The sequence below is a fragment of the Schistocerca cancellata genome, chromosome 5, assembly GCF_023864275.1.
Source record: "Schistocerca cancellata isolate TAMUIC-IGC-003103 chromosome 5, iqSchCanc2.1, whole genome shotgun sequence".
Lineage (NCBI taxonomy): Eukaryota > Metazoa > Arthropoda > Insecta > Orthoptera > Acrididae > Schistocerca > Schistocerca cancellata.
In genome coordinates this window covers 579,364,421-579,581,817 of record NC_064630.1, presented here as the reverse complement: position 1 = coordinate 579,581,817, position 217,397 = coordinate 579,364,421, and the positions used below count along the sequence as shown (strand labels likewise).

The 217,397-nt window shown below is 43.1% G+C and overlaps 2 protein-coding genes across 2 annotated transcripts; one reads left to right on the top strand and one right to left on the bottom strand.

Moving 5' to 3' along the window:
- Positions 1-13,026: 13,026 nt before the first annotated feature.
- On the bottom strand, positions 13,027-155,055 carry LOC126188693 (FMRFamide receptor-like). Its single transcript, XM_049930300.1, has 6 exons — positions 155,013-155,055; positions 138,210-138,323; positions 73,594-73,772; positions 40,651-40,836; positions 13,211-13,509; positions 13,027-13,135 (listed from the first exon to the last, which is right to left on the bottom strand). Exons 1-6 carry the CDS (start codon positions 155,053-155,055, stop codon positions 13,027-13,029), a joined length of 930 nt encoding a protein of 309 aa, XP_049786257.1.
- A 14,987-nt stretch (positions 155,056-170,042) lies between these two features.
- Positions 170,043-186,064, top strand: LOC126187382 (putative defense protein). The gene is made up of 6 exons (XM_049928431.1): positions 170,043-170,171; positions 175,609-175,817; positions 178,744-178,880; positions 181,348-181,439; positions 183,519-183,585; positions 185,641-186,064. Exons 1-6 carry the CDS (start codon positions 170,110-170,112, stop codon positions 185,674-185,676), a joined length of 603 nt encoding a protein of 200 aa, XP_049784388.1. The 5' UTR covers positions 170,043-170,109; the 3' UTR covers positions 185,677-186,064.
- The last annotated feature ends 31,333 nt before the right edge of the window (positions 186,065-217,397 follow it).

Here is a 217,397-nt window from a genome sequence, read left to right as displayed (position 1 = left end):
CGGATCTGTCCCCCATTGAGCATGTTTGGGACTGGATGAAGCGTCGTCTCACGCGGTCTGCACGTCCAGCAGGAACGCTGGTCCAACTGAGGCGCCAGGTGGAAATGGCATGGCAAGCCGTTCCACAGGACTAAATCCAGCATCTCTACGATCGTCTCCATGGGAGAATAGCAGCCTGCATTGCTGCGAAAGGTGGATATACACTGTACTAGTGCCGACATTGTGCATGCTCTGTTGCCTGTGTCTATGTGCCTGTGGTTCTGTCAGTGTGATCATGTGATGTATCTGACCCCAGGAATGTGTCAATAAAGTTTCCCCTTCCTGGGACAATGAATTCACGGTGTTCTTATTTCAATTTCCAGGAGTGTATATATATATATATATATATATATATATATTTGGTCTTTAAATATGTCTGATTGTGTCTGCATATGTGTGGATGGATATGTGTGTGTGTGTGCGAGTGTATACCCATCCTTTTTTCCCTCTAGGGTAAGTCTTTCCGCTCCCGGGACTGGAATGAGTCCTTACCCTCTCCCTTAAAACCCACATCCTTTCGTCTTTCCCTCTCCTTCCCTCTTTCCTGATGAGGCAACAGTTTGTTGCGAAAGCTTGAATTTTTTGTGTGTATGTTTGTGTTCGTTTGTGTGTCTGTCGACCTGCCAGCACTTTCATTTGGAAGTCACATCATCTTTGTTTTTAGGTGTATATATATATATATATATATATATATATACATATATATAGGTATATTTTTCCTTCATGGAATGTTTCCTTCTATTATAACCATATATAATATATATATATGGTTATAATAGAAGGAAACATTCCATGAAGGAAAAATATACCTAAAAACAAAGATGATGTGACTTACCAAATGAAAGTGCTGGCAGGTCGACAGACACACAAACGAACACAAACATACACACAAAATTCAAGCTTTCGCAACAAACTGTTGCCTCATCAGGAAAGAGGGAAGGAGAGGGAAAGACGAAAGGATGTGGGCTTTAAGGGAGAGGGTAAGGAGTCATTCCAGTCCCGGGAGCGGAAAGACTTACCTTATGGGGAAAAAAGGACGGGTATACACTCGCACACACACACATATCCATCCACACACACACACACACACACAGAGATATATATATATATATATATATATATATATATATATATATATATATATATATATATAAAATAGAGGGAAACATTCCACATGGGAAAAATTAAGATGATGTGACTTACCAAACAAAAGCGCTGGCAGGTCGATAGACACACAAACAAACACAAACACACACACAAAATTCAAGCTTTCGCAACCAACGGTCGCTTCATCAGGAAAGAGGGAAGGAGAGGGAAAGACAAAAGGATGTGGGTTTTAAGGGAGAGGGTAAGGAGTCATTCCAATCCCGGGAGTGGAAAGACTTACCTTAGGGGGAAAAAAGGACAGGTATACACTCGCACACACACACATATCCATCCGCACATACACAGACACAAGCAGACATGTCTGCAGGCAAGTGGATAAAACATTCACGGTCTAGAGTGAGAGAGACACTGTTGTCAGATCTTTCAAGAAGTATGGCATAAGTAACACTCTCAATGTCAGGGAAGACCCTCTTATATATGAAGAGGACAATGTGATGACAAAGGTGAAGTAGAAGAAAGTTCAGATGACAATTTTCACGGATTTTGAAAAACAAGACAAGTTCGGTTTTGTAAACTAAGACTTTTTTTAGTCTAGCTTTGCAATCTAGTAATAAAAATGGGGAAACTGTTATTTTTTAGAAAAACTTACTTAAAAATTTAGGTACATCTTATAGTCTGTAGCGTGGAATCTGCGTTTATAAAATATGCTACCAGAAAATAAATAATTTTTCTGTTATTACCTTTCTTATAAAATTTATATACTTCTCTTACCAAACATTTTCCCTAAATCTGTCAGAACGAATACTTGCCCAATCATCTCCAGTTCAGAAAACTCAATCTGACTCTGGCCAAAACTAGTTGCATATACTTTTCCTGAAATCTGTCTGGTTCTTGATATCAATCTTATTGAATTCCTCAGTTGAAACTTCTGGGCTGAGAGGCCGTGGTCGATGTATAAAATTTCCACCTAAAATTTCGTCTCCATCTGCGGGAGACATCTTCTGAGGTCGTCCGGCTACTGCCGGGCATTGAACATTTGGTATTGGTTTTCATGTTTCAGTGTGTATGGTAAGGGTATTTAGTCATTCTAAAGTAATGCATTGTAGTCAAATTAAATCAGGTGGAACTGTGCATTTTAGATCAGGAAATGAGACACTAAAGTAGTAGATGAGTTTTTTGGGGAGCAAAACAACTGACAGTGTTGTAAGTAGAGTGTATATAAAATCAGACTAGCAATAGCAACAGAAACATTTCTGAAGAGGAAAATATTTTAATATCCAATATAAAATTGTGTGTTATAAAGTCTTTTTCTGAAGATATTTGACTGGAGTGTAACCTTGTATGGATGTAATATGAGGCGCATAGACAGTATAGGCCAGGAGGGCATAGAAGCTACTGAAATGTGGTGCTACAGAAGAATACTGGAGATTAGATGAGTTGATCAGGTAACTAAAGAAGTGCTACTGAATCGAACTGGGGAGAAAAAAAGTTTATGGCAGATGAATAAAAGAAATGGATTGGTTGATAAAGACATATCCTGAGGCATGCAAAAAAAAAAAAAAATATCTCAGAAAATGCCACAAGAGTATGAAGAAAAATATTATATTTCCGTTACTTTGTTATTCAACATTGAAAGAAAACGAGTGAGGAACTAAATCAAATAGCGAACTGGCCGAAACTCCTCTGACATTTGATGTGCTGACTAATAGAACTGTTGCCATGAAAGGTACTAAACATGAACATGAAAAAATGCACCACAGTGCTGACAGAACTAAACTTAAACAATGATTGTTTTCAATCACAAAACAATGCCAAAACCTTCTGAAATACCGCTAGGTGGTGTTGTCCATGTCCATGATGGGTTGGATGAATGAGGCTGGTGTGAAATTATTAACAGAGTGAGGAAGATAAAGAAAGCACTTCATTGAAGGAGAGTTCTCTTCTTGTGCCAGATCAATTTAGTAGCCATGTGAAAAGCTCTGTGAAAGAGAAACTGAGACAGAAAAATACTGAGCTTGCTCTTATTTCAGGAGGACTTACTTCACAACTGCAACCTCTTGATGTCTTGATAAATAAAGCATTTAAAGTGTATATGAGAGAGGAATGGAACAAATGGATAATGGATGAAACCCACGATTAATTCACGCCAAAGGGAGCTTTAAAACGACCTATAATCAAACAAGTGAGTCAGTGGATAAAACAATCGTAGTCTATGGTGAGCGAAGACATTATTGTTCAATCTTTCAAGAAGTTGGGTGTAGGTATCACTCTCAATGTAAGTGAAGACTATATTATATATAAAGAGGACAATGATGACAATGAAGAGGAAGGAGAAGAAGAAAGTTCAAATGATGATTTTCAGAGATTTTAAATGTCAGTTCGGTTTTATAAACTAAGATTTTTTTTAGTTGGGCTCTGCAGTCAAATAATAAAAAAAATAATAATGCTACAAAAAAAAAATATGTTTAAAAATTAAGGTGTGTGTGATGGTCTGTAGCGTCTTATAATCCATAAAATAAGGTATATGTCCAACTAGAATGGCATCAAGTCACAGCAATACACTAATATTTGTGATAATTGTAGCACCAAGAATGATTACTAAAGCTATATACTACATATTAGATTCATGACAAGACACACAAATGATTAGAATTAAAGGACTATGTATGTTTAATCACAGTTCAGTCCACTGTGAAGTGCCGACGTGCTGCCATCAGGCTTTCTAAATGTCGAGCATGAAATCAAACAACATTTGAGTATGTTGTTAGTGAATCTCCCTCCATGCACTTTGTTTTCACATCACAAAGCATCAGCAGTTGTTACTGGAGAAACATGATGACGACTTGCCAATTAAATGTATCCCAGATATGTTTGATAGTGACAGTACACACCATTCTTCATAGAAGTCTTGCACATTCCTTGTGAAATGCTGATGTACAAACAGTTACAGATTTCTGTGGAAATTGCTTCCATTTTCATGGGCTTTTACATGGACTATACCACATAAATATTTTCTGAAATCCGGAAGTTCATTTATGTGATAATTTGGTATCTTTATTTATAGCAGTCTTGTTGCTTTTTGTTTGGGTAGTTATATTTTGATGTTTTATTTTCAGATGTACATAAATACAAAAAATTATACATACGGTATAGAAATAAAATACATACAGTTTAAATTGACTAGAAAGAGATGATTTACACTATCATTAGACAAAATTTTAAGAGTTCTTATGTATAATATGGTTCATATTCATGCTATACTTCAGCTAAGATATATCCACCTAAGCCTGTTGACAGACTAGTGTTTTACATCAACTAAAATGTTATTGACAAACAGTTCAAACTTCATGAAATCATATAGTATTCTAGTATGGTTTATTTCAGTTATCTGTGCAAATAAAATTTGCATTTCTCTTTGATTCTGAAGAGAGTGTGTGACTTGAATGTAACAAGACTGTGAAAATGCAATACTCTTGTCTATGTCACTTACAAATTGCATAAAGTAAAACAGTAAGCTGTACATGTCTCAAAGTTTGTATTGATAGGTCTGATACTGAACATACATTATTTTAACACTACTTAACACATGCATTTAGGTTTACATTCCTTCATTTTACAAATGTTTTCAATCATTATCATCACTAACTAATAACTCGTATCCCATCTCACAAGATTTTCATCACTGTTTAATAGAATATTTTCTGTCTCATAAGATTACTGTTGTAAAGTAAAACCTATGAAAGAAAATGAACTTTGAGACTTGTAGGAATTAAAACCACAATTTGGTGGAGTGAATAGGTAAAACTTGCCTGATGGCTGGTAACTATAACATGTAATGAAATAATCATGTACAAAACTTTAAAAGTTTTCTTTTTAAATCCTGTTTTTCTGCTCGACAGAAAAGACTTTACCAGACACAGTTTCACTTCTCTGTTTTCACTCATGTCTGTGTTTGTGTACTGGCAACACCTCTCTTTTCTGGCCTCAGTCAAGTATGAAACATACACTTTTGGATAGTTGAGTTTTTAAACACTGCTTTAATGTCCAATCAGCTTGGTGTAATATTAGGTGTGTACTTTTTCTGTGAAATATTTGGTGACTGATGGCTAGCTAATAAATTTTGAAATTATGTGTACACGTGAGAGCCCAGAAAGAATTCCACAAAATGCACAAGCTACCATTAAAGTTACTTTCAACAACATGTAGAGAGTATATTTAAGATATATGTCAGATATGAGATAAATGGGCAGTTTATTCTCCTCTTTACACTTTGACAAAAATAGATGATTGCTTCTGTATATAGCCAGAGAAATAAATAGCTGTAATGCTTGATAAATGTTGTGGTTTTGGCTGTTCATGCAAGTTACAGATACTATTGTCTTGTACAGTATTGTAAAGATTGACACAGTTGTCTTCTTCAGTTTCTATGACCTGTGTCATTATGCATAATACCTGGTTGGAGCACACTCAATAATGCACCTCACAACACCTGAAGAAGACAACTGGATCGGTCATCAAAATATTGTTCAGAAAACTGAAATCAGTAACTCAGTTGAACAACCAAAAGCACAATCTAAAATAAATGCTTGTTGCTGTGCAGTGGCAGCTGTTCTAGAAAGTGGAATGATAGGGTACAGGTAATGTATATCTTCTGTTTCTTTTTATCTTACTAATGGTGCCTATGGGGACTTAAAATTCATATATACACTTGGCTGTTGTGAAAAAAGTTTGTCTGTTAGCTGCTTCACTTCAGAAATTAAATAATCAGTGCTGAATAACTGATTTTATTGCCTTTTTCAATACCAATAACTATTTTGCAATATTACCTATATAGAGTTTCTTGAGTCACACTTTGTTTCTTTTTCTTACTTTTTGCTCGTCATTCACAGAAGGAGATACTTGATACTGATAACTGCAATTATTGTCAAATGTGATATATTTGTTGCCTGTTGTGATAAATTGCAACTAAGTGCACGGTAAGGTTTGTTAACAACATACTGAACAAATTATCCAAAAAAAAAAAAAAAAAAAAGGAGAGGGAGGGGGTTGCAGGGGAAGCAAGCTCCACCCATCCATCTAGCAAGATATTGGCTATCGAGATGGGAGAGGTCATGTGGGTGAGAACATGCTGCACTTTCATCCTGGTGTGGGTGTGAACATGCTGCAGTTTCATCTTGCAGAACTGTCACTACACATGTGTGCTTACTGATATGGCAAGGCTCAACAATCACTCTGTAATGACTATGGTATGCACAAGTACTATACTGGTAGATTGCCAATGTTGGCAGTGGCCAGACAGAAAACAGTCATGGCCCAAAGTCAACCAACTGCTGTCAGCTTCACCTGACTCACAACTGGGTAGCATTCATTCAGAACATTGTGACCAAATACTATGTACTGCTATTTCATTGATTTCCTTAAAAAAAAAAAAAAAAAAAAAAAACAGCAACTTTACAGCTGTTCATTGTGACCAGCTATTAACTAGTGTGGCTGATTTCAGTGAAGATCATACCTGAAATATTAATTCTTATTACTGATGATACGAATTTAGTTCTTGAAATGCAACATGATTTTATCAATGAATTGTAACAACTGTTGTCTTGATTTGCTTAGTAAGTGAAGTTAGTGATAACTTTTATTCATGTCATGTGGTATTGATAAGCAACTCATGTCTCTAGTTTTTGTTGATGATTCTTTTAATGAGGCATGCTGTCTGAAATTCCAGCAGAACATGTTGCTGAGGGTCTTTGCATTTCCCTTTTTAAGGGAAGGAATGTACATGCAACAGGATTAAATCCACACACATTCCTAATCATCAGTGATATAATATGACAATATAAGCCTATCCTGGGTACTGAATCATGAATAATAGTAGTGGTAGTAGTAGTTGATGATTATGATGATGATGAGACAGGAAAGTATGAAATTTATTGCCAGCCAGTAGCCTTCTCCTCTGCATTCCTATCTGCCGTGTTGCAGACAGCTTCATTTCGACAGCAGAAGTGATTGAGTCGTTAGTCAACAGTTCATAATCGCTCAGGACGGTAGCTAGTTATTGTCCACTGCATAGAAACATTTGGTGTGTTTTTGAAATGGGGCTGTCACAAAAACCTTCAGCGGTGGTTGAAGGACCATCATACGAGTGTCTGGTGGAACAATAGGAGAAAGAAATTGACGACAGAAGTCTGCCGCCTTATCCTGCTGCATTAACGCTGCTCTCCGCTCGTGCTGGAGCAGTGTTTGACACGTGTACTACACAGTCGTGCGAAACATGAGCAACATTGGTGTTTGCTTCCTATATGAGACAGCTGGCTCTCGCAGAAAGTGTTGTGGCACCCTACATACATCCCGACCGAGTGATTGCAATGCTGCCCTATTATTGTAATTTGTTTATCTCGTTCATTCTTTATATTCTGTCCGCGGCTCGTGGTCTAGTAGCTAGTGTTGCTGCCTCTGGATTACGGGGTACCGCGTTCGATTCCCGGCCGGGTTAGGGATTTTCTCTGTCGGTCGACTGGGTGTTTGTGTTGTCCCCATCATTTCATTCTCATCACTAGTGGCCATGACTAGATTGGACTGTGTAAAAAAAAATATTAAAAAATGGACTGTGTAACAATTAGGACTTTGTACGGGCGCTCATAACCGCGCAGTTGAGTGCCACACAAATCAAACATCATCATCATCATCATCATCATTATTGTCTATATTCTACGAGATCTCGCTTGGTTTTACTGAGAAAAAAAGGGGGGTTTGCCTTGGTTGGTTTAGAGGTAGCAGGCCAAAAAGGCCGAGAGGAAGCTGTGAGCGAAGAAGTGGCTAGAGCAGGAAAACAAATTTACCCGTGCTCTGTTATGCAGTTGGGACCCGATGATTTTCGTAATTATGTAAGAAAGGCTGGAACACGCATTTCGGCGCTGCTGAACACTTTTAACGATCAAGAATACAGTCATGCGGGAGGCTGTAAGCTGCAAGGAGACACTGTTAGCTACATTACAATTTCTAGTTAGTGGTAGAAGTTAAGGGGATCTCAAATTCAATGCTGTTGCATCCTATCAATTAAAATGTTTCCTGAAACCTGCATCGTTATGTATAGTTGACTGAGGAAATACATAATGGTAAACCAAAATCAATAAAACAAAAGATGCCCACGTAAACCTTATTACTTTAACTATATGTAGCATGAAAGATGACCTATGAGTTTAAGAAACTCATTTCAAATTCGAAGAAGAAAGAGTACAAACGTTGGTGGTGCACATCATCCAATAAATACAACAGAGACATAAAGAATGAAGCACTTGGCAGCTGTCAGAACTGTAAAAAAAATTCACGCTTAGCCCTTCATAGCAGAGTGTTTGCATATAGATTGGAATTTTTTTAACACTTGCACCAATGAACCAAGCTAGTTTATTGAATTAACGTCCATCCAATATATCGGAAATAAAACCTAAAAATATAACTACGGAAGGTCAACTGACTTTTTTTTATTCTTTCTATATGCTGCACGAAACCATAATGGATTCGTTAAAAAAATGAAATAAGCGCTTCATTTCTCGCATCTATATGTTATACTCCCCGCACTACGTCTCCCAGAAACATCTGCAGTCTTTTAAATTTCTTCAGAAACTCTGTCCTTACAGCTTCGCCTGCCTCGCACCCTGTTATGTATATCAGAACAGCATAATGGCAAAAGATGAATTTTTGTCAGGCGATTGGCATGACAGCGCTAAACAATACACAATTTGTTGGGTGCAGTGGTGGGGGGTCGGCTGTCGGGTGGTCCCCTTCCGACATCTTGCCAAGGAAAATTAATCGGTTTGTCGGTCGAAACGCCTACGCACGTCCAGTTTGTCGGCCTGTTGGCCACTCTGCCGGTGCGTGTGCAGGGGCCTTTTAGTGGCGCCGTTTGTAAGGCGCGAAGTGCGGTGGACGCGGGCCAGCGCTGCCTGCCAATTCCGAGGCTGGCGTGACGTCACAGGTCGGCGGCCGGCAGGCGGCCTACTTGGCCCCTGCTTTACGCACGGCAGCTGCCTCACTTTAAAAGCTCAGGTGTAATCTAGTTTGATCCGCTGCACTCACGTCGGATCAGTTCTTAGCCGGACAGCACCCGCCCCTCAGAAGCGAGAATAAGAGTCATCTTCCCCGCCTGATGACGGCGGAGACTCGTTTTCGACTTTGTTATTCAGTAAGGCGTAAGAATGGAAGACCAAAAGAAAAATGCCCTCCGCGGCTAAATCGAGGGCGTGGCATGGCGAGACTGTCAGCAAGGGCGAGAAAACTACTCGAAAAAGAAAATGCAAGGAAGACGGTGTAAGTAACCGGGAGAGTTACGTGACCCATCCTATTCCTTGTTTTGCTATCTTGAGCTAACAAGGAGGAGCCCTTACGGTCCTTTACACGCTCAAGTCTGCCCGAGCAGACCATGTTTGCGACGACCGTTTGCGCATCGCGTCTGTAGTACTCAATTCGAATTTACACCTTTAAACAACAATGTAGCTTTCTCCCAATCGTGAATCAGTATCTTGCGAGTGTAGAGTATTTTCTGGCAATGACGAAATTAAGAAAATTTGCTTAGAACATAAATTATTCTCTCTATTGCTATTATTTAGACAGTTATAAAAAGAGACACGCCAGTACGCAGAAGAGTGGCTTTTAAAACGTGTAACGCTTTTGCATGTTAATCTAGCGAAAAAAATAAACCACCCCTTAACTACGTAGAACGAAGAGTCATTCTTTGTGTTGTTGCAGTATGCTACGCCTTATACAGGGTGCTTCGAAAATACTGTTACAAACTTGGGGACAGGTTCCTCACACCACAACAAGAAAAAAAGTCCAGTAAACATGGGTTTTAAACTGCATGCCTTGAGAACTATTAGCACTTGTTTCACAGAAGACATGTATTTCACAGTAGCGAAGATGAACAAGTCTTCATAGCTCTTAAGGTATGCATTTTAGAGCGAAGGTTTAGAGTCATAACGGTGTTTTGAGATGAACGCTAAATAAAGTTTGCAACAAGAGAAACACTATCACTGGTGCCACCTAAGTTCACGTTGCTGATAATCGTGGCACCTCGTGGTTCATTCAACAATATCCCAGCTTTAAAATTAAGGCAGTGGTGAAGCAGATATGTCAAAATATACGTCATCGTGACTCTAAACCCCCTTTATTACAGATTTTTTTTCTTGCTTTGGTGTAAGGAACCTGTCCCCAGCATTTGTAAAAGTGTTTTTGAAGCACACTGTATAAGATGCAATGAAACTGTAATGGGGAATTCGCTAAGCGCTTGTGAAAGACTTACAGTAACGTTGAGGTGCTTGGTAACTTGCAAAAACTAAGCTTATCTGAAATTTTCTGCTGTGATATCACGGTAAGCGTTGACACACATCATTCCAGAAACATGTCGTGTCATGTATGAAGTACTAATCTGGTCCGCACAGGTGGTCTGCGTAAATTCGATCGCAGTCAGATTTGGCACAAGCCAAACACAGACATTAACAGAGACACATTTTTTAGTCCACGATTCATTCACACACAACGATTTATCTGTGCGTACAGCCAAGGTAATGCAGACATCTGAGGGTGTTAAGGGGCCTTTACGCCCAGCCCAGCCTGCGACTGTAAACGCGCGCTGTTCCCACATTGTCATTTCGTCCAAGTCGCATCATAAACCAACTTCTGTTACTCATGGTTTTTAAAAAAGAGAACGAATGTACTTGGAGCAGGGTTAAAACCTATACAAATGCCTAATCATTAATTGCAGTCTATGATATGGCAGTATAAGCCTCCTCTGGGATTGAATCAGTAGTAGTAATGGTGGTAGCAGTGGAAGCAGTAGTAGTAGTAGTAGTAGTAGTAGTAGTAGTTGTTGTTGTTGTTGTTGTTGTTGTTGTTGTTGTTGATGATGGTGGTGGTGATGATGAGACTGGAAGGAATGAAATCTAGTGCTAGCACGTAGCCTTCTCCTTCTGAGTAGCCCAAGAAGGCCATTGAATCCAATCTCACAGACTGTCTCTAGCATTAAGATTATGTTGTAACAGTGCGCTTGTTTCACTCGCCTGCCACCTTCGCTTCTCACAATGTTAGGTGTTACGTGCCTTCGCTTCATGAGACACTGTGAAAAGGTTTCGAGTTTGACCTACGGCATTACCATAAAGTCTAGTCAACAAACATTTTGTGCTGCCACTTCTCGTCTCCTTTTCACCCAAATGCTGTCAAAAATTGTACAGTTTTAATAGCAAAATTTCGGGACAAGTGAAAATTAGCCTGAGTAGTGTTAAAGTTAGCCTGCATTTTAACATTAATTTCCACTGCAGCTGTAGCCAAAGCCGTAACTTATTTACTCTCGTAAAATTTTGATTGGATTTTAACTGACTTGCATACTAAGGTAAAGCAGCAGGCTAAAATCCAGGACTCCATTATACTGCAATATGTAGAGATTACGTACTACTTTCAGTGTTCGTATCCAACGATTAAAACATTCAGTTGGAGTGCAACGTTATTCCCCAGTCATGATTGTGCTAAGCCTGAACGGCTTACCATCGCTGACCAGTTAAGATTTCCTCTACCGTGTAGGAAACATGTTTGTAGCAGAAGCTAATACAGCTCGCTATTCATATTCACTAATTTGCTTGTTGAAAGATTACTAAAATCCTGTCTCACCTTCGGTACTCACAGAATCATACCACGAGCACAGTCTGAAAAGTTTTGTAGCTCAAGACAATGCGTTTATGCCGAACGATTCTGTACTTACCAGGTAAGTGCTAAAGAGTATATTCACAGGGTTATGGCATGACTATATTCGCTGAATGCTCCACTTACGTGTGTACCTTTTTTTTCGAGAAGAGTTTCGAAACGCCTTGGTTACTGCGCAACAACAAAATCATCTTCCTGCTAGGCTTGTAAGCGAGCGTTCACTCCAGTGTTTTGGCTAGGATTTATTGTATCGTGAAAGTACTGCTTTTACTGAGACAGCCATTCCAATTTTATACGTCTTTGAAACTGTGAATTTAAAACTACTATCTTTTCTGTCAAGATGGTCAGAGGCCCATTTTTGATACTTTTCTCTTAGAGGAACTGTTGATCCATTAGGACGCTACAGTAACGACCAACTCACATTCTGAACCATTTAGAATTACGGAACACGGTTGATTTGGCTCTCCAAATATCTTTCCTTCCTTAAGTGTCAAAAGAAGACGTGAAAAATTGGGTTTTCTGCCAGTAATCCACGTCGTACATGCACGATATTTCGGTCGCGTATGTCGCAATCTTCGTCAGGTGCGACCTATGCTAAATCCAGTGTGGAACGGTTCCAGTCTTGAGTCAGGACCCGTTCCACACTGGACTCAGCACAGGGCGCACCTGACGAAGATTGCGAGATACGCGACCGAAATACCGTGCAAGTACGACGCGGATTACCGGCAGAAAATTCGATTTTCCAAGATGACAACTCCTCGCCGGAAAAGCCTGAAGACCTACATCAAAAGAAGAGTCTGTTAGTCCACAGCTCTGCGTCTAAGAAACCGTGTGTATAAATAATGTGGAGACTGACAATCCGCCACCACAACACGCCAGTCAATGGAAACGCACTTCACAGTACTCAGAATTCCGTTTATCGTTTCTCGGTGTAGTCTGCTTGTTTTATACTATTCTATGAAGCCAACACGTTCATATCTGAAACTCATCCTGACCTCAGGACCACTAGATCTCTTGGGAGGCACGCCATCTGCGCCTTCGAGAACGTTTGGTCCTTGCCAGGAAATTAATGGAGACTTTCTCGGTTCCGAAAGGTACACCTCGAAACCGCCATTCCAGTGTTGTGGAGGTGCTCTAGAAAAGAGGACCTCGCGAGGTCGTAAAGGTGTGCGCGCTACGAGAGACGGCAGGTCAGAGAGTAGCTTCCGACTGCACGGACGGCTGCCACTTGAGCGGGCCGTGGGCGTGCGGGTGGTGGCCGTTGAGCGCCTCGTGCACGGACACGCCCCGCGAGAAGGAGCTGTGGAGCGCCACGGACGTGTAGTTGGTCGCCGTGGAGGAGACGGCGGTCCGCGACGACGGCTGCGCGGCGAGCCGGCCGCGGCGGCAGCGCTGCGGCACGAACGTCAGCACGAACGTGCGCCGGTACTTGTCCGAGAGTGCGCAGTACAGCAGGAAGTTGCACGCCGAGTGCACGGCCGCCATGAAGTTGAAGATGTTGCCCAGCGCCAGGCGCACGTTGTTCTCCGTCTCGCCCGGCTGCCCGCCGCGGAACACCGTGTACAGCAGCATCGCGGCCGTCGGCGTCTGGCACACCATGAACAGCACCACCACCGCGATCAGCGTCACCGTGATGCGGTTCTCCTGGCGCTGGTTGCTGTCGCACTGGTCCACCTGCCGACAGTGCAGCGTGCTACTCATCCCGCCAGGGGGAAAAAAGTGAAAGAAGTGAGAAACAAGTATGAAAGGAACAAATCTACATTTACATCCAAATTCCGTGGGCCACTCTACGGTCTACATCTACATCTACATCTACATCTACATTTATACTCCGCAAGCCACCCAATGGTGTGTGGCGGAGGGCACTTTACGTGCCACTGTCATTACCTCCCTTTCTTGTTCCAGTCTCGTATGGTTCGCGGGAAGAACGACTGTCTGAAAGCCTCCGTGCGCGCTCTAATCTCTCTAATTTTACATTCGTGATCTCCTCGGGAGGTATAAGTAGGGGGAAGCAATATACTCGATACCTCATCCAGAAACGCACCCGCTCGAAACCTGGCGAGCAAGCTACACCGCGATGCAGAGCGCCTCTCTTGCAGAGTCTGCCACTTGAGTTCTCCGGTATTCGGAGAAGGATACTTCTGGTACAGCGCCTTCGAGAATGTTTGATCCTTGCCAGGAAATTAATGGAGTCTCTCTCTGTATTAGCTCTAATTTCTCTGATTTTCTCGTTGTGGTCATTTCACTAGACGTGCACTATCTGATCAAAAGTATCCGGGCACCTGGCTGAAAATGACTTACAACTCCGTTGCGCCCTCCATCGGTAACGCTGGAATTCAATATGGTGCTGGCCCACCCTTAGCCTTGATGACAGCTTCCACTCTCGCAGGCGTACGTTCAGTCAGATGCTGGAAGGTTTCTTGGGGAATGGCAGCCCATTCTTCACGGAGTGCTGCACTGAGGAGAGCTATTGGTGTTGCTCGGTGAGGCCTGGCTTGAAGTCGGCGTTCCAGAACATCCCAAAGCCGGCCGGTGTGGCCGTGCGGTTCTAGGCGCTTCAGTCTGGAACCGCGTGACCGCTACGGTCGCAGGTTTGAATCCTGCCTCGGGCATGGATGTGTGTGATGTCCTTAGGTTAGTTAGGTTTAAGTAGTTCTAAGTTCTAGGGGACTGATGACCACAGATGTTAAGTCCCCTAGTGCTCAGAGCCATTTGAACCGTTTGAACATCCCAAAGCTGTTCTACAGGATTCAGGTCAGGACTCTGTGCAGGCCAGTCCGTTACAGGGATGTTATTGTCGTGTAACCACTCCGCCACAGGCCGTGCATTATGAACAGGTCCCGGCGGAGGTTCGAGTCCTCCCTCGGACATGGGTGTGTGTCTTTGTCATTAGGATAATTTAGGTTAAGTAGTGTGAAAGCTTAGGGACTGTGCTCGATCGTGTTGAAAGATGAAGTCGCCATCCCCGAACTGCTCTTCAACAGTGGAAAGCAAGAAGGTGCTTAAAACATCCATGTAGGCTTGTGCTGTCATAGTGTCACGCAAAACAACAAGGGGTGCAAGCCCCCTCCATTGAAAACACGACCACACGATAAAACCACCGCCTCCGAATTTTACTGTTGGCACTACACGCGCTGGCAGATGACGTTCATCGAGCATTCACCATACCTATACCCTGTCATCGTATCACCACGTTGTGTACTGTGTTTCGTCACTCCACACAACGTTTTTCTACTGTTCAATCGTCCAATGTTTACGCTCCTTACACCAAGCGAGGCGTCGTTTGGCATTTACCGCTGTGATGTGTGGCTTATGAGCAGCCGCTCGACCATGACATCCAAGTTTTCTCACCTCCCGCCCAACCGTCATAGTAGTTCCAGTGGATCCTGATGCAGTTTGGAATTCCTGTGTGATGGTCTGGATAGGTGTGTGCCTATTACACATTACGACCCTCTTCAACTGTCGGCGGTCTCTGTCAGTCAACACACGAGATCGGCCTGTACGCTTTTGTGCTGTATGTGTCCCTTCACATTACCACTTCAGTATGACATCGGAAACAGCGGACCTAGGGATGTTTGGGAGTGTGGAAATCTGGCGTACAGACGGATCCCATTCTGCTCTCTCACGATGTCTAATGACTACTGAGGTCCCTGATATGGAATACCTGGCAATAGGTGGCAGTACAATACGAAAAACTTATGTTTTGGGGAGTGTCCGGATACTTTTGATCACATAGTATATGTGGGAAGAACATCGCGACGTGGTTCTCCTGACACTGGTTGCTGTCGCACTGGTCCACCCGCCGACAGTGCAGCTTGTCAGGGGAAATTTGTAAAGTAAGTGAAGAGCAAGTGTGAAAGGAATAACTCTACGTCTACATCTATATCTACATTCAATGGACTACCATACGGTGTGTGGCGAAGGATACTTCTCGTACCACTAGCTTCTCCCCTCTTCCCTGTTCCATTCGCGAATGTCGTGTGGCAAGAATGTTTGTTAATAACCCTCTGTATTAGCTCTAATTCCACTGATATTTTCGTTGTGGTCATCTGGGATTAAGTAATATGTTGTGCGACATCTACATCTACATGATTATTGAGCATTTCACAATTAAGTGCTTGGAAGAGTGTTCATCGAACCACCTTTGAAGTATTTCTCTGTCGTTACTCTCTCTAACAGCGCGCTGAAAAGGAACGAACACAAATCTTTCCGTGCGAGCTCTAATTTCTGTCTGTTTAGATGGGAACCAATGACATATATTTATACTCTGTGGAGACAGTCGGTTATTGAAATTTCATGAGAAGATCTTGCCGCAACGGAAAATGCCTTTATTTTAATGATTGCCATCGCAATTCATGTATATCCGTGGAACTCTCTCCTCTATTTCACGATAATACAAATCGAGCTGCCTTTCTTTGAACTTTTTCGATGTCCTCCTTCAATTCTATCTGATGTGGTGCCCACATCGCCCAGCAGTACTCGAGAAGACGGCTGATCAGCGTACTGTAAGCAGTCTCTTTAGTAGACCTTTTACATTTTCCGAGTGTTCTGCCAATAAACCGCAGTCTTTAGTTTGCTTTCTCCACAGCATTGTCTACGTGATTTTCCAATTTAAGTTATTAGTAACTGTGATCCGTTAGTATTTAGTTGAGTTTACAGCCTTCAAATGTGTGTGATTTATCGTATAACTACAATTTAGCGGATTTCTTTGTGTGTTTATGAGGATGACTTCACGCTTTTCTTCATTTAGAGTCAATTGCCGCTTTTTGCACCATACAGGTATCTTCTCTAAATCGTTTTTTATCATCTGATGACTTAATGAGACGGTAAATGACATCATTTGCAGACAATCTAAGAGGGCTGGTCAGACTATCTCCTAAATCGTTTGTGTATAGAAGGAACAGCAGAGGGCCTATAACACTTCCTTGGGCAGCGCCAGATATTATTTCTATTTCACTCGACGACTTTCCGTCAGTTATTACGAATTGTGACCTGTCTGACAGGAAATCACGAATCCAGTCACACAGCTGAGACGATACCCACGTTCGTGCTGACGATACCCACTGGCATGCAATTTAATTAGAAGTCTCTTGCGAGGAACGGTATCAAAAGCCTTCTGGAAATCTAGAAATATGGAGCCAATTTGATATACCTTGTCGATAGCACACAACATTTCGTGAGAATAAAGAGCTAGTTGTGTTTCACGAGAACGAAATTTTCTGAATCTGTGTTGGCTATTGTCAATAAATCATTTTCTTCGAGGTGATTCAAAAATGGTTCAAATGGCTCTAAGCGCTATGGGACTTAACATCTGAGGTCATCAGTCCCCTAGACGTAGAACTACTTAAACCTAACTAACCTAAGGACATCACACACATCCATGCCCGAGGTAGGATTCGAAACTGCAACCGTAGGAGCAGCACGGTTCTGGTCTGAAGCGCCTAGAACCGCTCGGCCACAGCGGCCGGCTTCGTGGTGATTCATAATGTTCCAACACAGTATATGTCCCAAAATCCTACTGCAAATCGACGTTAGTAATATGGTTCTGTAATTCAGCGGATTATTTACGTTTTCTTCCTTGGGTATCGGTGTGACTTGGGCTACTTTCCAGTCACTGGGTACGGATGTTTCGACGAGCGAGTGGTTGTATATGTTTGCTAAGTATGTAGCTATTGTATCAGCAGACTCTGAAAGGAACTTGACTGGTATACAATCTGAAACGGAGGCGTTGCCTTTAAGTATTTTAAGCTGCTTCGCTACACCGAGGATATCTACTTCTAAGCTACTCAGCTTGGCAGTTGTTCTTGATTCGAATTCTGAAATATTTAGTTCGTCTTTTTTTGTGAAGGAATTTCGGAAAACAGTCTTAAGTAACTCTGCTATAGTGGCACTGTCATCAATAACATCACCACTGTCATCGAGCAGTAAAGCTATTGGTTGCACATTTCCACTGGTGTACTTCACATCTGATCAGAAACTCTTAGGGTTTTCTGCCAGCTTTCGGAACAGAGTTTCGTTGTTGGATACACTTTCGGAATTCCAGTACTAAACCTCTCCGTAATGCGTAACGCCTCTCTTGCAGCGCCTGCCACTGGAATGTGTTGAGTATCCCCGTAGCGCTCTCGCAGCAACTAAACGATCCCGCAACGAAATGTGCCGCTCATCGTAGGATATTGTCGACCTCGCCTATTAATCCATCCTGGTAAGGGTCCCAAACTGTTGAGCGATACTCGAGAATCGGTCAAACAAGAGTCGTTTTTATTCATACAGGTGCTTCTCTTTTCTCCAAAGTTATCTTCAGTTTTCCTGTAGGTGGCATCTATTTTTACCCCAGTTATGCATGCTTCTAGTTCACCACATTTCTCGTCTAGCAATTCCTGCTTTGTTATTTTGTACTTTAAGTTAATCTTATTTTTAGTCGCCTGTATTCCCTTTTGCCTGCTTCATCTGGGGCATTTTTCTATTTTCTCCTTCTGTCAGTTACATTGAATATCTCGTGCTTTATCCAACGTTTTCTGTTGAGCTTTGTCTAATTGCCTGTTCGATACTCTGCTGCCTTCACTATTTCATCTTTAAAAGCTACCCACTCGCCTTCTCTTGCGTCCCTTAACAATGTTTCACGCAACTATTACCTAAGGTTCACATTGAGATTCTCAACAACCACTGGTTCTTTTAACTTATCCAGGTCACAAAGCCGTAATTTCTTACCTTATTGCAATTTCTTCAGTTTTAATCAGCATTTCATAACCAATAAATTGTCAGCAGAGTCCACATCTGTCACTGGAAATGTTTTGCAGTTTAACATCTGATTTCGAAATATAACCTATTTAAAACCTTCCAGCGTCCCTGTATCTCTGCCACTTATACAATCTTCTTTTTCTCCTGCTATTTTTCCTTCTCTTCCTTTTCCTACTATTGAGTTCCAACCTCCCCTCACAATTAAATTTTCATCTACTTTGATCATCTCAATAATTTCCTTTACCTAATCATACACTATCTCAATCCCTTAATCTTCTACGGAACTAGTTGATATATAAACCTGTGCTGTCGTGTTGAGTGTTGGCTTCGTGTCTCTCTTGGCTACTACAATGCGTTCACTGTGCTGTTCATTGTAACTTACCCGCATTCCTAGTAGACCTACTTCTGCACTACGCATTGATAGCTCCGTACTCATCTGATCAGAAGTCCTGTTCTTCCGGCCACTGCAGTAATGCCCACTACATCTAACATCAAACTACCGACTTCCCTTTTCAAATTAAGGGCTCTAACGTTCCACTCTTCGACCCACATAATGTCAGTTTTGTTTTTCCTGAAGTCGACATCTTCCTGGCTAGTCCCTGCCCGGAGATCTGATTGGAGGGGACTGTATTATCTCTGGAATATTTTATCCAAGAGGATGTCACCATCATTAAGCTATGCAGTAGAGCTAGATGCTTTCGAGGGAAAAAAAGACATAACGGCAGCAGTTTCCTATTGGTTTCAGCTGTACAGAGTACCAGCACACCAAGGCCATGTTGGCTGATATTGCAAGGCCACGTCAGTCAGTTAGCCAGAACTAAACACCTTTTTCCAAAGCTGTTTCACAGAGGAAGACCGCACTGCGGTTCCTTCTCTAAATCCCCGCACAAACGAAAAAAATGGCTGACATCGAAATAAGTGTCCAAGGAATAGAAAACCAACTGGAATCACTCAACAGAGGAAAGTCCACTGGACCTGACGGGATACCAATTCGATTCTACACAGAGTACGCGAAAGAACTTGCCCCCCTTCTAACAGCCGTGTACCGCAAGTCTCTAGAGGAACGGAAGGTTCCAAATGATTGGAAAAGAGCACAGGTAGTCCCAGTCTTCAAGAGGGGTCGTCGAGCAGATGCGCAAAACAATAGACCTATATCCCTGACGTCGATCTGTTGTAGAATTTTAGAACATGTTTTTTGCTCAAGTATCATGTCGTATTTGGAAACCCAGAATCTACTATGTAGGAATCAACATGGATTCCGGAAACAGCGATCGTGTGAGACCCAACTCGCTTTATTTGTTCATGAGACCCAGAAAATATTAGATACAGGCTCCCAGGTAGATGCTATTTTTCTTGACTTCCGGAAGGCGTTCGATACAGTTCCGCACTGTCGCCTGATAAACAAAGTAAGAGCCTACGGAATATCAGACCAGCTGTGTGGCTGGATTGAAGAGTTTTTAGCAAACAGAACACAGCATGTTGTTATCAATGGAGAGACGTCTACAGACGTTAAAGTAACCTCTGGCGTGCCACAGGGGAGTGTTATGGGACAATTGCTTTTCACAATATACATAAATGACCTAGTAGATAGTGTCGGAAGTTCCATGCGGCTTTTCGCGGATGATGCTGTAGTATACAGAGAAGTTGCAACATTAGAAAATTGTAGCGAAATGCAGGAAGATCTGCAGCGGATAGGCACTTGGTGTAGGGAGTGGCAACTGACCCTTAACATAGACAAATGTAATGTATTACGAATACATAGAAAGAAGGATCCTTTATTGTATGATTATGTGATAGCGGAACAAACATTGGTAGCAGTTACTTCTGTAAAATATCTGGGAGTATGCGCGCGGAACGATTTGAAGTGGAATGATCATATGAAATTAATTGTTGGTAAGGCGGGTACCAGGTGTAGTCCATCAACAAAGGAGGTGGCTTACAAAACACTTGTTCGACCCATACTTGAGTATTGCTCATCAGTGTGGGATCCGTACCAGATCGGGTTGACGGAGGAGATAGAGAAGATCCAAAGAAGAGCGGCGCGTTTCGTCACAGGGTTATTTGGTAACAGTGATAGCGTTACGGAGATGTTTAACAAACTCAAGTGGCAGACTCTGCAAAAGAGGCGCTCTGCATCGCGGTGTAGCTTGCTCGCCAGGTTTCGAGAGGGTGCGTTTCTGGATGAGGTATCGAATATATTGCTTCCCCCTACTTATACCTCCCGAGGAGATCACGAATGTAAAATTAGAGAGATTAGAGCGCGCACGGAGGCTTTCTTCCCGCGAACCATACGCGACTGGAACAGGGAAAGGAGGTAATGACAGTGGCACGTAAAGTGCCCTCCGCCACACACCGTTGGGTGGCTTGCGGAGTATAAATGTAGATGTAGATGTAGAATGTTGGCTCTGTAACTATTGAAAAAGCTGCTGACCCTCTTTAGGAACCATAGGTTAGTGAGGCAACTCCACAGACACCCTTTCAATGTGGTTGCACCTATGGTACGGTAACTTGTATCGTGGAGGAACGGAAGCCACTCCTCCTCAGCAAGGCCCTCGATTCATCGTCGAGTCCAAGTATGACCATAATATTCGCTGATGAGCCCCACTTAAGCTTTCAAAGTAGTGTGTGTGTGTGTGTGTGTGTGTGTGTGTGTGTTTTGTGTGTGTGTGTGTGTGGATTTTTATATCTTTACGACACACAGGCGTACTTACCTTTTGAAATGAAACTGTAACGGTAGTCGGAACATTCTCGGGTTTTCTGTGCTATCTGTCTGCGGTGTGGTAGTGCGTCGAATGCCATTCGAAAATAGAGGAATCAAAATTGACGTATCCGCCAGTGTCTATTGCTTCAGTATATCGTGTAAAACAAAAAGGGCAGTGGTTCAAATGAGTGTTGTTTCACGAAGCCGTGCTGCTTTATGAGAAAAATTCATTTGCACCAGGAGTCTAATGAAGCTTGAGCTTACAATATACTCACGGAATATGCAGCAGATGGACGTTAGGGAAATAGGTCTGCAATTCGATACATCAGTCGTTTTATTCCTTTTATAAACAGAAGTGACCTGCGTTCGTTTTGCCAGGAGTTACAGCACGCTGCGCGAGAGATTCTTCATAAATTAATGCTCGGAGAACAAATAATTCCGAAGCACACTCAATGTGAAATCTGACAGAAATTCTTTCAGCACCAAGAGTCTTGTTCATTTCGAGTATTTCAATTGCTTTTCAGTGCTGGAGTATTTATTTTAGTACCACCCGGTTGAGAGGGTGTCCGTCGGCCAAACGTTGGTTTCACGGTAGAATCCTCATGCTTGAATCCATTTTTAAACGCGAAATTTAATATTTGAACTTCCTTTCTGTTGTCTTCAGTTTCAAGACCGTACTGATCTCTGAGACACAGAATGGAAAGTTTCGATCCGTTTGTAATACAACACTCTCTAGGGGAGGCAGATTTATTAAATAGTGAATAATTAGTGTTATTGAAGGACAGGAAGCCATTGCAACCATAAGTAACGGAATAACTTGAATTTGTTAATGAATATTTAATATTATTATCACATGTGTGATGCGAGGCAGATGAGAGATACTAGATATGTGATGATGATATGTAAGTATAGAGGACTTTTACATCAATTTTTCGGACATGTATTTCATTTCATTAAGAAGTTGGCAATTTTAGAAGGTGTTTTCAGCTAAAAGTAAGCACGTTGTAGGGACTTTTACCAAGCCTCGTACATGGAACATCAGAGAGGCGGCTTCAGCAGTAACAAGATGGCAATGTCTGGCAACCCAGTGTTTTCTCAAAAGCTGTGATAATGATATGGATTTGAATGACAGCAAAAATTGTCCCTTTCTGGATAGAATGTGTTTTTTGAGTTTCTAAATTTTAAATAGCACCCAAAATAAGCGCTCGCGCTCATTTTGGTGGATGGTCTTCTACACGCAACACGCGTCCAGCCACATTGACCCACAACTGAGACAACATTTTGCAATAATTTACCTGACAGGCTGAGATCTCAGAAGGTCCGGGGAAGCTACAGATTTTTTCCGGGTGAAACAGTTTACAGTCTCGTTACTGGCAAGTGACGACAATTAGGCACATCAAAATTACTATGGAAATTCGCAGTTACGATCCCCCTAAGCCGCCGCTAAGTCAATCTTCGACGTTCTATTGCCGTGTGCCATAACTAGATTGAATCTCTCTCGGTCGCTCCCAGCTTTTGGTATTCAGTTTCCATTATCGCATCGTTCCGCGATTCCTTGTGTGAGCTGTTTTTCTCGTTGACCGAACGCTGTAGCCGGTTCGTTAATCGTTGATTATTTACGACCAGTAACTCCCCAACACTGATTCTTTATAGGGTCAAAAGTCCATGAATTGTTTTGTACGGCTGTTAACTGGAAAAAGTTTAGGAAATATTTGAAATTGTAATTAAAATTAGTTGGCAGTCGCTAAGTGCTCTCAACATCAAACACTGGGCGAGTGCAGTCTGGGCAATTTGTGCTCTGTTTCAAGGAAAGTTAGTTTTTCCCCATCTCAATGTTTGACATCATATTCCCTGCATCTCCTGAGCTATGTGTCATATGATGATATAACTTGCAGGTACATCCAGTGGTGTATGTGGACACTGTCTGCAAAATATGTGGCAAATAGAGTTAGTAGTAAAGAAGTAATAAATTAAAACGTCATGCCTGATGCTGAAATTATACTACATGAACTGGAAATTGTAGTAAGCGATAAACTTTTCTATTTTTTTATTTTTTGTGTGTGTGTGTGGGAGTGAGGGGGGGGGGATTTAAGCGAGAAACTGTTTCTAAAAGGTTTGAAAGGTTTGAAATTATGTGTAAAACTTGTTGGAAGTCGCAAAGTGCTCTCATTTTCAAATAATGGATTAATATAGTCTGTGGAATTAGCAGAGTGAGTTACACTGCCTCAAGCTATATACACAGTTTCTAACTGTAATATTTGACTTATTGTCTTGAAGCTTTACTGGAAGATAATTGCTCTTAATTTAAAATTCGGTCAGTAATTATACGGATGACTGAAAAGTTTTGTTGCCCTTGTAAGCCGTTAGATAGGGAACCTGCAACTGGGACCAGGTGACCATTTTAGTCTTTTAGTTATACAGATAAAGGCATTTTTGTCACTCACTACTTTGCTGTGTCATTAACTATATGTGTGAGTTTTCTTGTAAATGAACTATTGGGTATCTGTGAACACTATATCTGTTTAATTTAATTCACAGTCCACTCTTATTTATGGAGAACTGTGCTACCCCTCCTGTCCTTAGTTTTAGTGACGCTAGACCATCACTACTGTCGTGAAGTGTGACTCCAAAGCGGATGAAATCTGCTGCAGGAGAAGAATTTGAGCCATTCGGCAACGCTCAGGACAGCGGGCTGGGGTAGTCGGGTGGGCCATTTTTATGCTATGCCGATCAGCAACGCACTATCTGCTTTCACTCATTCATTGATTTTACATAGGCTAGTACCTCCTAAGCTTTCCTGCATGGGCTTGCCTTAAAATATGATTGTGGAAATTGTTGTCGCCTTCATGCGTAGGCCTTCTTAAGTAGGTAAGAATAACTACTTGGTTTTCTCTGTTAGCTCTACTTGTTTCCTTTGTATGAACCAACATGAGTTCCAAAAACAACGATTGTTTGAAACCCAGCTTGTTCTGTTCGTCGACGAGACCCAGAAAGCAGTAGATATCGGCGCCTAGGTTGATGCTGTGTTCCTTCACTCCCGGAAGGCGTTCTGTACAGTTTCGCATGCCCGCATAATTGTACTGAGGAATTTCTAACAAATAGGACACATTAGCTCACCCTCAACGGAGAAGAATCTTGAAACATAAAATTAATTTCAGGTGTGCCCCGAGGGAGTGTTATAAGACTATTACGTTTCTGAATACGAGGGTGGTTTGACAAGTGTGATAAATTTCTGTGAAGGAATGGAACATTTCTGTTGCGCCTTTATGATTGGTAAGCTTGATTATTATAAGGATCGTATAAATAACTCCAACAATGTGTAGTGTACAGTCTGCTGTTGATACCTGTCTGAATTGGTCAGTGTGTCGACTGCGACTGAAAATTGAGGAAACCTAGTTTCGTGATGTTAGTAAACATTTGCATTTGAAGGGTTGGACTGTCGCACAGGTCAAAACAGAACTGGATGAACCTTACGCGGAATTTGCACCATCACTGAAGACCATTTACTTTTGGATTACTGAATTCGAACGTGGTCGGACAAGCTCCGAAGACGAAGGGCCCTCTTGCCGTCCAATTGAGGTTACCATAAAGGAACCCCACTGACAAAATTCGTGATGTCGTAGTGTAAGGCGGCCGAATAAAAATTCATTAGATTTCTGAGACTGTATAAATCTCAACTGAGCGAGTGTATAATATCCTGAACGGAGAATTGACTATGTAGAAGCTGTGTGCGAGATGGGTGCCGCGATTACAAACAGTTGGGCATGAACGCATCCGGTACAACAATCTGGCGTCGTTTAATCGGTCAGCAAGATTTTTGCGTGGATTTATAACTGTTGACAAAACTTGGGTTCAACACAACACACTCAAGTCAAAACGGCAGTCAAAACAATGGCCAAAGGCTGATGAAAGTGCGTAAAGTCAAAGACCCTTTTGTCTGCTGGTAAGGTAGTGGCCACCGTTTTTTAGAGTTCCCAAGAAGTAACCTCATAGATTACTTGGAAAAAGGCAGAACCGCAACTGTGCCCTATTACGCTTCATTGTCGGATCGTTTGAAACTTGAGTTTGCTGGTAAAAAATTCAAGGTTGATCGGCAAAAAAGTGTTCTTTTACTAGGATAAAGCACCATACCACAGACCAGTGATCACAATGGCAAAAGTGTAAGAACTGGGCTCTGAATTAGTTCTTCACCCACCATTTTCAACAAACTTAGCCTGCTTGCTAACTTGAAACATTGGTTTTCTGGGAAGAAATTTTCTTCAAATGAGGAAGTGATAGTTGCAGGCAACGAGAAATTTGCAGAGTTTGAATGGATCTGTATTTCCGGCGGGATGAAAGAGCTGGAGAATCGCTGGACCATGTATATGTTCCTCAAAGGAGACTATATCGAGAAGTTTGGTAAGTTGTTTTCGAAACGATTTTTTACAATACTTATCAAACAACCCTCATATATATAAATATTCTAGTGGATAACGTAAGATCAGTGAGGATTTTCACAGATGATGATGTCGTATACAAAAATGTCGCAACGCAAGAAAGTTGTAGCGCAATGCAGGAAGAACTGCGGAGGATCGACGCTTGGTGCAGTTATTGTCAGTTGATCTCGAACATAAACAAATTTAACGTACTGTGCATAAATAGGCAAAAAGACCGATTAATGTAATGCAATTACAAAACAATCAGTGGGAGCAGTGGAACCCATAAAATATCTAGAAGCATGCGTACAGAGAGATTTAAACTGGAACGACCTCTGAAACTAATCTCTGCCTCGTGATGACTGGGTGTTGTGTGATGTCCTTAGGTTAGTTAGGTTTAAGTAGTTCTAAGTTGTAGGGGACTGATGACCATAGATGTAAAGTCTCATAGTACTCAGAGCTATTTGAACCATTTGAACCAATCTGAAACTAATGGTAGTACGACTCGCATTCACTGGAAAAATCATCAAGGAGTGTAGTGAAGCCATAAAGGAGGTAGCTTACAAAACCCTCGTTCGACCAGTAGCTGAACATTGAGGTCCGTAACAGGTAGGACTGATAGAGGGAACAGAGAAGTTCGAAAGAGCAGCAGTGTGTTTCGTTGCAGGTTCATTTAGTAAGCCGAACATGCCACAGTAATGCTCACTCAACTCCAGTGGCAGACACTGCGAAAGATGTGTTCTGCATAACCGTGTGGATTACTGTTAAAGTTCTGAGAGCATACTTTCCTACAAGAGTCAACCAATATATTATTTCCTTCTACGTCTCGCGAAAGCTCATGAAAGTAAAACTGGAGAGATACGAGCCCACAAAGCGCTTTACCAACAACGGTTCTTCACGTAAACTAATAGCGACTGTAATAGGAAAAGTTGAAAGTGACTGAGCCATGTTAAGCACCCTCCGCTTGCAGGGTTTAGCTATAGGTATAGCGAGACTGTGTAATAATCAGTTTCGCTACATTTTCCAAATGGTACCATTACACCATCATTGGTATTTTCTTAAGCTTTATTTTCTTATTTCGTATTTACAAGTAGTTATCTATGCAGTGTTTCAGCATTGATCACAAACAGAATTGTAAAACTACCGTAGGCTACCGTAGACTACCATAAGCAAGTGTGGACTACGGTAGGCTTTCTAGTAGCTTTACTCAGTTAAGGTCGTATCCGCATCACTTGTATGTTATGCGTGTGGCGTACTTATCGGGCGTTAACTCGTAACGATCGCTTTCTTTACATATGCGATCAGTGTCTTAGATTGCCCTAAAAACCGGAAGCAGAGAGCCATCTAGAAACTGAGTGAGGATATATAATGGGCCGGGTAACGTGCGGAACATTTTTGTCTTACATAGTCGTCGTCCTCTCTGTTGCGTAAGAGTAAACAGTATTTACAGCAAAACTGAAATTGTCGATGTTTAATTCAGTTTTTATTAGAAAATTGTAGATTTGTAATGTGAAACAGAGGGATGCTGTAGAAAAAATAAAACAAAAATACATCAAACATCGCTTCAATACTTCGACGAATCTATATCAGACATGTTTCTATTATTCATAAACGACTTTCGCATCTATCGATAGTAACAGTACACTCTTGCCTTTGATCGTGATGAAGAACGTTCTGTTGAGTACAAGATATCAAAAATAATTGCGTACATATTTTAATGTTTCTGCATGCAAAAGGTACTAGCATCAAAAGTAACTGCTTTCGTTGCATGGAAGTGCAAAAGTTACGTGATAAACTACTTTTTATTACTCACAAAATGCATTTTATGTTCTGCAACGATATAAAAATACACAATGGACTAATACCGAATGAGGTGTGGTTCTAATTACGTGCAAAACAAATCCACACATTTATTTATGTTTCTTTCCCCACCAGTTCTACCAATGCTGCCGGTAATCCTACGGTTTACTACGTCACTTATGTAGTGAAGCAAAATTACCGAACCGTGGTTTTGTTGCAGTGCAACTGTCATAACGACTCTAGTAGTGCCTCAGCGCCGAAGCAGAAATACTGCACGAGAGGCCAGGCCCGCACGGTGCAGGGCTCATGGTTGTCAACAGCCAACGGCTACGCAGCTGTTCAATCAGGCACGGTACGTCGCCGTTAATGACTGCACACACATCGGCTACTGGCTGTACACGTGTGCGAAATTGATTATCCGAGTCTCTGATAATGGCAGCACGATACTGGTAAGTTAAGTTTTACAAAGCCTCTGATTTCACATAAACACTTTCCACTAAGAACTTGACCGCAAGGCCGCGCGGTTAGAGGCACCATGTCACGGATTGCGCGGCCGCTCCATGTCGGAGGTTCGAGTCCTCCCTCGGGCCTGGGTGTGTGTGTTGTCCTTAGCGTAATTTAGTTTAAGTTAGGTTAAGCAGTGAGTAAACTTAGGGACTGATGACCTCAGCAGTTTGGTCCCATGGGATCTTACCACAAATTTCCAAATTTTCCAACTTGACTGCAGGGTTTTTCCTCCATTACTTCCGCTATACGATAGCCTGCTCTCAACAGAATAGGTACCCCATTCCTTACAGGAAGATCAGGACTCTAGGAAGTTAACAGGTTTCATTCACTCCCTTTACCTCAAACTATTTCTAATGTGGATGCACAAATGTTAAGAGAGTATGTTCCTTAACATACTATTGCATTGTTAGAACATAGTTTGATATTATTACGAAACCTCTTCTGAAATACGGTGTATTAAACAAAAGTATTCTATATCTTGAGTATGGACCAAAACATGAAAAAAGTCCAGTAAAAAGCTGTGAGCACTTGTTCATCGTCGCTAGAGTGAAATAAATCTCTTCTACTGCCACCTATAGAATGCAGCAAGCAAAACACCAGAGCGTATAATGTAATTTGGTTGCTACTACACACGAACTGCACTTGAGAGCCACTGCTAAAGGAGGTGTTCAGTATGGTGTGCGATATTACGCTTCTATTATGCTGGCAAGGACAAAGATAATACTGTAATGTAAACACGTTTCACAAACTTATCAAAACACAGACTCCTTCCATTAGAGCTAACGTATGCACTGCACCCGCCGGAAACCATGAATGTTTTACAGTAAGAGCACTAAGAGATATTTATAGCATGTTGGATCCAGGCGTCCTCATTTTTTTACTGCATTCTGTAGGTCGTTCTTAATAGCAAAGAGTATGCAGTAGACAAACGTGTTTCACAGTACCGAAGATGAACAAGTATGTATACCTCTTAAGTTCTGCAATATAGGGCTCGTATTTACTGGATATTTGTTCTGGTTCATATCTCCACCTCTCAAAATATAGAATACTTTTTTAACATTCTGTACCTGGAATATTATGCTTGTAATTACGCCTTCAGTTTTGAAGATCTGAATTAAGTTACAGCTTAATGTGAGCTTGACTACATCTACATCTATACAAACCACTGTAAAGTAGGCCTATGGCCAAAGGGTAGCAGTTACCAGACCGTCTTCCAGTTCTATTCAAATATGGTGCGCGGGAAGAATAATTGCTTCAATACCTCTGCGCGTTTTGTAATTAGACTAATCTTGAGTTCGCAATCCTTATGGTAGCGATACCAGCGGAAATGAACGTGAAGGCAATATTAACAGAAGAAAAGAGACAGCCGGTGAAGATGAGATGGGAGATATACGAGTAATATTGCGTGAAGTACTTGAAGGAGCTCTGAAAGATCTAAGTGAAAACAAGACCCCTAGTATCGATGACAATCCATCAGAATTATTGATATCCCTAGGAGAACCAACCATAACATAACTGTTCCATCTGGTGTTCAAGATATATGAGACAGGCGAAATACCCTCAGACTTCAAAAAGAATGTGACAGTACCAACAAAGAAAGCAGGTGTTGTAAGTTTAACAATTGATGGTGCAAAATATTGACACAAATTATTTACAGAAGAATGAAAAAACTGGTGGAAACCGACTTCGTTGAAGATCTGTTTGGCTTCCGGAGGCATGTACAAACACTTGAAGCATTACTGCCCCTGCGACTTTTGTTAGAAGATAGGTACAAGAGAGGGAAACCTACGTTTATAGCATTTGTAGAGACAGACGAAGCTTTTGGCAACACTGATTGGAATACACTCTTTTAAATTCTAAAGGAGCAAAGTTAAATACAGAGAGCGAAAGGTTATGAACAGCTTGTAAAGAAATCTGACTGCCGTTATAAGAGCTGAAGGACACGAAACAGAAGCCTTAATTGAGAAGGGAGCTAGATGGGGTTGTAGCGTATCCTCGATGTTATTCAGTCTGTACACTGAGCAATCATCAAAGGAAGCCAAAGAAAAATTTGAAGAATGATTTAAAGTTCAAGGAGGAACTTTGAGATTTGCCAAAGACATTGTAATTATGAGAAACAGCAAAGGACATCGAAGAACAGTTGAACGAATAGCAAAAGGTCTTGAAAGGAGGTCGTAATATGATCATCAACAAAAGTAAAAAAATGGAATGTTGTCGAATTAAATTAGGTGGCGCCGAGGGAATTAGATTAGGAAATGAGATGCTAAACGTAATAGATGAGTTTTGCCATTTGGTAGCAAACTAACCAATGACAGAAGTAGAAAGCTGGATATAGCTCGAAATGCAGATCTGAAAAAAGAGGAATTTTTTAACACTGAATATAAATTTAAGTGTTACGAAATCTTTTCTGTAGGTATTTGTGTTGAGTGCAGCCCTGTACGGAAGTGAAAATTGGACTATAAGTGGTTTAGACAAGAAGATAACATAAGCTTTTGAAATATGGTGCTCACAAGGATGCTGAAAATTGGATGGGTGGATGTAATAATTAATGAGGAGGCACTGAATCGAATTCGAGGGAAAAAAATTTATAGGATAACTTGAGTAAAAGAAGGGGTCGGTTGCTGATGTACGAATACATTATGAGACCTCGCAGAATTGTCAGTTTGGTATTAGAGGGAAATGTGGGGAACAAAAATTGCAGAGGGAGACCAAGAGACGAATACAGAAATCAGGTTCAAGTGAATTTAGTTACGATGCAGTAGTTATGCAGAGATGAAGAGGCTTGCACGGCGTAGAGTATCATGGAGAGGTGCATTAAACCAGTTTTCGGACTGAAGAGCATAACTACAATGTGGGAGAGATATTCCTAGATTCGTCACTTAAAGGTGGTTCCAGAAACTTTTTAGGTATGCTTACGCGGCATAATTTGCGTGTGTCTTCTGCCATTTCAGTTACTGTAGCACCTCTGTGATACTCTCGCATGGGTCAAAGAAACCTTTGACCGTTCGTGCTGCCCTTCTTTGTATATGTTTAATACCCCTTGATAGTCCTATTAGGTACCGATCCTATACACTTAATCAGTAGCCTAGGGTGGGTCCCAAGAGTGTTTGTATGCAACCTCGGAGACTGACTGCATTTCCCTTGTATTCTACCAATGAACCGAAACCTGCTACCTGCTTTATCTACATCTGAGCTTATGTGATCGTTCCACTTCATATCCCCACATTCTGTTCCACCCATGTATTTGATTGAGTTGATCGATTCCAGTTGTGACTCATTGATATTATAGCCATATGATACTACGATTTTCCGTTTTGTGAAGTGCAAAATTCTACATATCTGAACATCTGAAACAAGTGGTCAAGCTTTGCACAACTTTGAAATCTTATCAAGATATAACTGAATATTTGTGCAGCTGCTTTCAGACAATATTTCGTTATAGATAACGATTATCATTTGCGAAAAGTCTGAAGTTTCTGTCAATATTGTTTTCAAGGTGATTAGAATACAACATGATCAACAAGAGCCCCGACACCCTTCCCTGGGGCACAATTGAAGTTACTTCTGCATCTGTTAAAGACCCTCCATTCTATAGATAATGATGTGTCTTCCCTGTCAATAAATCCAAAATTCTCGCTTGATACTCTATATGGTCGTAGATTCGATAGTAAGTATATGTGTAGTACTCAGTCAAATGCCTTTCGGAAATCAAAAAACACTTCATTTACCTGACTTTCTTGATCCGTAGCCTTAAGGTTGTCAAGTGAACAAAGCGCCAGTTGGGTTTCACATGATCGATGTGTTCCGAATGCATGCTGGATGGCACGAAGGAAGTCACTCTGTTCGGGATACCTCCTTACGTTTGAGCTCATCATATGTTCTACGATTCCACAACAAATGGAAGTCAATGAGACTGGACGGTAGTTTTTACTTCTGCTGCCCTTCTTGTAGATGGACATGACCTTTGCTTTCTTCCAACCACTGGAACAAGTTTTCTGTTTGAGGGATTTTCGGTATATTATGGTTAGCAGAGGGGCTAACTCGATCGCAATTTCGTATAGAATTTGACAGAGATTCCAACGTTTTGTGGAACTCGGTTCAGTTTAAACGATTTCATCTGTTTCTCACTCCACAGACACTAAATTGCGTGTCACGCGTCTTTTCAGTGACATGAGGATTTAATTGAGGCAATACTCCTCGTTTTTCCTTTGTAAAGGAGTATTTGAAAACCAAGTTAAGCATTTCTGCTTTGCTATCCTCAGTTTCAGTTCCTATCTCGTCCGCGACTTACTGAACAGTAACGTTCTTACCACTAACAGGCTTCATATACGACCAAAATTTCTCCGGTTTTTAAGAGGTATCTTTCGATAATTTCGATAATATTCTGCTACTACAATTGTTTAAGGCTTCACTCATTGCCCTCTTGGCAGCCGAACTCATTTCATTGACTACCTCTCTATATATAGGCCTGTGATTTGTTTTCAGCCTGTTATGCAGTAGTCTCTGTTTCTTTTGAAGCTTCTTTGTAGTGACTGTATACCATAGAGGGTCACTCCCATCATGAACTGTTCTACAGTTACACTCCATCCAGTGCATTGTCAACTACTCTTTTAAACTTGGGTCATAATTGCTTTACGCTCTTCTGTCTTGAACTAAAGGTTTCAGGTTCCTCATACAGATATAACACTGCTGCCTGTTTATCTACGAGTATATCACTGAAAATATAAATCTTTCAACTTCTTTTAGTTGCCTTTTGTACATTGGTAATCTTTGTTGTTACAACTGCCTCATGGTCATTCTATTTGGAAATCATCAAAGAGGTTAGATGTATTTGTCGCTATTAGATCCATTTTTCATGATAATTGGGCTTCCGAACAACCTGCTCTAAGAAGTTCTCTGAGAAAGCATCTCGTAATGTTTCGCAGGCTGTCTTGTCACGCCCACCGCTTACAAAACTAATTTTCCCATTTCATTTTTGGATACGTAAAATCTATTCTAATGATGGCAGTGTGGTTGGGGAACTTGGGGTAATAGCGAATCGAGGTTTCCTCTGAAGTTTTCGACCTCACGTAATGAGTCTGGTTGTCACTAGAAGGATCCATATATCAGTTTATATCCACCCCTGATAATGAGTCTCGCTTAATCAGTCTCGCAGCTTCAGTTCCTACCTTGCTGAATTTCAGTTTTTTGTCTACTACAACAAATACATCACCTCCATTTCCCATAATTTTATCCTTTCGATGTACGTTTAATTTCCTTCAAAAAACGCACTGCTATTAATTTTGAGTTCTAACCACCTCTCTATTCCTAGTATTACATGAGCTCCACTACTTTGTAGGAATGCTTCAAACTTTGACACTTTGTTGTGATTACTTCTGTAATTAACCACTAGGATTTTATTACTCTCCCCTGTAGGTGGGGGGAGGGGGGTCCTTGGATCTTATCATTATCTGGACAGGATAGTCTTCCGCCTGATCTAAAGAATCCTCGTGTACACCCCACACACAGTCATTTCCCTGGGTAGCAGTCTCTGACGTGTAGTGCACACCTGACCCATTGAATGGATCCACAGTTCTCAACCTTAGGCGCATAGAGCTACCATTGACACTCCACGCGGGTCGAGGGGACGAGTACTGGCAGATTCTGTGCTGCCTGTGCAGGAGATAGTATCCACACCAAAACAAATACTTTCGTAGTAATGTGAACAGTCTCGTTTCTTTTGCGTCGAGGTCGTATATCACTGATCTTTTTCAGCTTCTTATTCTGGTAGCTTGCACAGAGTAAAGTAGCATGAAGAGCTCCATCAAAGCAGTCTACAGACTGGAGACTACAGCACTAAATAGTACTGATACAATAAATTTCACAGCGAAATAAATTAAAAATAATTTAAGTAGCATGGTAGAATGGGGAAAGTGCTCTGAAATCGAGGTTAATACAGGGTGATCAAAAAGTCAGTATAATTTTGAAAACTGAATAAATCACGGAATAATGCAGATAGAGAGGTAAAAATTGACACACGTGCTTGGAATGACATAGGGTTTTATTAGAACCATAAAATATAAAGTTCAAAAAATGTCCTACAGATGGCGCTTCAACTGATCAGAAGAGCAGTAATTAGCATCACAAAGTAAGACAAAGCAAAGATGATGTTCTTTACAGGAAATGCTCAATATGTCCACCATCATTCCTCAACAATAGCTGTAGTCGAGGAATAATGTTGTGAACAGCACTGTAAAGCATGTCCGGAGTTATGGTGAGGCATTGGCGTCAGATGTTGTCTTTCAGTATCGATCACGATACACTTGCGACTTCAGGTAACCCCAAAGCCAATAATCGCACGGACTGAGGTCTGGGGACCTGGGAGGCCAAACATGACGAAAGTGGCGGCTGAGCACACGACCATCACCAAACGACGCGCGCAACAGATCTTTCACGCGTCTAGCAATACTTTGTTTTATTTTTTTGGTTCTAACAAAACCCCATGTCATTCTAAGCTTGTGTGTCAATTTTTACCTCTCTATCTACATTATTCCGTGGTTTATTAAGTTTTCAAATTTATACTGACTTTTTGATCACCCAGTAGATGTACAAGACCTAGTCAGGGAGTTTTAATTACGATGTCGAAGAAATCAACCGGCGACCGTGAAACTTACTGATGGCGTTAGTACTTCCCGATTTATTTACCCTCAATTCGACATATTTTCTAACGATGGATGAGTTGTCGGACACCTTGGTTGTAGAAGACTGCATTTTGGCTGTCCAGCAAAAGTTTTTTCCTCGAAAATCATGTCGTCGTCGTTCGGGAAATGCCTGCCACGCAATGGTTTCTTCGTCCATGTCAGAATAGTTTTGAAGGGCGAGGCAAAATATTATATCCCAAGAAGCGGCATGTGTGACTGTCCTATGCAGAATGAGCTTGGTCGTTCTCGTGGAGCAAGAACGCCCCATTGGACAGATTCTTGCCTTGTCGCATCTTTTTGGCAGACCCTTGTCATCATCAGGAGATTTCGGCAACATGTTAATAGACGGTTTGACCAAACTCTTAATACCTCACTATGGAAATCCCGAAAAATAATCAGCATCGTCTTGCCCCAGGGTCGTTGCTAGATATTTGCCGTTCTAGGTGAGAAAAGAAAAATGGCACCCCTTTTTTTTACTACCAACAGACTCTCAGGTATCCTCCCCCTCCACACCACCCAACGGCGCAACAATGCAAATCTCCTGTTATACTTTTTATGATTAAGTTAAGGTGTCCAGACGTCGTCATTTTCTGGGGACATTACTCAGTTTTCATGCTTTATCCTCAGTTTCTTCGCTGTTTGATTTGAAATTAATTTTTTCCTCCCTTTGCCGCCCCTAAAAATTTGCTGCCTCTAAAAATGTGCCGTCTTAGGCGGCCGCCTAGCCTTGCCTAATGGCAGAAACGGCCCTACCTTGTCCGATGATGTTTGGGTCTTTGCCTTTTTCAGAGGTGTGGAATAAACACGTTTTCATTGCTTTACTCCTTTGTCTCGGCGTTGTAGTGATATACCCACCACTCGGCCACCGTAATTAGACAGCTAAAAATGTCATTGGCGTGACACAGCTGTACAACCTTGGATCAGCGGATTTTTGAGACGGCGTGAGCAGTCGTGGAAACGAGCGTGTGGCGATTTCAGTCACGTTCAAAATAGCGTACAACATGTTGATAAATGATTCATAACTGATTTTTACTTTTTCCACGATCGCCTCGATTGTGATTCGCTAGCCTTCGATCCCCAGTTCTTCACCGAGACACGGTCTTAAACTTTGTTTTGCGTCACTAAGATATTTTTCACCACACTGGAAGCGTCTGTGCCACCAAGCATTGTATCGTTCACTGAAGCGCCATGCGTATTCAAATACAGAGATATGTAAACAGGTAGAATACGGCGCTGCGGTCGGCAACGCCTATGTAAGACAAGTGTCCGGCGCAGTTCTTAGATCGGTTACTGCTGCTACAATGGCGGGTTATCAAGATTTGAGAGAGTTTGAACGTGGTGTTATAGTCGGCGCACGAGAGATGGGACACAGCGACTCCGAGGCAGCGATGAAGTAGGGATTTTCTCGTACGATCGTTTCACGACTGTACTGTGAATATCAGGAATACTGCAAAACCTGAAATCTCAGATATCGCTTGCGGCCAGAAAAAGATACTGCAAGAACGGGACCAGCGGAGACTGAGATTCGTTCAACGCGTAACCCTTCCGTAAATTGCTGCAGATTTCAAACTGGGCCATCAATAAGAGTCAGCGTACAAACCATTCAACGAAACATCATCGTCGATACGGGCTTTCGGAGCTGATGACTGCACGACAGAAAGCTTTACGCCTCGTCTGGGCCCGTCAACACCGACATTGGACTGTTGATGACTGGAAACATGTTGCCTGCACGGACGAGTCTCGTTTCAAATTGTATCGAGCGGATGGATGTGTGCGGGTATGGAGACAACCTCATGAATCCATGGACCCTGCATGTTCAAGCTGGTGAATGCTCTGTAATTGTGTGTGGAGTGAAATGGGTCTCCTCATACGCCTAGATACGACTGTGACTGGTGACACATATGTAAGCCTCCCGTCTGGTCATCTGCATCCATCCGTGTTCGTTGTGCATTCCGACGGACTTGGGCAGCTCCAGTAGGACAATGTGACATCCCACCCGTCCGGAATTGCTACAGAGTGGCTCCAGGAACACTCTTCTGAGTTTAATCACTTCCGCTGGCCACCAAACTCCCTAGACATAAACATTATGGGACATATGTGGGATGACTTGCAACGTGATGTTCAGAAGAATCTCCATCCCCCCCCCCCCCTCCCTTGTACTGTTACGGATTTATGAACAGCCCTGCAGGTTTCATGGTGTCAGTTCCCTCCAGTACTACTCAAGACATCAGTCGAGTCCAAGCCACGTCGTGTTGCGGCATTTCTGCGTGCTCGCGGGGCCCTACACGATACTAGGAAGGTGTACCTGTTTCTTTGGATCTTCAGTGTATGTTGGCGCTTTGTTGTTGCATGGCTCTGCCTACTCACCAGGGATTGTTGCGGCGTTGTCTTCCTTCAAATGCAGAAAGCGAATTCCCGCAAGATACTTCGACTTATCAGGGGGTTGCGCCATTCCGTCTTGGACCCTCTAGCGCCATGCGGCCGTGCTGTGGCGCTGGGATTCCATTGCAGATCGGGACTGCAGAGATGAATCTCCCTGCTTTTACAATTCTCTCTTTCAAATTTTCCTCTGTCTTTCACGTATTCTGACAACGGCCGTGCCGCAGTGGATACACCAGTTCCCGTCAGATCACCGAAGTTAAGCACTGTCGGCCGTGGCCGGCACTTGGATGGGTGACCAACCCGGCCGCCATTTTTCCAATTTTTCGTGGTGCACTCAGCCTCGGGATGCCAATTGAGGAGCTACTCGACTGAATAGTAGCGGCTCTGTTCAAAGAAAACCATCATAACGACCGGGAGAGCGGTGTGCTGACAACACGCCCCTCCTATCTGCATCCTCAGCTGAGGATGACACGGCGGTCGGATCGTCCAGATGGGCCACTTGTGGCCTGAAGACGGAGTCATTTCACGTATTCTGCCCTACGGTGGTATCCACAGGATTCATCTATACATTGGACATGACCATACCATATTAATTGTTTCTGTTCAATGTCAGCTGTTAATCATCCTTCTACACCCACTCATAATCGAATCTCTTCGCTAGGCATTTTCCCGATGATCGTCTGGACACATCCATTTTCGTGACCTCCAACCTCCTCTTTTATTCTCCGTAGTTCTCCATGTCTCTACCTCATACAACATTGAACTTTTAATCAGAGTTTCACAGGTAATGTACACTATTTCCGTTTCTTTCCTACTTCACTGTTCCGAAAGATTCCGTTTAAACAAGAGGTTCAGCCTTCTAGCATGCGTTATTCCTTTTGTAATCTCTTCACCTCTGGTATCAAATTCTAGAGTTAGATGAGGATCATTTTGGGTTTAGGAAAGGTAAACGTACCAGAGAGGCAGCTCTGATGTGGGTGGCAATGGAAACAAGACTGAAAAAACCAAGACTCGTTCATAGGATTTGTCGTCCTAAGAAAAGCGTTCGACAATCTAAAATATCGCAAGATATTCGAAATCCTGAAAAAAACTGGGGAAACTATAGGGATAGACGGGTAATATAGAATATGTACAAGAACCATGAGTGCACGGATTATAAAGGGCGATGTAGTCTTTCGCTCCTACACTTCAATCTATACATCGAAGAAGAAACAATGGAAGTAAAAAAAAAAAAAAAAAAAAAAAAAAAAAAAAAAAAAAAAAAAAAGGAAGTAAAAGAAAGGTTCAAGAGTGGGATTAAAATTCAGGATGAAAGGATATCAATGATAAGATTGGCTGAGAACTTTGCTATCCTCGTGAAAGTGAGGAAGAATTACAGGATCTCCTGTATGGAATGAACAGTATAATGAGTACAGAATATGGATTGAGAGTAAATCGAAGAAAGGAAAGAGTAATGAGAAGTAGCAGAAATGAGATCAGCGAGAAACTTAATATCAAGTTTGTTGATCACGAGGTAGATGAAGTTAAGGAATTCTGCTTCGTAGCAAGCAAAAAAACCCATGACGGACAGTGCAAGTAGAACGTTAAAAGCAGACTAGCAACGGCAAAAAGGGCATTCCTGGCCATGAGAAGTCTGCTAGTATTAAACATAGGCCTTAATTTGAGAAATAATTTCCTGAGAATGTACGTTTGGAGCACAGAATTGTAATGTAGTGGGAAAACAAGAACAAAGAGGATCGTAACATTCGAAATATGGTGCTACAGGAGAATGTTGAAAATTAGGTGGACTGATAAGGCAAGGTATAAGGAGGTTCTCCTCAGAATCGGTGAGGAAAGGAATGTATGGGGAACAGTGACAAAAAGAAGGGACAGGATGACAGGACATGTGTCATATCAGCGAGTAACCTCTGCGGTACTAGATGGAGCCGTAGAGGGTGAAAACTGTAGGGGAAGACAGACATTGGAACACATCCAGCAAATAATCGAGAAAACAGATTGCAAGTGCTAATCTGAGATGAAAAGGTTTGCACTGTGGCGCAGAAGATGAATTCGTTGCGGGCCACATCAAACCAGTCAGAAGACTGATGACTCAAAAAAGTTCAAATTCTACTCCTAGATATGTGGAACTACTAAAAGCTGCAAGTTCCTCTGTATCAAGTTGGATACAGGATAATTCTGCTCCTACTGGAAGATATTTTGTTTTCTGGATGTTAAGTTCTAAGCCACATCATTCATACATGTCCTATAGTTTTCGTTGACAATCACGAGTTGATCGTCCATAAATTACAGTGTTCACAAGCAGGTTTCACCCATTCTTCTGCATTTCCTTTTCCAATGATTTAGAACTTTAGCTACACAAATTTTAAACAAAGTAGATTGCACACAACTGCCTTGATACAAACCATTCGAGAGTGTCTGTTACCAATTTATGTTTTTGATATTAAACCATTACACAAATTTAGGACAGCCACTATTAAAATGTAATTGATGTTTGAGTCCTGAAATACCCTCCAGAGCCTTTGTATATGTACAGCTTACGATATTTCTAGATGATAATTGAAACTTCATAATTAATCCTTGTAGTTTCCGATGTTGGCTGCGGCAAGCTGCACACCAGAAACTGTAGTCGTTGAATGTATGGTGTGGGATTCTGGAAGACAGAATTATAGGCGCCTATTTCATCGAAGGAAATCTTAATGGTAGGAAGTACACCACATTCCTGCAAGAAACATTAGACAACTTTGCAGAGACAATTCCCAAATCCATGGATTTGACGCGGAGGAGATGTGTCGTGACCGGCTCGTTCGCCCGACTTGACGGCTCTGGATTTTTTCTTGTGGGGATTCGTAAAAGAGATTGTTTATAAAGATGTTCCAACTACACCTGAAGATATTCGAGAGAGAATTGTCAGAGCATGTGCTTATATAAGTGCTGATGTGATAAGAAACACTGTTCAATCCATGATAAGAAGATTGTTCAAACGTGTGTGAAATCCTAGGGGACTTAACTGCTAAGGTTATCAGTCCCTAAGCTTACACACTACTTAACCTAAATTATCCAAAGGGCAAACACACACACCCATGCCCGAGGGAGGACTCGAACCTCCGCCGGGACCAGCCGCACAGTAAGAAGATTGGAGCACTGCATTGATACCGGTGGTCATCACCTCGAACACCTTCTGTAAATGGACGTTCATGCAACCTTTCTGACCTTCGTTGATCTTCAAAGACCTTACTGTTACACATCACTGGATTCGTCTCGATAGCCACTATCAGAAAATAAGTATCAAACTATAGCATCCCATTAAAAAAAATAAGCTGACCTTCATATCTCTGATGCGATCCCACCTAGCAACAAAAAACCAACGTCATATTAACGTCCCAGTTGTCCCATGTGCAACTTTTGTGCCACAAACTTCTCAGCTCCTATCACACTTTCGGAATTATTCTTGGTGACAATAGTAAGTGACTCATCCTGTATACATTCTACGCTAGACACACAAAGCAAACAATAAGTCATACAATGATTCTATTGCTACGCGCAGCTGACGCACAGCCGCCCTCATTAAGGTCGCGTAGTATTGCGCAGTTACCTGCGTCATCCGGTTGCGCTGGCGGCGGCTGCGGTGCACGGCCATGACGAGGAACGAGTTGAAGATGGCGAGCAGCACCACGGGCAGCAGCACGAACATGACGGACGAGAACCAGTAGAACACCGAGTGGTACGTGGGGTGCTTGCCGAAATCCGACGACACCATGTCCATGAGCCCATCTTCTGTCTGTGGAAACAAAGGAACGTGAACAGTCAGTGCATTAACAAGAAAGCTCGATACAATGGCTATGCAAGCGATGCAGACGCATCCTTGAGTGTGCATCTACCGCGTGACAACGTACACAATCTGATGAAAAGTATCTGGACACCGGTTAGTGGACATTAATAAGGAGTGTGCCTTTATGAAGGCTTGAACACTGCTGAGGACACTTTCAATGAGGTGTCTGAATGTCTGTGGAGGAATGGCAGCCCATTCATTCTCAAGAGACGAAACTGGAGAAGGTAGTGATTTTGAACATTGGTGTCTGGAGCGAAGTCGACGTTGTAACCCATCGAGCAGGTGTTCCATTGGGTTCAAGTTGGGACACTGGGCATGCCAGTCCAATTTAGGAATGCTGTTCTCCACAAACCTCTGCCTCACAGATGCTGCTTCATGACAGGGCGCATTGCCATGCTGGTACAATCATGGCCTCCAAACTAAACCACACTGTAAAACATATCTCTATCCTTCCACATTTAGCATTTTCTAAAATGCAATAAGGGGACCACACCATAAACACAAAATCGTCCCCATACAATATCACCATTTCCTCCATACTTCACTGTAGGTACTACACGTTATGGCAAGTAACGTTCTCCAGGCACTCGCCAAACCCAAACCCCTCCATTGGATTGCCAAATGGTATAACGTGGTTCATCACTGCAAATCACTCGTACCGAGTCATCCACTGCCAATGGCGTCGCTCTATACCACATCAAGTGTCGTACAGCATTGACAACATAAGTGTGTGGCTTTTGAGGACCGTTGTATCCCATTCACTTTAACCCCTGACGCATAGTCATTGTGCTCGCTAGACTGCTATTCGCACTTTGGAACTCACGAGTAATTCCTTCCGCTAATTTCGATTGACTTTTTAAAGCCAACCTCTGCAGTGGTCAAAGGTCCCTATTTGCAGTTGATGCCGTCTGCCCGGGCTTGGTTTAGCTGTGGTTTTTTCTTCGTGTTTCGACTTCATAGTCACGGCACCAGTACTCGACGTGGGCAGCTTCAGAAGGACTGATGTGCCCCTGATAGATTCATTACTCAGGTCTCATCCAGTGACTAGCCCATTTCAAAGTCACTGAGCTCTCCTGACCGACCCATTCTGCTATTACTGCTTCTCTGCTGAGAAAACAATACCCTATTCCCTTCTACTGTATTACTGAGTCCTCATCTCGTGACGCCTAGTGGTCAGTTTCGCATTATATATTGGTGTCCGGATACTTTTGATCGGCTAATGTATCTTCATCTGTTGATGTACACTACTGGCCATTAAAATTGCTACACCACGAAGATAACGTGCTACAGACGCGAAATTTAACCGACAGGAAGAAGATGCTGTGATATGCAAATGATTAGCTTTTCAGAACATTCACACAAGCTTGGCGCTGGTGGCGACACCTACAACGAGCTGACATGAGGAAAGTTTCCAGCCGATTTCTCATACACAAACAGCAGTTGACCGGCGTTGCCTGGTGAAACGTTGTCGTGATGCCTCGTGTAAGGAGGAGAAATGCGTATCATCACGTTTCCGACTTTGATAAAGGTCGGATTGTAGCCTATCGACAATGCGGTTTATCGTATAGCGACATTGCTGCTCGCGTTGGTCGAGATCCAATGATTGTTAGCAGAATATGGAATCGGTGGGTTCAGGAGGATAATACGGAACGCCGTGCTGGATCTCAACCACCTCCTATCACTAGCAGTCGAAATGACAGGCATCTTATCCGCATGACTGTAACCGATCGTGCAGCCACGTCTCGATCTCTGAGTCACCAGATGGGGACGTTTGCAAGACAACAACCATCTGCACGAACAGTTTGACGTCGTTTGCAGCAGCATGGACTATCAGCTCGGAGAGCGTGGCTGCGGTTACCCTTGATGCTGCATCACAGACAGGAGCCCCTGCGATGGTGTACTCCACGACGAATCTGGGTGTACGAATGGCAAAACGTCATTTTTTCAGATGAATCCAGGTTCTGTTTACAGAATCATGATGGTCGCATCCATGTTTGGCGACATCGCGGTGAACGCACATTGGAAGAGTGTATTCGCCATCGCCATACTGGCGTATCAGCCGGCGTGATGGGACGGGGTGCCATTGGTTACACGTCTCGGTCACCTCTTGTTCGCATTGACGGCACTTTGAACAGTGGACGTTACATTTCAGATTTGTTACGACCCGTGGCTCTACACTTCATTCGATCCCTGCAAAACCCTACATTTCAGCAGGATAATGCACGACCGCATGTTACAGGTCCTGTACGGGCCTTTCTGGATACAGAAAATGTTCGACTGCTGCGCTGGCCAGCACATTCTCCAGATCTCTCACCAATTGAAAACGTCTGGTCAATGGTGGCTGAGCAACTGGCTCGTCACAATACTCCAGTCACTACTCTTGATGAACTGTGGTATCGTGTTGAAGCTGCATGGGCAGCTAGCTGTACCTGTACACACCATCCAAGCTCTGTTTGACTCAATGCCCGGGCGTGTCAAGGCCGTTATTACGACCAGAGGTGGTTGTTCTGGGTATTGATTTCTTGATTTCTCAGGATCTATGCACCCAAATTGCGTGAAAATGTAATCACATGTCAGTTCTAGTATAATATATTTGTCCAATGAATACCCGTCTATCATCTGCATTTCTTTTTGGTGTAGCAATTTTAATGGCCAGTAGTGGATCTTATCTACGTTCTTCTACTGATCTCCTGGTGATCCACCAGTTGATGGTGGCACTCAACCCAAATTTAGATGGAAAATGACCTTGAAAAGTTCTTTTATTTGCTGTCGAAATGACTGACATACGGTTCCCAAGCGCCTAATTACGCATCAATATCGACTAAAAGTAAGGTACCTTCTTTGCTTGCGCCTATACTAGATCACTAAAAGCAGAAGATTCCAACTGTGTCCACACAGATTTAACAGAGTAAAGTGGATCTTACTGATGGTGGTGATCCGTTCATTGTATAAGAACCCTATTGGATGAGAACGCTATTGAAGCTGGTGTACGGTGGTTATATTACTGTGGGTTCTGCCATCACAATAATAAACGACAAGTACCTAACTCAAGTCACATGCAATCATTACATATCATTCCACTGCTCGACTGCTACTCGTGAAATGAGGTATGTTCATGTTATGAGGAAAATATGTGAAACTTCCTTGCAGATTAAAACTGTGTGCCGGACCGAGACTCGAACGGGACCTTTGCCTTTCGCGAGCAAGTGCTCTACCAACTGAGTTACCCAAGCACGACTCACGCCCCGTCCTCACATCTTTACTTCTGCCAGTACCTCGTCGCCTACCTTCCAAACTTTACAGAAGCTCTCCTGAGAAGGTTCAGGAAAATATGTATTTTAAACATGACCTTCCCAAAGAGTTTCCCATCCGCCAAAGGTATGGGGACTTTTCCCTATCTATCTCTCCTCTCCTTTTCTTTGTCACTAGATCTTACTGTCCCAGCAATATCTGCATGATTAGAGGAATGACAAACGGAAGAGTGAAGTGATGGCTGTAGCATATCTGAAGGAACTATAGCTGTTTTTTTTATTAGTTTTATATTTTTTATAAGAACGAGGGTTTAATGTCCCATTGACGATGAGGTCATAGAGATGAAGCACAGCTTGAGATTGGGGAGAGGTGGGAAGGGAAATAGGCTGTGTCGCTTGCAAAAGAACCATCCCGGATTCATCTTAAATGATTTAGGGGAACCAGGACTAACATAAATCTGAATGGTGGGGTAAGGAATTGAACCGCTGTCCCCCAAATGCAAATCCATTGCTTTATCACTGTGCCACGTCATTCGCTTCTTCGTATTAACCAGAAGTAATTTAGAAAACCCACAGAAATACCCTTTAAATAGGTGAAATGTGAAATTGAACTGCAACCCTTTAAAGCTACATCTCATTTGGCTTGCTAATTGTATTCCATTGCCATGTTTACTACACAATCTCCATTAGTAGACATCTTCTGTTAAGAGATTCCTTCAGTCCCATTCAACCCGCTGTCGAGTACAGACCTACTTCCTTGTGTGCACCGCGGCATTCGAAGAGTGTGAATAACAGCTTCACGTGACCTATTTACTTCTAGCGTAAGCGTCATAAGTAAATCACTAAACAGTGTTGATAGGTGGAATGGAAAACCGTGATTCAGCATTAGCTGAGAAACGACATGAACATGGACACAGGTGAACCATCTGACACTGATCAGGTGGTAGTGTTACATTATCATTTTTGCGGAAACAGTCCCGCAACATATGTAAAATCATAACGTAAAGTTCCTTCGATCGGAATAATTAATTAATACCGAGAAATTTGATACATAAAAGTACTAATGATAAAGCTTACTTTACTGTTTGTTAACTTTCTATTTGAATTTGCATGCCTTATTTAAATAAGAGGACGTTGAAAACAGATTGGGATGAGGCGACAGAGTCGTGGAATCACTTAGGCCAACACCGCTGGAGAATATCTCGGAAGAGAGTACCAGGAGGTGTACGGTTAATGACTCGGCGGCGGCGGACAATCTTTTGTAGTGCCACTGCAGACAAACACAGATAAGATCCCCTATGGCGTAAGGTCTCCAGATGTGGCCGCTTTTACAACCTAGAAGTGGAATGAAAAGGAACGCCATTTTTAGCGAAGTCCTAGAAGGCAGTATTGTGTACAAAACGTAGAAAATTGTGTTTTCCGCGTAAAGTGCCAGATAGTATAGACGTTACTCGAAAATTGAAAGGGGACCTGGAGTTTTGGGATGTCCTGAAGGTATGAGATGCTGTTGGACGTTGACTTTACAAAAACAAATGTTTCTCCAAAATGAGAACTGGTGGGATTGGCTAATACGAATAAACTACGAGGTTACACAGAGAAACTCGACTGTGCCAATGAGGACCTACCTCAATGCCCACAGACAGAGATTGAAAGAGACTGGGATGCCATTTTTCGGTATTAAACGGTAGTACGTGCATTACCAGCTACAGAATAGCCCAGGGAAGGGGAGAAGAGTTTTTTTAGGAACATTTTTACCTGACGGCGCCCGGAAGGTTTGTCCCAGCCAATCCGAAGAGAGCAAAGAGCGTAAATGCAGAAATATGAGTTTTCCTTTTAGTGAACACTCTATACAAAATTACATGTTTGGAGAGAGCGTTTAAAACTACTTCTTACTGGTTCTTCGGTGAGAGTCTTCACTGCCAGGGTCCACTGTCAGAGCTGGTGCGCCGAGATTCTACAGCTACTTAAGCATTTACCTATAGTTTCCTATGGTGAGATTGACCATGACCACGACAGAAAGCGTAGAGACATTAAAACCGTTTTATGTAATTTCAAGCTTCACTTCGAAGACTTGCATTCAGAATGAATGACCAGCTCGCTTTCAGCTCTGACCACAGGTTCAACGTATTCCCTTGTTTAGTACTATTTGCTTTTTCTACTAACATCACAACAATCAAATTACACCTTCACAACTGTCATTGTTTCATTTACGTGGTTAATAGAATCTTGCCCCATACCATTTTATCGTCTGTGCCAAGGTTTTACTATAATAATTTTATCATTGCTTGTCTAATGTTTTGTTTAGCGGAATAAACTGAATTAATTTTGATTCTTGTTTTATTTAGTAAAAGTTTAAATCTTAGTTCATTATTTTTGAAGGTGATTAATGAATGAATGTCAGACACAGGGCCCAATTCCCACACCTCCAAGCCGGCCGAAGTGGCCGTGCGGTTCTAGGCGCTGCAGTCTGGAACCGCGAGACCGCTACGGTCGCAGGTTCGAATCCTTCCTCGGGCATGGATGTGTGTGATGTCCTTCGGTTAGTTGGTTTGAACTAGTTCTAAGTTCTAGGGGACTAACGACCTCAGAAGTTGAGTCCCATAGTGCTCAGAGCCATTTGAACCATTTGAACCACACCTCCAACTTTGAATCACGCGACCGTAACCTAGCAGTAAAGGCTACTAATAGTAGAATAACAATAAGATCACGGAGGTACCTAACAAAGATTACATACATCCTGTGGCATTTTTGACCAATGCCGCTGCAAATAAGCGGTAAAGAGCATCTTCTTAAAGGACAGGAGACGGCATAATAGGAACCAAGGCAAGAATCCACTGAATACTGCGTCGCACAGGAGGCAAGAACCTAGATATTGTGTTTGTAGGAATCTGTAATTCTAACATTGGCACACTTCATCCTATGACCCCTCGGCAAGCCGCTGTACTGTGGAAGTGCTCTTATGAAGGAGGATATAATCAATGCATGAAGAAGTAGAGTTAGAATGGAAATGCGTTTGGGGTCAGCTGCAAATATTTAGGGAACCGTAGCTTTCCCTGATAATTACACGGATAATTACATGCACAGTCCCATGACTATAAAGCAAAGAGTCTTAGGAATGTTGACGTCTCACTGAGCGATGAATACATCAGGTAGAAAATAAATTGTTAAAATAAAATCTCAAAGATTAACAGTAACCAAAGAAAGTTAACATGAAGGGTCAGAACAGATTTCCCGACAGCCAGTTTGTGATTTAACTTTCAGATAACAAAGGTTTCCAGAATTTGTCTATTTGTATAGGATAAAATGGCGGTGGACCTTATGTTCTCCCCCAGATTCAGTGCTTCAGTTGTTTACTATTTAATCATAAAATTTCACTCTCTGGTGACCAGCCCAAAATGCTCTAAGTGTTCAGGCCTGTAACTCTGCAGCCAGTGTAAGTCACTGGACGACAGCACGAATTGTGTTGTCTACTTTGTCAAGGAAAGGATTTATGAATGGACAGAAAATGCTCCGAACGTCAAATTTTCGTTGAAATAGGGCTTGTTTGCCAGGGACTTACTTGCCAGCCACCTCTCGGCAGATCGTTCATACTCTAGCGCACTGATGATGTTGTCACCAGCTGGTGGTACTGCAACGCAGAACTCATCTACGACACTTGCACCTCTTGTTGGTACTAATCAAAGGAAGGATCAGAACAGCCACACAACAGCTGAACACCAAATATGTAATGTACCACGGCCAAAGGTGCACTACACGCTTCTAAAAAAGTTTTGCATCACCCCGTTTCCCAGAACTCCTGAAGATAGACGTTGACTGTGGATGTTGTATCACAGAGACAGTCCCTTGACTCTTCAGCCTCTGCATGAGCAGCGCCTATTAGACGAAGGGGGTCCGACAGCTGATCAGTTCCAGTCATTCCACCAGGAATGAGGTACACGGCTCGTTTTGTCTGTTGTTCAACCATCTCTAGATGGTCAATACCGCAGTTCGATCGCTTCCGCATTGTTACTTTGTGTCAGGAAGGGCTCTCAACAAGGGAAGTGTCCAGGCGTCTCGGAGTGAACCAAAGCGATGTTATTCGGACATGGAGAAGATACAGAGAGACAGGAACTGTCGATGACATGCCTCGATCAGGCCGCCCAAGGGCTAATACTCCAGCGGATGGCCGCTACCTTCAGATTATGGCTCCGGAGGAGCCCTGACAGCAACGCCACTATGTTGAATAATGCTTTTCATGCAGCCACAGGACGTCGTATTACGACTCAAAGTGTGCGCGATAGGCAGCATGATGCGCAACTTCACTCCCGACGTCCATGGCGAGATCCATCATTGTAACCACGACACCATGCAGCACGGTGAAGATGGGCCCAACAACATGCCGAATGGACCGCTCAGAATTGGCTGCACGTTCTCTTCGCCGATGAGTATCGCATATGCCTTCAACCACACAATCATCGGAGACGTGTTCGGAAGCAATCTGGTCAGTCTGAACGCCTTAGACACACCGTCCAGCGAGTGCAGCTAGGTGGAGGTTCCCTGCTGTTTTGGGTTAGCATTACGTGGGGCCGACGTACGCCGCTGGTGGCCAGGGAAGGCGCCGTTACGGTAGGTGAATGCCATCCTCCGACAGATAGTGCAACCATATCGGCAGCATATTGGCATTCATCTTCATGGACGACAATTCGCGCCCACATCGTGCACATCTTGTGAATGACTTCCTTCAGGACAACAACATCGCTCGACTAAAGTGGCCAGCACGTTCTCCAGACATGAACCCTAACGAACATGCCAATGATAGATTGAAAAGGGCTTTTGACGGACGACGTGACTCACCACCAAGCCGAATCGCCGTTGAGGGACAATCTGCACCAACAGTGCCTTGATGAACCTGTGGATAGTATGCCACGACGAATACAGGCATGCATCAATGCAAGAGGACGTGCTACTGGGTATTAGAGGTACCGGTATGTACAGCAGTCTGGACCACAACCTGTGAAGGTCTCGCTGTATGGTGGTACAACATGCAATGTGTGGTTTTCATGAGCAATAAAAAGGGCCGAAATGATGTTTATGTCGATCTCTATTCCAATTTTCTGTTCAGGTTCCGCAATTCTCGGAACCGAGGTAATGTAAAACTTTTTTTTTTACGTGTGTATAATCGGACATAAGTCAACTGATTTCTTCCAAGTCACACAACTCCCTTGCCTTTACTTAGGTCTCTAGCTTAAATACTACTACAGTAAGCAAGCCATATTCATCGATGACAGCATAATTTCCACAAGCCGCAAGTGGTACGCCAGGAGTAACAGCTCGATTACTGAGAAACAAATAAATGTCATTATAGGTTTCGTGGAACAAACAAGAGTAGGAGCATCAGTCTCTCTGTAGCTTATCAGGTATTTGGTTGGTAACATACTGAATCATCACACCGGTTATCAGTGTCATTCAAAAGGTCGCTGGATTGCGCATTTAAAACAAGGAAAATTTGAAAACAACGAAACATCATAAGTACTTTTCTCAACAACTAGAATGACTAGTTACGCTCTTCAATCGAATACCCGTTCTATTCTGCGTAATCCAGAGGCTTTTCAGAATGAACTTTCCCAGTAAAGTTATTTTGCAGTTGCTCTGAGTGAGACATGGTTAAAACCCAAAGGCAACACCCACTTCCGAAGTTACGCGCTAACACGCCAGGATCGAGAAGTCGGCAAAGGTGCTGTAACTTTTTAATGAGCTCTCCGATTCCTTTCCAGCGACATCATATAAATATCCCTTCGACGGACATTTAGGCAACAGCCGTTAAGGTAGCGACTCCAACTACAGAATTCTGCATCGCTTCGATGTGCAAGCCTCCTCGCTGTAGAGTCCATAGCAATACTTGGGACAACATATTTAAGCAGCCTTCATCACCATATATAATCTGCGGAGACTTTAACTCTTACAATCAAGCTTGAGGCTAAATCGTTGCGAATGCGAATTGAATGACTTTGTCGCAGCCTATCGACAACAACAGCCTAATTATTCTAAATGATATATCGCCTACAAGGACTCAACACCATATCGAAACATATCAGCTGTTGACATCACACTTTGTCCTGATGCCTCCAGTTTTTTCCGACAAATGATGCATCAAAACAGACTCACTAGCTCGTGACCACTTCCCACTTGAGGTAATGATCACGACTCATACAAACTGCACTCTAATACTTATTCCTTCTACTTCCTGGAACAGTGAACAAGCTGCTGGCCACAAAACGCATCGATACTACTGATTTTCAATACATTCACACAGACTTGAATCTTGTGCAGTTTGTATCCACATGTGCATTAAAAGGATAATTCCCTGCAAGTAACTGACTGAGATGCACTTCGTCTGCCACAACATAATGCGAACTAAGTGTTCAGCGGTTCTTTTCGTTGAGAAACGTTGTTAACAGTAATCGGCAAAGTCAGATACGTCGTATCTGGGTTCCACCCTGGCCTGAAGTGCCTTCAGATGTGTAGTTGCTAAATAATTTGATAATTACAGTATATTAAATTGCACTTGAGTGGGGTATTTGCATATTAAATAGAAGTATTAGGAGCTCTAGTTACAAAAATGTAAGGAGATTAGGCATAAGCATTTATTTTTGGGAACAAAAGTGTTTTGGATCAAGGTTATGCAGTGGACTATGATGAGAGAGCTGAGTACATTTTATTTACTGAATGGGCCGTTGTCGGAGAAGCCGGGACGGCACTGGGATCGGCTGGCCATCTCTTCCGGCAGCGGTCATGGACTTGATGTGGTAGACCTCTCTCCTTGCGCGTGGTCAAACACCCGATTAGCGAACTTATATTCTTCTTCTGTCCAGTCAAATTATTAGCTGATCCATCATTGAAGAGGACGTGGGACTGCGGCTGGTCATAAACGTGTATAAAGGAGGAATATTAACAGCTGTACTTTTTACAAAGTATATTAAGTATGCGACCAGTTTCGGCACTATATTAGTGTCATCAGCAGCCCCTATGCAAACTGAACAGCTGTTGTTAGATGGCTGGTGCGCACACATAGTGTACGAGCCGTTCTAGGCGCTTCAGTCTGGAAGCGCGCGACCGCTACGGTCGCAGGTTCGAATCCTGCCTCGGCATGGATGTGTGTGATGTCCTTAGGTTAATTAGGTTTAAGTAGTTCTAAGTTCTAGGCGACTTATGACTTCAGATGTTGAGTCAAATAGGGCTCAGACCCGCAAAAAATGGCTCTGAGCTCTATGGGACTCAACATCTTAGGTCATAAGTCCCCTAGAACTTAGAACTACTTAAACCTAACTAACCTAAGGACATCACACACACCCATGCCCGAGGCAGGATTCGAACCACCGCGGCCGGCCGCAGACCCGCACATAGTGTAAATAGAGACCAGTGAATATCATGGTACCTGTCCTAACGGGCCGACGATGGCGTACGGACCTGAAGATGACACTAATGTAGTGTCAAATTTGGTCACGTAATTAATATGTTTTATGAAAGTAAGGCTTTTGGTATTCCATATTTATACAAAAAAATCAAGTTATTGTTCAATATTCTTGTGAAATATTTCGTACTGCTCACAAATCTCACGATAGGTAAGGAAGACCACACGCAGGCATTATTGTAGCTGGTATTCCATCGCCGGGCAAGCTGAATATCGCCATTTAAGAATGGATTTCCTGTGTCCTGTCGACTCTTCCATTTTTATCTTCTCCGCTGCACCCGCTAACGTCTGATTTCAGCCCACCTTGATGATGTGTGTCTAGATCGCCGATCGTCCCCACACTTGTAACAGCAGAGGACCATTAGTAGCAAGCGTTACTTCGCTTGGCAAACAGCATATACCTCTTCTTATCTTCAGTTTGACAACGTGTCTTAGTCGGAAACCACTCCCATACTCCTCACAGTAGATGGATCGCTCGCAGGGTGCCAAGAACTTTTACTTCATGGTGTGCAGTAGTGGCTGGAGCGTATCTGGGCATCCGGCGTTTGACCGTACATGGTCGGCCCCTGAAAAGTGCGGTGCGGCCGGACGCTATTCTCAGGTGGCTATTACGACTTTGGACGTGACGTCTAACCATGGCCACCATTATATTACACAAAACAAGTTGTTGTTGTTGTGGTCTTCAGTCCTGACACTGGTTTGATGCAGCTCTCCATGCTACTCTATCCTGTGCAAGCTTCTTCACCTCCGAGTAACTACTGCATCCTAATCCTTCTGAATCTGCTTAGTGTATTCATCTCTTGGTCTCCCTCTACGATTTTTACCATCCAGCTTCCCTCCAATACTAAATTGGTGATGCTTGATGCTTCAGAACGTGTCCTTCCAACCGATCACTTCTTCTAGTCAAGTTGTGCCACAAACTCCTCCGCAATTCTATTCAATACCTCCTCAATAGTTATGTGATCTACCCATCTAATCTTCAGCATTATTCTGTAGCACCACAATTCGAAAGCTTCTATTCTCTTCTTGTCTAATCTATTTATTGCCCATGTTTCACTTCCGTACATCGCTACACTCCACACAAATACTTTCAGAAACGACTTCCTGACACTTAAATCTATACTCGATGTTAACAAATTTCTCTTCTTCAGAAACGCTTTCCTTGCCATTGCCAGTCTACATTTTATATCCTCTCTACTTCGACCTTTATCAGTTATTTTTCTCCCCAAATAGCAAAACTCCTTACTACTTGAAGCGTCTCATTTCCAAATTTAATTACCTCAGCATCACCCGACTTAATTCGACTACATTCCATTATCCTCATTTTGCTTTTGTTGGTGTTCACCTTATAGCCTCCTTTCAAGACACTGTCCACTCCGTTCAACAGATCTTCCAAGTCCTTAGCTGTCTCTGACAGAATTACAATGTCATCGGCGAACCTCAAAGCTTTTATTTCTTCTCCATGGATTTTAATACCTACTCCGAACTTTTCTTTTGTTTCCTTTACTGCTTGCTCGATATACAGATTGAATAACATCGGGGAGAGGCTACAACCCTGTCTCACTCCCTTCCCAACCGCTGCTTCCCTTTCATGCCCCTCGACTCTTATAACTGCCATCTGGTTTCTGTACAAATTGTAAATAGCCTTTCGCTCCCTGTATTTTACCCCGGCCACCTTCAGTATTGGAAAGAGAGTATTCCAGTCAACATTGTCAAACCTTTCTCTAAATCTACAAATGCTAGAAACGTAGGTTTGCCTTTCCTTAATCTTTCTTCTAAGATAAGTCGTAGGGTCAGTATTACCTCACGTGTTCCAATATTTCTACGGAATCGAAACTGATCTTCCCCGAGGTCGGCTTCTACCAGATTTTCCAATCGTCTGTAAAGAATTTGCGTTAGTATTTTGCAGCTGTGACTTATTAAACTGATAGTTCAGTAATTTTCACGTCTCTCAACACCTGCTTTCTTTGGGATTGGAATTATTATATTCTTCTTGAAGTCTGAGGGAATTTCGCCTGTCTCATACATCTTGCTCACCAGATGGTAGAGTTTTGTCAGGACTGACTTTCCCAAGGCTGTCAGTAGTTCTAATGAAATGTTGTCTACTCCCGGAGCCTTGTTTCGACTTAGGTCTTTCAGTGCTCTGTCAAACTCTTCACGCAGTATCATATCTCCCATTTCATCTTCATCTACATCCTCTCCCATTTCCATAATATCGTCCTCAAGTACATCGTCCTTGTATAGACCCTCTATATACTCCTTCCACCTTTCTGCTTTCTCTTCTTTGCTTAGAACTGGGTTTCCATCTGAGCCCTTGATATTTATGCAAGTGGTTCTCTTTTCTCCAAAGGTCTCTTTAATTTTCCTGTGGGCAGTATCTATCTTACCCCTAGTGAGATAAGCCTCTACATCCTTACATTTGTCCTCCACCCATCCCTGCTTAGCTATTTTGCACTTCATATCGATCTAATTTTTGAGACGTTTGTATTCCTTTTTATCTGCTTGATTTACTGCATTTTTATATTTTCTCCTTTCATCAATTAAATTCAATATTTCTTCTGTTAATCAAGGATTTCTACTAGCCCTCGTCTTTTTCCTACTTGATCCCCTGCTGCCTTCACTACTTCATCCCTCAGAGCTACCCATTCTTCTTCTACTGTATTTTTTCCCCCATTCCTGTCAATTGTTCCCTTATGCTCCCCCTGAAACTCTGTACAACCTCTGGTTTAGTCAGTTTATCCAGGTCCCATCTCCTTAAATTCCCACCTTTTTTCAGTTTCTTCGGTTTTAATCTACATCTGCCCCTGAAAATGTCTTACAATTTAAAACCTGGTTCCTAAATCTCTATCTTACCATTATATAATCTATCTGAAACCTTCTAGTATCTCCAGTGATCTTCCATGTATACAACCTTCTTTTATGATTCTTGAACGAAGTGTTAGCTATGATTAAGTTGTGCTCTGTGCAAAATTCTACCAGGCGGCTTCCTCTTTCATTTCTTAGCCCCAATCCATATTCATCTACTACATTTCGTTCTCTTCCTATTCCTGCTGTCAAATTCCAGTCACCAATAATTATTAAATTTTCGTCTCCCTTCACTACCTGAATAATTTCTTTTATCTCATCATACATTTCATGACTTTCTTCATCATCTGCAGAGCTAGTTGACTTGTACTACTGTGGTAGGCGTGGGCTTCATGTCTATCTTGGCCACAAGAATGCGTTCACTATGCTGTTTGTAGTAGCTTACCCACACTCCTATTTTTTTATTCATTATTAAACCTACTCCTGCAGTACCCCTATTTGATTTTGTATTTATAACCCTGTATTCACCTGACCAAAAGTATTGTTCCTCCTGCCACCGAACTTCACTAATTCCCATTATATCTAACTTTAACCTATCGATTTCCATTTTTAAATTTTCTAACCTACCTGCCCGATTAAGGGAACTGACATTCCACGCTCCGATACGTAGAACGCCAGTTTTCTTTCTCCTGATAACGACGCCCTCTTGAGAAGCCACTGCCCGGAGATCCGAATGGGGGACTATTTTACCTCCGGAATATTTTACCCAAGAGGACGCCATCATCATTTAATCATAAAATATAGCTGCATGCCCTCAGGAAAAAGTACGGCCGTAGTTTCCCCTTGCTTTCAGCCGTTCGCAGTACCAGCACAGCAAGGCCGTTTTGGTTAGTGTTACAAGGCCAGATCTGTCAATCATCCAGACTGTTGCCCCTGCAACTACTGAAAAGGCTGCTGCCCCTCTTCAGGAACCACATGTTTGTCTGGCTCTCAACAGATACCCCTCCGTTGTGGTTGTACCTACGGTACGGCCATCTGTATCGCTGAGGCACGCAAACCTCACCTCCAACGGCAAGGTCCATGGTTCACGGGAAAAAAGTAGCAACATTAATAAGGGCTTAAACCACCCAGAATTCACTTTAAAATATCTAAAACTGCCTTAAAACTGCAGACCAATGACGCTAACGGGAACTAAAAACTGAAAAAAAACGAGAGTTCGGGGAAATGTTGACGACGTTCTTTGATAAGGTCTTGGAGACACGGATTCGTGCTTCGCGGTTTTTAGAGACAGCAAATGAGGGCTTGTACACACTCCATGTGCCTTCACAGAAAAGTACGTTGATGCTCGCAATTGTGGAGATATCCAATTTGGAGGTAACCGGTCAGAATACTGAGGAAAGTTTCATCTCTGTCAATTGGTTGGCAATGGGAGGAGAGGTGCTGGTGTACAGTTGCTCATCGCCAGACTGTACACCTTCGTTCTGCATTCAGCCTCAAACATTTCGGCACTCACGAGAAATCATCATATGGAACTTTATCGAGAGTCCTTTCTACCGATCGTTATTTGTGAATGAAACAGAAAAAAAACCCAGGGGAAGGGGGCAGGTAGTGGTGCAAGAAGTGCCTATCGCACACGTCTTACGTTGACTTGCGGAGAATAGGTGTACATGTAGAAAGAGCTCGGCTTTAGCGCACAGTCAGTAGATGGGACATGCGGTGCAAGAAACCGTCGTAGTATCAGTTGAAAGATTTAAGCATTGCGGAAATGAGTTGAAAAAGAACTTTTTAGTGTGTTAAATTTAGGACTTGGAGTTGTCCAGCACAGCTAGGTAACACTGGAACACGGGCGGCTTACGAACAATGATGTGATCGTCGTTTCATGTCCTCGACAAAACCATGTAATGCAACGTGTTTTTGTAGAGTATAATTTAGCTTTAGTTCTTGCAGCTTCAAAGCTTGCGCCTTGATGACGATGATGAGCCTAAACAGAAAAGGAAGATTGGGTTGGATTGGGTTGTTTGGGGGAAGAGACCAAACAGCGAGGTCATCGGTCTCATCGGATTAGTGTAGGACGAGGAAGGAAGTCGGCCGTGCCCTTTCAAAGGAACCATTCCGGCATTTGCCTGGAGCGATTTAGGGAAATCACGGAAAACCTAAATCAGGATGGCCGGACGCGGGATTGAACCGTCGTCCTCCCGAAAGCGAGTCCAGTGTGCTAACCACTGCGCCACCTCCCTCGGTGGAAAAGGAAGATGTTCCTGCCTGTCATTTAGATAATGGAACTTGAGATGAATGAAAGGAGCAGGAGAAGCCCACACAAAAAATTAGAATAACGTGTAGAAGAGAAGGGTAGTAGTATCATCCTTTACCGATTACTTTTTCTCACGTAGCGGAAATGTTTATGTGTAACTGTACAAGTTATTTATATGGCTCAAAGACTGCGATAGAGAAAGAGATTTTCTCTGACTCGTGATATAAAAGCTCTGTGGGTAGAATGTGGAACGTTACGTGTACTATGGACTTACTTCTGATCTACAATTGTGGAGACTAGGATTGCAGCGGAACTGTAATTAGAGGCATTGTTGTAAGCTGGCATTTTGGATACTGAATGTAATTTGATTAATTATCACAACATTTCATCTCATACAACAGGATGATGTATTCTGAAATGTAGCTGTATGGATCGTTTAAGGAAAAGTGTAATTTAATGCAGTGCTTCCCAACGTGTGGTCCGCGGACCCCTTAGGGGTCCGCCGGCTCTTTCTAAGGGGGTCCGCGGCAACCTTTCACTAATTCGTGTAAAATAATGAATAAAATTATTGAATAAAAATGTGAAAATCAAATTCATCACTATTTTTTTCGTGTGAAAAACATGTGTACTTTTACTTCAGGTCGTATTTCCAAGCAGCCTTTGCAGTTCCTAAATGAGAACGCATACACAATTGAGTGCCGGAGAATGCGGCTTCTCTGATCGACTGTTTCACAACAATACGGGGGTCGTTTGTACGCCGGCTCACGGCGCTAGATGCGCTGAAACCTTTTACGCATGCGTGGAGCGAGCTTTGTCGGCCAATCACAGCGCTCGCTGGCACGTATGCGGCCCCAGGCATCACTAAATGTTAAACTTGCTTTGTCTGTGCACTACCTCTTTCATAAGTCGATTTTTGACCAGTTTATTACTTCTAACATGGATCGGTGGCTGAAGTAAGGATCATTGAAGAAGTGTGCAGTTTCTCCATCGCCTTCACAACAAGGGAAGTTTCCAGTGGAAAAGAATAAGGAGGAAGGACTACCAAAGGATGAACAATCACAAGAAGCTCCACAGCCGGATTTATTATGTGTAAACGCTGCAAGTACTCCATTGGTTGCAGTATCCTGTGGAAGTGGAATAAACAAGAAGCTTAAGTACAACGAAAGATATTTAGAAATGGGCTTTATGGAGACAAAGGAGGGTAAAGCTCAATGTGTAATTTGTGCGCGACTCCTTCCGAACAGTTCAATGGTTCCAGTTAAATTGCGCCGTCATTTTGAAGGTACTCACCCGGATTTCCAGGCTACAGACATCGATTTTTTCAAAAGGAAGAGTATTGAACTAGCTGCTTCTCAGCTCTCAGCATTGCATGAAAACTGATGCAAAAACAATTGATGAAAATTCATTAAAAGCTTCTTTCTTGGTTAGTTATCGAGTGGCAAAAACAGGCAAAGCTCATACCATTGCAGAAAATCTCATAAAGCCGTGTGTTAATGATATTGTTTCTTGCATGCTAGACGAAAAGGCAGTAAAGCTTGTATCTTCGCTGCCATTATCAAACAATACTGTCAAGAGACGCATTGTTGAAATGTCAAATGATGTGATAGACACTCTTGTTTCTCGCATCCAACACAATTCATTTTTTCTGTAGATTGATGAATCCACTGATGTTGCAGGATTAGCGATTTTATTGGCTTTTGTCCGTTATGAATATTCTGGATGTTTCGAGGAGGACCTCTTATTGTGCAGACCACTACCTGCCAACACAACAGGTGCTGAAATATTCCGTCTATTGGATGATTTTTTGAGGACTAACGAAGTTTCATGGTCTAATTGCATAGATGTGTGCACAGATGGTGCAAAAGCTATGACGGGTCCTACAGTCGGGGCAATAACGAAAATAAAATAAAACGCCAAGAATTGCAGCAGTAGTCGTTGTGCTCTCCACAGACACGCTTTAGCTACGAAACAAATTCCTGTTTCGTTCAACAAAGTTATCCATTCAAATCATTAACTACATAAAATCAAGGCCGTTGAAATCAAGACTTTTCACAATACTGTGTGAAGATAAGGGAAGCCTTCATCGTTCCCTGCTTCTCCACACAGAAGTGAGGTGGCTCTCACGTGGGAACATGGCACTTGCGTTAAGAAGCTTTCAGTTCCCAAGGGTTCGCTCTGAAATTGAAAGTTGCTGTGCTTTTGACTGACTAGGAGTCCGCCATGGTTTTCGACTGAAGAAGGGATCCGCCAGCTGAAAACGTTGGGAAGCCCTGCTCTAGAGGAAAGGAGGCGTTCTTTTCGTGAATCGCTACTGAGGAAATTTAGAGAACCAGCATTTGAGGCTGACTGCAGTACAATTTTACTGCCGCCAACTTACATTTCGTGGAAAGACCACAAAGATAAAAAGAGAGATTAGGGCTCTTACAGAGGCATATAGGCAGTCATTTTTCCCTCGTTCTGTTTGGGAGTGGAAAAGGGAGAGAAGATGCTAGTTGTGGTACGAGGTACCCTCCGCCAAGCACCGTATGGTGGATTGCGGAGTATGTATGTAGATGTAGATGTAGTAAAAGCTGACATTTCAAGTACTATGGCAGCCTCCTCCCCCCCCCCCCCCCCCTTCCACAGTAGGACTACGTCAGAAACGTGTCTGTAAGGGTATTTAGTCGTGCCGCCATTCTGTCTGCATCTTCAGCCGGAGATACGACAAGCTTTCGAGCTCCAGAGAAACCACTGGGCGATGAAGATATGCTGTTTACCAGTCTGCTGGTCAACTCAAAGAATTCTGGCACAAGGCGCGCCATACCTGTGGCTTGGCGGCTGCAAGACTTGGGGGTAACTTCACCGACACGGAGAGCTGGTGTCTGGTCAGTCTACACTCTCTGAAGCCCGCCGACCAATGGACTGCAAGCTGTCTACTATTCGGCTTGGGGAGGCACAGTCTCCTGGCCACCTAGACGTCATCAGCCACTGTCCTGGTCTACCACTGGGCTGTGACCGGGGCACTGGGACATCTCGGCACTCGGCACTGGGACATCTAGCGTCGGCTATCGCACCCAAGCGCACGACGTGGCAACAACGAGACTTGCGGGGGTGCTTAGCCGACACGCCTCCAGAGGGCCTGGGCGGGGTGTGCCCGTCTTCGCGTGCTAGCGACCCACACGACGCCGTGGCAGCTGCCTCCGCCACCCAAGACAACGGACGTCACCGGCGTGATCGGAGCGTCAGTGCATTCCGCAGCCGGCTGTCTCTGCACGCACACAGTGCGGCCCCGTGGCAGGACAGAGTGCTCTATAAGGCTGCTTCACTAAACACCTGTCAACACTGTCAACGCTTAACTGCACGCCTCGCCGTGAATCTGTCCTCTCCCTCACCATTACTCCCGCCCACACCTAGCGGAACGGAATAGGCCAGGCCGTTGCATATCTATCGTTACCTTGAATTTCGTCTTTTATTCAAGTGACCAGCATATTTTGATCATTTATTAATTTTGTTCATTCATGTGGTAGATAACAGAAGTTGTTTTGGAGTGTAGTACAGAGTGTCAACTTAAGTTCCCTGCTAGGGCTAACAATCAATCATTTGCCTTTAAATAATCTACACTACTGGCCATTAAAATTGCTACACAACGAAGATGACTTGCTACAGACGCGAAATTTAACCGACAGGAAGAAGATGCTGTGATATGCAAATGATTGATTAGCTTTTCAGAGCATTCACACAAGGCTGGCGCCGGTGGCGATACCTACAACGTGCTGACATGAGGAAAGTTTCCAACCGATTTCTCATACACAAACAGCAGTTGACCGGCGTTGCCTGGTGAAATGTTGTTGTGATGCTTCGTGTAAGGAGGAGAAATGCGTACCATCTCGTTTATCAAAAGGTCGGATTGTAGCCTATTGTGATTGCGGTTCATCGAATCGGGACATTGCTGCTCGCTTTGGTCGAGATCCAGTGACTGTTAGCAGAATATGGAATCGGTGGGTTCAGGAGGGTAACACCGAACGCCGTGCTGGATCCCAACGGCCTCGTATCACTAGCAGTCGAGATGACAGGCATCTTATCTGCATGGCTGTAACGGATCGTGCAGCCACGTCTCGATCCCTGAGTCAACAGATGGGGACGTTTGCGAGACAACAACCATCTGCACGAACAGTTCGACGACGTTTGCAGCAGCATGGACTATCAGCTCGGAGACCATGGCTGCGATTACCCTTGACGGTGCATCACAGACAGGAGCGCCTGCAATGGTGTACTCAACGGCGAACCTAGGTGCACGAATGGCAAAACGTCATTTTTTCGGATGAATCCAGGTTCTGTTTACAGCATCATGATGGTCGCATCCGCGTTTGGCGACATCGCGGTGAACGCACACTGGAAGTGTGTATTCGTCTTCGCCATACTGGTGTATCACCCGGCGTGATGGTATGGGGTGCAATTGGTTACACGTCTCGGTCACCTCTTGTTCGCATTGACGGCAATTTGAACACTGGTCGTCACATTTTAGATGTGTTACGACCCGTGGCTCTATCCTTCATTCGATCCCTGCGAAACCCTACATTTCAGCAGGATAATGCACGACCGCATGTTACAGGACCTGTACGGGCATTTCTGGATACAGAAAATGTTCGACTGTTGCCCTGGCCAGCACATTCTCCAGATCTCTAACCAATTGAAAACGTCTGGTCAATGGTGGCCGAGCAACTGGCTCGTCCCAAAACGCGTGGTTCTGTGTCATAGAATGTTCCGGGGTAGAAGTTTACAGGCAACTCCAATTATCTTCTCACCATGACACTTTGTAACGTTATTGAGGGGATTCTGACGGCACTACGGTATGTCACGGACAGCGTGGGTACTCGTGTATTACCTCTCTTGCGACAGTATCGTGGTGCCATTTTTCAACTGGACAATGGCCGTCCGCACATGGCACGTATCTCTACAAACTGTCTGCGTGATGTTGATGTACCCTCGTGGCCAACAAATTTCTCATATCTGTCCGCAACATTTGTTCGAGCACCGAGGGAATCGGCTCTGTCCCGTTGCTAGTATCCAGAATATCAAGGACCATGTACAACGGTTGTGGACCAGCTTGCCTCTGGCGTGGATTGATCAGTTTTATGACACGTTTACCTACCGAATAAGTGCAAGCTACCAGGCCAGAGAGGGAGCAACGTCGTACTGATAAATGGGCTCATACTGCCAACTTATTTATAAATTTGACTCGATTTTGTAATCACAGAAATAACATCCACGACTCAATCCATATCGCTTCCTCCACTTCTCCTGTATGACTAACGTTTTTGTCAGGCAGTATAATATTTCAAGAGGAAAAACTGTCTGAAACTACTGTGTCATGAGAGTGATTCTATATCACTGCACGTAATAACAGAACTTGTGTTCGGGTCATGAAAGTGAATCCTAGTTGACTTTAGTTGCTGGCTTGTGCTCCAATTCTTTTCATGTTACTGCTGTAGGGTGTTGAAAAAATCATGAAATACCCGTCAGTGTTCGTAGAGAAAGAGACTTCATGAAATTTCAAAATTACACGAATTAGGCTATGCCATTTTTTCAGAATTTTGATACAGTTACACATGATCAATCTATGTGTCAAACAGTTTGAAACTTGATAACCATATTCTAACATGAACATAATCTGTATTACGTAGAACATTACACTAAGATACCAAGAGAGGAGGAAGGCTTAATGTTCAAAAAAAAATGGTTCAAATGGCTCTGAGCACTATGGGACTCAACTGCTGTGGTCATAAATCCCCTAGAACTTAGAACTACTTAAACCTAACTAACCTAAGGACAGCACACAACACCCAGCCATCACGAGGCAGAGAAAATCCCTGACCCCGCCGGGAATCGAACCCGGGAACCCGGGCGTGGGAAGCGAGAACGCTACCGCAAGACCACGAGATGCGGGCCAAGGCTTAATGTTCTGCTGACGAGGTAGCATATGAGATGAAGTACTTAGATTAGATATCAGTGGGTCAGAAAACTGGTCCTGGTATTGCTTAAGGATTCATCAGCACATCCCCTGAACTTATTTAGGGAAAATCTAAGTTAGTGTGGTCGGATGGAATCTGCACTCCTCGCTCCCAAATGTGATCCCAGTGTTTTAGCCACTGCACTTCCTCACTCGGTCGTACCACAAGAGTCCAAAACATCACAGTCGATACAGAGATGGTCTGTTCAAAATGTTGTAGGGACCGCTGATCTCAGCAGTTTGGTCCCATAAGACCTAACCACAAATTTCCAAATTTTCAAAATGTTGCAATTAGTGTGATATAATACGCATCTTCGGTCTTGACGAACAGCACTGCATCGCTGAACATGCTGGATGAGACGAGAAAGTGCAAGGAATCTCTGGCACTGTTAACCATCTATCAGTGGCTCGCTGATGTCTGCACTTGTCATGCAGGCATGGGTGTCAGTGGATCTACGGATTCACGACCCATGAGTTCTGAAGAATAACAGCGATTCCAGCTTGATGCACTGTTCGAGACCAGAGCTTACAGAGCGTGTGCCACCAACAGGGGAAGGGAAGACAGCACCTCAGCGAGACCAGAAGCGCCAAGCAGCGGAGAGGACCATAGTTGTAAACGGTGGATGGCACTTCACGTACCAAGCAGCTTGAAAATCGATGTGAACACTTGCCAGACTGTAGGCAGCTACGTTTTCAGAGTTCGATGGCGGGTACTGCAGTGCTCCGGATGTACTACGATTGACGAATTGCTCTTCGTTGTTGCGTTGTTGTGGTGTTCAGTTCTGAGACTGGTTTGATGCAGCTCTCCATGCTACCCTATCCTGTGCAAGCTTCTTCATCTCCCGGTACTTACTGCAACCTACATCCTTCTGGATCTGCTTAGTGTATTCATCTCTTGGTCTCCCTCTACGATTTTTACCCTCCACGCTGCCCTCCAATACTAAATTGGTGATCCTTTGATGCCTCAGAATATGCCCCACCAACCGGTCCCTTCTTCTTGTCAAGTTGTGCCACAAACTCCTCTTCTCCCCAATTCTATTCAATACCTCGTCCTTAGTTATGTGATCTACCCATCTAATCTTCAGCATTCTTCTGTAGCACCACATTTCGAAAGCTTCTATTCTCTTCTTGTCCAAACTATTTGTCGTCCATGTTTCGCTTCCATACATGGCTACACTCCATACAAATACTTTCAGAAGCGACTTCCTGACACTTAAATCTATACTCGATGTTAACAAATTTCTCTTCTTCAGAAACGCTTTTCTTGCCATTGCCAGTCTACATTTTATAACCTCTCTACTTCGACCTTTGTCAGTTATTTTGCTCCCCAAATAGCAAAACTCCTTTACTACTTTAAGTGTCTCATTTCCTAATCTAATTCCCTCAGCATCACCCGACTTAATTCGACTACATCCCATTATCCTCGTTTTGCTTTTGTTGATGTTCATCTTATATCCTCCTTTCAAGACACTGTCCATTCCGTTCAACTGCTCTTCCAAGTCCTTTGCTGTCTCTGACAGAATTACAATGTCATCGGCGAACCTCAAAGTTTTTATTTCTTCTCCATAGATTTTAGTACCTACTCCGAATTTTTCTTCCGTTTCCTTTACTGCTTGCTCGATATACAGATTGAATAGCATCGGGAGAGGCTGCAACCCTGTCTCACTCCCTTCCCAACCACTGCTTCCCTTTCATGTCCCTCAACTCTTATAACTGCCATCTGGTTTCTGTACAAATTGTAAATAGCTTTTCGCTCCCTGTATTTTACCCCTGCCATCTTCAGTATTGGAAAGAGAGTATTCCAGTCAACTTTGTCAAACCTTTCTCTAAATCTCCAAATGCTAGAAACGTAGGTTTGCCTTTCCTTAATCTTTCTTCTAAGATAAGTCGTAGGGTCAGTATTGCCTCACGTGTTCCAACATTTCTACGGAATCCAAACTGATCTTCCCCGAGGTCGGCTTCTACCAGATTTTCCATTCGTCTGTAAAGAATTCGCGTTAGTATTTTGCAGCTGTGACTTATTAAACTGATAGTTCAGTAATTTTCACGTCTCTCAACATCTGCTTTCTTTGGGATTGGAATTATTATATTCTTCTTGAAGTCTGAGGGAATTTCGCCTGTCTCATACATCTTGCTCACCAGATGGTAGAGTTTTGTCAGGACTGGCTTTCCCAAGGCTGTCAGTAGTTCTAATGGAATGTTGTCTTGTTTCGACTTAGGTCTTTCAGTGCTCTGTCAAACTCTTCACGCAGTATCATATCTCCCATTTCATCTTCATCTACATTCTCTTCCATTTCCATAATATTGTCCTCAAGTACATCGCCCTTGTATAGACCCTCTATATACTCCTTCCACCTTTCTGCTTTTCCATCTTTGCTTAGAACTTGGTTTCAAGCTGAGCTCTTGATATTCATAAAAGTGGCTCTCTTATCTCCAAAGGTCTCTTTAATTTTCCTGTGGGCAGTATCTATCTTACCCCTAGTGAGATAAGCCTCTACATCCTTACATTTGTCCTATAGCCATCCCTGCTTAGCCATTTTGCACTTCCTGTCGATCTCATTTTTAAGACGTTTGTATTCCTTTTTGCCTGCTTGATTTACTGCATTTTTATATTTTCTCCTTTCATCAATTAAATTCAATATTTCTTCTGTTACCCAAGGATTTCTACTAGCCCTCGTCTTTTTACCTACTTGATCCACTGCTGCCTTCACTACTTCAACCCTCAGAGCTACCCATTCTTCTTCTACTGTATTTTTTCCCCCATTCCTGTCAATTGTTCCCTTATGCTCTCCCTGAAACTCTGTACAACCTCTGGTTTAGTCAGTTTATCCCGGTTGCATCTCCTTACATTCCCACCTTTTTGCAATTTCTTCAATTTTAATCTACAGTTCATAACCAATAGATTGTGGTCAGAGTCCACTTCTGCCCCTGGAAATGTCTTACAATTTAAAACCTGGTTCCTAAATCTCTGTCTTACCATTATACACTCCTGGAAATTGAAATAAGAACACCGTGAATTCATTGTCCCAGGAAGGGGAAACTTTATTGACACATTCCTGGGGTCAGATACATCACATGATCACACTGACAGAACCACAGGCACATAGACATAGGCAACAGAGCATGCACAATGTCGGCACTAGTACAGTGTATATCCACCTTTCGCAGCAATGCAGGCTGCTATTCTCCCATGGAGACGATCGTAGAGATGCTGGATGTAGTCCTGTGGAACGGCTTGCCATGCCATTTCCACCTGGCGCCTCAGTTGGACCAGCGTTCGTGCTGGACGTGCAGACCGCGTGAGACGACGCTTCATCCAGTCCCAAACATGCTCAATGGGGGACAGATCCGGAGATCTTGCTGGCCAGGGTAGTTGACTTACACCTTCTAGAGCACGTTGGGTGGCACGGGATACATGCGGACGTGCATTGTCCTGTTGGAACAGCAAGTTCCCTTGCCGGTCTAGGAATGGTAGAACGATGGGTTCGATGACGGTTTGGATGTACCGTGCACTATTCAGTGTCCCCTCGACGATCACCAGTGGTGTACGGCCAGTGTAGGAGATCGCTCCCCACACCATGATGCCGGGTGTTGGCCCTGTGTGCCTCGATCGTATGCAGTCCTGATTGTGGCGCTCACCTGCACGGCGCCAAACACGCATACGACCATCATTGGCACCAAGGCAGAAGCGACTCTCATCGCTGAAGACGACACGTCTCCATTCGTCCCTCCATTCACGCCTGTCGCGACACCACTGGAGGCGGGCTGCACGATGTTGGGGCGTGAGCGGAAGACGGCCTAACGGTGTGCGGGACCGTAGCCCAGCTTCATGGAGACGGTTGTGAATGGTCCTCGCCGATACCCCAGGAGCAACAGTGTCCCTAATTTGCTGGGAAGTGGCGGTGCGGTCCCCTACGGCACTGCGTAGGATCCTACGGTCTTGGCGTGCATCCGTGCGTCGCTTCGGTCCGGTCCCAGGTCGACGGGCACGTGCACCTTCCGCCGACCACTGGCGACAACATCGATGTACTGTGGAGACCACACGCCCCACGTGTTGAGCAATTCGGCGGTACGTCCACCCGGCCTCCCGCATGCCCACTATACGCCCTCGCTCAAAGTCCGTCAACTGCACATACGGTTCACGTCCACGCTGTCGCGGCATGCTACCAGTGTTAAAGATTGCGATGGAGCTCCGTATGCCACGGCAAACTGGCTGACACTGACGGCGGCGGTGCACAAATGCTGCGCAGCTAGCGCCATTCGACGGCCAACACCGCGGTTCCTGGTGTGTCCGCTGTGCCGTGCGTGTGATCATTGCTTGTACAGCCTTCTCGCAGTGTCCGGAGCAAGTATGGTGGGTCTGACACACCGGTGTCAATGTGTTCTTTTTTTCCATTTCCAGGAGTGTATAAACTATCTGATACCTTCTAGTATCTCCAGGATTCTTCCATGTATACAACCTTCTTTCGTGATTCTTGAACCAAGTGTTAGCTATGATTAAGTTATGGTCTGTGCAAAATTCTACCAGGCGGCTTCCTCTTTCATTTCTTACCCCCAACCCATATTCACCTACTATGTTTCCTTCTCTCCCTTTTCCTATTCTCGAATTCCAGTCACCCATGACTATTAAATTTTCGTCTCCCTTCACTACCTGAATTATTTCTTTTATCTCATCATCATGTGCAAATAACGCCATATCAGACTCATAAACTGAATAATTTTTTATATTTTGAAACTGTTATTGGTAGCATATTTTTGTATTTAGTACATTATTATTATTGTTTTAAATTACGCACTACCTTGGTTATCTCTTTACCCCCTACCCTAGAACTCATTTTTATTTTCTTCTTCCCGCAATATTTCCCCGTTTACTATATTACTTTCTTTTCGTTCCAATCGTACGAATACTTCAACTATGTAATGCAATACTCGGTTTTGAGGTTGTACAATCTACTAGTCATAAAAGAAGATAGAGGATGTGTTAACGTTCTACGGATTGTAATAATAATAATAATAATAACTGTGAGCAATAGACACAAAGATAGAAATAGAGTCCAATGTAGATTACAGACCCATATCGGAGAGCGCGAAAGGTAACAGATGTAATGAGAAAAATGACTTAAATCCTATGGACACATATGCAAGACGAATAACGACAGAATAGCAAAACAAATCTTTGATTACTAAACGATTACAAATCTATAAAAAAAATGGCTGAGAGAAGTAGTAAGACGTGTGTGGGAGTCGACATGGACACAATAAGAAAGAGAACATTTTTTAAGGAAGTAACAGGTAAGGGAGGCTGTCAGGAGAGGGAAAATTCAAGAACGGAAGAAAGTGGACACAAGAAGAGAAAGAGGAACATTCTAGAAGATGAAAGAAGTGTGGGTCCAAAGAAGCTGCATTTGCAAACAAAGAAGCAGAAACAAATTCAAGAACGGAAGAAAGTGGACACAAGAAGAGAAAGAGAAACATTCTAGAAGATGAAAGAAGTGTGGGTCCAAAGAAGCTGCATTTGCAAACAAAGAAGCAGAAACAATGTTACTTTTTCGTACCCTCAAAAAGGATTATTTGAAATAAGAGATAAAAATTGCGAAACACAGCTTATAGTAGCTTCTAATGTGCCGGTCGTGAGGAAACAAATGTATACAAAAAAAAAAAACAAACTGAAATGTCAAAGAAATTCTAACTTTAGCAATCAGTTCCGAGGAGCAATGTTCACATACCGCAAAACACGTAACTTTGACGATGAGGATTTGGTCTGCATTCCATTAGTGAACAAATTTAACAAAGTAAACAGTAATGTAACGCAAAACATTAATTACTTTCTTCCAATAAGGCTTTATGGTGTAAAATTGTTCGGTTTTTAATTTGTTTTTGCGTATTTCCACAGTACTGAATATGAGCTCCGAACACGAACGAACGGATCGAGACCTCTTAGCGCAAAGTGGCTAAGGAGTTGAGTTGTTGACATTCGGACAGGCAATCTGTCACCTACAAAAGCGGCGACCAAGTTCCAAGAGGCGCGAGAGGTCAGCGACCTTCAAGTGTTTAGCGGATAGACGCTGACAAAGAGACTGGTCCACCAGTCAACAAGATTATCACCTTCATCACAGCAAGGAAGAATAGAGCAACGGTACTGTTGCGATGTAAGACTGTTCACTTCAGAGACTGAGAGTTCTCATCTAGAAGGCACACGAGCTCTGCTGTACTGGGCTATCTATTATATATATGTTACGTATCCCACAGGGCTGGATTAGACCCATTCCTACATCACTTCTTCGCTATGAGATACAGGAGCCGCCGACCCACATACGGGTACTTTGCTCAGCACACGTTACGAGAGCCGAGATTAGAATAGTTACAGGAACACGCTCGAAACATAAAAAAAGATGGCATGAATTTGAGTCGCGGTACACGTTGTTAGGGAAGGTTAGCAGCCCTGCAGCCAGGCGAACGCGCGTCTACGAAGCTTTCACTAAGTTAAGCGATTAATATTGAAATAAGAACTAATTTAGTTAATATTACATATTACTCTAGTGCATTTGCCGGCCGCGGTGGCCGTGCGGTTCTGGCGCTGCAGTCCGGAACCGCGGGACGGCTACGGTCGCAGGTTCGAATCCTGCCTCGGGCATGGGTGTGTGTGATGTCCTTAGGTTAGTTAGGTTTAAGTAGTTCTAAGTTCTAGGGGACTGATGACCTAAGATGTTGAGTCCCATAGTGCTCAGAGCCATTTGAACATTTTCTAGTGCATTTACTTCTTATCTAATCCAGTGAAGGTTTCGCTTTTCTAAACGTAATTACATCGAAAAGGAAGTATTTCGTAAAGGCCGGCAGTCGCGAGTTTGTTTACATACTTAGGCGCAGATTTCGTACGAGCGTAGATATTTGTTTTTGACTAGACTTAGCGCGCTTCAAAGTTAAATTAATTCATGTCTCTCATCCGGAATTTGTGTAGCTAATTAAAAGTTTCTGAAGCAAGTTTATAAGTTTGTTTATATTAGTGTTTAGTTACGTATTAGTACAGGTTACGAAACTATTGTGTTGTTGAAGTTATTTTCTGCTTTTGTGTTACATTTTACTATCAAACCATTTGTGACAAGTGTGGTGGTTGCCGTCGAAGTTTGAAATTTCATTACCATCTTCTTTAAGCCATTTAATGACGTCGGACCTCTGTTCAGACATTCCCGTCGGCGATATTGTCTCAACGCAGCACTGTAATTTTGGCAGTCACATAAAACAGGTTCCCTAACAGCGCACAGTGACTACTCGATAGTCACACTGTTCACTCGCGTTGTGGTTTGTCAAATGGCAGCGAGGAGGCGGCTATGGGCGAGAGGTTCTAGGCGCTTCAGTCCGGAACCGCGCTGCTGATACGGTCGCAGGTTCGAACCCTGCCTCGGGCTTGGATGTGTGGGATGTTCTTAGGTTAGTTAGGTTTAAATAGTTCTAAGTATAGGGGACTTATGACCTCAGATGTTAAATCCCGTAGTGATTAGAGCCATTTGAACCATTTGAAATGACAGCGTGGATGTCATACCGTCATACAAATACTGTACAGCCCCAGATTTGCACCTGGTGGCGACAACTGGATCTAATTCATTTTCAAGTGTAAATCGGTTCCGTATTGACGCTTTAGCACATGTGCCATGTTTCGCTGCGCTATGATAATTACAGTCCACACGGGACCTCCGTTAGTACCTGCACTTTAATTATAACCGACTGGTATATTATTTTTCTCGTTCAGTCTCCTGGAAGCGGTTTAAACTTGCAACAAGACAGTGGAGCGTTCGATTTTTCTCTGGATGGGAATGATTTGACGAATATTCCACGGAGACGAATATGTTTGCGTGTCCTCAGAAGTCACAGACGTCAGTCTTACGAGCGCATCTAGGAAGACGCGCGTGCCTTGGACCCAGCTCTGACCAGTCTGTGCGAGTTGAGGACTGTCGTTTAACGGCCAAGGATCAGGATGGATTACAACTGCTTGCGGTGTGTCGTATCACCATCAGAGCATCATGTTACTAAGCGAGTGAGTGGTTCGAAATATGTGTACAACAGATAAAAGATTACTCGGCTGCACCATACATCAATTTAATATCGTCTAACACCGCCTCTGACATCGACAATGGCCTCAGCTCGACGAGTAAAGAATCCATCTTTCTTGAGATTTACCCCGCCACACATTGTTAGATGACTTGCGGATTATGATGTAGATGTAGCAAGTTAAGTAAATGTGAAAAGTTACGATTAAAAGAAAGGTTGCCGTTCTATGGACTTTTTCAGTGTCCTCCGTCAGCCCTATCTGGTAACGATCCCAACCCACACAGCAACACTCTACTACAGGACGGACACGCTTAGTGTAAGCAGTCTCTTTGGCAGACCTGTTGCATCTTCTGAGTGTACTTTTTTTGTAAAGACACAAAATCGCGACTCATGGCACCACAGCAAACGCCTCCAATGAGCTTTGATTTTATCCATACTGGATGAGAGGTAGTGGTTGTGAATGTCAATGTTAAAAAATATATAGGGCTCAACCACTTGTTTATAATGTAAAACACTAAGATTGACGCGTTTCGGAAGTCAAGCTTCCATCATCAGAATAATAAAAAGTAAAAGAACCTGTTAAAACTCCCTAAAATGGAACATGCACCAGGCACAATAAAATTGATAATAAAATTAAAACATCGTGGCTACTTCCATTGTTGCAGCCGTGCCTTCCAAGGTGCATCTCCACATAGTCGTCAAAATATTAAAAAACTGTAAAATGGTGTCGCCTGTGGTGTTCAACATCTAACCACATGGCTCTCTCCTCTATCGTCGTAAACCGCCCGTGTGTCTTCGTTGATACCACACACCACGTAGCCAAACACGACACTGAAACGCGAGTGAGCTCACGCGCAAGTAAACAAGGAAGTCACAGAGATGTCTATACAAAGAGATAACGTATACACGTTCCAAGGACCTCATGAAATGATGGTATCCTGCCAAATAGCAAGGCAAGACAAAGCAAGCTATGTAGGCCAAACTGGTAGGTCCTTTAAAGTACTTTACAAAGAACATAGCGATGCTTTCCGGCTTAATAACTTCGAAAGGTCAGCTGTAGCCACGCATATTTGGGAAACGGGACACCCCATGTTGGGAATAGATCAGGATCTCGTTATTTTACATAGACAGGACAAAGGCAAAAAGCTGTATCTACTAGAACAGCTGGAAATTACGATACATAGCGTGGATAATCAGAACACACTGAATGAATAGCTAACTGGTGATACAAATAACTTTTTCAAACATTTCACTGGTTTCTTTTAGCAACTACATTTTTAGCAATTGGCAGGATACCATCATTTCATGAGGTCCTTGGAACATGTATACGTTATCTGTTTGTATAGACATGTCTGTGACTTCCTTGTGTACTTACGCGTGAGCTCACTCGCGTTTCAGTGTCGTGTTTGGCTACGTGGTGTGTGGTATCAACAAAGACGCACGGGCGGTTTACGACGATAGGGGAGAGAGCCATGTGGTTAGATGTTGAACACCACAGGCGACACCATTTTAGAGTTTCTTATATTTTGACGACTATGTGGAGATGCACCTTGGAAGACACGACTGCAACAAGGGAAGTAGCCAGGATGTTTTAATTTTATTATCAATTTTATTGTGCCTGGTGCATGTTCCACTGTATCGAGTTTTAACAGGTTCTTTTACTTTTTATTATTCTGATGATGGAAGCTTGACTTCCGAAACGCGACAATCTTAGTGTTTTACGCTATAAAGAAGTGGTTGAGCCGATATATTTTTTAACATTGCCTCCAATGAGGTAACGCCGAGTTTTGCGTTGTACTAGGGTCGTGCCACGAGAAGACAGAGGTCGCAGAAGAGAGGGGAACGAGAGAAGAGGAAAGTGCCCCGTGCACATGCTCATCTTCTTCTTCTTCATGTGCCGTCTCCTCTAAGAAGGTTGGCTGTCATCATGGCAATTTCTGGTCTTGATTTGACTGATCTAAGGAGTTCTGACGTTGAGCAGTTGTACCAATTTTTTAAATTGTCAATCCAGGATGTCCGTCTTCTACCCCTCGTTCTCTTCCCACAAATTTTCCCTTCTAGTATTATTTGCAATATTTTGTAATTTACTCCCCTAATAACATGGCCTAAATATTGTAGCTTCCTTACTTTAATAGTTTTAATTAATTCTTTTTCCTTTCCCATTCTTCTTAGGACATCTTGATTAGTAATCCTCGACACCCAACTAATTCTAAGTATTCTTCTATATGCCCACATTTCAAAAGCTTCTAAACTGTTCATGTCCTTCTTTTTCAATGTCCACGCTTCCATTCCGTATAGTAATTTTGAGAATACATAGCATCTTAGCAACCTCATTTTTGTGTTTAAACAAATGTCTCTCGAACAGAATGCATTTTTCATCTTATTAAAGATACTTCTGGCCTGTCCTATTCTCGATTTAATTTCTTCTGAGCTTTCAATCTCCTCATTTACGATTGTTCCGAGATATTTAAATTTACGTACTTGATCGACTCTTTCCCTATTGATTGTAAGATTTTCTTGTTGGTGTGTTTTAGATATCACCATGAACTTAGTCTTGCTTACGTTAAGAGTCAAGCCAAATTCTTCACTTTTTTCTGCGACTTTGTCAAGAAGTAATTGTAGATCTTTGAGGTTTCCAGCTAGTAGTGCAGTGTCATCAGCAAACCTAACATTGTTAATGTTTAGCCCATTCACTTTAATGCCAGCTATTTCATCTGATAGAGCTGCCTGGAATATGTCTTCTGAATACATATTAAACTACTCATCACGAGTAGTGAAATGTTTCCCGCAAAGACATTACACCTCTCATTGTTAGCGTGGTGAGTGGGTCACTGTTGGTAGTTGAGGCCGTAGCGTCAGCGCCAGCGTTGACTCTTCCAAGCAGCCGCGCGGACGCTGTAGCTGCGTGCAGTACCTGCGTGATGCGCCACTCGTAAGGCGTGGTGGCGGTGGCCAGCAGGCAGGCGATGACGACGAGCAGCGTGACCCTGCGGGCGCGCGCCTCCGTGCACAGCACCTTGCCGCGCAGCGGGTGGCACACCGCGATGTAGCGCTCCACCGTGAACGACACCGTCAGCCAGATGGACGAGCTGCCTGCAACACGCACCCAGCACCACACCGTCACTCACACCTATCTTTCACCTCCTACATGCATCAGTGCCGGCCGGTGTGGCCGTCCGGTTCTAGGCGCTTCAGTCTGGAACCACGTGACCGCTACGGTCGCAGATTCGAATCCTGCCTAGGGCATGGATGTGTGAGATGTCCTTAGGTTAGTTAGGTTTAAGTAGTTCTAAGTTCTAAGGGACTGATGACCTCAGATGTTGAGTCCCATAGTGCTCAGAGCCATTTAAACCATTTTGAACATGCATCAGCTGCCTGTCAACCACAGTCATGAACTATCTCACCTCCTACATGCATCAGCTGTCCACCAATCACAGTCATATACTATCAGACGGAAAATATACGGACACCTACCAGTGGACATTAATGTGGAGCGTGCTCACCCTTCGCCTTTATGACGGCTTCAATTCTGCTGGGGACACTTCCAATAAGGTGTCTGAATGTCTCTTGAGGAACGGAAGGTTCCAAATGATTGGAAAAGAGCACAGGTAGTCCCAGTTTTCAAGAAGGGTTGTCGAGCAGATGCGCAAAACTATAGCCCTATATCTCTGACGTCGATCTGTTGTAGAATTTTAGAACATGTTTTTTGCTCGCGTATCATGTCATTCCTGGAAACCCAGAATCTACTCTGTAGCAATCAACACGGATTCCGGAAACAACGATCGTGTGAGACCCAACTCGCTTTATTTGTTCATGAAACCCAGAAAATAGCAGATACAGGCTCCCAGGTAGATGCCATTTTCCTTGACTTCCGGAAGACTTACGATACAGTTCCGCACTGTCGCCTGATAAACAAAGTAAGAGCCTACGGAACATCAGACCAGCTGTGTGGCTGAAGAGCTTTTAGCAAACAGAACACAGCATGTTGTTCTCAATGCAGAGACGTCTAGAGACATTAAAGTAACCTCTGGCGTACCACAGGGGAGTGTTACGGGACCATTGCTTTTCACAATATATATAAATGACCTAGTAGATAGTGTCGGAAGTTCCATGCGGCTTTTCGCGGATGATGCTGTAGTATACACAGAAGTTGTAGAACTAGAAAATTGCAGCGAAATGCAGGAAGATCTGCAGCGGATAGGCACTTGGTGTAGGTAGTGGCAACTGACCCGTAACATAGACAAATGTTATGTATTGCGAATACCTAGAAAGAAGGATCCTTTATTGTATGATTATATGATACCGGAACAAATACTGGTAGCAGTTACTTCTGTAAAATATCTGAGAGTATGCGTACGGAACGATTTGAAGTGGAATGATCATATACACTCCTGGAAATTGAAATAAGAACACCGTGAATTCATTGTCCCAGGAAGGGGAAACTTTATTGACACGTTCCTGGGGTCAGATACATCACATGATCACACTGACAGAACCACAGGCACATAGACACAGGCAACAGAGCATGCACAATGTCGGCACTAGTACAGTGTATATCCACCTTTCGCAGCAACGCAGGCTGCTATTCTCCCATGGAGACGATCGTAGAGATGCTGGATGTAGTCCTGTGGAACGGCTTGCCATGTCATTTCCACCTGGCGCCTCAGTTGGACCAGCGTTCGTGCTGGACGTGCAGACCGCGTGAGACGACGCTTCATCCAGTCCCAAACATGCTCAATGGGGGACAGATCCGGAGATCTTGCTGGCCAGGGTAGTTGACTTACACCTTCTAGAGCACGTTGGGTGGCACGGGATACATGCGGACGTGCATTGTCCTGTTGGAACAGCAAGTTCCCTTGCCGGTCTAGGAATGGTAGAACGATGGGTTCGATGACGGTTTGGATGTACCGTGCACTATTCAGTGTCCCCTCGACGATCACCAGTGGTGTACGGCCAGTGTAGGAGATCGCTCCCCACACCATGATGCCGGGTGTTGGCCCTGTGTGCCTCGGTCGTATGCAGTCCTGATTGTGGCGCTCACCTGCACGGCGTCAAACACGCATACGACCATCATTGGCACCAAGGCAGAAGCGACTCTCATCGCTGAAGACGACACGTCTCCATTCGTCCCTCCATTCACGCCTGTCGCGACACCACTGGAGGCGGGCTGCACGATGTTGGGGCGTGAGCGGAAGACGGCCTAACGGTGTGCGGGACCGTAGCCCAGCTTCATGGAGACGGTTGCGAATGGTCCTCGCCGATACCCCAGGAGCAACAGTGTCCCTAATTTGCTGGGAAGTGGCGGTGCGGTCCCCTACGGCACTGCGTAGGATCCTACGGTCTTGTGCATCCGTGCGTCGCTGCGGTCCGGTCCCAGGTCGACGGGCACGTGCACCTTCCGCCGACCACTGGCGACAACATCGATGTACTGTGGAGACCTCACTCCCCACGTGTTGAGCAATTCGGCGGTACGTCCACCCGGCCTCCCGCATGCCCACTATACGCCCTCGCTCAAAGTCCGTCAACTGCACATACGGTTCACGTCCACGCTGTCGCGGCATGCTACCAGTGTTAAAGACTGCGATGGAGCTGCGTATGCCACGGCAAACTGGCTGACACTGACGGCGGCGGTGCACAAATGCTGCGCAGCTAGCGCCATTCGACGGCCAACACGGCGGTTCCTGGTGTGTCCGCTGTGCCGTGCGTGTGATCATTGCTTGTACAGCCCTCTCGCAGTGTCCGGAGCAAGTATGGTGGGTCTGACACACCGGTGTCAATGTGTTCTTTTTTCCATTTCCAGGAGTGTAAAATTAATTGTTGGTAAGGCGGATGCCAGGTTGAGATTCATTGGGAAAGTGCTTAGAAAATGTAGCCCATCAACAAAGGAGGTGGCTTAAAAAACACTCGTTCGACCTATACTTGAGTATTGCTCATCAGTATGGGATCCGTACCACGTCGGGTTGACAGAGGAGATAGAGAAGATCCAAAGAAGAGCGGCGCGTTTCGTCACAGGGTTATTTGGTAAGCGTGATAGCGTTACGGAGATGTTTAGCAAACTCAAGTGGCAGACTCTTCAAGAGAGGTGCTCTGCATCGCGGTGTAGCTTGCTGTCCAGGTTTCGAGAAGGTTCGTTTCTGGATGAGGAATCGAATATATTGCTTCCCCCTACTTATACCTCCCGAGGAGATCACGAATGTAAAATTAGAGAGATTCGAGCGCGCACGGAGGCTTTCCGGCAATCATTCTTCCCCCGAACCATACGCGAGTGGAACAGGAAAGGGAGATAATGGCAGTGGCACGTAAAGTGCCTTCCGCCACACACCGTTGGGTGGCTTGCGGAGTATAAATGTAGATGTAGATGTAGATACCAGTCGATTCTTGCTCAAGAGCCTAAACCAGAGTAGGAAGTGATGTTAGATACTGGGTCTGGAGCGATATCGACGTTCTAACCGATTCCAAAGGTTGTCTGTTGGATTCAGCTAGGGACTTTGGGCAAGCTATTCAATTACAGGAATGAATATTGTCCACAAACAGTTCCCTCACGGATGCTGCTTTATGATAGAATATATTGTCATGCTGACAGAAACAACCATCATTTTCGAACTGGTCCTCTAATGTATGCAGCACACAATGCTGTAAACTGCGTTCATACCCTCCTGTAGTTAGCGTTTCCTTCAGCGCAATACAGTACAGTAACACCAATCCATCCATACTTCCTTACTGTCACTATACACGGTGAGTCGCTCTTTACGCCATATCGAGCGTTACTTAACATTGACTACAGAACTGTGTGGCTTTTGAGGAGCTGCTCGGCCATTTTACCACATTCTTTTCAACTCGGTATGCACAGGCATGGTCCTAACTGGACTGCTGGTAGCATTTCAGAATTTTTGATTCCTTTCGGTGATTTCATGCAATTTTTTACTGCCCCCGTCTGCAATGCTCGATGGTCCGTGCCCGTCATAACATGAGGAGTGCTTTGTCTTGGTTTACATGTGGTTCTTCCTTCCTCCTTTTCACGTTGCAATTACATCACCAAAAGATGACTTGGACAGTTTCAGAACAGTTGATATGCCCCTGATGGATTTGTTAATGAGGTGCTATCAATGACTACTCCACGTTAGAAGTCACTGAACTCTCCTGACAGATCAATCCTGCTGTTACTGCTTCTCTACTGACAGCCAGCCGTGGTGGCCGAGCGGTTCTAGGCGCTTCAGTCTGGAACCGCGCGATCGCAAAGGTCGCAGGTTCGAATCCTGCCTTGGGCATGGATGTGTCTGTTGTCCTTAGGTTAGTTAGGTTTAAGTAGTTCTAAGTTCTAGGGGACTGATGACTTCAGATGTTAAGTCCCATAGTGCTCAGAGCCATTTGCTCTACTGACAATAATATGCTCCCTGCCTCCTTTTATACTGACAGGTCCTCTTCCCTTGACATCTATTTGTCAATTTCGAGTTACATCGGGGTTTCGGGACACTTTTGAACACATTATGTATTTAGAATCTACAGACCGTTAGTCTGAGCCTGTGATGTTGGTAACTAATCCATAAAAATTGCTCTTTAAAGCAATTTTTGAATTAAAAGCCCGCAACACAGCATTTAAAGTTTGTTATTCGTCTAGCGACGTGACCCAGCTTCGCATGTTTCTACGGCCGGACGAAATATTTATAATATGTAGTGATATAAACAAGCCTTCCTCGTGACTCACTCTGTAAGTGAAAGTCATCAAAATCCCTACAGTAGTTCCTCATATTATCCATAACATACAGACAGAAAAAAGCATCTTTGAACTTTAACTTATAAAAGGTATAGATACACGAAATTTTTTTCATATAATTTTTACCTTATTGATGGATGAGATTAAAAAGCTGAAAAGAATTGAAGGCACTGAGGTATTCAATAAAAGTAACTAAAACCACTACGAATAACTTCGTGGAAAAAGAGCAAATAATTGAGATTCACGTCCGTTCAAAAATCAGTATTTCAATTTTAAAAATAAAATATTGTAACTGTTTGCAAATATACGAGTACACCTCGTATGTGATCAAAAGTATCCGGACACCCCCAAAAACATACATTTTTCATATTAGGTGTATTGTACTGCCACCTACTGCCAGGTGCTCCATATCAGCGACCCCTGTAGTCATTAGACATCTTGAGAGAGCAGAATGGGGCGCTCTGCGGAACTCACGGACTTCGAACGTGGTCAAGTGACTGAGTGTCACTTATGTCATACGCCTGTACACGACATTTCCACACTCCTAAACATCCCTAGGTCCGCTGTTTCCGATGTCATACTGAAGTGGAAACGTGAAGGGACACATACAGCACAAAAGCGTACAGGCCGATCTCGTGTGTTGACTGACAGAGACCGCCGACAGTTGAAGAGGGTCGTAATGTGTAGTTGGCAGACATCTATCCAGACCATCACACAGGAATTCCAAACTGCATCAGTATCCACTGCAAGTGCTATGACAGGCGGAAGGTGAGAAAACTTGGATTTCATGGTCGAGTGGCTGCTCATAAGCCACACATCACGTCGGTAAATGCCAAACGACGCCTCGCTTGGTGTAAGGTGCGTAAACATTGGACGATTGGACAGCGGAAAAACGTTGTGTGGAGTGACGTATCACGGTACACAACTTGGCGATCCCATGGCAGGGTGTGGGTGTGGTGAATGCCCGGTGAAAGTCATCTGCCAGCGAGGGAGGGGGCTTGCACCCGTTGTTTTGCGTGGCACTATCACAGGACAGGCCAACATTGATGTTTTAAGCACCTTTTTGCTTTCCACTGTCGAAGAGCAATTCGGGGATGGTGACTGCATCTTTCAACAGGATCGAGCACCTGTTCATAATGCTCGATCTGTGGTGGAGTGGTTACACGACAATAACATCCATGTAATGGCCTGCACAAAGTCATGACCTGAATCATACAGAACATCTTTGGGCGTTTTGGAACCCCGATTTCGTGCCAGGCCTCACCGACCGACATCGAAATCTCTCCTCAGTGCAGTACTCCGTGAAGCATGGGCTGCCATTCCCCAATAAATCTTCCAGCATCTGATTGAACGTATACCTGCGAGAGTTGAAGCTGTCATCAAGGTTAAGGGTGGACCAACACCATATTGAATTCCAGCATTACTGCTGGAGAGCGCCACTTACTTTTAAGTCATTTTCAGCCAGGTGTCTATGTACTATTGATCACACAGCTTATTTGTTAGCCAAATACCAGATAACAAAAAAGCAAATTTTAATTACATTTAATTCATATACAATACTTTCCCACAACATCTCGTTGACAAATAAAGTTGTCTGAAAATGGTTTTCGTCTGTTTCAAGGGCTCAGACGTCCACGTCTGGAGAGAGGAAGTGAAAAGAAGTATCAGTCCTGGCTTCGATGAAAAGAAATGGATAAAATCGCCTCTCTGCAAAATCGAACACACTTAAAACTACCACACTTCTTACAAGTGCTAGCGATTTTGCTAAATGAAGTGCCACGTGTTCTACTGTAAATTCGACCCGAGGGAATATAGCGTCTGAGACGTAAACTCAATTCGTATCAGCTGTCGTCTAAAACTGAACCGAATAAACCCGTAAAAAAAATTACGTAAGCGCCCTTGACAATTATAAGAGTACCTGCTCTACAGTATTAAAACGAATACTTGTTTTTTTTAACCTTTCTGTGGTGCGAGCGCCTAGGCTGCAGGCCAGATATCCCAGAACTCCGCTACGAGCACACGTCTCGCCAGGCCTAAAGTCCCATAACAACAGGCCGCCTCTGAAGCTGTAAGTTTTTTTTTTTTTGGGTCATCATTATCGGGAAAAACTGGGTCCTGAATTTCTGGCAGGCGTGAATAGGGAATGAAAACAAACACGGTTTCGAATGCGCTACGAACGATCCCACATCATAGCAAGCTGCCTGAAGCACAGTCAAATAATGCCCTTGGCTAGTGTTGTAGTGGAGAGAGTAAAGATTTCGCAAACCGTGGGTGTTGCAGTGGCTACAGGTGTCGTGTGACTGGCTGAATGCGTGCCGTGTTTCGCGCATGGGCCTCACCCCGCTATTTCCGAAGTAACTGTCAATCCTAAAATAATTTTCAACAGAGTTCGGATAGAGTACACCAGCCTTAAGGCCGAGATTCGAAACCGGACTTTTATGACACGATTTTCCACTGCTTGCCTAAAAACTAGAGTTTGTGGTATGTCGCAGTGAAGTTATAAACTCGGCCACTGCTGTAATCGATATGCCATTCGTATTGCAACCGCCTTTTTGCTTCTTTAGCTGCTGTCGTGATGGAATTTACTCATGCATTAAAGCTGGTTCTGCTACGACCATCTGTTTAATTAATTACTGTCACAGAGTTGTTTCTCCACAGACTGATCCCATGGCAGATTTCAATCAAATCGCAACCCAATCTGTCATCGCCTCAAAATAATTCATGTGTCACAGTGATTAAGACATTGTAACCGTGTTTCACAGAAACAAAGTTTGAGATCCCCATCGAGACAGCCCTATTCACCGTGTCCTCACTTTTTCCCTTCTATCCTTCCTTCATCCCATTCTTCTCAGTTACAAGGTCTGTCTGAATCAGTTCTTGTCTGATCTGACTCATATTTACTAATCGACGTCACAACCAAAGTAGATTATGCTGCGTGGTACGTGTTCTAGCTTGATCTAACTGATACCAAAAAGACTTAGAACTGTAATGTGAAATTAAGAGAAAATGTGCATACTTTCATTGCGAGATTTCGGTTTTATCATCATATTTCTAGCTCTTTCAGCATGTAGGAAATTAAAAGCAAGGTTGGTAACGTTAATAGTGCAACGGGAATTCCACTGTTACATGCAGAGGAGAGTGCAGATAGGTGAAAAGAGTTCACTGAATGGCGCTGTGAGGGGGAAGACTTGTATGATGTCATAGAAGAAGAAGCAGGAGTCGATTTAGAAGAGTTAGGGGATCCAGTACTAGAATCAGAATTTAAAAGAGCTTTTAGAGGACTTAAGATCAAATAAGGCAGAAGGAATAGATAACACTGCATCAGAATATCTAAAATCACTGGGGCAAAATGGCAACAAAACGGCTATTCACGTTGGTGTGCAGAATGCATGAGTCTGGCGACATACCATCTGAATTTTGCAAAAATATCATCTACACAATTCCGAAGACTGCAAGAGCTGACAAGTACGAGAATTATCGCACAATCAACTTAACAGCTTAAGCATCCAAGTTGCTGACAAGAATAATATACAGAAGAAGGGAAAGGAAAATTGAGGCTGTGCTAGTTGACGATCAGTTTGGCTTTAGAGGAGGTAAAGGTACGAGAGAGACTATTCTGACGTTGCGGTCGATAATGGAAGCAAGGCTAAAGAAAAATCAAGACACTTTCATAGGATTCGTCGACCTGGAGGAAACGTACGACAATGTGAAGTGGTGCCAGATGTTCGAAATTCTAAGAAAAGTAGGGGTAAGCTCTAGGGAAAACGGGTAATATACAGTAAGTACAAGAGACAAGAGGGAATAATAAGAGTGGACAACCAAGAATGAAGTGCTCGGATTAAAAAGGGTGTAAGACAGGAATATAGTCTTTCGTACCTGCTGTTCAGTCTGTGGACCGAAGAAGCAAATACTGGAAATAAAAGAAAGCTTCAGGAGTGGAATTAAAATTCAAGGTGAAAAGGTATCAATGGTACGATTCACTGATGACATTTTTACCCTGAGTGAAACCGAAGAAAAATCACGCGAACTGCTGAATGGAATGAACAGCCAAATGATACATAATATGGATTAATAGTAAATCGTAGAAAGACAAAAGCAATGAGAAGTGTCAATAGCCGGCCACAGTGGCCGAGCAGTTCTAGGCGCTACAGTCTGGAACCGCGTGACCGCTACGGTCGCAGGTTCGAATCCTGCCTCGGGCATGGATGTGTGTGATATCCTTAGGTTAGTTAGGTTTAAGTAGTTCTAAGTTCTAGGGGACTGATGACCACAGCAGTTAAGTCCTATAATGCGCAGAGCCATTTGAACGATTTTGAAGTGTCAGATATGAGAACAGCGGGAAACTTAACATCGGGATTGATGGACACGAAGTAGATGTAGTTAAGGAATTCTGCTACATGGACAGCAAAATATTCAATGACGGAAGGAGCAAGGACATCAATAGCAGACTAGCACTGGTACAAAGGGAATTCCTGGCCAAGAGAAGTCTACTAGTATCAAACATAGGCCTTAATTTGATGAAGAAATTTATGAGAATGTACGTTTAGAGCACAGCATTGTACGGTAGTGAAACATGGACTGTGGGAAAATCGGAACAGAAGGAAATCGAAGCATTTGAGATGTGGTGTTACAGACGAATGTTGATAATTAGGTGGACTGATAAGATAAGGAATGAGGAGTTTCTGTGCAGAATCGGAGAGGAAAGGAATGTGTGGATAACACTGACAGGGAGAAGGGACAGGATGATAAGACATGTGTTAAGACATGAGGGAACGACTTCCATGGTACTAGAGGGAGCTGTAGAGGGCAAAAAATGTAGAGGAAGACAGATTTTGGAATGTATCCAGCAACTAATTATGGACGTAGGATTTAAGTGCTACTCGAGATGAAGAGGTTGGCACAGGAGAGGAATTCGTGGCGGGTCACATCAAACCAGTCAGAAGAATGATGAAAAAGGAATGCGGATCCATCTCAAACTAGCTTCTGATCAACCGCTACGAAAAGCAGAAGGCTATTGCTGATACGCTTTCAATGAGCCAAAAAACGCAGAAACTGGACAGCAGGTGACTGAAGGCGCTTAGTGTGTATCGAAGAGTCACAGTGATTTTACCTCTTTTCAGACAGTGCGAGGAGTCTAGGGTACCGACGGTCCAGTGAGGCGTTTCACATGCAGTCTGTGGTTCTGTGGTGATTTGGGAGTGGTTTTCGTACCGGTATTGTATTGGGACCACTCATTCGGGTTACCATGAACATGAAGCAGTAGGTTTACTTCAGTACTCTTAATGTTCGCCTCCGGTAGCTGAGTGGATGCTGGGACGGTAGCTCAGCGTGTTCGGTCAGAGAGCCAGTTGGCCTCTGTAATACAAAAAATAAAAAATAAATAAAAAAAAAAAACGGAGTGGAAGGATCAACCACCGAACTTGAACAGGATGTCTTGCGACGTCCGCAACCACCAAACACAACGATCAATGACGAAAAAAAATTTTAAAAAAAGTGGCCAGCGTGACAGAATGTCAATCCTAAGGGCCCGTGTTCGATTCCAGGCTGGGTCGGAGATTTTCTCCACTCAGGGACTGGGTGTTGTGTTGTCCTAATCATCATCATCATCATTTCATCCCCATCGACGCGCAGGTCGCTGATGTGGCGTCGACTCGAAAGACGTGCACCAGGCGAACGGTCTACCCGACGGGAGGCCCTAGCCACACGACATTTTTTTTTAGTACTCCCAATGACCATTTGTCGACCTTTCTTGCACATCTTTACGACGAGTGTGCAGTGAACAGTTCACTTCCATCTTCCAAGATGAAAACACACATGCTGACAGGGCTGCACGCACATGTTCGTGATTTCACGAACACTCACGTGCCCTCGACCGGCCTGCTAATTCGCCCGATCTTAATCCAATAGAAAAGTATAGGACTATTGGAGACACTGGATGAAATATTGAAGCCAGCAGTCCAGCGATGTGGTAGGTCTTGGGGGTGTTATCCCCAACTAGTGGCTCTAGCTGAAAATGGCATACCAGAAGAAACTTACGGACTCTCTTCCCGGCTTATTTGGGACCATTATGAAAGCTGTATGCGGTGCTACATGCTATTAGTGCCAGATGTCTACTAGTGTTTTACTCGGTGCGACTGTGTGCTTTCTTTTCATTCTGGAATTAACGCAACATAAAACAACTTGATTTTTTTACGGTCTGTTGTATCTGCTGAAACGAAGAAAGAAGGGATCGTTCGAACAGGGTGCAGGATGTTGCGGCTCTGGGAGCCGGTTCCCTGCGAGGTCAGCTCAAAGTAGCGTGACAGAAAACGGACAGACAGACAGACAGACACAGGTCGTCGGGGCCTGCAGGAAGCGGGAAGTGAAGCGAACCTGCCGCAACAGCGCTCCGCCATCAGCGCGGTTTCCGCCGTGACAGGTGCAGCGCTGGCTTCTCGGAAGTCATGGTACAAAGGGACGCGGTCCCGGGCTGTTCTCCCAGCAGAACTGCGCAGCACGAGTGCTGCTGGCGTCGCATGTCATGCGCAGCCTGATCCAGTACTCTGTGGCTTATACCGGAACCAAGGAACAGAGAAGACTTTATACACTGCACGCCATTAAAATTACAGCAGCATGAAAATGACAGCCGCAAACGTCAAATTGACGTGAACTGTACTACATGCTTGGATATGCAAGTTACACTAATGGCCATTAAAATTGTTACACCACGAAGATGACGTGCTACAGACTCGAAATTTAACCGACAGGAAGAAGATGCTGTGATATGCAAATGATTAGATTTTCAGAGCATTCACACAAGGTTGGCGCCGGTGGCGACACCTACAACGTGCTGATATGAGGAAAGTTTCCATCCGATTTCTCATACACAAACAGCAGTTGACCGGCGTTACCTGGTGAAACGTTGTCGTGATGCCTCGTGCAAGGAGGAGAAATGTGCACCATCTCGTTTCCGACTTTCATAAAGGTCGGCACGATTGTGGTTTATCATATCGCGACACTGCTGGTCGCGTTGATCGAGATCCAATGACTGTTAGCAGAATATGGATTCGGTGGGTTCAAGAGGATAATACAGAATGCCGAGCTGGATCCCAACGGCCTCGTATCACTAGCAGTCGAGATGACAGGCATCTTATCCGCATGGCTGTAACGGATCGTGCAGCCACGTCTCGATCCCTGAGTCAACAGATGGGGACGTTTGCGAGGCAACAACCATCTGCACGAACAGTTCGACGACGTTTACAGCAGCGTGGACTGTCAGCTCGGAGACCATGGCTGCGGTTACCCTTGACGCTGCATCACAGACAGGAGCGCCTGCGATGGTGTACTCGACGAGGAACCTGGGTGCACGAATGGCAAAATTTCATCTTTTTCGGATGAATCCATGTTCTGTTTACAGCATCACGATGGTCGCATCCGTGTTTGGCGACATCGCGGTGAACGCACATTGGAAGCTTGTGTTCGTCATCGCCATACTGACGTATCACCAGGCGTGATGGGACGGGGTGCCATTGGTTACACGTCTCGGTCACCTCTTGTTCGCATTGACTGCATTTTGAGCAGTGGACGTTACATTTCAGATTTGCTACGACCCGTGGCTCTACACTTCATTCGATCCCTGCGAAACCCTACATTTCAGCAGGATAATGCACGACCGCATGTTGCAGGTCCTGTACGGGCCTTTCTGGATACAGAAAATGTTCGACTGCTGCGCTGGCCAGCACATTCTCCAGATCTCTCACCAATTGAAAACGTCTGGTCAATGGTGGCTGAGCAACTGGCTCGTCACAATACTCCAGTCACTACTTTTGATGAAATGTGGTATCGTGTTGAAGCTGCATGGGCAGCTGTATCTGTACACGCCATCCAAGCTCTGACTCAATGCTTAGGCGTATCAAGGCCGTTATTACGGCCACAGGTGGTTGTTCTTGGTACTGATTTCTCAGGATCTACGCACCCAAATTGCGTGAAAATGTAATCACATGTCAGTTCTAGTATTATATATATATATATATATATATATATATATATATATATATATATATATATATATATCTCCAATGAATACCCGATTATCATCTGCATTTCTTCTTGGTGTAGCAATTTTAATGGCCAGTAGTTTATTAGCACTTTATTTCGACCGCACCAAGTAGATAGGAGTAATGTGCTCTACATTAAAGTGGAACCTTGCATAGGGAGAATAATTCGTTCCAGAATCTTACTCGTAGTGCGAAACACTCGTTAAATGAAACAATTTATCCCATATAAATTAATGTAAAACACGATAATGCGTTCCATGCAGAGAAAGTACTAAAAGTTTTATCTTATTCATGCCGTTTATTCAAAAAAATTATACATACAGTATTATGTACTTTATTATTCACGATACGTAACTAATTCTTTTTTACTAGGAAGCTATGTACAGTTATTTGTTTCTACCGACGCTTCAACACTTGGCGAAAATGTGACACAGCATTATCGTCAAATAAATTTGTAGTGCGCGTAGTTACGGCTTTATTGGGGTGATGATTTTCAATGTACGATGCAACTGATTCCCACGCTTTCAGCATTTCTCTTGCGCCAAAGGATTGCTACTTTGCTGTTAGCAGCTCCTCATCCTCCTCTGAAGAACTCCTCACCACCAACTTCCTGCTATGAAACACACTGCAACTCCATAAGCTCTTTGGTGATCATTTCTTGGCTGTGCTCTTCCACAAGCTCATTGATATCATTGTTATCCACTTCTAGTCCCATTCTCTTGGCCAAAGACACAATCTCGTTGACTACAGGCTCCACAGGTACTAACTCAAATGCCTCAGGCACATTTGACAATGCACTCCAGCCAAAGCTTCTTCCAGGCAGAAGTGAGAGCTCTCTTGGTAACCCCTTCCCACTCCTTTTCGGTCATCCTGACGCAGGCAACGATGGCGAAGTACTATTTCAAAGACTTTCTGAGAGTGAGATCGGTAGCTTCAGTCAACTCAAAGCAATGCTCGAAGAAATAATCTGCTGGTTCGTAGGCTGGAGTAACAGGACGCTGCTGGAAGGCGAAACTGGATCTTGATGACTGGAAATTCTTCAAGGAGGTGGTCTTGTAGGCCTCGAGAATGGGCAGGAGCGTTGTCCTAACAAGCAGGACAGGGAGTGGCAGATCCATCTCAAGCAAATATTTTTTCACCGAAGGACCAAACACTTCATTGATCCATTTACAAAAAAAAAGATCAGGTGTCACCCTTTGCCTTGTTGTTGGACCTCCATATCACATTTAAACTGCTCTTCTGAACTTCACGCTTGTTGAAGGCTCGTGGAGTTTCTGAATGGTAAACAAGCAGTGGTTTAATTTTCAAATTGCCGCTCGCATTGACACAGAATAGCGGTGTGAGACAGTCTTTCATTGGCTTGTGACCAGGCTATGCATTCTCCTCTGCTGTTACAAATGTACGCTTCGGCATCTTTTTCCAGTGTGGGCCCGTTTCGTCACAATTAAAAACCTGTTGCGGTGGATAAGGCTCAGAATCTACGAGCATCTTGAAGTTGCTGATGAAGTTCTCTGCTGCCTTTGTGTCGGAGGTGGCTGCTTGCCGTGCCTCACAACATTGTGGATGCCGGTTCCGGTTCTTCTCTAACCACGGCTTCCCTTAAACACTTCTTTGGCCGCTGATGATCCCGGAGTCCTCTTAACGAGGTCGGCGAAAATCATTCTCGCCTTCTCACAACTGATGTTCTCGTTAATACTGGCGTCTTGCAATTGCCTCTCATTTATCCATATAAGGAGAAACCTTTCGACATTGTCCAGAATAGGAAACCGTTGTTTAGATACTCTTGTCACACTTTTTAAAGCATCTCTCTCTTCAAGCTTGTCCTTGTTCTTGAGGATAGTGCAAATAGTTGATGTAGCTGATTGTATGTGCGTGCTTAATGAGCAACGCTAACGCCATATTCGCGTTTTTCTATGATTTTACGTTTCATTTCCGAGGTAATTTTCTTTGTCTTATGGTCGTCTTCCTGCGCCTTTATCTTCGGGGAAATTTCTACGAAGGATATTAAAATTTGCACGCAAAAGAACACTGTGCGATCACAAGTTAGAAAAATGTATGATCACAAGCTTCACTAAGATGGTAGCAGAAAGAGCGCTAAGTTTAGATTGCAGTACGTACTAAAGACATTGTTCATACGCTGTTGCCAACAATGAAAGGTGTTCATATTGTTGAATGTTTCCTCAGCCGCGCGCGAACCGTTGGTGACGTCACACTAAATCTACGTCACTCGTTACGCGAAACATGGCTCGTTAGGCGAATCCTTTTTTTTACACTTTGTTTTGCTCGTTATGCGAACTAAGCTTTCGGGGAGGTGCTCGTTAAGAGAGGTTCCACTGTATATATACGTCGTTTCACAGTTCGTATTACAGGCGCTAGGGATTGTGCAGGAAACTTAGCAGAAAAAGTTTTGAGAGGGAACCCACGGCTGAAAATTTATGTTTTGGATAAAAACGAAGTTTGATGAAGGGATCACTTTTTCAGATCTCCAGCTTTTCGATACGCACACAGCAGATAGAATGAACTCATAAACGTGTGCTCCACAGGAGCCCATGACAAGGGGAATGTTTCGAGTACTCATCGTCGAGCTCTCTTCTATGTAAAAAAGGACGTCCACTTCAAAGTCGAGTCCGGCTCGTTCGTGGAGCACCACGGTCTACCCACCTAGCTGCGAATGTACCAGTTTCTCGCAGCCACTGTTGTAGTCAGACGAAAGAGGTGTGTGATGTCATAACTACAACAGGAACTGACGAAGACGCCCTCTTTTTAGTTTGTACGCGTGTCGTCAAGCGAGAGATGTGTAAGCGACCGTAGCTTCAAATTTATGTTATATCGAAACAATACTTTTCCAGACATGGCTTCTTTACCAGCACGTTATCTACCAAGTGGTCTCTACAGCCCCTAGAGCCCTGTAATAGGAACTGTGAAACACCCTACATACGGAAAAAATACTCATCGAGTTTTCTACCTAGAAAACATATTTGAATGTTGTTCTCTTGTGAGAAGATTCAACGGTAATACGGTCGTGGCCTAACGAAACTGAACATTATCGTTCCGCAATTTTACTGCTCGCGGTGAACGGGACTCTAGGACTGTCATGCAAATATTTAGTTAATTCGTCAGCTATTTACGTTACGTAGATTATAACTGCAACATCTCGCTATTATGTGGAACTAGTCGGTTTTACAATTACAGTGCATCTTCTGAACGGGAAATTTACGGGTGTGATTCGGTAAGTGTTTTATTCTTATTATTTTTACGTGGATACAGTGATTTATAAACCGCCCGGATAGTCGAGCGCGTTAACGAGCCGCTGCCGCGATTCGGAGAGGCGAACCTTGTTTCGGTTCGAATCCTCCTCGCGGATTAACAACAAGGGATGCTTCTCCGGCCAACCTGGATGTCGTTTCAGAAAGTTTTCCATATGGAACTAGGTAAATACGCTTTGCAAACATTTGCTCACACCTTGAACATGAGGTTTACTCTAGGCGCATATACACTAGATACGCAAATTTCGCCCCAGGGGAAGTTGTGGCGTAAGTAAGTACACACACACACACTACTACCAAATATTGAGAAGTTCTTCTGTGAGGCAGTAGATGTTGTCGAGCAGATATGATTTCAGTCAGTTTGTCTTTAAATTCTTTGTACAGATAGGTAGGTGGTCAGAAGTTCTTATGGAGTCGGTAGGTTCAGGAGGGTTTAATCTCAATTCAATACAGGGTAACAATGACTCCACGCAACTAGCGCTCGAGAGGATAATGTTCGCTAGCCTGTCCAGAATATTACAGCCACGTATCTTGGTGGTCCGCGCTGCGATACAAGTCCCTCGACTGGTCGACAATGCGTGTAAGTTATCAGCTGAATCATGGTGACAATCTCAGTGAAAGTCTTTCGGTCGGTTGACCTGCGAACGGAAACCCTCGGAGGCAGAGCTCCCTCATTTGCTTATGATGTAGGGCCTTGGGTGACAGAACTCTTGCAGTTATATACCTGCAGAAACTACCCGTCTTCTGGTTGTAACTGAACTACACCCTCAACACACGGCAGGTTAAACCTTTCATTAGGCCGTCCGGACACTCGACGCCTTGCTTCCTTTGAGAAACAAACTAGCGGCTCGTCGTCTTCAGGAAGCTACTGTGAAGTTTCTGTGTTACGTTGTCCGTGGAAGATGTGCACTGTTATATGCCACTGTGAGCCTTCCGCGAAGTACCCGATCTGCATGTTCACTGCATGCAGGTCGCTTCGCAAAATTTGCTCGGAAACTTGTTGAGACGGACCAAGCACCACTGATAGCAGTAATTCCTGTCTGGTTTGAAATGGATTGTCATTGTAAAGGCGTAACACACGTCTCGGCCTCCTGTGGGTTAGGATGTTTTTATGTTCACTCTTCTTGTGGCGCGTTAAATGGCTGCTAGTAGTTCACCATTCTTTGTAGATGCGTTTGACAGTCCGCCTATACACCAAACCAATCAGCCAACTTCACTCACGATTTGGCTGCGGTCTCCTCCAAACACGATAGTCCCTTTCTGTCATTCTATCAAGCCTCCAGGTGCGTACCGTGGCCATGGCAGCGTAGGTCCTAACTAGGCCACGACGAAGTAGGTCCCCGCCGAGGGCGCAGGCGCAGAGGGGGCACAAAAATTGATCAAAAACCAGAAAGGCCATTTAATATTCACCCGGCAGACAAACGTTGAGTTCTCCTACCTCTTTTATGTTCCTATCTTGTGGCCGAGAGAAGAAACCTTTCCCACGGCGCGAGACTGAAAAAATACGCTGTTGAGATAGTATAATTGTCGAAGCAGCATCATAAAGAAACGACCACTACCGAAAAAGCGTTAACATTGGTTACGTGTCAAGAGTGCGCTCGGCTGATATAGCTGCCGCCCACATAGCTACCTCATCTTCAACATTGGGGTTTTTACTGCAAGTTCGCTGCAGTATTGTCAATCTTACGAGTAACTGCTGAAGCAAATGTACAAGTTGACGGAAGACTTCCGATTTTTGCCGAATTCTGCCAACTGAGGAATGGAGGGAAAATCTTTAAACCGGAGTGCTTCAAAGCATTTGATAAATTAGTAATTGAAATGGGAAACAGATCTCATCTTACATTAATTTTCTGTGAGGAACCCCTGTAATGAGAGCTCTGTATCCTATTTTGAAAAATATGCAGCAGATTTTGGAGATATACATCTACATCTACATCATTACTCTGCAATTCACAATTAAGTTCCTGGCAGAGGGTTTATCGAACTACCTTTCAAGCTATTTCTTTACCATTCCACTATAGAACAACGCGCTGGAAAAACGAACTCTTAAATTTTCCGTGTCACCTCTGTTTTCTCTTATTTTATTATGATGATCAATTCTCCCTGTGTAGGTGGGCGCCAACAAAAATTTTCAGACTCTGAGGACAAAGTTGCTGGTTGAAATTTTGTGAGGAGATTCTATCACAACGAGATGCTGTTCTTTGAACTTTCTCTATGTCCTCCGTGAGTACTATTTGTTACGGATCTCACACTGCACAGCAATACTCCAGAGAAGGGCGAACAAGCGTAATGTAAGCAGTCTCTTTAGTACACGTGTTACATTTTCTAGGTGTTCTGCCACTAAATCACAGTCTTTGGTTTTCTTTCTCCATAACATTATCTATGTGACCGTTCTAATTTAAGTTATTCGTAATTGTAATCCCTAAGTACTTAGTTGAACTTACAGCCTTTAGATTTGTGCGTTTTATCTTACAACCGAAATTTAGCAGATTCCTTTTAGTACTGTTGTGGACGACTTTACAATTTTCATTATTTATAGTCAATTGCCACTTTTCGCACCATACAGGTATGTTGTCTAAATCGTTTTTGAGCATCTGATGGCTTTATGAGATGGTATATGACAGCATCATCTGCAGACAATCTAAGATGGTTGCTCAGACTATCTCCTAAATCGTTTATATATACAAGGAACACCACAGGGCCTGTAACACTTCCATGCGGAAGTCACTCGATGGCTTTCCGTCAGTTACTAGGAGCCGTGACCTTTCTAACAGGAAACCACGAATCCAGTCGCACAACTGAGACGATACTCCACAGGCATACAATTTGATTTGAAGTCGGTTGCGAGGAACGGTGTCAAAAGCCTTCTGAAAATCTAAAATTATAGGATCAGTTTGCCATCCCCTGTTGATAGCACTCATTACTTCGTTAGAACAAAGATATTCATAAGAAATTATATTTTCTGAATCCGTGCTGGCGTTTGTCAATAAATGTTTTCTTCCAGGTAACCTATAATGTTCGAACACGGTATAAGTTCCAAAATCTTATCGCAAATCAACGTTAGCTAGCGATATGGATCTGCAATTCAGCGGATTACCCCTGTTTCGCCGGCCGAAGTGGCCGTGCGGTTCTAGGCGCTACAGTCTGGAGTCGAGCGACCGCTACGGTCGCAGGTTCGAATCCTGCCTCGGGCATGGATCTGTGTGATGTCCTTAGTTAGTTAGGTTTAATTGGTTCTAAGTTCTAGGCGACTGATGACCTCAGAAGTTAAGTCGCATAGTGCTCAGAGCCATTTGAACCCCTGTTTCCTTACTTGGGTATTGGTGTGACTGCAGAAATATCGACACAACTGAGTTAACGAAATAGCGGCTTTCGAATTCTAGTAAAAAGAGCTCACGAAGCACAGTTACAGCTTCCCCTTTTGGACACTGTTGAGTTTTTTTCTGAAAATATGGGTTACGAGTTGATTATGTAAACATCGAAATAGCTTTGAGAATGTTTATGAAAGATCCAGTGACTGAAGCATCTTTTCAAGTAGCTACTAGAGGTCAAATATAGGTGAAGTAGACAGTCAAATTCAGTTGTATTGTTGATAGTCTACGACACAACTTCCAAATTTGACAACAGTGCCATAATCAAGGAGTTTACTGTCCTCAAAGGATGGAAATGGAAAGCAAAATTATACTAAAATCTCAGTTCTTGGAAAGAAATGTATTCTGAACACTTAATTATTGCTCCTTTTGCTTTATGTTGAAGTAACAACTTATACACATCGCTTTGCTAGTCTTCGCGGGTTGATTGCTTTGCTGGTCTTCACGTGCTGCTTGCCTCACATAAGTCTGTTAGTAATATGGCGGAAGTGTGCACCTCATAGGGATTTTAAGTTTTACGTCCTTGGTTTTGTACTGCTGGTGTTTGCCGGATCTAATATCCTACATGGTGTTATGCGGCCTGGCCCGTTCAACAGTCATGCTTTGTACATTTTGGCAAGCATCTTTTGGGTGTAGTCAACTTTATAGTGACAACCCGCCAGTGTGACTTGACTCTTAAGGTGGATAACTTCCCGAAGCCTGGGACTCAGTGATTGTCCAACAACATTATGCAAATATAACTATTGTAAACCTGAAGATACGTCTATAATGCCGTGAAACAGGTAGCTGAGAATAAAGCACCTTCATACGGCTATGCGGCTTTTGGAAACATCTCATCATTCCTGACTTTTTAATTGCTATAATTTTTATGATACTTTGAATGGTCATTGTCGAGTGGTGTTAGGGTGGGGGAGGGGTGGGGTGTTACTCGCATTTTCTACGCATTAAGAGCTATTGTAAACTCTAAACTCCGTCCGAGCAGGTCTCACAAGACCCAACAGTATTGACCGGCCGCCGTGCCATCCTCAGCTTATAGGCATCACTGGATGGGGATATGGAAGGGCGTGAGATCAGCACACCGCTCTCCCGGCCGTTGTCAGTTTCCGTGACCGGAGCCGCTACTTTTCAATCAAGTAGCTCCTCAGTTTGCCTCACAAGGGCTGGGTGCACCGCGCTTCGCGAGACGGGACGGTCACCAAGTGCTAGCTCAGCCCGATAGCATTTAACTTCGGTGATCTGACGGGAACTGGTGCTACTACTGCGGCAAGGCCGTTGATGACCCCTGTCATAAATGATCCAAAAATCAGTGGCTGCCATAAACAATAAAACATACATATGGTTTTAATTTTTACTTTTTAAAACTTTATACAGTTTGGAATTTCTTATATAGCATTTAAGTAATATCTTTCAAGAACGCTTCATTTTTATGAAACTTATCGTACCTTATAAACTACAAAATTTTCCTACATATGTGTAGAAAAAAATTTCAGAAAATTAGTTTTCGGGGAGGGGGGGGGGGGGGGAGTGGGAGGGACGCGGCTTCGGCAATTCTTCTGCCAAGGGCGCATCACCTCAGTACGGCTCTGTGGTGGGCAACCATAACCACCCGGTACGAGATCTAAACCATTTGCAACGTTATAAAGCGGCTAGTCTGCTCTTTTAAGAGGGTGATGAAGATATTGTCCGGTGAGCATTTTAACCCTAATGAAAATGAGATGCAATTGGCATTCCAAGCCGCAAGATAAAACGCCTTTTTCTTAAAAAAAAAGAAAAGAAACGTATGGGCTAGTGAACTCAAGGGCACTGGCTGTTAAATCGGAAAAAGACAAACAAAGACCTTTTGCCGCTCGTAAGTGGAAAAGAATTAACACTTCAGTTGCTGGAATCAAGAATTCTGTGGCGGTATTCACGACGATGTTACTAGATATTCAGTTCTGAGTACTTCAAATAGAGAAACTTTGATATCAGCGTTACTGTGATAATCGTCGGACACTTCAAACCACTGGACTGCCAAGAGACAACCATTGTAAATTTGCGGGATATAGCCATAGCAGCTGTCACTCGATATTTGGCGAGTAATATGCAAACACCTCATCATTCTTGTATTTTTAATTGTTATAATTTTTATGCTAATTTGAATGTGTATAGAGTGTTCAGTGGTGTTATTGGTACTCACGTTTTATACGCATTAATACGTTTTGAGGAGGAAATAAATCAATTGTCAATTGTACATCATCCAAAAATACAGTAGCTGCCATAAACAATAATAGACAGATTTTGTTTTAATCTCAATTTTTTAGAAAATATAGACAGTTTGAAAGAACTTCCGTATTCAGAAGCTACATCTCAAAGCTTTAAAGAATAAACTTGCTGAGACAAAGATATCCTAACAAATTCAGTGTTGTCAATTTGATCAAACACCGAATTATATCAATCGCAGTTTTATTTTTCTTGTAATGATATCGCTTAATGGACTTGGCAATAAAAACTGATGCTGATTTAATTCTTTACATTGTCATTACATCCAGATCGTGTATCTAATCTCATTTTTGTATTCAGATGGTTCAAATGGCTCTAAGCACTATGGGACTTAACATCTGAGGTCATCAGTCCCCTAGACTTAGAACTACTTAAACGTAACTAACCTAAGCACATCACACACAACCATGCCCGTGTCAGGGTTCGAACCTGCGACTGTAGCGGTCGCGTGGTTCCGGACTGAAGCGCCTAGAACCGCTCGGCCACAACGGCCGGCATTTTTGCATTCAACTACTGTTCTTGCATTCAATGGCAAATCTTACTTGAGCCGTTGTTTAAAATGGCGTCGAGGGTGTGACAGTGTTAGCCTAATGGAAACTGTATAATACAGCATCACGAAGCTGACAAATGCAAGGTATGGATGCTCTCAAAATTAAGCCTTCTTCTGACTGCAGAACAACCGATGCATTTGTGCAGCGCTTAATTTACGTAAAAAATGTTGTCGACGGATGACTTATTGCACTGTCAAATTTAATTTAATTTTAGCTGTGGAATGTTTGTTGTTGTTGTGGTCTTCAGTCCTGAGATTGGTTTCATGCAGCTCTCCATGCTACTCTATCCTGTGCAAGCTGCTTCATCTCCCAGTACGTACTGCAGCCTACATCCTTCTGAACCTGCGTAGTGTATTCATCTCTTGGTTTCCCTCTACGATTTTTACCCTTCACGCTGGGAGCTATCTTCTTATTGCGCTTAAGGAAACGCTAAATGCGGAAGGATATGGACGTATTTTAAGCATTATGTGATGCGTACACTAGAGGAACAGTTTGGAGACAATGACTGTTTGTATCAGCGTGACAGTACACCGTGTCATAAAGCAGCATCTATGAGGCAATCGTTTGTGAACAATATCACCTCTGAAATGGATTTGCCTGCCCAGAGTTCCGACCTGAACTGAAGAGAACATCTTTGGGATGAGTTAGAACGTCGACTTCGCTCCAGATCCCAGAGACTAAGAACACTACCCTCTCTGGTTTCGTCTCTTAAGGAAGAATGGGCTGCCTTTCGTCTACAGACGTTCAGATACTCAATGAAAGTGGCCCCAACAGATTTCAAGTCCTATATTAATGTCCATTAATAGGTGTCAGAATATTTCTGATGAGTTAGTGTATACAGCGATGATGATGATGTTTAGATTGTGGGGCGCTGAACTGCGCGGTCATCAGCGCCCGTACAAAGTCCCAATTTTTCCACAGTCCATTTTTTCCCACAGTCCAATCGAGCCACTGTCACGAATGATGATGATGATGATGATGAAATGATGAGAACAACACAAACACCCAGTCCCCGGGCAGAGAAAGTCCCCAACCCGGCCGCAGTGTATACAGTGACAGAGCAGAATGAAATCCCTTATGAGCCTCCAGCGCAAGAAGTGTGTCCACATTTAATCTCCCAAGTTTAGTTCACAGAAATGCTTTATTTACCACTTCTCTTTGTGTTAAAACGACTTTGATATTGAGCCGTTATTATCCTTTTAAGCGCCTAAAAAAGGATAAGAAATTGCGACTTCCCGTCTAAATTGAGAAACAACTGAGAGCTGACTCAGTCATACAGTCAGAATAATAGCACTCCTCGTCACTCCTTGCCTCTAACTGAATTACTGAGAGTAGATAATGCTTCTTCAGTATCATCTACCAACGGGTTTCCGACATAAAACTGACTGATTAATGTGAGCGTGCATGTCAGTAAACTTTATGGGGTGGCCCCTTCCCTGCTGGAGAAGTTTTCAAAAACCGTGTTTATTTTATCTTCTAACAAGGACTGTTTCTCCTGTGCCAGTTAACTAGCAACGTGACAGTTGAAGCATGGGGATTCTTCTCAAAAGGATTAGTTAGAAGATTACTGCAGGAAAAAATTAAAAAGTAAAACTATAATCCTAACCTCAAACACAATTTTAAAATATCGCAAATACTGAACCTAGCAAATGCTCTGCTACGAATGAAAGTTTCATCTCAGTGCGTAAATTTTGGTCTCCTTAGTGCCTGCATAGTCTTTTCCTTGACAAAACAAAGATCATTATTTGCCTGTCAAACGAGCACGGCTCCCTGACATTCAAATTAGTTCCACTATATTCCTTATTTCAGTGAGGCAAAAACATTTTCTGTGGTGTGCAGTCACTGCAATCCAACGAAAAAGAAAACTGTTACCACCTACATTCCAAAGCGATAAACACCTATATTTCCACACAGCTGGATGACGCTTTCTGCTTCTTCATCGATAATGTGTAAATGGTGATAACTCACAGCAGGTAGATAACATTATTTCCCGTTCTTAGAAATGTAATCTAGCGTCTTCCGTTGTCTCATGTCCTGTCATATCTAATGCTGCCCGCCCTGAACAAACAGTCGATGTACATAACAACTGCGACAAACCTGATGCTGTGTTTGCATCTCGGAAAAGTGTAACGACAATAAGATTCAACATTATCTCAGAACTGAGAGAGATTCTTTAAATTTTATTTCCGGTAAATCTATACGCAATAGCTTCTTGCCGTATCTCTTTCTTGCTCCCCGCATCTCCCAGTAATGAACTGCAACGTGTTATCATCACCTTTCGCTCCCATCTACGAAACTTATTTATATAAGAATGCAACTATTTGTAGAAACAGACAGCAGACAACAACTGCTTATTGCCGAGGCATCAGGATCAAAACAAGAGATTTATTTACAGAGTGCCTTTCAGAGCGTTTGAAAACGTCAACGTTTAGTAGAGATTCTGTGGTATCTCTCATTAACTGAAATACTAATTAGCCTCTTTCTCTGTTTTTTTTTTACTCTGTCTGCGTTATTTCCCCATATTTCTGTACAGTGTCGTTCTTACAAATGGAATAATTTCAACCAAATATGTACCAATGATATAAAAGGCTCACAACTAATAAGATCATCGTTTAGAAAATGTATAAAGGTCTATGTAAGGGTAACTTCCTGTTTCCTGATTAATAACTTTGGATATGTCCGCCCCCGGTAGCTGAGAGATCAGCGTGACAGACTGTCACTCTTAAGGGCCCGGGCCTGGATCGGAGATTTTCTCCGATCAGGGACTGGGTGTTGTGTTGTCCTAATCATCATCATTTCATCCCCATCGACGCGCAGGTCGCCGAAGTGGCGTCAACTCGAAAGACTTGCACCAGGCGAACGGTCTACCCGACGGGAGGCCCTAGCCACACGACATTTCATTTCATTTCAACTGTGGATATAATCAAACTTATTAGATGTTTCCCTCAACTTAAATTTGGCTGTATCATCCATGACTACAAGAATTAAGTGAAGATATATAAGCATGAAGTAGCAGAAAAGTATGTTAAAATAACATATGAAGTACTTTCCGCCGGCCGCTGTAGCTGAGCGGTTCTAGGCGCTTCAGTCTGGAACCGCGCTGCTGCTACAGTCGCAGGCTCGAATCCTGTCTCGGGCATGTATGTGTGTGACGTCCTTAGGTTAGTTAGGTTTAGGTAGTTCTAAGTCTAGGGGACTGATGACCTCAGATGTTAAGTCCCATAGTGCTTAGAGCCATTTCAACCATTTGAACTACTTTCCGAATGTTAATCTAAGTCATGGAACAATCTCGGTGCAATTCTTTGGCTAAAATAATAACTGGATGTAATTATGAACTCAAGGAATGTAATGGAAGCAACTATCGAAATGGATTTTTAAAAATGGTATATACTGAGGTGACAAAAGTAATGGAATAACGATATTCACAGATACAGACGGCGGTAGTATCGCGTACACAAGATATAGAAAGGCAATGCATTGGCGGAGCTAGCGTTTTTACTCAGATGATTGATATTAAAAGGTTTCGTAAGTGATTACGGCCACTCGATGGGAAATAACAGGCTTTGAACGTGGAATGGTAGTTGGAGCTAGATGCATGGGAAGTTCCATTTCGAAATTCGTTAGGCAATTCAATATTCCGAGATCCACAGCGTCAAGAGTATGCATTACCTCTCACGACAGACAAAGCAGTGACCGACGGTCTTCAGTAAACGACCGAGAGCAATGGCGTTTGAATAGAGTTGTCAGTGCTAACAGACAAGCAATAAACCCTGCAATAACCGTAGAAATAGATGTGGGATGTACGTCGAATGTATCCGTTAGGACAGTATAGCGAAATTTGGCTTTAACGGGCAATGGCAGTAGACGACCGACGCGAGTGCCTGTACTCACAGCACGATCTGTTGCAGCGCATCTCTTGGGCTCGTGACCAGCGCTGTACCTCGGCACAGGAGGTCCTGGGTTCGATCCCGGATAGGGCCGGGGTTTTTCCTCGTTCCAGTCCCTGCAGGACGGCCCCTGGTCTATTCAGTCTGCAAGTAAATGAGTAACGGGGATATTTCGAGGATTAAAATCGCGGCCTGGGAGGTAATCTTGCCTCCTGTCCCAATTTTGCGGCGGAGGAACACTATTCCACCTAGAGTCAGCCCGATAGCCCACACACGAGCTTGTGCCACGGACGTTTTATTATATATTAAAACCGTACCCAACGAACAGAGGTCTTATTCAAATGGCGGCTACGGTTAAGTAAAACACAAGAAGCAGCCGTAGGTTTCTGACAGTTTTATTTACTTATTTTTTGAGTAATCCGTCTTTTGACTGGTTTGATGCGGCCCGCCACAAATTCCTATCCTGTTCCAACCTCTTCATCTCAGAGTAGTACTTGGAACTTGCGACCTCAATTATTTGCTGGATGTGTTCCAATCACTGTAACCCTCTACAGTTTTTGCCCTCTACAGCTCCCTCTGGTACCATGGAAGCCATTCCCTCATGTCTTAACAGATGTCCTATCATGCTGTCCCTTCTCCTTGTCAGTGTTTTCCACATATTCCTTTGCTCTCCGATTCTGCACAGCGCCTCCACATTCCTTACTTTATCAGTCCACATAATTTTCAATATTGGTCTGTAACACTACATCTCAAATGATTCGCTTCTCTTCTGTTCCGATTTTCCCACAGTCCATGTTTCGCTCTCATACAATACTGTGCTCCAAACGTATATTCTCATAGATTTCTTCATCACGTTAAGGCCTTTGTTTGATACTAGAAGACTTCTCTTGGCCAGGAATGCCCTTTTTGCCAGCGCTAGTCCGCTTTTGATGTCCTTCTTGCTCCTTCCGTCATTAGTTATTTTGCTGGCCATGTAGCAGAATTCCTTAACTTCATCTATTTCGTGTCCGTCAATCCTGATGTTAAGTTTCAGGTTGTTCTCATATCTGCCACTTCTCATTACTCTTGTTATTTATTTATTTTATTTACATGTCAAGTTCCGTAAGACCAAATTGAGGAGCAAATCTCCAAGGTCATGTAACGTGTCAGTACATGAACTTACAACATAAAAGTAATAACAGATAAAAATAAATGTTCATGAACCTGAAAGAAAATCACTCCATAAGTTTAAGCAAACGCTATGAGCAATACAATGAGAATCAGCTTAATTTTTCAAGGAACTCCTCGACAGAATAGAAGGAGTGACTCATGAGGAAACTCTTCAGTTTTGATTTGAAAGCCCGTGGATTACTGCTAAGATTTTTGAATTCGAGTGGCAGCTTATTGAAAATGGATGCAGCAGTATACTGCACACCTTTTTGCACAAGAGTTAAGGAAGTCCGATCCAAATGGAGGTTTGATTTCTGCCAAGTATTAACCGAGTGAAAGCTGCTTACTGTTGGAAATAAACTAATATTGGTAACAAGAAACGACAATAAGGAATATACATATTGAGAGACCAATGTCCAAATACCCAGACTCGTGAACAGAGGTCGACAAGAGGTTCGTGAACTCACACCACTTATTGCCCGAACCGTCCGTTTCTGAGCCAAAAATATCCTTCTAGAATGGGAAGAGTTACCCCAAAACATAATACCATACGACATGAATGAATGAAAGTAAACAAAGTAGACTAATTTACGTGTTGAAGTATCACTCACTTTCGATACCGTTCGAATAGTGAAAATGGCAGTATTAAGTTTTTGAACAAGATCCTGAACGTGGGCTTTCCACGACAGCTTACTATCAATCCGAACACCTAGGAATTTGAACTGTTCAGTTTCACTAATCATATGCCCGTTCTGTGAGATTAAAACGTCAAGGTTTGTTGAATTGTGTGTTAGAAACTGTAAAAACTGAGTCTTACTGTGATTTAACGTTAGTTTATTTTCTACAAGCCATGAACCGAGGTCATGTACTGCACTACTTGAAACCGAGTCAATGTTGCACACAACATCCTTTACTACCAAGCTAGTGTCATCAGCAAACAGAAATATTTTAGAGTTACCCATAATACTAGAGGGCATATCATTTATATAAATAAGGAACAGGAGCGGCCCCAACACTGATCCCTGGGGCACCCCCCACTTGACAGTACCCCACTCAGATCCCACATCACAGCCGTTATCAACATTGTGAATAATGACCTTTTGCTGACTGTTGCTAAAGTAAGAGGTGAACCAATTGTGAGCTACTCCCCTTATTCCGTAATGGTCCAACTTCTGGAGCAATATTGAGAGATCAACATAGTCGAATGCCTTTGTTAAATCAAAAAATACGCCAAGCGTTCGAAACTTTTTGTTTAGCCCTCACAGAGAAAAGAGAATATAGCATTTTCAGTTGCCAAACGACTTCTAAAGCCGAACTGTACATTTGATAGCAAATCGTGTGATATAAAATGATCAATTAACCTTACATACACAGCCTTTTCGATAAATTTTGCAAACACTGATGGCATAGAAATAAGTCTAAAATTATCTACATTATCCCTTTCTCCCTTTTTATAAAGCGGCTTTACTACTGAGTACTTTATTCGCTCAGGAAACTGACCATTCCTAAAGGAAAAATTACAAATATGGCTAAATACAGGGCTAACATGTGCAGCACAGTACTTTAATATTCTACTAGACACTCCATCATAACCATGAGAGTCCTTAGTCTTCAGTGATTTAATTATTGACTCAATCTCCCTCTTGTCTGTATCACAGAGGAGTATTTCAGACGTCAATCTTGAAAGGCATTTGCTAAGAACTTTATATGATTTCCTGTAGAAACTAAATTTTTATTTAATTCACCAGCAATGCTCAGAAAATGGTTGTTAAATACTGTACATATATCTGATTTATTAGTAACAGAAATATTATTACTGCGAACTGACTTAATATCATCAACCTTGTGCTGCTGACCAGACACTTCCTTCACAACTGACCATATGGCTTTAATTTTATCCTGTGAATTAGCTATTCTATTTGCATACCACATACTTTTTGCCTTACTAATAACATTTTTAAGCACCTTACAATACTGTTTGTAATGGGCTACTGTAGCTTGATTGTGACTACTTCTAACATTTTGATATAATTCCCACTTTGTTCTACATGATATCCTTATCCCACAAGTCAGCCAACCGGGCTGTCCATTACTGCTAGTACCCCGTTTGGAAATGTTCTAATGGAAAGCAATTCTCAGACAACATGAGAAATGTGTTATGGAAAGCATTGTATTTATCATCTATATTATCTGCACTATAAACATCTTGCCACTCTGGTTCCTTGACAAGTTTTGAAAAACTCTCTATTGCTGTTGGATTAACTTTGCTACGTAGTTTGTAATTAAATACGACATTGGTTTGAGTACAAAAACCGTTTAGTGTTAAAATTTGTGCATCATGGTCTGAAAGGCCATTCACTCTTTTACTAACAGAATGCCCATGTAGTAATGAAGAATGAATAAAAATATTGTCTATGACTGTGCTACTGTTCCCCTGCACCCTAGTTGGAAAAAACACAGTTTGCATCAGATCATATGAATTTAGAAGATCTACCAACATCCTTTTTCTTGCACAATCATGTACAAAATTAATATTGAAGTCACCACATATAACTACTCTCTGTTACTTCCTACAAAGTGAATCAAGAACCCTCTCTAGCTTAAGCAAAAATGCTCTGAAGTCGGAGTTAGGGGACCTATAAACAACAGCAATTAGAAGTTTAGTTTCACTAAATTCAACTAATGCTGCACAACTTTCAACTATCTGTTCAGTGCATTGTCGTGATACGTCTATGGACGCAAATGAAATACTGTTTTTTTACGTACAGAGCCACTCCCCCACCCCGCAAGGAACTCCTTGAGAAACAGCCAGCTAATCTGTAGCCTGGTAAAGGAAGCCTCTGATTTATCAAACTATGTAAGTGGTGCTCTGATATACCAATAATTTCAGAGTTAACATCTATTAGCAGTTCACTAACTTTATCTCTAATACCTCTTATATTTTGATGAAATATGCTAATTCCTTCTCTACTTGGAAACATTACATCTTCTGGAGGTGAGCCCTTAGTTAGAGGCACTTCCTTTAAGCAGGTATACCTATCAACTGACTCCAGTCTAAAAAAGGTGCAGCTCTAACACCAACTACTACATTCTTTTTTCTTTCTTCCATTTACTCTCAGTCCATATTCTGTAATCATTCGGCTGCTCGTTCCATTCAGCAGTTCGCGTGGTTCTTCTTCATTTTCACTCAGGATGACAATGTCATCAGTGAATCGTACCATTGATACCCTTTCACCTTGAATTTTAATTCCACTCCTGAACCTTTCTTTTATTTCCATCATTGCTACTTCGATGTACACATAGAATAGTAGGAGCGAAAGACTATGTTCCCGTCTTACACCCTTCTTAATCCGAGCACTTCGTTCTTGGTCGTTCACTCTTATTATTTCCTCTTAGCTCTTGTAAATATTGTGTATTACCCGTCTCTTCCTATAGCTTACCTCTATTTTTCTCAGAATTTCGAACATCTTGCACCATTTTACACTGTACAACGCTTTTGCAGCTCGATAAGTTCTATGAATGTGTCTTGATTTTCCATTAGCCTTGCTCCCATTATCGACCGCTACGTCAGAATTGCCTGTCTGGTTTCTTTACCTTCCGTAAAGTGTAACTGATCGTTATGTAGCACATCATCAATTTTTCTTTTCCATTCTTCTGTATATTATTCTTGTGAGCAATTTGGATGCACGAGCTGTTAAGCTGTTTGTGCGATAATTCTCGCACTTGTCAGCTCTTGCAGTCTTCGGAATTGTGTGAATTATATTTTTCCGAAAGCCAGATGGTATGTCGTCAGACTCATACTTTCTACACACCAACGTGAATACTCGTTTTGTTGCCACTTCCCTCAATGATCTTAGAAACTCTAATGGAATGTGATCTATTTCTTCTGCCTTATTTGATCTTGAGTCCTCCAAAACTCTCTAAAATAATGATCCCAATACGGATCCTCTATCTCTTCTAAATTGACTCCTGTTTCTTCTTCTATCACTTCAGATAAATCTTCCCCCTCATAGAGGCCTTCAATGAACTATTTCCACCTATCTGCTCTCTCCTCTGCATTTAACAGTAGAATTCCCTTTGCACTCTGAATGTTACCATCCTTGCTTTTAATTTCATCGAAGGTTGTTTTGACTTTCCTATATGCTGAGTCAATGCTTCCGACGGTCATTTCTTTTTCGATTTCTCCACATTTTTCTTGCAGCCATTTCGTCTTAGCTTCCGTGCACTTACTATGTATTTCATTCCTCAGCGATTGTATTTTTCTATTCCTGAATTTCTATTTGCATTTTTGTACTTCCTTCTTTCATGGATCAGCTGAAGCATTTCTTTTGATATCCTAGGTTCTTCGCAGTTATCTTCTTTATGCCTATGCTTTTCTTTCCAACATCTGTGATTGCTCTTTTTAGTGATGTCCGTTCCTCTTCAACCGTACTGCCTGTTGAGCCATTCCTTATTATTGTATCTGTAGCCTTAGGTAACTTCAAGCGTACCTCGTCATTCCTTAGTACTTCCGTAACGCATTTCTATGTGTACTGATCCTTCTTCACTAATCTCTTAAAATTCAGCCTACTCTCCTTCACTACCACATTGTGATCTGAGACTGTATCTGCTCCTGGGTACGCTTTACAAACCAGTATCTGATTTCGGAATCTCTATTCGACCATGACGTAATCTAACTGAAATCTACCTGTATCACCTGCCTGTTCCAAGTATACCTCCTCCTCTTGTGATTCTTGAACAGAATCCTCGCTATTACTAGCTGAAATTTATTACAGAACTCAATTATTCTCATTTCTTGTCCCAACCCACATTCTTCTGTAAACTTTTCTTCTACTCCTTCACCGACAACTGCATTCCACTCCCCCATGACTATCGGATTTTCATTTCCATTTACGTACTGTATTACTCTTTCCGTATCCTCATATACTTTCTCTATCTCTTCATCCTCAGCTTGTGACGTCGGCATGTATACCTGAACTATCGTTGTCGGTGTTGGTTCGCTGTCGATTCTGATAAGAACGATCCTATCACTGAACTATTCACAGTTGCACTCTCTCTTCCCTATCTTCCTATTCATAACGAATCCTACGCCCGCTATATCATTTTCTGCTGTTGTTGATATTATCCTACACTCATCTGAGCAGAAATCCTTGTCTTCCTTCTATTTCACTTCACTGAGGCCTACTATATCTAGATTGAGACTTTGCATTTCCCTTTACAGATTTTCTAGCTTCCCTACCACGTTCAAGCTTCTCCTTTCCACACCCTGACTTGTAGAAGGTTGTCCTTCGTTTGTTATCCAATCTTTTTCTGATGACCAACTCCTTGACAGTCCCCTCCCGGAGATCCGAATAGGTGAATATTTCGGAATCTTTTGCCGGGGAGAGATCATCATGACACACTTTCAGCTACAGGCCACATGACCTGTGGATACATTATGTGTCTTTATTGCAGTGGTTTCCATTGCCTTCAGCATCCTCATGTCGTTGGCCATTGCTGATTCTTCCGCCTTTAGGGGCAGTTTCCCACCCCAAGGGCCGGCCCCGGTGGTCTAGCGGTTCTGGCGCTGCAGTCCGGAACCGCGGGACTGCTACGGTCGCAGGTTCGAATCCTGCCTCGGGAATGGGTGTGTGTGATGTCCTTACGTTAGTTAGGTTTAAGTAGTTCTAAGTTCTAGGGGACTTATGACCTAAGATGTTGAGTCCCATAGTGCTCAGAGCCATTTTGAACCACCCCAAGGGCAAGAGAGTGCCCTGAACCTCAGTCCACTCCTCCGCCCTCTTTCACAATGCCGTTGGCAGAATGAGGATGACCTCTTATGCCGGAAGTCGTCGGCAGCCAATGTTGATTATTAATCGAAATTTAAGCGGTGGCGGTTTTCAAACCCAGAACCGAGGACGTTTTGATTACTACCCAAAGACGCTATCCCTAGACCACGGGTACCACTGTGGTAGCGCTATTAATCTGCCGTCTTTCAGTCACACTCATTATACCATTCATCTTCCTGTTCTTACAAATTACTCGTTCTGTAAGATACACTATGTGATCGGAAGTATCCGGACACCTGGCTGAAAATAACTTACAAGTTCGTGGTGCCCTCCATCGGTAATGCTGGAATTCAATATTGTGTTGGCCAACCCTTAGCCTTGATGACAGTTTCCGCTCTCCCAGCATAGTTCAATCAGGTGCTGAAAGGGTTCTTGGGGATTGGCAGCCCATTCTTCACCGAGTAATGCACTGAGGTATGGTGTCGATGTCGGTCGGTGAGGCCTGGCTCTAAGTCGCGTTCCAAAACGTCCCAACGGTGTTCGATAGGATTCAGGTCAGGACTCTGCACACGCCAGTCCATTACTGTCGTGTAACCACTCCGCCACAGGCCGTGTGTTATGAACAGGTGCTCGATCGTGTTGAAAGATGCAACCACCATTGATCTTCAACAGTTGGAAGCAAGAAGGTGCTTAAAACATCAATGTCGATCTGTATCGTGATAGTGCCACGCAAAACAACAAGGGGTGCAAACCTCTTCGTGAAAAACCACAGCTTCCGAAATTTACTTTTGGCGCTATACACGTTCGCAGATGACGTTAATCGCGAATTCGCCATACCCACACCCTGCCATCGGATCGCCACATTGTGTACCGTATTCGTCACTCCACACAACGTTTTTCCACTCTTCAATCGTCCAATTTTTACGCTTCTTACACCAGCAAGGCGTCGTTTGGCATTTACCGGCGCAATGTGTGGCTTATGAGCAGCCGCTCGACCATGAAATCCAAGTTTTCTCACCTCCCGCCAAAGTGTCATAGTACGTGCAATGGATCTTGATGCAGTTTGGAATTCATGTGTGATGGTCTGGATAGATGTCTGCCTATTACACATTACGAGCCTCTTCAACTGTCGGCGGTCTCTGTCAGTCAACAGACGAGGGCGGCCTGAACGCTTTTGTGCTGTACGTGTCCCTTCACGTTTCCACTTCACCATCACATCGGAAACAGACGTGTGACATAAGTGACACTCAATCACCTGACCACGTTCGAAGTCCGTGAGTTCCGCGGAGCGCCCCATTCTGCTCTCTCACGATGTCTACTGACTACTGAGGTCGCTGATACGGAGTACCTGGCAGTAGGTGGCAGCACAATACACCTAATATGAAAAACGGATGTTTTTGGGGGTGTCGGGACACTTTTGATCACATAATGTAAGTACACATTTCATTTGTGTCTGCCATAGTTCGCAGCCACGGTCAGCCATCTTTAGATAGTAAGAATACGATCCACTTAATTTTCTGTAAACAGGGTGTAACGTGTGTGTGAGCAGATATTTTTATATGCAGTACCTCAAAATGTAAACAGATCAGGTGTGTTAGTTGTTTTTCCCCTGCGTCGAACAGCCTTCCTACAAACACGTCTCAGAATGTACTATCTGATGTTTCCTGCACGACCGTAACTGCACCACTAAGTGGAGAACACCTGTCAATATAGACTAACTGTTTTGCGTCCACACATCAACACCTGTCCTGCAACCCTGCTGACCCAACTTAATGGCCTGATCTTGCCGCATGTACCCTGAACTACCTACCAACCTAAAAACATACAACTCGTAATAGCTGTAACTACACAGGTCTGCAAAAATTATTTTTTGAAAGTTGTTTGAAATTTGATAACTGACTTTTATGTACTTTTCAGCGATGATTTCAAAAATGAAATCCATTTTTTCTATCACATCAGGTTTTCTCACAAAAAAGGGAGTATTTTTGGGCATAATAACAAAATTTAAGCAATTTATCACATTGTTCCAACTATATATTACAATAATAATTGTCATTTAAAACTTCGTCACGGATGACTGCATCATCTTCAAAACGTGTGAAATCTAATTTTACTCGCTAAGTAAACACTACGTAAAATGTATAATAACGTCCCTAATCCACTTCTTTGAGGCAGGCCAAACATTACCTCGGTGTCCGTAGATGGCTCGCCACTCAGGATAACACAATAACACACTGTTCTGTAATCCTGCCTCGGGCATGGATGTGTGTGATGTCCGTAGGTTGGTTAGGTTTAAGTAGTTCTAAGTTCCAGGGGACTGATGGCCTCAGAAGTTAAGTCCCATAGTGCTCAGAGCCATTTGAACCACACTGTTCTGTCTGTCACAAAATTAATCCTGTTGCAATCTAGTTTAGACATTCCATACGAACGTATTATCCTTAGTACAAATTTCATGGTGCTGAACGAAAAGCATTTCCACAGTCAAAGAATACCAAAAACATCTATAACATTCACTGAAAAAAAAAATACGTCACAACACCATCAACACCATCAAACGTTTTTACCACCCTCCCCCCCCTCCCAAAAAATAAAAAAAATTTATCACTCTGTTCTAGAAGACGTTATTACCTGTTTTGTTTGGATTTTGTGTTCGACTATGAAAGTGTTTACTAAGGAATTCGAAATCTTCCAGAACACAGTATACTAGGTTGAAAATGTTCTTTGTTGCATAAGGAATAGAATTCTTGTTTACAGGTCATTGTTGTAATTGTTGCGCCAAAACTATGATCCCTCAGAAAAAAACGATCGTGAGGTCGGTTACCTAATGTCAGATTTTTTCATGTCTTGTATATTATTAATGCAATTGTTGTTTATCAGTACTGTTGTACTTCGCTTACGGTTTTGTCTTTGTCTCCCTTTATACTCATTTCCGGTGAAATAATTTCCCGTTCCAGAAATTTTTTTCAGTTTGTGTGTCACCCATCGATTCATCCACATCTACATTTATACTCCGCAAGCCACCCAACGGTGTGAGGCGGAGGGCACTTTACGTGCCACTGTCATTACCTCCCTTTCCTGTTCCAGTCGCGTATGGTTCGCGGGAAGAACGACTGTCTGAAAGCTTCCGTGCGCGCTCTAATCTCTCTCGTGATCTCCTCGGGAGGTTTAAGTAGGGGGAAGCAATATATTCGATACCTCATCCAGAAGCGCACCCTCTCGAAACCTGGCGAGCAAGCTACACCGCGATGCAGAGCGCCTCTCTTGCAGAGTCTGCCACTTGAGTTTGTTAAACATCTCCGTAACGCTATCACGCTTACCAAATAACCCTGTGACGAAACGCGCCGCTCTTCTTTGGATCTTCTCTATCTCCTCCGTCAACCCGATCTGGTACGAATCCCACACTGATGAGCAATACTCAAGTATAGGTCGAACGAGTGTTTTGTAAGCCACCTCCTTTGTTGATGGACTACATTTTCTAAGGACTCTCCCAATGAATCTCAACCTGGTACCCGCCTTACCAACAATTAATTTTATATGATCATTCCACTTCAAATCGTTCCGTACGCATACTCCCAGATATTTTACAGAAGTAACTGCTACCAGTGTTTGTTCCGCTATCATATAATCATACAATAAAGGATCCTTCTTTCTATGTATTCGCAATACATTACATTTGTTTATGTTAAGGGTCAGTTGCCACTCCCTGCACCAAGTGCCTATCCGCTGCAGATCTTCCTGCATTTCGCTACAATTTTCTAATGCTGCAACTTCTCTGTATATTACAGCATCATCCGCGAAAAGCCGCATGGAACTTCCGACACTATCTACTAGGTCATTTATATATATTGTGAAAAGCAATTGTCCCATAACACTCCCCTGTGGCACGCCAGAGGTTACTTTAACGTCTGTAGACGTCTCTCCATTGATAACAACATCCTGTGTTCTCTTCAATCCAGCCACACAGCTGGTCTGATATTCCGTAGGCTCTTACTTTGTTTATCAGGCGACAGTGCGGAACTGTATCGAACGCCTTCCGGAAGTCAAGAAAAATAGCATCTACCTGGGAGCCTGTATCTAATATTTTCTGGGTCTCATGAACAAATAAAGCGAGTTGGGTCTCACACGATCGCTGTTTCCGGAATCCATGTTGATTCCTACATAGTAGATTCTGGGTTTCCAAAAACGACATGATACTCGAGCAAAAAACATGTTCTAAAATTCTACAACAGATCGACGTCAGAGATATAGGTCTATAGTTTTGCGCATCTGCTCGACGACCCTTCTTGAAGACTGGGACTACCTGTGCTCTTTTCCAATCATTTGGAACCTTCCGTTCCTCTAGAGACTTGCGGTACACGGCTGTTAGAAGGGGAGCAAGTTCTTTCGCGTACTCTGTGTAGAATCGAATTGGTATCCCGTCAGGTCCAGTGGACTTTCCTCTGTTGAGTGATTCCAGTTGCTTTTCTATTCCTTGGATACTTGTTTCGATGTCAGCCATTTTTTCGTTTGTGCGAGGATTTAGAGAAGGAACTGCAGTGCGGTCTTCCTCTGTGAAACAGCTTTGGAAGAAGGTGTTTAGTATTTCAGCTTTACGCGTGTCATCCTCTGTTTCAATGCCTTCATCATCCCGGAGTGTCTGGATATGCTGTTTCGAGCCACTTACTGATTTAACGTAAGACCAGAACTTTCTAGGATTTTCTGTCAAGTCGGTACATAGAATTTTACTTTCGAATTCACTGAACGCTTCACGCATAGCCCTTCTTACGCCAACTTTGACATCGTTTAGCTTCTGTTTGTCTGAGAGGTTTTGGCTGCGTTTAAACTTGGAGTGAAGCTCTCTTTGCTTTCGCAGTAGTTTCCTAACTTTGTTGTTGTACCACGGTGGGTTTTTCCCGTCCCTCACAGTTTTACTCGGCACGTACCTGTCTAAAACGCATTTTACGATTGCCTTGAACTTTTTCCATAAACACTCAACATTGTCAGTGTCGGAACAGAAATTTTCGTTTTGATCTGTTAGGTAGTCTGAAATCTGCCTTCTATTACTCTTGCTAAACAGATAAACCTTCCTCCCTTTTTTTATATTCCTATTAACATCCATATTCAGGGATGCTGCAACGGTCTTATGATCACTGATTCCCTGTTCTGCACATACAGAGTCGAAAAGTTCGGGTCTGTTTGTTATCAGTATGTCCAAGATGTTATCTCCACGAGTCGGTTCTCTGTTTAATTGCTCGAGGTAATTTTCGGATAGTGCACTCAGTATAATGTCACTCGATGCTCTGTCCCTACCACCCGTCCTAAACATCTGAGTGTCCCAGTCTATATCTGGTAAATTGAAATCTCCACCTAAGACTATAACATGCTGAGAAAATTTATGTGAAATGTATTCCAAATTTACTCTCAGTTGTTCTGCCACTAATGCCGCTGAGTCGGGAGGTCGGTAAAAGGAGCCAATTATCAACCTAGCTCGGTTGTTGAGTGTAACCTCCACCCATAATAATTCACAGGAACTATCCACTTATACTTCACTACAGGATAAACTACTACTAACAGCGACGAACACTCCACCACCGGTTGCATGCAATCTATCCTTTCTAAACACCGTCTGTACCTTTGATTTCGGATATGAGGACAGTTGTGTACAAGTAACGTGGCTAATCAGTTCAATAAATATTATGTCTGATTCTTCAGTCCGGAACCGCGCTGCTGCTGCGGCCGCAGTTCGAATCCTGCCTCGGGCATGGATGTGTGTGATGTCCTTCGGTTAGTGAGGTAAGTAGTTCTACGTATAGGGGACTGATGACCTCAGATGTTAAGTCCCATAGTGCTTAGAACCATTTGAACCATTTTTTATGTCTGATTCATGTTTTTTTTCTAGGTATATATTAGATATTATTGTCCACAGACTTTTGATGACTTTCCTACTGGTTTCTGAATACTTATTTGGTGGTGTTCTGGCTGCAGAAGGAACTAGCTTATCTAATCGATAACTACACTAACTTCCTATAAGATGATGGTAATGTTTTTTACATTGTTGCATAAGCGACTGGAACTATAAAGTCTCTCATGTTGGTACAAAGAACCCTCTGCCAAATAGTGTTCAGTGGTTTGCCTAGTATATATGTAGATATAAATGCAGATAATATGTGATAAAGTGATTCTTCTGTTTTCAGTCAGGCATATTTATGGGCCTCTTCGATATACACATATGAGCCAAAGAAAGTGGTATAGTCAGGCGTATCAAAATACACAGATAAATAAACAGGCAGAATACGGCGCTGCGGTCGGCAACGCCTATATAAGACAAGTGTCTGATGCAGTTTTTAGCTTGCTTACTGCTGCTACAAGATTTAAGTGAGTCTAAACGTGGTGTTATAGTCAGCGCAAGAGCGATGGGACACAGCATATCCTAGGTAGCGATGAAGTGGGGATTTTCCCTTACGACCATTTTACGAGTCTAATGCGAATATCAGGAATCCGGGGTAAATCATCAAATCTCCGACATCGCTGCGGCCGGAAAACGATCCTGCGGGAACGGGACCAACGACGACTGAAGAGAATCGTTCAATGTGACAGAAGTGCAACCCTTCGGCAAACTGCTGGAGATTTCAATTCTGGGCCATCAACAAGTGTCAGCGTGCGAACCATTCAACAAAACATCATCGATATGGGCTTTCGGAGCCGAAGGCCCACTCGTGTACCATCGCCTCGCCTGGGACTGTCAGCACCAACATTGGACTGTTGATGATTGGAAACATGTTGCCTGGTCGGACGAGTCTCATTTCAAATTCTATCGAGTCGATAGACGCGCACGGGTATGAAGACAGTCTCATGAATCCATGGACCCTGCATGTCAGCAGGGGACTTCAAGCTGGTGGAGGCTCTGTAATGGTGTGGGACGTGTGCAGTTGGAGTGATATGGGACCCGTGAAATGTCTAGGTAAGATTCTGACAGATGACACGTACGTAAGCATACTGTCTGATCACCTGCATCCATTCACATCCATTGCGCATTCCGACGCACTTGGGCAATTCTAGCAGGACAATGCGACACTCCAAACATCCAGAATTGCTACAGAGTGGCTTCAGGAACACTCTTCTGAGTTTAAACACTTTCGCTGACTCCCCAGACATGAACATTATTGAGCATATCTGGGATGCCTTGCAACGTGCTGGTCAGAAGAGATCTCCACTCCCTCGTATTCTTACGGATTTATGGACAGCCTTGCAAGATTCATGATGTCTGTTACCTCCAGCACCACTTCAGACATTAGTGGAGTCCATGCCACGTCGTGTTGGGCACTTGTGCATGCTCGCGGAGACCCTATACGATATTAGGCAGATGCACCAGTGTTTTTGGCTCTTCAATGCAGTAAATGCACCTGAAAAATATTTAAACAATTATGTCTTCTGTGTTAATATAATAAATGAGACCTTCATAATGCAGATATTTAAAATACACCAATATTTGCAACACCAAGTGTTGCTATATTTAACGTGTAGTAAATGGCAAAGAATGTAACAATAAGGTAGAACAAAACATATTCGCTGTTTTACAGAAGTTGTAATTTAAGATTTATTACTACTTAAAAAGATAAGATTTTTAAAATCGATACTATCAGATAATTAATAGCGGTGTCGTTATTTTATATTTACATATATCGCTGTATTGATAATACATGAGTAGGGGCACGTGTTTGGATGGCCATAAAAAAGAACATTGGTGAAACAGTTATCAGGACGAGGAAGCTGTTGGGATTTTCTGGGGCGAAAGGTCAGCGTTTAGGGACTTCACTATGTTGTTTGCAAGCGATCGTAACGGAGTCCATGCATTGTATGTACGCAATAGCGTAACCTTTGGCGACTCCCTCTTATCTTCAAGGAAAGTTCGCCACGAATAACGCGGTTCACTGGTTTAATTAAAAAATGGTTTTTTAATAGCTTCGATACGATGTTACAGCATTCTGTGTCTCCCGTTTCGCTGGGGTTTTACGTCCGTTGACATTGAGGAGATTACATATCGTGCTGCAGCTCAGTTTCACGGACAACCATATATCAGCTGTTTGAACGTTCTGCTCAGACACGACCTGCAACTGTTTTCTTTAAGTTACGGAACTCATATCGTCAACTGATGTGTGCTGCTACTTGAGTAATGAACGTTCTAAGTCTTCATTACCATTGTCACCACTATTTGTGCAATTTTAGATTTCCTGTATTTGATTTTAATGTATTACTCAAGTTTTATACACACTGCTGAGAAAATTGCTTTCATTTTACATTTAGTTTCGGTTTCTCAGAAAATCATCAGGTACGAAACCATTATCATGTGCACACATGTTCACATTATGGTTTACAAACATATTTATCACGTAAATCTGCGTCAAAAGTTTCTTAAAATCCCATTTGAACAAAAACATTACGCGAAATATCTTCAGTGGGCTAGATCATCTGCTCATATTCCTTTGAGAATACCTGTGTAACTGTGCTATCCAACACACAATATCGAAAATGCATATCATATAATATATTGTTAGGGACGAATAATGTTCTATCACTCCAACTAGTAATGTGTCGAACGTTGACGAGGAGTTACAGACATAATTCGTAACAACAGGTTAAATGATACGGCTTTTCGACATTATATGTTTCATGCGACAATTACGAAGGTATAGTGAAACGTGTATGAGCCGTTCGTATCGGCCACTAAGATATATAGAACGAAATTTATCTTAACATGAGATTGTAAGGAAATTTTAAGCATGTTTGGAAATCTTAATGTGCTCAGGTGTACACAATGACAATTTTTTTGCACCTGAAGATTGTACGAAAGTCCTAAGCTGATTATAAAATGAAAGTAATTCACCATCAGCACTAACTGTGTTGACATATTATGAGATTCAAATGGTTCAAATGGCTCTGAGCACTATGGGACTTAACTTCGGAGGTCATCAGTCCCCTAGAACTTAGAACTACTTACACCTAACTAACCTAAGGACATCACACACATCCATGTCCGAGGCAGGATTCGAACCTGCGACCGTAGCGGTCGCGCGGTTCCAGACTGAAGCGCCTAAAACCGCTCGGTCACACCGGCCGGCGAACGATTTGTATTCCACAGTAATATTCTAATTAAAATCCGATAAGCCGTAAATACGACGCTCCTGCTTTCTATTAAAATCGAAAACGAGGAAGAAAACAAAACAGCACATATTAGTGTATACAAGTTTTGTTTAACTTTCTAAGTCGAAATAATATTTATGAGAGAAGCAATGTTCTAATGTTTATGTGCCCTGCTATTGTAGTTAATACTGACTGCGGGGAAGAAAACGAAAGCGCAAATTTCACAGCACGGCGCAGCACATTTTCATTCTTGCAGTCGATTTTAAGAGAAAACATGTAATTTGTTGTTTAAAAATACAGTATACGTCCATCGGAACATTTATAGAGTATCCTGTAAAATAATTACCATATATATTAAAACATATAGGATTTGTCCGTCCAAATGTTTATTAGAATATAGTGTAAAATTATGAAGTAAAATGCAACCAACTTTGCGACATTTTGCTGTCGAACCGATTGTCACATTTCTTTCATTGAGATTTTCGCACAAAATGATCATCCAACTTTTCCGGTGGATTTTCGAAAAATTTGTGTGACGCAAACCTTGTCCTGACAATTACGAACACACACACACACACACACACACACACACACACACACACACACACACACACACACACACACACACAAAACAGTCAAATCGGTCGAGCCGTTCTGATGTGATGATCATTCATACATGCAGCAACTGATTTTTATGTATATAGATTAGTGTCTAAGAAATCCGAGGGGTTTCCAGATTATTTATTTATTTATGCATTTATTTTACCTGGCATTACGAATTTGGAGGGCACTCTTCAGCAATATGTCTGTATTGGAGACCCACAGCTGCACTCTGCAATGGTAGCAATTCCCATCTCCCAGTCAGCACATTGTTGAGAAGTTGTGCTATTCTTCGACAGGGAGCAGTTCATAGTCAACACCCTGCTTCCATATGGTATCATAAGGTTCAGAGAGATCACTAAATACAACAGAGCTCTTTACTTATTTCTGGAAGCCAGGTTTTATGTAAGTTGTAAATGAGAGTACTTGACGCACACCGCTTCGGTTTGGTCGAAATCTAGACCGTTCAACAGGAATCTTTCCAAGAACTTCGATACGCATTCTTTTCTACAGCGGCCTCTGAAGTAATCTGTACATCGTACTCAGAAAGACAATTGATGGTAACTTCGAGGCTTGTTGTTAGGTTTACCAGTTTTTAGGATATCAATGGTTTTAGCCTGTTTAGTAAGTCGTAGAATGGATTCAGTTTACAGAATATTGGAGAGAAACAGGGTTACCACGTTTTAACATATTTGGTGCTAGATGATTCTCGTGATCTCTTAGCACAATACATGACTATGGCTCAAATGACAAATGGCTAATAATAATGATGAAATTGATGATGATGACAGAAACACACACAAGTCCTTTACAGGTAATATTCTGTTCATCGTATGGGTAATGGTGGACCTCCACTAACTTTGCAGGTGGGTTGACTTTGGTTGTGCATATAATGGAGGAAGAGAGGTACGTGTAGCGGCATATTATGATGCTTCTCAGAAAGGAAGTGCTGCACTGCAACTCCCGGAATTGAGGCAATAACAGCGGCAGGTGTACGCCGAAAGAATAAACAGCCGACGGACACATGACCGCCAAACCGCAGGGACTCCCCTAACCAACAGTTCTTGCAACATTTCCCTCTTCTGTAGTCAGAACAGAAAGATAAACGTGAGTGACGTGTGGATGCTGCTTAACAACAAAACAGGAAATTTACAAGGCGCCGACGGACTTAATATTGCAGCAAATACCGAGCAGTAAGACGAACACTGTTAGATTAAGAGCAGAGATTGTGTGTGGCAGACTGTCTAAAATAAGCGCTGAGGTTGCTGTTCTAAAGCTAATGAGAAACCTGCATAAAGTCTTCAGATCGACATTAATAAAACTTGCTGGAATGATTGCGAGCTTTTGAATACAGGCTTATAGCGAACTGGATTTCTGCTTATGCTTCTTCTTATCATAGTTACGAATGAATGGAATATGAAAGTTTATTTCTTATGATCGGAGATTATGTCTGCGAGAAACAACCGCATTACTTTTTAGGCTTAAAATACATTAATAATCGTCTAGATCGTCTTACTTCTAGGTTTACCTAGTAATAGTCATTTATCGCAGTCGCATGAGTAACTCGCTACTAACTGCATTACCACAGCGTATGTTGTAGAAGACCATAATGGTTATAATGGAACATGCACGATGTTGAACTTGGTGACGGATTAGAGATGCAAGCGTAAGCTTGACCAGGAACTGTGAAAGGGAGGGGGGGAAGGGGAGCCGTGCGAGAGGGGGAGACTCCTCATATAAGTCTGTGAAAGGGGGGGAAGTGGAGGAGACCAGGAACAATTACTTACCGAGCAGAACTCTAAACTATTGAAAAAAAGGTGTTTATTAATCACCAAACACATTAATGCTGCCACTTTGTAACAAGTACCTTCTATCTGCAAGGTGCTTCAGTGAATATAGTTTGTACGAAGCAAAACATTCTTGAGCTCCACAGCTTTCATAAAAGATTTATGTATACACCGAAGAGCTGCTTGGAAACTCATTTTTCTGCATTTAATCTCAACTATTTCATCATCTTCTGGCAGATCATTTTAATCTTTAGAGTCTGCCAGAACATTACTAGTTGTAGCAAAATAAAATTTTATAGCAGCTTTTTGATGTTACATGGGTACAGAATGTTTGTATGCGATTAGTACATATAATTTTGTTGTGAGGCAGGCAGATTTCAGATGTACACCAAAACTTCCTACTTTCACATTTTAATTGTTCAACTTTGGACAGTAACACAAAAAATACACACACACACACACACACACACACACACACACACACACACACATCGCGAATAGAAGGTACAACGTTACTAAAAATTCTTGGAACCCAGAGCCATCTGACGCTCTTGGATTTCACAACACATGGCTCTGAGTACACTTGCTGCCAGTCAATGTTTATTACACGTTCTTGATTTCCTCAAAGTAGAAGATGTTGGTGAAGGGTGGGAATGGGGTAGGAGTAACATAGTCAGTTTGTTATAGTTGTCCAAAGCCACTCTTGTATGGAGACGATATATGTCGACATTTCTGCAGAGCCAAGAGACTTCAGGTAGCTTTTTTTTTTTTTTTTTTTTTTTTTTCAAACCCTTTGCCTTCGCCAACTCACAACCAGTCTGTCACAATCCAACCTAGCTTAGTTCAATCTGTCACCACATCTAGATAGTCTGCTTTCACATTCGTTAGCCTTGACCCCGCGTTCAAACTCTCCAATTTCAAACTAACCTAGACCTCAGGATAAGCTACAGATCAGTCACCATATACAGATTTTTTGCTTTTACATTCATTGGCTTTGATAATTCGCAACCAAACTGCCACATTTCACCCTAACCTGGACTTCGCGCTAACATTCCACCCTAACCTGGACTTCGCGCTAAGCTAGAGTTCACTCTGTCCAAAAATGTCCAAATGTGTGTGAATTCCTAAGGGACCAAACTGCTAAGGTCATCGGTCCCCAGACTTACACACTACTTAAACTAACTTATGCTGAGACTCGAACCTCCGGCGGGAGGGGCCGCGGAATCCGTGACATAGCAAAACTCATCTACTACTTTGTCTCATTTCCAAATCTAATATCCTCAGCATCACCTGATTTCATTCGACCATATTCCATTTTCCTCGTTTTGCTTTTGTTGATGATCATCTTATATCCTCCTTTCAAGACACTGTCCATTCCGTTCAGCTGCTCTTCCAGGTCCTTTGCTGTCTCTGACAGAATTACAATGTCATCAGCAAACCTCAATTTTTATTTCTTCTCCATGCATTTTAATTCCTAGTCCAAATTTGTCTTTTGGTTCAATTTCTGCTTGCTCAATATACACATCGAATAACATCGGGGATGGGCTACAACCTTGTCCCACTCGCTTCCCAACCACTGCTTCCCTTTCATGCCCCTCGACTCTCATAAGTGCCGTCTGGTTCCTGTACAGTTTGTAAATAGCCTTTCGCTCCCTGTGTAGTACCCCTGCCACCTGGTCTTATGACATGGCGCATTATCTTACTGAAAAATGCCACGGCCGTCAGGAAACATGATAGTCATGAAGGGGTGTACGTGGTCTGCAACCAGCGTCCAATACTCCTTGGCCAACATGGTGCCTTGGATGAGCTCCACCGGACGCATGGATACCCACTTGAATGTTGCCTCGAGCATAATGTATCTGCAAGCTACCTGCGATAAGTTGCTTATCCAATCAGGAGCCCCACACTCTGCAGAAATGTCTCTCTGCAAAGGTGTCATTCCGAACAAGTGTTTCGACACCTAGCGCAGCCGTCCTTGTCTCCTAGCTGCAGGCAAGTAATACTATTACAGACTTTAAGATCGTTGTTCACAGCCAAAACCAGTGATAATATACACTGATCAGCCAGGACATTATGACCATCTAAGAAATGGCCATAACAGCAGCGAAGCGTCGCGGCATGGAAGCAATGAGGCCTTGGTAGGTCGCTGGAGCGAGCTGGGAATCCATCTGCACACACAAGTCCCGTAAATTCTGTGAAGGGGAGAGATGAACTCTGACGCCACGTTCAGTCATATCCCAGATGTGTTCGATCGGATTCAGATTTGGCGAGTTTGGAGAAGAGGGGCAGCACATCAATTGATACTCGACACCACTCCATCACACTCCTGATCTTGTGATATGGCGCATTATCTTGTTGAAAGATGCCAAGATGCCACTGTCGTGAGGAAACATGATCGTCATGAAGCGGTGTACGATACTCTTTGGCCGTCGTAGTGCCTTGCAGGAGCTCCACTGGACCCACTTGAATGTTGCCCGAGCATAGTGGAGTTGCCACCAGCTTGTCTGCGTTGCGCAGTACAAGTGTGAACGAGCTGTTCCCCTGGAAGACGACGGAATCGCGGCCTCCTATCGGCATGATGAAGAAGGTATCGGGATTCATCACGATATGAAACGCTCTGCCACTGCTCCATCGTCCAATGCCGATGGTCACATGCCCATTTCAGTCGTAGTTATCGATGTCATGTTGTTAACATATGGCACATGCATGGGTTGTCGGTTGCGGGGGCCCATTGTTAGGAGTATTCGATGCACTGTGTGTTCACACGCACTTGCACACTGCTCAGCATTAAAGCCTGATGTTAGTTCCGCCACAGTACGCCGCCTGTCCTGTTTTACCAGTCTGCTCAGTCTACGACGTCCGACATCTATAATGAGAGATGGCCGCCCAAACCCACGACGTCTACACCTGGTTTCACCTTGGTTTTGCCGAGTGTTGAAGAAACTCACCACAGCACTCCTCGAACACCCGAAAAGTCATACTGTTTCTGAAATACTCTCGCCGAGCCCCCGTGCCATCACAATCTGCCCTCTATCAAATTCAGATAGATCGTGCGCCTTCCCCATTCTACACACGGAGAGCACGCCCACTGATACTACACCCATCGTGCGTATGTCTGATTAGCATTCATTCCTCGCTAGATGATGCTGCTATCGAGGGTTTATATCCACAGTAGGAAGGTTGTAATGTTGTGGCTGATCAGTGCATTGTGTATTGCTATTTAAACTGATAATCTATTTAGAGAAAACTTTTATGTTTGCTATATGTAGCTTATTAAATATGTTGATTGATGGAAATGGAACATGTAGAATGAAAAACTGTTAAAAAAAAATTCTGTAAACTGACATTATAGACTGTAATGCAACATTTCTTAATACGTACGAAATCGGTCATTCCAGTTAAAAAGAACCGTTATTTAGACTGTGTTTTATTCATATAACCATACTGTTTTCTCCGGCCGACACAGTAACTACACCGACTTTCTTCCCTAGAATTTCTGTTATATCATCAACTATATTGCCCCAAGTGGAAGTAGTGCTTTGCTGTGCTTCTCATTCTGCGTGATTCTCGTGAGGTATACTGTCGCTACAATGTTGTCTTTGGCACGCTAGTGTAAAAAGTATCACGAAACCAGCTAAGTGAAAAATCCTTGTAATTTGTACGTTCGTTTTACTTACTCATTTAAGCCGACTATACGAGTATGCAGGCCTACTTCCTCTGACGTATGTCAGGTAAATTCACCTTGAAAACTTACACCCAAAATTCCATGTAAAACTTAAACGCACTTTTCATATAAAGTGTATCAAAAGTCGTACGTTCGACGCCACATATAGTGTATTTTAGTGCATAGAGTGAAGCGAAAAATGTACTTTGTGTTGTTTGTAATCAACATTTGTGCTTTATACAATTTTACCAGTAACATCCTGTTTCGAGGAATGGTCCATTCCAAGTTTCACGTTATATCAACGCGAATAATCTTAAATTTTTCTAAAGTTTTGGAAGTTACGAGTGTTGTGCATTGCTCGCTTCGTAGTAAACCAGCATTAGTGATTTAAAATTACAGTTGTGCGTATTGTAGTTAATGTATCTTGCAACATTTAGTTTTCCCTTTCGGCAGGAGAGTATATTGTCTGCATTTATCGTAACTTAACGTTGTTTTCATATGTGTTAACGTCATGCATGCATGTCCAAAGGAACTTTGCATCGTAATCCAGAATAACATAGGCACTGCAATACCGTACTTGTCCGCCGATAACGGGGAGGCGACTTTCAAGTAATGTCCCACCTGTATGGGAATATACGTAATGGATGTATCGAGCACAGGCTGTAGACGCGTGGATGACGACGTATGGAAGATTGGGTCTGGTCGTGAATGGTGCACGGAGAGCCAAACTGAAAAGCGACCGCTGGCGGTAAGCGTGAAATCTGGGTTAGAGTCCCGGTCCGGTACAAATTTTCACTGTCGTCATTCCATTCTACAGCTGATGGTTGCCCATATTCGCAAATGCGAATATATTTAATCTAGACAAAAATTATGTCCGAACCTTTCTTAAAATCGTCCGGTGAAGATACTTCCCGTACACAATTACATCGTCAGCGAACGCTCTTACAATACTGCCGACTCTATCTGACAAATCGTGTATGTATACTGATAACATATTACGCCTACTTCTGGTTTATCCAATGCTGCTTTTGGTCCAGTGGAGTATTTGCCGTCGTCGAGTGTCACAAATGGATACTTTTTTGGTCATCAGTATTCTGATTCGTCGCCGGCCGCGGTGGTCTAGCGGTTCTGGCGCTGCAGTCCGGAACCGCGGGACTGCTACGGTCGCAGGTTCGAATCCTGCCTCGGGCATGGGTGTGTGTGATGTCCTTAGGTTAGTTATGTTTAAGTAGTTCTAAGTTCTAGGGGACTTATGACCTAAGATGTCGAGTCCCATAGTGCTCAGAGCCATTTGATTTTTTTTTTCTGATTCGTCTGATACAGCACGCCGCGAATACCACCCGTGTGCCAACCTTTTCATCTCAGAGCAGCAACTGCGAGCTACGTCCTAAATTATTTGCTTAATGTAACATACCATCTGTCTTCCTTTATAGTTTTTACTCTCAGCCGGAGTGGCCGAGCGGTTCTAGGCGCTTCAGTCTGGAACCGCGCGACCGCTACGGTCGCAGGTTCGAATCCTGCCTCGGGCATGGATGTGTGTGATGTCCCTAGGTTAGTTAGGTTTAAGTAGTTCTAAGTTCTAGGGGACTGATGACCTCAGAAGTTAATTCCCATAATGCTTAGAGCCATTTTTTTTTACTCTCAACATCTTCCCCTTTGTTATTCCCTGATGTCTTAACAGATGCCTGATCAGCCTGTCCCTTCTTCTTGTCAGTGTTTTCCATATCTTCTTTTTCTCATCGATTCGGCGGAGAACCTCCTCATTCATTACGTAGAACATCTCATATGCTTCGATTCTCTTCTGATACGTTCTCCCACTGTCCATGTTTCACTACCATACAATGCTGTAGCAGAAATTTCATTCTCAGATTAAGGCCTTTGTTTGATACTATTAGACAACTCTTGGACAGGAATGACCTCTTTGCCAGAGGTAGTAATCACCGCTCCGTGCGTCATAGCTTACTTTGCTACCTAGGTAGCAGAATTCCTTAACTTCATCTACTTCGTGAATGCCAATTAAGTTTCTTGCTGCTCTCATTTCTGCTGCTTCTCATTACTTTCGTCTTTCTTCCTTTTACTCTCAGTCAGTGTTTGTGCTCATTAGACTGCTCATACCGTTCAACAGATCCTGTAATTCTCTTCACTTTTACTGAGGATACCAATTTTTTTTTTAGTCTTGCTTCCTTTACCAACCGCAACGTCATAACTTCCCCTCTGGTGCCTTTAACTTTCCTAAAGCCAAACTGATCGCCGTCGAACACATCCTTAGTTTTGTTTTCCATTGTTCTGTATATTGCTCTTGTCAGTAACTTGGATACAAGAGCTGTTAAGCCGATAGTGCGACAATTCTCGCACCTGTTGCTATCTTGGGAATTGTGTGGATGATTTTTTCCGAAAATGTGTTGGACACACCAATGTGAATAGTCTTGTTACCACTTCACTAAATAATTTTAGAAATTTCCATAGAATGTTATCAATCTGTTCTGCCTTATTTGCCCTTAAGTCGTCCAAAGTTCTTTTAAGTTCTGATTCTAATACTGAATCTACTGTCGCTGCCCAGTCAACTTCTGTTTCTTCTTCCACCAAGGCATCAGACAAGTCCTCCATCCAATAGAGGCCTTCCGTGTACTCTTTCCACTTGTCAGCTCTCTCATCTTGATTTAACAATGGAATTCCCATTGCACTCTTAATGTTAACGCCATTGCTTTTATTTCCACCAACAGTTGTTTTCACTTTTTACTGCATGCTGAGGCCGGCCGCTGTGGCCGAGCGGTTCTAGGCGCTTCAGTCTGGAACCGCGCGACCGCTACGGTCGCAGGTTCGAATCCTGCCTTGGGCATGGATGTGTGTGATGTCCTTAGGTTAGTTAGGTTTAAGTAGTTCTAAGTTCTAGGGGACGATGACCTCAGATGATAAGTCCCATAGTGCTCATAGCCATTTGAACCAATTTTGCATGCTGAATCAGTCCTTCCGACGATCATTTCTTTTTCTATTTCTTTACATTTCTCATGCGGCCATTTCGCCTTTACTTACCTGTACTTTGTTTATTTCGTTCCTAACTGACTTATATTTCTGTATTCCCGAATTCCCTGAACATTTTTGTAATTCCTTCTTTCGCCATCAGCTGAAGTATTCCTTCTGTCAACCATAGTTTCTTCGCAGATACCTTCTCTGTACCTATGTTTCTATGGATTCTGTTTTTTTCTCGAGCCATCACAAAGTTGCGAAGACTCATGATCGTATCTTCGACTCGTCTGCGAAACTAAAGGACGAAAGTAACTTTCACATGGTAAGTCACTGCCAAGTAACATAACTCGACGAAACTTGGACCATACGTAGGAAGAACTGCTACGGTATACTGCAGAAGATAAATGAAGGAAATACGCAATGAGACAAACAGAAATGACACGTTTATTGAAAAATAATAACTACCTGAAGTCACCACGATTCTTCATGGTCCCCTAGACATTACAGGGTTTTTAATAGGGTATGCGTTCACCACGGACGGCAGTGCAAACAAGATTATGATGGACAATGCTCCTGTGTGCACCGCATGTTCCCTCCTCTCGTCATATGAGAGTATGTAGTGCACGCAGGACCATTGTCGAATACGATTGTTTTGGTGGTCCAGGTTTTATGGTGTGGGGAGGCATAATGTTGCATGGGCTCACTGACCTCCAAACCTTTGAACACGATGCACTCCCTGGTCAACATCACTGTGATACTTTACTCCTTACCCATGGGTGTCTTTTGAGGGGTGGACTTCATTTTTATGGATGGCAATGCGCTATCGCATCGAACAGTGCAGGTGGAGCAGCTCTTGGAATGAGAGGATATTCGGTGAATGAACTGGCCTGTGCATTCCCCCGACTTAAATTCCACCGAGCCCGTTTGGAATACGTTGTGGACTCGTGTTGTAGGACATGCACATGCAGCAACGACCATCCAGCAGTTCTTAAGCGCGCTGATGGAAGGAAACCTGACCACAAACTTTTCAAATCTTGTGGCTAGCATGGAAGCACTTTGCACAGCATGCGTTGCCGACCGTGGTGAACCTTGTCCAGGGGATCATCACGAATCGCGGTGACTTCAGTGTAATTATTGTCTTTGATTATAGCGTAATTTCTGGTCTTATCATTGCGTATTCTTTGTTACCTTCTGTTCTATACTGTAGCAGTTGCTCTTCTCTATGGTCAACATTTCACGGGTCTACGAGAGTTGCCCAGAAATAAATGCACCGAGTTCTTTTTTCAACAATTCTTTATTGAACATAATGAGAATTACATATACAAAAGAATAGTGTTATCTATACACCCTACTTTTGCACGTAATCTCCACCCCGTTATATTGCATTCCTCCAGTGCGAAGCAAGGGCGTGTATGTCCTGTCAGTACCAATCCTTGTCCTGTGTGAATCACCTCCTCATCGCCCTCAAAATGTCTTCCACGAATGGCATCATTTAATGGCCTAAACAAGTGGAAGTCCGAGGGAATAGGGCAGGGCTGTAGGGTGGATGCTACCCCATCCAGCCCTGTTTTGTTTCCAACCCTGTTTTGCGATGTGTTCACCAGTCCTCAGACTTGTTTGGTTCAAATGGTTCTAAGCACTATGGGACTTAATATCTCAGGCCATCAGTCCCCTAGACGTAGAACTACTTAAACCTAACTAACGTAAGGACATCTCACACATCCATGCCCGAGGCAGGATTCGAATCTGCGACCGTAGCAGCAGCGTGGTTCCGGACTGAAGCGCCTAGCGCCACAGGGGCCGGCTAGACGTGTTTGGTGCAGAGAGTTATCGTGTTGCAGCAAAACATCTCCTGGGTTGCTGTGGCCCCAAAGTCGCTAGAAACGCATCTTGAGTTTTTTTAATGTGTTGACATATGCTTCTGAATTAATGGTACCGCCTCTTGGCATCACGTCAATGAGAATCACACGCTCATAGTCCCCGAATACGGTGATCATGACCTTGCCGGCGGAAGCAGCTGCTTTGTGTTTTTTCTTCTGTGGGGAGTGGGAATGGCGCCATTCCATCGACTGTCGTTTTGTTTTGAGCTCAAAATAGAGAACTCCGGTTTTATCACCTGTCACAATCCTGGACGAGGAAGTCTCGCCCCTCCCCCCCCCCCGCCCAAGGCTTCATAACATTGCAACAAACCAACAAAAATGTTTTTTCTGTGCGATTTCTGATCCACCGTTACACCGCAGGATCCATCTTGCACACACTTTTGAACACCCAAGAGTGCGGATAATTGCATGCACACTTCCTTTGCTGATTGACAGATGTAGCGCCGACTGCCGAGTCGTCATGACATCAACTCGCTGCGACATGTCGGGTGTGACAGCCGTGGATGGTCTCCTCAACCGCTGCAAATCGTGAAGCTCCGCCGAACCGCCTTCTGATGACCCAACCCACCGTGCCCAGTGACTAACTGTAGATGTTCCATAGATTTTTCAGAAGCGTTTGTGAATATTCCCCACAGTTTGTTTCTCTACAGTGAGAAATTCAATGACGGCTCGTTGCTTGTAATGTACGTCACCTACAGACGCCATTTTGAAACTGTCGTGGAGTTACTCTATTTGTCGGAAGTGACGGAAACTTCGCGCTCACTCAGGAGACTTCAAGTAACACATACATAACGTTTCGCATTCGTAGCATTGTTTCCGGCTGATAAAAAAATTTCCGTACATTACCTTCTGGGCAACCATCGTTTGTTACTTGGCAGTGAAACATCTTGTGACAGTTACTTCCGTCCGCCTTATTATTGATATTATTGTCGCCAAATGCACCTCTTCGACAGAATACGAAGAATGAAGCTTAAATAACTGAAAACAAAAAAGTTTGCAACGTTCCGAGTAGTGCAGGTGCGTGATACGGTTTGTCATAGTCTCGCTGGAATCAACCGTGTTGCAACATATACCACGAGACTCGTGGCTTGAAAGGCTGTCACAACACTCTAAGGAAGTAGCTGGCGTGCTCCCGCAAGTGAGTCACGCAAGTGCCTTTGCGAGCTCTTTTGTCTTTTGTAGCTCTGTTTGCTGTACACATCGGCCTGCTAAGCCACCGCTCTCGAAGGCTAAGACAGTGCTGGCCCACATTTCTTTCTTCCGGATTCGCTGCTGTCGGTTTGAGGAATTATACAAGCTGTGTGGATTCTGAGAGCGACTCTTAAGGTTGAGCTACGCAAGAGTCTCTTCCACGAAAGGCATTTCGTAAGATATGTTTACTGCCTTTCGAAAACAGAAGTTATCACCAGTGTCTCATTCTTTTAGGAGTAACAGCAAGATTCTGAACGTTACTTATCTGACAACACGTACCAAGGACACATTCACAGAATGAGAGGTGTAAAAATACTCGGATACTTAAATATTTTTGGTTCGAAGATGAAACTGTGCCCTCAAATACATACACTGGAGATTGCAAAAACTGTGACATTGTTTATACATAAAATTGAAATCGTTTTAGACGTCCTGTCATATACAGCAAAATAATAAAACTCTCCTGTTTTTGGAACTTCCGCTTACACTCTTCCTCGAGAGGTATGTTGAATCTTGTGTTACAGAGCATACGCGACACGTAAGGTACATAGCTCCCTCCGTCGCATTCATGTATCTGTACTTTGAAAGAAAATTTTATGAGGGAACCTGCGTCTTTCTTCGAGCATTTGTCGGATTGCAGGTTGTAGTAATAGTTTCTGTTGTAGTAATAGTTTTGAGCGAGCCGGTTGGTATGGTTTGCTTTGTGCTCTTCGTACACCTCGAATACATTAACAACTCCAATAACGTTTCTAGTTGGATGTAAAAATAAGTAATTAGCTGCCCCATAAACCAGTTACACATTTTGAGGGCCATTCTTCTTCGTTCTCACTTATATCTAAATAACAAAAGAAAAGGACAACAAACTATATAAAACTTACATAAGAAGAGAAAACTATCATTGCCCATCGAATGCATCGACGAAAGCAAAGGATATTGTACACAAATCATACAGAGACGGTTGCCGCACGTCGAATGGGAGACGAAGAGGATATTTCAGCCGCCTAATTTGTGATTTTATCATCACTTTACAATTTAAATGTATAGACTATGGCATAGTGACTAAGACCTCAGTGGGAATAACCTACAGGTCAAATTAAATCTTAATGTCATAGTGAAATAACGATCACTGCATTTCTTGAATTTATTTCTGTCTAGATCACTACACTTGATGTCCGCCTCCGGTAGCTGAATGGTCAGCGCGACAGACTGTCAATCCTAAGGACCCGGGTTCGATTCCCGGCTAGGTCGGAGATTTTCTCCGCTCTGGAACTGGGTGTTGTGTTGTTCTAATCATCATCATTTCATCCCCATCGACGCGCAAGTCGCCTAAGTGGCGTCAAATCGAAAAACTTGCACCCGGCGAACGGTCTACCTTACGGGAGGCCCTCGTCACACGTAATTTATTTACTACAGTTGATAACTAGGGACGATCCGAACAGCAAATCGTCTTCAGACTCAGTGTCCGTAAGTTTAGTGTGTCTCAGACTGTAGGCCAAGTAATGTCTTGTTAAACATGGCATGAATATGAGTGCCTACTGTTTGTGGTACACAAGCCTTTACAGAAATTCGGTCTGAAGACGATCTGATCTAGAGTTCAAAGCTAATAGTGTCTAGCTGGATTCGTATTGACTGCAGTGATAGTATTGCTGAGAACAGCAAGACGAGTGAACGGGCGCTAGCGCATAGCCTATTCCTCTAGAATAGAGATCAGCTGTACCAAATCTACGGTTTAGTAGTTTTGGTAGAGTACAAAAATGGCGTAGTAAATGGTTGGATTGCCGGCTGTATTCTTAGCGTTGCTAGGGAAAGAAATTTAAATGAATGTGTAACAGAGAAACTGGAAGTCGACGACATCTCTTTGTTTGTTTGTTTGTTTTGCACATAATTAGAACCATATATCATTGACTATTTATCCACTGCGTATTTTATATCCTTACAGAATATAAATTGCATTTTATAAGTAATAAAAATTACTGATCCCCCAACTTCTGCGCTTTTATGCTACCAAAGCAGTTACATTTGATACAAATACAGTTTACGTGGTCAAACATAAAAAGATCTATATAATTACTATTTTTCTTATGCAATCAATAGAACGATCATCATGATCAAAGGCAAAAGTTTTCTATTATTATTGATAAATGTGAAAGTTGTTTATGAATAACTGAAACATGTTTTATATATGTTCGACGAATTATTGTAGCAATGTTTGATATATTTTTGTTTTACTGATTTTTTAAAATTTAGCTTTTTGAGGAAATTGCGGTTTCTAGCGCTTTATAATAAACCTTTTTTGTTTTTGTTTTCATTTTTGCTATAAGATACCTCCGTTTCAAGTTACAAATCAACAATTTTAGTGTTAAATCTGCACTGGGAATTTCAGTTTTGTTATAAATACCGTTTATTTGTAAGTAACAGGCAGGAGGGAAACTATGTAGAATAAAAATCTGCCGTATGTTATGGCACTCTTTATATATCCTCCTTGAGTCTCTAGATGAGTCACCACTTCCGGCTTCTTGGGGAATCTAGTATGATTGCGTACGTAGACAAAGCGATCGACATGAGGTAACACCAGATAGGTATGCAACACATCTAACATACAAGTAATGCTGGCACGGCCTTAACTGGTCAAGGACACTAGAAAAACTACCGTAGTCTACGGTTACTTATGATAATATAGAACAGCCTGCGGTAGTTTTACAACTCTAGCTCTATAATGACACAAAAAGGGCCTCTTATCCATCAATAGTGTCACATGCCCTCACTTCACGAGTGTGAGGTTTGGACTTTAATCCAGAGCGTTGTCTCGAAGACAGGTGATCTTGTACTTTACGCCATCACATCTGCCCTTGCTGGGCAAATTGTGGCATTGAAAATTTCGTCACTAGGATTCGAAACGCCATACTTCCGAGGAAAACGCCGTTACACAGGCGTGTGTTAACGACCTCGGCTACGGAGGCGAGCATGGTCTGACCAAAACGACCGATCCGTCGAAACCGATTTAGCCATTAAATAATTTACGTCAGTATTTTAGTGCACTAAGCTTTATTGTTAACCCAAATTAAGTTTCTCGTGGTTTCCGAGAGTCAATTCAGGCTAATAATACAACGACCCCTTCGAGAAGGCAACTTACAGTTTCCTCCCTTATCTTGTCTAGGTGGAAGGATGGAAGGAAAATTATGTTTCATCGGTACGTCGGCGGGGAGGTCACTGGAGACGGAACACAAGCACGTCTTGGGGATGAACAGAGATCGGAAAATGATTATGTCCTGTTAAAATAACCTATTCCGCCAAATGCTGTAAGTGAGCTGTGAGAACTATGGGAAACCTAAATCTGGATAGCCTGTGCGCCACTTTTCTCAGTTTGTGCAGCTAGTCCACTACTCCATGTCTAATGGCCCCATTGTCGGCTGGACGTTGATGCCTCACCTTCCTTCTTTCCATGTGTTCTCTCAATAATTTCGCTTTTGTACGTATCGGCTGACATGTGACAACACGGCAAGAGAAAAAATGTTGGATAGTTGATATAGACCAGAGGATCCGTGCGAAACTTTCGCACTTTGGTAGTTGTAAATAATGGCAGTATTTGGAATAAAAACAGTCGCTGGGATAAGGGTAGTTGCGGGAATGAAGAGAAACCATCTTTAAAAATGAACCGAGAGATGTAAAATAACAATCATGGGTTTATGATACATCCTTGTGTATACATTTCGTTGCAAATAATTTTGAAAAAAATTCTTTACAGAGCATTATATTTGATGTAAGAATGTAACCTTCTTGTTCTTATTCTTTGTCATTTTCTTTAAGGGACAGGACAGAGATAATCGACTGCCGAAGTTGTCTACGACAATGCTGTACACAAATTATCCAGCTAATAAGTACATTAAAACAAATAAAATGGTATTTGCGTTAATGTGAAAAGGGTGTCTCTAACTCGTGATTGATATCTTCGTACGATATAAATATGAAGTTGGGCATCAAAGATGCCCTTTTGCTTGTTGATAGTTATAAGTCTCTTTTATGTTCAAATTTTCCACAAATCTTAAGTTTTCGCGCAAAATCGGTATCCAAATATCGTAACTTGGATACTGTGTCACTCTACAAAGTGCACCGGTTAAAAAAAACTTTATAACGATATTTCATGCATCCTTGTACGATTAGTATGCGTTCACGAAAAGGGGATATTGACTTGAGAAACACTATGCATGAAATTAAGAAGTAAGTACAAATTTATAAATCAATTTGTCTTTAGGGATATGACGGCTATTTCTTTTTACTTCGTAACAGTTTTTCCATACTTGGATAGCGTCTGTTTGTTATTGTAGATGATAAACGACAGAGCTACACCGATGTCGCTTCAAATCGATATCGGGGTCGTTATAGATGAATCACTTGCAGATTTGGAAAAGAATGAAGGTGCGAATATGCTACAGTCTCGTAGAAAGAATCTTTCCAGCATTGATACAAAGTGAGTTAGGAAACCCACGGAAAATCTAAATGATACATCCGAGTCCTCGTGACTGTTGAAGAATATTAATAATAATTTGTCAGCAATAAAAAATAATACTTTGACTTGGAGTTAAGTGAGCTTCCTTTGTACTTTGAACATGGAAATTATATTTATTATCTTGATTAATTTTTCGCCTCTGAATGGCTCTTATCGGCCTGTAGTACAATGTTCACTTGATTGTGCAGGTAATGATTGGTGTGGATAAAATTTCGATATAATTAGTAGTAATAATAGGATTATCTCGTGACCGAACTGCAGTCTCTCTATACAGCCGCACCATGGACTGCCAATATCAACCACGACACAAAAATTAATTTTGAAAGGAGAAAAATGAGGTAATCAGCCAATCTAAGAATAAATACACTGTAAAACAGGTTGAAGTCTCACCAGTAGCAGGTATATAGTTTTATTGGTATCTTCAACTATATTCCACAAATCAGTGTGGCGAACTCCGTGTCCAAATTTAGCGTGAATCGATATAGAGTCTTTAATATTTCATTTATTCATTAGCTAATGGATAACGAACAAAAGGCTGGCAGCAGAGAGAACAATAAGCGTTGAGCGCAAAAGGTCGCTGCCGCGCAGATAATAAGAACTCTGGTTAACAGAAATTTCGTAACTTGGAACGTAATGAATATAACTGTGTCGTCACTCGACAAGGCGCACCGTAGACAGGTCCGGGTGTGACGGGAAGTGACTTATTCATGCGAGTAGGTACATCCACATTCCAATCCAAAGTAGTGCACTTTGCTACCTCGAAGTTTTAAAAGGTGTCACAAACGTCATGTGTGCGAACGATACGACATAGCTGCAAAAAGGGCATTAAATTTAGATGAGAAAAAGCAGCATCGTATTTAAGTGGCAGTGCTTTATTTATTCAAGTGAAACATGGAGTCATACACGTAAATAAATGCTGTCAGAGTGAACAAATACTCTGAGTGATAGTGCGTGCAAAGTACTGACAGACGAGAGTGCCGGTCAACAATTAATTGTTGCTGTGCAGGGCATTTGGCCTCTAGAGGTGCAGAGTGTGACAGCGTACCCTTACAAGTACAGGGTGATTCCGTGGTCATGTCACTAACTTCCAGATGTGATGGACAAGAGTAATTGTATCAGTTTTTGAGGTAAGGGATCTTGGTGCAGAAGCAACCGTCTCGAAAATTGTAAGGGAAAATCGTTGTGATAAGACTGACAGTGGTGTGTGTACCGCTGCTGTTGTTGCCAAGATTCTGGGGTAGGCAGCTTTCAGAGGTGGCAGTACGGACAAAACAAGAAGGAAATGTCTAGTAAAAATGGATTCTAAAACGCATACCTTGAAAGCTCTGAGCAGTTGTTCAGTCGAAGAGATGTTTTACTGTAGCGTAGATCAACAAGTGTTCATAGCTCTTAAAGTATGAATTTTAGAGCCTATCTGTACTAGACACTTTTTTCTTGTTTTGATCCGTACTGAAAGTTTCCTGCCCTACAATATTACCAACAACAGTCCCGGTATATGTATTTTACTGTCAGAGGTGTCAGAACGATTTTCACTTATACACTCCAAGGTAAACAAATAGACGCACTACAAAGGAATTATCCGAATGGAGCGGAAATCCGTAGATGTCATGTACCTGTACAGTCAAACAATTCAGAAAAATCGAGTGGTTTATTCAAGAGAAAGATCATCGTGAACTGAGAAAGTCAATAACGCGTACGCATTGGTCCACCTCTGGCCCTTATGCAAGCAGTTATTCGGCTTAGCATTGATTAACAGAGTTGCTGACTGCCCCTCTGAGGGATATCTTGCCAAATTCTGTCCAACTGTCACGTTAGAGCCTCAAAATACCAGACTGGTCACAGGACCCTGACCGTAATGCTCCAAACGCTGTCAATTGGGGGGAGATCTGGAGATCTTGCTGACGAAGGTAGGTCTGCAAGCGCGAAGACAAGAAGTAGAGACTGTCGCCATGTGCGGGCGGTCATTATGTTGCTGAAATGTAAGCCTAGGCTGGCTTGCCATGAAGGGCAACAAAACGGAGCGTAGAATATCGTCAACTTGCCGTTGTGATGTGTGTGTGCCACAGATGACAACAGAGAGCGTCCTGCTATGAAATGGAATGGCACCCCAGTCACTCAGTCTTGGTTGTCGGGCAGTATGGCGAGCGACAATCAGGTTAGTATCCCACTGCTGACCGGGGCGTCTCCAGACTTGTCTTCGCTGGTCCTGGGGGCTCGCTTCGAAGCGAGGCTCATCACTGAAGGCAATTCTTTTCCAGTCAAGAGATTCCAGGCCGGTTGTGACCGACATCACTGAAAACATGCTTGTTAGTACACAGAGGTGGATGGTAGTCGGCAGCAAGGGGCACCGTGTTTGAAATGGCTCTGAGCACTATGGGACTTAACATCTGAGGTCATCAGTCCCCTAGAACTTAGAACTGCTTAAACCTAACTAGCCTAAGCACATCACACACATCCATGCCCGAGGCAGGATTCGAACCTGCGATCGTAGCGGTCGCGCGGTTCCAGACTGAAGGGCCTAGAACCGCTCGGCCACACCGGCCGGCAAGGGCGCCGTGAGCTCAGCCTCCTCTCTGTGAGCCACCTATTAATGGTCCTTACGGTCACTGAAGCACCATTAGCACATCGGATCGAAGATAATGATGAATCTGCGGCTCTGATTGCCTCTCTGTCATCACTTTCTGTCTCCCCTCTAGGTCTACCACCGGCCGTTGTGGCCGAGCGGTTCTAGGCGCTTCAGTCCGGAAGTGCGCGACTGCTACGGTCGCAGGTTCGAATCCTGCCTCGGGCATGGATATGTGTGATGTCCCTAGGTTAGTTCGGTTTAAGTAGTTCTAAGTTCAGGGGACTGATGACCTCAGATGTCCCATAGTGCTCAGAGCCAGTTGAACCAGTCTCTAGGTCTACCGCTTCCTTGACGCTGTGTTCGGCCATGTGTCACTCGTTATTGCCAACATCGTCGAATAATGACAACACACCTGTTCAAATGTCGAGCGATTGGCCGATCACTCCAAACAGCTTCTTTGAGTCCAATTGCACGTCCTTTCTCAAATGCTGACACCTGGGTATATTGTTCCCGCGCCTGTCGGCGAGGCATGGATGCTGTCCAACTGAGAACACGGAATGATGTTCGCGGAGACTTCATATCCTGTTATCCCCGTGTCCCCTCTTTACTATCCTTGACAGCTGCACGGTAAAACTGCAGCATCCATCATCCGCCAGAGTTGTCGATATTTGTACGAAAATTAGTTTGTGACCAATCTGCATAGCTCCTTTGTGGTCCGTCGTTTTCCTTTTTGTAGTAGGATGTAACTACCGACTCAGTCGTTTCCGGACCAGAGTCACGTATCTCAAATCGATACATTATCATCATCATCATCATCATCATCATTTAAGACTGTTTATGCCTTTCAGCGTTCAGTCTGGAGCATAGTCCCCCTTATAAAATTCCTCCATGATCCCGTATTCAGTGCTAACATTGGTGCCTCTTCTGATGTTAAGCCTATTACTTCAAACTCATTCTTAACCGAATCCAGGTACCTTCTCCTTGGTCTACCCCGACTCCTCCTACCCTCTACTGCTGAACCCATGAGTCTCTTGGGTAACCTTGCTTCTCCCATGCGAGTAACATGACCCCACCATCTAACCTTGTTCGCCCTGACTGCTACATCTATGGAGTTCATTCCCAGTTTTGCTTTGATTTCCTCATTGTGGACACCCTCCTGCCATTGTTTCCATCTACTAGTACCTGCAATCATCCTAGCTACTTTCATATCCGTAACCTCAACCTTATAGATAAGATACTCTGAATCCACCCTGCTTTCGCTCCCATACAACAAAGTTGGTCGAAAGATTGAATGGTGCACAGATAACTTAGTCTTGGTACTGACTTCCTTCTTGCAGAAGAGGGTAGCTCGTAGCTGAGCGCTCACTGTATTAGCTTTGCTACACCTCGCTTCCAGTTCTTTCACTATGTTGCCATCCTGTGAGAATATGCATCCTAAGTACTTGAAACCGTCCACCTCTTCTAACTTTGTTCCTCCTATTTGGCCCTCAATCCGCTTATATCTCTTTCCCACTGACATTACTTTCGTTTTGGAGATGCTAATCTTCATACCGTAGTCCTTACATTTCTGATCTAGCTCTGAAATATTACTTTGCAAACTTTCAATCGAATCTGCCATCACAACTAAGTCATCTGCATATGCGAGACTGCTTATTTTGTGTTCACATATCTTAATCTCACCCAGCCAGTCTATTGTTTTCAACATATGATCCATAAATAATATGAACAACAGTGGAGACAGGTTGCAGCCTTATCTTACCCCTGAAACTACTCTGAACCATGAACTCAATTTACCGTCAACTCTAACTGCTGCCTGACTGTATATGTAAAGATCTTTAATTGCTTGCAAAAGTTTGCCTCCTATTCCATAATCTCGTAGAACAGACAACAACTTCCTTCTAGGAACCCGGTCATACGCCTTTTCTAGATCTATAAAGCATAGATACAATTCCCTGTTCCACTCATAACACTTCTCCATTATTTGCCGTAAGCTAAAGATCTGGTTCGGACAACCTCTAAGAGGCCTAAACCCACACTGATTTTCATCCAATTTGTCCTCACCTAATACTCGCACTTTCCTTTCAACAATACCTGAGAAGATTTTACCCACAACGCTGATTAAAGAGATACCTCTGTAGTTGTTACAATCTTTTCTGTTTCCATGTTTAAAGATTGGTGTGATTACTGCTTTCGTCCAGTCTGATGGAACCTGTCCCGACTCCCACGCCATTTCAATTACCCTGTGTAACCATTTAAGATCTGACATTCCACCGTATTTGATGAGTTCCGACTTAATTTCATCCACCCCAGCCGCTTTATTGCACTGCAATCTATTGACCATTTTCTCCACTTCCTCAAATGTGATCCTATTTCCATCATCATTCCTATCCCATTGAATATCGAAATCTGAAACATTACTGATCGTATTTTCACCTACATTGAGCAACTCTTCAAAATATTCCCTCCATCTGTCCAAGGCATCAACAGGATTCACCAGCAGTTTTCCTGGCCTGTCCAAAATACTTGTCATTTCCTTCTTACCTCCCTTTCGAAGACTGCTAATTACACTCCAGAATGGTTTCCCAGCAGCTTGACCCAAACCTGTTTCCAAAGTCTTCCCAAGATTTCTTCTTGGCTGCTGCAATTATCTGTTTGGGTTTGTTTCTTTCTTCAACATAACTTTCTCTGTCTACCTGAGTTCTAGTATGTAGCCATTTTTGATACGCCTTCTTTTTCCTTTTACAGGCTGCCTTGACTGTGTCATTCCACCAAGCTGTTTGCTTCATCCTATCGATACATTTACGTTCTAAGTCATCCCTGAAAGTTTGTAAGTTTGTAACATCATTACGGTATCACTCTGCACAATGGAGTGTACGCTGTCTCCCTCAATGTCTAATCTACAAAATATTCGACCGGGGAGATGTAAAATCAGTATCAAAGTCCGGATCAGGAGCGGTGAAGTGGAACAAGTAAATCGGGCATAAACCCTGGTCATACATTCAGTTCGCTTTTCCGCAAAATACCTCGCCTTCCAGATACCGGTTTGTAAACACGACGGTGCGATTTCGGCGTCTAGCAGGAAACGACCTCGTACAAAGTGAGGATACTGTAAGCAGAGCACTGCGCAGTGCAGTCAGCGAGTGCTCCGGTCAGCAAGGTTGCGCCATCTCAGCGGTGTCGAAATCTGTCTGTACTGCCCTGCTCGCGTTCCCCGTGCGCCGTACGAGGAAAGGTCCAGCGCGCGCACCTCGGATGCGGGCCCCCGCGCCCGCTGACCTCGCGACGGCCGCATCACCGCCCGCTTGCGTCACACCTTCTGCCCGCAGTGCTTCCCCGCGGCGCTGGCCGCCGGCAGTGACGGCTTCGCAGAACCCGCTATCTCAGCACGGCAAAGAGTCCATTGTTTCAGTGCGCCGAGCACTCGTGGAACAAGGAAACTATGGTCGAAGTGCTTTCTGTTACGTACTACATCTACATCTACATCTACATCCACACTCCACAAGTCACCTGACGGTGTGTGGCGGAGGGTACTTTTGAGTACCTCTATTGGTTCTCCCTTCTATTCCAGTCTGGTATTGTTCGTGTATGCCTCTGTGTGGTGGGGTCTAATCTCTCTGATTGTATCCTCATGGTCTCTTCGCGAGATATACGTAAGAGGGAGCAATATACTGCTTGACTCCTTGGTGAAGGTATGTTCTCGAAGCTTCAACAAAAGCGCGTACCGAGCTACTGGGCGTCTCTCCTGCAGAGTCTTCCACTGGAGTTTATCTATCATCTCCGCAACGCTTTCGCGATTACTAAATGATCCTGTAACGAAGCGCGCTGCTCTCCGTTGGATCTTCTCTATCTCTTCTGTCAACCCAATCTGGTACGGATACCACACTGGCGAGCAATATTCAAGCAGTGGCGAACAAGTGTACTGTAACCGACTTCCTTTGTTTTCGGATTGCATTTCCTTAGGATTCTTCCAATGAATCTCAGTCTGGCAACTGCCTTACCGACTCTCAACTTTATATGATCATTCCATTTGAAATCACTCCTAATGCCTACTCCCAGATAAATGGAATTAACTGCTTCCAGTTTCTGACCTGCTATATTGTAGCTAAATGATAAAGGATCTTTCTTTCTATGTATTCGCAGCACATTACACTTGTCTACACTGAGATTCAATTGCCATTCTCTGCACCATGCGTCAATTCGTTGCAGAACCTCCTGCATTTCAGTACAATTTTCCATTGTTACAACCTCTCGATATACCTCAGCATCATCCGCAAAAAGTCTCAATCAACTTCCGATGTTATCCACAAGGTCATTTATGTATATTGTGAATAGCAACGGTCCTACGACACTCCCCTGCGGCACACCTGAAATCACTCTTACCTCGTAAGACTTCTCTCCATTGAGAATGACATGCTGCTTTCTGCTATCTAGGAACTCTTCAATCCAATCACACAATTGGTCTGATAGTCCCTTCAATCCAATCACACAACCGGTCTGATAGTCCATATGCTCTTACTTTGTTCATTAAACGACTGTAGGGAACTGTATCGAACGCCTGGCGGAAGTCAAGAAACAGGGCATCTACCTGGGAACCCGTGTCTATGGCCCTCTGAGTCTCGTGAACGAATAGCGCGAGCTGGGTTTCACACGATCATCTTTTTCGAAACCCATGCTGATTCCTACAGAGTAGATTTCTAGTCTCCAGAAAAGTCATTATACTCGAACATAATACTTGTTCCAAGATTCTGATCGACGTTAGAGATATAGGTCTATAGTTCTGCAGATCTATTCGACGTCCCTTCTTGAAAACGGCGATGACCTGTGTCCTTTTCCAATCCTTTGGAACGCTACGCTCTTCTAGAGACCTACGGTACACCGCTGCAAGAAGGGGGTCACGTTCCTTCGCGTACTCTGTGTAAAATCGAACTGGTATTTCATCAGGTCCAGCGGCCTTTCCTCTTTTGAGCGATTTTAATTGTTTTTCTATCCCTCTGTTATCTATTTCGATATCTACCATTTTGTCATCTGTGCGACAATCTAGAGAAGGAACTACAGTGCAGTCTTCCTCTGTGAAACAGCTTTGGAAAAAGACGTTTAGTATTTCGGTCTTTAGTCTGTCATCCTCTGTTTCAGTACCATTTTGGTCACAGAGTGTATGGACATTCAGATCAGCACACCGCCCGCTCTGGAGATCTCATGACACACTGACAAGGGAATCTTGCCATTGCATCCCCCCCCCCCCCTCCGCCCCCAATTAGATTTATTGGTAAGCAGGTGTACTGAACTGCGAAAAAATGTAAAATACAGACAGTGAAAGGTTCAGCGTTAACAAGTGGAACATCGAGCTAAGTGGAAGACAAAGGCGTCGTGGTTAAGTGATCACGGCGATGGATACAAAACGGACGAGTTTTTTACCGTCGCAAGTAAATATGATGAATAGTGAGAGCGGGCGAGGTGCCACATAGACGTGTCACAGAAATGAAAACAACAAGTAAACGGGTATGAAGTACGTTACATCAAAGGAATTCAAGAGTCAATACTTCCAAAACGGAAGGCAACTTCAAAAACGTTAAAAACATCTGATATGACAGAGCTTAGAGAGACTGTGATTGTGAAACTGATACGTTTATTTGTTGCAGCTTATGTGACAAACTATCGTGTGTTCATCATTCCCTTCGGAGTGTTCACATTCACACAAACACCTGAATCGGGCAAGAAGGCATCTCTCACTCACTAGGCGTGCAAATTAGGTGCATCTAAAGAAATTCCTATCAAACGACACACGTTGCCGTGTATAACACAACAGTCGTGTTTCCCGGTCGAGGATTCGGTTTTGTCGCCTTGCCATCAAACGTTCGCTTTTCTCATTCAAAAGCCACTTCCTTTCGGCTGCTAATACAGTAGTAGTGCAGAATCAGCTTTCATTATAGGTCCCTTCCTTACGCCTCGTTCTTGCAAACGGACATTATAGCACGATGCAGACACAAATGTGAATACAACAAACAGAACACGGCTCGTCCGCTTTGTAGTCAAACACCGTTCAAATGGTTCAAATGACTCTGAGCATTATGGGACTTAACATCTGAGGTCATCAGTACCCTAGAACTTAGAATTACTTAAACCTAAATAACCGAAGGACATCACACACACCCATGCCCGATTCAGGATTGTAACCTGCGACCGTAGCGGTCGCGCGGTTCCAGACTAAAGCACCTAGAGCCACTCGGCCACAACGGGCGGCTCAAACACCGTGAGCACTGTTTATTTTTTGTTGGTCTGATACTGTTCGTCGCATTCGTTCGGGGCGGACGTCCCGTGACAACCGTTTAAGTTCATTGTTGATCGGTTCACTCAGATTTGTTATTACAGAGGACCGAACACGCTGAGCTAACGTGCCGGCTACTTAACCACGAGGCATTGGCTATTTCAGCCTCCTTTATGGTGCACTTTCTGTGCTTGGGCGGTTTACTGTTCCTATTTTGCTTTATTTCACACCTCAGTACACCTTCTTTCTTTTTTCTTGCGTGTTCAGTTTGACGGGCTGTCCATTGGACCCTCTTACCACTAAATCTGAGGAGAGTGGGAGGGGGAGTTTCGTTGTGAGGTGACAAAAGTCATGAGTTACGTACTAACATCGCCTCGGACCACCTTTTACAGGGCCTAGCACAGTAACTAGACTTGGCATAGACTCAACAAATCATTGGAAGTCACCTGCACAAACACTGAACAATGATGCCACTATAGTCATCCATAACTGCGGAAGTGTTGCCGGTGCAGGATTGTGTGCACGAACTGACCTCTCGATTATGTCCCATAAATATTTGACGGGAGTCATGCCGGGAGATCTGGGTAGTCAAATTATCCACTCGAGCTGTCCAGAAAGTTCTTCAAACCAATTGCGAACAGTTGTGGCCCGATGATACGGGACATTGTCGTCCATAAAAATTCCATTGTTGTTTGGGAACGTGAAGTCCATAAATGGCTGCAAATTATCTCCAAGTACATAACTGAGGACCAGTCCATTCCACGTAAACACAGCCGACACCATTACAGGCCACAGTGCCTTATTGACAACTTGGGTCCATAGCTGCAGTTGGATCTGCACCACACTCCAATTTACCATCAGCTCTTACCAGCTGAAACAGGAACATATCTGACCAGACCACGGTTTTCCAGACGTCTAGGGTCCACGTATATGATCATGAGCCCAGGAGAGTCGCTGTAGGTGATGACGTGCTGTTAGAAAAGACGGTAGCGTCGGTCGTCTACTGCCGTAGCCCATTAACACCAAATTTTGCTGCACTGTCCTAACGGACACGTTCGTCGTAAGTCCCACACTGATTTCTGCGGTTATTTCACGCAGTGTTGCTTGTCTGTTAGCACTGACAACTCTACACAAACGCCACTGCTCTCGGTCGTTATGAGAAGGCCACTCATTGCATCGTCCGTGGTGAAAGGTAATCAACGCCTAATATTTGATATTCTTGGCACACCCTTGACACTCTGGATGAATTCCCTAACAATTTCCAAAACGGAAAGTCCCATGTGTACAACTCCAACTACCATTCCGTGTTCAAAGTCCGTTAATTCCCATCGTGCGGCTATAATCACGTCGGAAACCTTTTTAAATGATAGCTACGCTCCCTTTTACACCTCGTGCACACGATTCTACCACCATCTTTGTCCGTGCACATCGCTATCCGATGACTTTCGTTACCTGAGTGTACAGTTAAACGCGCAGCACAGTGACTTGCAAGCTATGGAGGTATGCTAGACGCAGACCGAATCGGCACGGAGGATTAACGTCCGTTGGTCTTGCACACCGTTCGGCTTCACCGTGGTTCAAATGGCTCTGAGCACTATCCGACTTAACATCAGAGGTCATCAGTCCCCTAGAACTTAGAACTACTTAAACCTAACTAACCTAAGGACAGCACACACATCCATGCCCGAGGCAGGATTCGAACCTGCGACCGTAGCGGTCGCGCGGTTCCAGACTAAAGCGCCTAGAACCGCTCGGTCACAACGGCCGGCTTCAGCGTGGTCTTTAGGTGGTTTTCCAAGCTCGTTGAGGGAAATTCTGGGATGGAACTCAATTTTCGCCTCATAAACTGCGATACACTAACAATTAAAATGTGACATATGTCCAGAAAGTAAGTGTACTGTGACCATAATGGACTGTGGTTTCTTTGTTTGTTGAGGGTTGGCCACACTGAGTTATAGAGGGGATCCCCTGACCAGAATGGGTATCGTAGGAATACGATAGCACGTAAACTCACATTGCAGTGTGCAGTTGCGTGAAAGACGTCGGTAAGAAATCCCGCCATGTGCAAGTCACGTGCTATGATCCGCTTTCTAGTCGGGTAAGGAATAACACTTACGGAAATTTTCTCGCGAAACAAAACCGTAACGACGAATTTATTATGAACAGAACGAGTGTATTTAAGTGGGGGTAAGGAGTTTAGTGGAGGTATAACAAATGTTTATGAGGAACAGTGGAGTGGAAACCGTTCCGTTTTGATTGATGAGTTGGTGCTAAAAATAGAGGGAACTGTTCGTGAAAACCGCCGATAGACTGCGGAAGAAATTTCAGCGATTTTTCCACAACTCCGCAGAAATATTTTATACGAGTTGCTCAGAGAAACGGTGGTGTACCGGAAACTGTGAGGAAGATGGGTCGCAAAACAGCTGACAGGGGAGCACAAGAAAATTCAGGTCAATAGCACCCGCATGTTTCTTGAGCGACTTTAATGGGAAGGTGGAGCCGGCCACGGTGGCCGAGCGGTTCTAGGCGCTCAGTCCGGAACAGCGCGACTGCTGCGGTCGCAGGTTCGAATCCTGCCTCGGGCATGGATGTGTGTGATGTCTTTAGATTAGTTAGGTTTAAGTAGTTCTAAGTTCTAGGGGACTGATGACCACAGATGTTAAGGCCCATAGTGCTCAGAGCCATTTGAACCATTTAATGGAATGGTGGGGATTTTCTGAACTCTCTTGTGACTGGAGAAGAAAAGTAGGTAACTCATTACACGCCTGAGACAAAAAGACAATCGTCACAGTGACGTCCCTATCTGCCAAAAAATTGACAACCCCAATTTCAGGCAAAAACTCATGGCCTCAGTGTTTGGGACCGAAAAGACATCACTGGGCTCGAATTTCTGCCTCAGGAGGAGACTATCAATGCACAACGTTGTTGAGAGATCGTAAAAAACTGAAAACGTACGTACAAAACAAGAAGAGGGGAATGTTGACGAGAGGCGTGTGCTTGTTTCACGGCAACGGGATGTTTTGGACCTTTCCCGCATTCCCCTTACTTGGCGGCTTCATAATATCGTCTCTCCACCTGCCTGAAGGCACGAAAAGAGTCGAATTAAATTTTCAGTCGACCAGCAGGTGCAGAAAGAGGTCCTGAAGTGGAGGAACGAGCTGGCGGGGGAGTTCTAAAAAAAAAGAAAGATGTGGATCTAGCACACTTACCTTCTGAGCATGCCTCGTACGATGAAAAACAGAACAAGGTTTGTTAAGACATATTGCTGTGCACCATTAGCTGCATTTATGATATTCAACTGACCGACTGGTAATCGGGCATGAAGCCTGTCGTCAGTGGCATATATACGTTAGTAAAAAGTATTCCATATTCTGAGAAGTAGACCAAAACAAGAAAAAAGTCCAACAAACATGGCTTCTAAACTGCATACCTTAAGAGCAACATGTGTTCGTCTTCGTTATTGTGAAACATATCTCGTCTACTCACCCAGAACCGTGAATACCGTTTACAGTAACAATGCTAACGGATGTTTACTGCATGCTATATCCATGGAAAATAACTGAAGAACGCGTCTTCATTTGTGTACTGGATTCTGTAGGTCTTTCGTGATAGCAAAGAGCTTGCAGCGGAAGAGATGTTTCACAGTAGGAAAGATGAATAAGATATACATTTTAGACCCATATTTACTGGACATTTTTATGTTCTTGTGGTTCATACCAGTACGTCTTAGAATACGAAATAATTTTTTGACACCCTGTATTATACACCTCCGTGTCAAATAACATGGGTATCAGTTATAAAATTTCTATGATGTGAAAAGATGCGGATCTCACTGTACACAGGTCGTCAAGAGTACATGTTACAGCCGTCAAACCCTTAACGGCAACACTTCCTTGACAGTAATTATCCGGAGTGATAAGGAGGTGTGACCGTATAGCATTTGGCAGCGGTAGTATGCACCCACGACGACCTCTGTGAAATCCACATCACTTTTGACGTCATAGAGATTTTTAATTTATTTGATAAGGACGTACATAATACATGCAACTGACGCTAGGCTATACGCGCCAATACCGATCTGACAATTAAATATTTAAATGCCGTTCGTGACGTACACTAAGAAGTCTTTTAATAAAAGAAAGCTTCAGAGCACCAAGCATACGAGATAGTCAGAACAAAGATTACACAAATCACAGATCACTGTCGCTCTCAGTTTTACCTGTATGAGGCTTTCTTTAATATAAAATAATGCTTTCGGGACATGCCTATATAGCCATGTCAGCAGTAGAAAGAAGATACGACAGAATGTTACGACAACTGAGAAGATTCAGTGAGGTTATGCCGTGTTCTGTTTCGAAGTTACATACGTTTAAATATGCTATACGACGCCTTGCTGGCGATTTTCGTGGCAGTTATGACAAAACGATGATAAGGACAACACAGCACCCAATTCCAGAGCTCAAAAAAAAAAAAAAAAAAAAAAATCCCGCTCCGACCGGGAACAAACCCAGGCCCCTTCAGTTATCAATCTAACACGCTGACCCCGCAGCTATCGGAATGGAGTACCTGAGGCCAACGAGTGATGGGGCCGACAGGAAGGACGTTCTGGAAGGTGTGAAATGAAACCTTCCAGCCACCAGTGAATTGTACGATGGAATGAACATTACTGCCGGATTTGACCCTTACGCTGTTCGGGATTAGAACGTAGATCTTTTCCTTTCGCATCCACGATGATGGCGCAGCAGTTAAGATAGCGGACTCGTATGAGAGACAATTTGGGATCAAATGTCCATTGAGACATTTTCCGTCATCTGTAGATTTATTTTGCTGATATTTACACGTGGCTTGCCATCCACTAACACAGATAGTGCTTAAAAAATATTCAGTTATACCTAAGCACAAGGGCATTCGCAGCGAGGGTACAGAAACAATAGTTAGAATCTTCGCAAGGAAACCAAATCCTGTTCTTGCGCACCGAAAGATGTATCAGTTCAGTAAATACTTGAAGTTAGCACAACATATAGTGGGTGTCGACTAGCAACAAGCATCCAGAGTTACTTTGCATAAAACCTCAGAATTCAAAATGCCAGATGGCTGTGGCTTCTAAAATCTTCCAGTAGCATTCTACATTGAACCCTTGTTTTACTATCCAATGTCAAAATGTACCACAAGCGTAAATGAAGAAAGCATTCGCTTGTATCGCAACTCCTCTCCCACACCTTATCGGCACCAGTACTTAATTCAAAACTCAAACTGACGTAGCATTTTGTGATTAATGTATTTACATATTAGAATACGTAGTTTGCGTGAATACTAACATTTATTGTAAAGAACAGTGATTCAAAAATGTAAAATTGAGGTAGTCGAAGCAAATGTGAGGAATGGGTAATTAAATCAGGGCATTGACGACCCATCACAGCAGTCGTGGGCATTGACGACCCATCACAGCAGTCGTCGAGTACCACTTCGGAATGTAATACAATTTCTGCACTCTTCCGATCTGTAGTCCCGCAGGCAGGGCCTAAACTATTGAATATGTCTCGGCTCTTCTCACTAACATTTGTAGATGTAGTGCATGTGTGTTTTACTTTTAGTTACATCGAATTTAGTACCTGAGCGCGGGGAAGTCCATGTAGTTCGCGAATGTCATTATTAGTATTATGGGGAGCGAGTCCGGAAATACGAGTATTTATAGCTGCGCGAAGAGGGATATCTCGTTTTCGCGAGATAGGACGATGTGGAGGATTGTACTAGCGTGACGTCGGTTGCTTGTCATAGGTGCGAGTACAATAAATAAGCGATCTAAATCACTTCAGGCGACTACTAGCATCATTCTGTCGGCTCCTTACGTCCTTTATGTCGACTTGAAATTTCTTTCCTTCCATGAGCTATAGGAATTTAACTAATGTTAACATATTGTCCATAGAAAAACTAAGGTCGGTTTGCAATATTGTGCAGCATAGCGTTACCCGTGGGCTGTAGTACGCGATGTAATAAATGAGAAATGATTTTAACGACCTGTGTACTCAATGAGCTTACAGTATGACGACTGTTGGCCAGTAAAAATATGTAACGCTGTTTGTTCTTCTATTAACAACATGGAATTTGTATACTGCAGTTCTAACAAGTTATTGAAAACAGATACTACGAAATGCAGTCTAAGAGAGACGTAGTGGATTCTAAGAGAGAGGAAAAAGAAAGACGCACCGCGAAGGAATTATCCGAATGGAACGGAAATCAATAGATGTGATATACATGTACAGAAAAACAAATGATTACAATTTCAGAAAGAATGGGTGATTAATTAAGAGAAAGGGCTTCACAAACTGTGCAAATGAACAACGCGTTGTTCCAGCTCTGGCCCTTATGCAATCAGTTATTCGGCTTGGCATTGGTTGAAAGTTGTTGTTGGATATCCTACTGAGGAATATTGAGTCAAATTCTGTAACTGACGCGTGAGATCGTCAAAATCCCGAGATGGCTAGAAGGCCGTTCTCCCTAATGCTCCCAAACCATCCAATTTATCTGAAATTGTAATCATTTGCTTGTCTGTACGTGTACATAATATCTACAGATTCTCGTCCCTTTCAGATAATTCCTTCGTAGTACGTCGTTGTTTTTTCGTCCTAGAGTGTATTATAGGTTGGACATTAGAAATGCCTCATCACAGGACGAAATACTTACTTAATGCAGAAAGTAACTACTTCTCGTTTTCCACGGTGCGGCTATACCATTTCCGTGTACCCGGTTAACTACCGTTGCCTATGGTCTACGTTTTTAGTTCCTGGAAACACTAGATTATGACGTCATCGTGTAGGTTTACAGCCAACGGCGGAGAAACGTGACGTGGGACTGAATTTTAGTTCATAATTACGTAATCCATATTAATTATAAGCAGTAAATCATCGTGGTACCACAAAAATCTGTTTTCCAAATATTCAGTAGCTTCTTGAGGTATTTAAAATCACTGTTCGCGCAATTTTTATCTGAAAAAAGAGAATACAAACAAGTTGTTTGACGATAACCCAGGTGAATACGAGCAATGAGAGATCAATTCTATGTTTTTCTTCTTCAAGCAGCTTACCTTTTTGGTGTGCTGTGTGACAGCTAACATTGTCATTATGAAGAATACAGCTACGTTTTCGGTTGTTTACCCTGATTTCATGGAAGTTTTCTGACAAAGAAATTGGTGTATACCATTTAAAATTAAGTATTATTCGTTCTATTGAAGTAATGGTCGCGACGTGCCGCTGTAACCAAACAAACAGACGATCATTTTCTTGGAAATGCTTCACTAACGAGGCACTTTCGTTGGCTTGAATTCGTGTTGGAACACCCAAACAGTTGACTGCTGCTTAGTTTCCAACTCGTACGACTACATTCGAGTATCTTTTCCTCTTACAATGTGTCATACGGATTTTCCCTCCACCCAGCAAATTTTTGAGCATTTCCTTACAGCAAGTGACTCGAGCACTTTGCAGGAATTCATTTTCCTGCGTAGGCTGTTTTATTTCGAAATAATCCCTTCATTGTCAGTGGCCTTGTCTACTTGTAAACAGCGACGCTTGCAGGTAACTGGAGTTAAGCGGCATCGGGCGTGGTCAGTACTTGGGTGGGCAACAGCCTGGGTACGCCACCTGCTGTTGGGTGCTTTCTCTTTGCCATTAAGGGAAAGGGGAAGACGGGTGGCGGCGTAATGTTCCTAACCACGAGACTTTGCGCCATTGTCCTGTATTAAATTCCAAACCTCTCCGTAGTGTCTCAAGAAATGAGGGCATGGGAGCATGGTGGCCGTCGACAGAAGTAGGCGCCGGGTTTCATCCTCTCCTTTCTCTCATCATCATAAAACGCAAATATGACACCACACTACACGCAACAGTTACACTCACCTACACTTATCAGGAACACTTAAAAGCACAGAACACTTACATACTGCGTAGGAGAAGGGCCACTGCGCCCGAAGGACAGAAACATCTTTACAGTTACGCTGCTGAGCCTCCCCTTCGGTGTTACCAACCACCAACGCCATACGACTTTACTTAATTTAGTTCACGATATAGCTACTGGCTAATTTCGCCCCCTTGAGATTTTCGTTGTACGTTACTTGAATCACAGCGAAAAATTGTCAGCTCGTAGCATTTTATATTCCATACATCTGTGTGGAGGAAGCAACATCCGGTAGCGTCCATAACGACGGTTCCTCACAGTCATGGTAGTTACTGGCACAGCTATCTTATATGTGAAGCTCGTATGTTAAAGGAGAAAATTACGATCCTTATGAAAGTTTTGTCACTGTGCCAGCGTTAAAACAAATTGAAATTATAATGAAAATGCACATCTCTTGGTCAACGTCTTAAAATACGTAGTTTAATTTTAAATGTTGCGCTAACGTATTTAAATGTGCTGTCCGGTGGCCAGTAACAAAACTCGCGTAAGGGTTGTAGTTTTCTTTGTTAACATACGAACTTCACGTATGACAGAGTTGTGCTATTAACTACCATGATTGTGAGAAATCGTCATTAAGGACGCAGTTAGATGTTGCTTCCTCCAGACAGATGCGTGGAATATAAGACCGTATACGCTTACAGTCTTTTTCTATGGTGCAAGTAACAGAGAAGGATTATAATGTAACAGGGTCGAATTTAGCTAATAGCTAAATCATGAAATAAAGTGATTATTTCAAAATAAAAAAGCCTACGCTGGAAAATATTTCACCTCAAGAATTATACAGTGGCCGTGCACCCATATACGAAGACTATTAACACGAGTCTGTTGCTCACCTTCGATTAAATTGTACGGAACCCATCGAGAGCAGATATTTTCCGCAGAGCAATATTCGTGCAGAAACGAATATAGCGCAGTCTTCGACACAGCTAAGGAAGCCTCTATCCCACGACAAGTAACGTATGAATATTCTTCATCACGCTACGCCCAGCATCGATGTTTTTGGAACAGCAACCGATTTTAGTCGACTGTCACTAAATTCACAGAAGTATTATTGTTGACTTAGGCTTTCACGGAAACGGTGAAAATTGGGATCCCAGGCTTCCTCGGCAAATTTAATTGAACATATATTTTGCTCGTCACCATCAGGCGACTGTTCACCTGAAGATGACGGAAAATAATTATGCAGTGAAAAATTTCAGGTTCCTTAAATGCACACTCTAAATACAGACGGTATGTAAATTTAGCAGTGCAAGGGGTGCACCACACCTGGGCGCCAACTTGAAGATTATATGGTCACTTGAGGGGATGCGGCAGAACGAAGTCTAAGCGAACCGTCCATCACTTAGATAATTACTGATTTGGACTCAAAGCCCATATTATTGTTGCCGGCCGGCGTGGCCAAGCGGTTCTAGGCGCTACAGTCTGGAACCGCGCGACAGCTACGGTCGCAGGTTCGAATCCTGCCTTGGGCATGGATGTGCGTGATGTCCTTAGGTTAGTTAGGTTTAAGTAGTTCACAGTTCTAGGGGACTGATGACCTCAGAAGTTAAGTCCCATAGTGCTCAGAGCCATTTGAACCACATTTTTGTTGCAGGTAACCGACGTCAACAAATCAACCTTATAAGCAATTGTGACTCATTGCAGATTCCTGGAATCTGTTGCACAACAATCGGATTTACGATTCCTGTTTTATGGTACCATTCGGTAAGATTGTTAATACGATAATAGTGTATGAGGCCTGAAGATGGCAAGATTCAGTTGCCGAAACTGGTGGCGCCTGAGATACAAAATAAAGTAAACCAAAACATACGGCTGTTGGTGAAGTTTTTGAATCAAGAAATATGTACCAGCCGATGTCCCCCCAGGCCATAATGGACAGACAGAGACTGAATGTATAACACTTCTGTCCGCTACTGTTATACCATAACCTTAAAGTTGGAAGCAGGTCGTGAAATAAAACTATCTTGTTAAAGCAACTATGGTATAAAGCAACAGAGCAGTGTTACCCTCTGAGAGGAATTTTGTTATGTTGACCGTGTTGTACCTAACGGAGGTGGCTTATCGGAAATGAAAATCAGAATTACGTAAATATTTGAACAGTAACAAACAAAATTTTGCCTATCTGCACTGTTTAACGGATAAAGAAAACGGTCGCCAGCCTAACTAGGCAAGAGAATGATTAACATTCTCGTTCAAGAAAATAGTTATTAGTAATAGTTAGAAATAGTAATAGTTACAATAGTAACAAATAGTTACAAACGGATGCAGATGATCAGACAGTATGCTTACGTACGTGTCACCTGTCAGAGTCGTATCTAGATGAGTCAGGGGTCATATATTACTCCAATTGCGCATGCCCACACCATTACACAGCCTCCACCAGCTTGAACAGCCCCTGCAGCGTCCTTGGATTCATGAGGATGTCTCCGTACCCGTACACGTCCATCCGCTCGATACAATTTGAAACGAGACTCGTTCGGCCAGGCAACATGTTTCCAGTCATCTTCCAGTCATAAACAATCCATTGTCAGCGTTGATGGGCCCAGGCGTGTCGTGCAGCCATCAAGGGTATACGAGTGGGCCTTCGGCTCCGAAAGCCCATATCGATGACGTTTCGTTGAATGGCTTGCACGCTGACACTTGTTGATGGCCCACCATTGAAATATGCAGCAATTTGCGGAAGGGTCGCACTTCTGTCACGATGAACGATTCTCTTCAGCTGTCGTTGGTACCGTTCTTGCAGGATCTTCTTCCGGGCGCAGCAATGTCGGAGATTTGATGTTTTGCTTCATTCCTGATATTCCTCGTGAAATTGTCGTACGGGAATATCTCCACTTCACCGCTACCCTGGAGATGCTGTGCCCCACCGCACGTGCGCCGACTATAACACCACGTTCAGACTCACTTAAATCTTAACAACCTGCCATTGTACCAGCAGCAACCAAACTGCAACATTCGCTGTCTTATGTAGGCGTTGTCGACCACAGTGCCGTATTCCGCCTGTTTGCATTTTTCTGTATTTGAATACGTATGCCTATACCAGTTTCTTTGACGCTTCAGTGTATTTTATCTTCGTTACTTAAGATTCACTCCCCTATTGCAATACTGGTATTGACATAACTTTTTAAAATTTTAATTTTTACTTCTTACTTAATTTTGGAGCGATATTCTAATGGTACTGTTCACGTAATTGAACTTCTCAAGGTTATTTTGATCCTCTGTACGTCATTACGGTCCACAATACTTTAAATCTACGAGTATCTAGTAGCTAAGTGAACTTGTTTTCGACTACTAATTTTGTCCTTTCTGAGTTTTTCCTACAGAATGCAATGGCTTTTGTTTCTTTCCGCGTTGATATTGGCATGCTGTACAGGGTGATTCTCATTGACGTTTAAAAACGTCTAGAGTGACTTAGATGACGCCGAGACAAGTAATTTAATATCAGACACATCGGACCGCAGATGTCGGGAAATACCCCAAAAGTCGATGAGAAATGTTGAACATGTGACGTCCCAACGTGAAATACCTTGATAATCTGAAAATAACAACTTCATTTTATAATCTTGTTGGTTAAAATTGTGTGTAGTGTTGTATGAACTTTCCACAAAATGTAAATCATAAAACTAAATTAAAACCCTAAGAAATTTTTGAATTATAGGTTTGGATTAGCTGGCCTAACTTCATCAGCAGGGTGGATAGGGGAGGAGGGGAGAAGGTTAGGGGGCGGGCGGTGGAACGTTAGTGCTCACAGCCCTGAGATAGATGGGCTAGAGCCGTCTCTGTAAACAAACTAAAGTTTTTGAAGAGTAACAAGTGGACAATATAGAACCTGCGTGACGTAATGGTCACGTGTGAAAACTTAAATGGCGAGCCTGGTACACCAGCAGGTCATGCATTACACTGGGAGAAGCAAACAATACTGGTAAAAAAAGCATGGTGCCTTGAGCTCTCAGCCACCAAGGGACTACAGCAGTCTACGAAATATCATAAGCACCGCAGTGTATTGAACATTTATACACTACTGGCCATTAAAATTGCTAGACCAAGAAGAAATGCAGATGATAAACGGGTATTCATTGGACAAATATATTGTACTAGAACTGACATGTGGTTACATTTTCAGGCAGTTTGGGTGCATAGATCCTGAGAAATCAGTACCCAGAACAACCACCTATGGCCCTAATAACGGCCTTGATACGCCTGGCCATTGAGTCAAACAGAGCTTGGATGGCGTGTACGGGTACAGTTGCCCATGCAGCTTCAACACGATACCACACACAGTTCATCAAGAGTAGTGACTGGCGTATTGTGACGAGCCAGTTGCTCGGCCATCATTGACCAGACGTTTTAAATTGGTGAGAGATCTGGGGAATGTGCTGTATCCAGAAAGGCAACATGCGGTCGTGCATTATCCTGCTGAAATGTAGGGTTTCGAAGGGATCGAATGAAGAATAGAGCTACGGGTCGTAACACATCTGAAATGGAACGTCCACTGTTCAAAGTGCCGTCAATGCGAACAAGAGGTGACCGAGACGTGTAACCAATGGCACCCCATTCCATCACGCCGGGTGATACGCCAGTATGGCGATGCAAAATACACGCTTCCAATGTGCGTTTAGCGCGATGTCGCCAAACACGGACGCGACCATCATGATGCTGTAAACAGAACATGGAATCATCCGAAAAAATGACGTTTTGCCATTCGTGCACCCAGTTTCGTCGTTGAGTACACCATCGCAGGCACTCCTGTCTGTGATGCAGCGTCAAGGGTAACCGCAGCCATGGTCTCCGAGCTGATAGTCCATGCTGCTGCAAACATCGAACTGTTCGTGCAGATGGTTGTTGTCTTGCAAACGTCCCAATCTGTTGACTCAGTTATCGAGACGTGGCTGCACGATCCGTTACAGTCATGAGAATAAGATGCCTGTCATCACGACTGCTAGTGATACGAGCCATTGGGATCCAGTACGGCGTTCCGTATTACTCTCCTGAGCCCACCGATTTCATATTCTGCTAACAGTCATTGGATCTCGACCAACGTGAGCAGCAATGTCGCGATACGATAAACCTCAGTCGCGATAGGCTACAATCTGACCTTTATCAAAGTCGAAAACGTGATGGTACGCATTTCTCCTCCTTACACGAGGCATCACAACAACGTTTCACCAGGCAACGCAGGTCAACTGCTGTTTGTGTATGAGAAATCGGTTGGAAACTTTCCGCATGTCACCACGTTGTAGGTGTCTCCTGCGGCGCCAACCTTGTGTGAATGCTCTGAAAAGCTAATCATTTGCATATCACGGCATCTTCTTCCTGTCGGTTAAATTTCGCGTCTGTAGCACGTCATCTTCGTGGTGTTGCAATTTTAATGGCCAGTAGTGTAGTTTTGTGACAATTTATTTATCACCTTCTAAACGAATACACATTTAAGACTTTTTCGCCTGATTCCACATTCATGTGGACTATTTCACTTAGACTTTGTGGAAGGTGTATTTGCATATCTTGTTTTCTTACTTATTGTGTTTTCTTGTTTCCTGTAAATTTTCTACATTCTGAAGGATCTCGTCACTATGGATCTATTGGAACAAAAATTACGTGTGCTCTAACTTTGATCACTCTCTGTCATATGGTTCTCTAAGCTATTCTCGTACAAACAGCGATGCTTCCTCAGAGTCTCTCGGTGAATCCTCAAGATACACACACGAAATGTAGTGAGACGCTTCGGAATCAGTTTACGTGCTTGCAATGTCTTCTTTCGCTCAGCTGTAACCGCGGTGACTGCCGGTAACCACAAATGGCTGCCTGCGGTGGGTCTGCGGGCGGGACTCTTTAACTTACCATTTACTCGGAACGACTCGTCGTAAATAACCTTCCGCAGCATGGTGCTATCGTAGCCCATTCATGGTGCTATCGTAGCCCATTACGTCGCGACCTCGCACAGGGATTAGAACGTTCCAGGCACCAAAAATGCCAAAGTAATGAAATTTTTTACAGTTCATTACAACTAACAACATAGTGAAGTAAGACTTACTAAACAGCGAAGCCATCACAGCTGGTGTACCACTCCATAGAGGTGGCTTCCTAGAAGTCCAGTGAGAGTGGAACACAATGGTTTACAAATTTTTTCCTGTGGTACGAAAAAGATTCGTCTCCGTTGCAATAAAGGGTGATCAGAAAGTTTCCTTTTGAGGGCGTTGCTGCAGCGTGTGTCAAAATCAGTGCAACTCAGATGCGGGTCTATAAGTACCGACGTGTAGGCAAGAGATGAGGTGGCATTCGTGGCTTCCCGACGTGCTTGAGGTAAATGCGGAAACGTGAATTATGGCGACGTCACTACCAAATGCATCCAAACAGGACCAACGTGGTGTTATTCTTGGCTGCCGAAGTAAAAGCACCGGTAGACATTCACTGGAGGATGAAGAATGTGTATGGGGCTGTCAACTGTCACTAAATTCACAGGGGTATTATTGTTGAGTTAGGCTTTCATGGAAACGGTGAAAATTGGGATCCCAGGCTTTCCCGGCAAATTTAATTGATCAAATATTTTGCTCGTCACCTTCAGGCGACAGTTCACCTGAAGATGACGGAAAACAATTATGCAGTGAAAAATTTCAGGTTCCTTAAATGCACTATCTAAATGCAGACGGTATGTAAATTCAGCAGTGCGAGGGGTGCACCACACCTGGGCGCCAGCTTGAAGGTTATATGGTCACTTGAGGGGATGCGGGGGCAACGAAGTCCAAGCGAACTGTCCATCACTTAGACAGTTACTGATTTGGACTCAAAGCCCATATTATTGTTGCAGATAACCGACGTCAACAGTCAGCCTTATAAGCACTTGTGACTCAAACGATCGAATTTACGATTCCAGTTTTTGGCCACCATTCGATAGGATTGTTAATACGAAAATAGCGTATGGGGCCTGAAGATGGCAAGATTGAGTTGCCGAAACTGGTGGCGTCTGAGATATAAAATAAAATAAAACAAAACATACAGCTGTTGGTAAAGTTTTTGAATCAAGAAATACGTACCAGCCGATGTCCCCCAGGCCATTATGGACCGACAGAGACTGAATGGACGCAGGCGATCAGACAGTATGCTTAGTACGTGTCACCTGTCAGAGTCGTATCTAGATGAATCAGGGATCATATATTGCTCCAATTGCGCATGCCCACACCATTACAGAGCCTCCACCAGCTTGAACAGCCCCTGCAGCGTTCTTGGATTCATGAGGTGTCTCCGTACCCGTACACGTCCATCCGCTCCATACAATTGGAAATGAGACTCGTCCGACCAGGCAACATATTTCCGGTCATCAACAGTCCATTGTCAGCGTTGATGGGCCCAGGCGTGTCGTGCAGCTATCAAGAGTACACGAGTGGGCCTTGCGCTTCGAAAGTCCATATCGATGATGTTTCGTTGAATGGTTCGCACGCTGACACTTATTGATGGCCCACCATTGAAATTTGCAGCAATTTCCGAAAGGGTTGCACTTCTGTCACATTGAACGATTCTCTTCAGTTGTCGTTGGTCCCGTCTTTTTCCGGCCGTAGCGATTTCGGTGATTTGATGCACACACGTGAAATGGTGGTACGGGAAAATTCCCACTTTATCGGTACCTCGAAGATGCTGTGTCCCACCGCTCATGCGCCGTCCATAACACCATGTTCAAACTCATTTAAATCTTGATAACCTGGCATTGTAGCAGTTGTAACCGATCTAACAACTGTGCTAGACACTTCCTATCTTATACAGGCGTTGCCGACTGCAGCGCCGTATTCTGCCTGTATACAGATCTCTGTATTTGAATATGCATGCCTATACCAGTTTCTTTGGTGCTTCGGTGTACGACGTAGTGCCCGCGGAACCATGTTGGATAAAAATAGAGAACCTGTATTAGAGGGTCACTGTGCGACTGTTCTGTACCACCATCTTTTATCTTGCGGGTTCACAACGAGGTTAACACAAGAAGGATAAGGGACCTGCAGAGGCATATGGGAAATTATGTTTCTCTCCTTTAATACTCCAATGGGATAGGAAACAGTCGATAATATTGGCCCGATATACCCTCCGCGGTGCATTATACAGAGATTGCAGAGTAAATATGCAAATGTAGACAAATCTTTGAACCGCTGCAACACTGTACTGACAAAACCTTCTATTATTTGGCGCGGTTTTGGGTTTGCGAAAGGATAATGCAGTAAATAATACCTGCACACCGTCCTCAACGGACTGTGGAAAATGAGGTGACAAGCTCATAGCAGGTTCACCGAGATTAACCTTTGCAGCGCTTGACTACTGTTTGCGAGAGAAAGCTTTCATGTCTGCTGACCCTACATTTGGGTCGCACTCTCTCATTTATGACTTATTCGTTTCTCTTCGGGATATTAATTACGGTAATGTGGTAATGTCACACTTCCATTATCAAAAGACGAGGACGGCACCGGTTTCTGAACAAGATGACGACAGGGCAGTTCGTGAAACACTTTCATTTGCTCGCTTTGGAGGAAGTGAACGGGTGACGATAGCCTTTTTCCAATTTCTTGTCTCATTGTCACGATGAACAATAGCTGTGTAAACTGGAAGACGAAAGGATATTTTGCTTTCCCGTGACTTGAGCAATGCCAATTAACTATTTTCACTAGGTGTGCATGGGTCGACTAATTCTGCTCATAGTGTCCCATTTTGTATCTAGTAGGTGTATACTAAGTACTGTTCTCAGACTATGTCTCTATATCACTAGATTCTGTTTTGCTCCCCACTCCCCCCCCCCCCCCCTTTTCCCCCGGTCCTTGAACCAAAGTTTTGAAACAGCTCATCAGATGAGCTGTCATTTAGTTTAACCAGAACTGAATCAGCTCTAAATCAAACGTAACCATTAGACAGCTGCCATTCACATAGGTTCAAGCTCAGTGTACCTTTCAGATGAGAAATGAAAAACACGGACAGCGTCTTTCACTTACGACACAACCTCTGTGACCGGTGTTGCGCGGGAATCGAAACGCGTGTAATTAGCGTCTCAAACAGTATTTTAAACACAGTATTTTATGAGAAAGTAAACTATGTCTCTGGTCTGGCAATGTATCCTAACTACACAAGAGAGAAAATGCGGGTAATTTAAGTCTCTGCCACCGCATATACAGGGTGTTTCAAAAATGACTGGTATATTTGAAACGGCAATAAAAACTAAACGAGCAGCGATAGAAATACACCGTTTGTTGCAATATGCTTGGGACAACAGTACATTTTCAGGCAGACAAACTTTCGAAATTACAGTAGTTACAATTTTCAACAATAGATGGCGCTGCGGTCTGGGAAACTCTATAGTACGATATTTTCCACATATCCACCATGCGTAGCAATAATATGGCGTAGTCTCTGAATGAAATTACCCGAAACCTTTGACAACGTGTCTGGCGGAATGGCTTCACATGCAGATGAGATGTACTGCTTCAGCTGTTCAATTGTTTCTGGATTCTGGCGGTACACCTGGTCTTTCAAGTGTCCCCACAGAAAGAAGTCACAGGGGTTCATGTCTGGCGAATAGGGAGGCCAATCCACGCCGCCTCCTGTATGTTTCGGATAGCCCAAAGTAATCACACGATTATCGAAATATTCATTCAGGAAATTAAAGACGTCGGCCGTGCGATGTGGCCGGGCACCATCTTGCATAAACCACGAGGTGTTCACAGTGTCGTCTAAGGCAGTTTGTACCGCCACAAATTCACGAAGAATGTCCAGATAGCGTGATGCAGTAATCGTTTCGGATCTGAAAAATGGGCCAATGATTCCTTTGGAAGAAATGGCGGCCCAGACCAGTACTTTTTGAGGATGCAGGGACGATGGGACTGCAACATGGGGCTTTTCGGTTCCCCATATGCGCCAGTTCTGTTTATTGACGAAGCCGTCCAGGTAAAAATAAGCTTCGTCAGTAAACCAAATGCTGCCCACATGCATATCGCCGTCATCAATCCTGTGCACTATATCGTTAGCGAATGTCTCTCGTGCAGCAATGGTAGCGGCGCTGAGGGGTTGCCGCGTTTGAATTTTGTATGGATAGAGGTGTAAACTCTGGCGCATGAGACGATACGTGGACGTTGGCGTCATTTGGACCGCATCTGCAACACGGCGAACGGAAACCCGAGGCCGTTGTTGGATCACCTGCTGCACTAGCTGTGCGTTGCCCTCTGTGGTTGCCGTACGCGGTCGCCCTACCTTTCCAGCACGTTCATCCGTCACGTTCCCAGTCCGTTGAAATTTTTCAAACAGATCCTTTATTGTATCGCTTTTCGGTCCTTTGGTTACATTAAATCTCCGTTGAAAAGTTCGTCTTGTTGCAACAACACTGTGTTCTAAGCGGTGGAATTCCAACACCAGAAAAATCCTCTGTTCTAAGGAATAAACCATGTTGTCTACAGCACACTTGCACGTTGTGAACAGCACACGCTTACAGCAGAAAGACGACGTACAGAATGGCGCACCCACAGACCGCGTTGTCTTCTATATCTTTCACATCACTTGCAGCGCCATCTGTTGTTGAAAATTGTAACTACTGTAATTTCGAAAGTTTGTCCGCCTGAAAATGTACTGTTGTCCCAAGCATATTGCAACAAACGGTGTATTTCTATCGCTGCTCGTTTAGTTTTTATTGCCGTTTCAAATATACCGGTCATTTTTGAAACACCTTGTACTTTTACTCACTGACTTCAGTCTCACAGAGGAAGACCAAAATTAGCATCATTATCTTTTAAAATATTATACTGCCAAGCCGGGAATTTTTCTGCGCACTAGTAAGTCGCCGTTTTTAGCACGCAGATTAAAGAAGAATAAAAAAATCTTATATCCTGGTGAGTATTACGGAAAAGGACTGACCCTTTTATTACTACTAATGTAGCTGAATATTTTGTTATAGTATAGTATTTTTTAATGGCTTGAGTGAAGACGCTGAGCAGACGCATGTCGTTCGATTTGACACCCAGGTAATTGTATACGTTGTCCGGTTCCAATTGCCGCTCGTTGATATCGTAGTCATAGGCCAGTACAATTTTTCAACGTGTGAAGTGCATAATTTTATAATTTTGAACATTTAAAGCAAGTTGCCATTCTTTGCGTCACTTCTAAGTCTTATCAAGATCTGACTGTGTACCTGTGCAACTTTTTTCAGACGCTACTCCATTATAGATAACTTCGTCATCTGCAAAAATCTGGAGGTTACTATTAATATTGACCGCAGATTCATTAAGATGCAGTGAAAAGCTAAAAATTATGTGTGTTATTAGTGCGAATACGCGAGAGATTTCCGAAAGTGACACAACTCTTGCTTTTTCTTGAACATTCGGCATAAATGTGTGATTGGGGCTAAAAATTCAGCGGTGTATTACAAAATGACGCCATCGGCTTGATGACAAGAAAATTATATGTGAAATACGCGTCCACAGTTGAAGTTCCCTATAGCAGCTAGCCGTGAGGGATGTGTAAGCTCTCAGTTATTCATATTTTCTACGTTATTCGCTTTCGTAATTTCCTCCTGATTCATGCAATTAACTTCAACGACGTTGATACAATGTCTAGATAGTTGCTTTCGAATAACAAGCTGATATCAAAATGGGATATTAATAACTACTTAAACGACGTCGGAGTGGTGGACACTAGCGCAGACGGACCGTTGTATGAACGTTACGAGCGAGGGACCAAGGTCAAACGATTGTAATTGATTCCAAGGATGTCTAAGAGATAGATAAGTTCCGCGTTTGACTAATGAGAGCTAATAGTGCGTATGTGATTACAATCTATAATGACATATGGTGAATAAATTTTTAAATGAAAATTTACTTTGTTGTTCGAGATAGTAATATAGCAACTACGAAGAACGTTGATCGTCACATCATGTTTGTTGTCTCTTATCTACATCTACTACATATACATCCATACTCTACAAACCACTGTGAAGTGCATGGCAAAGGGTACTTTCTATTGCGCCATTAATTAGGACTTCTTCCGGTTACATTCATGTATGGAGCGCAAGAGAAATACTGTTTAACTGCCTCAGTACTAACTGCGATTAATCTGTTCTTAAGAAATTGCTAAATGCGGAAGATTTTGAACACAAGTTACAGCATTCAGTACTGAAATGAAATGAAATGTGTGGCGAAGGCCTCCCGTCAAGTAGACGAGTCGCCTGGTGCAGGTCTTTTTTAGGTGACGCCACTGCGGCGACCTGGGTGTCGATAAGGACGAAAAGATGATGAAGACGACACACTATCCAGTTCTCAAGCGGAGAAAATCTCCGAACCAGCCGGGAATCGAACCCGGGCCCCTTAGCTAGAGCACAGTGCCGCGTTGACCACTCAGCTATCGAGTGGGACATTGTGTACCGTGTACAGTAGGGAAACAGGTCGGACACGATTATTTGCATTTTTATGACGATGCTCCCTGTCATAAAGCAACAGCTGTGAAACTATGCTTTGTGGACAGCAACACTGCTGAAATGAACTGACCTATCTATAGTCCCGTCTTGCACCCAACGGAACGTCCTTGGGATGAGTTGAAACAGGGTCCAACATCACTAACTTCTTTGGTTTAGGCTGTTGAGAGAGAATGGGCTACCATTCCTACGTAGATATTCAGACACCTCATTGAAAGTGTTCCCAGCAGAGTTCAAGCCGAATGAAGGCCAAAGGTGGACACACCTCGAAGAGAACGGCCTACTGACACACAGTCAACACGGATTTAGAAAACATCGGTCTTGTGAAACACATGAAACGTCCCCTTGGAAAAATTAATGAATTACTGTGTTGATAAACCTCTACGTTATTTGATTTTCAAACAGCTGAGCAAAACTGAACGTACTCAGACATTACTCTCTTTACTTATTCTGATCAACACTAAACGGACACACAATATTTTTTAGCGCAACGCAATCTGACTGTCAATAATCCCCACTAAAGAATGGCCCTGACTAACAATAATCCATACCTTACATGAATCGCTAAACTCACAAAAATCTTCGTTACTCGAACTACTGCAATACAGCGAGCGCCACTAGTGCCAGCTAAATAAAAGTTTCCAACTACTGAAGGCACTAACTACTGATAGGCATAGTTAGCAGATGAAAGATTTTGATAGAGAACAAACAATATATACCACTGCTGGCGGCTCACCTCCAACTACGCAACGCTACTCACTGTTCACATCCAGCTGCCCAACACTACAATAGCGAATACTTCTTAAATGCCAACCAGCCACAGACTGCACACAGCACAGTCAGTGATTTTCATACAGAGCGCTACGTGGTGTTACCAACATAAAAACCTAAACAGCCTACTTAGACACAACTAGCTCTTTTCACACACGAGATATTGAGTGCTATTGAAAAAGGATTTGAAATTGATTCCATGTTTCTAGTTTTCCAGAAGGCTTTTGACACTGTACCACACAAGCGACTTATGGTTCGTCTGAGATATGTGACTGGATTCTTATTTCCTGTCAGAGAGGCCACAGTTTGTAGTAATTGACGGAAAGTCATCGAGGGATTTCTGGCGTTCCAAAAGGTAGTGTTATAGGGCATCTGCTGTTCCTTGTCCATATAAACGATTTAGGAGACAATCTGAGCAGCCGTCTTAGGTTGTTTGCGGATGATGGCGTCGTTTATCGAAATGATTCAAATGGCTCTGAGCACTATGGGGCTTAACTGCTGAGGTCATCAGTCCCCTAGAACTTAGAAATACTTAAACCTAACTTACCTAAGGACATCTCACACGTCCATGCCCGAAGCAGGATTCGAACCTGCGACCGTAGTGGTCGCGCGCTTCTAGGCTGTAGCGCCTAGAACCGCTCGGCCACTCCGGCCGGCGTCGTTTATCGTCTAGTAACCTCATCAGAAGATCAAAACAAATTGAAAAACTATTTAGAAAAGACATCTGAATGGTGTGAATATTGGCAATTGACCCTAAATAATGACAAGTGTGAGGCCGTCCACATGAGTGCTAAAAGGAATCCATTAAACTTCGGATACACGATAAATCAGTGTAATCTTAAGACCATAAATTCAGCTAAATACCTATGAATTACAATTATGAACAATTTAAATTGGAAGGAAGAAGTAGAAAATGTTGCGGGGAAGGCTAACCAAAGACAGCGATTTACTGGCAGGACATTTAGAGGATGTAACAGATCTACCAAAAACGATTGCCTGCACTACGCTTGTCAGTCCTCTTTTGCATTACTGCTGCGCGGTCTGGGATTCTTACCAGTTAGAATTAACGGAATACATCGGGAAAGTTCAAAGAAGAGTAGTACGTTTTGTATTATCGTGAAATATGGGAGAGAGTGTCACTGACATTATACAGGATTTGGGGTGGACACCACTAAAACAAAGGCGTTTTTCGTTGCGGCGCAATCTTCTCACGAAATTTAATCACCAACTTTCTCCTCCGAATTCGAAAATTGTTGACACCGATCTAAATAGGAAGAAACGATCATCATAATAAAGTAAGGGAAATCAGAGCTCGTACGGAAAGATATAGGTGCTCGTTTTGACCGTGCGCTGTTCGAGATTGGATTAATAGAGTTCGATGAGCCCTCTACCAGGCACTTTAGTGTGATTTGCAGAGTAGCCATGTAGATGCAGATGTAGATGTAGTACACCCCGTATTAAATGTCAACTAATAGGTGTACAGTTACTTTGGATTCGCGTATGTAACATACAAACAGGTCGGCACGTGAGTTCAGAAGTGGGGGCGTTAATAAGTAAGAATACATCGTGACTTCCGGATGAATCTTTCGAATAATCGCTGAACATTTAATGCTACCTCCACTGGCGCTCGAAAACTTCACGTGCTTTGGTTCACTGTTGTTCAAGAACGAGAATTTTTATACTATGAACAGTGACAGGAACTCCTTCTCTCAGGAGATGTTACTTCACTTGTCTGAAATTTTGCATGAACGGCATTTCGCTGACGTGCCACTTCCATGATATGCGTTGTTTTTTTAGCTGCTTAAAATCGATAGACAAATATAATTTACTTGCATATCGCCGAAATCGTTTTGAAATGTTGATTGCTCGCTCGATCTACATGTTGGCAAAACAAAGAATTATAAGACATCTCTTTGGTGACAGGGCACCGCACTGTAACGGTTTTCACTCAATCGCGACTCAAACATTTTTCGTGGAAAGAACGACGCGTCCAAGTGTTCAAAATTAAATGACTTTCACTGGTGTGGGCAGATTACGATGGCAAGTCCGTAGTGCTGATGATGGTGATGGGAGAATGTCATGACGAATACTAGTGACAGTGTATAATATTGCTGGATAGTACCAAACTAGCTGCGTTATTCAAAGTAACCATTCAACGTCGGCATCACTACAGACAGATCAACATGCTCTCATTTAATTTGAGATTTAGTGCTTCCCGCCTGGTGATCAAGTACTAGAGCGATCAAGTACTAGACGAGCAAGTACTAGGCGTCGCTACATTCCTTCCCCAGACGATCAAATAGCAATGAGGAAAATTTCTTGGAGTGCTGGCTGTATACGGACAGTCATTAAACTGCGCTGGTAATCTGCTCTACAAAGGCGACTTGCAAAAAGCTATGAGCACGTAAAACACGTGATCGTCGCTTTGAAATCTTATGTTGACGAGCAATATGTTTGGAAGCTAAATGTACGTAAATATCACTTGGATGGACGCGTATGGTCTATCACAGTGCGAAAATCAATGGAAACCATTTCCATATTGTCTGTGCAAATAATACAGAAAGTTTAATGGCACCAACAAAATCATTTCTTTGCTGAGGTTTGGAGTCGCGTTGACACCGAGTCAGTCATAATAACAATTTCATGTGGCTCAGTAGCCCAGTGTAAATCTTCCTGTTGGACCCCACTTCGGCGACTTGCATGTCTCGAACCTGCCCCAGTTTTCTAACCAGGGAAAGGGGACCTACAGTTTAACTTGGAAAACGAACCACGTACCGTTTCTGACGACGCCTCACAGCATTGAGAGGTGAAGACTAGGTTAAAACGAAGACAGGAAAACCCGTTGTACGACCGAGACTCGAACCCGCGACCTCTCGGCTGCTGGCACGGTCTTTGCCGCTATACGAGCCTGTTGAAGACTGTCGTATATGGACGACAATGTTAGGTAGAGCTGGCTGCGACATCGATTAAGAAACCGTTTTGAACATAACTGTGGTTGAGTCACGGACATCAGAAAATCTTGACTCGGATGGTCAGATCTAGACTTGCTTCTTCGGAAAAGATATTCAATGTCTTAAGAAATTGCTAAATGCGGAAGATTTTGAACACAAGTTACAGCATTCTGTACTGAAATGAAATGAAATGTTGTGTGGCGAAGGCCTCCCGTCAAGTAGACAAGTCGCCTGGTGCAGGTCTTTTTTAGGTGACGCCACTGCGGCGACCTGGGTGTCGATAAGGACGAAAAGATGATGAAGACAACACAATATCCAGTTCTCAAGCGGAGAAAATCTCCGAACCAGCCGAGAATCGAACCCGGGCCCTTAGCTAGAGCACAGTGCCGCGTTGACCACTCAGATATCGAGTGGGACATTGTGTACCGTGTACAGTAGAGAAACAGGTCGGACACGATTATTTGCATTTTTATGACGATGCTGCCTGTCATAAAGCAACAGCTGTGAAACAATGCTTTGTGGACAGTAACACTGCTGAAATGAACTGACCTATCTATAGCCCGTCTTGCACCCAACGGAACGTCCTTGGGATGAGTTGGAACAGGGTCCAACATCACTAACTTCTTTGGTTTAGGCTCTTGAGAGAGAATGGGCTACCATTCCTACGTAGATATTCAGACAGCTCATTGAAAGTGTTCCCAGCAGAGTTCAAGCCGAATGAAGGCCAAAGGTGGACATACCTCGAGGAGTGCGGCCTATTGACACACAGTCAACACGGATTTAGAAAACATCGGTCTTGTGAAACACATGAAACGTCCCCTTAGAAAAATTAATGAATTACTATGTTGATAAACCTCTACGTTATTTGATTTTCAAACAGCTGAGCAAAACTGAACCTACTCAGACATTACTCTCTTTACTTATTCTGATCAATCACGCTGTTCTCTTACAAAAGATCCATTTAAAAATATTCGAAAAAAGGGCTTGCCTTAGCGAATATTCAACGCGTATTACTCTCTGTGTTGCTAACAAGAGCTAAGCCAGTATGGAGCTTTGCGAATCACGAACATTAAGTGATATAAAGGGCTTGTGCATAATTTCATTATAACTATCGTAAATTCGTCAGTTTTGCTGAGAATCACGTATCCTGTAAAAAGACGTCTATCTACACAGTTCAGATTAAGGGAATGTACTGGCAGTGCCATTAAAGAAGAAAACCTAGCGTCGATAGAGGAATTTCGCTAAACGTTTATTTTGGCATGGGTATTTTCTGTGGGAACTATATAGATGCTCATTTATAAAGAAAACTCGTTTCTCTTGGTGCGAGATTAGTATCTGGTTTCTCAGACGACTTTAGCCTTGTACATGAAAGGCATCTGCGGAGGATTATCTGGAATAACACCCAGCTTTAGACCTATGATTAATTACCGATATGTAAAACTCCGTAGCACTTCAGAACATCCAGTGCAGTTGAGTTTCACATAAAAGACGAGACACATGTGGAGTCCTTATTTGGCAGATACTGCAGTAAAATTGGCTCTGAGCACCATGGGGCTTAACTTCTGAGGTCATCAGTCCCCTAGAACTTAGAACTACTTAAACCTAACTAACCTAAGGACATCACACACATCCACGCCCGAGGCAGGATTCGAAACTGCGACCGTAGCGGTCGCGCGGTTCCAGACAGTAGCGCCTAGAACCGCTCGGCCATACAGCCGGCATACTGCAGTAAGAGACGCTTTTTTCTAAACGAAAATGTATTGGTAAACCTCAGTATGGTTTCATCAGCATTTGATCCTGACTCCTTCTCGAAAGAATTCTTCAGTATTAGTCATAGTGTGACGGTATTGGCCGTGATCATCGTACACTATGTGATCAAAAGTATCCGGACACCTGGCTGAAAATGACTTATAAGTTCGTGGCGCCTTCCATCGGTAATGCCGGATTTCAATATGGTGTTGGCCCACACTTAGCCTTGATGACAGCTACCACTCTTGCAGGTATATGTTCAAACAGGTGCTAGGTATCTTGGGGAATGGTAGCTCATTCTTCACAGAGTGCTGCACTGAGGAGAGGTATCGATGTCGGCCGGTGAGGCCTGGCGTTCCAAAACATCCGAAAGATGTTCTATAGGACTCTGTGCAGGCCAGTTCATTACAGGGATGTTATTATCGTGTAACCACCCCGCCACAGGCCGTGCATTATGAACAGGTGCTCGATCGTGTTGAAAGGTGGAATCGCCATCCCCGAATAGCTCTTCAACAGTGGGAAGCAAGAAGGTGCTTAAAACATCAATGTAGGCCTGTGCTGTGATAGTGCCACGCAAAACAACAAGGGGTGCAAGCCCCCTCCATAAAAAACACGACCACACCATAACACCACCGCCTCCGAATTTTACTGTTGGCCCTACACACGTTCGCCGGGCATTCGCCATACCCTCACCCTGCCATCGGATCGCCACATTGTGTACCGTGATTCGTCACTCTGCACAATGTTTTTCCACACTTCAATTGTCGAATGTTTACGCTCCTTTCACCAAGCGACGAGTCATTTGGCATTTACCCGCTTATGAGCAGTCTCCCGCCTAAATTTCATTGTGCTTGCAGTGGATCCTGTTGCAGTTTGGAATTCCTGTGTGATGGTCTGGATAGATGTCTGTCTATAACACATTACGACCCTCTTCAACTGTCGGCGGTCTGTCAGTCAACAGACGAGGTCGGCCTGTACGCTTTTGTGCTGTACGTGTCCCTTCACGTTTCCACTTCACTATCACTTCGGAAACCATACTAGCTTAGTGTGGAAATCTCGAGTACAGACGTACGACACAAATGACACCCAATCACCTGAAGTCCGTGAGTTCCGCGGAGCGCCCCATTCTGCTCTCTTACGATGTCTAATGACTACTGAGGTCGTGATATGGAGTACCTAGCAGTAGGTGATAGCACAATGCACCTAATATAAAAAACGTATGTTTTGGGGGGTGTCCGGATACTGTTGATCACATAGTGTATTTTACACTAGAATGATAAAGAATACCCGACTTGGTAGCTACTTAAAGACGTACGACGGCTAGAAGACACGAGGAATCTAAAAGTCGTTGTCAGTAACATTCTATCAAAACTTGTAATATTCATTTACCAGCCTTTTCCTTAGTAGCAAATTACTTGTATATCAACATTTTACTATCTCACACAGTTTATATCAGGCACAATATTATGCACATCCATCTAACAGCGTATTTCTCTGGCTGTCGCATGGAAAATAGCAGATGTTCATAGTACCGAAGGTTTCCTAAGGGAGAAGAGCTACAAAATACGTTACAAGCTTGTCTAAGAGGAGCGATATTGTACGAGAGATGCTCACCATTGTAGAAGGACTTACTTTTAAAATATCAAGGTAATAGCGACAGTGAAGAAAAACTACAGGATCTGCTGAGTGGAATGAACAGTCTAATGAATACAGAATGAAGACTGGGAGTAAATCGAGGAAAGACGGAAAAAATGGAATTTGCAGAAATACCAGTGGGATACTTAACAGCAGGATTGGTGATCACGAAGTAGATGAAGTTAGGGAATTCTGCTACCTAGACAGCTAAATAACCCATGATGGACGGAACAAAGAGGACAGAACAAGCAGACTAGCACCGGCAGAAAGGGCATTCCAAGCCGAGAGAAGTTTGCTGGTATCAAACAGAGAGCTTAATTTGAGGAACAAATGTCTGACAACGTTAGTTTTGACCACTACATTGTATGGTAGTGAAACATGAACTGTGGGAAACCCGGAAAAGAAGAGAATCGAAACAATTGAGATGTGGTGCTACAGATGAGTGTTGAAAATTAGGTGGATTGATAAGGTAAGGAATGAGGAGATTCTCCGGAGAAATGGCGAGGAAAGAAGTATATGGAAAAAAACACTGAAAAGAAAGAACGACAGGATGGGAGGACATCTGTTAAGACATCTGGGAATGACTTACATGGTACTAGGGGTAGATGTAGGGCGTAAAAACCGTAGAGGAAAACAGAGATTGGTTTACATTCTGCCGCGCGGGATTAGCCGAGCGGTCTCGGGCGCTGCAGTCATGGACTGTGCGGCTGGTCCCGGCGGAGGTTCGAGTCCTCCCTCGGGCATGGGTGTGTGTGTTTGTTCTTAGGATAATTTAGGTTAAGTAGTGTGTAAGCTTAGGGGCTGATGACCTTAGCAGTTAAGTCCCATAAGATTTCACAAACATTCGAACATTTTTACATCCTGCAAATAATTGAGGATGTAGGTTGCAAGTGCTGTTCTGAGATGGAGAGGTTGGCACAGGAGAGGAATTCGCAAACGAGACGAAAATGTAACGCAGGAGACATAGATGTAGTATTCTGCAAAAATCCTACTGGTGACGCAATAAGAAATGATAAATCGCATTTGGTATGTTTCCAATTGAATTCATATTAATGACCAAGCCGCCCTCGAATAGAATAGCACGTTAAACTGGTACCGTACTGTTTCTCCACCATATTGATTAAATGTGGCCGAAATCAAATCTTCAGCGGTTGGCACTTTCCGCGCAAAGTGGCTTATCCGAACGTTCCAGCGCGTACTGCCGCAACTGCAATGAGAAGTTCACGAGAGGCGATTCAGAGACTGACGGGGTCACACTGCGGAAGGCGAGCTGGGAGTGGGGGAAGTAGCGGACGGAGGGAGTAGGCTGTTATCGGCGAAGTCAGCGGAGCGGTGCGTGTGGGTCACCGAGGAAGTACCGGAGGCCCTCGCGCTGTATAAAAGCCCCGCCGCTGCAGCGGATAGCATGCATACCGACTGCAGCATCTGCTACTGTTCGCACTACGCACTCGACTCACTCACAAACAGGTCAGTCCCTCCAGCTGTTGCTGCTTTCTGAGCTTCGTGCCATTCTGGTCCACTTCAACGTACTGGGCACTTATTGCTTGAGCGCAATTTTTCTTTCCGCATGTCATATGTACGTTTTCCTCTTTTTTCAACGGCATAGAATTTCACTTTTTTCAACAGCTTAGAATTTCACTTAAAAAGAGGACTATGTGCAGTAGAGCAATGTTTCCTAGTTCAGCGCCACTCCAAGATTTAGAGTTTTACAGTGCGTTATGTATAGTAGCGTGGGAGGTCACCATATCTGTGCATGAATTGCCGAAGTGAACTATAATTATTTGATGGGATCACTAAACTGCTGTTACTTGTTACTCCTATCTCCGTTGTTTCCAGTACTCCATCGTTTTCCCGTGTTCTCTTCTCCTGTTTCTGGTCTACACTTCGTCGCCTTCCCATAGCTTACTCTTCCACACTCCTTCTTCCTTATTTCTTATTTTTTTCTTTCTTGAAAGCTTTTACAAATGGCTCTGAGCGCTATGCGAATTAACTTCTGAGGTCATCAGTCGCCTAGAACTTAGAACTAATTAAACCTAACTAACCTAAGGACATCACACACATCCATGCCCGAGGCAGGATTCGAACCTGCGACCGTAGCGGTCGCTCGGTTCCAGACTGTAGCGCCTAGAACCGCACCGCCACTCCGGCCGGCGAAAGCTTTTGCATTTCGTATTTTAGTGTTAAAGAAAGTTTCTGTTATTTCTGACAATACTGTTTCTTTCTAGTTCCTTTCCTATTCTGTAATCCATGCTGTCGCTGACATCTTTTTCCAAAAGTGCAGGAGTATTAGTTTCGTTAAACTGTTCTCCTTCATTCTGTAGAGGTGCGCAAAGCAGATTAACCTTGGCTTTGTCACTGTTTCGAATATTTTCTGTGCATCTCCTCGTTACTTCTCATCTTCCAAACATCTGTACTTTGTATTGCACCAATTACTTTTTTAATAAGCTATCTTTCAAGTACTTCTATCCCGACGAGCTTATAGGTTACTCTTACACTTTCAAATGCATGTAAAAATTTTACGTTTCTAATATTAATATTATTATTTATTGACTAACTCATGTTTACATTGTACTGACCTAATGATAATCATTAAAACAAGTTTTCAGTGATTTAACTATGTACTCCCTGAACCCGACGAAATATTCGGCAGGTATTCAGTAAAACTATACTTTTGTAGCTGCCCTCAGAGCGAAGGATGCATTTTTAGAACCTGTAGACCGTTCACAGTTAGTTTTGGGATAACACTGGTGTCCAATTTAGCAGTGGAACGATGTCCATTGAGTTCTTTTCCACATGCCTTTTATCTCATCTGTCAGATACAGTTGGGCATCTTCTGACTGCATTATGAGGAAGGCATCTTGCTCAGCTTTGAAGATCATTTTTACGTCAGATCAACTGCATGTGATCACCTTATCAGATGCTGTACTTTGGTTCCAGTTAGTACTGTAATTTTCTAAAACAGTAAGAGAATCATGTCTGTAGACTGCGAGAAAGCCTATCATTAAGCAGCATTTCTGTCCCATTATTTGGGTGACTCATCCTGCCTTAACAAATATTCCGTGGTTGCCAGGGATTTACAACCAAACGTAAGGTATGATATGGTTTCTTCTGAGTCCCACACTTCCCGCAGTTATCATCTATTCCTTGCTCTTGCAGCAAGACTTCTGGCAGTTCCTCGTCACTGCAGCTTGATCTTGTGTTGCGGTCAGAAATCACTACTTATGGTTGCAAAACTTCGTGCGTCAACCAGTTTTTGGACGCTTGCAATCAACTTAATGCTGGCTGTGGCCGTTCTCATATTCTTCTTTCTTCGATTTCAGCTGTCTATGGACCACACGCCGTCCTCATGAATTTGTCTTCTTTACTGATTCTATCTTTCCAGTATTTCTTCATTCTTCCACTGTCTTATTTTCTTATTTCATCTGTCCGTTCAATGAAGCGCTTTCTGATCCTTTCCTAAAAAGCCTTGAACTTCCTAATCTTGTTTCGAAAAGTTAGCCTGTCAAGAATTTCTGCTTTCGTAAGGTAAATTTTTTTCCGATTCCTCTTTCACTTTTCAGAACCAACTGACTTGCGTTTTGCGGTTTTTGTCAAATACTTCTTTAGTCAGTCTTTCCGGTCTCATTGGAACCAAGAGACCATAACATGAAATTCTCCTTTTCCTGAGAACAGCACATAGTTTTTCAGTTTCCATGTACAACTCTTCATTACTTCTTCTCACCCATGGCCCATGTGCTCGCAACTTTTCTTGGGCCAAGTATTTTCCGCAGTAAATTCCTTTGCTTTGTCACCAACTCTTCAGTTTCTCCCCTTTTGTTGAGGATTCAACATTACGCTGCACTCCAGTTTTATGAGAGCGTTGTACGGTTTTTGGTATTTGCTAAGAGTGATTTTTATAATAAATTTTCATAGTTAATTGACAAGCCATTTCCATTCTTTGTGCTCCAATTTTGTCCACTTCTCTACCTATATCGTTTGGCTTTACTGTTTCCCTCAGGTAGCTAAATTTATTCACTTTCTTAATTCTACCATATCTCGTGCTTATGAATTTTGGAGCCTTTTTAATGGCCTTTATGAATTCTATCCCCTTGGAAAAATCTGCAGTCCAACTTTTTTCACCGCATCTTTCAACACGTTGATTTGCTCAACTGCTATAGCGATGTTTCCGAAAATATTGTTAAGTCATCTGCAAAGGCTAGAAGAGTGTGACGTTAGCACCAACTGAATTATATTCAGTCTTTCTCGTCACAGCGTCTTCATAAGAGAATCATTACGAATATTTAGAGAAAACACACTGTATTCAGTTGTGTAGAACAGTCATACCTACAATTGATATAGCATATGAACAGGAGTTAGTAAACAAGGCAGAAAGCTCCAAGTTTCTTAGTGTAGCTATTGATGAAAAGTTAAACGGAAAAAGCCTATTACTAAGCTGCTGAACAGTTCAGTTAATTTACTTTTGCTCTTCGCACAACTGCTAGTCTTGGAAACATACGAATCAATCTGACTTATTTTGCTTATTTTCACTCAGTAGTGTCTTCTGGAATAATTTTCTGGGGTAACTGATTACTTAGAAAGAAAGTATTGATTCTACAAAAGCGAGCTGTAAGAATAGTATGCGATATTCACCTGCGGTAGTCATACATTTTAACTGTACCATCACAATACCTACATTCGATAATGAAATTAGTCACAAAAAAATCCATCAAAATTTGAGAATAGCAGTGTAAGCACCTACAACACTTGAGGAAAAAATGACCTTTACTACCCATTATTAAATCTGTCAGTGGCTCTGAAAGGTGTTCAATATGAAGCAACTAAAAATTTTTTTTTCATGTTATGTCCAACAACATGTTCTGACAGCAATATAAGTTTAGAATCTCACTCTAAGTCATTTATTCTATAGAGCTCCCACCATTCTATGGATAAATTTTTGTTTAAAAACGAGTAGTTTGCATGAGTAGGACTAAAAAATATGTTCATGAATGTTAACACTAATGAAGTACACATATCGTATACAGAGACTCGTTCCACAACGCTTCTATAAATGAATCGTCCAAATGATTTGTGGAACGTGTAACTAACTAATTACATAGTTATATCCAGGATTCCTATGTTCAAAAAGTCTTTTCCGCAATCAGCCCAAATAACCTTGCGTGTTGCTATCAAATGGTTCAAATGTCTCTGAGCACTATGGGACTTAACTGCTGAGGTCATCAGTCCCCTAGAACTAATTAAACCTGTTTAACCTAAGGACATCACACACATCCATGCCCGAGGCAGGATTCGAACCTGCGACCGGAGCGGTCGCGCGGTTCCAGACTGTAGCGCCTAGAACCACTCGGCCACCACGGCCGGCGTGTTGCTATCCTCAACCATCTTGCAGCTATGGAATCCCTCAACTGTCACCATAAGGCTGTTCAAACCTGCAAGTAGGATCGAACCGATAACCACTAACAATATTTTGAGTAATGCGAGCTGTTACACTTGCCTAGGAACCGCCGAGCAGCATTAATCCTGACGACCGTATATCGTCCATTCATCATTCATCCGAATGAGCTGCGCCGGCACAGTCGGTCAAAGTGGTTAATGAGCCATGGACTTAATTAACATCAGCCAGAAACCGACGGGAGGGGATTGCCACAAAATGAAACGGTACACCTCTAATTTCCTTAAAATTACTCGCAGTTACTACGGCAGACGTCTCGGTTGTTCATGCCAGATAAGCAGTCCGCTTTACACTGAGGTGACAAGTCATGGGATACCTGCGAATATCGTGTCGGACCTCCTTTTGCTCGGCGTAGTGCAGCGACTCGACATGGTATTGGCTCAACAAGTCGTTGCAAGTTACCTTCAGAAATATATTGACATACTGCCTCTATAGCCGTCCATAATAGCGAAAGTGTTCCCGACACAGGATTTTATGCTCTAGCTCTTCTCTCGATTAGGTCCCATAAATGTTCGTTGAGATCCATGTCGGATGGTCTGGGAGGTCCGTTCATTCGCTGGAATTGTCCACAACAATCACGAACAACTGTGGCCCGGCGACACGGCGATTTGTCACCTATACAAATTTCATCGTCGTTTGAGAACATGAAGTCCACGAATGGCTGCAAATGGTCTCCAAGTACCCCAAGATAACCGTTTACAGTCAATGGTCGGTTTTCATATTAATCACTTGTGTACAAATGTAAACACAGTCCACAACATTATGGAGCCACCACCAGCTTGAGTCAATGGCTTTGTGGGGTCTGCGCCTGACGTGATCCCTAATATCAGCTCTTATCAACTGAAATAGGGACCCATCTGACCAGACCGATTTTCCACTCGTCCAGGATCCAACTGATATGGTCACGAACCCAGGGAAGGCGCTGCTGGCGATATAGTGCTGTTAGCAAAAGCACTCGCATCGGTGGTCTGGCGCCAAAGCTATTTAAGACCAAATTTCGTCGCACCGTGCTAACAGATACGTTCGTCGAAAATTCCATATTGATCGTTGCTTGTCTGATAGCACTGGCGCAAACGCCGCTGCTCTCGGTCGTTAAGTGAAGGCTATGGGCCACAGCGTTGTCCGTGGTGAAAGGTAATATCTGCTATTCTCGGCACATTCTTGACACTGTGGATCTCGGAATATTGAATTCTCTAACGATTTCCGAAATAGAATGTCCCATTCATTTAGCTCCAACTACCATTCCACGATCAGAGTTTGTTAATTCCCGTCTTGGGGCCATAATCAAGTCGAAAACCTTTTCATATTAATCACTTGTGTACAAATGACAGCTGCGCCAATGCGTACACGACACTACAGCCATTTGTATACGTGCATATCGCTTTGCGCCTCAGTGTAGGCGCGCGGTGCTAGCAGAGGAGCGTTCACTGAGATGTTTGGCTGTGGTGCCAGCAGGATGAAGCTGGTGGTGGCTACTGTGCTCCTGATGGCGTCGGCGGCGCTGGCCGCTCCTGCAACTCCGCGGTTTGACCACCGGCCCGTACTGCCCAGCGTGTGCCAAACCATGAAGCCTCTCCACGGCAACGCGGAGCCCAGCACAGACCCTTCGCCCTACACCATCACGGCGGCGCCGACATCTGTCAACGGCGGAGACATCGTCAAAGGTAAGACGCATCAGTTCAGTAAGAAGTTGGTGCCGTGACACTCCCACGCTTTGGTTTACGTGTGTGCTCTAAAAGCACAAAGACAAAATTCCTCACCCTGGTAGAGAAAGAGTTAAAATACGCGCTCAAGTTCGACGTGGTTCCTATTTCAGGTAAATGCAATCCGCCCATTTTCTTCCTCTAATATAGTCCGTGTCAAGCGCAGTTCTGGAATGATTAATTTATCCGTCATGCTTGTGGTGAACCTCCGTAGTTGTGGATTGAATTACCTGTTACTTGCAGAAACATAGCAACCAACCATTCATTTTCATACAGTGCTACTGAAAAAATGAAGTGATCGTGTGGCATTGATGATCGGGATTCCCCACTTGAGGAAGTTAGGCCGCCGAGTTGCATGTCTTTGCAGTTGACGCAACATTGGACGACTTGCTTGTCGATGACAACATAACACTCGGCTTCCGAGTGCAGGAATCTCCGACCCGGCCGGGAATCGAACTTGGGCCGTTTGCATTGGTCAGACGCGCTGACCACTCAGCTAAGAAAGCAGACACAGTGCTACTCATCAGTACATATGGGTTGTAGAAGACCACTTCGTGAAAATTGAAAGGCACAGAGAAAAATGACAAATATAAGAGGAGAGTATTTCTCAAGTTTCGGTTCGTAATACGCCTCCTGACACAGTTACACAGGCGACAGGTGAGGCAGAACATGTAGACAAATAATCCCCCCACCACCACCACCTTATTGTCGTATCGAATTAGGTTGCGCCTACAGATAGGCAGGCCAGTGAAGAGCTCTCTCACCTTTCCGGGCATTTCGTGTCAGCGACTTAATTGAATTTCACTCAAGTGCTGACGTTTACCGCATTACCAATGGTGTCCAAACTGAGCATCTGTAGTAAGCATTAAAAACTTGGAGAGATGATCTATTTAGCGATATGTTCCTATTTTCTGTATGAGTTTCAGTTTACACGCTATCGTCCTTTAAAACGCTGGAGATACTTATGAGCCGGCCGTTGTGACCGAGCGGTTGTAGGCGCTTCAGTCTGGAACCGCGCGCCCGCTACGCTCGCAGGTTCGAATCCTGGCTCGGGCATGGATGTGTGTGATGTCAAGAAAATGGTTCAAATGGCTCTGATCACTATGGGACTTAACTTCTTTGGTCATCAGTTCCCTAGAACTTAGAACTACTTAAACCTAACTAACCTAAAGACATCACACAAATCCATGCCCGAGGCAGGATTGGAACCTGCGACCGTAGCGGTCGCGCGGTTCCAGACTGTAGCGCCTAGAGCCGCTCGGCCACTCCGGCCGGGTGTGTGTGATGTCCTTCGGTTGGTTAGGTTTAAGTAGATCTAAGTTCTAGGGGACTGATGACCTCAGACGATAAGTCCCATAGTGCTCAGAGCCATTTGAACCATTTAATACTTACGAATATCCCCACATAATTTATGCCAATGAAGGTTTTGTGATTTCGCTTGGCTTCAATTAGTGCAATACGATTATTATCATAATTTTGTTTGACTATATAACTAACATTGCAGAAGGCGTTTACAAAACTACGTTCCCTTTATCTATTCCATTTTCCAAGTCGTACATTTATAATAAAGAATGATGTGCTTCTAACTGCAAATTGTATGTAAATATACGTCTGAAGTAGGAACTTTGGTAAAGGCAACTGCAGCGGTCTTCAAAATGCAGTCTACATAAACATAATAAACATAATAATGATGAAGAGCGAACTATATTATTCCAACTGAAGACAGGCAAAATCCCGAAATGTTTCTCAGCATCATTAAATTTACATAAAAATTGGGTGGTTTCTCTGTTGTTTGAAGCAATTCTCGAAGGTATGCAAAATACCCATTTGCGACCACCAAAACCCCTTCATTCGACTGAAAACCTTTTCCAACCACAAAATATTTTAAACGTTAGAACAGGGGGGGACTCGGAGCTTTTTGAAAGTACAAAATATGTAGAACTGGCTGAACATGTAGGCTTATTTGTGTTGGAACCGGTGAGATAAGTATTTACAATTCACTTAATATATCGGCAGTAAATCGCTCTTTGGATATTCACCATTTCCTCGTGCTTTAGACTGTGTTTATATCGACTCTGTCATAAACCACGTTTTGAATGTTTGGTACCTTGAAGCACTATAAACTTTTCTGATGCTGCACATGTGTAACACATGTGACTGTATTGCGACTGGAGCTACTGTGTAGGTCCTGATGAAGTTACAATCGTTTCCAGTTTGATACAGCCGAAACTGTCGAGCGCTTACACGTTAACACGTTACTTTAGTTAATATTACGATTAGCATTTTAATTAATTTATCGTCACGTTTACTTAATGAGTAATCACGCCCGTCCAAGATTTCCATAATGTCGTTATTCTGTAGCAAAATGACATATTTGTTTTCAAGTTTTCTTACACACACTAGAATTTCTGCCATTGCTGGAATTACGTAACCGTCCGGTAATCTTGCTGCATTTACGAGTACATCGTACGACACCCCATGTAGTTTACTAAACTGGTAGAGTTTTGGTTCACCGGCGCTTTGTTTAATATGATCGCAACTGAAGATAATTCTGACGTCGAGCATCGCAAAGAATCCACTCTGGATGGAATATCAGCAGCTTTTCAAGATGAACAAGGACAGCGGTTCAAGCCCCAATTGACCATCCAGAGTTGGATTCACAACGTTTTCTGTAAATGGCACGTGCTCCGCCTCTAATGACCTCGTCGTCTACCCGGCGCCAAACCCTAATCTTCCTTTTTTTTTTTTTTTTTTTTTTTTTTTTTTGCAATTAATATACCTCGCGTTTGTGCTTTGCTCCTTTGCCACTCGACACAACATACTTATTCTGTAAGTGATCTGCTGCAGTTTTTGTTACGTTTGGTTACCGTGAATATTTTTCTTGCAGTGCACATATCGGGCGTCGATGAGTTCTTAGGCGTCTACCTGCAAGCTCGTCGGGGAGAGGAGCCGGTAGGCGAGTTCGTGCTGCCCAGCGGCGAAACTAAGGAAATCGCCCTGACCGACTGCCCGCCCGGACACAAAGTGAGTATTTCCTTTCTGGACCGAGGCAGGTGGATACACACAGGTGATTTTATTCACCCTTCGAGAAACAAACGACCTACAGATAATGTTTAAAGAAATGGTACAGTTATGCAACATTTTTTCACGCTGTCCAATATTCACGGACCTATCGGTATTTTTCTTTTACCATACTCGTGAACAAGAAGATTGGGTGGTTGGTTGGTTTGGGGAAGGAGACCAGACAGCGTGGTCATCGGTCTCATCGGATTAGGGAAGGATGGGGAAGGAAGTTGGCCGTGCCCTTTCAGAGGAACCATCCCGGCATTGGCCTGGAGTGATTTAGGGAAATCACGGAAAACCTAAATCAGGATGGCCGGACGCGGGATTGAACCGTCGTCCTCCCGAATGCGAGTCCAGTGTCTAACCACTGCGCCACCTCGCTCGGTGAACAAGAAGAATCCACACGTAAAGTAATCACATTATTAAGATTCGTGGAGCTATTTCACCTAAACGTTGCACACTGGTCGCTAAACGCACGAAAAGTTTCAGTTGCAGCCGAATCAAAACAGGGTCCTAACTTTGGAAACAATGTACCGGTACTTTCTATGGACTTGGTTAGCAGAACCACTTGTCGAGTGCCGCCAAGCAAATGTAACTAAATTTATCTTGTAGTCATCCTTATGGACCCTTGTTCCAACAACTGCTGCCTGTTTCCACTACAAGAAGTTTCTGACAATTATTCTTGTATACAAATAACTGTGATTTGAGTTACTGGCTACGGATGGCAAAACGGAAAAATGGCTGGAATTTTAGTCTGTAAATTATCTGTTCTTTCTCAAGGCGACATAACCGTACGATTGAAAAGTCACTCTATGCAGTGTGTTATACAATTCCTGCTACAGGCTTGTAGGAGTTGTAGAGTGGACTTGGCAGATAAAGTTTTCATTCGGAACCCATGTCAGAATATGTACTGTCAAGATGTAAAATAGATTTGCAAATCGGATCACTTTTTCATATCTCCCGCTTCACGCTACGCACAGCGGCGACAATGTGCCATGACATGAGCAATATTTCGAGCAGTCATCGCTGGGTTGTCTTCTACATGAAGAAGAAATACTGTAACAAACAATGTATAATATCATACAATAGCTAAAAGAAGTTCCTGGTGGGAAGCTTGAGCAATTTAATTTTTTGATTTGCGGTTCTGGAGGGTGATCCCCCGCCCCTGAATTACATGTATGGTGAGGGAAGTAAGAACCAAGAGTCACAAATTGGTATGCTTCTAGAGAGCGGGATGCATCTACAATAAGAACTATCGGAGAGTAAGGGTGCATCTGTAATATGAAATATGAGTGGGGATGCTTTCAGTCTAAACTTTAATTAAAAGGCGTGACAAATGCCATCTTGGATGACATAATGATATGTGTTATGTTATAAGACATGACATCATGTATCATTTTACTTTACTTGACGCGATCCACTGTATTACATGTCTTGGATAACAATACCATCAAGTAAAAATGCACGGATATGTTAAAATGTTTTCAATGTCTTTAAAGCTACTAGATAAGTCGAAATGCTAATTCCCTTATTTTACGTCCCTAACTCTGCCAAGGAGATAGTCGCTTTTTTATGCTATATGGGAGCATTTTTCATTCTGCGATGTTATACTTGATTAGAATGTGTAGAAGTAAAAATACTTGCAAAGGCTGTTCAAATGACGATCTCATATCTCACCGATACAATAACGGTACAAAGTGCCAGACAATGGATGCGGTAATCTCTACTGCGCATTCTTTCATGTGATATTAAAATCATTCACTAGACTGAATACCGACTTGGCAACATCTTGTGTTCCTAGGTACACTACACTCTTGGTACAATACTCTCCCCAACTATCTTATTTTTGATGTGCTCATTCGACAATAGACTTGTCCTATTGTAACTGATTTTCAAATGGATTTTAAGAATTGTCCACAGTTGTTCTATTCGTTACTGAAGAAGTTTGTCTGCAGTTGAGGGAAACAGTGTAGAGCCTTCAAAAATGTTTCATTAACACATATTGCTCCATAGCTTTTTTTTCAGTTTAGGGATCTGAAAACTTCCTCGTGAACTGCAGACCGTAGTTTCTTCCTAGATGTCTCCTCTTTCAGGTCTGAACTATCCATCCTCATGGAGTGTACGTAACTGTAGCGCTGACGTGTACTGGTAATACTGGTACACTCTTCAGCTTGCTAACACTGGTTGAATATATGCTTTCTTTCTCAAATGTTGTTAGAAAAGGTTTTGATGATACAGCTTTCTCGAAACCCCAGACAAAATGGCAATCCGTATAACTGTTCCTTTCTGTACTTTGGTCCTCGCTCCACAAATGGTACGTTGTACTAAACACACTTCTTACGTGTACTAAACACTGTAAATTGCTCTGAGAACTTCACCAGACAAATAGCGTGCGCCGCTGTGTAACTCTTTGCTTTTGTTGTTTCAGAACGCCTACTCGTACATCTCGTACACGACGCCACTTAGCACGCTGGATATCGACTGGAAGGCACCAAACGACGGCGGTGAAATACTTTTCACGTAAGTTTTCCGGTAGATTTAGTAGCCGACTGGGAACAACACTTGCTTTGCTGTTACTACATATCCGCTTCACAGTTGGGAAGCGAATGTGGCTAGTCGGGTAATCCTGGTCTTATAATGTTTATCCTACTCTAATGATTCATGAAGATAGATGATATACGGATTTTAACTGCAATTTCAAGTTACTGAAGAAAATTTACGAACATTGTGACAATACATAATTTTTCGAGAGCAGCTGCAGTGCCCGGAATGTTTAACATCTTTAAATGGAAGGAAATATTAAAGTCACTGGTTATTAGCGGAATTCGAGGAATGAATATGTCTTCGCCTGCTGCGTAACACGTGATGATGGTGGCCTCTGTTACGTTTGGCAATAGGTTCTTCACAGCCAGCCTTGTTCCACTGCATATGTAACAACGGTAACTAATCAATACACAAAAGTTTGCAATCGTGTTTCTGTCAGATTTTCGAACTTCCGCTCGTCCAGTGATCTAGTGACGTCTGATGATACTATCTGCAAGACGGGCATTTCCACTGTAATTTAATCTCCGATAGGAATTACAGTCAGCTGATCACGATACGTTTCGTTTGTTAGGCATGTAATTTTCGTTTTCTTCATAGTTTCATATGCGCGTAAAAGTTGGAAGTAAATCGACCAGGAGTTTTGAAGTAAATCATACGCCCGAATGTTCATTAGAGGATCGTTTAGAAATATGAAGTAAATCAGCCAAGAAATTTTGGAGACTTTTGGTCACAATCTTCCCCCTTTATATCTTACATACGTATATGTTTCAAGTTAGATTACGAAGTCATATATAGACAGTGGTCTTTCTCTTGTCTTGAAGGCAAAATGTGCAAAATTTCATCAATATCGGAATAAAACGTTAAATTTTCATGAATAACAAACAAACAGAAACTCTTCTTTATATGTGTGGATGCCTGGATTCTCACGTTGATTGTTGTACGTAATAAATAATCCTGGCGTATGAGGAAGTAGCGTCTACACATCTGGGTTCTGTATGGCTTGTAATCGTTGATTCATTGGTCGTTAAACGCGTTCATAGACGGGAACGCAGAGTGCAAGCCGATCTGCTGATATGACTAGTGAATTGTGAATAAGGCTCATCTGGTTACAGTGTTACGGCGACTTCCGGAACCAAGCACGAGACAGTTCTGTGCTGTTGTCTCCATTCCATACGAGAAGCAAATGAGGTGCGACATGATTTATTGCGATGGACACTTTTTCGTAGTACAGATGACAACAGCTGTTGAACTAGCCGTAAAAAAGATTCATAAGTTTACGAGGACGGAGACGTGCTTAACTTGAGAAGAAATTCAACTTTGTAGTTGGACATTTTTTTCTCTAAACAGTGACGTCACTGGACTATGTCACCCAAACTGCAATTTTCTTAATGAAAGCGGCTGAGGCCTCCCTATCTGTAATGGTACAATTTAAATGTGACGAACAAGAACGTGGAGTGAATGTAACCACTGACTAACTGTAATGTTGCCACTTCTTAAAAAAATTGTCTAAACCCTTCCTCCCTCCTCCAAAATCTTGAAACGACAACCAATGTGCCGCTTCACAGTAAAAGTAATGACAGGCTCTAATTTGCTTTCCTGCTTACAGGAAAAGTTAAATGTTCACGTTAGTCTTCTTGGTAGGGTCGAGTAAATATGATTCATGACCATTCAAAATGAAACATATCTCACGCGTAGCAGCTTGTTCTCAAAGAGGTAGAATCAAGCTTCTCATATTCTAGTATTTTTTTAGTTTATTCTTTCTACTTTTTAATACCGTAAGACATGCTACTCAGCAACATAACAGGAAGTCCGATTTCTTTCCACACTCTTTGATTTTTATTCTTTCATTATGGGAGTAAAGAGTAAGCGAATGGCGAATAAGCGAAGATATGCTTTCGCGCAGTTTTAAGTTATGATGTACTTCTAAGAAGAGAGAGTAGTACTGCTGTGGATACATTACTTTAGTCAGACCCAACTTTCACTGTGTTGCCGCTCATTATTGAGTGGTATAGTAATCATGCGGATGTTCTTCACGTTATCTTCCTTCTGTTACAGGGCCACATTCGTGAAGAGCTACGCCGAATTCTGGGTCGGTATCACGTCACCGAAGATCACCGTCACGGTACGTATGCACACAGCCTCGAGTCTCGGCGGTAACAGCCTGTTGGTCGCAATTTCCAGTTGTATCAGTTAAGTGTTATGTCTACAACCATGGTTTTACCTGATGGGCCAAAGCAGTGTGGTTCCTGTAGCTGCTCTTTCGTTTTCCATGTCTCTTCAGGCTCCACGTTACATAAGAATTTGTAGTATTTAGCGCAGTTACCATTAGCTATTCCGTATCCATTTGCCACATACTTGCCTGCCCTATAACCTTTAGCATTTTGCCAAGTGAAAGGGTTAAGTGCGTGGCCGATGTAATGTTTGTTGGTTACGTTTATGTCTATTGGAGGACCCGAACGTTATTACGAAAGTGCTAATTCCGGCACACCATCTTACTGTTCAAAGTTCTTGAGGCTAACTATAAAAAGTTCACAAGCCCAAATCCGGTTCTACTTAAAGTTAATATCATGCAGGTAACTATCATAAAATTTTACAAGTGCGATTCTCTTTAGAGTTCGTCCATGAAACCAACTGCCGAAACTGTTCTAAGTTTTCAGAACTGCACAAATTTTTACACAAGTCCGCGAAACTTTTGCCTAAAAAATTCGACTCACTAGAAAAAAAAAATGACACACCGCTCATTCAGCCATACGCCCGTCCTTGTATAACTCTCAAAGGAATTTGTCCCCAGAAAATGTGGCCGCCGACCCTTAAATAGACGAGATCTGTTGTTGCGAAATTTTCATATTTACATTTAACTTATTCCATTACAAGTATGACATGCGAATTAAGACGAATTTCTCCAGGTGTCAATAGATTTTTTTCCTTACTGTTTACATTTTTTTCAGTGGGATAGCATTACCTGCTATTACTTATTATTAAACATAATGAAAGTGGCTCTGATAGCCATGGTAGTCTACAGATAGCTATGGCAGTCTACTCATCCATACTGTCGCTATATTTAAAGATTGAATACTTTCTTTCGCATTAAAATAAGTTTTTGAACTCTCGGAATTAACATTCTGGCTCATAGTTTGATACGTACACTATTAATAAAAATTTTGAAACTGTATTTCGATAGTGCTGTTCACGCGCTATCTGCGGTGTGGGGGTGGTGGGGGTGGGGTGGGGGGATAATTGCTCCTTTAAAATCGCTTATAGCCGACTTACTCCGTAGCCTCTCGTTCCGCGAACTAGAGAGGTCGAAGTGCCGTCAGCTACCTAGCAGACAGCTCCAGTTGCTACCTCCTCGAGAGTTATGCTCGCCTGTGTCAGAACTCACCTGCGTCACGTCATGTCATCTAGCAGAAGAGCACAAGTCTAGCCGCACGTTACAGACAGTCTTAGGTACTTGTTATTTGCAGTCTGTGAAAACAGAACATTTGATAACACAGGCTGAAAAAATAAAAAAATAAATAAAAACACGATACCTACAAACTTCTAAACAGTGTATCGAGGAACAAACGGAGGATGGAAACTCTAGTCTAGTCACCATGCTATTACTTCGAAAATGTCATCGTAAGACATTGCAGATCTTCCGAGTTGTAGGGGTCAATACCTGCCGTTAGGTCGGCCTTCAATGGGACAAGTAAGCTTTAGACTGTCGGACAGCAGGTGAAATCTTCAAATGAGTGTGACAGCATTCAGGACGTTAATGGCATCAAACATGACCATAGTTATCATAAAGACACTGTAGAGACTTCTAAGTGAGGAGGCGTCAACGTTCAAATTTATGTTTGCTGCCGAAGGAAGTCACTGACGTCTGTAACTTCGTCGACGTGTAGCGCCGTTGGATGGCAACTCTTGACATGAGTTCATGCTCTCAGTTTGTTCCTCACGGTGCTCACCAAACTCCTTCAAGTTTGTTAGCATCGTTTTGTTGCACTGTGTAAAATGATTTCCGTTCTGGAGGCACACCTGTTTCCCCTCGAGACGTCCTTCGTTTTAATCCTCGCCATTCTCTATTATTGCACTGATCATGGACAGCTGAGTTTAATACTCATATATCAAAACTTATAATAAGACTCATGAGCTGTTGTAATGCTCTAGCTTAACTGTTTCTTTTGTTTCTTTACAGAAAGTCTCCTCAACTGACAACGCTGTTGCCGCTTAACCACAGAAAACACGTCGTCCCAACAACGAACATATCCATTATTAACTTCAAACATAACAAAATCGTCGCACGATAATTTTTTCGTACTGTACTGCTAGAAATTGTACAGTAATCGCATCTCGAAGGCGTTAGCTACGTGATATCAGCACGAGAGACTTGTTAAGCCGTTTGTAACAAAATACGAGTGAGCTTCAGAAGAGACCAAGGGAACTCAACTAGCTACAGTGGGGCGCTTCCGTCGCCATCTTGTCCAGGACATGACACCCAGTCTGCTCTGTACATGGATCTGCTGACCGCATAAGAATGAGTATTGAAATCTGCATGAGATTTATCACCACAAATTTTGTATGAAAGACTTGAACTGAAATATATTATCTATATAAAATAAGATTTCTTCTCTACTTGCCCTTATTCCCGTTCTCCTAGGCTGATTACGTTATTCTTAACTTCCAAACCATATTTCTCAGTTGCTATGACGGAAAATGACCGACAGAGCAGAAAGTACTGTATACAGGGTGAATCCGATGTTTCCTGAAAATCCAATGAAGTACAGATAATTCTGAAAGGAACTGAAAAGTTCTGTACCAGTTTTCACACAAATCAATATCTATCACTACTTTTCCGCAGCTACCGACAAACAAGCCGAAAGATGATAAAACTAAATGATTGTTATACAGATTTCATGGAACTGCTTCATCTAAGCACAACACATTCGTCGCAAAATACACGAAGAGTTTCAGCAGTGAACCAAGCAAAAGAGGCTCATAACGTTGGAAACGCTGTACTTCCTCTGCATTTGGTTGGTAGCGCTACTTGGCTTCTATATATATATAAAAGAAAAAGGGTTCAAATGGCTCTGAGCTCTATGGGAGTTAACTGCTGAGGTCATTAGTCCCCTAGAACTTAGAACTACTTAAATCGAACAAACCTAAGGACATCACACACATCCATGCCCGAGGCAGGATACGAACCTGCGTCAGTAGCGGTCGCGCGGTGCGGACTGGAACGCCTAGAACCGCTCGGTCACAGCGGCCGGCTTGCTTCTATAGACAAGCAACTATGACACAGTTTCACTTGGACGTATCCTTCGTGTAGTGCTAATATGAACCAGGAAATTGTTCCAACGGCCACGCAACAGCTGTCTGTTCGATCACAGGCGGCGTTCATAGCTCGTCCAGATAAACAAACATTTTGACCATAATCTGTATCACCAAACGGCTAAGGCAGTACACGGAGGACTGTGCCCGTTGCTGATTGCCAATCTAAAGACTTCCAAAGAAAAAAAAAAGGATTTAGAGAGTTTCATATAATTATTGACCAAATTTACAGGTTTAAAACGCTGTCATAATCTGCTTATTAAGGGGTATAATATTACAGTAAAAGTTTAACTTGATATAACGAGTATTATCGTTAGAAACTGTATATAGCTTAAATCAGCGTAACTCAGTGTGAAAATTACCGAGACTGTATTCATCCAGAAATAAAGATTGAGAGCGACTTGCAACAAACTTTCCCATAATTTTCGAAACTTTCACTCGCTATCACCTCACACAAAACAATAAAAAAGTTTATCACTTATTAAATTTCCGCGGTTCATGCAGTAAAACTTCAGGATCAGGCGTAATGTTTTAATTTATTAGTGATTTACTACCAACACTGTTCACATCTCTTTTTTGTATGGTATCCACTTTTGCAACTGAAATTATGTCATCATGCGACAAACAATTCAGATATGAGATCATAAACACTGAGATGGATAAAAAACCAACTTTCTTAAAACGGAACTGTTTCATACGAGGGCTAGTCCTAAAGTAAGGCCCGATCGGTCACGACATGAAAACTACAGTGAAAATCAAAAATCTTTTATTTGCAACAGTCTGCTACGTCTTCCGGCTACTTCTCTATACAGCTCCATTTCCGATTTAGACATTTGTCGCAGTGTTATACCAATTTTCTAGCATCCTGGCCACAGAAGGCAGTCGCCTGTGCTTTCCACCGCTTCTCTACGCTAGGCTGCAGTTCGTTCATCATCATCATCATCATCATCATTTAAGACTGATTATGCCTTTCAGCGTTCAGTCGGGTGCATAGCCCCCCTTATACAGTTCCTCCATGATCCCATATTCAGTGCTAACATTGGTGCCTCTTCTGATGTTAAACCTATTACTTCAAAATCATTCTTAACCGAATCCAGGTACCTTCTCCTCGGTATGCCCCGACTCCTCCTACCCTCTACTGCTGAATCCATGAGTCTCTTGGGTAACCTTGCTTCTCCCATGCGTGTAACATGACCCCACCATCTAAGCCCGTTCGCCCTGACTGCTACATCTATAGAGTTCATTCCCAGTTTTTCTTTGATTTCCTCACTGTGGACACCCTCCTGCCATTGTTCCCATCTACTAGTACCTGCAATCATCCTAGCTACTTTCATATGCGTAACCTCAACCTTGTTGATAAGGTAACCTGAATCCACCCAGCTTTCGCTCCCATACAACAAAGTTGGTCGAAAGATTGAACGTTGCACAGATAACTTAGTCTTGGTACTGACTTCCTTCTTGCAGAAGAGAGTAGATCTTAGCTGAGCGCTCACTGCATTAGCTTTGCTACACCTCGCTTCCAGTTCTTTCACTATGTTGCCATCCTGTGAGAATATGCATCCTAAGTACTTGAAACCGTCCACCTGTTCTAACTTTGTTCCTCCTATTTGGCACTCAATCCGTTTATATTTCTTTCCCACTGACATTACTTTCGTTTTGGAGATGCTAATCTTCATACCATAGTCCTTACATTTCTGATCTAACTCTGAAATATTACTTTGCAAACTTTCAATCGAATCTGCCATCACAACGAAGTCATCCGCATATGCAAGACTGCTCATTTTGTGTTCACATATCTTAATCTCACCCAGCCAGTCTATTGTTTTCAACATATGACCCATAAGTAATATGAACAACAGTGGAGACAGGTTGCAGCCTTGTCTTACCCCTAAAATTACTCTGAACCATGAACTCAATTTACCGTCAACTCTAACTGCTGCCTGACTATCCATGTAAAGACCTTTAATTGCTTGCAAAAGTTTGCCTCCTATTCCATAATCTTGTAGAACAGACAATAACTTCCTCCTAGGAACCCGGTCATATGTCTTTTCTAGATCTATAAAGCATAGATACAATTCCCTGTTCCACTCATAACACTTCCCCATTATTTGCCGGAAGCTAAAATTCGTTGGCTATGACAAAATGTTGTCTTCATAGCCAGCAGTTCACGTGAACACAGATGAAGCCACGTCCGGGTTGTGTGGTGGCTGATCAAAAACTTCCCATCGAAAACGTTGCAGGGGCGTCCTCATTGCCCCTACAGTGTGTGGCCAAGAACTGCCACGAAGAAGGAAACACATGACAAGTATGTTATATGGGGTTGCACGAAATCAGGCGCAACCTTGCGGTGGGAACCCATACACTATTGGTCTAGGCATCTTTACATGCTCGCTCAGAACTGAAACGAGCGACGCGACGCGATAGATGGGCATCCTAGAGAGACTGCGCAACACATCTATGCAAAACATCATTAGATTTTCGCTGTCGTTTCCTTTTCGCGACCTGTCGGACCTTACTTTCTGAATAGCCCTCGTATATGGGAGCTCGACTCGTTACAGAATCTGGGATGGTGGAGGAGGGATGGGGTGTTGCTGGTTATCTACTGAACCGTTGATCATACAAAAAGTCGAACATGACTCCAAACTTCCTGCAGACAATGTGTAGCGTCACAGCTATTACGCGACTGCAGATTTTTGCAGTAATTTTTGTTACGTTATGGCAAGATGCTTTGGAATCCTGCAGTATACTAGCATTTGGCAGCGACCGACTGGTTTCCTGCCGTATGGGTCATAGCGACATCTGTCGCTTAAGCGGACCGTGAGAATGCTCACTGAGGCGCCTACTAAACTCACTTATTCACCTCACCTAAGAAACTAAATAACTATGTTAACTATTATCTGTTTTATTCCAAATTTGGTACATGACATTTTGATATTCAGACGAACTTTGTGTCAAAATTTGATACCGCTACCTCTAATAGTTTCGGAGATATTAAAAAACCCATTAAAAAAGTACCTAACCGACACTTAAGAAACTAAATTCAGATAGGAACAATAACAGTTTATAATTCTTTTGTTATCTGAAAATAGTAATAGTACTCTTATTGTGCTGATTTATTTTATAAAGATTGTCAATTCTAAACTTTCGATAATTTTCTTTCGTAATGAAAATAACAGTTTAAAAGTTATTATTTATATTTTGTGCTAGGGTGAGAGTAAAGGAGAGTGAATGTGGGTGTGTATATGGGACATTCGTCGAATTTCAATTCTATATTGTATTACACCTTACGTAACTATCAAGTGTTAACGCCACCAGGGTGTCATGAAAACTGTAAATCCCCCTAGCTGGCGGATGACGTATGTCTACGAGTGTTTGATTTTGTAATAAGGCAATTCAAAAAATGGCTCTGAGCACTATGGGACTTAATTTCTAAGGTCATCAGCCCCCTAGAACTTAGAACTACTTAAACCTAACGACATCACACTCATCCACGCCCGAGGCAGGATTCGAACCTGCGACCGTAACTGTCGCGCGGTTCCAGACTGTAGAGCCTAGAACCGCTCGGCCACGATAATCAATTCTAAAGTATATTTCAAACATAGTTTTCTCTTAGTTTTCGTTTGGTTTGGTTGAACATTTTGTGAATATTTGCAGCATGAAATGACGTAAATGCATCTGCGAATGTTGATTGGAGTAAAACAGTTTAAGCGCGAATATGATTTTGAAAGACTGATCTGATTGGCTGTTCGTTTTGATCAACCAATCAGAGTAAAGTCCCGTGCATTGGAATGAGTTATATGCCCTGAAAGCAACGGCATTCAGACAGTCGTGGACCAGCTCCCGGACGAGAAGGTCATGTTAGACGTGTCCAAAAAAGTTATTTGTAAAATGAAGAAGTGACTATTTATCGGTTTATATCGCCATGCAAGCAGATGCATTTACGGACAGTTCTGTGAAGTTTGGGGGATTTTGGAGTGTTTGTTGTAGAGAAAACCACGTGTGAAACTATCGGCCTTTGTGAAGAGTTCTGCTTGGCGTGTACAGTATGCATTTACAGAACATTTTTTGGGGAGCATCTTCCTTTGAAGAATCCACTGAAAAGGACCGAGTGTGAAACTGATTTAGTAGCAGAGTATTGACTGTATTAATCTCGTAATATTTCGGGTTGGCCTTAGTACATTTCTGGCTGTCTTGTGTGTGATATAAGCTGCACGAACTAGTAGTAGATGTGCTATCGACGTAAATGTGGGCTTGTTGACACCATAACTAAAAGACAATAAAAACATTAGTATCGGGAAACGGACTTTTCAATGAAGGAAGGAAGCATCCACTTTTTCCCGTTATTACTACAGATTTACAGGTTTATTTTGTTACCTGAGTTACGCGGACTATGCAATCGTAAGTATGGACGATGGTTTTCTTCATCGCTGCTTTTAACATCGTCTACATAGTAGCTACGAATGCAGAGCAACGGCTGGTGAACGAACGCTGTACTGAGGTAGGTGTACATTAATTTGCAGCTTGCTTCACTCGGTGGTAGTGAACGTTTTAACACCGCCCCGCTGCAATTGATGCATCGACCGGGAAAGACAATAACAGAGTTCGGAAGTGTAGGAACTTCATGTGAAAGCAGCAGTGTTAAATGAACTTGTGAAGTGTTCACACGCGTGTGAAAAAGGAACTATATTAGGACAATAGACACATGTGCTGATGAACAAACGAGGTGGCAGAGTACGTCGGCGACTAACAAAAGTTGAACAAAATGGTAATAACAATAACGTTTGTGTAGTCTCTAATGGTGTTGTGGAATCTTAAGAAATTTCCTATGTTACGCATCGTCAATTTCTGAAATTTGATCCAAATAAGAACGTGCATCCGAAAGAATTCTGGAGTGACTTTGAAGACGTTTTACCTAAAGTGTGGAGTGACAAACGAAAGATTGGATTCATAACCTCGAATCTAATGGGTGAAGCTAGAATCTGGGGTAATTTAGCTTCAGAAAAATACGATAGACTAGTAGAATTGAAACAGGCTTTTTTCGAAGAATACTGGGGAAAGAGGAAGCAGATGAAGGTTCTGAATAAGTTTTGCGCTGGGGAGACGTATGACCCAAAGAAAGATAGCATTAAAAGATTTGTGCAAAAGTGGGTTACAACTTTGTCGTACTTGAACTCTAAAGTAGAAACAGAGCTGATAATTATGGGAATAGGAAACGAGTTGCCATTATATTAGCGAAATAAGATCATTTCTGCGCTTAGGGATGACATTGACCGGTTTGTCCATTATTTAGAAAGGGTAGAAAACATTCTGAAAGAGGAGGAAAGTAACAGAAGAGAATATAGGCCTCACGCTGGACCCATTGACATTAGAACGGAAGTCAATGTGAATAGAATAGACGTTCAAAGAGGTAATGGTTACCGGGGTAGGTATAGAGGAAGAGGAGGTACTGCTGGAGGCAGGTACAATGACAGAGTACAGTATTTTGATTGCAATCAGCTGCGAGCCGATGACGTAATGGATGAGCGTCAGTTGTCTGGTGATAGAAACGTCAGAGGCAACGACCTCGCACGGCAGGGAAACGCGTAGCGGTGTGTGAGGACGCTAGCGTTTACAGACTGCAACCGTACTAAAACCGCTAGCAACGCCCTTTGTAAAGTAGGCACCTACTAAACAATGTAATGATGATGAAAGCAGAAAGGCAGAGGAGAATGGCACTGAGAAGCAATTTATTTCTTTAGAAAAGGAAGTAGCGTTTTGTGGAAGGGAAAGTTGTAGTAGAGATCGCAGGAACCAGGCTAAGAAGGAACTTAATACAGAAAGTGAAGACTTAGGTCAGGAAGTGTGGGTAAAGGAACACTGCGAAACCGACATGAGGGTACCTGTAGACAGCGGAAGTAACAATATGGGGATACAAGAGGAGGTTGTTAATAGACTGAATCAAGTAATTTCGGAGAGTGAGGTTCAAGGGACGGAAGAGGAAGTAGAAGTAAATGATTTAAATAATTCTGACAACACCTTGTATAGGTTGCAGACACAAAGAGTAGTATGGAGGGTGAGAAGTTAGAACGATGTTTTGATTTTTCTACAGTGGAACGGATAGTGAAAGCTGCCACTAATAATGAAGTGAAAGGGGAGCCAGTTAAGTTAAATGTACTTTCCACAGAAGAGGTAGGCTTTGACAGGCGCGAAGTAGTGCAAGATTTATTGGAAGAACCTAAGTCTGTAGTTAGAAGTGAATACGTGGGACAACCTATAGTAGAAGTAACTGTATTTGAAGGAAAGGTTCGTTGCTTGATAGATAACGGATCAAAAGTTTGCGCAGTGTCACAGAATTTTGTGAATACTCTTCCAAAAAGTAAACAAATAGTTATAATTCCTGTGAGTGAGTTAAAAATTGTGGTGGACACAGGCAAAAGCAAGAAAGAAGTAAAGCAAGAAATATTGTTACCAATCACTGTAGGTGAGATACAGATAGAATTGAATTTTTTGATTATCAGTGGACTCAATGTGGAAATGTTAGTAGGTGCCAATTTCTTGAATAAATACCAAGGGTGGGTTAATTTTGGAACCAATGATACAATGATTAGGGTAAATGGAAAATTAATAACTATACCGTTCATAGGTAAAAGGCATAGCGTGAATAACGAAGTAATACTCCAATCCGATACTGTAGGATCGCTGAGGTGATTGAAGGTTATAATGAAACTGCGAAAGCAAGGAAGTAGATCCTTCTGAGCTAGAGAATGTCAGAATCAGGACCAATGAAAAATTAAATGAATAATGAATTGACGGATGTGCAAAGACAAGATCTGAGGCAAATTTGCATAGGCATTGTGATGTATTTTCAGACCACCCGGATTAGTTCAGAACTATGAGTGTTCTTTAACTGTGAAAGACGATGCACACTTTTTCCGAAAACCATTCGCTGTGTCAGAAGTGCATAAGGAAGCCGTTCGAGATTTGATACAGAACATGCTCGAATGGGGGATAGTTGAAAAAGCAGTTAGTGTCTACAGTAACCCATTGGTTGTAGTACCTACGAAGGATGGCTCAATTAGGCTAGTTTTGGATGCCAGGGCATTAAATAAAATTATCTTACCGTAAAGTGATAGACCTGAAAACATAGAAGAATTATTACAAAAATTTAAAGACGCAAAATTTTTTACAGCTATGGATATGACTTGCGGTTACTGGAATTTACCTTTGGCTAAAGAATCCAGAGAGTACACAGCGTTCCTGTTTGAAGGACGATGTTACCAGAATAAGGTAGTGCCCTTTGGGTTGAACATTAGTGTGTGTGCTTTTGTTAGGGCAATGTCCCAGGTCTTAGGCGGATAACTGTTTACGTGAATGATGTATTAGTTTCGACTCCCGCTTGGGAAGAGCATTGCATGTTGTTAGACAAGGTATTAGAGGCAATGAGGACGGAGGGAATGAAATTGAAACTAGACAAAACCGAATTTGTTAAGAAAAAAATTAAATTTTTGGGACATATTGTGAGTGGTGAAGGAATTAGGCCCGATCCAGGAAAGATAGAAGCCATTAGAGATTATGCAGCCCCAACTACACGGAAAGAGCTAAGGGGCATGTTTGGACGCTAAATACCAGTGATGAGCCATTTTGTGATTCAAGTGTAAGTGCTAGTTACTCATACTCTTTTTACTTCATTAGTGAAAACACTTGAACACCTCAAAAGTGTCAAAAATCTATTGTGATATTTATAGATGACGTAATGCTTCAACTAGATTTTCAGTAAAGTTGAAAGATGTCATTAAGCGACGAAATAAAATTAGTGTTTTTTTTAACTGAAAGAATTGGATTAAAAAAGTTTGTTGTTTCAAAAAGTTTTGTAAAAAAAATCTTCTTCATGAATGTTTTGAAAATTTAAAGAATTTTGAAAAAATTATTGTAATACATAAAGTTTGAAAGTTGAATTTTGTTAAAGTCATTCTTTGAACAAGAAACTATTAAGTTGAGAAGAATCCTGTAAGAACATTCGATGTGTTATTTCTTTTCAGCTGATGAAAAGTAATTTTTTTTGTAAAATTATTTTCCTGTATGTCATCAAGACCTAGCCACTAACAGTTGATGTAAATAGGTGTATCATATTGTGATGTTATGTAATTTAAATAATTTGATAAAATGAAAATTTTCTTTTGGTAAAAACAGATTAATAAGTGTCGGGGTGGGTAAGGAAAAACATTACAGCAAAAATTGTAAGAAACATAAAAATATGATCAGGAAAATTTTTAGTTTCTTAGGGGGTGTGTAGCGTCACAGCTATTACGCGACTGAAGATTTTTGCAGTTATTTTTGTTACGTTATGGCAAGATGCTTTGGAAGCCTGCAGTATAGTAGCATTTGGCGGCGGCCGACATGTGGCCTGCCGTATGGGTCATACTGCATTTTAACATTAACATTATAATCAAAACAGTGGCTGTGTAACAGTTTTACCATGTAATACTGCATTTTAACATTAACATTATAATCAAAACTGTGGCTGTGTAACAGTTTTACTACGTAATGTTAAAATGCAGTTCCACCACGCTCTCAAAGATTGCATTTACTGAAGTTTCCTTCAGACGCCTCCATTTTCTTGCATTTATTTATTTCTGTTCATCCTATTGGTATTGCTTAAGTTCCTCAGGTACTCTATAGTTACATTGATAATTGTCTCTTCTTTCAATTGGTTTGTGTATCACTCTCCATGTTTCATACTTCCTGATGTAGAGTTGTCTAGTACTAATTTTATTTTATTAGTTTTGTTTATTAACAGAAACTGTTATGTAGGCATGCTATTCCTATTTTGTGTCAAAGGTTTTCCTGTCTACTCCATTGTTATTTATGTACTGTTCAATTTTTACTTTTTCATTACATTACCACCACACTGTCAAAGATGTTACTTACTGTATGTTTCTACTTCAGTCTAGATGTGTTACTTCTCTTCCAATGTAGTTTGAAAACATTGTAACTTCTTTGGTGATAATACTCAGTAAATGTCTGAAGATGGCATTGTAAGGCGAAAATCGGTTAACAATAAAAGTAATATTGTAGAACAAAAGCAAACTGGTGCTTTTCATTTATTAAGAAAATAATTATTACTGCACAACATGTTATTCCACTTTAAAAATTTGTGTTGTAATATTAGCATCGACGTACACTTTATCCACAACCAGCTTGACAGATTTCCTGAGAACTTGTGTGATAATAGTAAGGAATAAGGCGAGAGGTTCCACAAGGACATAAAAGTTATGGAGAAAAGATACCGAGGTAGGTGGGACTGACTGACGAGATCGATGCGAGAATACTGTCGGCGCCTACAATGGGATTGCTCTGATTAGCAACTTAAAAGAAAATCATACAGACAATATGATTCAGCTTACTTTATCTACATGTAGTTTTGTTCTCGTACTCTGTTTCAGTTGTATGTGATTGATTATTTGGTATACATGTATTGAGCCGTGCGCCTCAGATTCCCGGTGTCTTTCTGCAGCCGGCCGAAGTAGCCGAGCGGTTAAAGGCGCTACAGTCTGGAACCGCACGACCGCTACGGTCGCAGGTTCGAATCCTGCCTCGGGCATGGATGTGTGTGATGTCCTTAGGTTAGTTAGGTTTAAGTAGTTCTAAGTTCTAGGGGACTTATGACCACAGCAGTTGAGTCCCATAGCGCTCAGAGCCATTTGTCTTTCTGCTTTCTGTTTTTTCGCTTCTGAGATGTTCTTGTTCTGTTGGTGGCTCTCGTCTCGATTTCAGCGACGGTGGCCGCGAGAGGGCGCGATCGAGGCAGTACGGCGGATGGAGGGATCGATGCAGGGCAGTCTGGTGGAGCACTTCTGGACGGAGGGAAGAGGCAGCAGCAAGCAGTTAGGAGGCGACCTCCAGAACAGACAGGAGACGGCCCAATCGTTTTCCAGGACAAGACGGCCACTGGTGTTTGCGTCCGTTCGAAGGGGATCATCGCCCGCCCTGGTGGTTTTTCTGTTACTTAGCGATCTTCTTTAACTTTCGTTATCTGATGGACTGGCTTTACTTCTATGACCCCGGACGGAATTTTGATCCTAGTTACAAATTCTGACTCATGGCTTAGCTATTTGCTTACGTAAATTCCTGAAAGAATAAGCGTGTATAGTGTCGCCTTGCTAGCGGTTGTGTTATATTTATCCAATTAACCTGAAGGCCCACCCGGTGTTCTACTCCAGATGCTTCCCGACTTCACCGGGATAATGGGTGTGTATCATTAACTCCTCCCGTGAACTTTGCAAGTTGCTGCCTCCTCCGAGTTGACCTAAGTTAGGCGGCTGTTTGTTTTAACTTCTGCAGCTGTCAGCCACCTCTTGAGTTGTTCTGGATCTCCATAAAAACTCTCTCATGTTTTGGTTCAATATGGCCGTGTTGAATTGCAGGTCTCGGTTTCTGCCCGTTGCCTTTTGAGCCCCTGGTAGTTCGGCGTTTTCATATTGACTGTGTCTTTACAAAGGCACTGTGTTGTTTCGCACTCGACTTATATTTCTCTCCCCTGCGTGTTTATTGAAACTATTTCTCAACTAGTGGTATGCAAATTGCCGTTGACACATGCCTTAGTGTGTTATAGTTTTTCCGGCGTGAGGGCCTCGCCTTGTAGAAGACGAAGCCGGTCTGACGTGGTGGAAGGACGGCCGGACCTGCGATAACCGAGGGACGCCGTTCTGGGCAGACGGCTCACCGAATCAAGAGTTACGTAAAGCAATTATACGTTACTGAAACCTTGCCTTGAAGGTGCACCTTTGGCAGGGGCTCTCAAATGTATTTTCTCTTTTCTCAAATCATTAATACTTTAAGAGTTTTCTTGTTGTTCCTTAACTGAAACAAATTGTAAGATTTTATCAAGTATGGTGGAATCATGTAGACTTTAATATTTTTAAGCAATCATACGTAATTCGTAGCTTGCCTTGAAAGTGTGTTGGCTGTGACCCTTAAATGGTGCTTTTCTTAAATGACTAAAAATTTAAAAAAAAAATGTTGCTTTTAACTGACAGAAAAGTGAATTTTGATGATTAACATTTTTCTCAAGAAATGGGTAATGGTGAATCTTTCTCAAGCGCTTGAGTTGAGCTGTGCGTTATGCTACGTGTTTTTATTTAAATTATATTTCTTAAAAAACTGGAAATTTTTTTACTTGAAAAATCTTGGGTCTGATTTAAATAAAGTGTGTAAACTAAAGGGCGAAAGTTGTTTTACCTGAACTTTGCTTAGCCGTTCCACTTCTTGGCCTTGTTTCTAAACCTGTTATTGCGTTTTGTTTGGCCACGTAGTATTGCTGTATGTTTATCACTGGAATCGTCCACCGTAGAATCTCGTTACCTTTGGGTGGATCCTGTTGCACTTATTTCTACCGTTCTTGAGTCAAGAAATGGTTTTCTGATCCACAATGAAATGCACTGTTCGTGCACCAGATAACGCACCATCGACTTGTAGGGCCGCTACTGTACTTAAAACTCTAGAGCCAGTCTGACAAAACGGATGATATATTCGACAATGGCGACCATAACGACCCTAAAACCGTTGAAACTTTTCGGCAAATTCGGAGCTGCACAGACATTCACACACCTCACTGAAAGTGTCCCTACCAGACTTCAAGCTTCTGGGTACGCCTTACAATCCAGTAACTGATTTCGGAATATCTGTCTGACTATGATGTAATCTAACTGAAATCTTCCCGTATCACCGGCCCCCGTGGCCGAGCGGTTCTAGGCACTTCAGTCGGGAACCGCGCTGCTGCTACGGTCGCAGGTTCGAATCCTGCCTGGGGCATGGATGTGTCTGATGTTCTTGGGTTTAGTTAGGTTTAAGTAGTTCTAAGTCTAGGGGACTGATTACCTCAGATGTTAAGTCCCATAGTGCTTAGAGCCATTTTCTTCCCGTATATCCCAGTCTTTTCCAAGTATACCTCTTCCTCTTGTGATTGTTAAACAGAGTACTCGCTATTACTAGCTGAAATTTATTGCAGAACTCAATTGGTCTCCTCTCTCTCTCTCTCTCTTTCATTCCTACTACTGATCCCATATTCTCCCGGAACCCTTTCTTCTTCTCCTTCTAATACGACCGCGTTCCGGTCCCCCATGACTATTAGATGTTCATCTCCGTTTACGTACTGAATTACCCGCTCAGTATACTCATATATTTTCCCTACCTCTTCATCTTCAGCTTGTGACGTTGTCATGTGTACCTGAACTATCATTGTCACTATTGGTTTGCTGTCTGATGCGAACACCTCTACCACTAAACTGTTCGCAGTAGCTCAACCTTTGCCGTGCTTTCCTATTCATAACGAATCCTACTCCGTTCTACCGTTTTCTGCTGATTTTGATATTGCCCTATATGCATCTAACCAGAAATCCTTGTCTTGTTTCCATGTCACTTCACTGACACACACTATAACTAGACTGAGACTTGGCAATTCCCTTTTCAGATTTTCTAGCTTCCCCACCACGTTTAAACTTCTGACTTTCCTCGGCCCGACTCGTAGAACGTTACCCTTTCGTTGGTCATTCAATCTTTTTCTCACGGTCACCTCCCCCTTAGCCGTCCACTCCCGGAGATGCGAATGGGAGGACTGTTCCGGAGTCTTTTGCCAGTGGAGACGTCATCATAACACTACCGAGCGAGTTGCCGCAGTGGTTAGCACACTGGACTCGCATTCGGGAGGACGACGGTTCAATCCCGAGTCCGGTCATTCAGATTGAGGTTTTCCGTGTTTTCCCTAAATCGCTTCAGGCAAGTGCCGGGATGGTTGCTTTGAAAGTGCACTGCCGACTTCCTTCCTCATCCTTCCCTAATCCGATGAGACGGATGACCTCGCTGTTTGGTCTCCTCCCCAAAATCAACCCTGCCCATCATGACACTTTTTCAATTACAGGCAATATGTCCTGTGAAATGGCGCTAAGCACAGTGGAACTTAACAGCTGAGGTCATCAGACCCCTAAACTTAGAACTACTTAAAGTTAACGAACCTAAGGACATCACACACATACATGCCCGAGGCAGGAAGCGAACCTGCGACCGTAGCGGCCGCGTGGTTCCGGACTGAAGTGCCTAGAACCACTCGAACACCGCGGCCGGCATCGTCCTGTGAATACACATTATGTGTCTTTAATTTAGAGTTTTCCAGTGCCTTCTGCATCCTCATGCCGATTATCATTGCTTATTATTCCGGCTTTAGGGGCAATTTCCCACCACAACGGCAAGAGTGTGCCCTGAATCTCTGTCCAGCAAAGTGATTGTATAAGGGTTCCGTTTTCGTCGATTGGGGTACGAAATCCTAAAAAAAACGCACGAAGCCCAACATACACTGCCGAAAAAATAGTAAACCCTTTTAGGGGTTTCCAATTCACTCAAGATTTATTGTTTCAACAGTGCATATAGATTATATGAAATTATTGCATTTACAAATCGGTAGCACAAGAGGCTCTAAGGTACCAGGTATCGACCCATGTTGTAACACCCACATTAGCGTGTCCACAGGCGGCAACGCAGTCTCTGACTCTGGCATCCACTCAATCGCAAAGGTGACAGATACTGTACGTTGTACCACTCCTGCTCGACCTGTTCTATAAGAGTTATTTGTTGACGACACACGAGTCACTTCTCGTCCCATCATATCCTACACGTTTATGATTGGAGACAAGTCAGGAGATCACGCTGGTCAGGAAAGTTGCTGCACGTCTTGCCGAGCAACTGAGTTTCACGGGCAATGTGTGTGGGCGAGCATTATCCTGCTGGAACAACAAAATGTCAAATTTGTGTGAAATCTTATGGGACTTAACTGTTAAGGTGATCAGTCCCTAAGCTTACACACTACTTAACCTAAATTATCCTAAGGACAAACACACACACCCATGCCCAAGCGAGGACTCGAACCTCCGCCGGACCCCTTCGTGTTGCAAGAACGGCAAAAGACCGTGTCTAACAACATTCTGCACCAACCAAACATTTGTCAGCGTCCCGTCCAGAAACACCAAAGGTGAACCAGAGTTGTAACTTATCGCACCACAGGCCGTGAAGTGCGGGGTGGGGCCAGTGTGTGTTGGACGAATGCACTTTAGGAGACAGCGCTCACTAGCTCTACGTTGCACGCGGAAACGACCTTCACGTGCATGCAGGCAGAACCTACTTTAATGGTTGAAGACCATGGCGCGCGATCCGATCTTCCAAGTGATGCTCCGACAGCACCAGTCGAGCCGTGCAATTTGAAGCTGTGGCGTGAGTAGAAGACAGGCTAAATGTGTGCGTGCCCGTAGTCCCACTGATAATAACCGGTTCGCAACAGTTGGTGTTGACACATCTGGGCTCACAAGTCCTCTTACTTGTGCAGTGGTAACTGTAAGATCTTTCATTGCTACCCTTACCATACAACAATTTGGTGGGCGTCTCTGCTTCGTGGACGTCCAGAATCTCGTCAACGGGTGTGAGAATGTTCACGTGACCACTGGTACTAGCATCGCTGCTCAACTGGCGAACCGTGTCAAACTTGTGTGGCAATGCTCCGGAAGGACTATATCACCACACGGAAGTCCACAATTTGATCCGTGTCAAACTCTTTCAGTTGACTGTAGGAAGCACGAGTGAGTCTCCATCGCATGGTTGCCTGCTTGCTTCAAACGTTTTCACCACACTGAACCTTCCGATAGTGAGCATTCCCTACTAAAGGGTACAAGAACATGGCGCTCTGGTAGGCATGCCACTACGCTACCTGTCGGCGAACAACGTTGAAATCATTATCAGTACATCTACTATAGCCTAGGTGGCTCATGCCATCATCTGATCAAACATCGTCTTTCCAGGCGTACTCAGATATCGTCACGTGGTTCACAGTGCCTTTCCAAAACTGGTATAAAGAAGCAAAACATCAAGTGCACTTGCTGTTTGATTTCTCTATACCACTTTTATACAGGCACTACGTTAAGGAAATAAAATTTCTGTTGTGCAACTGGTTCCTGACTATTTCGATAAAAACTCTGCTGCTTAATAAGTGAATGTTCGGCACCAAATTCTTGGCAGCTACTTTCTCCAGCAATCTTAAGTGCCACGGAAAGCCAGGGTACCACTGTACTTTGCATTTACAGACTGGAGCTCCGGATGTTTTGTGTTTCTAGGAGCGCTATAGTGAACTCACGTTGATTTTTCGGCGACAAAATGTAAATCCAATGGAGCACACGAGGGTCGCTATCGAACGCGTACACAAATCGGCGGCTCGTTACGTCACATACATCCACAAACCTACCAACAAACTGTCGGACTCCTGATATGCAGAATCAGTGATGCGTTTCGTTCCAAAGGAGGACAAACAAGCTATTGAGGTGACCATAATGCTTTGCCTCATCACTGTATATTGCTTTGCACCGACGGTGAACCTCTCGTCGTGAACAATGGTGGATCCTAAAAACACAGGTTTTCTTTATCGAGTTTGAACTTTTGGGTTTCTTCAAGTTTCTTGTTAACAAACATAAATGAACAGATCATTAACATGGAACTAGCATTGGAGATTTGGAGGCATAAATGCTCGTCACATAATACATACTGATTGTGTTTGTAATTTAGGTCAGTACGTCACAGTATACGAATTTCAATACGTAGAGACTGATATCAGACATAAATTTAAGTCCATCTGTTTAAATAACTTGCTTGGGAGCTTCAGCATGACTGCGTCCTGGTTATGTGACGGAATACTCGTTGGAGTGCATCATGTTACAGGAGTTAGTAGTTCTGTATTTTTACAGATTGATTTGGTCATAACGGAACTAGGGCTGAAAACCAAAAGAGAACATACGAGATCAATAAAAAGAGATAAATGAAAGTGCTTAAAAGCTGTTGGATTCGACGAAATGTGACACGGCTAGCAACTGATATAATTATTTTACTGAGTGATATTATAAGGCAAATAGTATTAACTAATGACACGTGCTATACTAACGCTCCATATACTTCAATTACACTGCAACTCTTTATGTTAAAAATGTAAGTGTATCATGAACATCGTCAGAGTTTTATGCTTCTGCTGTTAAACGACGCAATACATATGACGTTCATATGATACGGTGCGGTTCTACATTCGGCATCGACCTCAGAAGTTTAATATAAATGTGGTGATAGTAGAGGTCAGGGAAGTCGTGTTATTTCATCCTCGTGGTCACTAAATCATTCTTGTAATTTCATGGTCATCTGAATAGAGAGTATTTATCACCATGTGAAATGAGGGCATTCTGATGCTTGAAGGTATAACTCTCAGTGGGGAGGGGGGAAGAGGGAGTGAACAACATCTACCCGTCCGAATGATAATATACTCCAAAATGGAATGATGTAGTTTATGAGATACCTTCCCCTAGGACTCTCTAAATCGACATGATCGTCCAAATAGTGTCTCCACCATACTTCCTGAGTGGGAAGAGACAGGTTGGATTTTATGACTCCTGCGATGCTCCCCGTATGTAACGGCATCTTGTGTTAGAGAACTGTACGAAAGTTACAAGTTTTCCTGGTCGGTAATCTCTTATTTGCAGTTAGCTGGTTTAGAAGCCGTCTTCTAGGAATTATTTGTTCACAGAGATGTTTTACGTTTATACTAGTAGTGGTTCGTCTTTAATAGAACTAGCGGTTTACATATGAATTCAAAACCGTCCCAGTATATGAAGATCATTACGTATTTCACAAGGGACACTTAAAATTTTACTACAAAATGCGCGTATGAGTGAAATAAAATGACATCATTTTCATATGAATATGACAGAGAGACATACCTATGGCTACTGATTACAGATGAAGTCCATTATTCCGTATTTCTTTAAAGGAAACAAATCTTTTCACCGAATTCAGTATGCCTTGAATGATGTCTTTTTGTGTGGAGGTCATTTTTAATGCACTCAAGCTTGTCTCGATAATTGTGCTTCTTAAAATGTGTAGAACTTCTTCAGAGGTGAGGAGCATATTTCAGCCTTAGTGGTAGCCATATGTACTGCGCAGACAATTGTCAAAAGTTTGCATACAGTTTCATGGATTAAATATACCAACCCACTTTTTAATGAAACAACTGATAAAATATGTTATACACTAACACTCTAAAAACACCTCAAAAACGCAGTCGAAACGAGCACTATTAACACAGCGCTTAGTCCACTAATACGGCTCACTCAAACCACAGGCGGAGTTCAGCTGATGTGAGATATACAACTGGGGGTTTGCTACTGCGAGATTTCGCAGCCACTTCTACCACTAGGCTCAGTCCACGTGAGTTGATAAGCCATGTGACTACAGCCTCAGAATTAAGAAGATATCGAAATTACAAGAAATGAGAATAAGTAGTTACCAATTTACTGCTTAACATCTGTAATATGAGCATTTTTTTTCCTTTATTGTTATTTAACACCTTACATAAAGCTGGGCTGGCAGCAGCACAGTACGCTGCTCTTCAGCCACAGGTTTTACAAAAGAAAAACAATGGAGACACAGAATATACAGAACATAGTGGGGGACAAAAAACAGTAGACACAGTAACGAAAAACACGAAGCCGTTCACATGCAAAGACAACCGAAGAAACTGTTAGCACTGAACATGGACACTGATGATGGAGACGTCACGTGAACGATGGAGCGCGGGCGGCGAAAAACACTGAGGCACAAACACGACGGCACACACACGAAACCGATGGCGATGATCTCCAGTGCGCGAATGTCCACTTAACATGAGCGAATCCGGGGACTTGCCAAGAGGGGAAGAAGGTGGTGGGGGAGGGAGAGGGGAGAGCAGAGATGCCAATAGGAGGGGAGATGGGGGGAGGAATGAAGGTATGGGGGATAGGGGAAGCTCGGGGGAGGAGGGGGGAGGAAGGGAGGAGGGAAGGAAGGGAGAGAGAAGGGAGAGAGGGAGCCCTGAGGGGGAAAACACAGAGGAAGTGGGAGGGGAGGATCAAAGTTGATAGGAGGGGTAGATGGAGGGGAGGAGGGCATCATCAGGGAGGGGGAGCTGGCGGAAGCCACCTTGGGAGAGGGTAAGGAGACTGGAGAGATGGAGAGCAGGTGGGACGTGGAAATACAGGCGCGGCAGTGGGCGGGGGTGGGAGAGGATGGGAGAGACAAGCGGGTGAGGAGGATCGAGTTTACGGGAGGTGTAGAGGATCCGTATCTGTTCGAGGAAAAGGAGGAGGTGGGGGAACGGAATAAGGTCATACAGGATCTGCATAGGGGAGGGGAGGGGAGGGGAGACGGATGGGATAGGCGAGGCGAAGAGCATGGCGGTAATATGAGCAAGAGGGTTTCCTTCTTATTGTTACGAAATGCGACTTTTTTGTGTGGGAACATGAAAAAGTTTCCATTTGAGGACGTCGCTGCAGCGTATATGCAATGTAAAGCGACTCCGATGTGGGTATACAGTGGGTATACTATTGACCGTGACCAGGCCAAATATCTCACGAAATAAGCATCAAACGAAAAAACTACAAAGAACGAAACTCGTCTAGCTTGAAGGGGGAAACCAGATGGCGCTATGGTTGGCCCACTAGATGGCACTGCCATAGGTCAAACGGATATCATCTGCGTTTTTTTAAATAGGCACCCCCATTTTTTATTACATATTCGTGTAGTACGTAAATAAATATGAATGTTTAGTCGGACCACGTTTTTCGCTTTGGCGCTGTAATAGTCACAAACGTATAAGTACGTGGTATCACGTAATATTTCGCCAGTGCGGACGGTATTTGCTTCGAGATACAGTACCTATGTTAAAATGGACTGTTTACGAATTGCGAAAAAGGTCAATATCGTGTTGATGTACGGTTATTGTGATCAAAATGCCCAACGCGCGTGTGCTATGTATGCTGCTCGGTATCCTGGACGACATCATCCAAGTGTCCGGACCGTTCGCCGTATAGTTATGTAATTTAAGGAAACAGAAAGTGTTCAGCCACATGTGAAACGTCAACCACGACCTGCAACAAATGATGATGCCCAAGTAGGTGTTTTAGCTGCTGTTGCGGCTAATCCGCACATCAGTAGGAGACAAAATCGGAAATCTGAAAAACGTCGGTGTTGAGAATGCTACATCAACATCAATTGCACCCGAACCATATTTCTATGCACCAGGAATTGCATGGCGACGACTTTGAACGTCGTGTACAGTTCTGCAACTGCGCACAAGAGAAAGCACGGGACGGTGACAGATTTTTTGCGTGCGTTCTATTTAGCGACGAAGCGTCATTCACCAACAGCGGTAACGTAAACCGGCATAATATGCACTATTGGGCAACGGAAAATCCACGATAGCTGCGACAAGTGGAACATAAGTGACCTTGGCGGGTTAATGTATGGTGCGCCATTATGGGAGGAAGGATAATTGGCCCCCATTTTATCGATGGCAATCTAAATGGTGCAATGTAAGCTGATTTCCTACGTAATGTTCTACTGATGTTACTACAAGATGTTTCAATGCATGACAGAATGGCGATGTACTTCCAACATTATGGATGTCCTGCACATAGCTCGCGTGTGGTTGAAGCTGTATTGAATAGCATATTTCATGACAGGTGGATTGGTCGTCGAAGCACCGTATCATGGCCCGCACGTTCACCGGATCTGACGTCGCCGGATTTCTTTCTGTGCGGAAAGTTGAAGGATATTAGCTATCATGATCCACCGACAACGCCTGCCAACATGCGTCAGCGCAATGTCAATGCATGTGCGAACATTACGGAAGGCGAACTACTCGCTGTTGAGAAAAATGTCGTTACACATATTGCCAAATGCATTGAGGTTGACGGACATCATTTTGAGCATTTATTGCACTAATGTGGTATTTACTGGTAATCACGCTCTAACAGCATGCGTTCTCAGAAATGATAAGTTCACAAAGGTACATGTATCACATTGGAACAACCGAAATAAAATGTTCAAACGTACCTACGTTCTGTATTTTAATTTTAAAAACGTACCTGTTTCTAACTGTTTGTCTAAAATTGTGAGCCATATGTTTGTGACTATTACAGCGCCATCTATCACAAAGCGAAAAAAGTGGTCCAACTAAAACATTCATATTTCTTTACGTACTACACGAATATGTAATAAAAATGGGGGTTCCTATTTCTAAAATCGCAGTTGATATCCATTTGACCTATGGCAGCGCCATCTAGCGAGCCAACCATAGCGCCATCTGGTTTCCCCCTTCAAGCTAGATGAGTTTCGTTCTTTGTAGTTTTTTCGTTTGACGCTTATTTCGTGAGATATTTGGTCCGGTCACGATCAATGGACTACCCTGTATAAGGACCGACAAGTAGGCAAGGGATTAGTGTGGCATTCGTGTCTTACCGACGGGCGTTCGGTGAATGCGGAAACGTGGACATGGTGACGGAATTACCAGATGTGTCCAAACAGGACCAACTCGCTCTTATTCTTTTCTTGGCTGCCAAAGGACAAACACCGGTAGACATGCTTCGAAGATTGTGTGTGGGGCGAAATGTCTCTCGAAAACCACCTTTGTTGAATGATGCCTCAAGTTTCGTAGTGGTCTCAGTTCGACACAAGGCTCCTGTCGGTCTGGGAGACCAGCTTCATCCATTACGTATAAGTGAAAGACACTCGAGTACCCGTCCCACAGTCCTGATCTCCACCCATGCAATTATCACGCCTTCGGTTCTTTAAAGAAAGCCTTGAAGCGTCGACGATTTCTGTCGGCCGAGAAGATGAAGCAGGCAGTTAAGGACATCTTCACGCAGCCGGACACGGCGTTTTGCCAAAAGGATATCTCCAACCTGGTGCGCCGGTGGGATAATTGCCTCAGTGTCTGACTGTAACATCCTGTCTGGACTGTACGGCCTTCAGATGGAAATGTTTTGGTCGCCCCTTATGTTGAGAGAACGCTGCATCTACAAATTTCTGGAGATCACCTTTACTAGAGCCGTTGCAAGAGTCCAGTGCAACAACGTCTGTCCTAGGTAAGCAGTGACGACTTCCCTCGAGGTCCAGGACGAATCACTTAGCAATCATAATTGGGGATATGAGCGTTGGGAAGTGTGGCGTGCTTCTAATGGGACGAATTTGGAGTCCCACTAGCAGAAATGAACGGTTTTCTGAGAAACCCGTCAGGAGTCTCAGTAGCTCTATGTGACATCATAAGGTCACACGTCACCGCTCAAATAAGCTTCTCGTGTTAAAAATGTACACTGACAGTTTTTGAGCGCTGTACACGGTATTGAACTGTACGAGTTGATCACGTATATCTCCACTGCTGAAGTAAGTCACGGCAATGTATGTACCACCAGCTGGTTGTATAAGATCAGCGTGAAGAAGTGACAGAATGCCCGAAAAGAGCTACCGTGTTTGGATGTGAGCGTGATCACTCCGTGAAGGAAGTTACCTGAAATGCCGGTCCGATGTATCTACAAGAAATGCTGTCCCAGTCGCAGCCGCGTAACATGGCTTAAGAACATTCTTCGTAGAGGTTCTAACCATCAGCGACTAGAGATGAGAGTCACACCTTGTCAGTGACAACAGGTTTCAAAGCCGACAAGAGCTGCTGCTGTCAATGAACAAACGTACGAAAGTGTAAGCCGTTATGTACTACAGCTTCTCTATATACACTAATTAGCCGCCGGCCGTTGTGGCCGAGCGGTTCTAGGCGCTTCAGTCCGGAACCGCGCTGCTGCTGCTACTGTCGCAGGTTCGAATCCTGCCTCGGGCATGTGTGTGTGTGTGTGTGTGTGCTGTCCTTAGGTTAGTTAGGTTTAAGTAGTTCTAAGTCTAAGGGAATGATGACCTCAGATGTTAAGTCCCATAGTGCTCAGAGCCATTTGAACCATTTGAACTAATTAGCCGGGACGTTATGACCACCGACCTACTACAGATATAAACCCGTCCAGGTGATAACAGCGTCACCTGGCCAGGAATGACTGCTAGTCAGACACACGCACGGCGCACGTGGTATCAATGAGCGTGCTACCCGTGTGTAGAACGGGGAAGGCACGCGATCTATCTGAGTTTAACTGAGGGTAGATTGTGATAGTCCAGAGGCTCGGCACGAGCAATTCGCAAACTGTACGACTTATTGGGTCTTCAAGGAGTGCTGTAATGAGTATCTTCAGCATGTGGCGAAAGCAAAGTGAAACCACGACCATACGTCTTGGGGTTGGGTGGCCACCCCTCATTACAGATGTCGGACGCCGAAGGCTTGGCAGACTGGTAAAACAGGACAGGCCGCCATCTGTGGAGGAACTAACATCAGACTTTAAAGCTAGTCAGAGTAAAAGTGTTGTGTCTAGACAAGACAGCCTAGACACAATGAGAGGAAGCCGAAAGGCACGCGCTTAAACTCACGCAGGCTGGCGTGAGGTCTGAAACAGGATACGTAATGAATGCTATAAAGAAAAGTACGTAGCTTCTGGAATACTTAACTTTAATCCACATTTGTAGAACATCGCTCTTGATGATACATTAATAGAATCTCAATATCAATTGAATACGGCGCCTTGCTAGGTCGTAGCAAATGACGTAGCTGAAGGCTATGCTAACTATCGTCTCGGCAAATGAGAGCGTAATTGTCAGTGAACCCTGACTATCAACGTCGGCTGTACAACTGGGGCCGAGTGCTAGGATCTGTCTCTAGACCTGCCGTGTGGCGGCGCTCGGTCTGCAATTACTGACAGTGGCGACACGCGGGTCCGTCGTATACTAGCGGACCGCGGCCGATTTAAAAGCTACCACCTAGCAAGTGTGGTGTCTGGCGGTGACACCACAAAAAGTGAACACACAATGCACCGAGCACTCCTAACGATGGGTCTCCGCAGTCGGCGACCCCTGCATATGCCGATGTTAACACCACGACATCGGTAATTGCGACTGAAACGGGCACATGAGCATCGGCACTGGACGTTGGAGCAGTGGGGGAGCGTTGCATGGTCTGATGAATCCCCATACCTTCTTCACCATGCCGATGGGAGGGCACGAATGAATGGTCTTCCAGGGGAACAACTCCTTAATAAGTGTACTGTGGGACGGAGACAACCTGGCGGTGGCTCCATTATGCTCTGGGGAACAGTCACGTGGGTACCCATGAGTTTCCTGGAGCTCGCGCAAGGCAGCATGACGGCCAAGGCGTATCGTACACTGGTTGCAGACGACATACACTCCATCATGACTCTCATGTTCCCCGGTGGCAGTGGCATTTTTGAACAAAAATGCACCGTGTCACGAGATCAGGAGTATGATAGAGTAGTTTGAGGAACAGTGGCGAGTTTCAGTTGATGCGCTGGCCCCACAACTCCCCAGATCTGAATCCGATCAAACACATCTGGGTTGTGACTGAACGCGGCGTTCGAGCTCGTCGTTCCCCTTCCCGGAATTTACAGGAATTAGGTGACTTGTATGCGTAGATGTGATGCCAAATCCCTCCAGCGACCTACCAAGGCCTCACTGCTTCCAAGCTACGACGCGTCGCCCATGTTATCCGTGCCCAAGGTTGGCAGGACGGCTATTAGGTAATCATAATGTTCTAGCGATAGTGTATACAAATTGCAGCCGACTCGCGAGTCCGTCTCTATGTGCAGGCTAATCTCAGGAAGTGCTGTAGGTATTTTGATCTGGTCTTTACTGACAGATACACTGACTCAGTAGAAAGGTTTCTGTATAAAATTTCTAAATATTTCGTGCCAGTTGTCTGGATTATGATGAATCAAAGTTCAGTTGTGAAAACGATGCCACTGCCTCCTAACGAACATCAGCCATAACGCGACAGAGAGCAACAGTGCCTGAGGTAGCAGAAAGCGTGACCAAATTCGCATCTTGTATGATGGTACAGTGGTACAGCGCATGGCTAGAAACCGAAAGGGTGTAGCATCGAATCCCGGCTGGGTGACTTTCTTTCACTCTGCCTTTTAACCCTTCATTCACCTCTCAATGATGTGCAGATTTGCCAGAAACGAAGCGTGGCTCGGATTCCGCGTTACACTGTAGCTTGTCTTTCTTCCGTTGGAAAACTGGTTAGGGACATGGAAGACGTCTAAGTGACATCAAGCTGATTGCTATCGTTTCAGAGCAACTGCATAGCGAAAAAACATGCGAATCCAAAATCTGTGCTTTTCAGTTATTTTTGCGATGAGTAAAAGGAGCATGGGATGCAGATTTACTTAGTTTATGTAAATAAAGTTTTGCAGGAGCGCAGCATATGACTCAGCTTCTAGATTTCTGCTTCCCGAGAGTCAAACATAGACGTGAACCGTTTTTCTGCGTGGTGGGGTGAAAGATATTATTTGTTTGGATACTTTCGAATTGTACAGTAGACTCTTAAACTGTTCTGCACTGGCGGGAAAGAAATTTAGGCCTTTTAAAGATCATAAAGACATGGACACGATTTTCCTAAGTGTCTTTCAAAAATTTCTTCTGGAGGAATACACAAGATTGAGAACAACTTCTACAAATGATTGAGTGACGCATTTCGAAATATGACTACATATTCAGATTACCAGTCGCAGTTCGTACTCTTAATTCACTGCAGAGTCTTCGCACAATGGGCTGTGAGTTACACAACTTTGAAGTTTTGTAAAAAATATGAACAATAACGAAGAGATAATCAGCTCATAATCAGGCTGTGATGTTAGACTTATAATTTGAAACAGTCAAATATTTTTAAGTAATAGTTTGCCTGCAGTAATGGCTCAAATGTCTCTGAGCACTATGGGACTTAACATCTGAGATCATCAGTCCCCTAGAACTTAGAACTACTTAAACCTAACTAAGCTAAGAACATCACACACTGAAAGGTGGCTACACTGAGCCACAGCGCCAGAGATCGCGCCAGAGAGTATTGTTCCGCCGCCTCCACTGGCAGTGATTATTGAGACGTAGTGGCAGGCAGTGCTTGCCGAGAAGTTGTGGTGGACACTGCTTGTCGTGGAGTCGGAGTGAGATGTGGTAGTGGAGAGTGTTGTTCCATGTTTTATGCAGTGGTTTGATGAGAGAGATAGCAGATGTTGTTCCAATGGAGATATTGTAATGATCTGAGTGCTTTTCGTCAATACATATGAAGGTAACAAATTCCCTGTTTTTTTCTTTTTAATATTTCTGTATCTCAAATAATGCATCATTACAGGTTCAGTCAACAAAGCATCTGGCTTGGGTTCTTGTATTAGAGTGTAATTCTGATTTTCTTGCGCAATTATAGTATTTCTAATTTTTTTAATTACTTCAATATAAATGGTACTTGAAATTTCTTGTCTTATTGGAGAAGAACCGTACCAGATGTGTACGTTGAGTCACACTTCCACACACAGAACAGCTACGCTTGTGCTTTGTTGGCTTCGTAGATTTTATAGTTGCTGGGGACTTAATTAATTAATTGTATTAACGAAAATTTTCATTTCATTCTTTGTTGTTGTTCCATGCAGTCAGATTGCGTACAAAAACTAGTCAGGGCCAGCCGTTTACGAGACTTGCGTAATCGGACTTACAGCTACTAAAATTATTTGCATTTTCATTTTTTATTTAGTTAAGCCCCCATGCACGTGGCGATTCCAGGTTCGAATCCTGGCAGAGTCGCCACGTGCATGGGGCTTAATTAAATAAAAAATGAAAATGCAAATAATTTTAGTAGCTGTAAGTCCGATTACGCAAGTCTCGTAAACGGCTGGCCCTGACTAGTTTTTGTACGCAATCTGACTGCATGGAACAACAACAAAGAATGAAATGAAAATTTTCGTTAATACAATTAATTAATTAAGTCCCCAGCAACTATAAAATCTACAAAGCCAACAAAGCACAAGCGTAGCTGTTCTGTGTGTGGAAGTGTGACTCAACGTACACATCTGGCATGGTTCTTCTCCGATAAGACAAGAAATTTCAAGTACCATTTATATTGAAGTAGTTAAAAAAATTAGAAATACTATAATTGCGCAGGAAAATCAGAATTACACTCTAATACAAGAACACAAGCCAGATGCTTTGTTGACTGAACCTGTAATGATGCATTATTTGAGATACAGAAATATTAAAAAGAAAAAACAGGGAATTTGTTACCTTCATATGTATTGACGAAAAGCACTCAGATCATTACAATATCTCCATTGGAACAACATCTGCTATCTCTCCCATCAAACCACTGCATAAAACATGGAACAACACTTTCCACTACCACATCTCACTCCGACTCCACGACAAGCAGTGTCCACCACAACTTCTCGGCAAGCACTGCCTGCCGCTACGTCTCAATAATCACTGCCAGTGGAGGCGGCGGAACAATACTCTCTGGCGCGATCTCTGGCGCTGTGGCTCAGTGTAGCCACCTTTCAACACATCCATGGCCGAGGCAGGATACGAACCTGCGACCGTAGCGGTCGCGCGGTTAGCCACAGCGGCCGGGGCCTGCAGTAATCTGAGAACAATTGTGTACCTAAAAACATGCGAATCCAAACTGCCCGCCGCTGTGGCCGAGCGGTTCTAGGCGCTTCAGTGCGGAACCGCGCTGCTGCTACGGTCACAGGTTCGTTCGAATCCTGCCTCGGGCATGGCTGTGTGTAATGTCCTTAGGTTAGTTGGGTTTAAGTAGTTCTAAGTCTAGGGGACTCATGACTTCAGATATTAAGTCCTATAGTGCTTAGAGCCATTTGAAACATTTCAATCCAAACTACGTGGTGCTTTATTAATTTATGCTTCAAGTAAAACGTTTTCCGAAAAAGTACTTCAGCAACTTTGCTTCGTTTAAACACAGCACATTCTTTTGGGAGCGGAATGAATTACTCAAATGTCAGATTTCTGCTTTCTTTCAATCACACCTTGTTGTGGACACGATTCTTTGCATGGAACGGCGAATAAGTCTGCCATAACGAGTCCACGACAAAGAACTGTGGGATGTGTCAAGAATGCATTACACTGCGTACTTAGCTTCCCAAGAGGAGTGTTGTAACATTAGGTAAAGGTGTAGATCGTGTGTGTTTTCTCATTTTTTTTTAATTGTGGCTCATCAACCAGACTCAGATACGTATTGAATCAAAAATGTGTGTGAAATCTTTTCTGACTTAACTGCTAAGGTCATCAGCTCCTAAGCTTACAAACTACTTAACCTAAATTATCCTAAGGACAAACACACACACACACACACACACACACACACACACACACACTCATGCCCGAGGGAGGACTTCAACCTCCGCCGGGGCCAGCCGCACAGTCCATGACTGCAGCGCCCGAGACCGCTCGGCTAATCCCGCGCGGCCGTATTGAATCACTCATACAGACGTACACCCATGATTCGCATAATGTATTTACATCCGTTGTAAACACATTACTTGCTTCATGATATGCCTCCACCACAGCCATGAAATGTCACTCCAAATGTCAATTCAGTATGGAGCCGAGCGAGCTGGCGCAGCGGTTAGCACAGTGATCTCGCATTCGGGAGGATGACGGTTCAAACCCGCGTCCAGCCAGCCTGATTTAGGTTTTCGGTGATTTCCCTAAATAGCTTCAGGCAAATGCCGGGATGGTCCCTTTGAAAGGGCAAGACCGACTTCCTTCCCCGTCCTTTCCTAATCTGATGGGACCGATGGTCTCGTCGTTTGGTCCTCTCCCCTAAAGCAACCAACCAGTCAATATGGAAAATATTACATTCATGCCTCCGGACAACTTTCTTGTCATGCGCAGCTTACATTGCGCAAGTTATATGACTTACTTACCCTTGTTTCGCCGGACGGAGTGGCCGAGCGGTTCTAGGCGCTACAGTCTGGAACCGAGCGACCGCTACTGTCGCAGGTTCGAATCCTGCCTCGGGCATGGATGTGTGTGATGTCTTAGGTTAGTTAGGTTTAAGTAGTTCTAAGTTCTAGGGGACTGATAAACTCAGAAGTTAAGCCCCATAGTGCTCAGAGCCATTTGAACCGAATTATATTCGTATCCCGCAAACACAGTACGCTACGCGAGTCGGATCGTCTATCTTCAGATAGGGTCAATGCTACCCACGTGAAGCCGGGTCGGGCTAGTCAACCGTAAGACTGTCAGCAGCAAATAAATAATAAAACCAAAGAACACAGGTGAGTGGAGAAAAGCAACACAGTTATATCCTTTTGTATGACGCTATGCTCTCTTCATTCTTTCATATTGTAGTCATTTAAAAACCTGGACTCCCGTTCCTAAGAGAAAACGTTAGTACGTTAAGTTTTACGCCGTTTTTATTTGTTTAATACTGTATTGAAATACAATGTTCCGCAACTGTCGCGCACCGTGATGTTGACGGTGCGATACGTTGACAGTAAATTATTGTCTGCCGCTAGAGTGACGGGCCGACAAGTGCGAGGACAGGCGAGCTGACCCCCGAGCGCGTGCTGAGCGGGTGGAAGCGCCGAGGCCAGACACGTCCGCCCTATCAGGCGCTTTCCGCGTTGTTAAGCCCGTGTGCGCCGACCCCCCTGCAGCAAGGCCGCGCCTCGACCGCCTCCCACGTCAATCCCCGGAGTGACGTTAAGGGAGACCGTCGGAAAGCTGTGGGGCAGTGTCGACTCGCCTAACGTCAGAATGAGCGCTACGTACCGAATAGGTCTAAATAGCTGCGCTGTTTAGTCAGGCAGTAACTGACTTGCGATGACGGTGTCACTTTACAAAATGATGAAATTATCCGTTTGTATCGGTATACACGGCCTCAATAAAAAAATGAAGCATCCAGAAGGAATAGTGGGGTGCCAATGTAGCTTCGTACGCATACACACCACCGGCGGATACGAAAACGATTAGAGCTTCAGTCCTCTGCGAGAGATTTAACGCCTTCAGTCCCACTGATAAAATAAGATTTTTTTATTGTATGCAAAGCGACAGTATTAACGAGAACACCATTTGCAAGAAGGCGAGAATGATTTTCGCCGATCTCGTTAAGAAGGTATCAGGATCATCAACGGCCGAAAAAGTGTTTAAGGGAAGCCGTAGGTGGTTAGAGAAGTTTGAGAGAAGAAGCGACGTCCACAGCGTTGCGAGGCACGGCGGAACTGCCAGCTCCGACACAAAGGCAGCAGAGAGCTTCATCAGCAACTTCAAGATGCTCATAGGTTCTGAGGGTTATTTGCCACAGCAAGTTTTTAATTTTGACCAGGCGGTTCTATTCTGGAAAAAGATGGCGACGCGTGCCTTTATAACAGCATAGGGGGACGCATTGCCAGATCACAAGCCAGTGAAACCCCGTTTCACACTACTATTCTGTGCCAATGCAAGCGGCGATTTCAAAATTAAACCGCTGCTTGTTTACCATTCAGCAATTGTATGAGTCCTCAAGAAGTGTAAAGTCCAGAAGACGTAATATGATGTGGAGGTCCAACAACAAGGTTTGGGTGACATCATTCTTTTCTGTGATTGGATCAATGAAGTGTTTGGTCCTTCGGGTTGAGATGAATCTGCCACTCCCTGTCTTGCTTGTTACGGACAACGCCTCTGCCTATTCTCCAGCCCTACAGAATCACCTCTTTGAAGGATTTCAATTTATCAAGAACCGTTTTCTGTCTCCCAACACGACTCCGTTACTCCAGCCTATGGACCAGCAGATATTTTCTAACTCTACACTAAAGTACTCTTCGAGCATTGCTTTGAGTTGACTGAAGCTACCCATCTCATTCTCAGAGAGTTTTGGAAATATTTCAACATCGTTACCTGCGTCAAGATGATCGAAAAGGCGTGAGAAGGGGTTACCGAGAAAGCTTTCACTTTTGCTTGGAGGTAGCTTTGGACGGGGTGCGTTGTCGAATTTGACTCTGAGGCATTTGAGTTAGATTGTGTAGAGTCTGTAGTCAACGAGATTGTGTCTTTCGCCAACAGCATGGGACTAAAGTGGATAACAGCTATATCGATGATCTTGTGGTAGATCACAGCCACGAAATGACCACAGAAGAGCTTATGGAACTGCAGTGTGTTTCACAGCAGGAGGGTGTAGGAGAAGAGTTCTGCAGAGGAGGAGGCGGTAACAGCAAAGCAGCAATATTCTAGTGCAATAGGAGAAATACTAAAAGCGGCTGAATCGGTTGCATCGTACCAGGGGTACAAGTATGAAACTGGAATTTCCCTACAGATGACGCCAGCCGTCAGTGTAGGGTCCGTGAGACCGCGTCTACAACGCCATCTGCTCCCTGTAACGACTGACGACGAATGCCAACACACAGTAACCCAAGTTCCATACATCGGCACGTGTTTCAAACCCACAAACATGTCGAATTTTTTGACTACCAACTACGCTTTGCCGAGAGCATTGGTTTTTTGTTATCATTTCAAGAAAACTTCTGCAAAATCGTTTGCCGAAGCTTTCGGCGAACATGCTCTTGGGAAAACACAGTGTTTCGACTGGTTACAAAAATTCAAAAGTGGTGATTTTGACGTGAGAAACGACGACCTTGGGAACCCACCGGAAAAGTTCGAAGGTAAAGAATTGCAAGCCTTACTGGATGAAGATGATATTCAGACTCAACAGGAACTCGCAGAACAATTCAATGTGACGCAGAAAGCCGTTTCTCCTCGGTTGAAAGCTATGGGAAAGGTGCAGAAAGTGGGAAAATGGGTTCCGCAAGAAGTGAATTAAAGACAGCACCACTTGTGAAATGCTGCTCGCCAGATACAAGAGAAAGTCGTTTCTCCATCGAATATTGACTG

Bases quoted from the DNA above. Each gene is read 5' to 3' on its own strand.
- LOC126188693 (XM_049930300.1), bottom strand. From the start codon at position 155,055: ATGCTGCGGAAGGTTATTTACGACGAGTCGTTCCGAGTAAATG. The intron at 138,324-155,012 runs GTAAGTTAAAGA...GGTTCTGCGAAG, and splicing joins CGAGTCGTTCCGAGTAAATG to CCGTCACTGCCGGCGGCCAG. The intron at 73,773-138,209 runs GTGCGCGCGCTG...TGCGTGTTGCAG, and splicing joins CGCGGGGGCCCGCATCCGAG to GCAGCTCGTCCATCTGGCTG.
- LOC126187382 (XM_049928431.1), top strand. From the start codon at position 170,110: ATGCATACCGACTGCAGCATCTGCTACTGTTCGCACTACGCACTCGAC. The intron at 170,172-175,608 runs GTCAGTCCCTCC...TGGTGCCAGCAG, and splicing joins CTCGACTCACTCACAAACAG to GATGAAGCTGGTGGTGGCTA. The intron at 175,818-178,743 runs GTAAGACGCATC...TTTTTCTTGCAG, and splicing joins CGGCGGAGACATCGTCAAAG to TGCACATATCGGGCGTCGAT.